We start from the raw sequence: 226,748 nt of genomic DNA, 5'->3' as shown, positions 1-226,748 counted from the left end.
TGGTCTCATTTGGGACGCCTCACAGAGAAGATAACGGCTTTTACAAGCCCAAAACTCAGTTTTTCCTGTCTACACGACAACACTAAAATGCTGTTTCTTCACCCAGGTCGGAGTTTACCAAAACTCCGTTTTCAGTGACCTAAAACGCTGTTTGCATTTGGACAAACTGCATAGACAAAGCTTTTTGAAAATACCTGTGTACGTGTGGACTAGACCAAAATCACGACTTGTAGCCACAATATGTAAAATACCACTCCAATAATAATAATACTACAGATCTTTAGATAGCATCAGTGTGGGAAAGTGGACCATGAAACTGCTCCAACTGCCAGACAGTGGACCAAAATTCAGAAATGTCAGAAATCCATCTGATCCTTCAACAGTCAGATTGTCGACCCCCCTAAAACTGAACGTTAGACAACAACCAGATCAGAAATTTGTCTGAATAGGTCACCCAATTTGGGGTTAAAATCAGGCTTAATTTATACAAAGTCTAACAGGCTATAAACACACAAATGGAAAGTATGGAAAAAAAGATTAACTATTGGCTTGCAAGTCATCTTTAATTGGACTTCGACAATCACTTACAGTGTTGTGCTAGTTATTTATTAGTTAGTTAATTATTCATCTGTAGAAGTAATCAGTCAAATGACTCATTACATTATTCTGCTCCGTCAAAAATGTCTTCCAACAACTCCAAATACTCCACGCCTACACATTTCATCTCAAAAATTAGAAACGAGACATTAAGAGAGCCCCTGTTTGGATTTATCATCAACAAGCTAGCTCAGCCTCAAGCTGCAGGCTTCACACACCCTCAAGCTCTAAACAAAACCAGGTGACTCCTTAATGTCAGCTGACCAGCTAGCTAGCGAAGAAGAAGACAATGTAAATAAGAAACTTTGGTGTTAGGCAAATTCCTCCTGTTTTTGTTGAGGCTAGCCTCACATGTTAGCCCCTGCACCAAGCTAACATGTCAAGCACCAGTCTCCACTCAACGAACAAGACAGTAAGACAGTAATTGAGACCGTAATCGAGGGTTACTGGAATTAGTTACATTAAGAATGTTAACACATTACTCACTGGCAAATTTTAGACCCTTTATAGGGGGGCTCAAGCCCCCCTAAATTTCATCTCAGCCCCCCTAAATATTTTAATATTAAAAAAAAAATCTTTTTTTAAAATTAATCTTAGGGGTTCAAGTTAGAGTTTGCAAACTTGACCTGTTAGTGAGGACAAACAATTACAGGTTCAAAGGGCTTGAAACAGGTTTAATATCCTTTGTTGCTGTCACCGATGCTATGCTAGAGTTTAGATTCTCGGCCGAGCCCGAGCCCGACCCGAGGTCCGGTCGGGCCGTTATTTTCCACCACATCCTCGGGCCGGGCCAGGCCCGGGCCGGACCCTTGATCAAGCAATTTTTTTTTTTTTTATCCATTACCTTATTATCCTATTTGGGTGGGGAGAAAGCTATGCCATAATCAGAAATATTATAAATATATATATAGGCTATATAAAAGTAACATGTGTACAAAAGTTAGGCTGCAGTTACAAAATGCAGCACGTGTCATGCGCGGAGTCTCCTCCTCTCGCACGCATCACCGGGAGCTTGAAGATGTAAAGAAAAAAAGAAAAACAGGAGAATTAACTTTGACCAAGTGTGGAGGAAAGTCGGAGGTATGGAAGCAGTTTAAACAAGTCGTGGGCAGTGACAACAATATGTTGTTCATCATTGTTTCTTTTTTTTTACGTTTCTTCATTCGGATCCACTTGCGATCCGTTCCATTCTGAATAAACAAACAGCGCAGTTTACATGCTTCGTCCTTGTTGTATTATTCTAAACCGATTTCTGTAGTCCAAATAACTCTGAATTGTAGTTGAGAACGTCAGCGGCCCACGTATTAAAAAATTGTCGGGTTTAAATCGGGCTCGGGCTCATAATTACAGTTAATGTGTCGGGCCAGGCCGGTCTCGGACACAACGTGCTCGGGCTCGGGCAGGTTCGGGCTTGATTTTTTGGGCCGATCTAAGCTCTATGCTATGCACCTGAAACTCAGTCAAGGAAAGGGTTAACAGTAACATAGTTTTGGCCAATCAGAGGTGGTTGTGCCAGACTCCCGCCTTTGACTGAGTCTCTATTTAATCTGTCAGAGGGAGAGCAGGAGTGCAGTTGTGAAGTTTAATGTTGGTAGTCCCCAGAGAAAGAGAAGAAGTTGGTAATTTCATGGCGCAGATTAGAACCCAAATTGAAACGTAAGGAACTAAAATTGCTGAATGTTAGACGATTGTGTCAAATTGGTCATTATTACTGTGACTTACAAAGTGTCAGGTTTAGTTCCATCATAGTGTTAATAGTGTCAAAAAACGTTAGCTGACGTTGTTCAGTTGCTAGCTCAGAGATTATCGTCTAATGAAATTACTGATTTAGCAGAGGGGGTTAACACTTTTGCATGCACTTCATCCGTGTCACATTCTCATTAGGGGCTGAGCCATCCAACATTTGATAAAGTGTCTGCAAAACTGTTAAACACCTACGTCTGACAAGGTTCTTAAAAATTTGCATAACATTTACAGTTTATGAATATTTGGGAGTCTGGTTTAAATGAAGAACTGAAATTAGATAGATCCTAATAATAACAAGCTCATGAAATCCCAAATTTGGCATGAAAAGTCAAGAAAGTGTAAATTGTTTATGTTCATATATATATATATATATATATATATATATATATATATATATATATACAGATTTTTCATTTGATCTCTTCCCTGACACTGTTAATCACATTGAAGTGTGTAGCCTATTTCTAACATCCCACACCTTTGTTTGTTTTTAAATCACAGAATTAAGCAGTGAAATTAATGAATTCCAGAGTTGGACACCTTCAAAAGCTTTAACAAGGTTTAACAGAGCAACATGTCAGGAACGTGATCTTGATCTGTTTTAACGCAGGGCTGTTTTCAGTCTGAGTCCCTGCTTAGAATTATCTGGTAATTAAATATGAAGCTGGAGCCAGGAAAAGGTTAGCTAAGCTTTGCATAAAAACTTGGCTTCCAGCCAAAAAAGTAGTCTGGCACATAAACTTCACTTGAGTTTCTTTATGGATAAAACAAGTCTGGTATGAAGTGTTAATTAGTAGCATTTAGAGGATGCTTTGTTATGTTTGGACATAGCCAGGCTAGTTGTTTCCCCCTGTTCCCAGTCTTTGTGCTAAGCTAAGCTAACTGGCTGCCGGCGTTTGCTTCATATACCATACATTGTGTGTACCGACCGTCTCATCCAACTCTCAGCGAGAAAGCAATAAGTGTATTTTCAAAAAGGTCAAACAAATTTGTGCGACCACCAATTTTCTCGTTCTTTAAATTTCTCCAGGCACGACTGAAATTCACGAATGGTCTAGACCTGTAAAGATAGTCGAAAATGTTAATGCATGAGGCCCATCGAGGGGAAGAGGTGAACAAGAAGTTCATGGATGTTTCCTAACTAACCTGTGGCACCTATAACACTTTTTGTTCAGTGGCGACAGAGAACTCCTCAGTGTAGCCAGTGGGAACAACCTGAGCTTGTAAATGTAAAAGGATTCAGGTAGTAAAAGACTGAATAAAAGCTTATATCCAGCCAGCTCAGTATTCATAAAATCCATTTCCCAGATAGTGGTGTACAATGAAATTTCCCATTTCTTTATCTGTCACTTCTGCTAATCCAGACACTGATCTCCCTGAAACAAAGCTGTGTTTTCTATACATGTACTAACTAAATGTCATAAACACTTCTCTTGTCTCCTCTATCATTTCAACTCATCACCTCTTTGTATGTTCTATTTCCAGGCATGAGCATGCTTATCTGTGTTACTGCTGGAGAAAGAACAAGAAACAGCATTGACAGAAGACAAAAAAGAAAACATGAAAAGGAGGACAGCTTGAGCACTAATGTGTGGGAGGCTTTATTTATTTAATTTATAATATATTAATATTTTTTATATGTGTGTATGTTTTTGTTTAATGAAAGCAATGTCCTCTTACACCTAAGAGCTACTGGTTCCAGCAGTATTTTCTCACGCTGTTAATTTACATTTGATAGTTTACTTTTAATTGTGGCGTCAGTGTGTTATTCAACACACAAAAACTGTGGAATCTCCATCAGTTAAAAATAAACCAAAGAGCATCATCAGCACTTGTTACTATGGAAAGGGGCCCAGGCCAAAGCCGAGCATAATAGGAAGGCTCCATTGTTGTAATAAGGGACAAAACCATTGTTTCAAAATTCATTGTGTACACATACATTTCCCAACCTTTGTTTTTCTAATAGACTGTGGAGAAATACCGTAGTTACATAATACTAAAATTGGGCAGACGGGAAAGAGAAAAGAAATGAAATACATGACAAGTGTGGAATTCCTGGCCATAATCACAAAGCAAAGGAGACATTTTACATGGTAGAGATAAAGGATGTCATATCATTACTTTAAGTTGAACTTTGTCTTCTACATATCTTTTCTTAAAATGAAAAAAAAAACATGCTGGTGTGAAAGGTAGATGGGTGTTACGGGCTGTGAATTTGTTTGGCACCTGGCGTGAAAAGGCCTTTGGTCAGCTGTCTTGGTAACAGACTCGCGTTCAAACACCTCAGTGATGTATTTAGTGTTCTGTTCATACAGAGAAAGAATCAGATAGCGTTGTAATTGAAACATTTTATCTTGTGCCTGTCCTGATCTGGACAGATGTCTTGCTGATAAACTGGTAACCTTTTTAGATTTTTTACTGACCCAGATGGACGGAACTATTGAATCATTAAACTGATGCACCTGTAAAGAGTCTAATGCACAATATAAAGAAAACAAATCAGAATAGATAAACAGAAATATGGGGAAATTAAAATGTTGGCCTCATGACGGTGTTTAAAAAAGCTAGGGGAGTTCAGAAAGACCGTAAATGTCTGTTCCATGGTATTCCCCACAAACTGCAACATCAATTGTTAATAATTTTAGTTATTTCAGTTTAAAAGTAGTTTTAGAGGAATTTTCTTTACAGAACTGCTCATTTAAATCCAAGTAAATATTTACTTATAACTAATTCATTATAGGAAACTTTATTGTTCATATATTCTGAATTCTATGTTTGCCTGTGGACGATTTTCACATTTTGGTATGTTCAGCTGACCTGCTGCAGAACTGACCAAAAGTGTAGCTTAGCATTTGGAATGGTTTTGAAGAGTATACACTGTAAACCCAGATTTAGTTGTAATTAAACTTTTTAGTGGTCATTACTTAATCACATTAGTTGTTTGTAATAATCAGCTTAAGTATGCAGTGCACAGATCATATTAAGCAGAGATAACTAAGGATGTTACGTTTCTGTATGGGGGGGGCGGGGTCATTTGAACTGTTCTGCGCTGAAGTGATGCAAAGGCTTGTGGGAAATAAATATATCTTGTGAACAGTTTCTGTCCTAGTCAAAGTGTGTTTTAATAATGTTCCGTTAATGTTTTGGGTGTGCATTTATGTTATCTGGGTTTTAGTCTTGTATGGTTGATTTAGTGTTCATGTTTATCCACATTTATTGTTGCACCATGACCGAGACCCGGGTGGGGACTGATGAGGTTTTGGCAGTGAGAAAATGTTAGACAGCACATACACAGATTGGCAGTCTGTTAATCTGTCTCCTGAGTGAAATGTTCAATGCACTATAACTCATAGGAGAACTACAATGTTGACATGTATTGTGTCCTGTTTTTGTTTGGAAAAGATCTGTTGAATACATTGTTTTTAAATTCATACTGTCATAAAGGGAAAATTATATTAAAGCATACAAATTATTTCTTAGTTGTGATAAGAAGCCCAATGTTTTATATTTGTTATGTTTCTTTGCATGTTTAAAGCTACAGTGCGTAGTTTCTGTCTCCCCCATGAGGAATTCTAAGTAATGACAACAAAACTTACGGCTCCTCTACGCAATTGCTAGTAGCCAAGGAGGACACGGAGGATTAAAAAAACATGATGGACTCTTCTGAAGAGGTAATTATCTTCACTTGATTTTCTGCGCACGAAAGTAAATAGCTTTGTAGCAACTCATTTGGCAATGGCTTGAATGTAACGTACGTTTATTAATATCAAAAAGTTACTCACTAAAGCTTTAACTTAATATGCTTATTTTAGACAACATGACTTCAGTGAAAAAAACAATTTATGTTTACTTATGATAATGATAATAATTTTTAGTAATGACTACCAATGTAAACTTGATTTGTCTAGTGCATCAACTTACCGCTCTGTGTTAATACAACTTGACCTGTTAAGTTTCACCTTGTGTAAAAACTTAGACGGTTTAAGGCAACGGGTTTCCAGGCAAATTTCTAGTAAAGTCAACTAACGGGATAACAGTGTAGCTACTGTTTCTATTTTTTGTATGATTAGTACCAAATTGGTTATTTCCAATAAATTATTGGTAAATTATTGGGAATTTACGTACCTGTAAAATAAAGTATTACCGTTGATTCAGAAGTGTTTATTGTCCTTTTTTTTTTTTTTAAACCTTAACCATAACTTAATGTTTATTATATTTTTTGTTTATTTTTATGCATTCTCTGTAGTTATTGTCAAAATGTCATCTATGCAGTTTCAACAAAGCACCTTGCTATACCAATACAATAGTATCTACAAGGCTTGCACTAACCGTGTGCAAAGTATGACCAGGCTCTATCATCTACTAATAATTCACTGACTCATAAGCTTCAATCACAAACACACACACACACACACACACACACACACACACACACACAGAGGGGAAATACTGTAAATGTGGGGATTTGTCTTAAAACGACAAAAAGGAACAGAAAGAAGGCTGCTCATTTCCTTCAAGGCTACCAGACAGGAGTGTCCATGGCAATGGTAATGGCAAAGTAACCTTTAGAAGCTGTACACTGTGTGGGTTTAGCTTAAGACAAGCAGCTTAAAAACTAGTGTAAAAATTTCAAAACTTTATTTTGGCAAAAACATTGGGAAAGATTTAGTCACGCATTGCCAGTAATCCACACAGCATTCAGAGATGGGAGAAAAACCTGCTCTGGTTTATTGGCATTTCTTTAAACCAATGACAATTATCTTGGGCGGCGCTAAGCCCCAGACACGACTGTGCCTCTGCAAAATAGCCTCGGGAAGGAACTTGTTTTGGTGGAACGTGTACGTTCAAAAGTTGTTTTAGTCGTGCAACAGAAAACTCAGATTGGACAGATAGTCTAGCTAGCTGTCTGTATTTACCCTGCAAAGATCTGAGGAGCAGTTAACCATAGTCCTCATAATTCCACCAGAGTTTAAAATGACAACACAAAGAAAGCAGAATGTGACGGACATCCGGCCTAAAATGAGGAACATTCAGCGGAATTTCCGGCGGCACCTGCACAGTCCCGGAAGTGGAACGTCGTCGATATAGACTATGCATTGGCTAACGATGAATAAAATTGTCACCAAGTTTGTTTGGTTGGTGCCATAATGGTAACTGCAGTTACAAAGATGCCCTCATACCTATGCGACAGAATAAGGCCATTGCCAATGACTCCAAAGCGACATATAAGACCGTTTTATTTAATGTTGTGAAAAGGCCGCATGGTGACCATTTTAAATACGTGACCGCAGTGGTAGTTTTATTCATGTGACCGTAACTATTCTATTTAACGTTGTGAAGCTGAAGTAGTTAAGTTTAGGCATGTGGTGGTTAGGTTAAGCCTTCTTACGCAGAGTTGTGCGCTCTTATACATGTCACCTTACTTCCTCGTTTGCTTTACTACGGCCACTAGAGCTTGCCGCCTAAAAGGTTAAATGTAAATATGGGTTGTTTTCAGCTGCTTGAACAATCAATCTATACAGTTGTTTTCTGGGTGAGGAGGGTCTGGCAGTTATCATTTTATGTTAAGTTTAGTGTTTGTGGTTGTTTAGCAGATTTGTTGACCATAAATACATGCAGCCTCTAAGGTGCTTTATGTCATCAAAGTGACTTAAAAGTAGCACACGTCTTCTTGCATGCAAACCACATTCTGGTAGAGATACACCAAGTAATGCAGATAAATAATTATGATTTTTAATAACACAATGCCAGGTTGCATTGTGTGCAATTGTTTTTAACAATGTCTTTATTGATTTTTCATTACACTCACAAGATAATGTTATTGTGTAGCACAATATATTTTAACTTTTGTTTAACAAGGCATTGAGTGCAATTTTCAAACAAACCATGATTCACAAAGATTGTCACGTGGGAAAAAATCTATAGGCCTTTTGCACAGTAGACATCTCTTTGCATCGTCTTCTTCTGCAGTGGTTAAATAGAGCCTGACCAACTGTTTATCTCGATGCAGCCAACACATTTGCGTTTTCACTTTTTGTAAATTTGGTTAAAATTTGTGTTATATTTTAATGGAAACCTGGCTTTAGACTGGCAAACAAATTATAAATATAGACCATGAACAACAATGTTCATAAAATAAACACAATTAGATGATTGGTTACTATTTACATATCTATCTAGCAGCATCAAACTGTATTTACTTACTATTATTTGTTGTCATGAAGGTCAACAAACGATTGTAAAGCATGCAGGAACATCAGCAGTCACCATGAATAGCAGCTACCACCATAGGCAAGGAGGCAGGAAGAGTCAAGGACCACAAAGGGCACAAATCACTGCCCAGTTGCATGATCTGGAATGAAAAGAGGTAGGAAAAGCATTATTACAGTGGAAACTCTCACACAAACAAAAATGCAGCAGCGTGAATAACAGGTGCACTCCTACCGGGTTAAACAGGCTACATTTTCATCAGAACTGTTATATAAAAAGGTTTTGCAGTGTGCATTTTTTATTTTGACTGCAGGTAGGTAAGTAGCCGTCCTCATGGGATCCAAGGATGCTCAGTTATATGTGGGGAGCAATGAGATCTGCTAAACAGTATGGTGCAATCCCATGTAATGTGTAATGTACTGTCACATCTGTCATGCGTTGGGAGCCATGTAGAGGACTGGATGGGCCAACTGGGTCTTAGGTGGCCCAATTTTATTGTTTTGGTTAGGAATTTGGGAAGCAGTTTTTGAGCGTGAGAAAACCAAACTGAATATGTTTTCTTGATTTCCACATCTTGTATTGTAAATATAGGTTGGATTTTAGTTATATAATGGATGTGAAATTGCTGTTTTAGCACTTTTTCTTTGTGTTTGGGGAAATGGGAAAAACATGCAGCCAAGATACCCAGCTGTAATCAAACTGGAGATATTGCTGTTTTTAATATATGTCTTAAACTATCCTAGTTTTACTTAATCATAACACAAAGACAATGATTAAAATCTGCAAGACAATACTTGTGTCTATGTAATCCAATAACATCAAAGTGGTGCATGACTGTATTCAAGAGTTGAAACTTTAGTTCTTTGTTTAGTTTCACAGCAGTTTACCTAACACTTAAAGCTGGAGACACAGCACAATTCAAATTTAGACATACAGTATTGTTATAATAAGGGAGTGAGAGATTAAAGTTGAAATGACTCAGATCCACCGGGATACTTAACAAAGCCTCAGAACAAGCAGAATCCTAACGGAAGGAATGAAAGGCTAAATTTCTCAGATAATCTTATTATTATGGAATTTGAATCTGCTCATGAGACATTTCATATCTGCAAATATTAATAGTTTTTTTTCCACACACATTTTTGAAGTATATTACTTTGTTTGTGTAGCAACTCTGGCAGGCTTAGGCAGAGATATATATTCAGAAATTGGGCTATGTAGGCTAGAGGCAATCATTTAAATCCCACACACACTGATATTATCACCAACTGACAGTGTTTGCTAGGCATAATGGGTTTTTTGTAAGCTCAACTCTCGTGGGTTATTAAAAGTCTACATTCTTCAAAGTCTGCTTTAGGCAACGTCCAAGTTCGAGCCATAAATATTTCAAATGTTTGAAATAAATGTGGGGTACTCCACTGGAGCAGTATCTAGTGCCATAACATTGAGTCATTCGCCCACTGTAAGGCACAGATTTTGAATTATCAGTGCTCGAGTTGTTGTTGTGTTTCCTGCATATGTATGCAACCGGTGTCCCTGTTGTTAATCACAAACTTTGAAATCGGCATGGAAAAGTTCAAAGCTGCAGAGTGGTGGCACACAACTTATTTTGTACCAGGGAATTCCTGTTTTGAAGTAAACTGCTCCAGAGGCTCGATGGTGTTTTAAGCCCACAACGTCGACTTCAAGGCAGCGCTGAGACTGTTGACTTCAAGGCACCTAACCCTAACCTTAACCCTAACCCTTACCGTTGCCTAATCTTAGTGCCTTCCAGGCAGCGCTGCCTGGAAGACGACGTTGGGGGCTTAAAACAACAAACACCGCTCCAGAGCCACATTTATACATGATTCTGTATTAGAGCAGAGAGATTTTTGTGAATTTTTTTTATAGATAGAGCCTTTTCTAAATAAAGATTTAAACGTGTAATTTTTGGGTTTGTTCACATGTTGAAAAGGACGGTGGCTTTATCAGGAACGTCCAGGATGTACACACAGTTAATGTGCATATGTTGGAACAAGATAATAAATAATATTTACACCTTGGGAAACCCTCACACAATCGAGCTGCGTGGCTTTATAAATAAACACACAGCTTACAGCATCTGTGAGCAGACTACCTTGAATTATCACTGTCAGCTCAGAGGATAATAGTGCATGATCCCCTGACAAACTGAAACAATGAATGGCAAATACAAAAACTATTGCACTCAAAATGTAATGTTTCATCAGACAGCTTTGCTACATATTTGTGACGGCTCTCCCGGCGATAAAACATCTATCAGGAACAGAAGCATATTGGAATACATTCGCTTAGTCACATGTTTTGTGTAACTAATTGGATAACCACACCAAGTAAAGCACGAAATTGCCTTTTTTTTATCCCACCTGCAGCAGTGAATGCAACCCTCTCTGCAGGGCGTTGGTGGGGCACAGAAGCACACACATTTATGAGTCATACATTTAATATGCTCTCCCTTCCTACTCATATCATAAACACTCTGAGAGATGGAAACGAAACATCCCCTTTTTTCCTCTTTAACCACGTCGGAGACTTTGTCAGAGAGTCGAGAGAGATTCTCTCCTCTGCGTCCTTCGACTGTTTCTCATCCTTACTCTCCGGTGCCCCCTGACTCCTCTTCTCTTACCCGGTCTGACACTCAGAAATGATGCTTTGACTCCCCTTGTGCCAGTTTAAAAAAAAAAAAAAAAAACGTTTTTGTGTGTGTGTGTGTGTGTGTGTGTGTGTGTGTGTGTGTGTGTGTGTGTGTGTGTGTGTGTGTGTGTGTGTGTGTGTGTGTGTTTGGCTGAGAAGATAAGAGATTAGCATGAGTCAGATAATGATTCAGGACACCAGGTGGCAAATGTCTCAAATCATGTTCTCTCCCTCTCTCTTGTTTCCTCTCTCTTGTTCCCAGCCTTCACTAGTCCTCGCACTGCAAATGCTGTCAGTGCTGCTCTTTTGCTCGCCGTCACCTCCCATCGTTCCCACTCAGAATATGAGTCCATCTTTCCATAACTCCCTCTTTCTCTTTCTCCTCTGCGATGTCGCCTCGTGTTCCCCGTCTGCCTGCAACTGTGGCAAACTTAATAACCTACCGGTTCACAGGGTGGGCGTGGAGAGGTTAACAGAGGAGATAAAGAGGGTAAAGACAGATTGAGTGAAGAGGGAAGGTGGCGGGGGTGTAGTAGAGGGAGCGATGGCCAGATGTGGAGAGATAAACGGGAGCGTATCGGATTGAGGTGGAAATTGAGCACGAATCTCAAGGAGTGTATAGGGAAAAAAGCAGCAGCTCACGTTGTGCACGTGATGCTGGGTAATTTAGAAAGAGTGGGACATAGGAATGTGTAGTGAGAGGCAGAGAGGGTTATAGAGAGCTATGTAGAGGTGGATGGAGGCAGGGATAGAGAGATAGAAGGAGGGGTGGTGATCCTGGGGGCTTGATGACTCATGGCTGTGCTGCGGTTTGTGCGTCACTGGCGCTGGCTGGAGGAGGAGATAGTAGAGAGGTCTACGCATTTAATTACAGCCTTCCAATTTAGACGCACTGTACACACACGCACCTACACACACACTCGCACAAAATAATATCACAAATAATAGTCTTACAAGTACACTAATTTGTGACACACACGCACACACAGTATGTAGACAAGCATGGACGTAGGTGCACACTGTGAGCACTCAAAGATGTTCGCAGCGTCTTCAGCATACTTGCAAACTGAATGTTAATTATTCTTTTTTCTACATTCCTTTTTTTTTCAACGCGGATATCGAGCTAAAACGATTGTGGTCACGAGCGTGTTGAGCATGCATGTTCTCTGCCTACAGCCATCCCATCCCAGACAGACCTTTAGGCACGAAACTTATGAAGCCCCCAAATAAAATCCAAAATACCAAATCGTACCCTTTGAGCAGTTGCACCACACGGCTTGTGACTGGAATATGAAATCGAGACACAGACATACATAGGGACGTGCAGGACTTGCTTTGATGACGCAATAAAGCAAACTTCTCTCAGATAATACTGATAGTTTTCACAATAGAATTTGTACTGTGTGATGTTTGAGTCATCCTGCTGGTTAAAGGTCATCCTTGTAAGAGCAGGATTTCGGCATCACCTGTCATGTATTTTGTGGATTATTTACGGTTGTATGGTTTTGAATAAGACACGCAAGGCTTGTGATTGACTGACTGCTGGAAGTTGTTCCAAAATTATCATATCCTTTACATTCAACTTGCTGTTTCTCCGCTGCTTTAGAAATCACTTCTCCTTCAGTCAAGTCGAGTTGATTTCAAAAGCACTTTTAACACCTGCACTTTCCCCAAGTGCTTGACGGGAAACAAAGGACAAATGCGGATAGAAATGAGAGTTAAGAAATAGAATAAGAACATCATGAATAGCAGGAAATGGTGGCAGAGCCTGCTCTCGAAATCAGGCACAAAAGAAAGTGCGACGTCTGTGTTATATGATGTTTTCTGTGTATATTTTTGGCAACGTACATGTCCTTTGAGGAAAATGTATAGATATTGTATATTTACATTACAAACCTGAGCTTAATGTTTAAAAAAAAAAAAAAAAAGCTTTACAGATCCAATATATTGGACTGTTTTTAATTTTAAAGCAGTAGTTCCAAATGTAATATGTATTTACTATATTTGTTTGACAGCAATGTAAAATAATTAAATGCAGTAAAATACAATGCAATTTTTATACAATTTATATTAGATTAGTTGTGACTCTTACATGATCAACATTATCCCAAAACATCCAAATATAAAGCATTTTCTCACATTCATTTACTCGATCTCCTGTTGATATCTATGTTTTATTCTGTATAAGTGGTTCTTTTCTGGGCTTTTTTTCCCCCCTAACCCGGTAAATATCGATGAATTTTTTTATTTCTATTAACCTGCAGTACAGTCTTATTTGTGCATTGGTTTCAAGGAAATAAATACAGTACTCTATATTGTTTTACTTTATCATATATGAAACTGCAGGGTAATTTAATTGCAAGGACTCCTTCGCCTTTGAACTGACATAAAAAATGACATGAAAATCAAAAGAGCCCTAGGAAATCCAAGAACACACTGTGTATATGAAATTAATAAAATATTTATTGTGAATGTAAACATGCTGATTTCAAAACATGTTGGTCACACTCATTCACATTTAATTTGAAATGCTTAGATTTAAGCCCTTTCAGCACCTTTTTATTTTTTATTTCTTTGACTATCCTTTCCCGTCCAAACACATTACGCTACTTGTGTGCCAATTATCCCCCTAAGAGGCTGCAAGCCTCACTCTTAAACAATAGGAGCAATCAGTTGCCCTCTCCCCCTCTGTATGCCCCTTTACTCCTCTCTCTTTTCCAGCAGAGAGTGCAAAGGGAGGATAATTTTTCTAAACAGTATTGGGAGGAAAATGGCAAAGGAAGGCAAAAGGAGAATCAGAAAGAGATAAAGAAAGAGAGACTGGCCGGGGTCATGTTGGTTCACAGAGTCTAGAGTCACACCTGACAATACAACACTGCATGCAGATGTTTGCTGTCTTAAGCCAAGACAGGCAGATAAAGAGCTGCTCTATAACCCTTGATACAGATATTCTCAATCCTAAAATACACAAAAACATGGCCACACTGCCAGTGATATCTACTAACATTATACAATAAAGAAGCTGATGGATATCACAGCTTTTGCATTTTCGAAATTACAGAATACATTACATTTACACACTCAAACATGCAGATGTATTTCTCAGACAAAAGACTGAAGCCAAATGTCTCATATCAAAAATGTCTACATGTCCGAACTAATAGAGTTTAACTTAATCATAAATGCTTCAATTTGGCTCTTTTTGTTGTTACTCAAACTATATGTTCAAATGATTTGTTTATCATAGTGTAATTTCATTAACCTTCAAAATAAAGAAATCTTTTTGATTAAAAGTTAATAAAACAAGACTTCATTCATTTTTGTAGATACATAAAATAAAGAAGCAATGCGAATTTATAACATAAATCATTTAAGCATTTTTTCAAAGGTTTAAGTAAAACATTTTTAATCAATTCAGGGGTGTGTTTTCCGGCAGTTTTCCAGGTCTTTCAATTTAACGCCTATTTCCCCTTTCATTCATGCCTGCTATCAGGAGTCGTCAGCATCTCTGTCCCTGAGGAGGGAAATCCCAGCTGTCACTAAATAACTTTTCAGATCACACCAATAAAGCTAATGTCCACTAACACCAAAGGGCGTGGAGTCCATTTAACAGCTGCTTAACGCATGAGCACACAAGTGACACCCACACACACACGTATGCGTGTGCACAAACACACACGTGGATTGTTGTGGATTACTCTTACCAGGCTAATGATCTCCTCAATGGGACAACTGGGACTCTTCTGAGACCATCTTCAGCCGGAGGCCCCATAGGGACCTAGAGAGGGGCTCAGGGGTAATTACAATGTAAATGCTGCGTTTATGTGTGTGTGTGTGTGTGTGTGTGTGTGTGTGTGTGTGTGTGTGTGTGTGTGTGTCCAAGATTAGGTTAATCTACAATCAGGCAAATTTAGATTATAATTGATGTAAAAAAAAACTGAATATACAATTATTAGCAGTTTATACCAAAAAAACATATTTTTTAGATCTGTGTTAACAGATTTAACCCCAGTATATATTCACTTGAGTTTAGACACTTTTTCAGTCAATTTATTTTGGCATAAGACTTTCTTAAACATATAGTGTATAAAGATCATGAAAGGAATAACTGTATGTAAATATGAATCCAATATATTGTATTTTAGCTCATTCTGAACAATCTTGTGAACAAGAAAACTGAAAGTCATAGCACTGACCTAGAAAACGAACATAAAATACAATAAAGGAACTTAATTTTGTCCAGTCTTTTCACATCTAAACAGTTTTGAATGAAAAATTTGTTAAAACAAAATACTTCAAATTGATTCTTCTTTTTTCAGAAATGCTTAAGTCTTCAATACAATTTGAGCAAAGTTCACTCACATGTTCGTTTGTGCACATGCCAGTGTGTGCATGTGTTTGCTTTCTGTTACCTCTTAAAGGATTTCTACCGAAATTAAGGTTCAGCTCCCTCTCTGTTCAATAAACATCCGGATGTGTTATCAAGGAAACAGAACGTTTTATAAGCACCTGCTCACATTTGAAATTATGTCTAAACATTCAAAATCAGTGGCACAGGATACAGATGACTGGAAAGCTGAGGACAAGAAATGGAGAGACTAATTGAGAGGGAGAGAGGGATGGGGTAAATGGATGTATGATTGATGTGAGTTGGAGAGAGAGAAAGAGAGGGAAGGGGGAGAGGGGAAGCAACAACAAAAACAGGGGGCAGGCACAAATTGATCCTCACCTTCTTTTTTGTCATTGTGCCTTTGTTTTGGCTCATGGCCCCTCATCATCATCATCATCATCATTATTTCCCCCCTCTCTCTCCCTTTCTCTTTCTTTCTCGTTCTGTCACCACCCCTCTTCCCGCCCCTCTCTGTGACGCTCGCCATGCCAATCAGATCGTAACATGACATTATGGCTCATTATACCTGGGCTGAATGAACGGTCTGCTGCTGGTGGCCAGCCGTTTCAGGTACAATGCAGCGCACAAAGAGAAAGACGTGTAAGAAATGTGCCTCAAAATGTAAATGTTCTGTTTCTTTGTCCTTTTATTTTCTGCATGTCATTTTCATGGCATCCTGACAGAATTGTACGAGGCAGGGCATTATGTAATTTGGGGATACAGGCTTGTAACGCCTAAAGACAGCACTGAGGGAAAGAGATAGCGAGAGGGTGTAAAGAGAAAAATAGAAGCAAAGAAAGGGAGTGAGAAAATGAGAATCATAGGAGAGGGAAAGTTAGAAAGCTCAAGCAGCAGAAAAACATTGTGGTCATCTGCAGTGCGATGAGTCACCTGTAGGCAACACACACACACACACACACACACACACACACACACATGCACAAACTCAAAAGAGACAGGCTTTGCAATCTCAGCCCTCAGCTGTATAGTTACAATGCCATATTGTCTCATAAACTGCATTCACTGAATGCGTCACTTTGTTAAATCTGAAACACAATCTTCTGCTGAATGCACGAGTGAAAAGAAAAACTGATGGAATTTCAAAATCAAAAGGAAACTACAAAATGATTCAACCTTTTAAAGCCTTCCTGGTGAATTATTATTGAGATATCACCCGGATGATTACCATAAACTGTTAAACAAAATGTTAATGAAAGGCAGAAATTAGTCTTTCGATGCTTTACTGCCAGCATGATGTTGCTGCTTTGTTAAATAGTTATGATAAAATCTGTGGATTAAATCAACCATCTGTATCCTGTGTACATATTTCCTTCTGCTACACCCTTCTGCTCCTCCTCTGTTAGCTCGGGCTTGAAAAGGCTGCATCAGATGTGCTGGGATCTACGTGACTAAGTCATTCCACAAAGTTACTTTTCAGAGAGGGAAGGAATCAATCACAAAAATGTCACAATAGAAGAGAAAATCACATTTGATGTTACAATGTCATAAACCAGTAAAACAGCCTATTGAAGTTTGGAAAGACAAAAGAATAAATAAAAGCAAAATAAATCAGGTTCACATGGTTCTGCAGGATGAAAATGGTATGAAATGACTATAAATATATATATTATTCAATACCTTTACTTACTACACTGTAACGTTATCTTGCAAATGTTTGTAAACACAAAATATTTGCAACCTTCAATTTTGAAAGGTCAATGAGAAACAATATCTTTGTTATGAGAGAAGCCAAAGAGGGAAAAAAAGCAAACCTCACTTGCTCTTTTTGCTTTTTATTTATTTTCACTCATATAATTTAATATGGAATGTGTTGATTTCTTAATCACAAATATCTGCTTCAGCCTCTGACATTTCTTTTATTCAGTGGCAAAGGACTTTCTTGTAAAGCTCTATGTTAAACTGACTCATTATTCATGGCCTGTCAGATAGTGCAAGGTTACTGTAAAACAAAAACAAAGCAGTCATACTGCAGCCTGACAGGAAATGAGGTGAGCTTTCAACAGCAACGTTAGCTAATTTCCAAACGTCAGTCCATTGCTGGGTGGTAACATTATGTTGCTATTTGAATGTGAAATATCTGACTATTGATACCTGCAGCAAAGTGTTTCTGATGGCTGTGTGGCTCATGGCCAGACAAGCATAAGGTTGCTGTTTCCTCCTTGAGGATAAAAAGATGGGAAATAAGGAGCAGATCTTCACTGATTCTAATTCTCTCTGCGCTTAACTCACACTCTCCAGTCCTCCGCCCCCCCCCCCCCCCCCCCCTCCCCCCCCAGCCAGCTTCATCTCTTTTCAAGCCTCATCACCAGCACACAACACTCCCCCTGCTCCGCCCCACCACCTCACTCCCCTCCCCAATTGCCTCCATCCACTTTCATGTCCCTGAACAAGAATGAGATTAATTCAGTCCATTTGTATTAGTAGTAGCTGGTTGTGCTGCTTTAGATTCCCTAACATCAATAAAAAGAAAAAAGTGCGAGCTGCTCCTAGTCGGCCATCTCCTTACACTGTGGAACCTCACTGGTGTGTTCTCACTCTCATGCCTTCAGTTTTTCCTGTGTGAGTATGTTTGCAGCTGTGCGCCTGTGCAAATGTTTTGTGCAAATTATTCTGAGGCACTCTTTTATTCATGGGCATGTGCATCTTTTAAAGCATTTCATTTTGGGAACATTTTAGTTAAGTGCATGCAGCTTTCAGAAGACTGGAAACATTCAGGTGTGAAAGACCACACAGTAGCTATTAGCTTTTTCACAGTGTTGCCATGGCAACACTATCAATGAGAGTACATATTGATTATTAATATTTTGCTATCATCTACTGAGTTGGAAACTTTACATTGTTGAGAAAGCAATGAGAGACGAGTGTAAACGTTTTTTTGTCCAGGTCTCAATAGTTGTCAATATATGACCTGGTCACAACCTTTTTTTAGACTCTGTGGTTGCGACCTTTAACTGTAGAGTCTGACCACGTAGTTGGTCAAACTCTGTACAAACACAATGTGTAACACATGAAAAAACATCCACAAACATCCTGCCCTGGCCCAAGCTCCATTTTGTAAATGCTGAAAAGATGAATCACTCTCTCATACATTTGATCCAAAACCCAATCAGTAGTATTCAAAGGAGACAGAACAAAAAACAGATTTTAAACAATATTAATTATTCTGTGGTTTCTTAGAGCATCAGATTGCTTTATAATAGTAATCATAAACATAATCCCATTACATCTTTGCTCGTTGCAGAGATTTGAAATTTCAAGTAATCTGCAAAAATGCATCAGAAATTTGTGTTAGTGTTAGATCACGTCTTGGAGAATGAAGAAAGGGATCAAGCAACATGTCCATAGAAAGCAAGACAACTGATTGCACTGTATGTTTGTTTTTGTGCATCTACACTTCTCAGATAAGTAACTTTAACAATTGAAACAAGAAAGCAGGAATGGCAGAAGTCTCCATAGTGGACTCCCACTACTAGATTTCCATTTCCCAACAAAATCGTAAGGATTAATATGATCGTAAAATCCATTTTAGCTGTGATCGTAGATTAATGAGTGCCTCCTATCCACCAAACTACAAGCTTCACTGATGTTTTCATTGTTTTTGTTCGGTCTAGTTTTTAAAATCTATATTTTTTAAATTGGTTACTTTTTCCATTAGATTGTTTAAATTCCCAAATAAGTGTATGTGGTTTGCCACATGCAGTTCTATGTGGTTAAGAGTAACATCTGACTTGCAGCAGCTAAAACTATTGAAATTTACTTAAAATGACGCAGTGTATGAATCATAAAGGGCAGCAGCTGAAAGCTCTGACTGTTAGCTGTACAATATAATAAGCTTTGTTAGAACTGTATAGAAAATTGTTAAAAGGAGGTAACCGTTCCTTACGTACCGTACATTTACAGCTAAAATCAATCATATCCTGACTTCATTATAACTCCTCTAACTTTTGGTTGGTGTTGATGCACGTGTAAGTTGTAAGTGTATATGTTTACACACCAGATTTCAAAAGGTGAAAGGTTGTTGTGATGAAGGCCACTAGGATGAGAGATCACTCAAATGTGTGTAGTTAAGATCTATGTGTGCTAAGCGTTTGTTTCCAATCTATCTCCAAAAGCAGATACTGCAAAGTTATTTTTTAGGTTTGATTTAAAGAGCTTTGAGACTTTTCAAGCGCCACAAGCTGCTGATATGTTTAAGGTATAGTGAAGCCAGGTGCTGCTCTCCTCCTGCGATTCACATATCAGATCGAACATCACCCTGCTTCACTTCCTCGGACAAGGAAAAAAGAAAGAAAAAGCTAACTGAAAGTGAGAGAAACAGGTTGTCTTCTCTCCAAGGTCAACCAGCTGCCACAGTCAATGAACCTCTTCAGTCTATGCGTAAACAAATCACAGAATCACCTCCACAAACATTTGTGTGTCATATATAATATAGCCCTTTGACATCATCACATGCCCAACAAAAACACAAAGTCACAGACATAATAACCCCCGTGAGATTAATGGAAGGCTTTTGACTGAGTCATACAAGATGTCCTCAAAAATCTGTTTACATCTGATCTTTTACAGTTTTTTTCTGCTCTTGCCCGTGTGAGCAGTCCCTGAGACACCCTTTGGTGCTGTCTGTTTGTGTTTACTCCTGTGGACAAACCCGCAGCTTTATCAAGGGTGCTATGGAAAGGACAGTGTGTCATGAGGGACCGAGCGAGCAGCACGGTGCCGCATTGTTTTAGAGGCTGGATGAGTCATGGAAGACAAATTGGGGTTGGTGGCATTTGAGAAGGCTCGTCCATTGCATCAGGACAGCACTGTTTAAATCAACAGTGGGACTATAACATGTTCCCATGATGCCTGTTTCAGCAGGTCAGACAAGGAATTCATTAAGGTATAATGTAACCTAATTACCTGAGAGACTCAACAGTTACATGCTACGATTGTAATTTGTTTTTGGAGAATACCTCTGCTGTCTCTGTTAACCCTCCTCACAAACATGAATTTAAAATTCTCCAAACATCAAGCCATATTTATAGCACCTAGTACACAATGTGAGTGCAGCATCGCTGTGACTATTTCAAGTAATTTCTATATGACTCACCAAAGAAATTCAAAAGCTCATACATCATCAAAAGAGCAGACAGCAAATTCTGTTCTGCTTTAGTCATGGCTGAATTACTTCTCATCTATATCGTCATTTTTCGGTGAGAAGAGTCCACGCTTCAATTATTTGTTCCTTTTGACAAGTCTGAAATTCAAATGAGGCGCTTGACATTGTGTAGATTTAAACTGAAAATGTGGTCAAAAATATGTGAAACACCCCCCCCACACACACACACACACACACACACACACACACACACACACACTGCACCCCTCCCCTCCCACCCTCTCATCCAGGTTTTTAAGACAAAAACATTTCTAAATAATGCTGCTCAGTAGGTTTCAGCTATCTCTGAGTGGCTTCCTTTGATTTTTTTTTCCTGTCTGTACTGATAAAAGCAAAATTACACAAGATTGCCCACAGACAATAGGGGCAGCTATAAATGCGTTCATTTTGTTTTTGACTTTCAGCACATATCTCCTATGTAGATTCGTCCCGTATGCGAATGTCAAGTGTATGCAGGTGACAGACTCTGAGTATAATCCGTTTTCCTCCTCGCTCCCCTTTTTTCTCTTTTCCACCTCTGTGTCTCTTTGTGTCTCGCTCTCTCCCCCCTCTATCTCTCTCTGACCACCCTCACACACACTGCCAACGTGAGATAGCCATGTCTGTGTGTCCAGTGCAGCGTGTCATGTATGATAATGTGTGACGTACTCGTCACGTGCCAGCGGTTTTAGGGTTCCACTAGAAGCTACTTATTATTGTTATCATTTGTAGGCATCATCATTATCAGCTGGAGCAGACGCGACGGGTCCCTCTGCGACATTGTTCCCTCCAAAAACCCCTAAAGCTCTAGCCGCCAAAGCTATCCACAACGTAACCAACAAAAGAGGGAAGAGAATACGTCGAAAATCACTCTGGCACTCTTTCAATGTCCCTCCCCTCATCCATCCTCTCATCCATGGCCTACACCCCACCACCACCCCTCTGTGTACCCTCTGCACTCTGTCTCCCTTTTTTTGCCTCTCTATCAAACGTTCACTTCTTTTGTCTCATGCACTCTTTCTTATTCCATTCCACTCTATCTTTCTGCGTGACACACTCTGCCCTTGTCCGCTCTCTCTGGCCGCCATTATCTAAAACACCCATCTCCTCATCTTTACCTCAATTCCTCTCTCCCATAGTCAGAAAAAAAATCACAACCTATACACACAGATAAACGCACCCCCCAACTCACACAAACACACACACACACACACACATGCACAGTGACACTGTGCATGCAAATAGTCTAACCCCTCCTAAAACCTTCTTCTATGCACACACTCACCCACCCACCTTCTACTCTCTCCAAACCCCTAGCTCCCCCCCCCCCGTAATCCTAATCACACCACCACCCCCGTCATCAACCCTTATCTCACTCCACCAAATCTGCTGTGACTCAAAACAATTTCCTCTCATTTACGATTTTACTGCCCACCCCCGCCTCCTACACCTCCATCAAACCATCTACCCCCTCCAATACCCCATCAGGCGAGAACCCCACCCAAACACACATGCACACAAACACAAACACATACAGATGCACTCACGTACACACACTCTGACCGGTCGCCATTAACAATGACGGCTCATCATGTGTAAGCGGTGACTTGCCACTGTCATCCAGTGGAACCCGAGAAGAACTGCAGTGTGACGTCACGGCGGACGCCGGCCCTGCTGGTTGGTGGAACATATTTACGTGTGTGATTCTGTACGTGTGGTTGGGATGGGGGAGCCGGAGGAGTACAATTTGGTGGGTGGGTGGAACCGGTGGGCCTTGCTGCATCACTGAACCAGGAAAATGAATGAGAGCCTACACTAGGTGTCACCCCCTTCCTCTCCCGTTGGCCTCCGCTAATTTCCCTTTTTTCTTTTCTGCTTTTCTCTTCTCCTTTTGGCTTCCAAGGCAAAGAAAACAGTTGAAAACTGAAAAAAAAGTGTTTGACAATATGTTCGACGGTATGTTGTAAGGTTGCTTGACTGTGTTTAATGACTTGAATCAGCAGAAGGAGAAGCAAATGTTTATGTTATTTGATGAAATTATTAGGAATCCATTCAAAGTTTAGTGAAGCAGCCTAATGTGCCAGAAATGTTGAGCGTTTGAATTACAACAAGAGCAGAACAGCACCACCCGATGGGAGGTTCTCATAGCCACGATCAGATAGAGAGGATCACCTCACTGAGAGGTGTTACTATGGGAGGAAGAATATAACATGATGAGGAGGATACAAGCCTGTGTGCTGTTTCACCGTGACAGACTCAGTGATTTACCTCGGTGAGGGGAAAATAAATCTCTGAGTGAGAAACACGTCAGTTTCTGTATCTCTGCAGTTATGAAATGGTTTGACAGCCAGTTTTTATCATAAGTCTTTTTTTTCTAGCAGACAGTGTGCAGTTTGTACTGATGATGGGGATTTCAAATATCGCCTTTGGCTTGTAGTGGTCATTTAAGTCAAATCTAAAACCAGGAATATGCTGAAGCAGTTGTTTCTTCTTAGACACGTGTTGTTGAGTCTATAATGCAATAACTGTGAAATACAAACATCAAAGATCTTAACATTTAAAGAAGTGTTTACATGGCATTATGCTATTTAACCAATTGTTTCAACTCAATTACATGCAATTGAATATGTTATTCAATATTAATATGTATTTATATGTTATATGAAATACCATCAATAGCCGTGAATTGTGATTTTACTTAATTCTGCAATAGCTGATTTCTTCTTCTTCTTCTTTTGGGGGTAGCGGAAACAAGCTGTGAACACAACATTGACATACCACCTTTTAAGTTGATATGGCGAACTTGTTAACAAACAGTTGCTTATTTACATACCCCGCAGTTATGGGGCGACATTATCATTCATGTGAAGTCGTGTTTCTGACCACCCGGCAAATATTTACTATTTTAGCTTCGTTTTATGTCTCTACCAACTCCTGAGGGAAACATTTGGCTCTTTAGCTGCTAAATGGTCCCCGGTGTTCACCAGCTATAGTTGCTAACTGTGTCTGTCTGCTCGTTGGTGCTGAGCAGTTAGCATACAGTGGGTTTTTAGCTTTTTTGCTGAAAACAGCTGCCTTGTGCGGACAAAAAAGACACTATGAGAGCGGCGAGAGTGAATCAAAGTTGCGGCCCGGGCAGCTAAACAATGAGCTGAAACTCGCTGTAAAGCTCTGTAAAGCCTAAGGGAGCTGCAGGTTCAGGTGATAATTATCCGTTGGTTTTTAATTAGTGATAATCAAAAGCGATCCCTTTCACATTGTAACATTGTTCTCACATTGTTAATTGACACATTGTTAGTTTGAAATTATTAGTTCACACTATATATAGCCCCTTTAAAGCTGTTTACATTTTTACATTTACAAGGGGTCAGATGACTACGTGACAACCGACTTATCACTTATCACCCGACTCTACAGATACCACAGCAGACTAAGCCTCTATGACCAGTGACAGTATCATTTTAACCCCTCATTACATATCTAGCAGCAAATATAATGTGTCATTTACCTGTACTGTTAAAGTCATCTTTAACTTTTTCTACCTTATTCTCCACAGTAAAACTGTCTGCGTCACAACTTCCACCTCCTGTCAATATCCTGTTAAGGACACGTTTAAGTAGGGTGAAAGCCCTGTAACTCATACAGTGTGTTAAATAATAGGCATGACCAAAACATTTCATTCCTTTGGACTTTGGTGAAACATTAAAGATCTGTGATGCTGCAGAGCAGCTGAGAGAAAAACTACCAGCTTCATTTTGGCACCGTTTTTAAGGGGAGTGCACAGCTTGTTGGCAGGTAGGGGGTGGAGAGATCTGACTTGTAGCAATGCCCCAGCATACTGTATTTACCCACTCTCACAGACAGTAGAGAGTAAGGTGGGCGGACATTGCCTTGGTTATTGATTATTACCCAGGTAATTGGTTATTGATTACTCCCAGCCTTCTTGTCTGAGGGGACTTACTGTACGACCATTCAGTTGGTATTGAGTTCTGTTTTCTGCCAAATCTAATTTCAGTATGGAAGATTTAGCTACAAAAAACACATGTAGAGGAGTAAATGGACAGTCCAAAACAGACGAATCACCTTCTGCTGCTACTCGCAGTGTTGACTCATGCTGCGGATCCTGCATGAAAAGACTCAAGCTCTGGTTACCTGTGGACTACAAGAATGAAAGTGTTCAGTTTTTAAAACTGGCGGGACCCGTGGTAAGATTGTGTTTACAAGAGTTGAATTATAAACTCCTCCAGACTAAACATTTTCAGAGCTAAAGTTACTAAGTCTGCAACAACATTCAGAATAATTGTGTGAATCATATTAGATACAGGAACATCTGTCTTGTTGAGGCTGTTGGGATTGTACATTTTTAAAAGCTGCTATTATTTAGAGTAGTTTGCAGTGTTGGTCACTTATTACAATGCTAAAAGTGAATATGTCTGTGTTGCCTTTAGTTTGAAAAATGAGCGTTGTGGTGTACCAGTAATCATTTTCAATTTGCCACCTGCTCCATTATAACAGTAATTAACAGGGTAATAACTCCAAACCATTGGGAATAATTAGAAAAAGAATTGCCTGGTAGTGATAAAAGTGTGTCAGTAGTTTACAGAAAAGAGAATACACCCTCTCACTGACCTAAATAAATGCCTTAGAGGCATCACTATCTTGAGTATCAGACAAATACAGTGTGATATGTTGGTTGTACTAAATTAGCACTTGAAGATGTTCAAAAGTAAGCCTTAAATACCTTTCTTATACAGTATATATCAACTCAAATGTATATACTTTAAACATGCTTGATAGAGTAGATCAGAGATATTTTAGAACAATATTTTCAATATAGCATATAAATCTGAACAGAAAATTATAACTTTGTGAGGAGAAAAATAGTTTTCACTTTTCTCTGACTCCCATTCAGCGCACAAAGCCAGAACTTCATAGATGAGGACATCCTTATGATGCCAAAGGCTGTCAAAAACCTGCACCAGCAATCACTAGAACTATTTTCTAAAAAAGAAAAGAGAAGTAGTAAAGATCTTTAGAAATACAAAAGGAGCTGCAAAAACCAAAGCATAACACATGCCAGCTGCCAGAGCAAATAAGAACTTTCTTTTACTTCAATGCCTTTTGAAACATGTTTTTTTATACAAATAATAACTCAGCTACTGTATGTGCTGCATGTGGAGTTTACTGTTTCATTCAAGTTTGGTAAAGTTCACTTATCTTTTTGTATTTATGAAAACGAGGGAGCGTGACTTTGTTTTTCAGTTGATTTCACAGATGATGAGCTTCCTGATCGGCTTCGTCAGCATGGTGTTCTGCGGTCACCTGGGGAAAACAGAGCTGGCGGGGGTGGCGTTAGCGATAGCCGTGAGTGATCTCGGTGCAGTTTAGTTTCTGTTTTTGTTGGCATTCTGCTCTCAGGCATCACTGCTCATTCTCTTTCATAGCGTTGCTTTTGAATTTATTTTATTCAGACATTTATCTATCCAAGCATGAATCTGTTTTGCTTTTCTTTCTGGACTGTTGTCTAATGATATCTCATTTCAATATAGGTAATAAATGTCACAGGTATTTCCATTGGCTCTGGTTTGGCATCAACATGTGATACTCTCATATCTCAGGTATTCAATTCATCTTATTTATACAACCAGGTCAGTCCTGACCAGTTACTGCTGTGTTCACAGTATGCTCTTCCAGAGTTGTTTTCCTGTGTCAAATTGCCCTTTTTCTTCCACCTGAGCGAGTCTTGTTTTATTTTCCTGTTTTTCAGACTTATGGGAGTGGCAACCTAAAGCGTGTAGGAGTGATACTCCAAAGGGGAGTTTTGATTTTGCTCTTAGCCTGTTTCCCCTGCTGGGCCGTCCTCATTAACACTCAGCCTATTCTGCTGGCTGTCAGGCAGAGCGCAGAGGTCGCCAGGTGCAGTGCATCACAGCCATACAATAGTACAAACTGATATCAATTGCTACATATACACTTATTTCTCGTGAATCGAGTTTTTTTTATATATATATATATATATATATATATAACTCGATATATATATGATGTGTTGTGTTATCATTTTCCCTTTTTGTCTTTCTGCCATAAGACTTTCCCAGCTGTATGCGAAGATTTTTATGCCAGCTCTGCCAGTGAGTTCAACCTCCTCAACAGTTTTTTATAACATGTTTTTGTTGTATCTCCATCCATATATGCTGTATTGAATTGTTTTTGTGTTGCATTATTGATCCAATTAACCCCATTCATCCATTCAACTCCATGCTGGATTTTTCAGGCTGCCTTCATGTACCAGCTGCAGGGGAAGTATCTTCAGAATCAGGTGTGTTTAATGATCTGCAAGACCACTGGTGTGAAACAAAAAAAGGACCGAAAGTTTGTCCGTAACAAGAACATTTTGTGTGCTAGAAAGGAGCGTGTACTGTGAGAAAGTAGCTGTGTGTACTGTGAGCAGCTGCACTGATGTGTTGAACACAGCAAGTTTTTTTTAACAGCTTGCTTTGGCTCACAGGGCATCATGTGGCCCCAGGTGATATCTGGAGCCATGGGGAACGTTTTAAATCTAATAATAAACTACATCTTCCTCAACCGTCTGGATCTGGGGGTCGCGTGAGTACACCCACCATACCCACAATAGTGTACTCCTTAACTGAGTCATAATCTTTAATATTAAAAACCAGTCTAGAGTATCAGTCAGAGTAAGAACATAGCATGCTGGAGGCTTTATTTGAGGACTTCTTTGTATGAGTGACTGACAATGACTACATGCTTTGTTTTTCTACCTTTTTGGGTGTTGTTTAATCGTCTGGACGCCACTAAAGTGGATCTGCAGCTGCCAATACCATCTCACAGTATGCTTTGGCTGTGTTTTTATTTGTGTACATCTGCTCCAGGGGACTGCACAAAGCTACATGGGATGGTAAGTATAGTGGATAAAGCTACTGTAGGCATAACTTTTCATTTGACCTTCTTGTGATTTCTTGGAAGATTTCTCGGACAAAGTTTGTAATATGGTGCTAATTATCAGGAAAATAGAAACAAAGAGACTATTTATTACTTTGGTTAGCTCGGTCAGATGTCCTTTGAATGAAAACTCCATTTAAATGTAAATTTTTCATAAAAGTAAGTCTAGATATATATTTTATTTATTATTATAAATGTTACTCTCTACGTCTGTTGAATTGTTTGGTTGCCTAGCAGCTACATTTCACACTTTTAGATGTTGACCTGCTGTGCACTTAGAAAAAGACTCTACCGTAGCTTTACAATTAATTGTAATTAATTAATTGGACATGAACAAATTCAACAAGATCTCTATTTTATCTATAATTAGTGCCCCATTACATAGTTCTTTCTAGGTAACTTCATAGAAAATTATTAAGAATTACAGACCTAGAAAGTAAAGCAGTACAGTTTTGGCATCAGTTAAACAAAGTGCTTATCAAACATTTTCTGTCATCTGGATTCACACTTACATTGATATCAAGTGTTTTAAGAAACGTAATTACACTCCTATCAACTGTACTAGTGCTAATAAGCTTACGTTAACATACTAACACGCTAAACTGAGGTAGTAAACATGTTAAACAAAACCTGCTATTAACAACTATGGCTATACATCAGCATGTTAAAAGTCATTGTGGGTGTGTTAGCATGCTGACATTAGCATTTAGCTCAAATCGCCATTGTGCCTTAGAACAGCCCCACAGAGCTGCTAGCATGTCTGTAGACTCTTGTTTAATCTTTCATGCAATGTTCACAAATCACACTAATGGATGAGTTTTGGCTCAGTTCTGCATTGTACACATGACAATAAAGAACTCTCACTGGTGGTCAGTGTTTTCAGTATAACATGGCTGTCTTAAAGGTATAAATACATTTCACTAAATCCATTGTACCTCCTATTATCTCCAAGGCTGGTCAAAGGACTGCCTGCAGGAGTGGGGTCCTTTCCTCCTCCTGGCCATCCCCAGCATGCTGATGCACTGTCTGGAGTGGTGGCTGTTTGAGATCTCAGGGTTCCTGGCAGGCATCATCAGTGAGGTCGAGTTGGGAGCTCAGTCTATAGCTTATGAACTGGCTGTTATCGCTTACATGGTAACTGCCTTACAATGCTTTTTTCTTATAGTTAGGATAACTATCTTTATCTGGTATGTTTTGGATTGATGAATTATCTAACAAAATGTATACTAATGTCATATTTGTGCAGATACCTGAATGATTTTGATGCTTAGGACTACACTTAAGAATCTTGGTGTATTACTATATTTAGCTATGAAATGATTGTTTCCATTTTCCATTCATCCTGTCTACCACAGTTTCCAATGGGTTGCTCTGTGGCTGCCAGTGTTCGGGTTGGAAATGCTCTTGGTGCTGGGAACACAGAGCAAGCCAAGCTATCCAGCAAGGTCTCCCTCATCTGTGCATGTATGAATCAAATATGTAGCCTGACAAATCTCCTGCACAGTTTATCGATACGGGAGGTGGTGTGGAATTTTGTTACAGAGGAAAGCTCCATGGATCTGTTTCTATCAGGCCTCATTACAGAACTTCTTAAGTCTGAAATCCTATCTTTTAGGATTATTGGTATTACAGAAACATGCTTTCTAACTTCATTTAGGAACAAATCCTACTTTATCTTAGGATAGGAACTAAGCTATTACAGAACCATCCTAACTTAGGTATTTCCCAAGTTAGGAATCCTAAAAAAGATAGGTTACAGCAGGTCTGAGATGTAGGACACAGGCATGAGTTTAGTTAGTGCTTCTGTAATGGGAAGATATGATTTTTCCTATCTTTGAAACTTAAGTTAAGCTAGGACAAGCAGTTAGGATATTTTTTCAAAGCCATGTGCCATGTTTTTTGCATTTAAATCTGACACCAAAATGCTTTCTGTTGGGTCCTCTACTCTCTCTGTCACTTGTTGATTTAAAATATATGCTAATCCACATAAACACAAATTTGGTTTTATATATTTCCCACCCTTGTCTAATAATGTGCTGTCATTCTTATGCCCAATCCAGTTATTGTCTCATGTTTCATCGGAGTTTGTCTTGGTGTGTCTAAGGATGTGGTTGGATACATTTTCACCACAGAGAAGTGAGTACAGATTTTGTATTTTCTTACCTTAAACAATAACTAACGACAGACCCTCACACAGAGAGCTCCTATAATGTTAAAGTGAAATTCTTCATGTATTAACTTCAGAGGATGCTGACCCTTGACAGCAAGGTAAGCTTGGACTTGTTGATTTGTCATAACCTGAGACATGGTGCAGCTATTTCATCTAAGCAGAAACATCAACTTTGCACTCACCATTTTTTTTGCAATTTTATTCTCAGGTCTGTATTTGCATTTTGCTTTTAGAGACATTATTCAGAGGGTGGCTGATGTCATGAAGATTTACTGTTTCCTCCATGTCGCTGAGGCCATTGCGGTGAGCCTTTGCCATACAAATCACTTTAGCTCTCTGCTGAGCAAAATAAACCTGACGTGTTGTCACAGATGTCAGATTTCTCTTTGTTTTACCTGCACAGGCTGTGACCGGAGGTATTGTCAGGGGGGCAGGGAAGCCAATGGTTGGTGCTGTGTGCAGCTTGGTGGGTTTCTACTTCATTGGGTTCCCCATTGGAGTGTCTTTGATGTTCCCTGTCAAAATGGGCATTGTAGGTGAGGACAGATACAATTATTTATACAGTAAGTAAAAATTGAATCATATTTCCATTCAAACTAATAATCTGCCCTCTTTCCATTTCTGTTGCAGGGTTGTGGTCAGGGTTTTTCATTTGTGTTTTGGTACAGTCCACATTTTTTATAGTTTTCCTGTGTAAACTAAACTGGACAAAAGTCACTGAAGAGGTGAGTGACACCTGTGTCACAGGACAAAAATAATTCAATTAATACAGTGCCCTTGCCATTGTATATAAAACTGTGCATAATTAACAATGTGGACAGCATGTGATTCTAATGTTGAAGCCTGTTTTTCAGCGTTTTTTAAATATGAAATATGTAATATAGTTGTTTTAAATATCTCTAAATAGGCGCAGATAAGAGCAGGAGTCCACATTACAGAGAGGAACGAGATCTTTGGGATAGAAAACAAAGGTAAACACAAGTTATTTTACCTACAGCTACATATGGACATCTTTTTTTCTGAGAACTATTGCACAACTAATGCTAGTGATGTATTAAAACCTCTCACAGCCCTGGATTCTGGTGAGAAACAGGTCCACATTGTGGCCAGTATATCCAGTTCTTTGAGTCCAATGGAGGGGAACCTGGAAGTGCTCGATGCAGGTCAGCAGACATCAGATGACGTGGTTCTGTCAGTCAGGCAGCTGGTGGTACGACGGGGCCTTGCTGTGCTGCTCATGGTCATCATCCTCGCTGCTGGAGTCTTCATCAGTGAGCTGCTCATCAGACTGCTAGAATGAGACGAGTGACCATTATTAGACCTCATGTGTGCAGCACGAAACACAGCTCTGTGAGTCTGCATTCCAGAGTACAGATGCATCTTCATGTTTAGCAATAACGCATTCCATGTAGAAAAAAACAGACACCTACAATTGACAACAAAATTATATAGACAACAATATGTCTTTGGGTGTTACAAGATTAAGTGATTAGCATGATAGAGTGAAGGCAGCTTCCATCATACCATCTGAAGCAATTTGTAATGACACATTTCCATTCCATACTCACACTTTTACAAAACCTCTGACCAGTTATTGACCCTAATGATGGGAAAATATTACAGTGATACATGTTACACAAGTAAAAATGTTCCATAACTATATTAAAAAAGTGAAATTATTTCATCATTTTGAAAACTTGAAAAGCTGTTGAATTGTCATTACTTCATACTGAAGGGTTTGTCTTTAATGAAAAACCTATTTTTGGTACTTAGTACTAAAGTTAGTATTTCTTGTTCTAATCTTATTTATAGTTCAAACCCAGTCACTCTGGCAGTACTTACATTAGTCATGTAAACTTATAGGAAGCATGACTTTAATGAGGCAGCCAATGAAAAGCTGAACTGGAGAAATACTGTATAGGGATGTCTCTTCATATAGAAACATGCTGTGTAAGATAGGTTCCAGTCAAGACACTGAGGAAATATGTTTTCATTATGAAATATATAGTCTGAATGGATGCCACAATTAGAAAGAGCATGATTAAATGCTATATTTAGGCTACAGCGCATCTGTGGATGTGTGCTTTCATCATCAAAGACAGAAAAGCTGGTCTTTTTCTTTAGTTTATTTTTTCTTTCCTTTGATCTGTGTAGCCAAATTTGATGATAATGAAAGGTCTGTATGGTCACACTGCAACGTGCTGGCTGGATGAAGACATATCAAACAGACATATCCACAGTTATAAGCTCACAAATAAAGAATTCACCCTGCTAACAGCAAACATTAACCATGTGTGATTGTCAGAAATATATACAGGTATGGTGTTTCTCCACAGATCCTATGAAAGCAATTAGCTCAACATTTTGGAAAATATACTTCTTATTCGAGTTGTAAGAGAAGATAGATACCACTCATGAAGCTTAGCGAAAGTTCAATCAGGAAGACTTCCTTTATTCACTCACTCATTCTCATCTCTCTCCGGCTTCTCTTCTCTTTGGGCGCTCACTCAAAGTAGCTCAACCAGGTCTTGCCATGATCTCTCACTTAGCCAATCATATCCTTGCTGTCAAACTTTAAAATCTGTTTCCCTTTCTACTGCTGTCAGTTGTCATTTCACAGATTTATCCCATACCTTCACCTCCAGTCTTCATCATATCAGTGCCCAGTCCAGCTCCACATTCCAGCATCCAGGTCTTCAGCAACTCTCTTCACCACCACCGTCAGTGTCTAGACCCCAGGGGGGAATATCCTGAACTAATCACGGCATCACTACCCCCCCTTATATACCAAGACACCATAGGGTCTAATTGTCAAAGACTGTTCTCAAGATCTTTTTATAATGCACTTGAATGATTGTTCACTCTTAGTAAAGTCTCTCCTGATTGAAATGTCTGTCTGTGAAATATTGGTCTACAGCCTGAAGCCAGTCAGCTTTGCACAAACACTAGAAACAGGAAACAAAATGCACCTATCAGCACCTCTACAGCTTACTGATTAAGCTGATATATGTTGTCCAATGTCTCGCTTTGCCAGGCCTTCCACTACAGCGCTGCGGAGGAAGATCTGGCTAGTCCACACAGCATTCCGGAATGGGGGAAAAATGTGCTCTGGTTTATTAGCATTTCTTTAAACCAATCACAATCGTCTTGGGCGGCACTAAGTGCTGCAAGGAGCCACAGTGCCACTGCAAAATAGCCTCGGGAAGGAACTTGTTTTGGTGGAACATGTGTACATTTAAAAGTTGTTTTAGACGTGCAACAGAAAACACAGATTGGACAGATAGTCTAGCTAGCTGTCTCGATTTACCCTGCAGAGATCTGAGGAGCAGTTAACCATTGTCCTCATAAATCGACCGGAGTTTAAAATTCCAACACAAAGAAAGTGTAAGGTAATGGACATCCGGCCAAAAAGAAGGACATACGGTGGAACAGAGCAATCCTGGAAGTGGAAGGTGATATATATAGACTAAATGCTAACCAACAGCTGCCATGTTCTCACATCAAGCAGCCCTAAACAGAATTATCATTTTGGGAAATACGCTTATTTGCTTTTCTGGCATGGAGACTCTCAAGTCTGTATGGTAAATATGAGGCTACAAAAAGCAATTGGTTAGTCTATCAATATATGGACTAATCAAATTACACATAACTTGTTAAAGAATAATTATGCAGTCCATTTGTATTTATATTTAGGCCACATAGTCAGGCCCTTCTGAAGGCATGTTTTTGGTACAGATTAACCACTGCATATTTTGGTGGTCATAGGTGATAACTTCAAAAGTGCTCTCACATAAGAGGTTTCAACAAAAGTCTGCACTCTGGCCTATACGAAGCCATTGCACCCACAAGCCACTGCACTCTCCAAACGGAAATCAGCACCGACTTGCAACAGATTGAAGTTTTCAACAGTCCCATAAAAAACATGCATATTAATTTATCGTTACTCAACATGTAAATCAGGCTTGATTTATACATTGTTACATCGTCGTCTGAGCTTAGTCTTGCTCATCAGCTGTAACATTGTCACAGGCTCCTCACAGCGACTGTAATCTTGGCCCGCACACCTCCAGAGACTGCAATCAGTAACATGCTGTGGCATCATTAACAAGTGACATGCGTAAAGATTTGCTGTCAGTATCATTAGAGTAGAATTTGTGATAGTTGCTTAAGGAATCTCATATTAACTTCTTGGTTGTGGAACCATGCAGCACAATAACTTACCTGTAAGTCAGTTAAATTATGGCTGTAGTTAGCGATATTGCATATTATTTTAGTGAAACAGTCCAGAACTACTTTTACATTTTTGGGGAAATCTTTAATCACTTTTGGCAACTTTAAATCAAATATGCACAACTACAAATGCTTTGTCTTTGTATAGATAATATGTTTTATCATATAATCAGTTATTAAACAAGGCAGGTTTCCATCACATTTAATAGCTAATCCTTTCCTGAGTCTTTTGAGTTCCTATATGATGCAACAATAGAAACAGTATGAGTAGTACCTTTCCCAACTCATAGTGCTACACCTGCTTTCACAAATCAATATTCCATATCACAGAGTGCGTACACTTAACATGTTAAAAATAAAAGTGAAATTATAATATAATCACGTATCACAGAGTAGAACTGTGTTGGCTCCAAATTTAAATAAAAACTGGTCACTTCAGTAGTCCCCTCACCATGGTACTTTTATTTGCTGATACCTGTAAATAAGTGGCATTTATTTACAGGAATATGATGACATTTAAATCTGGTTTTGGTGCTTCTTTTGTTTGTGCAGGTTAATTACACAATGTGTGTCTGAGAGAGGGCATTTTCTTTGATTAGGCTATCTCATGTGAAAGTAGCTTTGCAGTTATTTACTAATGTATCTACATCCTAGCAGGACCAAGAGTAGGGTTTTTCTGCCCATCAGTTCAGCAGCTGTGGGATGCTGTTACGTGAAGAACAACAGGACCTTAATAATTGGTGGTTTCATTTTTGCATCCTTGGCAACATAGTTTCTATTCCTTCCCTTGAACTGCATATTTCAAAGAAGAACCATAGAATAAGAGTTCAATCTATATAGTTTGCAGTTCAGATTACAGACTATGACAAATGTCTTAGATGAAATAATATATTTTGACTTCTCTGTGGTTAGTTTCATTCTTATACACTTTAAATGTTCTTATTGATTGGAGGGCTAGCATATGGCAGTACATTATATTATGGGCCCAATAAAAAAATAACTCTAGATCTAAATTGTCAGTTTGGGAGAACTGTTCTTAGCCACTAGACGTCTACATTCAGAGGTCACAGATAGCTCAGAGGTTTGGGGTGGGGGCCAGTGGTGTAGGACTGGAGTCATTAGCCCAGTTCAATGTAAAGTTGGCCCTGCTGTGAGCGGAGGGCTCAGATACAGAGAAAGAGTCCAATATAAGATGTTGGGATACCGAGCCAAAAAAGGTTGGTGTAAGATCACAGGAATAACAAGGTCACTGTATTTATTTTTATAGTTTGTTTGCAAAAACACACAGAGATAGAACAGGATGGAAACATTACCTAATATTCTGAGCTTAGCAGCAAACATCAGAGCTAATCCCACTGGCAGACCAATGCAGTAGTAACACACCAGGTACTCTTCGGTTTTCTTAAACACAACAGCTCAATAAACAAGACAAGAACATTAGTTCTATTCTGTAATAACGTACCAGAAGTGCATCAAAGAATTGTAAAAATGTGTAGACTGTGAGGTTCTCTGAGACAATCTCCACAATTTTTCTGCAAACAGTAGAAAACAGTAGAAGAAAATTATCACAAACAGAGTTGCCTTTATAGGATGCAGGAATAAACGTGGGTTGGTTTAAAACTCACTCATCAGAGGTAAATATGTAGCCAAGCACGGACTTACAGCCAGCGATGACAATACCCTGGAACACAGCAAGCACTCCTGTAGCAAAGATATTAGGTAAGGGATAATACCTGACAAGTTATGTGTAATGCAAGATTTGCGTCCAGATTCACAAAATATCAAACACATTAAAGTTTTATGGTTCTCACATGTATTTATCTTTGTGTGTGTGTGTGTGTGTGTGTGTGTGTGTGTGTGTGTGTGTGTGTGTGTGCGCGTGCGCACAGCATCAGAATACCATAACCAGCAGTATATGTCATTAGAAATTGGTATGCCGGTGAGAAATGGTATTTCACAGTAGAACATAAGTGACATATTGTTTATGAGTAGGCCTACCAGAAACCGGAAGAACTGCAGCAGGCAGCATACGTTACCAAAAACCGACAGTGACATACCACTCAGAATCAACATATGCCACCAGAACAAGAGTTAAGTAGAGTAGTGTGTTTCCCTTAGGAGTTGGTAAAGACAGAGAGCAGAGTTCAAAGAGAGTGAATATTGGATTTACATTTGCAAGGTGGACACAAGCATGACTCCAAATGAATAATAGCAACAACTTACAGGTCTACATCCTTCAAAAAAGTTACGGAAGTTAATGTCTTCGCTCCCAGGACTTTTTCCAAATGTCCCTAAAGTCCGTTACTAAACTGGGGAGAAGGGTGTATAAGTATGATGCTGCTCCCTCAACTTGGAATCAGTTACAAAACCACTTTAATCTTCAGGAGCTAGTTTCATTGCACACATTCAAAGCCATTCTAAATTACTTGGATGCCAGCACATCTGGTTTTGAATGTTAAAGAATGTTTTTGATATCTTATACATCTGTAATCTGTCTTGTGTCTCCATTTTATGTTGTTATATGCTTAATGTTGGAAACCATGTTAATTGTGTTGCTGCAAGAAGTAGTAGCAATAAGTAGTCTTATTCCTGGTTAATCAAAGATTAAATAAAAAATACGTTTGCCGTATTAACTTAACACCTGATACGTCAATGTTGTGTTCACTAATTGTTTTTGCTACCCCGAAGTGTCTAAAAAAAACAATTATTTCATGTGAAGTGCAGTCACGGCAGGTTTTGTTTTTACCTTTGTTTTCTTTGAATTTGCTCAACGAGTCACTCTGGCATTGAGTAATGATGCTCATTAACTATGCCCTTGTAGCCAAACTGCACCAATCACATCACTGAGGCGAACTAAACAGATGACGACAGTTTAATCTACCAGTTAGCTCCGCTGGTAGCTAAGCGTATGGGGCTCTGGATACGTCACCCCGTATATTGTTGTGATTGGTCGTAGTGTTATCCAATTGCGTGCAGTGAGATTTTCAAATGCATGCTTGGTGTCATCCCTCGAGTTGGGCCATTTTCATAACTCAATGCCAGACCCTTAATCTTTCGGATTTGGGTCTGGATTTCCAGGCTAGGACCGCCACTGGGTGGTTTTTAGATTGGAGAGAAGGGGTAGTGTAGGTTTCTTGTGGCCTCCGGCACATGTGAGAGGGTTGAGGGGAACGAGGTTGCAGATAAAGCTGTTAGGGTGAGATTAGGAAGAGATAGGGTGGAGGTGGAGGAGCCTTTTGGTAAACTGGAGTGCCGAAGTTTCATTAATGAAAGACTGAACCAGCAGTGGCAGCGGGAGTGGAGTAAAGACACCAGAGGGAGGAAGCTGTTTGACATCCAACATCCAATAAAATCCAGGAATACAATGAGCCTGCCTAGTATGGATCAGATTAAGTTGGTTGGGACATTGTGGGCTGGCAAGTGGGCTGTTTCTGGTGGGGAAACACAGAGATGGCAAATGTCTATACTGTGGGTTTCTGGAGTCTGTCAAGCACGTCATTATACACTGTCCAAGATACGCTGAGGAAAGGAGACTAATATTCATGGCTCTAAACGAGTTGGGAATTGACATTTTTTCCTTAAAAACTTAGATGGATGATGGTCCTAATCAAAAAGAAAGAGCATTGGGACTAATTCATTTCGTGAAAACCATGGACCTATATTGTAAAATATAGGTCCAAGAGGAGCTTAAATGTAAGCTAGATTGTCCTCATCACCAGTGGGAGGCAGCAATGCACTATCAGTGCCTAGTCTTAGGTAGAGGGAAGCTCTGCTGATACAAACACATGCTTATGAAAGATTTGACTTGTTTAATTGTACAAAGAGAAGGTAAGAGCAGTGCTGATATAAACATGTGCTTTATCAATTTTTTGGGACATGCTATTGGAGAAGCCTTGCTGCTCAAACGCATGCTTTGTCAATTTTTTTTTGTTCAAGTAGATTCTGTTGTTTTGCTCCAGTTTTCTTTTGTTAGTTTCAAGTTTTGTATTTTTCTGATTTAAACATGCTGGCACCCTACAAATAAATCTGCACTGTTGGAATTCAAGAAGTCTGCCTGCCTATTTTTTGACGCTCTGTCTACGCTACACAACAGTCGGGCAGGCAAGATGCTTCGCTGCTGAGACACTCCCGGTGTGGCATGGTGCGTGGCGAAGGACAGAACAAAACCGCTGCGCAGCCGGAAGGCAGCACAGACGCGCCTGGTGGAAAATCCGGATAAGGTAGGAAAGTACACTCATCCAGGCAAGCACAGGTCTCATTCTCACGTTAAATGAATCACACAGGGAGAGGAGACCAATAACATTAATATTACAAGCTAGGTTAGCCTTTAGTAGCTGTGTTTCTTTGTTATACAAGCCCAGGCTAGCTAAGCATTGTAACACTGCTCATTAAGCTAAATATGTAAATTTTACATGAGATATTTAGTCAATCTTACACTTACAGTCAAAACACAAGAACATGATTAAAGGTCAGTAAGAAATAAGATATATGTTACAGTACAAAAGGTAAATCAAGACAAGAATGGAAAAAATCAAAAGCTATCTGTGGAAGACCATATGTTCCTTAATGCACACATGGTCACTTAGTGAGGGATTTAGAATGTGTCTTGTAGTCCTAGTTGAGCACTTCAGGCTGAGCAGGTTAAAAATTGACCTTTGTAACAAGACCTTTGTTCATCCTGCCAGTCTTAGACTCATCGGATATTGCTTCCAGCTTTTTGTGGATTTGCTCAGCAGTGCAGCACTGAGACATTTTTCTCTTTTCTCTTCTCAATTCAAATCCAACAGCCCATGTCAGGCTGTAGTTTTACAAAATGAACACCCAGGTCTGAGTGGACTATGAATTCAACACTTATCTCCCTAAGAGATCTAAATTCTGCCACTAGATGTCTACATTCAGAGGTCAAAGATAGCTCAGAGGTTTGGGGTCGGGGCCAGTGGTGTAGGTGTAGGACTGGAGTCATTAGCCCGGTTCAATGTAAAGTTGGCCCTGCTGTGAGCGGAGGGCTCCGGTACAGGGAAAGCAATGTGGAAAGCGACACCTATGGCCAAAATCAGAACTGAAACCAAGAAGATGAGTCCCCGGCGCAAGATCAGCTCAGAAACAGAGAGCAGCGCTTGAGTTTTGGTGCTTGAAGTCTTTTTTCTCTGCTCAGCATCACCCTCAGCTCCTTTTGTATTTGTGTTGTTGGCCTCAGCCTCATGACCGGCTTTCACCTCCTGATCCTGGGTGTTGACTGGACTGTAGCCATCTGCTTTAGGGGCTTTTTCTGTGTCCAGCTGGGCCTTCAGGGTGCACAGATGCTGCTGTTAATCAATATGTGAGCAGCTCAAGTATATTTACAAAAAACAAAGAAGGGAGAATACCTTGCTTAACTACACACCACATACTATACATATGCACTTACTGTATCTGGGCAGTCAGAGATGTCAGGCACTATCTCTTCATTAATCACTGTACTAATAGGGCGCTTTGGTATCAACACCACTTTCTTTCCAGCTCGCAGGACAGCCTGAAAACATATTAGAGTTTATGAGAGACGTAAACATTATTTTTATTTATGTAAAAAGAAAATACAAAAAGTGAAACAAAACAAAGATTTAACATGCTGCCAAGTTAATTTGGTATAGGGAAATGCTGCAAGGATGTCAGCATTTATTGATGAGACTGCCTCATGATGAAGCTCCATTACAACAAAAATATTTAATTTGCTAATCCCAATTCCTGGCCTCAATCCTATTTGGAAAGCTTTAAATACCATGCATGGTTTAGAGATAGATAAGAACATCCTACCTTGTGTGTGATTTTCTTCCAGTTGAGTTTGTAGATTAGAAAGAGGAAGAAACCCGTCTCTAAGAAAGCACATATTAAGAGACCCAGCCACAAGCCTAACCAGAGGAACACAAATATGCATGCATTAAAGAAAGATCTACAGTGTATTCACTTCATACATACTCATAAGAAAACTGTTTAAGGAAAGTTAAGAAAAATGTTATACTTGACATTTATGACAAAGAGAAATTAATATTTTGACCTGTGCTATAAGAAAAATCACCAAGGTCATCCTGAGGGGGACATGAGTGTGTGTATCAAATGTCATGGCAATCCATCAGTCCACACATATCAATGACTATCTGTATTGCCTTTCCCAAAACCTAGCCTTGTGTGGCTAAAAAAAAAGGTTGTGTGTGTGCGTGTGTGCGTGTGTGTGCGTGTGTGTGTGTGTGTGTGTGTGTGTGTGTGTGTGTGTGTGTGTGTGTGTGTGTGTGTGTGTGTGTGTGTGTGTGTAGGAAAGCGGAAGGTGTGGGACATCCGGCCTAAAAAGAGGGACATCCGCTACATTATGGGTAATGTAGGCACCCGGTTTTGACAAAATGTGTGGAATAAAAAAGATGATATTTCTGGTTCTGCTGCATTGATGTTGGGTCTTTTTTATAGTGAGTCCAATATAAAACTGTAATGCTGGGATCCCAAGACAAAAAAGGTTGGTGTAAGATCACAGGAATGACAGGATCACTGTATTTATCTTTAGTCCTAGCTTGTTTGCAAAAACATACACAGATAGAACAGGATGGATAAATTACCTAATATTCTGAGCTTAGCAGCAAACATCAGAGCTATTCCCACTGGCAGACCAATGCAGTAGTAACACACCAAGTTGGACAAGGCAGCAATTTTCTGCATCCCAGATCCTACAAGAATCCCTGAGCAGACACACTGAAAACACACCAATTTAAACACATAAAAAAGAGACTGAACAACACAAGCAGACAGCTCTGTACTGTTTACTGTTTACAGCTCAATGCAAAACAAGACAAAAAATAGTTTTGTTGTGTAATAACGTACCAGAAGTGCATCAAAGAATTGTAAAAATGTGTAGACTGTGAGGTTCTCTGAGACAATCTCCACAATTTTTCTGCAGATAGTGGAAGTAAAAAAAGATGATCACAAACAGAGTTGCCTTTACAGGGTGCAGGAATAAACTTGTGTTGGTCTAAAACTCACTCATCAGAGGTAAATATGTAGCCAAGCACGGATTTACAGCCAGCGATGACAATACCCTGGAACACAGCAAGCACTCCTGTAGCAAAGATATTAGGTAAGGGATAATACCTGACAAGTTATGTGTTCCATGACTGTAATGCATGATTATCGTCCAGATTCACAAAATATTAAACACAATAAAGTTGCATGGCTCTAACATGTATTTATCTTTGTGTGTGTGTGTGTGTGTGTGTGTGTGTGCGCGCACCTGCATGCACGCTAACACAAACTCCAAGCTCTTTAGATAAGCCTTGGTGTTGCTGTCCTTACCAAGAGTTTAATACACTGATTACACATATGTTAGAGTTGTCCGGTTATACTGTAAAGGAGTTAATAAACCTGCCAACCAGTCAGGATCAAGAATTCTCAGTGGGCACGGTTTAGATTACATCAATTATGTTTGTGTTTACAGGTATATGCGTATGTGTCTTCATACCTGACAGCACAAGGGCCACTTTGCAGGTTAGTATGGCCCTGGTAGTATTCCCAGCCCCCAGCGCATTCCCAACACGCACACAGGCAGCTGCATGGACACCTAGAGGGAACTACAAGGACCCAATGTTACTTTTTGGTGTCAGTTACAATGAGTTACACACCTTTGGGAAACATGTTTATTCACTTTCTTTTTCAGACCTTAATGAAAAGATTAAAGGGGTGATTGAATGCAAAACCGATTTTACCTTGTCATAGTTGAATAATGACAGTTTAGTGGGTAACTAGGACATACATAGAACCTCAAAATCCCATTGACACCTCTTTCCTCTGCAAATCTCACAATTTGAAACTGCCTCTGAAAACGAGCAAATGTCAACGAGCCTGAGGCTCCTCCTCATTTGGTTCTAGTCTCTATCTTTGTCACGCCCCAACATTTACATAGGCTACACCACTGACCTGAGGTCAGCTTAGTCTTCTGAATAGGTCGCGCAGATCTCAGAAATTATATACATTGTTCATCTGCTATTTTACCACTAAATTCACTTCTGAGACTTTTTTATGCGAGAAATCAACTATGTAGAGGTCAAATATGGGCCGTTTTATGAAAATTGATGTCTAATTGCAAATTTTGTCCGACTGTGTGTCGGAGTTCAGTGGCCGGTGCTGCCTGTGTTGCTGCCTCGCCGCCCGGCCTGCCTTCCTTCACAGACCCCGGCCTGCTGTGAGGTAGATGGAGCTCCGTCACGGCTGCCAGCCCACGGCACTCCATACCCACGCAAAGTCACCGTTTTTTGGGTTAATGGACTACCAAATGCCGCTGCCCTGACAGAGCTCCAGGGCCTGCAGCTCCCCTCTTCCTGCTAAATGGCCGCTGTGTGTGAGTGAGAGTGTGGTCAGCGAGCTTGTTACGCCAGCAATCTCTTACCGCAGGTTCCAGTTAATCTCATAATGTGTGTTATTATAATGTGTTGAGTTATTTAAACAAACGATCGGGGAAATAAACGCCTCTTGTCCGCGAGTCTCATTGATAGAGCCTGCGGCTGGATGGAGCTCTATCAATGAGAGCTAGCTGGCCTCCTCTTAGAATTCCTCTGAAATTCACAAAAATGCATTAAATTGAAATCGGACACCATTGTTAGCTTTATAAGACCTTGAGGTAGATGTTATATAAGTGGTGTGACGAAATTCAAACTGTAAATATAGCTACTCTAGTTATGCTGGCAGCTGGCAGCCAGCCAGCCCCGAGTATTCCAGTAGTCCAGTGCCCAGGGAAACGGTGACTTTCACTGGGTATGGAGGTTGCCGCTTTCTCGTCAGACTGTGTGGAGCTCCTAGCTAAAGTCCGACACGTCTTACCAAATTTGCAATTAGCCATCAATTTTCGTAAAACGGCCCATATTTTACATTACATTACATTTTTTTTTTTTTTTTATTTTTTTTTTTTATACCTTTATTTAACCAGGAGGTCCCATTGAGATTCAGAATCTCTTTTACAAGAGAGACCTGGCCAAGGTAGCAGCCAAATCACACAAGTGCATACATAACAAACACCAAATTACATTTTCACGATAAAAGAAATACAAAAAGTTAAAAATAAAAATATAAAAACACAATGAGACTCTTAAGAAAAACAAGAACATGTCTCCATCACAACACTCTTTACAGTAGTTTTAAACATTACAACAACAACATTACATGTCATTTAGCTGACGCTTTTATCCAAAGCGACTTACAATTGCTATATATGTCAGAGGTCACACGCCTCTGGAGCAACTAGGGGTTAAGTGCCTTGCTCAGGGGCACATTGGTTGATGTATTGCAGTGGGAATCTAACCCGGGTCTCCCACACCAAAGGCATGTGTCATATCCACTGCGCCATCACCACCCATATTTGAGCTTTATATAGTTGATTTCTCACTTAAAAAAGTCTCAGAAGTGAATTTAATAACGAAATAGCCCGACAAACAACGTATAACTTTGCAGTGTCTGAAATATGAGACCTGCTGTCTCATCTCCAATGTGTTTCTATGGGGTTCGCTCAAACCAATCAGCGCACAGCTCATCTAAATATTCATGAGCATACCATATTTGGAAGAAAAGCTCTTGTTCGAAATAGAACCATATTCACAGGGTAGTTAAGGGCCTAATAAAATAGCATTCGGGCAATTTTCAGCCCAACCAATGTTACATACCCTATTAGGAGACTTTAAGGAACAGTGTAAAATACCCTATATAATCATTCTATCACCCCTTTAATATCACTGTAACCCTGTGTGTGTGTGTGTGTGTGTGTGTGTGTGTGTGTGTGTGTGTGTGTGTGTGTGTGTGTGTGTGTGTGTGGGCTTGTTTAACTATATTCATGGGGTCCAAAAACCGGGAGTCCAGTATACTTGAGGGGACCTGACAGCTTTGTGGGGCCAAAATGCTGGACCCCACAAGTTCAAAGGGGTGTTTGAGGGTTAAGACTTGGTTGTAGGATTAGGGATAGAATTAGGTTATGGTTAGGGTGAGGGTAAGGGTTAAGGTTAGGCATTCTTTCCAAAGTCCAAAACCAGAACCTCTAACATTCACTAATTATTTAGGCCTATCTAATTTGTTATCCATACACAAACAGAAATGTTTCCAGGACTTTTGTTTGTCTTTGACACAGACACATAGACACATAGACATAGATGGTTACAAGAAAAGTCACTGAGCCTGGTCGTTAGAGTACATAGCTCCCCATAAATTCACAAGTTGTAATGTTTTAATGTCCAACTGAAACAAGATACAACATGTTGATTTGTGAGCTCTAGAGGTGTTGGTACTCCTAGTTTTGAACTTTGGACGCAGCCAAGCTAGCTGTTTCACATGCTTTTAGTCCTAATGCTAATCTTAGCTCATCAACTCCTGGATATAGGTCCTTACTTAACATACAGACATGAGAGACAATCTTCTCATATAAGGTGAAGAAGCTCATTTCCAAAATGCTGAATTATTGTTAAATAAAGTTATGGACATAAATGTTCCAGTGAACACATTGGATTACATACCATATATGACAATGTCCCTAGTTCCAATAACACATGCTGGGCAGCAAGATCATCCTCTCCAAGTACACCTGAAATGATTAAGGTCACATTCAGACCTTTTTGCCCTACATCTTTTAACACTTTTTCAAGCTCCAGTCAAAGAGGCTTTAAAGAAAATACAAACAAAAGTAACACTGACCAGCAAGGAAACCTCCAATCTCCCAGATCCACCATTCAAAGCAGACCATGAATGTGCTGGGAATAGCCAGCTTCATATAGGAGCCCCACTCCTGCAGACACTCTGTGGACCAGCCTGTAGAAAGATTCACACAGAGGGGTTATACTCAATATAGCCTGAATACAGATTTAATCCACAATTTGCCTTTTGGTCCAGTACTGTAGCAGAAATGCTGATTTGGTCATTTAGTGTTTTATATTCACATTTGCGTGCATAACTCACCTTCCCATGTCTGCTGATGGAGCTTCTTCCATCGGATGTAGCCAAACAACAGCAGGCAGGTGGCTATCTGAGAGAGGCTGTGAGCAATTGCTGATCCACTGCAAACACACATGATACATAATTTACATGTAAAATATTTTCATATTGGAATTATGCCTTGTTACGGTCAACATTGATTGTGATTCCATCCCGCTCTCTCTAGACAAAGACAGGGAAGGACTACACACTGAGGGGTCAAAGGAGGACAGCAACGAGAAAGTTACGCTGTGCGGGACACTCAAATGGTCTGAGAATAAACCTTGACCATTTAGCGTCCATGCTTGATATGGGAGGGGAGGGACAGACCTGACCTGACCACAGGGACCTGATTGGTTAAGTGGACTGCCTGTTGTATCAAATGTTTGTCCAGCTGGACCAGGATCAACAGAGCTCTTTCTTCTTTCCCTAGACTGCCTTCCTCTCTAAATAAAGTAAAAAATAAAATAAACATCAGTGTACTGCTGGCTCTGTTTTAACAAAAAAACAAATCATTCTTCTTAGATTAAAATACAAGCTCTCTGACATCCTGTCCTCTTATTTCCAAACTCCTGGCTATGCCCTCAGCCCTCTCAGTGAAGTGATCAGGGGAGAAAGAGAGATCTGCTCTAAATGCTATACAGTAGAGGCTTTGAGGTATAGTAAGTGATGTTAATCCAACACACTTTTTGTCAATTTCAGCAAATATCTCCTCACGGTCACCTAGCTCTCTAGTTTCTGTGTGCACTGAAAACAAATCTGGTACTAATACACAGCCCTGGCAGTATAAATGGAAAACAAACAGAAAGGAGCGCATGAGCCACAAAACACTATTCCAGCCAATCAGCAACAGTTGATGATAGGGTTGGAGGGGGGAGGCAGCATGTGAATGAGCCAGTAGGCCAGTAGTTATCTGTTTGTGAATCTGGGGGGTGAAGCTTCTGAAGGGGGGGGTTGTATTTGTTTGGCAGTTGAGTTCAAATATCAACAATCTTTGCACAGCATCACTTACTGCACCTTTAACTAGTACATTTTATTGGCCGTCACTTGAGACTTGATACTGTTTTTTTAGCAGCACAAAATCCATCAAACATGATGGACAAAACATGATCTTACAAAGGTAAGGAGAAGCAGCATGCACACTTACACCACACCCAACTCAAGGCTGAAGATTAAGACGTAGTTGGCCCCCAGGTTAAAAATGTTTGCTGCTGCTGCTGTGTACAACTGAGGTAGAATGATCCCCTGTCACACAAGAAAAGACATGCAATCCTTAATCAGCTATCCAATCTGTAGAGCTAATTTTCAAACTGCATGAATATTATGTATGCAGGTTCGAGATAAACAACAAATTTGGGAAAAAGAAAGCACTCCAGTAAAAAGACTATAGTAAGCCTAAACCATGCTAGCAGCTTGATTAAGCAGAGCGTTGCTTTGTGCTAAATGCTAATTTCAGCATGCTAACATGCTGAAAGTAGCAATGCACATGTTTAGCAATAATGTTTACCATGTTTACCAGTTAGCATATTGACATACTAACATTTGCTAATTAGCACTGAGCAAAGTAAAGTTGAGGATGATTAGATTTGCAGATTGACAGATTAGAATGTTGACCTGATGGTGGCGCTAGAGGAAAACTTTCCATCACTGGATCAACTTAGTTCTAACAAATCATCCTGAGGGGGACGCACCTGTTTTCTCTTATAAACTTACCTGGTTTTGTAGGTAGGCAACTTGCAGCATGTGCAGGAACATGGCCTGTAGCAGGAAGTGACAAAGGGGATTTTTGTTTTTTAAATCAAACTGGTGACCTCTCAGGATTCTCAAACACAACTTGGTAGCTGCTTTTCGCTGTCAATACCTCTGCAGGCCTATTTGTTCTATGCTACTCATTCATTTCTAAATGTTGATATGTTGTGTGTGAACAGGGTGAGCATGCATGGTAATAATCTGATGAAAACATATTAATGGAGGAATATTCCAATTACTTTAATCAATCTAACTGGATTATCTGTCAAATTAAGGAGGTAATGTGAGTAAGCACAACAGGATGGACAGTTGACATGTCTTGCTTTTAAATCACTGTGTCATGTTTACACTTTAGTTTGACTATAAGCATTGAAGATATCCGGACTGTAGGCATTTATTGTTTTCTAGATGTGTCAATTTGCATAGAAAAACCTATTATTGTTTTTATGGCCATTACTGTAAAGATGCAGCTACTCTTGCTTTTTCTTAATTACTTAGATTTTATGCACTGGAGAGGTGGGGGGAGAATTGGATGGAACAGGATTGTTTTCTACACAGACAATGACCTGGCTTCTAGCACTGTTGGAAAGAATTGTAAAGTAAATATTTCACCACAGAAAAAGACATTTTACCATGTGTCTGCTATTATTTTTAGTTCTTAAGATATTTCCTATTCGCTACCTCACATCCTTCAAGCGTCAAGCCATTTCAATTTCCTGTTTTTTAATACAGAGCCTATAGGATATCCTAATGTGCTAATTATGTAGCTCAAGTAACTGCAGAATATTGTATATTCAAAAACATTTAGTGATTGACAGTGAGTGTTTCAGTTCATGGCACTCACTGGAACAGCTGGTAGAAATGCTATCACGTACAGCTGGGCAATTCTGAAAGACAGGCAAATAGGGTAATATTAATGTAGTAGAGCAAACATACAATAATTCACTTTCTACTCAGACATGCCCCTCTTTTTGAAAGTCTATATGCAGTGCTTTAAATTCTCAAAATAGTAAAAAAAAATAATAATAATAAATGTAAAAAAAAACAGGAATCTAATCACTCCAGGTGTCTAAAGCTGCATATATTCACACATATACATAACATACATAAATGTACATACAACTCTGAACTTAAGCGCACTCTATACACACTTATCTGGAATAAAACAATACAATAGTTAATATAGACTTCAGTAACACCACTGATAAGAATAACAACCATGGCACTAAAGATAAAGATATGGGGTTTTTTTTTCAACCTAACAGTTAACAGGGCATCAGCATATTGTACACTCTGACACATACACACACACACACACACACACACACACACACACACACACACACACACACATATATATACAGTATAAGGTATTGATAAGTTTAAGAAACTGTGAATTTACCTTGCCACCTCATTCTCTTGGTACAAGATGAGCAGCAAGTTCTGAGTGTTGATGAGAAGACCCCAACAGGGCAGACATAAGAACAGCAGGATCAATGAGCTCCTTTGGAGAATTACTCCCACACGTTTCATGTTCTTACTGCCGAATGTCTGCAAGACACAAAAGAGAACGGAATCCGATTACATAGGTTCAAAATGTAGACCTTTCTGTATAAAACACACAATGGAAATTGTGAAATTATAATAGATAATGTGGTTTGCTCACCTGAGAAATTAGTGTGTCACAAGCCAAGACAAAGCCATAGCCTGTTGCAGTTGTGGTTATTGCAACGGTCTGAGGGGTGGAGCATCAAAAACAAGACAATCAGAGAACAAAAACTGTAGACTTTAGTTATAAAATGTTGCTGTTTAAATGTCTTTTACACATTGTCCTTTTTTGTTTATGTACATAACTCTGAGTAATATGTACATTCATTTGATTCAGCAACTAATGTGAAGGTGGTTTCTTAGTCTTTGAAACTATTTGATAGAAAAGGATGAAAAGCCATTTGCTGCAAGGGTGGAAAGCCCATGGCTGAAAAACAGGTAGACTTTATGGAGCAGAGCAACTCCATTAAAAATGTGTGTGGAAAAATTACTTCAGAAGGAGAGAGCAGCAAAGCCTACCGTGTATCAAGCAGAGTAGGGTTATTGGAATAATTAATCTACAGAGACATCCTGGCAGGAGGAAGTTGTAGGTTTGAGAAACCTAATAAGATTGACTAAGTGCAGTCTGTGATGTGCTGATATCTCCCTAAAATCTAAACCAAAAAGTAGGAAGGGATCCTGCCTGCCCCATATGATTTTATCCCAACATTTCAACTGGCTAATTCACTTCAGTGTCACTGTATCCTGCCTCAGCTCAGTCCATTATAATCTCACAGACATTTAGGAAGAAGCTATTTCTGTAGTCTCTTCAAAATCAAGGCCGCATATCGCACATACAATTGTCTAATACAAATGCGTTCAACTACAGTTAACATTCAATATACCTCTCACAAGACCCCCCCAATCTCCCCCGACACACATGCACACACAGAAGAGAACCTTCTGCACATCCTCCCCCTCATATCGCACATATATTCTACCCAGATATTGCACATTTTCCATTAGATCATGCTGTGATCAATAACTTATGTATTGCACAAATGTCATATATACAACACATTCACTATCAAATCAAAAATATTGCACCAATTGCACATCCTCTGCTAACCATAATACATTAGACTGATCATGGATCTCAACTCGCACAATGCTCAAAGATTGTTTAAAGAAGAGTATTGTCTGTGTTTCCCCCCTAAGATTATATCTAATCATCAGTCTTTTTAGGATTTCATGGCTGAATCCAGAGAGTTTGGCATTTTTCAATCAGACCAATTTGTCCATTAAATATCATTTTGCCTATAATGGGAAAGGGTTGATACACCCAGTCCCCCTGAGAATCAACACCCCAGTCCGCAGCTTGGTGCAAGTACCAGCCAATTTTAGCTCATTGCTTTTATTTGCAGGTCTGTAGTTCAGTGCCAACTATTTTCACAATTAACTAACTAACACACAATGCTCTCACAAATATATCCTATTTTCCCAATGCCAAATGGCAGGCAGTCAAAGTAGACTGGTGGTAAAAAGAGTTCAACATATAGCAAGCCAAAGAGAGACAGATATTTTGGCAGACCAAGATGGGGCTGGTGTTGTCCATGTGCATCAATCGTGTGTGATTAAATTAGTTGTCTTTTTGCACTACATGTTTCTGCTGCTGGTCTCAGGTCTTGCAAAAGAGAGAAAAATTACACACCTAAATTAAAAAAAAAAATTTTAAAATTTAAAAATAATGGAGAAAAATACGTCCAATGGATCTCCATGTTGCTTTTTTGGATGATGTGTGCGTTAGCAGCTGTTTGAGAACATAGTAGCCAAGGGCTTGGAAAGCCTATGCTATAGGGCATGATGCCATGTGATATCACCTCCTTAACACATGCTGGTCATGCAAACCAACAGGTGGCTGCCATGATTTTGTAAAGGTCTGATAAGATGAATACAAACAAATAGAATTTGCATAAATGGAAGCAACAATGATCTCGAGGATGACAATATCCCAAGACCTGAGGCTCAAGGTGTCCCTCAAGGTTCAAGGTTGAATTATGATGTGAATGGTTTAACGAGTATGAATCTTTTGTAAATCAGCTGCTATCGACCTCAAGAGTAACCAGATCTCAACCCAACTAAAACCTGTGGGAGATTTCGGACTGATGTGCTGCGCTGGTTTAATACCTCTGAATTGCCACCCCCCACATTTGTTCAGTGATTCAAACACGGTAGTTCTGGTGTTGTGTTCATTGACGGCTGTTTTTGCTAGTTGGAAAAACAGTCGACAAATCTGAGTTTAGTAATCAGGATAAGAATCAAATCTTCCTGCATAGCTAGCTGGCTACCTAGCTATTCACTTAAAAAAATGGCGTCAAAATGGTGACAAGCGTAGGATGAGAGCAATGCAGCTGTACACGTTCTTCTAAATCAACTTGCGGTAAACTAAGTTTATGTTTTTTCTTTTACTTTGTCACCCATCTGTATATTGAAACTAGGGAGATAATGTTACACTATTATTCTGGTTGTCTGGGGATATTTTAATTCCCTTACATGTTCCATTACATATTCCATTCAAACCCCAGGTAAAAAAGTAGTATACTTTAGTGTATTAGAAATATGAGTAAAGTACATGAAGTATAAAACAAGTATGCTTCTACTTGTTGTGCTTTATTTAAAGAGTATTTAATATGTACTTTTTAAAAGTATACTTCAAAATAGATGTAATAAGTTCAACTTCAGAGTCCAAAAAGTAAGTATACTAATTTAGCAGTAATCAAATTATTTTTTAAATGTACTTTTTGAAAGTGTACTTTGTTGTTAATGTATTTTAAATTGTATAGAAGTTTATTTTTGTATAGAAGTGTATTAAATTTGACATACTTAGAATGGCAATTCTGACCATCTCTTTACCTAGGCTACATAAGTTGCTATGAAGCCGCAAGATCTGAAAGTAGGCTATTTTTCCCATTAGAGTTTTACGTAACAACAGCGATATTAGGCTAGGTAGTAAGTTATTTTTTATTTAACACAAACGCACAGGTTTGTGGATAAATAAATGATATTACTAAAAGTATGGTTATGTTAGGGCCGTTGTTTCCATAAATTTCAATTTAATGTCTGAGAAATCACATTTTTTTGTTGTTTCCGTATGTCTAAAAACACCAACTACTAGCTACTAACCACAGTCAATGCTACTAACTGTAGGCCTACTCATGAGCCACTGTGACAACGCTCCACTGTTTAATGCAATGCACGATGGGAACGTGAAAGCCGTTACTTTGTCGCAATCCGCTTTTGGCTGAGAAGCTGTCACTTTGCCGCCGCCCGCCGGACAGACCAGTTGCTGCTAAGTAACGTTAAGTAACGATCTCGCCCTCCCGTTGTCCATTGTTTAGCTATCGCTAGCTGTTGAGGAGTCAGACAACTTCATGTTTCCGTATTTGTGTGTGGATTCAAGGGGATGTTGGTGAGTAGTGGGAAGCTATTTTTTAACTAGGTCGGCACCCTTTTTTCACCTGCTAACGTTAGCTAGCTACAGTTTAAAAGTTTTTTTTCAGTTGGGGTGGGGGGGCTGTTTGTGAGGATTCGAAGTTAATCAGTTTGACGTCAATAGACATTAATTTAGCCATCCGTTAGCTAGCTAGCTAAATTATTTTTCTCACTGGAGGGGCTTTTTGTGAGTAACGTTAGTCAAAAACGTTGTTTTAACAAGTTCGGCGGACATCAACGTTAGCCACCTGTTTGCTGGCTTAGCTAATGTCAGCTAAATTGCCTAAACCGTCGTTTTAACCAGTTCATAACCAGTTCAACTGTTTCAGTATTATTCTACTTGGGCGGCCCGCCCAAGTAGAATAATAGCTAACACCCGAGTCCGCAGCTCTACGCAGTGAGCTATCAATCACTGATTTATACAGCTATGCCTCCTCTCAAAGGCTCGTTTTTGTTATGTTTTGTTTCAGGTTTGTTACGAGTTCGCCAGAGTGGTGGGGAAAAGTCTGCAAGAGAATTTCTTTGAACTTGACCGTTTCTCTCCAAGGCTGATGGACCTCCTTTAGGAAAAAAGAAAGGCCTGCCCAGCGAGCTTTTGGCTGAACTTTACGTCAGACAAAGGTGGGTTTGACTAGCTACATTAGTCTACTACCTCTCTTTCCTCTCTCTGTTCATCGCTTTTCTTTTTATGTCTTTTCTTTCTTCTCTGCTCTATCCTTTTCTTCCCATCAAATCTCCCCTCCCTTCTTTTCTGTCCTCTCGTACATAAACATTGTGGGGAATTTCTGGAATTTATTTGATAAATACATGTGATTATCCTTAGCAAGATGTGTTTTACTCTTGTGTCCATTATCTTCCAGACCACTGAGCCAACACACATCAGGTGCCTATGTCTTCGGGGACTGCCTGTCATCTTGGCGGATGATTCTTCTGCCTTCTTCAAGACATGCTCTGTAAGTTAATCATTTTTTTTGTAAATGTTGCAGGTGCATGCTCATTTGTCTCATTTTAAGCCATTAATGAACAGTGCTACTAATTTTCAGAATGATTTGATCAGCAATCAGTGTCTCCTTAAGGGCCTCCGTTAAGTCTCTATTGCCAAACAAAGATAGCTTACCCACTTTCAGTCCCAGTTCTATTGAAAAGATTTAGAAAATTGCTCACCATAACTAAAGTTGTATGAATCCTTTTACATTGCCCACTTTGTTTTTTTACTTTACTGTCACCAGTTGGAAGTTGTGAAAATGTTCTCGGGTCTTTAACTGAAATGGGAGTTCTGAGTGCACATGTTAGATTCTGGTTGCTCAATTAATCAACTAACTTAATGTTAGTTTCAACCAGTGACAGTAAAGTTTACAAAAAGCAATTAAGGTGAAATGTACTGAGTCATATGATTCACAAAATTGTTGCATAGCAACAAAGTTTCTGGGAGCAGTTTTCTACATCTTTTCAGCACGACTGTGACTGAAAGTGGGTAAACTCCATATTTGGGACAAAGTGTTGCAATATACTGTACAGATCCAAATATGGCATTTGATTATCTAAACTGGTATCATCCTTTAGTATACTATCAGTGCAGTTTATATTGTACAACGCTTTTCATTATAAACAGTCACAGGCTCTTTTTGGTGTACAAAACACCATTGTCTAACTGGCATGTTTATGTTTTCTCCTTGTCACTACGTTTCTTTCACATTAGGATGTAACTGACAAGAACTCGTACAGTTAAACTCCAGTGGGAATTCTCTGCCTGGGTTGAGAAAATACCCAGCTCAACCCATTCAGTGTAGGGATCATCTTGGAAGGGTCTGTGGTAATGGATGAACTGGCCAACCTGCCTCAGGCCTTTTGTGTCCTTTTCGTTTGACACACACAGCCGTTTCGGGTTGATCTACGCCCTGCACCTGGACTACCCCATGTGCATGAAAAACACTTTCAACTTTACTCAGCAGGTAATGCTCAAACTGGGTAGAAGTGAGCTGGAAGCGTAAAACGGGGTTCAAAATGGCTTTACTACTGCTCCAGATTTGTTTGCCCCAGTTTGTAATGTTGGACTTTTGTGTTGTATATGGCTTGGGGTATATATACATGTGTCCTATGGTATTTGTACTGATTTTTGCGCAATATTCCATGACAGACAGGCTCTGATTACATTTAATTCAAATGAGTTGGATATTTTGTGTGTTACTTTTGTGTGAGTAATAAAGATCCTTTTCTGAAATGCAATTTGTAATCTGTTGTTGTAATGCACTTGAAATTAATTGTAATATAATATACTTGTAGTATAATAGCAACATTTATGCTTAAGTATAACAAAATGGGGGTAAAAGTACAGATGAAGTATACTTCAAACACAATTAATTTCTTGCTAACACTATAATAACATTGCACTGAAAGTATGTGTCTATGATGTTTAGGTTGTTATTGAACTTCACTTCAAATACATTATTGTCATAATGGGACACTTTAAAAGCACTAAATATAGTTAGGAAGTGCATTTGTAGATCACTTGAAATATTACAGAGGCATACTAAATTAACATAGTTTATAGTAACAAGTATGATAACAATATATACAAAATGTACTTAAACACAACTATAAGTTGAGCTGCAATGCCTTTTTAAGTGTATTTCCATTAGAATGGCGATATAATGCAATTGTACTATGTGTGCTTAATTCCTTATGAATCTAGATTTTCATTAGTGTATTTTAGTGCACTTGAAGTTTGAAAAAAGTTGTTCCATTTTAGCATACTATTTACACTTGAAGTGTAGTCAAATATATGTTAAGTTGAAGTTAATACATAATTGAATACACTTAACTATACTTGGATTTGACGAAAAAAGTACAAAATGTAGAAAATATACTTAGTACACTTTATTAAAGTATATTTTTAATAGATTTCTTTTTCACCTGGGACTATGTGTGTTTATTTAGCATTTTTTACATTGCTCCACTGTGTGATATGTCTAAAGGTACAGAAAATGAGCATCATCTCTCACACACATACACACACACACACACACACACAAATACTTATATTCTAATTGTGAGAGGAAATTACTGTCAGTAGGAGCAGCAGCAGCAGAAGTAGTACAGTAAATAGTTGGAGTATAGTTGTAGCAGTTGTAATATGCGGCAGGTAAAATCAATTAGTCTACAAAGGATTAAAAATGGTACCGCTGAGGCCAGTGCGTATCCAGCCAGTTCTGCATTGCCAATGTGACCACAGAATATGGTGCTAACAAAAGGCAGGAGAAAGTACAGAACCCGGGACAGCAGCTGTAGAAACAAAGAGAAAGATCTTACAGCCTATAATGCAGCAAACTATTGCTATTACTGTAACTGGGTTCAGACAGCTTATCAAAGTTAGAGAGCAGCAATGTGAAATTACCAAGCACAGACAGGTTTGCTCTAAGATACACTATAGGCACCATATTATTTTATTTGCATACGGTGTATATATTTCATAACTGGACATTGATTGCACTGTTCAATTGTGCTCTGTAACACTGCATGCACAACTGTATTTCTGCTACCAATAAATATAGGAAACAAAACGTATAACAGTCGTGGCATTTCATGAATAACATACTAACAGCCCCCCCCCCCCCTCCCAACACTTCAACTTTCCCCTACTCACCAGTGGGCCTGTGAGCCTTAAGACTTGGTAGAGTTCTTCTCTGTAGGCCAGTGGTAGCCAACGTCTCACACACGCACACCTAAACAGTTTGGAGCTGACAGCCGCCTCGTCTCCCTCAGTCCCTGCCGTCCTGGCAACAGAAACCCCAGCAACGGGCCCTGCACCCGATGAAGGGTGTGCAGGTTCCAGGGAACCCAGCTTCTCCATTCAAACACAGAAAAAGAAGAAAGAAGGGAAAGAGATTGGAGAAAGGCAAAACAAGGCAGACAAGGAGGGAGGGTAGTAGGGAGGGAGAGAAGGGGTGTAAGAGGGGCAGTCGGTCTATCTGGGTTTAGAAATACAACACATGCAATGCTTACACTAAAAGTTAGTAATTGAATAATCTGGTCTGAAGGGAGTTAAGTGAATGAATAAAGGAAAGAACACAGAGTGAGTGTAAAAGAACAAAAGTCATTGTGGATACAAGGGTCAAAGCAGGGCTGATGAATGCTTCTTGGTAGGGAGGGAGGGAGCATAGTGGGTCTGAGTATTTGTAGTGTATATGGGATGAGTAAGTGCTTTGTTTCATTAACATGTATTGATATGTGTGTGTGTGTGTGTGTGTGTGCGTGCGTGCGTGCGTGCGAGTGAGTGTGTGTGTGTGTGTGTGTGTGTGTGTGTGTGTGTGTGTGTGTGTGTGTGTGTGTGTGCGCGTGTGTGTGTGTGTGTGTGTGTGTGTGTGTGTGTGTGTGCAGTTTTACAGAGCTCAGTCGTAATCTGATGAAGAATGCCCTTTTGCACGGTGCTCACAAAGAGCTCTGATGGCATAAACTCTGCAGGCTTTAATTAATTACTTACAGTGAAGCCATGCTGTTTATTTTTGTGTGTGTGCGCACGTGTATTACCAACATATCTTATCTGTCTTTGACTGTACTTTGACCACTGACTTTGTCCCTGTGGTCAGCCTCCTTATGTAGGCTACTTGTCACATAAACATGTGCACACAAACCTGCACTCGTCAATTTTCTTCTGAGTGAGCAATCCAACTCAACCAGTACATTCAACTTATATGTTAATACTGAATGTGACTGAGTAACATTTTGGATTTAATCACTGATATTTATATTTAGCTTCTTAGAAAAGACACAGTTTCAGGTAGTTTTAGATATTCATCATTTGTAATAACAGCATGGACAAAAGAGATCACAAGCACAGCTATCAGCTAACATGTTATAGCTGAAGAGGATATAGGTTTGAATGGTGAGAAACAAGAGATCCTTGCCTGTGTCCATCTGGTATATACGTTACTAGGTAGTCAATTGTGCAACTTCACAGAGCACATTCTTCTCCCACAACCATGTTGCAATTGTTGCTAACCTTTAATCCTTGATCTGACTATACACATGAGGAGTTTTTTAAAGAAGCTGCCATAGTTGAATATCATGTGCTGATTATGAAATGTCCAAAGCTTATAATGATAAACAACATGACGTTTTAGTCTACACTCCCAGGACTTTTTTCTTTCCTAACTGTCCCTCCGTACTGAACTGGGAAAAAGAGTGTCTAAGTATGCTGCTCCCTCAGCTTGAAATTACAGTTACAAAGCCACCTGAATCTTCGAGAGCTGGTTTCATTTCAGACATTTAAAGCCATTATAAATTACTTGGATGCCGGCACATCTGGCTGTATAAGTTTCAAATGTTGAAGTATGTTTTTCATATCTCATACATCTGTAATCTGTTCTTGTGTCTCCATTTTAAGTTGTCAAATTTGAAACTGTGTTAATTGTGCTGCTGCTTGTCTTGGCCACCGTACAGGTCACTCTCAAAAAAAGATTTTTAATCTCAATGAGTCTTATTCCTGGTTAAAAAAGCTTAAATAAAAAATAAGTATGTCATATAAATTTAAATTAACAGGTGATATGTCAATTGTTTTTGCTGCCCCCAAGTGACCCAAAAAAACAACCATTTCAAGCAGAGTGCAGTCACTGCCACTTTGTTTTAACCTCTGTTTTCTAATACATTTTACCGTTTCTAGTTATATTTCACCAAAATTATACATTTCCATGACAAAGTAATTTAATAATATGGTAAAATGTAAAATCAGATTCTTGTCTTAACTCAATTTTGACCTCATATGTAGCCTACTGCATTTAATAAATCTGAATGAAAGAGTCAATTTCTTTGTTGTAGTTAGAAGAAACTACTGTTACCACTACTTCAAGCACAGTACCAGTGGGTAGTTATATATTCAGATCCTTTACACTTCTTTAAATAAATAATAAAGTGCTGTGCTTTAGTTAAAGTACATTAATAGCAGCAGAATGTACTCAAAGTATTACTGAAGTATAGTCCCTGTCAGTGATGGGCTATATTGATATCTTATTAACTATTACTAATGCATAATGCTATTGCAACATAAAAGCATCATTTTATTTTCGTGCATAGTTACTCATGATAAGGCTAATTTCAACTACTTAATGTGCTGTTAGTGTTAGAGTTACATTAACTCAAGTATTGTACTTAAGTGCAATTTTTACTTCACTTTATATGATACTTTATACTTTCAACTACATTACATTTGTACATTTATTTGAGACTCATAGTTACTTCTACACTATACCCAGTAGTATACAAAGTATCTCAAATTGGATCCACATTGACCTTTTTGCAAAAGCTTCTATGCAAAGGAACTACAGGTATATGTAGTGGAGTAAAAAGTACTATATCACCCTAAAATAGAGTAAAAGTATAAAGTAACATTACATTGAAATATTTTGAGGAGTACCAAAGTACTTATTGAGTAAATGTATTAAGTTACTTTCTACCACTGGTAACATATATCACATTGTGTCCAGTATAGAAGTTGTCAGAGGAGAGACATGCTCACTGCTGTTTAAAGTGCAAATGTAAAAGCACTTATCCGCTGGGTAGCAGTTTTGCTATCCGTTTATGACAAAGATGCTGTTGATGACTTATTTTTTTATGAATACATTCCATCTCTGCTTACTGTCAATCATCTGGCATGAACAGGACAAAGAGGAAGTGCGCAGAAGTAAATAATCACCCAAACTTTGTTGTCACACTCACAATCAGCTTGAACACGGTTCTCTTCTCACATTAGGATATAAAAAAATATGGATAATGTAACTTTGATGTTAAAATACAATACAATAATTATAGAATAAAATAAGGTTCATTCATCTTGAAGATTCTTCTTGGACTGTTCTGCCTTTCCCTTGGTTTTCCCTCGAGTTTTATTTAATTGTTAGCGTCCTCCGCCCCTAGACACAGTAGGGACGTAACATACATAGAAAATTGGCAGACAGTGACTTGCTTCATCAACAAATGTATAGGCCTATACTGTCAAATAAATTATCAATGTCTTGTGGGCTTTAACAACCTTTAATTATTAAAAACTAAAATGTAAAGAACCCATAAGATGTGCATTTGAATGCTTACATCCACACCCAAGAAGTTTTAGTGCCATTATAATGACTATAGCCAATAAAAGACTTCCCTTGTGTTTGCACATTATAAGTATGAAACAATAAAAAAAGATCAGGGGTGGGAGGATTGAAAGGGTGTTGGCATGAACAGGAAAGTAGAATGATGAGAAAGTCATTGAGAAACAGTGAAGAAAGTTATAAGAGTGTCCTCATGTGGATGTGAAGCATATAAGAGGTGGAGATTAGAACAAGCCTCCACATTCTCATGTTTACAGGGAGAATAAAGAAAACCCAGACAAGAAATAAGAAGAAATAATCATTGACAGGTAAGGGGTAACTGTATGCGCTATCATACATTTTATTCACATATTTTATGTTTATTTTAAGGATAAACCCAGAGAGTATTGATACTACTATTCTAAAAAAAAATTATAACTCTTATTTCTTTTAAACAAACCACAATCATATATTTTTGCTTTTAACTTTAATAAGTGTGAACAAGTACAAACTGTCCCTTTTAAGAAAAATGGACTGCAACACTTTTATCCAAAAGGATGATTTTACAGCAGATCTAACAGGCAACTGTTACAAAATTCAGTCTTCAAAGTCTTGTAAAACCCTGGGGAGAACATAATCAACAATAACAACAATGAATTGGTTTCCCTTTCTTGGACAAAATATTCTGGTAACATTGATTTTCCTGCTTAAGGTTTCATATTATGATATTACAGATATTCTAAAGTGGATTCGACAAATGCAATTCATGAGTAGAACTGTACCAAATTTGCTTGTATGTAATATATAAAAGCATAACAAAAATCTATGAAATGGCAGGATTTCACGAAAAACAAAATGCCTTGCACAGCATTGTCAGACTTTGTAGTCTTAAACCAACGCTTGAAAACAATCCATTATCATCTTGATTCATCACTCATGCACAACATTTTAATTCTTTAATCAAGTATTCTCTAAGCCTATTAAATAATTTGATTGTTTAGGGCACCGGAAAGGTTTGGCCTGCAAAGATTGGAAATTGGAAATTTATACTGTGGGTAAAAACACAAACGATTAATGTGTTAAGTATTATTGTTTGTGTTGGTAGCCTAACAAGGTGAAGAAAAAAAACTGAGAATAAAAACAACAATTCAAAATGCTTTACGTAAAACATGGAAGGCATTAAGAAAGGAAACACAAAGCAATATAAAAATGTTATACACTGTAATTTAATTAATGCAAACACATGTCAGAGTCTGTCACTGCTACATGTCTGGAGCTTCTTTATATTTTTGTGTTAAAAACTGCTGAACTTTTGATAATTTAGATTAAATGAGAATTTTGAATAAACCCTTTATTAATGCTCTTGTCAATGATCTTTCCCTCACTTGCAGGTCTATCTGAGGACAGGTAAAATGAAGTTGATCAGAACCTTTCTTTTCCATTTACTCCTGTACTGTACAACCCAGACATTAGGTAAGCCGGTTTGCAAGTCTGTTCACCAAGAATTGAACTGGCCTCTTTTAGTTTAATTATTCCAATAAAATATTTTGTTGTATGCAATCTAACCTGTTACTGCTTCACTCAGCTGCCCCTTAAGTCTCAGCCTTCTCCCACCTTCTTTTTCTTAAGGTGTCAAGATCCAGTCTGTCCCAGGAGTCAACAGTGAGGATGTTATACAGACAGAGCTGGAGAAGACTGTGTCTCTGGTTTGTCAGTCTGACGGCGGCCATGAGACTCAGGCTGATGAAGAGTTGGTTTGGATGAGGAATGGCGCTGTCGTCAGTCTGACAGAAGAAAATAAAAAGGGTCGCAGCAGCGTGTGTGTTACACCCATCATCTATGAAGACAATGGTGCCACTTTCACCTGCCACCTGAGCAAAAATGCCACAGTTACTGCCTCAGTCACCCTGAATGTCACATGTGAGTCCTTTTAAATGTTGGAATTATGTTAATAATTATACTACTTGTAACTGATAACTTAAATTAAAAAAAGTTTTTGGGTTAAGTGTATTTCTAAGCCACGCCAAGGATGGCAATATCAGTCTGTCAGTCCACCACTTTGGTCCACACTGAAGTATCCCAATGATTATTAAATGGACTGCCGTGAAAATTTTGTACAGATATTCATGCTCCCCAGAGGATGATCCCACTGACTTTGGTGATCCACTGACTTTTCTTCTAGTGCCACTATCAGCTCAAGATTTCACTTTGTATAATATTGGTTAATGACCAAATATTTGCAAAACTAATAATGGCATCCCCATCAGTCTCAGCTCTACATTGTGTGTTTCATTCTAGCCTGCATGCTAACGTGCTTACTGTAACTAAGACAGTGAACATGGTAAACCTTACCCACTAAAGATCAGCATGTTAGCATTGTCATTGTGAGCATGCTGATGTTAGCACAGCCTAAGCACAGCCTCACATAGCTGCTTGTGTGACTTGTTAAGTAACAGCTGCAGTAACAAACTGAGGAAAAAGAAAAAACAAGATTAAGAGTCTACAGCCACTCTAGCAGCTTTGTGAGGCTGCACTTAGGCTCAGTGGTGCTTTGAGCTAAATGCTAACATCAGCTAACATGCTTTTGCTTAACACTGTTTACCATGTTCATGTTATTAGAATACATCTTCTGGGAACCATGAATGTCTGTACAAAAAAATCATGGCAATCCTTCTGTAATAGTTGCTAAAATATTTCAGTCAGGACCAAAGTGGTGGGCCAACCAACAAACTGACTGCCATACAAAGCATACTGTTAGCATTGTTAAAACTGCTGGCTGCAAAATACAATTGAAAATGTTCCTCTTCAGATCCCCCACAGCTCTCTGGGTCAGAGGAAGTTGCAGTAGAAAAAGAGGACGTGCTAGTCCTGCAGTGTGATATCTGGGCCAATCCACCTGTGTTTTCCGTGTCTTGGACACTAAATGGGAGCACAGTGGATCTATTAGCAGGTGGCTTCTCGGTGACCAATGACGGCTTTAAAAGCCGGCTAACCGCCAACAGAGTGGAGAAAAGCTTGCATGAAGGCACGTATCAGTGCACAGCAGAGTCTCCCATCTATGGAAAAAACAGCAAGCAATTCATTGTTGCAGTAACAGGTCAGTTCACACAATCATTGCAACCAACACATGAAATAATGAATCAGTCAGTGATATAAAGTAAGAAAAAGTGTGTTGATCATTGTCTTCCCCCTCATCTGTAGAAAAGACCTTTAAGGTACCACTAATGCCCATGATAGCAGGCCTAGTGGTGGTGTGCCTTACTGCACTTCTTGCCATTGCTACACGGTGGAACAAAATTACAAAGGTAACATGCAAAACACACTTACATACAGAACAAAGACTGACCCTGACTCATTACAAACTGAACCTCCTAATGCTTCATTTCTCTTTTGACAGTGCTGCAAGTAGGTTGTGCTCTACTTCAACAAATGAGAGAAGCCATGAAGACATCATGACTCAGTTTTTTTGTGACTGATGACTGTGATTACCCTTTTATCATATCTGACATTCAAATATGCGCTTATTTGCTTTCATGCTGAGAGTTTGAAGACCAATACAACTCTTCTATCGGTCTGTTAAATATTGGGTAACATACATCCAGCAGATGGTTAGCTTACTGGCTGCTGGCAGTAGCTTCATATTTATCGTACCAACATGAGGTTCTTCTCTCGGCAATTAAGCAAATAAGCATTTTACCCAAAATGTCCTATAAAATCAAACAACAAAATGTAGCATGCTATCCACTGTATCATCTGTTGATTATGGCAGAGCGAGCTATGAAGTTTTCAATACCTTAAGACCTTAAGATCATCCTTAAACGTGTTACTTTTCACAGTGTGATGCACCACAGCCTGTTTCTTGTTATCTTTGCAATAAAAGTGCTTTTGTTTTCGTCACCTTGGTCTTTGGTTTCCACATTTGCACTGAACTTTAACTCCTGACTCAACAATACAACTAAGACTTGTTAAAATCACGTTATACATTTACTCTTATTGAGAATAAAGGACAAGGACTTGCATTACATGAGGGTCAAGGATCGTTGCACTGTTACCAATAGAGAAACATTTAACAGGTTCACATAAAACAGTGCAATGGACCTTTTTCACAGCAGACATTTTGACTTGTCATAGTAGGAAAAGCACAGCTGAAATGGATAACCTTAACAATGGCTCAATTCCATCAATCAGTAAGCTATTTCAGTGAGTCAGCATGCACAATACCAGGGCCTCTGCTAAGTGGAATGCAGCCATCATTAATGGTTTTGAATACACCTGTGCTTTTCCTACTATGACATGTCAACATGTCTGCTGTGAAAAAGGTCTATACCAAATGAGGATGGTAACATGTTTTTACAAGAATGCACAAGTGTGCACAGTTAAGTGGTTATCTAATGTGGAGATAGGTCAGGTAATCTGAGACTATGCCAGCACCTTTGAATCTGTAGTCAAGAATTTACTTATTTGGTCGTTTCAAGTGTCAGGCTTTGCAGTTTGCAACAGTTGTGTCCAGAGGTCTGTAATTAGTAATAATACTGTAAGGTCTAATTGATCCCTTTTGGGAAATTCTCAGAGGTCTCTATGTGCTAATTACATGCCCAAATGAGAATGTAAATGTTGTACAAAGCTCTGGTTTGCTTGCTAATAAAATAATTTTTATAAAACACAGGTCCATCACAAATTGTTTTACAATACAAAATAGATTAAAGGTTAAAGAAAAGTCGACGCGCAGGCTTTTTGATGCCTTTATTAAATCACCACAGACTAAAACAAAATACAGTAGGTGGATCTCAAAATACTGTGCTTAAAACTGTTTGACATGCAGGTCTGTAGTGACATCTGCTGGTCACTCTGCTTTAAACCCTGCCTATTCTATCCTGATCATAATCAGATTGTTGTGTTAACGTGCAACTAATGAAACATGAGAAAAAGACAAACCTCACAGTGTATGGCAAGTGGCAAATAAGTATCAGTGTTTTGTGACCTGTTGTCCTTGTTCTGTCGATGTCAATAGGTATTTATTTAATTTAACCTTTACCAGGTAATTCCTTTGAGATTTTTGAATCTATGTTCCAATCCCACATATCATTATATAATTCAATAACATATGGATAGCATGACATGTAGGCTCTGTTATATTGAACTGCGTTACATTAAGATGTGTTTGTCTTGTTCTGTATTCCTATGTAAATGAAGTGGACAAAATATTAGAAATACAAGTTGAATCAACCATCTGGTATGGTAAGAAATCAACATCTTACGCCAAGTAAAAATCTGAACATTATAAACCTCACAAAGCTTTATTGCTGGACTGTTCTATTACGGATTACATTAGATGGCTGAAAGAACTGTAATGGGGGGAGTAGGGGGGGCAATGCATGATGGAGATATATTTCAGAAAGTGTGACAAGGTGGTGATGATGAAAATAGTGATGATAATTTGCAGGGATATTACAGAAATTAATCTCAATTTTACAGGTTTAGAATTTCAAAAAAGGTAATGACATTGTGGATGATTATAGTCTATGGCTTTCTGATTTGTTTGTCTTAAAGGAGTGTAATTTCAGTATTTTTTCAAAATTGGTTTTCTTTGTGACCCTTTAGGCCTACATTTTTTATGTAAAACGTGGCCTTCAAAATAAGAAGATCTAAGACAAAAAAATGTGTTGTTAATAATCAAGGTGTCAATTTATATTTTCAAAGCATCAATTTTTAATCTTTGAAGCACATTTTAGCAACTCATGTTGACAAGCACGCCCAGACGTGACGTGTTACGTCATTCGGGGGCTTTGCGTGAAGGGCGTGGTGATGTGTGTCTGCATGCGGTCTGCGGTCCACCGCCAAATTCAAACAGTGGAAGAAAGAAACAACAGCAGGAGAGGCAGCTGAAGTAGTCGATTCTCATAACTGGTACTTTCAGGTGAGCTAGTGTCACGGTAGACGGTAGAATAGCTGGTATTCAACATAAGTTATTTAACATAGACTTTATTTAGTGTACACTGAGGTATGCTACGTTAACGTTACTGCAGATAAGCTAACGATGTTTTCGCAAACATAGCCCTGTGTTTGTTGTTTGTGAATAATAATCATTTGCCACTGGTTCTTTAAAACGTTTGTTACAAGTGTTAATCTTGTAACTTCATTATCGTTCCCATTTGACGCACAAGTGTTAAGTCGCTGTTATTTGCTCCTCTGGCTGTGTTTCAGATGGTAACGTAAACGTTACTTTGGTAAGAAGATAATCAGAAGGGGGCAGTCTGCAAAGCTAGAAATCCTGATCATACAATAGCCACCAAACTTTTACTAACACGATTAACTGCTGCTTGACTTTACGCGTGGTTACGGGTCATTTCCCGTCCTTTGTTAATCAACATGTTTCACATTTTTGGTCAGTAACGTTACCAAATAATTGTGCAGTGATTTCTTTAAATGCCATTTAACGTTACACTTAGCTAGCTAACGCATTAGCTCTAGATTGTGAAGGGTTAAACTTGTTTATCTCGGTCTTAATGTCTGGAAATTTCTCTTATTTACTTCTAGTAACGTTATACCTAATGTGTGAATTAATACTTTGTTTTATTTCGAATCTTATTATAAGTGAACTTTAATATTTATATGTAATATTATTTTATTTGAATTATGTCCTGTAGCGGAATTGTCTTATCTATGCCTGTAACTAACAATGCTTATCAACAATTAATCTGCGGATTCATAAAATACTCCATTATATTTTCCAAGAGCTGAGTGTGATATTTTAAAATATCATATACCAACAGTCCAAACCTCATTTATTAACATACAAATAACATCTAGCCTAAAAGGAGATCAATGAATCCTGACATTTGAGAAGGTGGAACCAGAGTCATTTTTGCTTGAAAAAATTAGTTGATTATCAAAGTTGTTGCAGACTGCTATGTGTAACAGAACATTTGCTGGGGCTCTGGAGTTATTGTCCACGCAGCACATTGTCATTTAACCCCACACCTGTGTGAAGCACAGTTATTTTAAAATCTGCTATTAAAATAGGGCTGCACAATATAAGGAAAATATGCCATAACATTTTTAAAACATTACTCGTGACAAATAAACAGATATTTAAGTGTACTCAGTTCTGCATTTCTGCTGCTTTCAGTAGTCTGCTAAAATACAACAAATTGTATTTGAAACAATTAAAAGGAAATCATTACTTACCTTCTTTTTATTGAGCAAATTGAACATTGAATTGAATAAAAAAGGCATCAGTAAAAAAGTGACAGTTATTATAAAATGCTGTTTTCTACTGGTTTTCTTTCAACTAACACAAAAGAATCTGAGTGTCTTTCACAATATGTCCCAGCCTTTTGCAATGTGTTTATCGCGCCAGTTGATATCGCGATGCCGATTTTAAAAGAAGAAGAAAAAAAAAACGATACATTGTGCAGATGTAATAAAAAAAAAAAATATATATATATATATATATATATATATATATATATATATATATATATATATATACACATACACATACACACACACACACACACACACACACACACACACACACACTCTGCTGTTCAGTTATAACTCCCCTCCCCTTTTGCAGGTAAGCTCAGTCAGCATGGCGTCTTCAATGATGGATGGAGTAGGTAAAGCTGTGGTGGGAGTGTGGCGGGCACATACAGTCTTGGATGAGTCTGACGGTGCAGAGAGCTCCCCAGAAGCCCCCGACCGTTTCCGCAAGCTTCGCTCTTCGTCTTCACTTAACTCTCTGCGAATGTCTTTGCGCAAGCGGCTCCCGCTACGTTCGGTCCAGACCAACTCTCTCCCAGAAAATCCAACATGGGAGACCCAAAAGGAGCAGCCAAAGCCCAACGCAGTCCGTAAACTTACCCGCAGTGCTCGGAACTCCATTACTGGAGTATATCAGGTAAATTGATTAAGTCCAAAACTTTTGTACTGTTTTCTGTTTTGTTCCCTCCTCACCATCTCTCTCTTCCCTTGTTTCCTTTTCTCCCCTACCCAGAGGCTGCAGAGGACCAGAGAGTTTGCGCGTGAGGAGTGTTTGGTAGCGACCCCGGGTCAGACATGTGATGGGGAAGAAGCTGGCGCATCAACTTCTCGCACCCCAAGACGTACGCCTAGCCGGGCTGCGACTCTCAGACGCACCCCCAGATCAGCAGTCACCCCTGGACGCACCCCAGGCTCTAGGGGAAGGATGACTCCTGAGGCTGGCGTCCGAGGGGTGAAAACAGGAGGAGGCAGGCGGCAGCTTGTCCGCATGGCTGCATTACGAAGTCCCTTTGCCTCCCCCAACACACAGAACCAGAGGCTGTGAGTCTCCTGTTTTTCAGTCAATGTTTTCCAAATTGTATTAGTCTTTGTTTGCTTCTTTGATTTATGTGGTTTTCTCTGCTCTGAGTGTTTGTTTCTTTGCTGTAACAGAACATTTGACCGAGATTTGGAGTCGGTGTCCAGTGGAATCAGGAGGCTCAAACATCTGTCCAAGGCCTTCGACGATATTATTGGCAGAGACAACAGGTAAAGGATCTTCATTTTGGGTTTGAACATTTTGATCAGTATATCTGTTTCCGTCTTTAATTTTTCTAATAGTTAGAAGTTTTGTTTGCATTTTCAGTGTTTCATTAGTTATTTTCTTGTTGTGGGTAATAAATAGTGGGTCAAAGGTGGGTGAAATACATTTTCTGTATGTGTGAAAAAGTGTTTTGCGTATTTGAGGAAGCCTTCGGCCCATTTTCTGTTATTCATTCATATTTTGCATAGAGGAGACTACAGAGATGCATGATCACCCTCTTTACCCTCCCACCCAAAGAATCCCAACACAGCTTGTGGGTCCCCAGACTTCCTTCCCCTCCCCCCAGACACATTCTTCCCGGCTAGATTTGAAACGGTTTCTGTGTTTCTGGTATTCGGATGAGGAGGGAGTGAGGGGGCGACAGCAGGGGGAGAGAGTATGGGTTTGGGAATTGGAGCCAGAGGAAATGTCAAAAATGTGCTTGAGAGAGGTTGGAGTATATTTGCATCACTTCCTGTGTTGACATTCAAAATGTTGAATCGGACCCGCCCATAAAGGACGAAATACACTGTGAAAAACCGAAAGGCATATGGACAGTGACCTTGTCTGTTATCAGTTTGTATTACATGCAGGCTTTTCCTTTGGTGATAAAACACACATTTGTTTTTTCCTACAACAGGCAGTTCAACTATTCCCTAATTGTGGAGTAGGGAAGAAGGTAAATCTAAATATCCAAACATTTTTGTGGAAGCATATGCTCCAAGTGTAACTAATTTTGTGACATGAAAGCGCATGGCAGAGCTAGCATGGTGTCTGTGTTTCAATGCATGAACCGCTGTATGTACAGTATGACATTGTCAAAGTCTGTGACCTGTTGCAATGAAAAGCTTTTCTTTTATGACAACTCTGGTTGTCCAAGCGAAGGATGCTCTTCTTCTCTGTCAGATATTGTCTTGTTCTGTCACTTTATCAGCTCTGTCTATCTGAATTTATGTTTTCCAAATTCAAGGTTTTAAATGGACTTAACATAAACAGAAATACTACTGAAGCACTGCTTGAGAAGAGTCTTGTTTCTAGATGTACCGTTAAGAAACCTTGTCTCCTGATAGGTCAACAATTGTTTTAATTTTCTCATTTTGGAAATAATAACAATATAGCCCTTTTTCATAAACAAATCTAGCTCAAAGTCCTTTCACATTAATGGTAACCAAAACAAAAAAGAGCACAAACAATTGGAAAAACTTTTTTTTTTTTTTAAAGTGCTCATATTATGCTTTTTGGCTTTTTCCCTTTATCGTGTTATATATCTTTTTTTGTGCATGTAATAGGTTTACAAAGTGAAAAGCCTAAAGTCCACCCCAAAGGGACTTACCATCTCCAAAAAACACTGTTCACAAACTGCTCCAAACAGCTGTATTATAGTCCAGCCTTTACTTCCGTGACAAGCGTGCGTCACTTTGTAACACACGTTATAATGCTCGCCTAGCTGCTAGCTACTGCGCATGTGCAACTCCCAACAAAGATGGTACAGAAGTGTGATGACTCACTCTGTAGCTAAAATGGAGAGCTCAACACACAGGGTGAAAAGAGGAGCTGCAGCAATGTGCAGTACAACAAAAATGTGCTGCTTTTTGAAAATTAAACCATGTTAACCTATTCTGGTACAACCCATAGACTGTATAATATTAATGGACAAAGCATCCGGTTCGGCGAAGTGCTACAAATACGGAAGTGCCTTAAACCTGCATTCTATCTGAATTCCAGCAGGGGGCGACACATGCGTTTGCAAAAGCAGGTCGGTTTCTGTAGAAGTCTATGAGAAAGTGACCCACTTCTCACTTGATTTATTTCCTCAGTAAACATTTTCATAATGAGTTTATAGTCTCAATCGCTAGTTTTAAGTCTTCTGCAATACAGAATGATGTTAACTTTTTGAATTAGGGTCTCGTTGATTTTAAAATTGGCGATAAAGCAGGGGGTGTTTTAGGGCGTGGCTATGATGTGATTGCCAGTGAAAGTGTGTAACGTAATGTAGAGTGTAAGCAGCAGTCAATGGCTCCTCCCTCACTCCTCCTCTCGTCTAAAATCGTCACATCCGCAACCAGGATGGCTGCGCCCGTAACGGCAAACTCGACGACTCATAGCAGATCTCCACAAACCAATGGGTGACATCACACATGCTCTGTCCATTAATATTAACAGTCTATGGTACAACCTCTAAATACAATTATGAACCTGGAAATTACCATAATATTAGCACTTTAAGATATATTTATTTATTTTTCTATTTCTCATTGACATGAATGCAGTCTTAAAACCAAGTCGCCTGCTGACACTTTCATTACTCTCTCCCTCTGTGTATTCTTTCTGCAGTAATTGTTTTCTCTCCCCCCCTGCAGGACAAGCACAAGGGAACATTCTGGAGGAGTAGTGATGAGAAAGTTGGACCCCAGCGGTAAACTCAGTCGCTCAAACCTCACACGTCGAGCCACGAACCTCTCAGACACACTGGGAAGTTGGGCCCATACAGCTGTGAACACTGTTCGCAAACCCAACTGAACTACATGCGTGTCTGTATGTAAAACACGGGACCTTTTTGTAGCCATGTTTCACATTTATCATTATTGAGGTATCACTGTTACATTTGCATGTAGTGTTGTCATGATACTGGGAGACTGTTACATGGCAGCTTGCCTTCCTTTTTATTTACTGTATGTTGTGTGTAGTTGGAAACATTTAAGTAATTTGTGTGTTTACATCTCAGGTTAGCTGATTATTGGTGATATATCCTCATTGTAGCTACCAAAGGGATTTCTGTATTGTGGTGTATGTACTTGTCATAGCTGCTACAACCAAATGTCTTAGTTACATTTTCAAGATACTAATATTGTAGTTTGTATTATCACTTTCTGCATAGAAACCTTTTGCGTGTTTGTAATATTTACTTTAAGAGAAATGCTCCACAAGACCAAAATTGTATCTGCAGAACTAACACTAAAGTTACTGACAAAGGGGAGATGCATGTTTCCTCTACTTTATATGTATGCAATAATGTAACTAAAATTTGTTTTACTGTTTTTTAAAATTACATTTGATTATGTACAACTTGTAAAGTGTATTTTCCATTAAGGGGATTTTTTTATATGTAGCTTAGGCAGTATTAAAGTGGGATTTTTTTTCCTCCATATCTTTCCTTGAGGCAGAGGTTGGCATTTATTATGGCCTGTGGATGATTCATGCATCAATACTGTACACAAATCATTTGATAATGTGATGAGGAAAAATGTAATGACCTTACCTGATGTCAACGTTGATGTTATAAAGCTATATCGAGCAGGTTTTTTGTGTTGTGACTTTCAAACAAACTTCCTCAAAATGAAAACCTGTAAGCTTCACCAGCCCAAAAGTTGTGTCCCGTTTGTTATAGCAACACAATAATTGTCTCAAATTAAATAATGTGGAAACCTATTCTTGTCAGTGATATTTATTATGCATGTCATACTGCTAGAACCAGATCCTCTGCACATCGGAACCAGTAGTGGAAGCCACAGGCCTTGAACATCTTTTAAAAAATAAACTCACAATTTGATAGAATTTGGAAACTCGAGTGCTTTGCAGTGTGACATTAGAAGACATTTCTCTTTTATGCCTTGGCAATATTTTACAGAATCCTACAAATATTAGTCAGTTGTGGATTTAGAAATGTGATAGAGTGGGATTAGGCTATTTTTTTTGTAGTGATGGTTGTATTACTGTTCTTGATACATTTTTTTTGTTTGAATTTCAATGGATACATTTACAACACATCCTTTGGCTCAATATAAATTTTAAACTGACCAAAAACTGAAAACATGTTATCCATATGTAAAGTAAGCTGATTAATAAAAATGTATTTGAGAAGAAAAAAAAATTATACTGCTATGTATAATATATAATATTGTGATGTTATATCCACTAGTGGAAAGTAACTAAGTATATTTTCCTAAGCACTGTATAACAATTTTGAAGTACTTGTACTTTACTTGAGTGTTTTCATTTGGTTTTCATTCCACTACATTTATTTCACAGCTATATATGATGGATTGTTTTAGATTAAACCACCCAACAGTGTATGAAAATATCTTCACAGTGATTAATTTTCAAATTAAAGTGCATTTTACATTTTAATGCCTCAATAATAATAAAAGTGATGAAGTCTAACACTATTTTTACTTTTGATACTTTACAAATGTATTTTGAAAATAATTATTGTGAACTTCTACTATTAGTATTTGTTTTTATTTATTAGAGTATTTTTACATGGTAGTTGTTGTTTTTTTTTTGTAGGATCAGAAGTATAAAATTATTTTTTTAAAATCTAAACATTTCTAAGGCAACAGCTCCCCCAAGTGGTATGTAATGGTCACAGCAGTTGGAACGAGAATCGCTCGGTTTGACCCTTGTTGTTACCCGTCTTCAGTCCCACGCCTCGTTGAAATCGCTCCTCCTCTGTCTCTCCGGCTTTGTACCCAGAGCTGAACACACGCCGCGGCTACTTTCTCAAAGATACCGGGGCTGCTAAACATCTGAAAATGGCTCTGCACGTTCCCAAAGCTCCGGGCTTTGCCCAAATGTTGAAGGATGGTGCCAAGGTGAGGTTAAATCAGTTTGTTGGAGTAGTTTGGTAGCTTTGAGTGAATGGTTGTGAACTAGCATGCTAGCTAGCGTGAGTTAGCACGCTGGTTCACAGTCATGAGGGAGCGTTCTAGAAGCAAGGCAGGCCGCTCGGGTCGTCTGCACCCGGGGCTGTTGGGATGGACAAAAGGCTGCGTCGCAGTGTCTTCTCTTGCACTTAAACATGCTGTATATGTCGCAGTGTTTTAGCTGCAGTGATAGGTGACTGTCAGACTAGCAGTCACACCCAGTTAACTGTCAGAGCTAAGGCTTTGATTGTCACCACGGTTTTGCCATGGATGCTGATGCTTCCTGTTTTGGGTTAGCTTTAACTCATCTTACATCTGTTGGTGGTGCTGACCAAGATGCTTGTCGTCCATAACGTTTCGTATTGATTAAACCTCACGTTCCCAGGATTATTCCGATCGATCATTACAATTTAATGATTTTGATACGATTTGTTTTCTGTTAACGTTAGTTATTATGCATACCTATAACTATTTTTCTGACCTGTACACTAATGAAATGCATCTCTTTTTGGAAAGTCACAGTAGTTGAGTTATGTTCTCTGATGCAGCACTATTCAGGGCTTGAAGAGGCCGTCTTTCGTAACATCAGAGCCTGTAAGGAGCTTTCTCAGACCACACGCACCGCATATGGACCAAACGGTAAACTGTACTCCAACAGTAATATATTTGTATAAAGTCTTTGTTCGAGCTTTGACCTATTAAAACCTTTTATTGGCGAGACAACAAACTCTGTGATGGCTAAACTGTGACATTGTTGCCTTTCAGGTATGAACAAAATGGTCATCAATCACCTGGAAAAGCTGTTTGTCACCAATGACGCAGCAACAATTCTCAGAGAGCTTGAGGTGAGGAAACTTTTGATGAATAATTAGATTTTGGTTAACATACATGAAAGAAACAATTATTTCCCACAATTTGCCACCGTAGCTAACCGAAAAAGGAATAGGCGGAAGCAAAGGCTTCTTTTTACCTATACTATAATCCCCATAGAATCACCCAGAAATCCCAACAAAACTAAATTAAACTAAAGAATTGTTGTGCAACATATTGAATACAGGAATTATGTATTAAGTTAAATAATGTTTAATAACTGTTTCTGTAAATGCCATTTGTTTTTATAGGTGCAGCATCCAGCCGCCAAAATGATTGTGATGGCATCCCACATGCAAGAGCAGGAGGTTGGAGACGGTACAAACTTTGTCCTGGTGTTTGCTGGAGCTCTGCTGGAGCTGGCTGAAGAGCTGCTCAGGATGGGCCTGTCAGTGTCAGAGGTAAACAAATGTAGTCGTCCATCATCATCATCATCATGCATGTTGTGCTGTGTAGATTGTGATGATATGACGCCAAGGTCTTTTGATAAAAATACTTGTATTGACTTTCTTCTCTGCCCACAATGTACGCTGTACCAATATGTTGTTGCTCGTCTTCTGAAGCAGTTTTTTTGTTTGTTTTTAGAGAAAACACTCCATTTTCTTGTTGGTATTTTGAGTAATGTCATATGTTACCACACCTACTGTAGAAAAAAAATCCTTAATGCAAATCAGCTTAATATTGGCAATAAATCAATATCAGGCTGATGCCGTAATGCTTTTTAGAGCTGATTTTGATATAATAGTTTACACATGAATAAAAAAAAATTGCATCCCAAAGAAATAAATCACTGCATTTGCTCAGTGTCTCCTTTCCTCTTTTTGACAGGTGATTGAAGGCTATGAGAAAGCTTGTAAAAAGACTCTAGAGATCATGTCAGACTGCGTATGTTCCTCAGCCGAGAACCTCCATGATGTTAAGGAGGCAGCGTCTCTCATCCGTACAGCAGTCATGAGTAAACAGTATGGCAACGAAGACTTCCTCGCTAACCTCATTGCACAGGCCTGTGGTTAGTCAGCAGTTTAGACTACCTAAACCAAACCAGCTGTCAAACATAATTTTCTTAATGGTAGGATTCATTTTGTAAGTCTCTAAGTTTTGTTTCTTTATTGGTTTGTGTTACAGTGTCCATCTTCCCAGAGTCCGGCAATTTCACTGTTGATAACGTCAGAGTATGCAAGATTATGGTAAGCAGCATTATCCGTTGAAAATATTTAGTCTTGTGTGTGTTGTTTGCCTCTAGATTAATGTATACGTTTTCAGGGTTGTGGAGTGACATCGTCCACCGTGTTACATGGCATGGTTTTTAAGAAGGAAGCAGAGGGAGATGTCACATCAGTTAAAGATGCCAAGATCGCCGTCTACTCCTGCCCCTTTGACTGCATGATGACAGAGACCAAGGTAATGAATACTTCAGTCTCTCTTTGATGCTTTAGAGAAATCTGACCCACGAGAACTAAAATTAATTGAGCTTAAATTTTATGGTTTAACATACGCTGGTTGACTTAGGTCTGAGTCAGTTTCGTATTATGATACATTTGGCTTAAAATAATTGGCTTTAGGATCTGGATTTTTTTCCTTCTCACAGAAGATATTTTGGCATATCACATGAAGAAAATCTCAAGTGTAAATAATATAATTAATGTTAGCTAAATGCCATTTAGCAGCTTCCGTTTCAGGGTGCTGGTGTTGTGCATATTTTCGGGTTTATAAAGTTGATATAAAGGTTCTGATCCTGGGTGCTAACAATAGTCCTATCTGTCTCATAGGGCACAGTGCTGATAAATAATGCAAAGGAGCTCATGGACTTCAGTAAGGGAGAGGAAGATATGATGGAGGCTCAGGTGAAGGCCATCAAGGAGGCTGGTGCCAACGTGGTGGTAACTGGGGGGAAAGTGGCTGACATGGCGCTGCACTATGCCAACAAGTACAACCTCATGGTGGTCAGGTAAGACCCAGATGACCTCTGAGATACTACGACAGTTTTCTCCTTCAAAATGAAACCTTTCATGTCTTCCATCACAACCACATGTCAAAATGACAGATGCCTGTATTAATGTAGTGGTATTACAACGTCTTTATGTAAGTATACCTTTTTATCATGGTACTATTGTTCTTAAATCCTCCTTCCCCCATCAGGCTTAACTCCAAGTGGGACCTCAGGAGGTTATGCAAGACTGTTGGAGCTGTAGCACTGCCCAGGATGGTGAGTGTTGTTATGTTTCTTTCAGATCAGGTATATGAACCATAATAAAATGCACTATTATATTATGTATAATGATGCTTTTCTGCTTCCTTAGACGCCTCCAACTCCAGATGAGATGGGTCACTGTGACAACGTGTACCTGACAGAGGTGGGGGACACTCAGGTGGTGGTCTTCAAACACGGTAAATCGTTCTTTGCTCCGGCCTCACATCTTTTAATTTCATACCTGATCTTTGCTCCATATGAGTTTTAGGCTCAACATATAGTTTGGTCTTGATTGTTTTGAACAGAGAAAGAAGACGGTCTCATCTCAACGGTGGTGATCCGAGGCTCCACTGACAACCTGATGGATGACATTGAGAGGGCTGTAGATGATGGGGTCAACACTTTCAAGGTTCTGGTCAGGGTAAGTCTACACCATAAACCACTGTAGGATTTTTGCAACTTCAGTTAAAGGAAATATAAATGAAAGAATCTGTCAGGAAAAGAAATTAGTCATTTTTTTTGTTCGCAGAAAAGATAAACATTCCACATTTGAAGAGTATCTCCTCATATTTCTCTCAAGTAGTAATTATTTAAAGTTGTTTGCCATTTGTCAACGCACACATTGTTTTACAATAAGGATCAATGAATCTCAACCGTTAAAAGTGACTTAACTTATTTTATTTACTGCTTGACCTGCACAACAGCTACAGTTTCTGTGTTACTCACCGTCTCTAGGACAAGCGACTGGTACCTGGAGCAGGAGCCACTGAGATTGAGCTGGCCAAACAGATCACCTCATATGGAGAGGTATGCACACTTGAGTAAATAAACAGAAGATCACCAGGTTCAAACTAATGCCTCTCCTCTTGGTTTGGCCCCTTTTTTTTTCTTTCTTTACTGCATCATCAGATGATGGAATTGCATAAACATGAGCTTATTTTCCCCCTCTCTGTAGTCCTGCCCGGGTCTGGACCAGTATGCCATTAAGAAGTTCGCTGAAGCCTTTGAGGCTTTTCCACGAGCGCTGGCTGAGAACTCTGGTGTGAAGGGGAGTGAGCTCCTCTCTAAACTGTACTCTGCGCATCATGAGGGACACAAAAACATGGGCTTTGACATTGAGGTGTGTATGTGTACATAAAAGGTTCTGAACAAATGTTAAAAAAAGAAATGTCAAACTGACTTAATTGTCAATGCACATTTTGCCATATTGCGAAGAAAAACTCCAATGCTGTAACTGAAGCAATTAAAGTAAAGTTAAGAGTCCATGGTGGCATTTAACAATGTAGCCTGTTATTGTGCTCAATCGTGCCCATTTAACTTGTGGCCCCTATAGTTCAAAAACACGTGCAAGTACAAAACGTCATACTACCTCTGTTTTCCTGAATGCAGAGCAATTTATTTTGTGATATATTGAACTCCATGTTTCTGTTTAGTTGTGATGACTGATGATGTGATGTTGTCTTTAGGGAGAAGGCCCCGCTGTGAAGGACATGCTTGAAGCTGGCATTCTGGAGCCTTACCTTGTCAAATACTGGGGCGTCAAACTGGCTACCAACGCTGCCATCACAGTACTGAGAGTTGACCAGGTTTGTACAAATACTCGCAACACAGATGATCAAATTTAGACACAAAGAAAGAAATATTTTTACATGCAACTTCCCACATCATGCACATCTAATCGTCTTTAAGGACAAGGCAGATATTATTTAATGTTTTTCTTACTGTCAACAAATTTTATGAAAAGACCTAAACAACAAAGTCAGCCTCTCGATACTTTCCAACTTCCCTACACTCTGTGGAACTCAGCCCATGCCTATTAATTCCTAATGAAGACCCAAGTCTTTAAAAACAATTTATTTTTTAACGAGGCAAAAATAATTTCCTCAAACAGCTGAGCACTGTAGTTTTTAGCAAAACATGCCACAGACCAAAGTGAAATAGTACATTTGTTGGGGGATATTTTCCACCATGGATTACTACATTACCACATTTGTATTATTGAGTACTATGGCAGCAGGCTGGTGTATGTATTGTTGATTGAAATTAAACTACAGTGCTCACATTCATTATAACAAGGATCATGTCTACCAGTTCAACTATACTCGTGTTTTTTCAATATAAATTAATATTATACATATTAAATTATTTTAATTTAATATTATTCTATGGTACAGGAATTGTTTAGATCAGGCTTTGACTACACAGACAATGCCCTTTTTAGTAGGATCAATTCATTGTTTTTTTTGGATTTCGTGGGATTTGTTGAAAAATATAGAATATGTCATCCTTTTTTATCAATCTTTTATTTTCTATTGTCAAACTAAAAAAATTGAATATAATATCATGAGGATTTGAATATAACTTGAGGGGTTTTAACTATACAGATTTGAACTATCTTGATCTGGAGTGTGGCGCAAATTCAGGTGCAACTCACTCAAGTTGGTGAGGAGTCATGTCTTTACATTCAAGAGATTTATTTATTTATTTATTTATTTATTTATTTGTTCCTTCACAAAGAATTCGGGTTTAACATTTTCCAGTCTCATTTTTCAGGTTTATATACGCAAAAGGCAGATGACTTGTAAAATAAATTGTTTCTGTTCAGTTTTATTTTGGAGTTTTATAATTTAATATAAAGCTAATGATTTTCTTAAATTCAGCAGGTGAAGTGTTACTGGGGAGGCCTATGTGAATGAATAGTCTCCAGGTAGTTGACGTTAGCGTGTGTGTATATATGTGCGATGCAGATCATCATGGCTAAGCCTTCAGGGGGACCCAAGGCTCCCAAGCAGAGAGGCCATTGGGACAAGGACGATTGGGAAGAAGCGCCTGATAATTTTGAAACTCACCATTAGAGGGCGCACACACCCCCTCCGTCAGTAGGTCCTGGAATGTGTGTGTGGTTTTTGACTCCCACAGATGTACTCACTCGCTCACGGGAACCTGACGTTGTGAAATGTTTGTTCTTTTGCCTGTCACTACTAACACCAGGTGTGGTTCAGTACTCAATGCAGAGACAAGTGGTATAGCAACAGCATTTAGCCACTTCTTGGGTGTTTAATAATACCAAGTGCGTCACTGACAGGGGACTAAATCACTTTGAGACTAAACTTGCACAAAACTGATACAGTATGGTTTGTTAGCATGCTGCATGCCTTCATGACCTCTTTTTATTTCAGTGAACGTCCTCAGGCAAGTGCAGAATTTTAAAGATGTTGCATGTAACATAATTCAATATAAAGGGAACATGCAAATGAGATGAGATATAGGGCTCCGGAGGCTGAAGTGGCGTTGTTGTCTGGAGGGCATTTTCCTCCAAATTACTGTGAAGCCATTCTACTTCATCAGAAATAAACCTGGAGTGTCTAGATCTCAGCCCTCTTCCCCAGGAGATTATTCACACCACTTTAAAAAAAAACAGATGCTGATGTTCATTAACTTTGCCCCAGTACAGAGTGCCTGAAATGCTGTGATTAGTCCCAGCATTGAAATTACCTGGAAGGGGGTACTTTTTTTTTTTTTGGTCTTGAAAGCATGAATTGCATTTTTCTATTGTAGCACATTTTCTTACAGCATATATGCCCATATTAGCTCATGAATAATTCATCCCCATAAATAGCCCTCCTTGTTATCTGTAGGGATTTAAATGAGCTCTTTTACTTTGAAAATATAGCCCAAAGTCATTATTTGTGCACATAAGTTGAATCAAATAATTTAAATATTTGAGGTTTGTTTTAGTTGAATAATCGGTCTAACGTGAACCTGCCTGCCTCAGAGCCTACAGGCTGCTGCGTGGATCTTGGTACTCTTGATTTCCAGCCAGAAAGGACTGACTGCTGTTCATTCTCCTTTCAGATCATCATGGCTAAACCAGCAGGGGGACCCAAACCTCCACAGGGCAAGAAGGACTTCGATGAGGATGACTGAATGTGATGCTGTCCAGCTGATGCTCCTGTATAACCCTGCTCCCACATGGATTAAAGACACATTTTCTACTTGTTTATTTAAAGCTCAACAGTTTGGTTTATTTTGTAGAAACGACCACACATGGTTAACAAATATGTGAAAGTAAAATGTATGCACTGTCTGCTTTATTTGTTCTTAGTCCCAAATAAAAGGCACTTGGGCTGTCATGTCTTGGTTTAGATTGTGTTTTTACTTTGTGTTCTTGTCTTGATTTGAGTTTTCTTGTCATTCAATCATGAGGGAAAGGAAGTTAGGATGATCTAGGTGCCATTATGTCCCAGATCTGTACAAGACACCTTCCCTTGGAGCTCATAAATCAGCACCGTGCTGGGCTCTTTGCTTGAGCTACCAGCATGCATACATTTACTTTTTGATGTAGCCCTGTGGGTTTGCTCTAAACATGTTGAGGCAGCAGAAATTATGGTTATGCGCTGGTTTATTTTTAGAACAAGTGAACTGAATAATTGAATGGAGATGTCGATTAAAGACCTATCACTACAAAATGCATTCATAGTTATATTGATGCATGCATTTATTTGTCTCGCCTTGTCAATGACGCAAACGACAATAGAAATGGTCACTTTAATGTAGAGTTGATGTCTGCGGCTGCGATCACCGAGAGCAGCAGGGGGGGCTGAACTCCACCAGGTTGCAGTCTCATCATTGGTTGGCGGAGATGTGGGCGGATTTGCGCTGACGTTACCCATACTCGGGATTAACTTGTTTGATGTCGCCATATCTATCACCTTTTCCACCGGATAGCCTGCTTAAATGCAGATTGTTGGTAAAGAGTGTATTGTTAGCGTCGTCAACCAGTAAATTAACCTGTGTTGTGCACAAAACTGTTGATAGGCTACCGTGAAGGCGCGCAGTTGAATGTGAAGTGCCTGGATGAGGAGCATACGTGTTACGTGAGTTTACGGTGCTGATGTCCTGTCACACTGATGGGGGCCGACGGCAGTAAAAACAGGAAGGTGAGTAGATTGAAATTTGTTGCTAAGGTGTGACGCACGTAGGGGGGTCCCTGTTTCCATGGCGATGATTTGGTTCCCGAAATCACCTGGCAGCAACGACTGCCAAACCTGTATGGTACCTTATGTGTTAGCACTAGCTACATTGAAATAAAGTGTAACCAATTTGCGTAATTATTTGATACATTCGTAGTTTGTATTATAAGTTATCCCTGTTAAAATATGTTCGGTCTTCAAAAGTACCTGTAATATTTACGATTTTACTTTGAAGGTGAAATCTTCCAGCTTCCGGTATTGGCATCTGACATATTGGCAATTAAACGCCTTAGTTTTATAACGCACAATGTCCAAATTAAACCTTAACGTGTCCCCGTCTCTTGTCAGATGTCAGGCGGATGTCGCATTGAGGGCATTCATCTCTGCTGAGTGACTATGGGTCCCTTAATTTAGCTCATGTTGATAATAACATCCTGCATGGTTGATTACACACATCTTGCACCACAGAGCAGCAGATCTGTTGTGCAGCCAAGGGGGGGAGGTGACTGGGGGACTGCAGATTGGATCTAGACCGAGTGCTTTTATTCTCTCATGTTAAATCATAGATAAGAGCAGGAATGTTTAAGTGAAACGAATCTGTTGGCCACTGCACTCCATTGATGCTTTCAGGGGGTTTGCACAAGGTCACAAAGTGAGGTTAAACGGATAATTTAGCGAATGCAATCAACAATCATATAGTAAATGTTTTGTAGGAGTTAGAGATTGCAATTCTCCTCCCACAGTTGCCTCTATAGTAGCTCTTGTAGCCACAGGCAATTCTGAGAAGTGAAGGAAATCAGTGACTGATATATCATATTCAGAATATATTTTTTAAAAGGCCTTTGTCATGCATATCTTATACCAGCAATGTTGGCTATTGAGTTTCTGGGCTATGATATGAATTCTAAAAGGGGCAAGTAAAAGAAGAAAGTTGCTTTCACGCCTGCCTTGATAAGTGTTGATTGCGTAAAACAGCCCTAAACACTGTGGATTTGGCTAAACATGTTCACACTTCATCAATAATGTTGTGCTGCACCTGCAACACCATCTACTAACCTGTACCATAATGCTTCTTGTTGCATCCCACTCCCCATGTATCCCCTACAGAGGCCCGCTGAAGGGCAGGAGGATGAAGACTTCTCATCTGGATGGCGTGGCTTCCTTTCCAGCATGGGTCTGTCTATCCCACCAGGCCTCTGTCGCCTGGCACCATCTGCCCTGCATCTGGGCCAGCGTCGAATGCTCCAAGGCAAAGCCCCCGACATCCCAGAGCATGTCCTGAGGTTGGCGGGAGTCGGCCCAGGCAAGCTGAGAGCAGAGTGGAGCCTGCCGGGGTTCATTACCATGTTCCTGCCCGAATTCCCCCACAGAACTGTGCCTGGGCACAAACACTTTCAGGTAGACCTCAATTTCAACATAGACACCAATAATGTTTAAGGCTGGATATGACTGGATAATGTCTCTGTCTTTGCGCCTGTACCTCTCTCTGCCTCTGTCACTGTTCACTCCACCAGGTGTTGAGTTACATCGCCAAAGGGTCGTTTGGACCCATTCTGAAAGTGAAGGACAAGACCGAACAGAAAACATATGCTGTCAAAGTGAGTCTTGTGCCTGAATCTCACATTTCAAATGTGTTTATTTGATTGATCAAAGCCACAAATGAACGGCCAGTTTATTAATTTATGAAAATAATATGGTATGTGCAAATAGGCTAAAGTTGAAAGACAGTATGAGGTTGGTTTTGACTTAATACTGCTTTTACTTAGTATGCAAAGTGACTATTTGCAGGACTGTAAAAATGAAAGTAAAAGAAATACAGAATGTTTTTTATGCAGGCAAAACATTTGTAAAGACCACGATGTTAAAAATTACAATCAAATCAGGGCATGTAATTTTAACTTTATCCATTGAAGCTTTTACATATTTTTGTGCATGTAAAAATCATTCCAGTCCTGTGTAGTTTTGTTTCATCTCAGTATTTTTATCGCCCAACAGGTTATACCTAAATCAGAGATTCTAAGACTCGGTGTGTTGGAGCAGTCAAAAGAAGAAGTTATTGTCCAGGTGGGTATAAAGAACAGGGCCTTGAAAATCATTGTGAGTTTGTAGATTTGAATAACCAGTTTAATGTCTAATTCCAAACATGGCAATTTTGAGTATTTTAATTTTACCAACAAGACCTGAAGTTGTAAGTGAAGTCATATTTCAGACAACTAGTTAGACCCAATGAAGAGAAAAGTATAGACCTCTCTTTGATCGGTGGCCAAAATTGAGATTTTTCAGGTTGATCTTGGACATTTGCCCGCAGCGTCAGGTTCGCCACCCATTTGTCCATGACCTCCAGGACTGCTGGCAGACTCAGCGCCACCTCTACATTAGTGAGTTAGCCAGAGAACAGTGACCCAAATCCAACCCAGATCCACTACCCAAAAAAACCCTCACTCCGCCTTTTCTCACCTCAACACTGATAGTCTTGTCCAGAATCTACCCACAATCCCTGACCTAACACCTAGAACATGATTCCCAGAAGATTGAGATTCCAATTAAGTATTTTTTTTCTTGTTGTTTTGTCTAGCTACTGTAACCCCTACAACCCCAGTCTACCACTGCCTGTGCGTCTGCTTTGCCCCCTTTTCCTATCCTCCAGAGCTTTTACCCTTTTTTTACAATTCAGCCACTGACTCAGAAAGTGTGACCCAGTTTGTTAGCTACCTCACGCCCTGTGAAAAGAGAGCAACATTGTTAGCCCGGGGACCAGATGTTAAACGCTGCTGCAGCAAGACACACTTTTCACATTCAAAATAGAGGATGGCTTGGCTTGCTTAAACAGTGAATCATCGCTGAATCATTGAGCCATAAATGTAGATATGGGACATATTTGGAGCAAATCAAGACCATATAAAGCCACCCTGTATAACAGAGGGGTGGCTCCTTGATACTAGATTACTGTCTCCAAGAAGAGGGATCCATTATTCCAGACACACACCTATTTACTTTTCACCCCAACCCATTTTTTACCTTTATTTTTTAAAACAGACTACAGTACGTCACCTTTGTTTGGTTTGTAGAGGAAGTAGAAATAGTTTTACACACACTTCCATAATACATTCCCGTTTCCTAATTTCTTTTACTAGTGTGTGCTCCACATCCCGCTGACTTTCGCTACCCCTCACACCTCACATTTCATGACAGAGGCATGTTTTAATGCTGTCTGTACCCCCACAGTGTGTGACTACTGCAGCACAGGAGACCTGTACACTTACTGGCAGATGATTGGTCAGTTCTCGGAGGACACAGTGCGAGTGTTTGCAGCAGAGTTGGGATGTGCGCTCGGTGAGCATGCTACAATACTGACATATTAAACACCTCCTATTTCTCCTCAAATATCCTAATTAAATCAGAGGTGACTACAGGAAAGTTTCCCTAGCTAACAGTATTTAATTGTAAGTAATTATAAAAAGAAGAGGACTCGTTAAAATTAGATGAGCTCTCAAAGGATCTCCCACAGCAACAAAGCAGTGCCATTGGGCTTTAAATATGCCGGTGGGATTTTAAATATTTTAGTTTAGTTGAGTTTTATAGGTTTATTCTTCTTTGTTGGTTTTTCGCAGGTTTTCTGCACGACTTTGGGATTATCCACAGAGATGTGAAGGTAAGAGAGGGAGGTAATTCACAAGTTTTGGACCAAAATGACAGACCATTTATTCTGATTAATGGTACAAAATGCAAACAAAAGTTTTCCTTTTTAATAAAGATTGTGGGTAACATGAGTCCTTTCTTAACAAGTAATAAAAAATAGTTTTATTACTAAACACGTACGAAACATCAAATGGTGTGGTTTCCCAGTAAAAACCTTCAATGTTTTATACTTTAAAGATGTTTTCTACCAGTTCAGAGTAGATCTATTCCTTTGCATAAAATGTTTCCTTATCTGTCAACACACATTGTTAATTACTGTTTGTTAATCAGTCCATTGATGCATTCTTGTGATTAACTTATTAGATTTAAACTTTTCCTTTTATTCATTTATATTTTATTGAAGTAGAATTCTATTGAAATGTATCAATGTTGTGGCTGGGTTAGCTCAGTTGGTAGAGCGGTGCACATATGTAGAGGTTGACTCCTCGACGCAGCGGCCGCGGGTTAGACTCCGACCTGCGGCCCGTTGCTGCATGTCATTCCCCCTCTCTCTCCCCTTTCATGTCTTCATCTGTCCTGTGAAAATAAAGGCCTAAAAATGCCCAAAAAAATAATCTTTGAAATGTATCAATGCAGTTAAAATATAGTATATAATCTGTTTTTTTTGTAGATGGAGAATATCCTGCTGACAGACAACGGTGAGTAAAAACCAGCAGAGAGCAGCATAGCTCTGGTGTGTAGGAGAACCTTCCAGAAAACATCCTTACTGTGCACATATGTCATTCAATGCACATTAATGCAAACAGTATATATGTTTACACTGACAGGGAACAGACTTTGTATCCAATTACATTTGCTAATGAAATCAGATTAGGATTGGAGTATTTAGCTGTTTTACACTAGTTGTAACTGCATCAGTAAGATTCATCTCATGCCATGTGCACATAATGATGTAAAGAAAATGGTCTGTTCTAGGACACCTTCGCTTAGCTGACTTTGGTTTGTCTCGTCGCCTGGAGAGAGGAGGAAGAGCTTTTACCATTTGTGGAACCATCCAATATATGGGTGAGAAATATTCCACCACATCTGCAGAGCAGTCATCTGCAGATGCTGAGGACATATTAACAGACTAATGTTTTGTGCATTATTTTAATCTATTATACTGTGCAGTGAATATATGCATGTAAATGAACAAAGATATAGTACATCCAGTGCTGTGAGCGTGCTCTGTCTGCTATGCAGCCCCAGAGGTGCTGAGTGGCGGACCCTACAACCATGCAGCTGATTGGTGGTCGCTGGGAATTCTGCTTTTCGCATTGGTTACTGGGAAGGTGAGATCTTGTTGCCGGTAGGCTCGGCATGTCCAGCATGATGAGCAGATATTACTCTCAATCGTTCACTGACGTAGCTGAGATTTTGCTATAAAAGAAGATTGTTAAGAATACATTTGATGCTTTCTTCATGAGGTTATTTTACATTCGATGATCTAAATTTAAAGGACTCAAAGTATTAGTCATTAGCAGCCCTAGTTTTGCCATGTAAAATCTGTAAAATCTGGAATTCTGAAAATTTAAACACACCGAATTATTTCTCCTCATGTACCTCAAACTCTCCTCAGTTCCCCATGCCTCCAGAACCAGACCACTGCAGTATGCTGAGGAAAGTGAGAAGTTTTCCCTATGAAACGCCCCTGAGCCTCAGCTCCCCACTGGCCTTGCTAATAACAGAGGTAATTACACAAAGATGTGTAATCATATTGCTTCAAGACATTTAGATCTACACTTCAGGCTATTTGACTACATGCACCAGTATCTACTGACTGCACAGTTTTGCCAGTTTGATAGCATATTATGACCTACACACGTTTCTCTGTCCAGCTTTTGTGCAAGACTCCCTCCCGGCGCCTGAGGACCCTCGATCGCTTCAAACGCCAAACCTTCTTCCGTGGAACAACTTTTGACCTCGCCCTGCTGCAGCGCCAGCCTGTGGAGGTAACTGATGAATGTCTGGATGTAGCCAGTTTGGTTGTTGAAACCAGGGTTTTTCCTGCATAGAAAAATTGTTGGTGCCCTCCAAAGAGGTTTTAGACAGCCCCAAAGGGAAATCACCAGCACCAAAATGGTAAGAATTGAGAATAAAAATAGCAATTCAAATCCTCTCTAAATGGCCCATTCTGAGCCAGGAAAAACCCTGGAAACATGAGTCCGATTGTTGAAGAAATGTTCAATAATGCAGGAAAAGCAAAATGATTGTTTTCTTGTCACTGTCCAGGTGATTCTGGAGCTGAGAGAGAGACCAGACCGAGCTGCCAAAGCTCGACGAGGCCTCACTTTGTCTCTGCAACCTCTCAAAGGCTTTGACTACGACTCGTTCCTCAGCCCTCCCACCACACCGGACACGCAGCTGGATGCCAACACACAAACCCACACAGCTGCACCGTTCCCCGGCCCATTGTTCCCACTACAGCCTGCTCAGGAAAAAAGCCCACACGGAGAAGTGTTTGTGTGATGGACTTTGAGTTTACAGTAAGGTTACTAACACACTAAAAGTAAAGGCCTACATGTATGTATGTCTGCACAGTCATTCACTCTTACACACAGGTGTGCTGCGCCTTCTAAAATGTCTTATTTAGTAAAAGCCAAAATAGCTGATTATGATTTAATTTGACCTATAGTTTAGAAAGGAATGCTTCATTTGAGTAACATTTTAGAAAACCACTTCCCCACTTGTATTGGCAAGTTTTATGTTGGGTTTTCTGGGATTTACTGAACACTATTTTTTTCTTTTTTTTACTTGTTTGCCTTTCTACATTGAGCACCTTTTTCACTATATTTGCTAAAAAGTTGTGCAAGAAAGATTGTGCTATTGTTCATCTACTTTCAGTAACAAGTGACTGGTCATGGCTGCCCTGTTAATACATTCCTGTCAAACTCACCCCACATGGCAAAGATGACAATGCAGCAAGTTATATGTAGTTTAGTAGAACTCCATCCAAAACTCCTCAACAAAATGAGTGTATTTCTGAACTTCTGCCTTTATTTTCATGTTGCATGATTATGAAATTGTTTTGGTGGAAGGGGATGAAAGAATTTTTTGAGTGATCATGCTGTGATAAAACCTATTCTGTACCTTCAGTAATGCTGCGATATAACCTTTCCCTAACTTGTCCTTTACTGCCTAAATTCTATAGCAGGAGAAGTGTCTCTCCTCCTGTACTATTTAAAGTCATGCAAGCATAACATCAGATAAAGATGTGTATGCCTTCAACGTCTGCTTTTAGTTTGAATCATTTATAACCTGCCACTCAGGGGAGCACTTGCTGGTTTTTCCCAAGTCAGCCTTGATTTTGACTCCAAGATGGCAACCAGCTGTATAGATCTGAGCTGGGACTGTAACGGTTGAATGAACAACAGTATTGTTTACCTCTAGTTAACATTTTGATAGTCACAGGGATTTTTCTATTGTCAAAGGCTGCCGTAACCCTAGGCAGTAATCACACCTTCATGCACTTACCTGATCATCAGATTATATTATGATTTTGTAAAGTATGTCGTACCCAGAATGCCTCACGTGTGATCCTGAGCTTGCTTTTTTGTCACCAAAAATTTATAAATTTCTCTTTATAAATTTTGTATGACTATTTTGGATGCTATTTGGTGTTATATGTTATGTTACAATGTATTTTTGTAATTACCATGTAGCACAGATGGAATATTAAACTCTTACAGTACAGGGACCTGCTGATTTGGATGTTCTTTGTGTGAGATGGCTTGAAGAAAGAGAGAACTTGCTTCACTTTTTCTATCAGTTACACCACATTGTTTCTGCAGAAAGATAGCATGCCTATGGCATTTTGTACAGTATCCAGCAGTGGACATTTACCTAAGTGTGTAAGTACAATTGATAATGTTTACTTCTATTTTACTGCATTTCAGAGGGAAGTATTGCACCTTTTACTCCACTACATGTATTTGACAGCTTTAGTTTCTAGTCTCTTCACAGATTCATATTTTAGAATCAGCATATAAAATATGATGCCTTGTTTTACAGCACAGTATATAAAATCAACACACAGATTTTCTTTAATACAGTTTTATTTGATATGGTGCCATTGCACTTTTGTATTGAAAACAAAGGAAATAAATAAACTTGCAGTCATTAAGATTATCAGAAGGTAGACATCACTGCACAAACTTTTAGGTATATCTCAAGAGTACAGAGAGCGAAACAGCGATATTAAAACCCAGTATCCTTTACGTTAGATGGCCCACTTAATCCATAAAGGCAGTAAAAGGATGCCAGTACCTAAATATGTGGTCGACCAGTACGGAACTCCATTCCCTCTAGCAAGAGTAGCCTACAGGGTCCTAGTTAATTTGAATTTCTGCTCAGGAGCTATAAAAAACAGATTCAGTTTCTGAAGGTCAGAGAATTGGAAGAGATAGGCTACACATCTATGCATCTATAAGTATCCGGGTATTTTGTTTTATGGATTCTCTGATTTGGACCTCATATATATTTCAGAAAAAAAATATGGCAAACCTGTTGTACCTATAAAAATCATGTCAATAGCAAATTATTTTGAGGCTGTTTAATTTGAGGCATGGCAATGTATGATAATCAATTAGCTGTTGTTTTTTTTTTACCACTAGCTTCAAACTGAAAAAAAAAGCTCTAGATTAAAAACTTTTCACATCTTTTCTTATTTTCTACAAAGATGCAGAATCATGCTGCAATCTCACTGAGCGATGATGCTATCCGGCGCATGCGCGTAAGATATTCAGCGTCGTTGCATCAAATGACGCCGTGATGACAGCCCCACCCCCGGCTCGAGGGTTTTGTAAAGGGTCACGTTGCGCTGCAGCAGTGAAACAGAAGACCACATCGCATCCTCTGCACTCGTCTCACCTTCTCTCTCTGCTTCCAGACACCCAACAGCCGGTAAGAATGAACTCTGATTTGATCAATAAGACAGCTTCAGACGATTTTCATGTGTCATCGATAATAAATAAATTATAATAATGAGGAAGTGGCTGTGATGCTGCTCTACAACCTAAATCTAACTTCATCTTCTAGCTAGTTCGCCATTCAATGATTAGTAACGTTACCTGTGGCTCGTACGCCGTCAAAGTTTTCCCCCCTTTTAGGAATTTGTATTTAAAGTTGCTATTTCAGCCCACGGTCGAAATACGCAACAGGAAGGGCGCACAATTATGACCTTCAAGGATGAAACTGGACAGAGAAGAGCCTGTTGCGTCTGCCATCTGTTAAATCAACACATCCTTTTATTTGATACGTTTAATGTGCGTAGCTACATTTTGGTCATTATCCTGGATGGCAGGCAGCTGTGTCAGTGCCTGTCAGTGTGTATCTGCCCCTGAGCACGTAGACCTCTGATGTGATGGGAGGCGGGGCGGGCTGACGAGGAGTAGGCCATACTAAATATATAGGCTATAGGCCTATACAAAAAATAGAATTTTAAAAGCTAATCTAGCTTCAAATATTAATGCTATCGTACAATAATTCTTTATTGTATAAGCTTACACTTGATCACATATTGTGATTCAGTAATGTTCACTTTTCATTCAAACGTGAATGTGTTGTTTCTTAGTCTTGCATGATTGTAAACTGAATATATTTGGGTTTTGGACTATTTATATTTTATAGACCAAGCGATTTAAAGACATTAGATGTATTATTTATAGGAAAATCTGCATAATAATCAATAATGAAAATAGTAGTTAGTTGCAGTCCTAAAAAAGATATTAGAGCTGCAACTAAAGATTTTTTTCAATATCAATGAATCTTCTGATTATTTTCTTGAAAAATGCCAATACAGGTTTACCATCAAACATGGCTAAGAAACCCATATAATAGTCACATTTGACAGGCTGGAAGCAGTGAATTTAAATGATTTATCGATTTAACATAATTGTTAGTTTCTCATAAATTTTCTGTTGAGCTACTAATTGATTAATTGACTAATCGTTTTAGCTCTAGAGTATAGAAATAACATGGTGGTTCATACAGAAATGTAGGCTATTTGTACAATCAGAATGTATATACATTTCATAAACATAACACTAGAACGTAGTGTACATGACATGTTATGATTTAGTTGAATGTTAATTAGTAGTTTTATATCAACAGATTGTATTTTATGAAAATGTATCTCTATCGTTCCTTTAACCTTAATCATCTGTTCTCCTTCTCTGTTCAACTTGTCATGCAAATTGAAGATTAAACAATCCATTTACCAGTGTTTAAGAAGGTAATGTCATCTAAAACGGAAACGGTGCTCCTGCTATCTCTGCTGGATTAAGGCCTGAGGATAGAAACAAACACAGGAACGTGCATCAGTGCCGAGGCCAACAGCCCGTCTGGCAACAAAGTGCAACACTCCAAGCAGGCTTTTTACTTTTGACTAGTGCTGCCCTGCAAGAGCCATTCCACCTCCTTAAAGCTCATGCAGCTTGCAATGTAGAGAAGAAAAACAATGATGGTAAACCGCCAGATGGTGATAATGATACAGGCAAGGCAACAACACCTAGCAACAAGAAATGCGTCCTATTTTCTCTTCAAATGCTCTTATCCTCTCATCACCCACATTGCCTATCAGTATAATATTAACTATCCATAAATGTTAAATGTTCCACAGTGCCAGTCCCTGCCTACAGCCTTATACATAATATGGCAATATAGCATACAAGCTTCAAATATATTGTAGTTTAATACTTGCAGCAGTGGTTCAAAAAAAGACCTGTTGCATCATGATTTCTTTAGATCTTCTTTAGATTTTCGGTTGAGTTTGATATGTATGTATGTATTTGTGGTCTCTAACTGCATCCTGGGTTGGTAAGTGAGCCTATGCAGCATCAGTTTAACAGAACATGATTGACTGTTGTAGCATGTACTGCATGACTGTCTGGTTTGCAGTATGATGGCTGTGCACTGCATTTGACGTTTATTGAGTAGTAGTATTCACAGTTTTGAGCGGTTATGGATTACGCTACAGTAGGGAGTTGGCTCTTGCCTTTGATGTCGCAGTGCAGAAATGGTGTTGGTGTGGTTGAGGCTGACCACTGTGCAACAGGATGGAACGAGATCACAGAGGGACACGATGGAGAGACGGTTAAGTCAGCTAAATAATATTAATCTCAGCTGGCTCTCCATCTCATCTAATTTCTCGAATTTCATCCTATTAAGATTACCTCATTTAATGGAAAATATTCCAAAATAGCTTTTTTTAGTGACCACTCCAAAATATACTGCCTGTCATTTTAAATCATGCAGTAATGTCCATGATGACAAGATAACCCCTGCACACCGTGTGGCACTGTCTGGTAGATATTTAGTAGTTTAGTAGTGGTAGCATTTTTGCTGATAAAGAAGATGATTCTTCAAACAAGCATTTCTGTGTTTGCGCTGCTGAAGTGCCCTTGAGCAAGCGGGCCAGCGGAAACTTACATTCATACATTGTGTTTGACCAAACATTGCATAAAATGTAGATTTCACATCACCAATGTTTCCTCAGCAGAAACCCAACCACGCTATTGTTGAAGCACGCAGGTGCTTCACAAAAGATAGCAGGTATTTGCTGAGCACGGGTTTGTCTGGCTAACAGTGGAGCAGGGCTGTACACACATAAACATACTGAAGTCTCACACGTCATGCCTTTGCCCTTGGGTTGGCCTTTATCAAGTGTAAATACCCTTTTTTATTCACTGGAAAGATCTGCATGCACTTTATACTCCTGGTCTAACTGTACCCCTCAAGGGATGTATTGTCCCCTGCTGGCCTGGCCTCTTTCATTTCAGCTGCATGTATAATTTAACTATTGGCAATGAGCCGTGCTTGACAGTTGTGTTGTGGTAACTGCACACTGTTTTCAGTGAGAGGCCTGTGTGTGCACTCTAAAGGTTGTTATCTCATGGCTTTAAGCTGAGGATTAACACAGAGGATATAGGGAATGTTAGACAGTGTCCTACCACAGCAAATCAGCCTCAGTTGGGAATCCAGTAGTCTGTTTATTGTTGAGCTATACGAAACCCTCCTACTAGTAGTATTTATTTTTTAATTTGTCACTAAAAGAGTAGCTTCCACCCATAAAACCGATTCCTCTATAGCTGATCCAATATTATGGCACAGGCCGGGGTACTTTAGATGTCGAACAAAGCTATAACTAGTGACCTCATTCACTGGGAGTGGCTTGGCAGCCGGTGCAATCGACCAGAAAGGGAAGTCACAGCTTGTTCCCTGGCACAGCCTGCATTAGTGGGAGTGATGCGTTTTTGTGATGTGGGGAAATGGGAATTTACAAATCCTATGCGTGTTCATCTTGTATGCGTCCAATAGCATGCCTCAGTGAGCAGAGCAGGAGGTTTGAAGGAAACTAGATAGGGTGATTAAAAACGTGGAAACAAGTCATGTATTAATCAAGGCAAATAAATAAAAGACATGTATACGTGCAATGCACAACGAGAGACATAATGACATTAAGGGAAAACAGGAGATGGCTGAGTGTTGCTGAGGAGAGAGAAACGAGCCGTGCTGCATCCAGTCCTGAAGCTATAATGAGGACTGGCAGCAGAGTGTATATATAGGAGCCCTGTTACGTAATCGCTACCTCTCTGTCTTCTGTGCTTCATGTGGGGTGGGGAGGGGTTATGTAACTGCTTATTTACGACAGAGTGAAGAAGGGAATAGGGAACAAAAAAAGTCTGGTTTGAAGTGCGCACATCGTGACAGCACTGCTGCCGCCAATATAGCCAGACAACATATCAAAGAGTATTTTCTTCTTTGAGTTAACAGTCATATTCAACCCCATGTCAATTTCTGTCTATTTATGTGGCTCGTATTTTCTCTCAGGAAGCACATCTTTTGTTCATAGTTCATACACACTGTGTCCATGGATTGTGTGACTTTCAGATACCATCTTATAGGAGCTTTGTCACCTTCACCTATCCTCCTTCCCTGACTGAGAAGAGCAGCGAGGTAGCCATGTTGAAGACAATACAGGGACAGAAGAATGAGGCCAGTGCTGGACGGTCGTCAAGGTCGACACACCGTGAATCAATGTGACCTCTTCATGGCTTTCTCTCTCTTTCAGCCACCATGACTCACCAGTATCCCGCACTGACTGCTGAGCAGAAGAAAGAGTTGCAGGAAATCGCTCAGAGGATAGTAGCTCCAGGAAAAGGCATCCTTGCAGCTGATGAATCTACCGGTGTGTTGTGTGTTGTGTGTTGTGTGTTGTGTGTTGTGTGTGTGTGTGTGTGTGTGTGTGTGTGTTTACAAAAAGATAGATAGGAGAATCACAAAATCAATACTGTTCATCACGTCTGTCTAAACTTGTCGTGTGTGTTGTTTACAGGCAGCATGGGGAAACGTTTGAATCCCATCGGGGTTGAGAACACAGAGGAGAACAGGCGTCGCTATCGCCAGCTGCTCTTCACAGCCGACGAGCGCATGGACAGCTGTATCGGAGGGGTCATCTTCTTCCATGAAACCCTGTACCAAAACACAGACGATGGCACTTCCTTTGCCAAGCTCATCAAAGACCGCGACATTGTTGTTGGCATCAAGGTACACAAAGCTCAATGTTGTAGTAAATAACTTAAGTCATATTTAACCCTCCAAAGTTAGACGTCTTTAGCCTGAAAGTAGTGGGTTTAATCTCAGTCTCCTAAAACATAAGAACTTGAGGGTTGGAAGCTTAGCCTAAATTTGTGGTGGTTTGCTTTGCCTCTGTGTCCCCACAGCCACTGTGTTGATATTATACTGCAGCCAAATATTTCAGTTCAGCAGGCAGAAACATAGTCATTTGTTTGGCTGGTAAAACTAGAAAGGCTCCCAAACTGTATATAAAACACAGACTTGTTGTCAGCATATTTAGACGCACACAGACCCACCCACCAATAACAGCAGATCAGGTTAAAAGGACAAACTGAATCAAAGCAGTATAAGATGTACATTCAGGAAAGTTGTGTTCAATTAAAGAGTGAAATTCTGTGCGATTTTGTATTGGATGCTCTACATGATAAAGAAAACCAAGTATGTCACTTTATATAAGCAAAAATTGGTGCACTTGAGAATATGAATTTACATTGTGATTTTAGTGTAATATCACATGTACAACATTATTTTAAACAATTTCCTTCTTTCTAGGTGGACAAAGGTGTTGTGCCCCTTGCAGGAACAAATGGAGAGACCACCACTCAGGGTAGGTGGCATTAGGAAAACACACTCTAAAAGCCTTTACAAACATTACAAAACCCCTGCTGTGTTTCTGATGGATGGTTCCATGTTTGTGTTGGAGTGTAGGTCTGGACGGGCTGTCTGAGCGCTGTGCGCAGTACAAGAAGGACGGCGCAGACTTCGCCAAGTGGCGCAGTGTACTGAAGATCAGCGACACCACACCGTCTGAGCTGGCTATCTTTGAGAATGCTAATGTTCTGGCACGATATGCCAGCATCTGCCAGCAGGTTGGTGTGAGATTACTGAAAATGTTATTTAGTTAGGTTAAAAAAAGGTATTTTTTTCCCTCTGTTTTTTAAAATTGATTTAGTTAAATTTAGGGAGTTGAGGACACTACTGGGCATTATAACAAACTCATAGTGTATCTGTTAGAATGTGTAAATTTGCCTTAAACTTATACTTTGTAATGTCTCCTAGAATGGCATTGTTCCCATTGTGGAACCTGAGATCCTTCCTGATGGAGACCATGACCTGAAGCGTTGCCAGTACGTCACTGAGAAGGTGAATTTACTGAGGACTATATATAACACAAACCACTGTATACATCCTTTTTAAATGTTTATTTCACTACAATGCTCTCACTGTATTTTGACATACATGTGTCTCTCTCCTGCTGCTAGGTCCTAGCTGCAGTGTACAAGGCTCTGTCAGACCACCACGTGTACCTGGAAGGGACACTGCTGAAACCCAACATGGTCACAGCAGGACACTCCTGCCCCACCAAGTACAGCAACGAGGAAATTGCAATGGCTACCGTCACCGCCCTGCGCCGCACCGTGCCTCCAGCTGTCACAGGTCAGAACACAGATAGATCTAAGAAAGAAAAGTGAATTGGCTGGGATCTGTACAATATGTAAGTGACGTGTGCATGTATGTCTCACACTAAGTCAAATCTGTAAATAGATTTTGACACAAGGAAAATATTACCTGGAAACCACTACATTACTAATACATAATTCTAAAAATACACTTTCTGCTATAGTATCAATAATGTATTTTATAAATACTTAAATTTGAAGGTCCATTATTACTAAAATATTCGGTATAGTTTCCTGGAAATAATTTCATACAAATTTTAGGTGAAATAGAGACAAAGTACTCAGACTGTAATGTTAGCTAATATTTAGTTAGTTGCACTAAGTTTAAAATGAATTTTAGTAATAAAAATGACATAAGAAATTATTAGGACATTATTAGGGATTTATGGACCCTTAAAATAAAGCATTACAACGTAATGTATTGCAAGAGTGTGTATTGTTATATATTGCCAGATTAATTCTTTGTCCCACCCTCAAATATTAAGAAAGCCAGATAATTTATCTATTTTTAGCTTTTTTTTTTTTTTTTTTTTTTTTCTTTTCTTCTCAGGAGTGACATTCTTGTCAGGTGGCCAGTCCGAAGAAGAAGCCAGCGTGAACCTCAACGCCATTAACAACTGTCCGCTTGCCAAGCCCTGGGCCCTGACTTTCTCCTATGGCCGCGCCCTGCAGGCCTCTGCCCTGAGCGCATGGAGAGGAGAGCTGAGCAACGAGAAGGCTGCCGCTGAGGAGTTCTTGAAACGTGCTCAGGTCAGACGAAACCACGAACAGACATCAGACCCATCCTTCGCAGAGTAAAATGAAACAGTTACTTTGTGCATCATTGTAAAATTGTCTCTATTTTGTCTCTTCTTTAGGCAAACAGTCTGGCTGCACTTGGCAAGTACGAGTCTGCTGGAAGTGGTGCCGCCGCAGGACAATCCCTCTACGTAGCTAATCACGCCTACTAAACATCTACCACATTCAACTGTGGCCTAGTTATAGTCTTATATCTGCTCTGCTATTCCTCCTCACTCCTCCATCAATCACGGCCTGCGCTGTCTACTGTACCTTAGAGTTGTCCGTTATTAAAATTACTACTACTTTATTTAACCAAACAAATCAAAACTGCTTTGAGACAATTTATGACTGAAGTGGAAAACTGTTATGCCGTGTCAGAGATGGACAGTAAGAAGCTGCAAAATGTTAACAATAGATCAAGATAGAAAGACAGTATTTAATTCATGCCTCTTCTCAACTGCTGCCGTCTCCACACCCGGTGCTGTCTCCCTTTCTCTCGCACATGATCAATCTTGAACCACTTCTAAGCAGTGAGGTGTGTGTTTGTGTCTGTGTTTGCTTATGTCAAAATGCAGTATTGGCTCATCCTCAAAGCGCTATACTAACATCTTCCCTGACAGTGGGACCAACCAATTATTAATGGCATCAGTACATCCTTTAAGGGACAGAGGACAAGACAAATGTAAGGACGTTGACTTGCGACTGTCCAAAAGTGCAGGGTGCTTGTTGTACTTTCAGAAAGCCTTAGCTCCAGCAGAGGTCAGTAGACTCTCACCAGGATTCATCCTAACCTTTTTGTTAACCACAGGCTTCTAATCGCCACTAATCAGAGAAACATCTTGTGTGTCTGTTAGTATAACATTATGTTGCAGTTACATACAGTAATTAATGTATTTAGTTGTGTGAAGGTGTCGATATTATGTGATGCTTGTGTGTCATCCCCCTCCTTCCTGATTTCCTCCAGCCTGCCCCACAGGAACAGGAGATGGTTTCTATTGACATACTGTATTGTGGACCAATATGTGGGGTTAGCAGCGGGGAAACACTCACTGCTGTGTTGGGATACTGTGATGTTTGTGATGTTAATATTGTTCTTAAAGCACTTGGTGTGTCAAATAGTGGAGACAAACTAAAAATAAACATTAAAAACTACATGCGATCTCATTGTGTGACATTATTGCTGCTATTTTTAGTGTCTATCTGCACTGGTCAGTTTAGATTATTGGAGGACCTTTTTACTATTATGTTTTTGAATTAATATTACTGCTGCATTAATGTGTATGTTGCATTTTACTGCTGTAGATGTTTAAGGTTGTGCTCAACTTCTTTATATAGTGGTAGGTAATTTAATATACAGCAATGTATCCTATTTTATAAGATAATCATGTTTGTAACATATCTGTCCTGTGAGAACCACATATCTCTAAAAAGTCAATTTTTCATGAGCTCAGAAAAACAGCCCTGTTTCTGTCCAATCATTTTCCAACTGATCCAAGAGGGTTTTTAAATAGTCCATTAAGTTTAAGAAGTAGGATAATTTTCTCAACCCATAAAGGAGACTTAATCCTTCTAAATCTTGCAATAGTGGCTTAAAGGTAAGGCCAGAAAGTAACAAGTATGATCCTGAGATCAGCTTAATGAATTTGGATAGGCAAAGTGAAAGAGCAGTGCCTGCCCCTTAATGCCACCCATGAGCCCTTGAGCAATGCCCCTACCTCCCGACTTCTCTGGTAAAGCTGCTCAGTGTAAACCACAGTCTGTATAAAATAGGTGTCAACGTGTGTGGTTGTACTGGGCAGCTTCCAGTGTGACTGTGCATGTCCTGCTTTCATCAGTGCACAGGATGTGGCTGAAAATTACAGCCTTGCTCTCCATCCGTTTGAATGCGTAACATTTAATAAATCAAAATGAAAATGTTTTTAGATACTGTTCACTTTTCTAACATTAATAAAGTTTGTGAACCATAGCATTAGTCCTATATTTTCTATTATTTATCTGTCAATCTCTACAGTATATGTATACATTTTCACCATAGGCCTACACAATAATAAACAGACCTGTAATAAATAATAAAATCACGAAATGTATAATTAGATTATGCTGCTGATGTATTGGATTGCATTGAAATGTTGAATGCTTCTAATATTTTTGCTCTTTTACTTGTACAGAGTGGACAACATAATGAAAACACCGCTCAGTATAATGCAGACCAATCAGTACGCCTCAAATGTATATTGTTAACACTAAATAATTAACATAAGTAAGGTGACATAAGGTTTCTATTTTTCGGGTGCCTTGTATTCACGCAGAAATACAAGTGTTTATTTGGACTTTTTAGCTAATTGAAAAAAATGTTGCCAACATTCAAGCCACCACCACCACACTGGTTGCCAATTTCTCACAATGTTTTTGTGCGTTTAAAATGTTCACCGGGTGGGCCGACGGTTACTGCTCCTTACTGCGTCTCAAACAAACGTACTGCCTTCTCGGAGTTTGGGACAGACAGACATAGAGTTTTATAGTAAAATATTTGGTTACATTAAATAAAATTGTAGCTATGTATCTGGACCACGACTTGTTGTTGTTTTTACAGCCAAGTAAAATCGCCCGTTTTGTTTTTAACGTCGGTCATATGACGTTTGACTGGGTGTGTCCTCATAGCAAACGCACCCCTGTTCATTGACAGAAATGGCTACCTCGGAAGTGGGTGAGTAACGTTAGCTTCATAACTTAATTCTGTATGAATTATTTCCTTACTACATAAAGACAACAGTTTACAGCAGTTTGTTAGAGCGCATTTCACACGTACAACATTTGTAGCGACCCTAGCACGAGGCTGTTTTCTCCAGACCCTCTGAAGCTAACAACTAGCCGCACCAGCAGTTGCAGCAATGATGCCCTCCCTCATCTATCAGTTTTTGTGTGTTTTATTTCACAATTAACTGGCTACAACATTGGAGTTCCTAAAACCCCCTAAATAGAGCAAAATGCCTTTATTTCCCCAATATTGTATATTTGCTAGTTTTGAAACTAAACCGGGTCAGCCTTTTACTTTATGTTGACCAATTAGCTAACGTTAATGGTGTCTCTCTGTACGTTAGCCAGCTAGCTACATCTTTGCATCTAATTAATTTAAGGAAGTCTTGATTAACGTTAGGTCTGCCATGTAACATCTAGCTAGCTCAGTCTCTTATGAAACATATAACGTTATATGTAATTGAATCAATGGTCAGTCCTCTGCCATGGATATAAATCTAACGTTAATTGTACTTTAAGATATCAATATGTATCTACTGACAAATCAAGGTATTTCTCACATTGATGCAAATAATAAAACAGTCCTGTGTATTGATTTGGTAAAGTGCTCACAGTGGCCCTTAACACAACCGAGGTAATACAGGGACAGCAACCACAGTATAAACGACATGGCAAACTCTCAGGCAGTTGACAAATGTCTCTATATGTATGTATAGATAGATAGATAGATAGATAGATAGATATCTGTTAGAAAATTCCAAAAGACGTGTTTGTTTGATTTCTGAGGAGGAAGAAGAAAGGCTTGGTCCAATTGAAAGTTAAGCAAAAGATTTAATACAGCAGAATGATGAAATGACCAGTCAACAACAATACACAATAAAACACTAAACACTGCCAGCAGCAGACATGGATCTGTGTTTCTCCCTGATGGAGTCACATAAGAACCAGGCTCGTGACATGACAAAACAGTACACTGCAAGCAGCAGACATACAGAACATGCTTCCCCTGTTGGGTCACAGTTTGCAGTCCTGAAATCACCTCAGTCACACAAATGTATTCCCTAGAAGTTGAGGGTGGTACCTCAAATGAAATCCCTCCTCATTGGTCAAATGTCTCTCAAAAGAAAAGGTGTTAGTCACACCCGGCCAGAGGATCTTACCAAGTCAGTGTCAATTGTTTTCCAAACTACAGGAATACTCATTCTTTGTCCTAATCAAGTCTGGCCCAACAGGGGATGGCTCCCCAAAAGGCAGGAACAGCACTTTACCTTTCCTGTGGGGACAATGAGTATCCTCTAGAATGCAAATTGACAGTCATGACTTGATCATTCTTTAAAAGCTTGGGTTGGAATGAGGCATGTCAAATGTTAATTAAGGCTAGTCTGTTGATTCAATCTAGCTGTAGGGTACATATGGTATTAGACCAAAAGTACATATATATACATACATACATACAGTAATGCCTTGAGGCTTATCTGTCTGACTGTCTTTGTTTTTTCTCTCAGAGCGCAGACGTGGCCAACTTGCTGCTCTGTCCATAGCAGCAGTGGTCATCATGGTGGGAGTCCCTCTGTGGTGGCGAACAACTGAAACGTACCGCGCCTGGTTGCCCGTCAGTCAGATAAATGAGTTGGCTAATATGCAGGTATGTTTGTGCTTTATGCTATTAAATATGTGACCTCCATCTTGTGGTCCATTTTATCTTCCATGTCTCATACCCATTTCTTTTAAAAATGTTCCTCTCCTTATGTCTTTCCTTTTGTAGCTACAGTTGAGTGCTGATGTGGAGGTGGTGTTTGCACGTGGAACGGTGACACCAGAACAGCAGAAGAAGGTCCCACTGACACAGACACAAGATGAGGAACACACAGTAGATGGTGATTTAATATTTAAGGCTGTCTGTGATCCTATGGTTACAAAATATGAAGACTGCAAGTTAATTCATGTCTAAAATTCGTGTTTCCAGAGAACACAGCTTTGAGGTACAGGTATGAGATAAGGTACCGCACAGCTACAATCATGGAGGAGGACGCGCTGGACCAGCCCACTGCTGCAGGTGAGATGCTGTCTGCCTGTCAAATCCAACTTTAAGATCTTCAGATGCTAACATGTGTTATCTCAGTGGGACCACAGGTTGTAATGTCTCTATATCTCTTCTCCTTTAGAGGCAGATCTTTCTCTGCACACACTAAGTGAGAGTCCGTGTGGCTCTTTAGTTGTGTATGTGATCCCAGAGTCATCTTCACTGCTGCCTGAGGTTAAAACTCAACTTTTTTATTTTCTTTTTCCCCCCTGTATTTAGTTTTAAAGAGTATTGTTTGGCTACTGTTAACCTTTTCATTATTTTATATAAGTGTGTATGTGTTTATATGTTAAAAGAGTTCATTAAAGACTGTGTGTAGTTTAATGCTTTGATTAATAGTGAAATTAGCTTTTATGAGCTAATGGATCTCTGTGGAGTCAAGTAGCGTTTTCACTATAATCCATCCAATATATTCTGTCATTACTGCTTAGAGTCTAACTCTTAAATGTCTAAATACAGTACCTTCTGCACAGCGTTTAAACAGAATAATGTGTCCTTTGTGTCACTCTGCACAAGTAGAAGATATTACCCAATACTGTACTAATGTGTACCTTGACGCTTCTTAGGACATGGACGTGTATATCGGTCAGCGACGGACAGCCCTGCTGCGTATTGGTGCCCAGATGAGAGTGGGCAGGACAGTAGAGCAATTGCTGGCTCATCTGGAGCCTCGGATCAAGCAGGTGCTGCAGGTGATGTCTTTTAGCCACACCGACATCACCGCCGCCCTCAGTGACAGAGTTCGTCTCAGCCCTGGCAACAAAGAGAGCATCGCTGACAGTATGAGAGCCTTTAAATCCAGCCCAGGTTGGTCTTTGTTTCAGCACAGCCATAAAGTGGACCAACTTAGTTTCTATTTCCAGTCAGTAAATTCTTCAACTATGTAACACTTTCCTTTTGTTTTATGCTTATTCTAAACTTCTCTTTAGGTTATGAGATAACATTCAGTCTGTTAAACCCAGACCCCAAGTCACACCGGCTACACTGGGACATAGAGGGTGCCGTACAGACTTACATCCAACCTTTGCTTACAAAACTAGCCCCTGTGGCCAACTTCAGCCTTGACTCTCAGGTACTTTGTCTGCAAGTGTGTGAATGTACACAAATACAAGGTGCTCAGCTACTGCATGTTAATAAATATATTCTCCTTACAGACCTTATACTACGCCATGCTCGGTGTCAACCCACGCTTTGACAGCAGCAGCAGCGCCTACACACTCAACTCTGATAGCCTCGCACATGTCATTAACCCTGTGGAGGCTAGACTGGGTAAAAAAAACCCACTGAATGTTTTTCAAGTTTTTGCCAAAAAAAGAAATGTGATGTAGGTTGTTCTGGTGTATTTATATCTGGTGTATTTATATTTGATTTTGAGGCTCAAATGCTGCATCTTCCAACCCGGTGTTGAATTTTCTTCTGTACGTCCCGGATGCCCACCATTCCCCCCTTTACATTCATGACAACAAGAAACAGGAAGTGCCTTCTAATGCGTTTCACTCTCCACGTTGGGGGGGAATTATGGTAAGGTAATCTAAGGGCAACACTGGGTGACCGTACTCTTAATACTATGAATAGTTATAACTTAGTATGACTGAATATGTCAAATATAAATCATTTGTTAGCTTTGCAGTATTTTTGCACTCTTCATTTCTTGTTTTGGGTACTGATCAACAAAAAATGTCTTGTCCATGTTTTTATAGGTCTATAATGTTAATGGTTTCTATAGACCAGAGGCTGTGTTGCCTGTTGACATCAACATCAACATGGCCAAAGTCATGGGAGTCTTCCTTGCACAGCTTCGGTAAGTGGACATCTTCAAAACAACGGGTTGCTTTTCCTGTAGACACGAGCTAACTTTCCTGTACCATGTCCTGTCAGACTGTTGCTGGGTGTGCAGTCGTCTACCGCTCCCCCTGGCTTCCTGATGGCGCCGTGCGGCAGTACAGGACTAGCTGATTGGGAGCTGGACCGTCTCATGTGGAGTCGGAGTGTGGAAAATGTTGCAACAGCAACTACCACCATCACCTCACTGGCACAGCTGCTGGACCAGATAGGCAACATTGTTATCAATGACAACATTGCTGAACAGGTAAGATGCATACACTTGCATTAATCAGTAGGTGTCTATGTTGCCTATTTGTGTGGGTGTACATATCTGGCCATATGGGGCTCTGTTCTAGGGCATTCGAACACTAAAATGGTATTTGACTGGCCTGGTACTGTCCACATCTCATATTTGTGAAGTGATTCAAACAGGTCTGGTGTTGTGCTCATTGACAGCTGTTTCCCCCAGTTAGAGAAACTATTGACCAGTCAGAGCTTAGTAGGTGGTAAGTAAGAATAAGGCATGTCGTTGACTTGCATAGCTAGCTAAAAAGAATATCAACAAAAAAGGTGATAAGCATGGATGAGATAGATGTGGCTGTACCTGTAAGTTGATTTATAGAAATAACTTATTTTTTTGGAATGAAACTTTACTTTTTAGCTCCATTACTGATTGGGCTCCTATAACAGCCAATTCACCATAATGTTGTTAGTTCTATTCAACACTTTCATCTTGGCTTGGCTGAAATGAACATTGCAGCCTCTAGGGAACACTAGACTGGGACTCTGCATATTGTTAATAAAGTATTTTAGGCACTTTATAACTAAAACCCCAAACATATTTCTTTGGTCAATGTGAAAAACATTAATTTAACTGCTACTAAAACTATTACGGCAGCTTCCATATTAATTGCAAAGGACGTCAAGGATATGAAACTTGCTACTGTTTGATGAGAGAAAACCAAAAAGTTTACTCCCCCTCTAAACGAAAAAACTACTACTACAAACACAATGTCAGGCTGAATGAATGAACAAATTACAGTGCCTAATTGGGTATTTAGACTCTAAAATAAGTCGTAATTCTACTATTCCCTTTCCTATAATTTCATCAGTTGTATCTAACCTGTGATTGTTGTTGCTGTCCCTAAGGTGTCCAGTGCTGTCACGTCTCTGCAGCTGGCTGTGGCTGAATTGGAGGCTGGGAACCTCGGCTTTGCTCTGCAGTACAGTAAAGAGGCCATAATGGCATCAGAGAGGGCATTCTTTGACCCTTCACTTCTCCACCTTCTCTACTTTCCTGATGACCAGAAGTTTGCTATCTACATACCACTCTTCCTGCCCATGTGTGTACCTATTTTGCTGTCACTGCTCAAGATAGTGTCTGAGGCTAGACAGAAACGCAGAGAGAAGCAAGCCAAGAAGGACTGAGAAACACTTGAAGAAAAGATCTAAATAAAAAACAAACTGTTTTGTCAGTGGCCTTGACATTTAGGTGAAAAGGTACGCATGAAGAAACATATTTGCAGCATTGGAGTGTGGAATTTACAAAATAGTCACACATGATTTTATTGTTTCATGTAAGGAATTGTTTATCTTACAATTTTAATGAATGGCTGCTGGGCTGTATGACACTGTATACTGGAAAGCTTGAATTGTTGTAAATGTGAGTAAGTTTTATATTTGAATTCCACTTTCTATTCTAAGTTATTAACAAATAAAGACTTAACTCATGTGTTCACTCTTTGGTTAGCAAAAAAATAAGAATACCTGATTTTATATCATTATTACATTTGGCAAGCACTCCTAAAGCAATTTACACCAATTGTGTCCATTAAAATTAAACATAAACACAAGGTCTACTAAATAGTTTTTTCAGAAGCTTTCAATTGCATCTCACTGTCTTCATCAGCAGAGTTGTTTGTAATTCAGTGGTCTTGGGATTGTTTGTCTTGCTAGACAAACCAAAGCACTGACTGTTGTCCTTTAAAGCGGTCACAATGCATTTGTGTTGATACTTCACCTGGGTCACTGACTGAACCTGAATGTGGCCTAAGTAATCAGATCCTATTTTATCCTCAGTGTCACTTGGATATAGTCACAACCTGTTGTGTTAATGTGGAAAGGGGCAAAAAGGATACATACTGTTGACAAAACAATCTCACCTTAAGCTTTATTTAGTAGTTTTTGATCATAGTACATCATTTTCATTAGCAGATGGAATTTCCCCAGTTGTTTTGGAATTGTAGAATTTCCATTTTTGTCCGCTGATGAAGATCACTTGATAAGATCGAAAGCTCCACAACAGCTGCTGAATGGACCTTGAGGTGACATTGTTATACATGTTGTAGGATGACTCCAACTCCAGTGCGCTAGGTGGCGGTGTGCGCACATTTAAAGCTAGTTGTGATCCGCCACACCACTGAAGAAGAGTGCTTTGTTGGAGGAGGGCTTGAGTCGCGGCTTGCAACTTTTAGCTCGTGTAAATTTGATTGTTTTGACATTTACCCCGAAGGATTTCAGCTGTAACGTTAGCTAAATTGTTAACGAGTAATTCGCCGGTAGTATAATATAATAAAAATAACTACCTAAGCGTAATTTCATCGTGTGTTCGGCCGGAGGGGACCTGTTTAGCCAGCTTGCTAACTTCCTTAGCTAACGTTAACTGTTATTGTTAGCTAGTTTTGTGCTAACATGTCTGGCGGAGGTATAGTTCGAGGACCAGCAGGGAGCAACGACTGTCGGATATATGTGGGGAATCTCCCTCCCGACATCCGCTCAAAGGACGTCGAAGACTTGTTTTACAAATATGGTGCCATTCGTGATATTGATCTGAAAAATCGAAGAGGAGGACCACCGTTTGCCTTCGTGCAGTTCGAGGACCCGAGGTGAGTTGCATTCTCCCGCCACATAGATGGCTTACACGCACACGCGCTTTCAAAATGTATAGCTAGCTGGCACACACTCCTATAAACAGGCATATACACTCAGTTGCCAATGTATTAGGTATATGTGCAGTCAACACTACCTTCATTGAGGCTTTAAATGTTAAAACCGTTTAAAAGAGGTACGTTAAAGATGCAGTGGGTGGAATGCAACAAAAAACTCGAGAATTTGAAGTGGAGTGAGACCTCTTTCTGCAGCTCTTTGTCTCACGGGCAATGCATTCGCAGAAAAGCCAATAGGAACGCCTGAATCGGAGCCAAGAGTAGATGCAGAAGTCTGGTTTTCACTAAGGCCACTTGCATTACAATATGCTGATGGATTTTTGCCCAACAAGGCCAATAATAAAATGCCTACTACACAGGTGGTGTAGCATTTAAAGCTGCAGTGATTAGTTGATCGACAGAAAATTAATTGATTAATCATTCAAGAACATTTTCAACATTCTCTGGTTCCAGCTTCTCAAATGTGAACATGTTGCCTTTTCTTGCCAGACATGGTAAATTGAACATCTTTGTGATCAGACAAACAAGACACATGGCATTACAGTACCTTATTTCTTATGTATAGATGGACCTAATTAATGCTGTTATGCTTCTAATTAAAGAGTCACGTTTCATGTTTCCCACCACAGATTTCCCTTGTTAAGGTAGATTTATGCCGTGCCTTCATGTTGCATTGGTTATAGAGAATGAGTCGCGGCCTGGGTCCAGCGTTCCGCTGCCGCTGGGTCTAACGGTCTCTCCTCTCCCCGCAACTGTGTACCCGTAATACATCCATTGTCGGGCCGCTCTCCTTCCAGCCATGGATGTATTAAGCTCCCAGCGAGTTGCGACTCAGTTTACTGCCCCACTAACACGTGTTGTCACCATGACAACTAAGAACAATCGCCATTTTGTTGTTCGATCCTCATCGAATGACCACGGCAAACAGTTCAATGACCCTTCTATCCATTTTTTATTTCTATGGTCGTACACTAATTGAGCAAGATGCATTTTTCCTCCAGGTTCCATTAGTATAGGCCAGTAGTTGTAAGATAACGTACACAACCAACATACACGACCAAAACAAACCAATCAGCTTAACTCGTATCTGGGGGGGATTTAACAGGGATTCTGAGGATGCTGTCTACGGCCGCGATGGTTACGACTACGATGGCTACCGCTTGCGTGTTGAGTTTCCTAGAAGTGGACGGGGAGGTGGAGGAGGAGGAGGAGGTGGTGGTGGTGGTGGAGGACCAATGGGACCCCAAAGGGGAAGGCATGGCCCGCCTTCCCGACGTTCAGAGTACAGGGTTGTTGTGTCAGGTGGGTGATGTGTTCCTCCCTCTGCAGGTTATGCTTATCTCTTTACGTAAGTGTATAGATGAACATATGAGTCTTACGTCACCTTTTCTTGTCAGGTCTTCCTTCCAGTGGAAGCTGGCAGGACCTGAAAGATCACATGCGAGAAGCAGGGGATGTATGTTATGCCGATGTGTACCGTGATGGCACCGGGGTGGTGGAGTTCGTACGCAAAGAAGACATGACCTACGCTGTCCGTCAATTGGATAACACCAAGTTTCGCTCTCATGAGGTACGTAAAAGGGTTTCAGCCTCAAGCTAACATAATAAGGAATGGCTGTGGAAGGGATTACATTTTGAAATTGAAGTTTTCTTAAATGAAAGCAGGGGTGAATGTGACCAGGCGGGCAGTCAAAGGCCAATGTTAAGTTATAATGATTATGTAATGTTACATTGCATTGTAATTCTGGCTATGACAATGATGGTAACATTGGTAAAAAAATAAGCCTCAATGATTTATCAGATTTTATTTTTTTTTTACCAAACATGCATTGATATATTTTGGTCCAAGTGAAGGCTTTACTAATGAACTAATGAACCACAAAATATGTTTTGTAAGTTAAGCAACTATCCCAGAGGAAGTCTTTAAGATGATGTCCAATTTAAGTGTTAATGCAGCTGATGATCATCTTTGCATGTATGCATGGCCAATTACAAATTCAGAGCTTAACATGTGTTAATTTTGAAACTGCATCTATAAGCACACTATATGTACAAATGCAGTATTGAGAGCTGTTATGATCCCCAAAACATTTATTGTGACTGTAGGTATTTGATTCCTCTGTCTACCGGAGTCTCATTTAGCAACTTGTGCATGGTTACGTATGCTTAGTTGTGTCTTTGTGTGTGTTCAGGGAGAGACGGCCTATATTCGTGTGAAGGTGGACGGTCCTCGCAGCCCCAGCTATGGTCGTTCTCGCTCTCGTAGCCGAAGTCGAAGCAAGAGCGGGTCACGTCGCAGCAGAGGGTCTCCACGTTACTCTCCTCGCCGCTCCCGTTCCCGTTCCCGCTCCCGCTCCCGCACCTAGATCCACCTTAACTAAAGCAGAGAGGAAATCTTCACATCGCTCAACAAATCCTGTATACTCACCACGGATCATCTCATGTCTCATGTCTTCTTGTGTGGTCCCTATTCCCCCACTTTCTGTTGCAGTTTTATTTTTTATTTTTCATTTTTGTACAAGGCCCCGTTTCACTCTGTCGTTCTTCCTTTTCCCCTTCTCATCAGAATCAGTTTTCTGCTAACCATCTTTCACCCCTCTATACTTTTCTCCTACTTGTCCTCTGCTTTGTTTTGTTTGGAACGTTTTTACTTCTTTTAAGCATATACTACTGTTCTTTGACCCTCTTGTGTGTCTCTCTGTAGAGTTCAGAGGAACAAGATAGGATGGGAACAGAGGAAACAGTTCATATTAAGATAAACAGGAGGAGGAGTCAAATATGGCACCAATGGTATGATGGCTGTGCCTTGTCAACTGTGAAATCTGCATTATAAGGCTGTTCAGTTTTTTTTACATACACTTGACGATAGAGTGTCGCTGTTGAATGTTTTCAGTTGTAACAGGTTCTGTATACCACTGTGTATTTGGAGACCCAAAGCTTGTGTTTTTTTTGCTTTTGCTTGTCTTCTAGTCTTCAAAGTAAATTTTAGTTTTTGGGGACTGATTATAGATGGTGTTCCCCGTTTGTCTCAAAGTAAAGTAAACTCCCTGGTAGATGCATTTGACATTTTATTTTAGTATTTTCTGAAGGTGTGATTCTAACTTGCCTCCTTCTCTTTGGTTCTGCTGGTATTCTGAAGGTTTGGACTGGGCTCATTGTCCCCCCATTTCGGAGCCGGATCAGGATTCAGGATCAGATCAGGATTAGGATTAGGCTTCAGGATGGATACATGGATCAGGAGCATGGGAGCATTTTCCCGGGAGAGGATCCTGACCCCCGGCCCTGTCCACATAACCCCATCAAACTGGAAATTCTGAAATATTCAAAACTAAATTGGCTTTCAAATAATCCAAATTAATTTTTTTTTCCATTTTGTGTGGGACCTCAGAGACACAGTTACTGACGGCACTATGAGGAGCGATTATTTTTCAGATTTTTGTTTTTCAAAATTATAAAAGAAGAGCAAAGCTCCGCTCAAAACCAGGAGGAGGGCTGGGAGGTGCAGGATGGATCCACACGCTTAAGGAGAGTGGTAAATAGTGGGCGACCATTACCGTGGAGGAGGGAGGGAAGAGGGAGGACTGGGATACGACAAGGGAATGTGACCTTAATGCGGTTTGTATCTTTTTCTTAGGTCAGTCTTTTGCTGCAGAGGATGATTTCTGATTTTCTTAAGTACAATCTCCAGTATCCTAAAGCTTTATTCTCTTTTAATAAAACTTTCAATAACATAAGTTAAGTGTTTGTGTTTTTCTTTCCCAGCATGTCTAATACAACAAAAGGTTGGACACAAAAATACCAGTACGCATGCACAGTACATGAACAGCCTGTATGTAATACCAATTGTTTCTGGAGGACATATCTATTGTTATATCATTATACATTTCTATTATAAAGCCTGCATTTAATCTATAACAGTGGGTTACATTTTATAAACTCGTGTTTTGTACGTGAAATCTGAATATGCAAAGTAACTAGTATCTCCAGCTGTCAAATGAAGTGGAGTGAAAAAAGACCACACGTCCACCCCGTTGTCGTGAATGTGATATCAGGAATAACTGGAGAATTCCATTACATCGGGCACAAATGTCATTAATACACTAATTATGTAAAATATTTCACACAAATCAATAGGATTAATTGATGTGATGTAATTTCCAAAAGGTGAACTTCACTGTGACATATTGTTAATGCAAAAACACTTTTCTGGCCATTATTCAATGCCTAACTCAGGGACAGACGGGGAGATTGTGTTCACATTTGCTCAGATACTGAATTGGGTGCCCACCTTGAAACTGGTGATGTATAGATCTTCTTTGCTGTCGGGTTGAAGCTGTGTGTGAAGTATCCATGTTTTAGAATTTGTAGCTTCTTTGCAACAACATCCATATTTCAAGCATTGTTTACTGTTGTGGCTACAACTTTGTGTTCTATCAGAATCAGCTTTATTGTTCAAGCATGTAAACGCATACTGTACAAGGATTTTGATTCTGTTTTTTGTTTCTCTCAATTAACTTAAACAATAATAGACATAGGACTACAGCAGAACAGGAACAACATAGTCAACTTCATTTATATGTCCCTATATCACAAATCAAAAATTTGCCTAAAGGGGCTCCACAATCTGTACAGCAAACAACATTTTTTATCCGTATCTCTTCATACATCCATGATGTAGAATGGTAAATAGTGGGCGACCATTGACAGGTAGGGATGGCTGGGGTGTGATAAGGGTTTGTGACCTTTTAATGTTTTTTTTTTCAGTCTTATGCTGCAGAAGATGAGTTTTGATTATGCTAAGTATAATTTCCAGCATTTTTAAGTTTTGTTCTCTTCAAAAAAGTTATCTTTTATTGAACCTATCAGTATCACATTATTGTGTTTCTCTTTTTTGTATCTACTTCTATCTACTATGGATTACACTGTCCATCTAAAAGGTTGCAGTGAGATGAAAGAACACGAAATTACAGACAAGACACTTATTACTTATCTGACTAGACTGAAGGGCTTTTGTGGAATTGTCTGGTATGATTTATGCCTCAGAATATCCTCTGACAGTTCAGAGACTGTCCCTGTTACAACTGGCACCAATTACACTTAAAATGCACATCGACTCTGCCTTTCCTCCCCTGTTTGGGTCTAATCTTATTCTGCGTTGCAAGCTCTCCCAAGTTATAATGTAGATCAATACCATCGATCAACCCGATCACCTGGATCAATCACTTTCTCTGATGGGAGGGAGGGATTGGGGTTGAAAACAGTGCATTCTGGGTGGAAATAAGATGCAGTCCCTGTCCGCCAGTGAAAAGCGCCATCACCAGGGTGGAGGCTTCCCTCCAGCCAATCAGATAGCGAATGCGATGTGGAGGGCGGAGCAGAGACGCACGCTTTCTTTGCATAAATGAACGAAGAACTGTGTAGCTACCCGTAACGCACAACTCTAAACAATTTAACTTCGGTGAGAGACGGTAAGTGTTGCTGCATAATTCTGTGTTTATTGCTAATACAACCTGTGCACAATGTCAGCAGAGCAGAGAGAGAATACTGAGGCTTCTCTTGCTGGCATGCTAATCTCGTCTGAGCATCTGTATTTGTCCCGAGAAGCTGAATGAATGGCACTTTCTTTGAATTGTTATGTGTAAACCTGACAAATATAGTTGAATTACAGGAGTGGCGTTAACTTGTGTTTGAATATGTGCGTAAATGGTTAAGTGTTGCTTCACAAACAGCGTAAGTTCTAATGCTGTCAGCTGCACAATGCAGTTGCAGGCATGGTCATGTCAGCAACCTTCTTTTATGGCTTACTGTGATACTCGCAATCAGGACCCATTGTGTCTGTCTCATAAAACCTACATTACTGAGTTGTCTATATAACTGCACTCAGTGTAATTCAGAACAACTCTTTCAGAGGACGATCACGGTTTTTCCTCCCAAGTTATGTAGTTGATTTTGGTAATCCTGCTTCTTGAGGCCTTCTATCCAGTTAATTGGATTGGATAGAAGTAGCCTCATAACTATAGCTAATGTTTTATATAAGCAAATGGTGGCAGCTGTGTTATGAAAATGGAACAAGGCTCACTGTTTGCACTAGAACTAGTAATAACTATGTGGAAAATGTCTCTAAATATTTTTTTTCTTTCTCCTGTGCAGTCAAAAAGCCAAAATGTCTGACAAGAAGGCAGTGATAAAGAATGCAGACATGTCTGATGAAATGCAGCAGGATGCAGTGGACTGTGCCATGCAGGCTATGGAAAAGTACAACATTGAGAAGGATATTGCTGCCTATGTCAAAAAGGTACATAAAATCAATATCAAATTAGTACAAGCATGTAAATGAAACCTGTTAGTTATCATCTATGCTATTTCAATTATTGTCTCCCCTCCAGGAGTTTGACAAGAAGTACAACCCCACATGGCATTGCATTGTTGGGAGGAATTTTGGGAGCTACGTGACGCACGAGACGAAGCATTTCATCTACTTCTACCTGGGCCAAGTGGCCATTCTACTGTTCAAGTCGGGCTGAAATCCAAACATGCCCTCCGGAAACTACTTTTAATTCAGCCCTTAATACTTTTGTGCCACGCTGTACATTTGCAACCACCTTTCTGCTGACATGCCTACCTCCTGGTTTCCTGCTTGCTTCAGTCTGTTATTGTTTGCCACCCACAACACTACCATCTGTGGATGGCGCTGTAGTTGTGCCTGGACTTGTGATTCGATGTGACATTCTTCAAACTACTCCCCATTCCAGCACTCAGTCAGCATTTTAACATCTGACAGTTACATGACTAATTTCTGGATATTATTTTTGCTGTGCATTGACACACGGACATTGTTTCATATGGATATGTTGTATAATAACTTATTTTTCATGGAATGAGCAACAGACTTTTTTTTGTTGAAATGCCTCTAATTTTCAGTGTTGACTGAGATTGAATATAAATTCCAAGACTGTTGCAAGGCTGTTGCTTACACTTAATAAAGAAAATTACATGCCAAGAGATTGAAGGTTTTATACATGCTTGAACATTCCTGTTTCCACTTCAGTTGTGAATCTTTACAATGTTAGTGCTGTATATCTCTGGAATGTGAATTAGTGTGCAGTTTGGTGTTGTGATATTTTCAACATGTTGAGCACAAAACAACTTTGACACAGTAAATTGGTTCAAAATGTGACTCATGTCTATGCGTGCCTTGAATTTGCTTCACTACCATGTACTAAACTCAAATGTCCTGACATTCTGATCATAACATTGTGAACAATGATACACACTTATGCTCTTGAGGCTGCAAGCAGTCATGTTAAAAATGGTTTCCAGATGCAGGGGACATACTGCTCTATTGGAACAGGTAGATGGGACGTCCATGTCTACTCGAGTCCACAAATTGAGACTTCAACATTCAACACTGGTAGAAAGCTTTTGAAAAAAGTGTAGTTTCTGAAATTGTATTAACCAGCATTATGGCAAGTGTTAAGGGAAATGAACTGGGAACATACAGCAGAAGGAATTATAAAATTAAAACTAATTTAAGATTTTTTTTTTTTTTTTTTTTTAGATAGGTAGATTTACGATACTACATATAAAAGGAATTGTATTGTAGTCTTTACTCCTATGTTTACCTGACATCCACAGTTAAAAATCCTTTCTGATTAGAAGTTGTATCCAAAAACTGATGCACTGTTATAGGTTAAACTAACCTATAAATAATGATAAACTATCTAAGAATTAGCTCTACCATACCTTTTTATGTCTCGCATTGCCAGACCTCCACAGAGCTAGCTTCACCTTGTTCAGCTGCACCTTTAAATGCATATGCATGAATGCATCAGTAAATATTTATTTGTTTATAGAGATATACAGCATTGACCAATGCCACGACTAGTTTAGTGCCCATCTCTACAAACACGAAAAACTCAACAAGAAAATGTATACAAAATAATCAAATATTACATAAATATGTAAAAGGTGCAGTTGTGAAAATGATTAAATCTTTTGATACTCAATTACTGCACTAACATTGTTGGATGCAGGACTTTTTTCTTGTAATGGTGTATTTTTACATAGTGATGTTGTAGTTTCTTCATCTGTTTCAGAGAGAGGCGATGTTCCTGGTTTACACTGTAGGGGCAGTAATAAGCCTGACATTTGGATATCAAGCTTGAAAGGAGGAGCGAGATCCACCAAGCAAGGGAAATACTTCCGCGATCACAAATATGGCGGCACAAACGGAGTTGTTAGCGCCGGCCCTTATGAGCCGTAGTGATGTCCCTGTTTTTCCTCCGGTGGCTTTGTCAGCGGAGGCCGCCCCGTTCACTCCGCTCGGGACGGACGGTTGGCGGCTCGGCTCACCGTCGGACGTCGAGAAACAGTTTTCCCGCTGCGCAGCAAAACTCCGAGCCCTGCGAGCAGACTCTGGCCAGTTAAGAGAGGAGCTCAACCTGCTGTTTGACCAGCTACTGTCCGAAAACTACAACAAAACCTTTGACCCCAATATCAACATCCGACCAGAGGTAACTCATACTCTCTTTGGTCTTGCAGTGACGACTGTATTCAACTTAACTTGTGATACTGCAAATACAAAACAACAAGCTAATGAATACTACTGAAATCAGATGTGTGATCAAAATTCATGTGGTCATTTTTTTCCTTTAGTGAATGCATCCCGTCAACCATGCAGTACTTTCTAGCAACTGACCAGTATCAACATATCCACGTCATGATACACCCAAAGATCTATGCACAAAGATGCTAAACACCCTAGCAACCACCTAGCAGCCATGGAGTACACCATAGCAGCCACCCATCGCCCTAGCAACCACAGAGAACACCATAGCACATAGTACTGCCATAGCAACTGTACAGAACACCCTAGCAACCACTTGTGTTTTATATCTATGGCATACATAACATTATAACAACTAGCAACCACCTTGTTACTCATTAGCAACCTATATAGTAGTGTCCTACCAACCATTTAACAACACCCCAGCAAAAACAAAGTGCAATCGAGTTTTGCTCTCACCTAAATGTTCTTTTAAAAAAAGTTTGCCTTTTCTTTTTGTATCAAGCTTCTACTTAATCAACAAAATGAGCATATGTGATATCCAGGACTATTTGTTTGTCGCTGTGGAAGACATTCTTGGTTGTGCTGAGTCTATTAATTTCCATTTCAGGATGTGTGCACCCTATTGAAACATGTCAGCTGTCTTGTGCCACTGAGTCAAGAACATTTAGTCATCAAACTCTGCCAGCTAGTACATCATCTACTCAATCAGCTAAAGGTAACAACTAGCTTTAAGTAACAGTAGACCTTTTACTACTGTACATATCTACTCATGTACTGACCATGACTGCATATGTACTCACCTGAAATGTTCTGTCCTTTTTTTCTTACTTTCTCTTCTCAATGTTTCTTAAGGTAATAATGGACGAGCGGACCTTGGATGTATTAGTGAATTATACTGCCGGTGCGCTGAAAGTGTGCAGTACGTGGACACACTCAGATGTCCTCTTGGCACTCTCCACAATAGTGTATGGGAATGGACCTCAGTGCCACCAGGTAGATATTTGTACAAGCTTGGTGAAAGTGTACAAGTGTATGATAACTGCTGAATATATACATTGCGTTTTTTCTCATTCACAGCACCTCAATGACTTGCTGGGTGAAGATGGAGTCCTCTTGCTGTATAGTTCTCCATCTCAGCCAAATATGGAGTTACGCCGTGTTGCTCTTACCTGTATGGCCAACATCTGTCTCAGGTAGGTTTTAGTGTGCTGATACATTTAGCCAGTAGCCATAGTACATTTTTGTCTGTGTGTAATGTGCGCCCACTTTGTAGACTATAAAACATGGACATGGTGTGTCTGAATTTGTTTCTGAAGAGGTGTTTTATGGCTTTGAGTTAGGGTTCCATATCAACCTAAAAGATGATGATATGTAAGTGTTGTGTTCACAACCTGTAAATACTGTGGTTGGCTGGATTGTTTCTCTACAGGATCCCTGGTCAGCCACCTTTGGATGATCAATACAGAAGTGTATCTTTCAGAGTCTTCCTGAAAACACTGCAGTCACCCAAACCTCCCAACACGGATGAACTCTTCTACTGCATGGTACAGATAATTGGCATAATGTAAAGAAAATTGCTATGGGGAAAAATGCATTTAATCATAGTTGATCTATGCCTGCCCTTGTGTTCTGTGTGTAGGTGATCCAGGCAGCACTGAAGGGACTTCAGTGTTGTCTCTCAGGTGGGAAGTGGAAATTTGGTGGAGGAGAGGAGGTTGGGTCTGTACTGGCTGCACTTAAGGTACAACATTTGCAGATTTTGTAATTGCATTATCACTTTTTTTGCCCTTTTTTAAACATAAACATGACAGTAATCTATTGTAGTAATCATTTGGTACATGTACATGTTTTCTGCAGAGGCTCTTGTTCCAGGGAACCCCAGGTGTGAGTGTTGAGTGGCCGGCTGTTCTTTACCCATCACCTCTTCCTCAGTACGAAGGTCTCTCTGCATCAAAACCTGTTGAACCACCAAAACCCATTGAATCACAAAAGGATGCCGCTGTGCCAGGCAAAACCTCAGGGGTAAGACAAGTCTTCATTTTTGTAGTAAGAGGCGTTTCAAAATCAGTGATGAAACACACATTTTTGGTTGAAATGTTTTTCACGTTTCTCCTCCAGAATAAAAAGAGGAAATCCAAGGGAAAGGGGAAGAAGACGAGCACTGAGGAGAGCAGGGGTGATGATGGAGAGGAAGATGATCGAGATCCAGTACCTGAACTTCAGAAAGGAGGTGGAAGAGAGGGAGGCAGAGGTGAAGTTGAGTCCTTGTCGAAACCCTCCGGCCCGTCTCTTTACCCGTCCTGGAAAAAAACAAGTTCTGACTCAGAGTTTTCTGACCCAGAAGGCAGTGCACAGAGCAAATTAAGGTAAAGAAAAACACTGCCCATGCCACAACTATCTCTTTTTTTTTTGGTACAAGCATGCCTGTTTGTTTTGTTTTTACTGTAAGTTGATGGTTTTTCCCCCACTGCATTCATTGCTACAAGCATTTGTCTTAAAAAGGACTTTTATATTTGAGAAACACAATTAACTTTATGCTTGGTAAAAGGTTTAACGTTTTATAAAGTGGATGGAAAAGTTTTTTCCTCCTAATGCTGCATGAACTGCGAAATCATCCTGCAGCATCTTTCTCTCTTAGGCTTTACCACGGTCGTGTGCGTCAGGGAGCACTGCACTGTCTGCTAGCAGTGGTGAAAGCTGTAGAGAAAAGAACTCTGTACGGGTACTGGTCCTCCTTCATCCCTGACTCTCCTGTTGGTGGGCTTCCGCCTCTCACTCTCCTCACAATTATACGGAAGGACCCCTCTCCAAAGGTACAACACGGCCTCACTCACGTTACAATTCTCCTCGAAATGTATGGCTGTAGCATCCGTCTGTATCCTCTCCCTCCAGGTGCGTGCGTCTGCGCTTCAGGTGTTGTCAGCCATGCTGGATGGCTCCCGTCAGTTCCTGGCTGTGGCTGAAGATACGGCGTCTCCTCGTACATCTTACACCCCTTTCTCCTTCTCGCTGGCTACTTCCGTCAGAGAACTGCACCGCGCTCTCAGTCTGGCTCTGCTGGCCGAGACCTCCCCTCAGACGCTCACGCAGGTCATAAAGGTATGTTAACATTCACAGTTTTGTGATCAACCTTCTGAAAGCTTTTTCTTCTGTGTTATTGCTACTTTGTTCTCTCTTGTTGCCCAGTGTCTGAACATTGAAAACGTTTCAAAAGAATGATTTATTTTGATTAAAATGGATTTTGACTGTCCTCTGTTATGCAATGTGTGATAGTTCAATGTTGAGCTTACATGTACAGCTCGTGTAAAAGTCAAGTTAAACCTGGAACATGTTTTCAAACGTGCACACATGTAGTTGGGGAGTGATATCTGCTATCACTGGGATTGGACCAACAGCGTCTAATGGCTTATCCTGTCTGTTAGTGTCTGGCCTACCTGGTGGCAAACGCTCCCTACCACCGTCTCAGACCTGGTCTGCTCAGCCCGCTCTGGAAGCAGATGCGTCCCTATGTGCGCCACAGAGGTCTGTATTTCGTCTGTGCACTCAGTGAACTGCACAAGGATTTACAAGAACAGGTTGGCAACACAGGCTTCTCTTAATACAACTGCTCTCTGTCTTCAGATGTGAATGTTCGTGTGTCCGTCCTGACACTTTATGGGGCTCTGGTGACGACTCAGGCGCCTCTCCCTGAGGTGCAGCTTCTCCTCCGACAGCCGGAGGTCAGCAGCAGCACTGGCTCATTCACGCCACAGGACTCGGCTCTCAGCTGGAGACAAAGAGACGGAGTGTCCTCGCCCTCTCGCACACCAGTCAAACCCTCCCTGCAGAGCTCGCACGCACACTCCCCCCACATTCCTCGCACACCGGGGGAGGAGGACACCGCCCCACCGTGGCTGCTGCAGCTGTGTGTGTTGCTGGTGACTCAGCCCAGAGAGGACCAATCAGACAGCGAGGGAGCGGGAACAGGAGGGGGTGCTGCTCTAGAGCCCTCCCCTGTCCGACTAGAAGCTCTACAGGTGATAGATAATGGGTGAAACAGAAAGTGACAAAAGAAAGCCCCAAACAGACATTTCTAAAAAATCTGAAGGTGTTTTTTGAAGTGTGAAATCTGAAGTGTGTCCTGTGTGTTTCAGGTCATGTCCCACCTGGTGCGTGGCTACTTCTCTCTAGCTCAAGCATGTTTGTGTGAGATTGGGCAGGTGAGCGCTCGCTGCCTTGGGGAGACAGACCCCTCCATACAACTGCATGGAGCAAAGGTAACACTTTCAAGTTTCTCTTACACCATCTGTAAATGACTTTCACTCTTGTGTGTCTCTTGCTTTTTTTCTCTTATCTGCACCTATGTCCAAGCTTCAGCAATACAAATGGTGTAAATATGAATTTAGAAAATTGATGTGAAATGACGGCTCGAGACAGAATGAGACCTGTGCACTAATATGTATGTCATTGTCTTTTATTTAGTTACTAGAGGAGTTGGGGACAGGAATAATCCAGCAGTACAGACCAGAGAACAACGTGCCTGAGAGCTTGAGGGTCCCCATAAGCCAAGTAAGGACAAACTGTCTTTAAACTTGAATTTCCCCTTGATCAATAAAGTATCAATCTATCTACAGTATCTATCTATATGTCTCTATCTAAACTGTATATTCTGTATCAGGGTAGACCTGTTTTGAGAGAATGTATCTTATGTCCTATTGCTGTTTGTTGCCATTGTTTGTTTTCTGAAAACATTAACTTGAGAAAGGAGAACGTAGTTTTAATATCCCTTTTTAGGAACAGTTAAACCCCCCCTAACATTTGGTTAATATCAATTATCAATATTAATTAACTGTGATATATTAATATGTTTTCATACATATATTTGCACGATATAGGTGGTGCTCTTTTGGTCAGAAGTCTTGAGTGGTCCTCTGAACGGAGCGCTACAGAACGAACAACATCCCACCCTGCAGACGAGCGCCTGCGACACACTCCCCTCCATTCTGCCGCAGGCCTTCGCACAGCTGCCTGTGAGTTTCACTTTGATTGTTTCTACACAACCACCACTGTCTTTAAAGGTCCAGTGTGTAACGTGTTTAGTTGTTCATTATCAAAATCTGTGTTGCCTGTTCACAAACTTGTCCTTTTTCATGAATATTTACCTCCACCGTCAATTCCAAGTGTTCTTATTGGCTTGAAATTTTACATTTGCATTCGCATGAACTGGGGTAGACGCTCCATATTCATGCGTCATCTTGAAATACGTTAGCCGGTAAGGGACATACAGGACATACTGCTCCGCCTTTCGCGTTTTCGCTGTCACATGATAAACTCACAGGTGCTGCTAATGCTGCTAATGGGTATTGTCGCTTCCCGGCCCCGGCAAGTTTGTAGAAGGAAACATGGAGGACCACACGTATTCCAAATCCAAATTTCAGGAACAGGAGTCTTCTTCTTCGCCCCCAGAAAAAGAAAAAGGATATTGAAAAGTGCAAGAGACCGGCGTCATCAGAAAAAAGCGTGAAGGCTACCGTAGCTGTAATATGTACTTTGAACTGCGTGGCGGGAGAGAGTTGATTGCGATATATGATCTCAACTCTAGATGGGAGAAATTACTACACAGTGGACCTTTTAATGGAGCTGTAGGTGTGATGTTGTTTTTAAGGAAAAGATGCAGCTGATGTGCATCACCGTGCTGCTGGGGCTGACCTACAGTGAAAACTATCTGGTGAAGACCGCAGCCGTCAGGGCTTTGGGAGTCTACATCCTGTTCCCTTGTCTCAGAGAGGTAGGGACACTGACCAGCAACTATGGGCATACTGAACACCATGCAACATGTTGCTGACCCATAAGGATCTGTTATACAGGTTGAGATTTCCCCCCCCTCTTTTTCTCTGTTCAGGATGTGATGTTCGTGGCGGATACAGCAAACACTATCCTCGCTGCACTTGATGATCGATCTCCAAATGTCCGTGCCAAGGCTGCCTGGTCCCTAGGCAACCTCACAGACACACTTATTGTTAATATGTAAGAAAACATGGATATAATAATTCAAGGTAGAGCTTAGATCGGGCCCAAAAAATCAAGGCCGACCCTACCCGAGCCCGTGCACGTTGTGTGTGAGCCCGACACATTAACTGTAATTATGAGCCCGAGCCCGATCTACACCCAACTATTTTTTAATACGTGGGCCGTTATAACTGACATTCTCAACTATAATTATGACTTGTTTGAACTACAGAAATCTGTTTAGAATTATCTTAATGAATAATGCAACAAGGACGAAGCATGTAAACTGCGCTGTTTGTTTATTCAGAATGGAATGGATCGCAAATGGATCCGAATGAAGAAACGTAAAAAAAAAAAGACTCGACCCTAGCTCCCTCAGCTGAATAGTGTGGGTAACAGATCAAGGCAGCAACATAATCAAAGCCCTGGAACCATATAGGAGACTTTCTTGTCTCGGTCACCTAATTAATACTGTTCTTCGCCACGGTCTGCATGCTGACGCACTGTCATATATATCGGTCGGGTCAAGTTCAGGCTTGGGCTCGGGCAGAGAATCTAAACTCTAATTCAAGGTATATAGTCTGTTATCAGAGATTGTATTTTTGTAATCTGTTTATCTCCGGTTTCTTTATCAGGGAGAGCGTAGGTGTGGACTTCCAGGAAGAGTTGTCCGACATGCTGCTTCTCAAGATGTTGCAGGCAGCCACCCGAGCATCAGCCGACAAAGACAGGGTGAGAGCGCTAACTCTTTAACACACAAGAGCAAGGCACAAACATTCCCATTTGTTAAGTCTTACCACATTTTGTTCTGCTATGAAGTAGTTTCAAAATGGATCTGTTTGGGACACAGTTCAGTCAAATAGGAAAACGACTGAATCTGTGAAAATGGGCAATCAACCTAATCATGTTATGACATTAATGCCAACTTGCTTAGTATAACCTCATTCACCCCCCAGGTGAAGTCTAACGCAGTGCGAGCACTCGGGAATCTGCTTCATTTCCTGCGTCAAAGTCAGCTGAGCCGATCTGCGTTCCAACGCCCGCTGGAAGATGCAGTCCTTGCTCTGGTTAAAACCGTCCAATCAGAGGCCACTATGAAGGTCAGATGGAATGCCTGTTACGCCTTGGGAAATGCTTTCAGAAACCCAGCCCTTCCGCTCGGTAAGTGTTCATTCATTTGCTTTTTCCAAGGACATTCACCTTGTTTGCCCTCGGTATGAATTGGTCAACACGGGTCGTTGACCTGACTCTTTGACCATGCTTCAACCAGGATTTAAAGGAATAGTTCCATATTTTGGGAACTATACTTATTTGCTTGCTTGCTGAAAGCTGGAGATAAAGATGAAGATGAACACCGCTCTCTTATCTTTTCGTTAAATATGAAGCAAGAAGATGGCTAGCTTAGCTTAGCATAAAGACTGGAAACGGCAAAACGGGTATATTTCAGAAAATGTTGAACTATTTCTTTAACAAAGATCTGATGCTGTGTAACAAATTCTTGACCAGACACAGTGTCTTCCTGGAGTCTCTACTAGTTGCCTAGCAACCTCACTGTGACAAAAATATCATTGCGCTCGGCCAAGAAATAGTTCCAGCATGTAACTCTCCTGTATAACCACAAACTGTTGTTTTTACATTTTGTTTTTTTGTACAGATTAAATGCCAAACTGCAGATACAATTAATCAGTGAGCATGAGGTGCTGGTAGGATTACCTTTGGACATAGCCGGGTTAGCTGTTTCCAGTCTTAATGCCAAGCTAAGCTAACTGCCTGCTGGCGTTCATGTTCAGCGTAAAGACTTGAGAATGGTATTGATCTTCTCATTTAACTCTTTGCAAGAAAGGAAATAAGCATGTTTGCCTAAATGTTTATGACTGATCTGAATTTTAGTTTTGTTTTATTGATGCCTACATGTTAAACTTAACAGTTAATTTCTGTCTCTTTCTTCCTCTTAGACTCAGCTCCGTGGTCTTGTGACGCATTCTCCTCTCTGTGTCATGTTGTTACTTCCTGTAAGAACTTCAAGGTGCGGATCAAGTCTGCCGCTGCCCTGGCAGTTCCTGCCAAGCGCGGCTGCTACGGGGACTTAAAGCAGTTCAGCTGTGTGTGGCGTTCCCTGGCCACAGCTCTTGAGAACAGCGAAGATACAAACGACTTCTTAGAGTACCGCTACAGTGCCAGTCTGCGACACACGCTCTCACAAGCTCTTCTACACCTGCTCAGCGTCAGCCAGTCACAGGACATGCCCGCCCTTGGGACATCGCTGGCCGGGGAGGAGGGGAGGGGCATCAAAGAGCATTTGATCAAATATCTCAGAGCAGAGGAAGGAGGAGGAGAGGGGGCAGATGGAGAAAAAGATGCAGTGGGGGACAGTTTTACCCCTCAGCAGAGAGTCGGAGGTCTTCAGGAGACCCTGATCAGACTGAAGGAGTTGAAGGCTGAAGGGGAGGAATGGGGAGAGGAGGAGAGAGGTAAAGAGGTGGTGGTTAATTTCCTGGAAGATTTGCTCAAGACCTGTGAAGGGCCTTAAAGAGTCTCATTTCCAGCTGCAGCGCTTGGTTTAAGGTCGCTTTCACACCTGTAGTACGGTAGACTGGGTGCGAATCAGGGGTGAAGTTGCAACATTGTTGGATTTTTCATTTGGTTCGGTTTTGTGTTTACACTGCACTTTGTCAAACTTACCAAACATTGTAAACAAATGTCACGCGGTTGCTGGTCTATTGGACAGAATGTCTGAGTGAAATTGGACGACACTTCTGGTCTCAGAAATAATGGAGCAATGTCAAATTTATAACGTCTTGGGTTTTCTGGTTTTGCTTTAGTGTTTTTTAGAAGAAGGCAAACAATATAAGCAGCTGACAAGACAGTGAGTGAAGGAGTGAAGGAGAGGGCGAGCCCTGATGAGAGAGGGATTGTGATGGGTTGTTACACAGACGAGCAATTTTTGTACATAATAGGTTATGAATTTGAAAGTTATCATCCCTTAAAATCAGATACAAGTCCACAAGTTGAAATTGCAGGCTAGTAAATTTTTTGTTTTTGGTTCACTTTCGATATTTGGGTCGCATTGCATTCTCACCTAAAGTTATCCACTTTCTAGTTCACTTGGAAGCGAACATAGACCCCCGTTTTCAAGCTGACCAAAGTTTAAATGAGCTTTCACACCACCCCAAACGGACCGGACTATCCGTCGAAACGCTCCAGGGTTTTATTAAAACGGACCAAACTGCTCAGGTGTGAAAGCAACCTAAGAAAACTGTCTGAGATCACCAGGACTGCTCTCTCAGGTTGCACGGATCAGAGCAGGCAGACAATCGAAGGAGAGACATCCAACCTTAAACTAACCGGTGACTGAAGGCGAAGATTATATAACCAGCTTTGTAATAATCAGATCTTAGGACATCACAAGGAACCACAGGACTGTTTTGAAAAACTTAAGGCCATATAGGTTTTTTTTTTTTTCTTATGTACATTTAAAGATATTTTGAAGTTTGCATTGGCTTTTATATCCTTTTATTTATCTAATTGCACTTGCACTCTTATATAAATAAACATCTGATATTCAAAGACGTAGTGAAATTATATTCTGAAAACAAATTAATGGACAAATGTAACTTTTCAGTGGAATCATGTTGTGATGAACATATTGTGTTATTGTTTAACAGAATTGTGCTGTCCCGAGTTAAGATGAGGAAAATGATTTATTGAGGTGTGGAGAGTTTTGTCTGATTTAATGCATAACAGTGAAACATGGTCGATTCCCTAAACATCAATTTGTTTTTGTTTATTACATACGTCTGCCATATTGAAATATATTTTGATATATGAAATGAATCTTAATACAGTTTTATAGATCTAAATAACATTGTTTTGTTGTAATTATTTCAATCATTAGTCATGAAATACACTACATTGTCTATGTTAACACAGCAATGATGACACTGACTGAACTAACAAACGACTTCCATGCAGCAGTGATTTCCCAAAGTGTGGTTTCAGGGTTATTAAACACAAGAGTGGACATACAATAAGTGTCGATGTCTGCGACATATTTGATCTGCTCTGTCTTGCAACATGCTGTTTTCCTGAAGTTGACCTTAGATTTAAAACACTAAAGTATTAAAGTAAGAGCTTGTACATAAACAGGTCACTATCTAAACTGAAAAGCTGCCAATTCCTCCCCTATAACATATTTCACAAAATATGATACAATTATTTTACCTAAGGTCTCCTATGAATAGAAATATATTGAAGTCGTGGTTGCTTCGATGGAAAGTGAAAGACTAACTGTATTCACACAAAGGCCTGTTTTAAATAAATAATTGCAGTGGTGTGCTCTTAATTGGCACACATCATAAAGCAGGTATAAAGATGTAATAAGCTATAATGTATAATTTAACTTGAGTGAATGGTTGGTGCTCTGATTCTGTGTGATTTATAATTATTTCAACAGTTGCACAAGCTACACTGTTTATTCGGTAAATTACAGGAAATGACTGGTATTGACCATAGACCAGGGGTCTTCAACGTTTTTTAAGCCAAGGACCCCCTAACTGAAAGAGAGAAGGAGCAGGGACCCCCTACTACATATATTGTATATAATGAAGTTGCATATTAAACCGGGCCAACAATAATGTAGGGCGGCCTAAAGCCTTTATACATACATTTTTAGTGCATAGAATACTAAGCTATCAAAATAATAATTGTTGGCATGATTTTATAATACTATTTTAATTCGCAACATAAATGTGGCACAGTGAATCCGTTGGGATTAAATGTATATGTGGATGGCTACCTTAGTGACAGCGTTAAGCCTATGATCAGTGGGGATTTATATTTGCTAATAATATGTTGGATTCATGTAAAGACTTTTTAAATTTTGAAAAAAATTCCAAAAATTAACAATAACTTCAAGGCCCCCCAGCAGTGACTCTGACGACCCCCTAGGGGTCCCGGACCCCCTGTTGAAGATCTCTGCCATAGACTGTTAAAATAACTTAATAACATTGGTGGTGTTTAACACAGCCAGCAGGAGGCACCAATGTTCAGAGCTGCTGGTGGATGAGCCGGATGTTGACTAGTGATGCCTGGATGCGGACAGACCACCACGCTGCTGAAGGAATGGACGCCTTCGAGTTGTTTCGGAAACTCGGAGCTGGAGCAAAATTTGACCTGAAGAAGTTTGGTCAAGACGCCGCTCGGTTTAAGGTAAAGGGGACATGTGTAGCTGGTGATATGCCGGACGAAAATTAGTGTTTGATAACAGAACGAGCCACGGTTTGATATATTTTGGCTAACCCTGATTTGTACCAGAAAATGTGCTGCAATGCTTGTTTTTTGGATATATATATATTTTTTTACATTTCTGGAGGTTGGGTGCTTTAAAGTCGCATTATTTGGTGAGTGGTTGGACAATATGTCACACAAGTGTATTATACACTGATAGCGAATGTACCCGTGTCTTATTTTACAGGTTGCCAGATCTCACGGAGGGGAAGCGTCTTTAGATGCTCTCTCTGCGATCGATTACTTTGGAACAGGAAGAACCAGTGGATCCGAGAGCAGTTCAGTAGCACTGGAGGAGGAGAAGGATGATGGTGATGATGATGATGATGATGGAGAGGAATATGAGGTGGGAAGTGAAAGTGGAGATTCTGGTGTAGGAGGCAAAAGGAAGCAAAGGGAGAAAGACGTGAGGACGAAAAAGAAAAAGAAGAAAAGCAACAAGGTGGAGGTGGAAGGTAAAAACATGCGTCGGTTCGGTTTGCTGCTGACCAATTTAGGCATAAACAACTGTTTTATCAGCTGACTGTGGTTATTTCCAGATGTTTTTAATATGCATATCCTGGGTGATACATGTACAAAAACAGGTAAAAAATGAAATTTATGTCAATTTGTCAATGTGTAATGTCTGAATTGTGTGGTGTAGGGAGACAGAAAGTGGACCTGGTAAAACAGTTGAAATACAGAAATGTATCTGCATTGTACTGTTACAAAAAATTAGACCATAAATCAGTTACGTCGTTTAGTAATAAAAAATGGCCAAAATTCTGTGGGCCCAGCTTCTAAAATGTGAAGATTTGTGATGGGTATTTTTTACTTTAAAAATATATATATTTTATACTTAACAATTTCATTGAGTAATCTCGAAAATAATTGGTTGATATGTCAATAATAATAAAAAATATAATTAGTTTCAGCCCTAGTGTGATGTGCCATATTGAACCACAAAGTGTTGGAGAGACAGAAAGTTGGCTGCTAAACATTATAAAAAATGACTAGTGCGTTTGTGTCTGTTTATGAATATCGACTATTCTTAATATAGCAATTCCAGGTTTGGGGTCCGATGATGATGTGTAATGACAGATGATATACATTTGTCAACTCTCAGAGATTTTGCCATACTGTTTATAGAGAGGTAGTTGTACCATCTCTGTATTTGTCCATTGTGGCCAATGTTTAAGATCATTTACATTTAAAACAAGCGTTATGTAGCTGTCCAGGGTTAGAGACTCACTGCTGTTTGCTGTCTTCTGTCTGACTGAAGCTGGTGGTGGAGCACTGAAAGACGTGGAGGGAAGCGGCATCACCTGGACCTCCGCATTGGACAGAAAGATTCAAAACCTGCCGAGTGACGGGAAGGAGAAATCCTCGCTGAAGAGGCTGAAGCATCTTCATCAGGAAAAGGTCCTCATACATGCACAACTCACAGCACAGGAAAATTATAAAGATATTGTTTATGATTCTGACAAATGAAATGTGTACTCTTACTCTTCCCTCTATCCTGTGTAAAATCCCTTTCTCTCTTTGTTTTTAGGTGAATCGTATTCGCTCTCAACACCGTATAAATGTGCACGGCTGCGATGTACCCAACCCTGTGTGCACATTTGAGGAGCTCCAGTCCGAGTATCGTCTCAACCCACGTGTCCTTCAGAACCTCAAAGACGCAGGGCTGAACTCCCCGACGCCAGTACAGATGCAGGCGATACCGCTCATGATGCATGTGAGTACGCGCACGCATATACACACACGCACGCACGCACGCACACACGCGCGCACAGACGTTGGTTATGTGAGGATTTCCATGTGTCTGGTTTCTCTGTCAGGGTCGGGAGCTCCTGGCCTGCGCTCCCACAGGATCAGGAAAGACTTTGGCTTTCTGTCTCCCGCTGCTCGCCCACCTGCAGCAGCCGGCCAACCTGGGCTTCAGAGCTGTGGTCATCTCCCCGACCAGAGAACTGGCCAACCAGGTACACAACACAAACACTGTCCAGATTTTTATATCATGATATCGGCATATTTATTCATATAAAGGAAGGAGATGTGAAGACATTAGCTTCCAGGTTTTAATCCCTATTGAATAAAGTGGGAGTTCCAGCTACTGCTTAAGTTTTTTTTTTTGGTTAAATAATCATAGACACATTTGCATGCATCTTCAGTCTGTTTTGTTGTGTTGTGTTTAGACCTACAGAGAGCTGCTCCGCCTGTCGGAGGGAGTAGGATTTAGAGTTCACATCATGGACAAAGCCTCTCTGGCAGCCAAGAAATATGGACCACAGTCAAACAAAAAATACGGTAAGACATGGAAAATGTCTTCATAGACAAATTAATATCTGAAATCTGAATTGCCTTTACCTCACGGTTTACCTCCTACATTTCTGTGCAGATATACTCGTCAGTACTCCAAACAGACTCGTCTTCCTTCTCAAGCAGGATCCTCCAGCTCTCGACCTCAGCAGGTAACACTGAATTTGCTGCTCTCTGAAAGAGTTTTTTGTTAAAGGTGCCCCGTAAAGGTTTCTTGCAAACTGACAACTGACAAACTGTTGTTTTTTGTTGTTTTTTTTAAAGTAAAAAATGTCATAGTATATTATGTCACAAAAATCATAGTATTGTATGTCATAAAGTCATTGTATAATATGCCAAAGTTAAAAAAAAAAAGAAATAAAACAAATGGAAGGCAGTTGTGAGAGATATGGGGAAAACAAGTTCCCTTAAGATTCTTTAATCATCACAGTTGTACCCTCCACACTTGACCTGATTAGAGTAATATTCAGACTATTGAAAGGATCAATTTTACTTTATATGTTTGCTTAATGGAAGTCCGTTGGATGATTTTGCAACTTACTGATTTTTCATACGTGCAGTATATCTTTCATATGGATAAAGTAATATAATTAGCTAAACAATTTTGTATTTTTAAAATGGTACCTTGTTATGCCTTACTTTGGTGTGGGAAAAGTAAAAAAAAGTTTAAACTCACTGAGAGCAACTCATCTTTCAACCACTAGCATGGAATGCTATTAATCCGTTTTAAAGCTTATGATGGTTCACTCTTAGAAGAATAAAAACCTCAATCTGAAGTGAACAAAAAAAATAGTCAATCTGAAGCAAATCTGGCTACCAGATAGGTAGCCAGATTTGCTTCAGATTGACTATTTTTCATAAACAAACAAACAAACAAACAAAAACAAAAAACAATACATGGTGTACATATGCAGTGCCATATCTGCATAAGTTATGTTTCCATTCACTGTTACTTACCAAAACTCCATTGTGTGAATCCTTGAGGTCTAACAAATGTGTTGAATACATTTTGCGTCCCCATAAAACATTTGCAAACCTACAGTGTTTACATGCATGTTTACTAGCTTGCATTCGTTGGCAGCATTGTATATCGTCACCCATGTGCGCGTGCACTAGTGAAATAAAACGTTTGGACCAACTCAAAAATAAATAGTTCCATATGGTAGAGATGACAGGTCAAAAACTCCACAGGTTACCTTTTAATGGTAGGGTCCTGAAGCCTGTACCATGTTTAATTTAGTCTGTTTATCTTAATTGATTGTGTGGATTCTTTTTCCCACAAGACAACAAAGGATATACTTTTTATTCCCAATTATCACAGTGATCTCAGTTTTCTTTGCTGCAGTGATGGAGTAAGCATCGCTTTAATCTGGCTTTGTGGTACAGGCTCCAGGTGCTCCACAGGTTGAGACGCATACCATATAATCACAACATCCATTGTTTGATTCCGACGGGGGACCTTTTGTTGCATGACATGACTCACTCTCTCTCTCTCTCTCTCTCTCTCTCTCTCTCTCTCTCTCTCTCTCTCTCTCTCTCTCTCTCTCTCCCCCCTCCTGTCTTCACTGTCAAAAAAATGGGAGATTGATTGTTGTTTTTTGTTGGTGTTCAGTGTGGAGTGGCTGGTTGTCGATGAGTCCGATAAGCTGTTTGAGGGCGGTAAGACAGGCTTCAGGGAGCAGCTCGCCGCAGTCTTTCTGGCCTGTTCTGGTTCAAAGGTGCGCAGGGCTTTCTTCAGCGCCACCTGCACGCCAGATGTAGAGCAGTGGTGCCGTCTGAACCTAGACAACCTGGTGTCTGTCAACATTGGACACAGGTAATTGTCTACTTGTAGAACTCCATACTTTGATGGATTTATAAAATCTTGTTCTCACATTAGAAAAATGAATTTATCATCATCTCAGAAATACAGCAGTCGACTCTGTGGAACAGGATCTGCTGTTTGTTGGGACGGAGAACGGCAAACTGGTGGCCATGAGAGATATCATCAAAAAAGTAAGGACACTCCAGAGAGGTTACTTTTCAAGCTTGTAAATAATTGAGTTTGTTTAATAAATGTATTAATACGAGCTCTATTTCTGTACATGTGGATGTCCTCGCCATTTTCAGGGTTTCCTGCCTCCCATGCTGGTGTTTGTGCAGTCTATAGACCGAGCACGGGAGCTTTTCCACGAGTTGGTGTACGAAGGCATCAATGTAGACGTGATCCATGCAGACCGCACGCAGCAGCAGGTACGCACTTAATACACTGTGTTATGGGTCCTCTCTGTGTCACTGAAGTGCAACCTTGTATTCACCCTCCTCCTTTCTGTTTCAGAGAGACAACGTAGTGAACAGTTTCCGGTCTGGTAAAATTTGGGTGTTGATCTGCACGGCTCTGCTCGCCAGAGGAATCGACTTTAAAGGAGTCAACCTCGTGCTGAACTACGACTTCCCCACCAGCTCTGTGGAGTACATCCACCGAATTGGTTAGTTTTTTATATATAATCAATAATTTTATAATAAGATAATCCTATATTGGGCTAAAACCGTTACCTGATTAGTTAGTGGACTTGAATGTGATTCTGTGTCTCAGATGGCCGCCCACTAAGAGTCAGGTTCTGTCCGAGGTTTCTGCCTGTTAAAAGGAAGTTTTTCCTCTCAACTGTTGCACCAAATGCTTGCCCTTGGGTGGAATTGTTGCGTCTCTGTAAATTATAGTGTGGTCTAGACCTACTCTGAAGTGTCCCAAATAACTTCTGTTATGATTTGACAAAAAGAAATTGACTAAATAACATTGAATGAATGAATAAATCATTTTGATAACGGTGAATAATTATTTATTACGTAAAAAGTCCAAACATTCACTAGGAACAGCTTCACAAACTTGAAGATGTGCTTGTTTTGTTCATTTGATATCATTGTGAATTTTTTATGTTTTGAAAAAGTTTGGCGGAATCTGGCAGCTTGTGTTGGGCATGTGTCACTATGGTATATTTTACAAACAAAATGATTAATCGAATAATAACAAAAAAGCTTAATCAATTACATACATTGTTAGTTGCAGCCCTACTCCTGTGTTGTCTCCTGTCAGGTATTTCTCATCTTTCTCTCCCTGTCTGCTCATTTTCCCCCTCATATATCATTCTGTTTGCTGCTCCTCAGGTCGGACTGGTAGAGCTGGACATCAGGGGAAGGCCATCACCTTCTTCACAGAAAATGACAAGCCACTGCTGCGCAGGTATGTGGATACAAAGTGCAAACTAATTTTCCTTATATATATATATATATATATATAAAATATAAAATATATATATATATAAAATATATATTTATATATATATATATATATAAAATATATATTTATATATATATAAAATATATATTTATATATATATAAAATATATAAAATATATATTTATATATATAAAAAATATATATTTATATATAAAATATATATTTAAGAGAGAGAGAGAGAGAGAGAGAGAGAGAGAGAGAGAGAGAGAGAGGACTCGGGTAGAGCGGGCGCACATATACTGAGAGGGTTTATGCCTCGACGCAGAGGTCCAGGGTTTGAATCCAACCTGACGATTTCCTGCATGTCTTCCCCCCTCTCTCTCCCCTTTCTCACCTAGCTGTCCTGTCAAAAAAAAAAAAAAATCTTAAAAAAACAAAACAAACGGTTATCAGATGTATAGGTGCAGGACAAAAGCAGCATACAAAGCTAAAAAGTGAGGGAGTCTGGGCGCTTAGTAGTGCAAGCTCCCAAAATTTGAAGTGTTCTACAATTTACTCTTATGATATTTATCTTTACATGTCTTTCTAACAGCATCGCCAACGTCATAAAACAAGCTGGCTGTCCTGTACCCGACTACATGATTGGCTTCAAGAAGATACACAGGTAAAGCAGATGGATGACGATATTGAAGTTTCACAATAACCAACACATTCAAAGACATCTTTGCTCTTTTCTTTCTTGCTAAATCGATTTTTACCAAGTTTTGGTAAAATGGTTGTAAAAGTCCATCTGTATTTGTCTGTTTAGCAAAGTGAAGCGGAGACTTGAGAAGAAACCTCCCACGAGAAGCACCATCTGCACAACCCCTCGCTTCTTAATGAAGAAAAAAGGCAAAGCTCCAAATAAAGGACAGAAAGGAGAGAAGCAGGCAGCGGGCGGTAAGCAGAAAGAAGAAAATGGATCTCAAACCGCAGTACAGAAGCAGAAAGGAGAAAAGACGACAAAAGGACAGGAGCTGAAGAGAAGAAATAAAACACAGAAAGAAGGGGGAAGAGAAAAACACAAGAAGGCGTCTCAGAAGACGGGATCGAATTCCTCTGGGGCCAAGTTAAAAAAGTAAGGAAGGTGGGTGTGTATGTGGGTGTGGGTGTGTGTGTGGGTGGTTTTCTGTATATTTAATTTACAAAAACTGTCATGTATTGATGTATGATTATGCAATCAACATCAATCTGCAATCAACAGCAATTGTTAGCAAATGTTGCTAACATAAAGTAACTAGATCTGTTTTATGCCATAAAAGGTGACTTTATATCTGACAGTGTGCTTCAGAGATATGACATGACACGATTTTCTTTTCTTTTTCAACTCTGTCCACCAGGAAAAAGGGGAAGAAAAATAAGCCACAAGAGCAATAGATGAGAGTGGTACAAGTAGACTGATATGAAGATGGACGTGGATTTTAATTTTGTTTCTTCTGTCTGATTTACTTACTTGCTTATTTTCACACGTGCTTTGTATTATCAGAGTATGAAATAAACTGTTTATATATATATATATATATATACGTGTTTACATTTCTTCATTTGCTCACCTGCAACTTGTGACATTGACTGAACATTTTAACAAACAATCTTCAAGAGAAATGAAGGCTTTAATTAGTGATGAATTTTTACGTTCAACTGACAAGCTTGACTCATGTAGTTTGCTTAATGGAAGTCAGTTGGATGATTTTGCAACTTACTGATTTTTCATACGTGCAGTATATCTATCATATGGATAAAGTAATATAATTAGCTAAACAATTTTGTATTTTTAAAATGGTACCTTGTTATGCCTTACTTTGGTGTGGGAAAAGTAAAAAAAAGTTTAAGCTGAGAGCAACTCATCTTTCAACCACTAGCATGGAATGCTATTAATCTGTTTTTAAAGCTTATGATGGTTCACTCTTAGAAGAATAAAAACCTGGTGGCAATCTGAAGTGAACAAAGCTATCTGGTAGCCAGATTTGCTTCAGATTGACTATTTTTCACTAACGAACAAACAAAAAAACAATACATGGTGTACATATGCAGTGCCATATCTAACAAAGAATAACAAATGTAAGCTTTCACTGCCTTCTTGTTTTAACATCATCACGTGCTGTTATATTATTATTCATGTACAAAAAAAGGTAGCCCCGCCACCAAAAACAAAAGATTATCACTCCAAATTTGATTGATATACAGATAGTTTAACAAAGAGTTTATTGGGCCTCATCCATAGACCGTAAAAATAAGGCCTCATCTGCAGTGAGGGTGGATTCCAGACAGAGCATAGATGTATGAGACAGAGGACCTTTCTTAAGTCTCGCGATACATCGGCTGTGAGATCTCGCCCATGCATTATACTGCAGGAAACCCCGTTCAGTCTTCCTTTCTCAACATGGCACCGAAGGTGAAGAAGGAAGGTTTGTCAATCTAATCATTTTGAATGAATAATTCGTATAATTCACGATTATATCGCCTTTAAGGTCCATTAGATGAGACCGAAATTTAAGGATAAACTGACAGTGGTTTAAGTAATCTCAGGATATTGCTGTCAACTGTCTAAATATGTAGATAACGCACATCGTCTTTCCTACATGTATGCCAGAACGTGATGCTAAGCTAATATAAGCATGTCACCAAAACCGTGTGTCTGTCTATCGTTACATCTATTACTCTGTCCTGATTACTTCCTAAGCTGCAGTTTATTATGACCGCGTTTTAGCTAGGCCATGTCTTAGTAGCGCTTGGTATATAATAGGTTGGTAGATTGGTTATTTTAGTTATGTTCGCACTTGCTGCACCTCAGCGGTGCTGTTTCATTAGCTAACGTTACACGTGATAGTTAACAGCCAAGTTGCAGTTGTATTGCAGGAAAACAAACCGATGTCTAACATCTTGGCCATTTTCGTTAGTTGGAGATAACCGTGGTTCTGTAACGTAGCTAAGAATAAGAGGTGCGGTCTTAAGTTCATATATTCATTAGCTAACGTTAATCACTTGTATCTTCATGCCACAATCACACAACATATCCGAGGCAGTGAATTGAAACTGTCACTAGCTATATAGCTAACGTTATATATATATGGAAATAGAGGTGTGTATGTATTGGTTGCCAGTATTTAATTTTTACACTTATTTGTCCAGGAAAATGTGCTTTAGTGGTCCGATTACGTTACACCACTGAACGTTAGTCAACTGTACGTTAGCTTCATACAGAAGTAAAGATTGTTTTAATGTCTCAGCTTGTCAGTGTAAATGTAGCTTTACTCCGTGACACGTCTTAAAGGGAATATCAAACTCTAGTCAGCTAAAACCTAGTCTAAGGTCTCATTTTAGTGAGTACAACACATCAAATACTTGAGACTTGATGATGCTGTTTTCAACCAATCCAAGTGTCTTTTGGCTTATTACCAAATTACAAACTGCATGAACAGCTGATCAAAAGTCTAACAAATGGTATTTCTCTATTTAAGCTGTCCCTGCCAAGACTGAGGCCAAGTCAAAGGCTCTGAAGGCCAAAAAGGCTGTGCTCAAGGGTGTACACAGCCAGAGGAAGAAGAAAATCAGGACTTCTCCTACCTTCCGTCGCCCTAAAACTCTTCGTCTGCGCAGGCAGCCCAAGTATCCCCGCAAGAGTGCTCCTCGCAGGAACAAGTGAGTTACAGTGACTGCATGCTGCTGCAAAATGCAGGGATTAAACCTGGTGCATATGATGGTAAAAGCGATCAAAGTATGAAAAAGCATGATTCCAGCTTTATAAACTACTGATGCACCTGACTTTGACTATTTTGTTTTACATTAGAACAATCAGCAAAGGCACATTTTTGTAGGTTTTGTGAAATACTTGGTAGATATTAACAGGTCTGTTTTGAAAATTGTGATGCTTTGGTGTTTTTTTTTTTTTTTTGGCCTAATTTATATCTTTTCTGAAGGTTGGATCACTATGCCATCATCAAGTTCCCCTTGACAACAGAGTCCGCCATGAAGAAGATTGAGGACAACAACACACTTGTGTTTATTGTGGACGTCAAGGCAAACAAACACCAGATTAAACACGCTGTCAAGAAGCTGTACGACATCGACGTCGCCAAAGTCAACACACTCATCAGGTAGAAATCTTAACCCACGCAGAGCTTAACATTTCATGTTGTCCGGGTGAAATACTGGGTAAACGACTTTGTACACTCCTTTTTAATATACTGTTCCTAATTCAAGCCAGAACATCGATCAGTGGTATATTGACTCTGTAATTACATTTGTTTAAAGTTTGTGTTGTTGGACTCAGTTTTAGTGGGTGATTCCAAACATATGACGTATTAAACATAATTTGCGGTTATAATATTGGTCCAAAATGTGGTCACCATAGGTCCTCAAACAACTTCGAGTCTCCCATTGTAAATATAAAATTGATGGTATAGAGCTTACTTTCCACCTTCCTTTCGTTGTTCAGGCCCGACGGTGAGAAGAAGGCGTACGTTCGTCTCGCACCAGATTACGATGCGCTGGATGTTGCTAACAAGGTGAGTCTTCAATCAACAGGGTAAAATGGGCTTTTGAAAGCTAGTTCAACATAATGGGTTGTATTAACTTTCAGAAGTTGTCAATCCTGTGCAAGTGATGTAAACTTTTATTATATCTGAATGTCCATGATGCATTCAAAGGAACCACTGATGCCAGATTGCAGGTACAGATGTATTCACTCTGTTGATGAACAGTGTAATTAATGTCCTGTTCTTTTCTACAGATTGGCATCATCTAAACTGTGGCAGAAGAGACTTGTGGAAGAATAAATATTTGTATAAACTACAACTGATTCAGTGTCCTTGTGTTTGTGAGTTGTCTTTACACATGGGCGCATACAGTGAATGAGGTTTTACATGCTTTTACCACCACGGTCACTGAGTTATTTATATTTTTCAGAATGAAACATTTGTCAGCTTTTAGTTCAGTTTTGGTATTTTTTTTAAAGGAGTAGGGAGACTGTTGGTGCTCTATGTAAGAAATTGCGCACAACATTCTCTAAGAACCTTTTCATTAATGTAATATTAAGATGTACCATGCATCAAAGTGAGTGTTAGTAGCAAACTAGGAATTAACTTTAAAAAACAAACAAGGAATTAAGCGTAGTTTGTGTTTGGCTTTTGTATGTATGATTGACCAATTAAGGCTTATTTTTTCTGTCCTGCACTGAAAGGTTGACAATCAAGTTGTGATGCTCTGGTGACCAGAAGCTAGTAAGTTTGACATGTAATCAAACTTATACTATTCTATAGTGTTGGCATCTTGTGTTACTGTTGTATTTTTGGTTTTCTATCTTGTAGTGGTTTTAAGGCGAAGGGGCAAACCTTACTAATGTTATGTCTACTACATACTGCTAAAAGGTAACTGTTACATTGGACTTTGTGAAAAAGCATGCTTAGAGTGGAAGATAGAGCACATGGTTCCAGGTTTATTATTGTTCCCTACATTCACTGAATAACAAAGTGCAGAATACTAAACTGACAGCTGTCAATGTTGCCAATTTCTGTTTGAAAGCTCAGGGGAAATGCAGGACTTGTATCACCAAATGTTACTGACCAGTCTGAAAAAAGGGACTAGTACATGTAAACTTCAACTTAGGACAGAATAGATCCATGTTTTATTTAAAATAGGAAAAACAATAGCTGTAGTTACATTGGAGAGGGTACACAGCAATGCACTAAAGTCTGTTCAGTTTAAAAGTTGGGTGGTACAGAAAGAAAATGCCTTACATTTACACTTGGTAAAGCAGTTAAAGTGATTAGAATTTTTAAACTGCAAACAGAAGTCTTGCAGTAAAGATGAGCTGGTAAAGTTCCTGTGGGTTTAGTTTTTAGTTATTTGTTTTTTTTAAATTCAGTCATCGCGGGGTCAACTTGTGACCAGTTATCTTAACTTTCTTAAGTTGAGACTTCTAACCCTAGTGATTAGTTTTACAGAATCATGAAACACCTCAGGTCACAAAGTCCTTTGTAGCAGCTTCTGTAATCATTGCTGTAGTTGCCATTACTCAACACACTAAAGGCATAATGACTGATGATTGATGCATCTGAATAAAAAAAAATTTAAACAAACTGATTTACTGCAGGGCTGCAGTTATAATACAATCTTATGTCATTCAAATTAAATTGTTTTACATTTGTAGAGAGTTGAGATGAATGAGTAACAATGGAACACAGTTCATTGGATTAAACATTGATTATATTTGTTATACTTTTTCCATATTGTGGTATTAACTGATAACATGATATGTATACAGTATGATACTGGTTTCAAAAATATCCCCTAGCCTTAGTAATAAATGCCAGCAGAAGTGTTAAGATTAAATCAAGATATTAAACAGTCTTGTACCAGGCCTGCACAATTCGGGGGGAAAATATGAATCGCGATTTCTTTAGCTTAGAATTGATATCACGATTTTTTTCCAACGAAGTGTAATGTTTATTGCACACATGAACCATGATAAATAATAAAGTACCAAACAGATTTGTTTTGGCACCTATAGCACACTGTGCATCACCACAAGCCTGTAAACATAGAGGCTTCAATGAATAAAGAAAATAAAGTACACACTGGCCATTTAAGTACAGTAAGCTACCTGAAATAGTGACATAACACAGTGAACTAAATATGGCCCTGATACAGGCTCTCTGAACATGTCTTAACATAATTAAAACATGTCGATGTCAAATGCTTTCAATAAATTGGAGGGGAACATTTTTTTTTTTAAATTAAATCGGGAACGGGTGAATCGAGACCGCGATTTTATAACGATTTATCGTGCAGGCCTATCTTGTACTGAACATTACAACTGACTTTTCAGTCTTTTTTTCAGACTTTTCAGTTTAACTTTTCAGTTCTGTCTGTCAGCGGTTTGTTTAGATTATGGAGAAACCAGAGGACTGTACTACGAAGCAAGATTTGGCGTTAACGAGGTAACTTCAGGTTCAACCCAGGGTTTTGTGTATCACGACGGTGGATCACTTGTTACCAGGTTAAATCGCCGTGGTAACTTATGCTGAACACCTAACCTGGTCGGGAGCAGGTTATGTTGGAGATTAGAGATCAACCGATGTAAAAGCACCGTCTACTGACCAATCAATACTCGATTGATTGGTCAGTAGACGACCAGGTGGAGCTTGGTGCGCGGAGAAAGAGGTGCACTCAGAAAAGTTCAAACATTTAGAGACCGACAACCCCGTTAACATTCCCTGATGGGTATTTTTATGAAAGATATAGATTTTCAGCGGATGGAATTGCGTATCTTTGTCGGCTTGTTGAGCCGTGTGTTGCCAATGCGCACAGCGGTTTGAATTATGTTTTAATATATTGTATTTGCTCTCACGATCGCTTACCACTGCCAGGGTTGCAACTGAAATAATAGGCTAAAGCAACGGCAGTTTATGGAAAGCACAAGTGTAATTATGGTCAGATCTAGTGCCTGACTGATGGGGAAGTGGTATTGATAAGCGTTGTGATTTACACATAACGGCGTCGGCTATTTTTTTGCCAGCTTTCCTCCTGTTTTAGGAAGCATCGACTGTATTGCGTTTTGCCTGTAATACCGTGTCTGTGTTCTTCATATTTATGTAGAATTATAATTTGCTCTTCTTATATACAATATGCGTCTCTGGTAGATGTTTGCGATTGGTTGTGCTGTGCAAACACCACCTCTCTTATGTGAACGCGCGCGTCGCTGGATTGGGAAACCCTGGGTTGATTGAACTAGTTGTTAACCACCGTCGTGACAGAGCTTATGCGGGACCGTGGTTGTTAGGGTTAGTGAAGCCGGGTAACCGAAAGAAATCCAGGGCATGTTGATCTTGAGTAGTAGTACAGGCCTCTGGTGACATCTTGAATGTATCTTGGGATTAAACTTGGACAGATAAATCACATAGGGGCAAAAAAAAAGATGCAAAACAACCCTCCCGCACTTTCCAATAAATAAAAATGTATGTCATATTGCTTACATTCTACACAAATACCATTCCTGGTTATGAGAGGAAGGTTCGGACCGTGCCTTTAACCAGGCCTCTGCAGATTGGGCACTTTCGCAGTGATGGTGCACATTCTTTGCACACCACCAGGTGTCCACATGGGATGAAGACGATGTTGACTTCTTTATCCATACAAACCTTGCAGGTACGCTCCTCCTGCAGGCGCCGCAGCTGCTCCTCCATGGGGAGGTCTGCAAAGAAAAAAAAAAAGATTGCCATTTATTTTCCATCTTCCAACGTGTTGGTCTACATTTTTGCTTGTCTTATTTGTCAATCTTTAGATGGTGACAAATGACCCACAGTATTCAAACAGGTTACATTACTGGTAATCTCTAAATTAAAATCGCTCCAAACTATTAATGGCTATACCGGCAGTTCATGCAGAAAATACTGCATTACAAACCCGACAAAGAAATTGTTTCATGTAACATTTACATTTGGGAATTTCACATCATGGGGTTGAAATTAAGTTTAGATTTTAGAAAGTGCTTCACAGTTAAAACAATTAAGCACAAAACATTCAATTGGCATGATAGTAAATCCTGCCTAAGGCTCAGGTGTGTCTTTATACCTGAAAGATCTTGGCTTGGTGATGCAGCTTCGTTTGATTGGGCTGAAAATGTGAAAGACAACATGTAGTTAGCTCAGGCTTAGGTTAATAAACAATATACTCTAAATAAGAGCTATCTTATGCTAATTCTTTAGGGCTTTCAGGACGGAACAACATGCTTTGTGCTGTGGATGCCGTCTGGACTTAAGCAAACCACTAAGCTCCAGTTCAAACAGTATTATTGGTTTCAAGTTTGGTCCAGGTTGATGGTTTCTGTACACGTTTATCTGAGTACACACTGAACCTTTAGTAGCCAAATATATCAAATGTGTTTTAAGTGCAATCAGAAAATCTGTGGTGCGGTGGGACAGACGTACCCATGAGATCTCTGAGCAAGTGTACGTCGTTTTTCTGGATCCAGTTGCGGAAGACCTCGGCTGCAGCGTTTCCCTTGTTGAGGACTAGCTCTATCAGCCTGGCAGTTTGCTGCTGAGGTGACGTCTGAGCCTTAAGACCGCTATACTCCTCGGTAGCTGCAGGTTAACAGGGAAGTTACTTACAATCGAGAGGTTTCTGACCTCTAGATGCTACAGCTGCATCATCACTCCAGTTATTCTTAAATGAATGAATAATGAATAATCACTTGTCAGTCATGATTATTAATTTTGATGAGCATCTATACTGAATGATTATTATTAACCACTGAACTACAGTGTACATTTTTAACAAAATGAAATAAATGAATATACTGAAAATTACACCGACTGCTTGTTACAACATGCATCCCGAACAGGCTCATGGGAAAACTCTTTATTTAATTAAATAAACCCAGAACCATTAATCATTTAGTTACCTCATTGCATTTTTTTTCTACACTTGTAATTTTCAGTTATGATCAGAAGTAGTTCAATCTCATAGCTGTTGAAACACTAAATCCTGCACCCCAAAGCAACTAATGACCTGTCATTTCTACTAGTAGAGTAAGAAAACATTTAAAAGATGTGCTAACAGATATTCAAATCTCACAACACAGAAAGAAAAGAGAAACTTACATAACATATTTTGCTCTCTTAAATGCTCCAGCACTGGCTCCACACTCTTCAGACGCTGGATCAACGCTGCCTGGTGTCTCTTCACAAAAGTGAAACCATCTGAAACAAAAGACGAACATAAAAGAAATGTATTCAAATGTCCACTGGCCTGAGAGCAGCGGATAGCACAGCTAACACTGGTATTCATGGTTGTTCATTTTCATACACAATACACCGCAGAGACCTCCATATTTTCACCGCCAACTGTACCTGATGCCATAGCCTCCGCCAGCATCTCTCGCTCCTCCTCCCTTTTCTGGTCCTCGGCACTCAGCAGGTCTAAAACCAGCTCCTGGACTGTCCTGTAGTTCTCTCCGCTGGTCAGGATCTTGCTCTGGACTGTTTGCTTGACTAGACTACGCTCAAAGCCCATCTCTAAAGCCGACTTAATCACAGGGGTGTTCATCATGACAGCGTCCTCGGATCGCTCCTCTCCTGGACCGAGGTGAACCACTGAGAAAGAGAGGGTAGAAATGTCAGGCTGGGTGATATGACTTCCTAACTTGTTATCCTATTCAGAAAAGTTTCCATCTGCGACTCTTTAAACCCTTTTATGTTGTATAATTACATTTCAATAAACTCCATTTAGACTGGGAAACTACAAATAATTTCAAACTCACCAGGTGGATCCACAAACTCTCTGGAGCTGCTGTCTCCGTTTGTTAAAAGCTTTTGGTGAGAAAACAGAAAAATAAGCATTTTTTATCTAAATGACTTGTTCTATGCCAAATACAGTATTTGAACCACTAACATTTCTATGCTGCTCTCTACTGACCTGCTCAAACAGCCGAGGGAAGCGAGCCTGGATCTGGTGAACAAACTCTTGTCCCTTCTCCTGGAGCAAATATTCACATCTGCAATTAACCAGAGGTACAAGAATACAAACGTTTATACTTTTACTACAGTACAAAGGGCTCTGACACATTTTGACACAAAATAAAAAAAAAAATAAAAAATCAACAATGAAACAAAACGGCATTTACCGAGGAAACCATTTAGCATGTTCCACCCAAGGATCATCTCCGGACTCCCAGCATCGCAGGCCTCCATCGCAGCAGAAACACTTGACATCATCGTTACGACCTTTAGGGAAAACAAAGAGCTTTCAGTGTGACTTGATGTTTTAGGGGGGGTTCATAAAAAGAGAAAAATAAAGATAACTTAACTGATAACTAGTAATCTGAATACAGGTCCATTTTTCATCTTTCAGTTCCTCTTTTGCTTGAAACTTTTGGTAGTAAACGGACCACATTTGAATGCTATATTTAGTATTAACATGAGGTCATGCTTATAACCAGGTGTTCCTCAAAAGATTTCTATCAGGACTTTCCAGCTCAAATGAAAAACTGGACACATACTGATACTGAAAAATACCTGTCTGCAGTGGACACCCCCCAAACAGAAGGAAAAAACACCCTCTTACTGGTATTAAAACTGTTAATTGCAACAACAAAAAAAGGGAAAATAAATAATTTCATTTTCACTTTTCAGCTGCACCTTATGAGTCAATTCTGTGTAAGACTTTTAGGGCCTTTTAAATGACAGCTTTAAGATTTCAATTTAAGTATTATTTTTGTTTTAGAAAAAATATAAATACCACCTTTGCCCTCTACAAGTATTTGCTATAAAACAGGATATTAGACTTTTGGGGGCTTTAGCTTTTGTTTTGGTCCTAAAATGCATGTAAGGGAAGGGGCAAATGTTTTTTTCTGAATTAATATATGCGAGAGAAAAAAAATCAGTTTTTAATAAAATCAAAGCCAAATAAAAGATTTTTTTCTGTCTCCTTATTATCACTATACAAAGTTGATATTGAAGACATGGACCCAGATTATCTTTCATTGGGAGTTTTGGCCACCAGATAAAGTTCAGTATTCACCGTCCTTCTAGCTGCTACATGCTTCTCCTCATCAGGTCACTGTCTGATAAGGAAAAGCTCCGATAAGCTTGTCTCTTTGTTATTGTCCGTACCTACATAGTAGAAGCCAGCTTTAGCCAACTGGTCAGGCCTGACAGGGATACGAGACGGCCAGTTGACAAAAGTGAGCAGCCTCTCATCGCTCTGCTGCATGGCAGGGTTGGACACATTACTGAGGGTTGGGGCTCCTGAAGACAGTTGAGAAGTTACTCCTCCAGATGCAGATACGGCAGCTCCGGCCAGCGACACGTTGTCAGCTCTGTCCCCCCGCACAAAGCGACAGTTTGGATAATGCCTCTGGTGCTCAGATACAGCTCTGTCACCTGGCTCCCAGTTACTCAACTGCAAATACAAACAAAAACTTCAGTCATTGAAAGCAACATCAAGAAATTACCACACCTGATTGGTTCTACCTGTGGTTGTAAGGTGGATGTACTTTAATCTGATACCCACTTCTGATGATAATCAATCCAGTCTAAATTAATAGGAACTCTAAAATATGTGTTTTTGAATGTGACTGAGAAGAGGGCACAGAGTTGGTTAGCTTGGTCTCTCAAGACCCTCTGAATCACCCTGAGTTACAGCCCAGAGATAATTACACTGCACCCTGTGTACTCACACATGTAAACATACTTCCTGAGTGCAGCCCGGTTTGTGTCCCTGTGATAATACACACCTGTCCTCCACAGCTGAAGCAGGCCACTCGGTCGCCTTGACCCAGGTAGTAGAAGCCCGCCTTGGCAAGCTCAGCAGGAGTTATGATGGAGACCGTCCAGGGATGAAAGGAGTCCAGGCGGTCCTGCTCTCTGCGCATACTGGGGTTGTGACATGTTGGTCTCTGGTGGGACATGTCCTCAACACCACGAGAGCTGAGTGGGCTGGAGGGTGGAGCAGTAAAGCCCATATTTAGGTAGCCAACTGGCTCTTCCCCTTGGCTTACTGTCGGGTTAGGAGCAGCTGGGCCTGGACCAGAAATCTAGAAGTAAAAGACGCAAAATATTACGAATTTACTCAGGTAGTTCAATGCTACTAGAAAGACAACTACAGAAGTCAAATAATTTTATATAAAAGCACTTTGGAGTATACTCGTTGCTCTCTGATATGTCAATTACAGATTCTGTCCTCAAAAACAAAACTATGTCATTAACTATTTTTAAGCTATGATTTTCCAAGATATAGGGGTTAACTTTCTTCTATAAAATATATCTCTTATTTTTAAGAAACTTGTAGTGATCTTACTGGTATGGCTGGGGCAATGCGGAGTGGGGAGAAGGCAGAGTGAGAGGAGGAGAGCAGGTTGGCTGTAGATGGGAGGCTCTGGATGAAGGAGCAGGAAGGAGAAAGTTGTCTGTGTTTCTCTGTTGGACAGTCTCCGGCCTGCCAACCCTCTGCTGTCACGTTACACCTGAAACACTGCACTCGGTCGCCCACACCGGTGTAGAACCAACCTGCCCTTGCCAGACTTCGCTCTGTGACTACCGAAGCTGGGAATCGAGCAAAGGTGGAAATGCGGAAGAGCTCTGGGGATGAAAACGACATCATACTGACACATTTCCTTGAGATTGGAACATATCAGAAGGTTAGATACAAAAAAAATCTTAAATATATATCTGATGAAGAGAATAAAAGAGACTGGTACCTGAAGAGTTATCATATTGTAGGTCAGGTGGAGGCCCACTGCGACACAACCCCATTAAAAATGGGTTGTTTTTGAGTTGAACAAGAGTTTCCATTTTTGAATTTAAGTTTAGAAATATGAAGGCAAAAGAGATGTCCTTCAAAGGGAGAGGGGTTTGAGACAACCCATGGTCTCGCTTTCTCACACCGATACACTCACTCAAACTGCAACTGAAATTAGTACCGTAATATAGATCAAGGGGCAGAGGGGGTGGGGGGTTATCTCAAATCAAAAAAGAGAAACAGTAAAGAGACCGTAAAAAAGAAAGTGAGGTTTTGCTAAGTGTGAAACTCAGTGCAGAAGAAACAAAACTACCAGTCCAGCATCCACCGTCACACAGTATTGGACACAAACTGCATGAGATGCCCATTCCCTACATACAGTATAGCCTATACTTTACACCTGGATCCATTTTACCTGTACCTAGTAGAGAGTACTACCTCTGAACATTGAACTGCTGAAACGTCAATGTTTCTTCTTCAGTTGTATTCACATTGGATGTAAATTCAACAAAACACATCCTGTGCAGTAAAAAAAAAAAAAAGGATGGGCTATTTTAAAAAGTAATTTAAATGCAATCCTCACATCAATAATCATATTACTACACTGAGGTCAGATCACCCAGGATCAGTACACACTTTATTATCTTGTATATTTAGCACAGACATATCTAACCATTCAAACTTAAACTTGTGCTATGTGATTATGTGTACCAACATTAGAAATTAAATAAATGTCTCAAGCGTGCACACACACAGACACACAGACCAAGGGATATGTGCTCTCAAACCCCTCCCCCCATCTTAGACATCCCTTTTGTAGGTGTTTAAGCCGCCATAATTGATTACCAGAAACCCAATATAAAAAATAAAATCCTTCTTTGGCAAGGATAATGGACGCTCCTCTTTAGTTTAATGATAGCAGGACCTGTAGAAATATAGGGGGAAAAACAAAGACAGAAAAATGTTGAATTGTGTTCATGTAGGTCTAGAAATAGGTTATTTTTCTAACTCATAGTCCTTTGTCCATAGAACCATTAGCCAGGTTCATCACTCCAATTAGCAATGTTTAAATCTATATAGCCTAACTTTATTTTCAATTATACTCAAAATTCAAAAGGATAATAAATACGGAAAGACACTTAATGGCTACATTCATATAATGGTGAAGAGTACATGATTTGAATATTTCACTAAAGATAACAGGTCAATTAGTTTTAACACAGTGCCAAAAAAAAAAGATAGTTTATTTGTTTTGCTGTCAAATACTTTAAAATCTAACTCTAATGCCACATATGTAAAAATGAAAGTGAGAACACATTTTTGGAAGTGGCTATGGCTTCAACAAACAATTTCCTAGGACCCAAGGTGGCATGGTTGCTTGTTTTGTCGGACCAATAGTCCAACAACTTTAGATAATCAAGTAATAATTATATAAAACAGAAAAGGAGCACATTATCACATTTGAGAGTACAGAAACATAGATTGTTTGGCAATTTTGCTTTATAAATAACTAAAATGATTAATCAATTACAGGGGTTCTCCTGTGATTTAGTATTGCATTCCCATAAAGTTGAGGGAAGTCACAGGAGACAGATTTTAAAGAGAATGGTCAAAATTTAAGCAACAGAGGCTGAGATATCCTGATCACTGGATCTTTCCCATAATGCAACAAATAGCTTTATTTTGTTTGAATCCCTGTGCCTGGTAAATGCCCACATCTTTCATTACGTCATGCCATCTGTTTGTAATGCAGAATTTCTGTTATAATTTTTAGTCTCCAAGCCCAAGCCGAGATAACCCAGATGACACCGTCAGGGTTATTTTCTCAGACTTTATAAAGCTTTTCCAGAGCCACGGACGACATTAGCTATTAGAGATGTTCCGATCAGTATCGGGAAGTACTGGAGTTAATGCACCGATCCGATACCACGTAATAAAGCCCTAAAGAAAATCTACGTTAAAGTAGTTTATTTATGTTCTTTTTCCGTTATAACTAACTGTCAAACTGAATAATAAAAGAAAGTTCTGGGGCGTTCATTGTTTGTGTTTGTTCATGTTTCACAAAGAGTTTAACTTGAGCCAGGCCATACAACAAAGAAGATAGAAATCATATCACATCCATACAGGGATAGTAGTATACAGTTGTTAAAACATAATAAAATATATGACACACTGGTATCGGATCAGTACTCGGTATCGGCCGATACCCAAGTTCAGGTATCAGAATCGGTATCGGGAAGCAAAAAATGGTATCGGACCATCTCTATTAGCTATACAACTATTTACACAGGCTTGTAGTACTCTTTATGACAAGTGAACTGACTTTAATGTAGAAAATCAGTGGAGTGTCCCTTTGACAGAGCTGCCAATCAATGTCCTGTTGATCGACCAATTGATTATTTAGCTAAATTAATCCTTTCGTAAGTAAAGGTGGTAAGGCTATGACCAACTGGTGAATTACACATTTAACTTAAGCCTTTCATAGGAAAGATAGTCTATATCCACGACGTTCCACTTCCAGGATTGCTCCGTTGCTGCAGGAAATTCCGCCGGATGCATGTCTTTTCGCCGATGTCCATTTCTTTCCGCTTTCTTTGTGTTTGTGGAAATTTAAACTCCGGTGGATTTATGAGGACTATGGTTAATTGCTCCACAGATCTCTGCAGGGTAAATCCAGACAGCTAGCTAGACTATCTGTCCAATCTGAGTTTTCTGTTGCACGACTAAAACACCCTCTGAATGTACATGTTCCACCAAAACAAGTTCCTTCCCGAGGCTATTTTGCAGCGGCTCAGTGCACAGTTTAGCACCGCCCACGGCGATTGTGATTGGTTTAAAGAAATGCCAATGAAACACAGCATGTTTTTTTCCATGCCGGAATGCTGCGTGGACTCACCAGACCCTCCTCTGCAGCAGCGGTGGAGGAAGGTCTGGCAAAGCGCGACTATAGGAAAGATAACTAATATTTGTTTTAACGCTACATTACTGGTATTTTCTTCCAGCAGGATGTGCTAGGTACTTTCCTCAACTTGTAATGAGGTTACAGGTATGGTTACAGGGTATTTTTTCCCAGGATGGCGAAGGCATGTCCCACCCTACTCTGCCTCTGATTGGCTTACCCTAACCCTAACTAATCCCACTCCTTTTGCCTAAACCTAACCAGAGAGGTTCTTTGACCTAACCAAAGAGTCTTTATACCAGGTGTCTTCAACGTTTTCTAAGCCAAGGACCCCTTAACTAAAAGAGAAACAGAGCAGGGACCCCCTACTAAATATAATGTATAAAATTAAGTTGCATATTAAACTGGGCCTACAATAACGTGTAGGGCGGCCTAAAGCCTTTATATTTTTGCATAGAACCAAGCTATTAAAACAATAATTGTTGGCATGGTTTTATAAATCATATGTTAATGTTAAACATACATGTGGCACAAGAATTTAAGGATTAACTGTACCTGTGGATGGCTTTCGTATGAAAAAAAAAATTGGCTTTCAGGGTTCCAGACATTTCCTGTTTTAGCTGTGGTTATGTTGTGGTTAATTTCTGCTTTAGCTAACGTTAGCTATGTCGTTGACTGTTTAGGAGGGATTAGATTTATTTGAAATTCATTTCGACAGTTAAACATTCATTAAAACATACAGTTAGCTAACAGTTGCCGAATTATGTTATAACGCCCCACAGAAACCATGACAAGATTAACAGACATTAGCTTGCTAACGGTAGCGGCTGCTAATAACCATAACGTTATATCTATGGCTAACAACTGTCAGACTTTACTCCGCGTTCCTGTTTCTTAATCTGTGCAGCAGCACTAAGAAAGGAAAATAAAACTGTGTGGATTAAGTGACGCAAACACACGAGACATACATAAGACAGCAAGTCCTTTCCAGTCCTATGACATACTCACCGTTTCGCAGTCGGTACGGAAAGTCCCGGAGGTTGTCGTCATACACCACCCGCCTCTTTGTGCTTCCGGTTATCGGTGAAATGAAAATGGAACAGAAAAAAACCCACAGGTAAATCCCTGAGTCCCAGCAGAGTGCTATGAGGTTAAAAAGTCCCGATTGTCAGGTATTTTACATAACATACATAAATCAATAATCAGCACGATAGGTGCCAGGAATGCTTTTGTTGTTACACCATCTACTGGAAAACTGGGACCTTATTGCAAACACTAAGGAAGCAATGTAATAGGCTAATTAATTAAACCCCGAAACTTTTTATTTTGTCACAATTGCTCTAAAAACTACCTTATTTTCTACCTTATTTTGGACCGGTCCTGCTGGATTTATATATATATAGTATATATTTTACATGTGGCTTCTGTGATCATCAAATCAATGTTATTTACTTACACTATATAAAAATAAATCAAAACCTCCATTTGTTGCTGCAAATCATCCAGCAACCTGCAGAAAGCTGTAATACTTCAATTTATGAATAAACAAATCTGAAACCTGTATATGAACAGATACTAATTACCTACAAACATTAATATCACATACAGAAGAATACTCATAGCCTACATATCTTTTACTTAAGTAAAAGCAACAACGCTGTGTAAACATACTCTGTTACTGTAAAGTAAAAGTCTTACATTCAAGATTTGACTTGAGTAAAAGTACATAAGTATTAACAGCAAAATGTAGGTTACTTAAATTAGGCTATTAAAGTGAAAGTACTTGTTGCGCAGAATTATCCCTTTCAGGGAGTTATATTATTATTATAATATATGAAATTATTGAAATATTATTACAGATTCAGATTACAGTATCATATTTTATAAACTGATCATATGTTTTTTTTGTAAAATCTAAATCTGTGGACTAGTAACTCCAGCTGTCAGAAAATGTAGTGGAGTAAACCGTACAATATTCCCCTCTGACATGTTGTAAAGTGGAAGTATAAAGTAGCATTAAACTGAACTACTCAAGTAAAGCTAACATAAAACAAAAATGTACACTAAGTACAGTACTTGAGTAAATTTACTAACTTTTCACCACTGTACATTTATATCAACTATGTATTTGAGGGCACATACAAAAGTAAAAATGTACATTAAAAATTTGGATATTTTTGATATATTACAAACAAAGCTAACACTGATCATATTTATATAAACTACATATGAAATTGTCTTTACTATAGCAACAAAACTAATATTCTTTCAAAGTCAAAAACCTAGGATATCCAAGATTATCAAAGTTAAAATATAATAAAGTACAATAGTACAAAGAATATTCTCATAAGACAAAATACTTACGTATTGTGGAAGACGAGTCAGATGGTTAGACTAATGAGTCAGGTCATTCCAATGGGTTAGTCTAGTTGTACTTCCCCTGACTTCCTTCCTGCAATAAACACTCCCCTATGACAAATCAGCAAGCATATAGGGGAGTGTTTTTTTGTTTTAGGGGAGTGCATTTTAGTGACCTTTCTGATCTGGGTGGGTGTCAAAAATTGTCCCAGCCTACCTCTCTTTATGTCAAGTACCTGTTATTTCTTCAGAAGTGTCCCCCCCCCTCCCCCCCGGTTGATTTTCAGATAATTTTCCATCATTGAGTGCTTAAAAAAACTTTTTTTTTTTTTATGACATTATGCTTAGATGCAGGATGCTATTATGTTTAGATTTCATAAATGTACAGTATGAAATGTTGCATGTTATAAAAAGTCCAACACAAATCTTCATCAGCCAAGTGCCACTTCCTGCCATATCCAACAATAAAGTTAAAGTAACATACAGTGTAAATAGAAATACAAACACAATAGAAACCGGTCATCCAAAAAGACATAAAGGTGTAGTTTTACAACAATAAAATGGACAATCCAAAATAGACACATCACGAGAACTACTACTTGCCAGGTGTATTTAAAAGTTTATTAAACTGAAACTCCTTTAAAATGATTACAGTGAGAGTAAGAAGAAATATATTTATATAAAGCACATGCATACAAAGGTACAAAACAAGTCTGATTGCCTCCAAACTCTCTGTAAATAGGATAATAAACATTATTATATGTAAAACATAGATAGCAAGTGTCATGCATGCTAAGATAAATAAAAGGCTATAGGTAGTGTGTTGCATTATGAACAGTAAGTCACTCTAGGCCCATGGTACTTTAATTTAGAAAAGATTAGGTGACTTTGCTCTCTATTTGGAGATGTTGTGAATGAAGACTTTACCACTAAATACTGTATATAATCAAAAGGAAGCTGGTTAGAAGAAATGCTCTCACCAATAATTAACAGCTTCAAATTCAGATAAAATATAAACACACTGCAGAAACAACCCAGCGGATAAAAACAAATGATATACTTATTATATAGTTTAACTAAAAGCGGAGAATTAAAGAGCTCCCCTTATTGATGATTGCCTTCTGTATTACAGCACCATATGGCACTTGCAGTTAGAACAAAATATACCAAGAACACAGCATCTGCAATTAGTACGTTGCTTTTCTGAGAAGGCACAACAGGGTCCTTTTACTCTATTGAGTGGTAGCAAACTGGTATCTTAATGTCACTGACTATTACAGGATTCTTTTTTTTACCAGTGATTATGCAGTTTTTAGTGTGTTTACAACAAATACATTTTACGTCGCTGCTAATTATTTAACAAAATCATGCTGCTCTGCTAAAGATACTTGAATGTCTTTTTTTCTACTGTTCCAGGCATCTAATCCATACGTGTCCATACAATATGAAAATGTATTAGCAGAATCTTCAAAACTTACATAAAAGGGATTTTATGTTACTGTGTTTTTGTGATATTCAACATTTTTACCCATTAATGGGTTACAATGAAAGATTGCATTTGCTAGAAAATACTCAAAAAAGATGATTCTAATGTTGTACTGTATTAGTTCTAGTTTAGGAGCTAAAACTTAAAAAAAACTTGGCTGAGACAGTTACTGGTTGTTTGTCTTATGATGCCACTAAATGAATAGATGCTTAAGGTGTGAAAAAGGAAATTATTCTGAATGTATAAACCAATAGTGGGAAAAGTGAGAAAAGTTAATAATTGAATATTTTTCTTTTATGTTTCGGGCCAGTGTAGGAGCTGCTCAGAACTAAAATCTCTGCTGCAGACAAAGGAGAATGTCCAAGCCCTGATGGCAACTATGTGGCATCATTTCTTAAACAAGGGGTGCACATAATAATATTACAACTGTACAATGTCATGCAATCCAATAAAACAAATCTCCAATAAATACTACCTTTGTGAAGCTTATATTCAATGCTGGAGTGAACAAAATGACTGGAACACTTAATAAAATGCAATCCAATACAACAACAAAAACTATAACAGTATTAACAAAAACTGAATATTAGTAACTGTGATTTTATAGCAGGTTTTTCCTGCAGGGTTTTAAGAGTGGTGGTAGGCTGATTAATAAAATTAAACCACTTTTATAAAATACAACTCAAGGGAAAAAGAGCAGATAAGCTATTTCACACAGCAAAGGCCATATATCTAGTGTGGCTGTGGTTTTGGCCTCCATCTACTAAATACATGTATCATGCCCTTCCTGGGGGAGACGCTGTATTGTGTTGGATTGCATTATACTGAACATGTGTTCATTTACTGTAGACATCCTCTTTATATTCCAGCATTCCTTTCTGTAAAGAGAGTTTCTAAAAATACACTTTATTGTAGTTTTAGTGCACAAAGTTAAGACTAAGCCCTGTATTTCTCTAAATATGAAGGCTTTTGACAGGCATTTGTTAGAAAAGAAGTCTCCTCTGTGACCAGAGTATCCTCCTTAACTTAATTATGGAAAACCTCAAAGGTATTCCACACAGACTTGTAAGTGACTCTGATGAGGGTTATAATACTGTTTTTTGGCTTGTGTAACTAAACGTTTGAGAGTAAAAAATCTTGTTAGTGTTCTTCTGCTGGTTTACCACAAGGGTGCGTCCTCTCACCCCGATGTTTCTGTGTAGCAGTGGTAATGTGAGATTTGATTATTTCGAGCAGGGATTTTTGGTTTTATGTAACCAATGTAGTGTAAATAGTAAAGTCATCTCTTGCTCTCAGACCTGGCACTTCTTAAGAACATCAGAGGTAGTAGCACCACATGTTGCTCTTTTATCCCACAAGCTATATGAGGTTACAGAGGGCAATGTGGATATGATATCTTTTGAGTAACTTTTATGTTATTTGAACACATATTTTGTACATTTATGTAACTGTGACATGCAGACTTCAGTGACTTGAAACTGTGTTTTTAAATGTTTGCCACAATTACGATTACCCAAGTGGGGATAATAAAAGAAAGCTGTACTCTAAAATTAGCTGTGACTCACTTCACCAAAGACAGTGAGAGCATCATCTGAAGTTGATGACTAAAAAGAAAGGAGTGTTGTAAAAATATGGATGCTCCGTCATGCATTTCTGTAAAACCAGGACCAAAAAGAGGAGAACACCAGCAGCTTACCACCTTCTGTGCGAGTCAGGTTTTTCATTCCTCAGAGTGCGAGTAGTGTTAGGTATCCATCACACAGCAGTGGCATATTCTCTCAGTAATGTTGTTCTGTACCACTTTCAAAGCCAAATATTCTTCAGAATTCTCTCAAGTCATGTTTGAAGATTTGATGTCAAACCCTATTTGGGGCAGTGGCTGGGTGTGTCTATAGCCAGGTGAGCAGGCTGTCTCTGTCCATATGCGACCCAGAGAGAACAGTCTCCATGTCCATCAGAAGGTCTGAACTGAGACCCTCGGGGATGCAAGGCATCAGCTCCTCGCCCTCAGACATCGGGAGCACAGGCATCGACTCCTGTAGGGTCATTGAGGAGGTGTCGCCAGAATCACCTAAAATAAGTCAGAGAAGAATATAAAAATGACTGAACTGTTGAGAAGTAAATATGTCCAGTGAGCTGGGAGGAATTTGGATTGGCATTTTCTCAAAATAAGGGACTGACAGGAAATTATTTTTTCACTATGATTTATACCTTATAACTACTGGAAGGCCAGTGCAAAAGTCAAATTTTTACAACCAATTTCTAAAAGGAGCCCCCTTGTTCTAAGTATGAGAGCTAAATAAGCCAATATCATGGCATTATCACTGGCTAAATGTGTGACACATATACTCTAAGATCCTAAAATGAACTGCTTCCCATCGGTTGTGATGTAGATTTAGATCAACACGTCACGTCATATATATATATATGTGTGTGTGTGTGTGTGTGTGTGTGTGTGTGTGTGTGTGTGTGTGTGTGTGTGTGTGTGTTTTGGAGGGATGATCACTGTGTGCATGCGTGTGCATGTTTGTGTGTACATGTATTACCAGTGTCCATGTGATCCACAGAGCTCAACATGTGGTCCGATGTGCGGGGTAAGCTGCTTACGCTCAGGCCGCTGTCAGTGCTCTCGTTGCGAGAGTGAGCGCTGCACAAGAACACACACACGTTAACATTCCTTTATATCTAACATCATTTGTTAAAAAACTGTAAAAAACTCCGCATTAAACAGACAGTACACTTACAACAATAATTCTTAGTTTTCACTGGCACAGCTTTCTAACAGATTTTTAATGAAAACTGCTGGCAGCGAGATTGAAAGATACTATTAGGGTAACAGTGTGAAAGTGGATATTCTTTAGATTACTTTTACTCAAGAAAAGTAGCTTTTCATTGATTATTTCTACACTATGTTACTGTTTTTACTTTAAGTAAAGGTTATGAATAATGAATGACCACAGCTCTGTGACAATAAACACTACAATAAACGAGATCTACAGTACATTAAACATGAACTCACCCATTAAGTGTGGGTTCGTGGTTCGAGGCTCTGATCCTGACATCCAGAGAAGGGACAAGTGTCTGTGCGTTCCTGTCATGGTCCATCCCACCGGGCATCTGGTTCCTTCCTCCTGCCTCCTTCAGCACAAACACACACACATGCTTGTATAATGTCATGTAAAACTGTGTTTATATGAAACAAGGATTTAATGACTGTTAAATCTGAACTGAATATACAGCCTAATACAACTGGTATTACTGGTTGATAACCAGACATGCTAGAGTTTTTGGGCAGCACATCCAAGTAGTTTTATTTAACCTCTGACCTGTGTGATTTGTTGAGGGAGGCCTTGTTTGCATCTGAGCCTTTCCTTTTCCTGCCTTTGCTGCAGTACCAAGCCAAGGATGCCAGGGTTCATCTTCTGGGCTGGAACATAAAAAAAAGAACATTTTGACAGTTAAGTAAATATTTCCACAAGTTTAAACATTTCAGCAATGACATATATGAGGGAAACTTGGCGATCTTTCTTATTTTAGTTGCCAAACAGCAACTTCTGATGGTGGACATTGGAACACAATGCTTCTCATTGACAAACAAGAATTGTCAATTCAGGAGACACAAATTTGATAGTGTGCTACCTAGACGCGGGTCGACCCATGCGGTGGTCTTATTTATGTGATCGATGTAGTACACCTCTCCATCTGCAGTCACAGCCTTCTCCCAGCCTTCAGGCAGTGGACCTGAACAGCAGTGAAAGTACACAGTGAGAAGGCAAATGGTGGATGGAGTGCATGGAGTGTTGAGAGTAGAAAAGTAAAATTCTGGCCCACGTCCTTTAATATCTGTGTGGATTGTAGTTTGTAGAGTTTGTTTTAATAGAAGTGAATGTTAGTGGGTAAGTAGTGACAGTGTAGTATATTGTGTAGAGTAAAAATGTACTAAACTATGCATCTTGCCTGAATGCAGTGGGTGAGATTGTAAAAACTACAGTAAATTAATATAAAGTTTGCAATTCTGCTCTTTGTAGAAAAAAAGGGATTCAAAATGTTTTACTCTTAAAGGGTCCGTTCAGCCAAATTACAATTACAAAATTCAACAGCAACATCTCTTTACAGAACCACTGTCCCCTTTCTTCTGGATAATCCACATATTATTTTTATTGATTATTAATTACACATATTATGAAAGGTTTGCATTGGGACTATTTCTTGAGTAGAAGGAGCTTCAATGAAAACTGTTCACAGCGAAGCCTGTGGATTATCCAGAGTGACCGGAACATTGTTTCTGGAAAAACACTTTTTTTAATTCAAACTCTTGGCATTGATTTATTTCTGGCCTGCTGCATCTGAAAAACAAGGTTGAGGAGCAGTGAGAGTAAACCAAGACAGTGAGTTGGCTTGAAAACCAAAACAATGAGCTGAAAGATGCTAAACTGCTCTCTAGAGCTGAGGGGAACTGCAGAGTTGGATGATAACTTTCTGTAATATTGATTATAGCTGATTTAATGGTTTGTCTTTAAACAATATTTAGGTGCCAATGTGTACATTTTAACAGTTTTTGCTTGCTGTAATCATTCCACCTGTTCATAATGGATATGATGAAATTCCTTCCTGATATGCCTCCAGTGTCCGTGAAAATCCACAGAAAAAGTACACTCTTTTCCCCCTCGGCAAAACAGCAATTGTTTCCTTGTTGAGCTGCAGTGGAGGAACAGCAACAATACGGTAGAATTTTGAACTAAAAAGACAGTAACTTTGAAAGATATCCACATGTTTTGGCTAATTTGGATAGCTTATCCTTATCTTACCTTCAGATAAACGTTTGAATAAGTTTTTGCACAGAACTAGGACTGTGAATTTGTCCCTCATCACTTAAGTTAATGATATACTAATATCCAGTATGAACAGGAGGAATTATTTCAACAAACAAAACCTGTTTCAATGTCCATATGGGTAACTGACTATTGTTTTAAGACAATGAAAAATTGTGAACCTATCATTTAGGACGCTGACCATGTGATTACATCCTAACAGGCCAGGGACCTTTGTTTCATGTCATCCCCCGTCTCTGTCTTCTAACATTTCTCTTCAGCTCTCTATTGTTTCTGTTTTATGAAAGCAAAAATAAATAAAAATACTACAGAGTTTAAATAAGAAAATGCTTTTTGTAAATTGGATAAACCGACCCTTTAAAAGTTTGAAACTAGTGGTATTTATTCAAAGACAACAATAGCTATGAAGCTATAAAGCCTGCATCTAAATAAGAAAAACACCTGTTTGAATAAACTGTTTGAATAGCCACAGTTTTTCTAAGAATTATGATTTCTCCCAATTTAGTGGGATGCTCTCATGTTTTACAGCTGTTTCCATCATCAGGGTGAGTATGAATGTGATAATTGCCACCAAAGTCACCAGAGCCATGGATGTAGAGACCAAAAGAAAAAAATCCTGAAGAAATCACACCCAGCAAAGACCTGGCCCACTGTTGATGGAGTTGAACTATGAAAAGCACGTCTGTGCTTTTTAAAGAAACTGGCTGGTGAGAGGGGGGGGAGTAAAAAGCAGAGTGATACCTGTCTCTGGATTGATGTTTTGTGGTTGTGTAGTGGGAGCTGGGTTGCTGAGAGAGTGGGCGTGGACCGGAGTACCAGAGATGGGATGCTGAGCTGCAGCCGACTGAAGCTGCGAAAGTCGAGGATCGTGCCAAGTGGTTGTCTTATCCAGGTGACTGCAAACACACAACAAGTCTAAACGTATCTTTATCGGTTAAACCACTGCAAGCTGATGAATAAGAAGCTTAAGGCACGTTTTAACCTCAGACTTGCTTTACCTGTACTACCAGTAGTCTTTGACAGGAGTGTGAGCTGTCAGGCCATGTGCTCTCATGAATGAAACTGACCGAAACCACACAGGTTGCAAAACTAGTTGGAACATTTTCTGTTTGCATGCAACTGATTAGTTTGAGTCCTGGTTATATATGCACTGCTACATGCCTGTTTTCATAGTTTACTTTCACTTTTAATTATATTCCTTCTTGAGCAAAATATTCAAGAAGGATATTTCTGTAACAGGACAGAAATCTAGTAAAAGTCTAAAGAAACTTCTCCCAGTGCATTTAAAATAGTATTAGTGCAGGAATGATTGGTTAATTAATCAGTTTAATGATCTAGATAACATTTTGATAATTTGAATTATCTTGAATCATCAGTCATTTATCTAGTAAAAATGCAGACAACATGCTGCTCTCAGCTTCTCAAATGTGAAGATTTGCAGCTTTAAATTTGAATATTCATTGAACCTCTGATTTCTAGACAATCAGCAAGAACTTGAAGACATTGCCTTGAGCTTTGGGAAACTGTGAGGGGTATTTTACACTATTTTCTGACCAACTAAAAATAATCAGTAGTTGCAGCTATAAACCGGTTGAGTGCCGATGTAGAAATGTAGATGTAGATGTAGAATCTTTGGGTCTTTCTAAGTAGAAACCCTTCAAGTAACCTGCGGTGTGACAGATCAAACACATTGATAAAAAGAAGTTAGACCTTACTTGAGGAAATAACGTTGGCCAGTAGGCGTTTTGGCCATTTCCCAACCGTGGGGGAGTGGCACGTCGTCAGGTATGATCGCTGCTACATCTGCTGCTTGAGTGGAGAGTGAGTTGACTGGGAGGGAGGCAGGGGAGGAATGGGCGCGGACGTGATGAGGAGTGAGGGAGCCGCACACACCTCCATCTGAACTGGCCTGACGAGAAACAAGCAGGGTTAACAACTCCCTTGACGAAACATAAACCAGCAGGAAGAAAAGGTTTAGATGGTAACCAGAGAGACAAGGTGCAAAAACAAAATGCAAAAACGCTGTGAGGAAAAACAGTGAAACAGGCAGCTTTACTTTAGATATGTTTTTTTTTTTTTTTTAGGTTTTCAGTTGTTCATGAATTAATCAACTTTTATGCTAATTTGTCAGCGTGGGTTTCTTGGGGAAAATTTTATCGGAAACACCTTAAAATACAATAACAAATGAACAAATACAATGAGTTCAGTTTTTGAAGGGATTGAGAGACAGCAGTTGATTCAACTAAGTGCTTATTTTCAAGGGGCTTAGAATGTATGAGTATATGTGTTGAGTATATGAGGCAATATCTGGCATATTGGATAGTTGCTGCCTAAACAGCTGGTGCATCGATCAATAAGACAACAGTGTTTACTGTGGCAAGAAGGAAAGTCTTAGAAGTACAAAAACGACATGCCCAATTCAGAAAAACTGTATTAGAATATAGTGGTCGAAACTAAACCCTCACTCAAACATCAAACACATTTTATAGTCTCAACAAAACCAGTGCCCAGAGAAATGAAGACTATCTAGCAAAGCAGCCCTGCAGTTAATGCTACCTTTGTGGAACTTGTAATGTTCACTGATGACAGACAGATTAGGCCTGTAAATGTCAATTGATTATTTTCAAAAATTGGTTGTTCAGTCTATTAAATGTCAGTAGGCTACATAATATCCACCACAATTTCCCCAAGCCTAAGGCAAGGTGACTTCTTCAAAGTGCTTGTTTTGTCTGATGAACTGTCAAAACTCAAAGACATTCAGTCGCTAAATCTCGATCATCTGCAACTGCAACTATTTTGATAATCACATTATCGTCTTAGTCAGTTTTCAAGCAAGTAAGCAATACTAGAAATTTGCTGGTGCCAGCTTCTCAAGTGTGTGGATCTGATGCTTTTTATAGTCATACATGATATATATATATATATATATATATATATATATATATATATATATATATATATATATATATATTTGGGTTTTGGACTGCTGGTCGAATAAAAGCAGACCTTACCTTGGGCTGTTGTAATGGGCACTATTTTATAAACCCAACAAACAATCAAATAATCAAGAAAATAATCAGCAGATTTAGCAATAATGAAAACAATTGTTAGTTTCAGCCATAATGTAAACGGTTCTTTAATTCTGTCGATTCACTAATTGATAATTTCAGGACTATTGGATTGAGTGTTGTTAATATTTTGTCCCTCTCAGCTATAACGGAGGTGGACAAAATATTGATGAGACACCATCGTTCCTTATATTTATATATTTTTTTATCGCAACACCATATCCTAACTACTGTCACAGCAGGTAGTATTGGATTGTATTACAGAGGATTTATTTTATTCTGGTCACTCTGTATTGCAGGGCTACTGTAGCCTACTCCATGTAGTTGATGTAGTTTGTGGTGAGTGGTCACGCGAATGTTTGCTCTGTAAACCAGCATGTGCAGTTAGCAGCAGTATTAGTACTTGTCTGGAGTGGCCTCGGGAATCCGGCTGCCTGAAGAAGGAGTCCGGCAGTTTCCTCATCCTCATGGGCAGAGAGGGTGGCTGTCTGGCCGACTTGCTGGGGTTCATCACGGCACTAAAGAGGGCCTCCAGCTCCGTCTGCGAGTCCCCGCGGACGTGCACGATCTGCTGCCCGGCCGGAGGCGCGCCGCGGTGCGCGTCCATGTCGCCAAAGTTTGGTGTCGAAACAAATCTGTCGAAAAATTCAATCGCACAAACAAACAGAGAATAAACGCCAGGCCCGTTAATACTAGATGCGTCTGGGTGCTGGAGTTATGATCGGATTTGTTTACACTTTTAACCCCACCACACACACACCCTCCCCACCCCATTTGAACTTTTGTGTCCTTGTCTGTCTGTTTCAAACTGTAACATCTCGGAAGTTAATCAGATATGAAAAGAAACTCAATCATCGGGTAAAGAAGTCGAATTAGCGCCTTTAAAGCAGAGATCGCTGACAAAAATCAATCTCAGCAGCGTACAACACGTTACATGCCTCCCACATACCTTCAAGCAGCCAGACCGTTTCCCCCCTCTCTCCCTCTCTCTCTCTATCTCTCTCTCTCTCCGTATTCCTGCAGGGGAAAATAAATTGGAGAAATCACTCTCAGAAACTCTCAGACGGCCACTGATTTCCGATGCAAACTTCGACCTAAAAGCCTCCTCAAGTAAAAAAAAACAAAGCACATATATGTGAAACTAGTTGGAGAAAAGTGATTTCAGCGAGACCTCCAAACTTTTTCACATCCACTGTTGAGTCCAGATTCATGTGATGAGTGCTGAGGGGCGGGGTTGCAGGGTTTAAAGCTGCCGCAGTTGCAGGGGAAATATTTTTACCCTGAGCAGACATAAACCATCAACACAAGGCTTAGAAAACAAGTTATTTATTGTTGTCTTATTTTCAGCTCCAACTGCAGTAAACAACTCACTTTCAGCCCTGAAAATGCACGGAAATTAGTGATACTAGAGCCAACTAATAATCTTTGGCTATGCCTGGCCATGCTTTAATTCCTTTCTGTGCAGTTTCCAGTTAGTGCGGTTTTCTCCTGCTGGAGGAAAGAGGCAGAGGGCCAAGTGTAGACAGAGGTGACAAGAGACAACCAAAGATGATATACTTGAGAGGAGAAATGAACATGAGACTGTAATGTTTCGGGTCCGGTTTTGGGGGGTTGGGGAGGGGAGTTTGGGAAGTTGCACTGAGAAAACATCCGCCCCTGATGAAGCCAACCCAGCCGGAGCCTGCAGCCACAGCCACAGTGTCCTGCCCTCTAGTGGAAAACATGCACACAGTGAGCCGGAGCTCAGCTGGCCAACAGATTGGATTCAAGAAAAAAATGTCTGCCTGCACTGGTGTTATTATCCACTGTGCATGCAATAACTCTTTCAGTTATTATTATAATCCACCAGATTTGATATAAGATATAGTGAACATGGAGAGTCTAACAAATGCCTTTTAAAAATATTAATGGATTTTTAATCAGACAATAAAAAATAAAATATTATATTTGTAGCCTACATACAGGCTACAGGCTACATTTTACTCAATGGATAAAGAGAATTTCTTCATCTAAATAATTGGTGAAATTTGTCATTTTTAAAGGGAAATAGCCTTTCATTATTGGTATCTTTGTATTAGCGGGAATCTGTGTAGCTATTTATCTCCTCTTTTTTTTTTTTTTTTACCAGCAGCAGATTCCAGATTTATTTTATAAGAGTAAAACTGTGATTTTGAGTCTCAACTCTCATTTTTATTCAAGATATTTGTTTTATTCTATATAACAAATTGCATTTGACTATAGCTAAATAAATGTACGAGGACTGCCTCATTAAACAGACATGTTTTTAATGTCCAGTCATCATCAATGTGACAATATTTAGATGAGACTGAGGATGGTTGTAACACTTTTTGTCTCAGCACCTATAACTTCCTGAATGTTTGTGTTCAAGCTCTAATTTTGACACAAAGTACCCCTATTTGTCTAATACAAATAGCAATGTTCTCAACATCGCAGAATTACTGTAATATTTTGATGTCAAATAGGGAGTTCCATTGTTACAACCTGGCCCACCAGGGTAAGTTGTAACATAACTTGGAGAAATTAGAATGAAGAATTAAAAATGCGATGAGACCACACAATAACTTTGCCAAGTGGTTTGCAAACTAAAGAAAGAATTCACTACTGACTTTTAAATCACTTTAAGAATGACTGTAATCCACAATAATAAACTGTTGCTAATACTTTCAAAACTTTAGAAGAACTTTCTTCTAAAACATTTGCACTATGTGTACATATTTATATATGTATATGCATATGTGTCATTAGGGGTAAATTCTAACACTTTAAAAATGTGTTATAATCATCCTCATCCCTGTCAGCCATTGTTAAGATAGCTGTAGCAGCATTGTGATTTGAAATTAGCATAGATTAAATACCTCACATTTTTCCTAAAAGACTACTCTCTAATTCAATACAAGTTACATAATTCTAACATCAACAGTATCAGTGCTAATCAAAATACAGACTTAGTCCAAAAAATGAATTCCTGAAAATCTGTGTTTTGGCTGTGAAAATCTGCACACCTCTTTAAACAGCAAGGAAATTTCACATACAAGGTCAGGAAGCAAGTGGTCATACATGAAATTGATCTCATGACTCTAATCTCTCCTTAGCAGCACATCACCGCAACCCTCATCCACCTTTACTGGCTCCCAGTTATGTCCCACATCAAATATAAAATCCTCCTTCTCACCTACAAATCCCTCCATGCCCTGGCCCCACTGTACCTCTCCGACCTCCTCCATCCATCCACCCCACCACGAAACCTGCCGTCCTTAGACGTTGGCCTGCTCTCCATTCCCCACACCAGACTCTGTACCAGCCCCATCCCTTTGGAACAACTTTCCTGCAGATATTTGAAATGCTTGGGTTTCATGAAAGGCGCTATATAAATGTATTATTATTATTATTATTATTATTATTAGTGAAAGTGGTGCTAATACAACCATCCCTTTGTTACAACCATCCCTGGACTCCCCTACTATTTGTATCAAAATTAACAGTTGTTTCTGTGTATGGAGAATTCAGATGCACCATGGGCAACAGGCAAAAGGTCAGCATAAGAATATTTGTAATGTAATACAAACTAAAGCGCAGCAGATGGCACTGTCATGCCTTAACACCTGCAACACATTTTGTTTTTCATTACTTTCAAAATGATTCACAAAAACAATGCAGCTGCAGTTTTACTGCAGTGGAGGAGAAGCAGATGTTGTTGAGGAGATGTAACTATTTCTCTGGTCTTGTGATTAATATATCTGCAGGATTTCTTTTCTTGGTTTTCTCAAAACCATATCCCCTCTTCTCCCCTCTGTTTTAATCAGAGCCCTTATCAGGTGCCTATTCACACCCCAAACAAAGCAGCTAGAATGGACAATTGGTCTAAACAAAAAACAAATAATAAAACAAATAATTTCATACTCAAGTATTAATTTAGAAACTTGGGACTGAATGTCAAAATCAATACAAATGATGTACGTAGTTATTTGCATATAGAGCGGGGAAGAGAGATCCGATCACAAGTCACACATCTGGAGACACATTCCACTGCCAGGTGTAAACACACATGCTTAGAGCTGTCCACTTGTGTTAGGATCACTCAGATCAGATTTTATTACCAGGTCAAAACAGACCCTTTGGTTTTTGTACTGATAACACAAACAACATATAACTAATAACTAGTGAGCTTTAGGGGTGATGGAAGGCAGATTTGGTTAGCTTAGTCCAGCTAGCTGTTTCCCCCTGCTTCTAGTCTTTATGCTAAGCTAACTGTCTCCCACCACTAGCTTTATATTAAACATATGGACATTAGAGTTGTATCAATCGTCTCAGAAGAAAGTGAACAAATTAATTTCTCAACATGTAATTTCTTTGAACTATAAAACTGTTTTTAATGTATCATTCATTTACAAGGACACATAAAGATGATAAAGAGAGGCCACACAGTCGTCTGATATTATGTGTCATTCACATGCATACACCGCTTTACAGGAACATGTAACATAGGACAGATGTGGGGGCCCCGAGGCTGCGGCACCAGGCTTTTCACATTCCTCTCACTGACCATGGCTGTAAATTCACACAGGTTCAGAACAACAGCAAAGCTTTTCTTTGGCTCTCACAGCAAAGTTTTTTAGGGAAGCGACAGGCTGGCCGGCCAGCTCCAGCTGGACCCTGACTGGAATGTGATGTTGCTCTTTTCACTTGCATTACTTGTTAACTGCCCAGTTAACAGAAGTAATTTGTCTGGTCCTCTGGGAGGCTGTTTTTAGATGTATGAATCAGTGGTCAGAGAGAGAGAGAGAGAGAGAGAGAGAGAGAGAGAGAGCGAGAGCGAGAGAGAGAGAGGCGGGGGGAAATATGATCACAAGAGACTGAGACACTCTTCCTTCACTGCACCCTACCTTCAGCTCCTATGCAAAGACACAAGCAGAGAGAAAGTGTTCCTACATTAAAACAAGCTGCCCATTTCTCTTTCCCCACATCTGTTTCTCATGCTAGTGGCAGGATATAACCTGTAAAATAGCAATGCCTGGTAATAGACACACTGAGGGGGAAGGTAATCACTCTTTACCACAAATGTGGAATCAGCACATTCAGCTACTTGTCAGAAACATATCCAGACTTTTATCACCAACCCATTTACAAATTTGACCTGCTCTTACAGAGGATGTTGTCATGGGAATTTACAAGAAAAAGTGGGAGTGACTGATGGAGGTGGAGAGAGGGAGGTACTCAGAGAGGAAGCAGGGAGACAGACAAGACTTGGTAGAAAGATGGACATGTGAGGGAAAAGAGCAGACTCAGTGGAAAAATAAAGCATAAATGAAGAAGTGGCTGCTTGTGACGGAGTTCAGGAAATAATCAGTCAGACGACACACACATGATGTGGACAACAACTGTCCTGCTGCTGCTGCTTGTACCTCATCTGCTTTCCTCCAACGTATGTATGATATGCTTGTCAAAAATATTTTCAACTTTAGTCAGTCATCAGGAATGATTGTATTATTGTTTGACCATAAATTGCGTCAATAAATGCTAATGCAATCAAGGAGATCAAGGGGTTTAGAGTTAGGCATCATAGATAGATCATGAATCGTGAATTTTCTTTCTTTTATTACTTATTTTAACATTAGAATAGCCATCAAAATAGTGTGTGTGTGTGTGTGTGTGTGTGTGTGTGTGTGTGTGTGTTTGTATGTGTGTGTGTGTGTGTGTGTGTGTGTGTTTGTGTGTGTGTGTGCAAACACCTTTTATAAAGACATTACTGTCAATAAGTCCTAAAATATTGTTCTGAGTGCCTGTATCTTAAAACAAGAAAGAATAGTTGATCGACTAGGATTATGAAAATGTTGATTTTAGAAAATTCTTTGTTGTTTTGCATGGAAATATAGCTGGCAGGTGTTTTTTTTATTTTTATTAAACTTTCAGGACTTAATTGAAGCAGCATTCACAGTATTGTGATCCGATTCTTCCGTATGATTTTCAGTCGCCTACTACTTGCCTACTTACTTACTGCATACTTTCAGCTACAAAAACCATTCAAATATCAAAATGTTCAGCACCATTTATACTTTTTAAAATATTAAGCCTTTTTCTTTTTACATTGTAAGTCAATGGAGTAATCTTTAAATCCTCTTCAGGCTATTTCCACAAAATGCTACTCCTCTCACCTATTTTCACTTACAGATGTCATTCAAACTTTAAACTATTCACAAAACTTTCAGCTATTAGAAAATGATTCAGCTTTTTGATATTTTACAGTTTTTGTGTTATCACCAGTTTACCAGTCTGGCCTGGCCCTTTTTTTGTGGAGTTTGCATGTTCTTCCAGAGTTTCTTTAACATACTTTACTATCACTTTTTTTTTCGACATACTATGACTACATTTGAAATACTATACTATGACTTTTTTATCACTTTTTTTCGACATACTATACCATACATTTTTTATTACTTTATCAACATACTATACTATGACTTTTTTGACATACTGTACTATGACTTTTGACATGACAGATTTATACCCTTGGATTAAACTCTCACTGTAGTTCTCTCTTGATTGCCAGGACACAAGAAACAGCAGTGATTTTAACCAATCAGAAACAGTCAATGAGGACTTTTCCGATGCTTTTGTCAAAGGCCAGAAACTTCCCGGAGGGGCCAAAGGTCGGGACACATGCTCCATCCCGTGTGACATCACTGTCAAGCTGCTACGAGATGAGAAACATTCAATCTGTGGTAAAATGTCTTTCTCTTTCCTTGTGTTATTGTTACATCTATCATCATTATCGGTTGTTCAGAATGTGTGTGTGTGTGTGTGTGTGTGTGTACTGTATGTAGGGCAGTTACAGCAGTCTCTGTTGGCATTTGGACGCAACACCCGGAAGCTGATTCGGGATGTGATGGAGGAGCAGCAGAGAGCCCTGGACATCCTTAGCAGTCAGGTAAAGTGGCATCTTTTTTTTCTCTCTTAAAGTTTCTAAACGTTTGATTGGCTGGCTGCATGTACAGTAGTGTCACATTTCCAGGTCACAGAGCTGATGACCAAAGTGCAGACGCTCAGCTCCGAAGTTCAGAGAAGCAACACTGAGATGTACTCCATCAAACCTGTGCAATCCCATGGTAACTCACATACAAACACGTGCGATGTCACAATATACATTCCCAAGTCCCATAATGCAATCAATAGTATTGCTTTGTTAGACCCTTCCTGCTCGGCCAGGTCTTTTAAATTCCACACCTCCAGTTTTGTAACACATTCTCGAGTACACTGATTTTGATGTGTAAAAAGTTTTTTTCATGACAACATGACAAGGTGTTATTAAGATAATCCGGTTGATTTTTAAAGGGTTTACTGGCCTTATAGAAGTAGGAGAAAATTCTCTACCAATAAAGGAACATTTTCAGTTTTCAGTACATATGAATGAATATGGTATTGAAATACATGGTTTTCACTGGTCAATAATGTGTTACAGAAATACAGAATACATTCTTAGGTATGCATCCTTAAGTGAATGATAATTTTCTTTGTGATGACAAAAGAGAGTGTTTGCTTTGATTAGGACAAGACTGCAGTGATATCAAGGACAATCTTTTGTCAGTCGTCCCCAAGATCCCCAGTGGTATTTACATTGTCCACCCAGAGAATACAGACTCTTCATTTGAGGTAGATGTAAACTAATACTAATACTGTAAGTCATTCAACATTTGTCACTCAATCGTCACTCACCACTCAAAACACAACATGTGCTGCAGGTTTTCTGTGAAATGGATTACATGGGAGGCGGATGGACGGTGATGCAACGGAGGACTGATGGACTAACTGACTTTAAACGACCCTGGGCTGATTATGTTGATGGCTTTGGAAACCTTGCAGGTTGTATGAAATTACTTTAGAAACTGACAGAAGCATGTTTCCTGTTTTAAAGCTTTAATACCAACATAAAGAGGAGGCTGAAGTGTTTGGAACAACAACTAATGTATAGCAGGTGTGCCAGCTGACTGCTCAAGAACATCAGTTAACAGTGCAGACCAAGCTGACTGTTTGTAAGATGCACATTAACACATACACTACATGGCGAATAGTATTACCCATTTGTGATAGTTGAACAGTCTTCTTCTAAAAAGAATTTCGACAAGATTTTGGGACCTGATTGAAGAGACTAGTTCCCATTCATCCACAAGAGCATTAGTAATGTTCGGTGTTAAGCTCTGGCTCAGAGTTGGTGTTCCGGACAGTTTATAGATTTTACATATAGTTGAGGTCAGACCTCTGTGCAGGCCAGTCAAGTTCTTCCAAAACTGTGTCTTTATATGGTTTTGTGCACAGGGGCATTAAGCCTTCCCCAAACTGTATGCTGTAACATTAACTTTTCCATTAGCACAGTGCTTTGATCGGTTATTTCATTATTGTTATATATTGTGCATGATTGTTTTACTTTTCATGAACTTGCTGCATGTTAAGACCAACTCCTCAGAAAGTTTTACAATGCCAGTAACATGTTTCAACTTCTTATATAATGTGAAATTATATAAATTATACGTTAAATTATATAGTTTGTTTAGTGCAACAAGTTTATTTTTCAACCGTGAAGTGTCCAGCTTGTTATATATCTTGCTAAAAAAAACGTATTTAGGGAATTCTTATAAAAAAATGTCAACATTTTAAGATGCAATGTACTGCTGTCCTACTTTGAGCAAACACTGCAAATGTTAGAAATACATTTTGCATTTGCCAATGATGACTGCACATTCTCTCTTTTTTATGTGTGTGTGTGTGTGTGTGTGTGTGTGTGTGTGTAGGAGAACACTGGTTGGGTTTGAGGAAGGTATTTCATATAGTAAACCAGAAAGATACTCGGTTCCAACTTCACATCGCTCTGGTGTCCCACGATGATGTCACCTCTTATGCATCATATGATGATTTCCACCTGGACAGTGAAACCCAGTTCTTCAGTATACACCTGGGCAGATATGCAGGCAGCGCAGGTGAGACTTAAAAATTACAAAAAGTAAGTGACAAATGTTGCTTTTTCTTTCCACACACTCAAAATAATGATCCATGCACTGTGTATATGTTCACACTCAACATGTGCACATCTGTATGCCGGTGTGCATTTCTGTGTGTGTTTTTGTACAGGTGATGCATTTCGCGGCTATGACCAGGATCAGAACCAGGACACGGCTCCATTCAGTGCCTCAGATGTGGACAACGACGGCTGTAATCCTTCCTGCTCCATCGACAACCGCACGGTGGAGAGCTGCAGCACTCAGCACAACCAGACAGGATGGTGGTTCAACCAGTGCGGCCTGGCAAACCTTAACGGCTCTCCCGAAGATGAAGAGCAGAACCAGGGACAGAGGACACACATCCTGTGGGACACCTGGAGACAGAATGGAGTCCCTCACATCATCAAATCTGTCACGATGAAGGTTAGGAGGATTGCAACCAATAATTGACAGAGAGGAGGAGGTTGAGGAGGAGAAGCAGAGGGAGAGGGGAAGAAAGCACATATTGTAAAAGTTGCACTGCATCTTTGTACAACCTGAAGTTTTAATAAAACAGGATGAAGGATGAAAGGACGTCTCATTTTCATTCTTTCACCTCATAGTAACCAATTACCTGTTCTGAAAATATTCCTTCAAGGTGATTTTGCGTTGACTTTTGAGAATAAATATACCTGGAATTATAATGCAAGTAACACAACAACACCAACGTAATCAGAAAAGTAGAAAACAATGTACACTAAATCAATTAACCATCTCTCTAACACAGTCTAAAATATTATTGTAAATTATTATAATAAATACTTTTTATATATAATACATATACACCAAAAGCTTCTGTCGTCTTCTTGAAGGAGTTGAGGAAAAACAAGACAAACAATAAAAATGAGTACAATTTTCTTTTAAGGCACAATTTATAAAATGTTGGTAAGTTGTAACTAATGGCTTTATTAATAGTTAATAAATAATTTACTAATGCTTTATTGATCAGGTATTAATAACAGCAACTTTTGGGTTGCCAAGTTATGTTTTATAAGCCACAAGTCTCCAGGTGAATGATTTATTACCCCTTAATAAAACCACAAGTTACAACTTACAAACCCTAAAAAGGGTGGCTTATTAGAAAGTGGTACCAAAAACTGTATATGTGTTTACGTAATTGTATATATTGGATATACCTGGAGGTTAGAAGTCAATTCCATAATGCAGCCATAGCTGGCAACTAGCACTCAGTAAGAGTTTGAACCTTATGAGGCAAACCCTTTAACATACCAATCCTTGAGATTTGAAAACCCTGAGGAAGTGATTATTTTGATGCTAAAGGCCTTATCCTCTGAGGTCTCATCTAAACCAAAGTCCTTGTTAGAGTGGAAAGGCCATCACTTTTATCAAAGCAGGAGAAACCCCAGCTCAGTGTAGGCACACCCCTTTTTCTTGTTAACAAATCATAGATGGTACGTATGAAAAGCAGAAACTCTGAATGCATCAGCAATCTGTACCAAGTCTTTGTTACAAGGTGACTGGCAGCGGCAGGTGAAACTGACACTCATGAACTACCGACCCTTTCCAGTAGGCAGTGCTGTGAATCTCTCTTAACAAATAGTGTGTTAGTTAAGACCTTTTCTTACTGAAATGCACCTTAGGAGTCATATTTGACTTATCTGCTTCAATTGTCATGTCCACAGGTTGGATTGGATCCCACAGATTTGTAGCTTTGACTTTTTATTTATTTATCAAAGAACCAGATATTTTCTAACACAGTTGTTCATCTTTTGTACTGATGATTCAACCAGGAGAGTGTTATGTCCATTCAAGCTTTAAAGTGCTCCAACCGTCACACACCTCATTTAGATTAGATTCAACTTTATTGTCATTGTGCAGTGTACAAGTACAAAGACAGCGAAATGCAGTTTGCGTGCAACCAGAAGTGCAAAAGAAGCAGAAAAGTGCAATGTGATATACAAAGTAGAGTATACAAAGTATTTATCAAGCATTACCTCCTCTGCAGGTAAACATTGGACATATTGTGGCTGTAATGAACGCTTCTAATTGACTTCACTGGTCTCCGTCGAAGTCTATGGTGTTGCTGTGTCCATTTATTTTAATGTCTATGTATCAGACTGATACAGGAAAAGTTCATGTTCCTCAGGTGTTTAACAAACCAGTTGTACCATCAATATTTAAATATCCGTACAGTATAAAGAGAAAACCACTGAATAACACAGTCTGCAGTATGTCTATCTAAAGGTAAACCTTTTAATGTTTATTTAAAAGTTTGGGGGGGGGAAGCAAAACAGCTGCATCCACAGAGGAGTCTTTATCTTCTCCTCCTCCTTCTTCTTCTCCTCCTTCTTTTCCTTCTATTTTTAAAAAAATAAAAAAACAACACATCAACACAGTTGAAATGAAAGGCTACAGTTCAACAGTGCGACAGTGAGAGGAAGTCAAAGACAACTAGACTTGTTTGGTCCGGAACAGGCTTAACAAGTTCAGTCACAAAGCAGAGAGGTACAAAGAAGAACAAACTTTGAAATACAAAGATTATGCTTTTAGATCAGTAATAGAAGAAAATGAAGAACTGAGGCCTCTTAGACAAGGGATGAAACACCTTCAAGAACAAACAAGAAGTCCAGCTGTTTTTGACAGCTCATCATAGTGTCTACGCTGGTATATTCTATGTGACAGAACATCTGACATCTTATCTCATTGGATCTGGTCAAATCTATTGTTTCTTTTGATGAAATTCCATGTAAATGCATCCTTACCTTTGAGAAGATGTTGCAGAAAAAGCCGCAGAAGCCGTTTCTCTCCTTAGCCTTGTTTTCCTTGACACTGAGACACCGGCTGGCAGAGATTTGAATAAAGGTTTCCTTGTCACCAGAATCATCGGACGGAGACTGAGAAGAAGTGTTCATCTCGTCTTGGAGCCCATCAGTGGACAAAGGTGTGTCCTCGAGGAATTTGGGCCTAGTGACCTCAAACACCTGATGATCTAGTGGAATTGAGCTGATAGAAGACAGAGATGAAATAACATTTCTGGTGTCTTCTAGTGTATCAAGTGTGTCCTCAACCTCCACGTAGTCTACCAACTCTAGCGGAGTTGACCACAGGTCTGTCTTCAGGGCAGCACTGGGAGAGGATGTGGAGGACTCTCGAAGAAACCATGAAAGCTGTTGTTTCTCTAGAGTGTACGTCGATGTCAAGTCAGCGCTGGCTGACCTGGCAGCTCCGTTCAAATCTTCTACCGCAACCGACTGGACTTTTCTCTGCCTTCCACTGAAAAATCTCTTCCACAGTGACTCTTTTTTCTTGGTGGACACCTCTTTAACGTCAGGATCTACACCGCTCTTTGTCTGAATCCTTCTCTTGACTGCAGTGCCTCGTCCTGTGAGAAAGGATTTCATAGTTGCAATAGCTCCTGCCAAACTCTTCTTGGCTGCTCTGTCCTTTGACATCTGGCAGCTGGCGAGAACAGTGGCACTGGAGAATCCTCCATCCAATGAGGCTTGTATGGCCACTGATATGGCAGAATTAACCTCTTCAATTACCTCTCCCACTATGGCCTCTGTGAATTTGTGCGAAATCCTTACAGGTATGTCACTACCAATTATTTCACAGAAAGCCTGACTGAAGGAGCTTTCCAAACTACTCTGAAAGTTGTAGTTGAAATACTCCATCAAATGCTTCGAGGATAAGGGTCTCCTCAGAGTTAAGGTTCCAGATGTGGCGGATAACTGACACATTGACTGTAAGACGATTTTAATGACTGAGTCTGAGATGAACCTCAGCACATCCGTGCACATGTAAATCAGCTGCTCCTTTACATCTTGATTGTAAACACCTTCGCTTACTTCCCTCCATTGCCTACAAAAGAACAGAAACAAAAGGTTAAACATGGAAATAATGCATACACATGTCATAAATGTATTCAAGTAGCCACTAGAGTTTCAGGGGGATATGAATAACTTACTCTTCCCTGAGACTCTGGAAGAATCTCCTTATTATAGCTGAAATTGTGGAAGAATCCAGGACTAACAGCTGGTCTGCTGCTGCTTTATTTTCCTCCTTAGAAAATACAGAATGTCCATCCTCTTCTGATTTTTCTGGAGGTAAATATATTGTCATGACCAGGTCGTTGTCGGCCTCTGAAGGTTTCACTTCAAGGGGCTCAGCAAATAATTGCTGTAGACCAAAAGACATTTGGTGCTCAGCGGGAGCCTCATCCTGCTCTTTCTGACCCTTATGATAGTCTGAAACGGTCGTAATCTTTTTACGCTGCTTTTTACCAAAGCGTTTCTTCCATGCTGTCCTTATGTTTTTGAAAAATGTCTTGCTGGCTGGACTCTCAGCTTTGCCATCAGAATCAATGGACTCTAGTGTCCTAATGGCCTTCTCAATTACTTGGCCATCAATCATGTTTGCTACCTCAAACATGGCTGAGGTTGTGCACGAACAGAAAGCAGATGAAGTTGCCCTCCTGTTCTCCTCTGGCCTGGAGGAGAGTCTAAAAGTTGATCCTGTCTCAGGGATCCAGATGTCCTCGCTTTCTCTGAAATCTTCTGCCTCTTTCTCTGAGATCTTTTGATTTAGAGGACTTTGTGTAGTCTCTCTACCGGTCTCAGTCTTTTCATATTCTTCCTGGCCTTCAATGAGCAAGGCTTGAACTGTCTGGGCCGTGGAAGTAGGAATAGAGGTTTCCTGAAAGGCCTGACAGCAGCTGTCTGCCAGGTCAGGGGTAGATACCTCCCCCTCAGTGTCGGCAGCAGCCCTCAGAACCCCATCACAAGAGTCTGTGGATTTCCAACTTCTCAGCTCTTCCTGGAAAACTGTTGCAGTTTCGGCCATTTGCTGGCTCTCTGGCTGTGCTTTCTCCTCTACCTGATCGGGTGATGGAAATGAGCTGCTGGAGGCTGGAGATGGGAGATTCCTCATCTCCATCTCTATAGAGTCCTCTTCTTTCTCAACCAGCTCCAGACAGGTGGATATCAGGTCTTGTTTGGAAGAAGCTTCACTGTCCTTGTTGGCCTGGTCTACATGTTGCGCTGAAACAGGTTTGACTCTGTTGCTCTTCCTCCTGCCAAAGCGGCTCTTCCATGCTGACTTTAACTTTTTGACAAATGACTTGCCAGCTGTTTTTTTTGTTTTGCTGGCAGAATTAGTGGTATGTGGTGTGCTCACTACCTCTTCCTGGCCTTCAATAGGCAATGTTTGAACTGTCTGGGCCGTGGAAGTAGGAATATAGGTTTCCTGAAAGGCCTGACAGCAGCTGTCTGCCAGGTCAGGGGTAGATACCTCCCCCTCAGTGTCGGCAGCAGCCCTCAGAACCCCATCACAAGAGTCTGTGGATTTCCAACTTCTCAGCTCTTCCTGGAAAACTGTTGCAGTTTCGACCAGAGCATGGCTCTCTGGCTGTGCTTTCTCCTCTACCTGATCGGGTGATGGAAATGAGCTGCTGGAGGCTGGAGATGGGAGATTCCTCATCTCTGTCTCTATAGAGTCCTCTTCTTTCTCAACCAGCTCCAGACAGGTGGATATCAGGTCTTGTTTGGAAGAAGCTTCACTGTCCTTGTTGGCCTGGTCTACATGTTGCGCTGAAACAAGTTTGACTCTGTTGCTCTTCTTCCTGCCAAAACGTCTCTTCCAAGCTGACTTTAGCTTTTTGACAAATGACTTGCCAGCTGTTTTCTTTGTTTTGCTGGCAGAATTAGTGGTATGTGGTGTGCTCACTACCTCTTCCTGGCCTTCAATAGGCAATGTTTGAACTGTCTGGGCCGTGGAAGTAGGAATATAGGTTTCCTGAAAGGCCTGACAGCAGCTGTCTGCCAGGTCAGGGGTAGATACCTCCCACTCAGTGTCGGCAGCAGCCCTCAGAACCCCATCACAAGAGTCTGTGGATTTCCAACTTCTCAGCTCTTCCTGGAAAACTGTTGCAGTTTCGACCAGCGCATGGCTCTCTGGCTGTGCTTTCTCCTCTACCTGATCGGGTGATGGAAATGAGCTGCTGGAGGCTGGAGATGGGAGATTCCTCATCTCCATCTCTATAGAGTCCTCTTCTTTCTCAACCAGCTCCAGACAGGTGGATATCAGGTCTTGTTTGGAAGAAGCTTCACTGTCCTTGTTGGCCTGGTCTACATGTTGCGCTGAAACAGGTTTGACTCTGTTGCTCTTCCTCCTGCCAAAGCGGCTCTTCCATGCTGACTTTAACTTTTTGACAAATGACTTGCCAGCTGTTTTTTTTGTTTTGCTGGCAGAATTAGTGGTATGTGGTGTGCTCACTACCTCTTCCTGGCCTTCAATAGGCAATGTTTGAACTGTCTGGGCCGTGGAAGTAGGAATATAGGTTTCCTGAAAGGCCTGACAGCAGCTGTCTGCCAGGTCAGGGGTAGATACCTCCCCCTCAGTGTCGGCAGCAGCCCTCAGAACCCCATCACAAGAGTCTGTGGATTTCCAACTTCTCAGCTCTTCCTGGAAAACTGTTGCAGTTTCGACCAGAGCATGGCTCTCTGGCTGTGCTTTCTCCTCTACCTGATCGGGTGATGGAAATGAGCTGCTGGAGGCTGGAGATGGGAGATTCCTCATCTCTGTCTCTATAGAGTCCTCTTCTTTCTCAACCAGCTCCAGACAGGTGGATATCAGGTCTTGTTTGGAAGAAGCTTCACTGTCCTTGTTGGCCTGGTCTACATGTTGCGCTGAAACAGGTTTGACTCTGTTGCTCTTCTTCCTGCCAAAACGTCTCTTCCATGCTGACTTTAGCTTTTTGACAAATGACTTGCCAGCTGTTTTTTTTGTTTTGCTGGCAGAATTAGTGGTATGTGGTGTGCTCACTACCTCTTCCTGGCCTTCAATAGGCAATGTTTGAACTGTCTGGGCCGTGGAAGTAGGAATATAGGTTTCCTGAAAGGCCTGACAGCAGCTGTCTGCCAGGTCAGGGGTAGATACCTCCCCCTCAGTGTCGGCAGCAGCCCTCAGAACCCCATCACAAGAGTCTGTGGATTTCCAACTTCTCAGCTCTTCCTGGAAAACTGTTGCAGTTTCGACCAGCGCATGGCTCTCTGGCTGAGCGTCCTCATCTACCTGATTGGGTGATGGAAATGAGCTGCTGGAGGCTGGAGATGGGAGATTCCTCATCTCCATCTCTATAGAGTCCTCTTCTTTCTCAACCAGCTCCAGACAGGTGGATATCAGGTCTTGTTTGGAAGAAGCTTCACTGTCCTTGTTGGCCTGGTCTACATGTTGCGCTGAAACAGGTTTGACTCTGTTGCTCTTCCTCCTGCCAAAGCGGCTCTTCCATGCTGACTTTAACTTTTTGACAAATGACTTGCCAGCTGTTTTTTTTGTTTTGCTGGCAGAATTAGTGGTATGTGGTGTGCTCACTACCTCTTCCTGGCCTTCAATAGGCAATGTTTGAACTGTCTGGGCCGTGGAAGTAGGAATATAGGTTTCCTGAAAGGCCTGACAGCAGCTGTCTGCCAGGTCAGGGGTAGATACCTCCCCCTCAGTGTCGGCAGCAGCCCTCAGAACCCCATCACAAGAGTCTGTGGATTTCCAACTTCTCAGCTCTTCCTGGAAAACTGTTGCAGTTTCGACCAGAGCATGGCTCTCTGGCTGTGCTTTCTCCTCTACCTGATCGGGTGATGGAAATGAGCTGCTGGAGGCTGGAGATGGGAGATTCCTCATCTCTGTCTCGATAGAGTCCTCTTCTTTCTCAACCAGCTCTAGACAGGTGGATCTCAGGTCTTGTTTGGAAGAATCTGCACTGTCCTTGTTGGCCTGGTCTACATGTTGCTCTGAAACAGGTTTGACTCTGTTGCTCTTCTTCCTGCCAAAACGTCTCTTCCATGCTGACTTTAGCTTTTTGACATATGACTTGCCAGCTGGTTTCTCTGTTTTGCTGGCAGAATCAGTGGTATGAAGTTTCCTCAGTGCCTCAATGGACTGCTTATGATGATCGTCGATCACTTGGGAGATGAGCATTTTGGCTGCTTTTGCCTGTTTCTCCAGGCTCTCTGGATACGGACAGCTTTGGCATGATGTCGAAGAAGAGGAGTTTGTCATTATTTTTTCTTTGGTTGGAGAGATGCTGGGGCAGGTGACCTCTTTGTCCTCTAGAATGTCCCCACAATGTTCAGCAAACAGTCGTCGCTTTGTAAAAAACCTATCCAGGTGTTGCTGCACCTTCTGTTGGGTGAGACAACCAGCAGAGGATTTGTCTTTGTCATCCTCAGTTGTGATGCATTCCTCTGCATCCCAGTGGCTGATTGACAGCATAAGCTCGCTGAGGTTCGCAGCAGAATGTTCGATGACCTTGGAGACGAGGATGTCGATGAACTCTTCCATGTTCTCTGTTTCTTTGTCCATGGTACTTGAAGTTGTATTCTGATGGAGAAACACAAACTGTAAAAAATGTAAGCAGTGCCAAAAAGAAATATTGGTAACAATATTAGTTAAGTATCAGTAAATATTTAATTAATCATTTTATAAAGCATTGTTTCTACATTATTTAACATTAGTATGTAATTCATAAACACTGTTATACATGTTTTATTCTTTATTAATAACCTCATCTATAATGCGTTCAATTAATGTAATTTCATCCTTTATGAATGATGGATTCACATTTCTAAATTAAGTATTACATCAATTACAAACCAGTTATTTACAAGTTGTTAATGGTTCACAAGATCATTAAGAAAGTGCCCTCAAGCTCATTTATAAATTCTTTGAGGCATAGATAGTTCTCACTTAAGATGAGTTCACACAAAATACTTAACTAGCAACGAGTAACTACCTGAATTAATCATGAATTGCAGTATCAATAAGTGTTTCTCACTTTAGATGAGGTCACACAAAATACTTAACTAACAGCTTGTAAATGCTTTCTAACTACCTGAATTAATCATGAATTGCAGTATTAATAAGTGTTTATAAAACATATATTAACACACTAACTGACCATTAGTACATGTCTAAATAGTCTAAATAGTTTTGTAACCATGTACAAACACTTTCTTAATGATCCTGTGAACCACTGACAACTCCTAAATCACTGGTTTGTAATTGATGTAATACTTAATTTAGAACTGGTGAATCCATTATTCATTAAGTATGAAAATACATTAATTTAACACATTATAGATGAACTTATTAGTTACGAATAAAACATGTAAAACAGTGTTTATGATTACTATACTAATGTGTAATAATTAAGGAACAATGCTTTATAAATGATGACTTAAGTATTGATGCACAACTAATGCTTCATAGTGTGCAGTTTGTATAGTGTCACCGAAATATTCAGATCCTTTTCTTACATCAAGGTGAACGTGCAACAGTGTTTATGCATTCAGAATTTTACTAAAGTTAAAGTATTAGCTGTATAATGTAGGATACTCAGTACATAATCATGTGCAACAACAGTTAGACAATCATTGTTGGATTATATTTTCATGTTGAAAACTAGAAAACTAAATCAAACTTATCTGTTAACATTATCTGTTAACTCTAAACTAATTTATTGCTAATACTTCAGTAAAGTGCATTCAACCTACTTACCTGTCTGGCTTTAGGCATCAGAATAATCTTTACTTGTTTTGTCCCTTCCACTCGTTTTGTTTTTCTGCTTGAGATCTTAAGGTTTAGTCAGTGCTTTCTCTTGTTAAAAACATTTGTAGTTTAGTACAGACCGTTTCACTGTGGAGATCTACACTGGACTCTGAAATGAGAGCTCTGCTGTGTCTACAGAACAGAACTGTGATGTCATAGAACTCTGTGTTCTCATAGAATGTTCATCTGTTATCATTCTTGCTGATGAATAAATGAATATATATATATATATATATGTATTCATTTTAAGTAAAAGTAAAACATTAGCCTAATGTACTTTAAGTATCAAAAGTAAAAGTACTCATGCAGAAAAAGGGCCCCTGTGAGTGTTACATTACAATATGTTATCCACACATCAATTATGTCCGGTACTTGTACTGTTCTTGAGGATTATATATTAATGTCACTACTGTTCTGGTAGGAGTACATGTATTCATTATTACCATTGTTATTATTATTTTTGTTTGCTTGTTTTCTTTCATCCCAAATTGTTGTTGTTGGAGGAGCACATTGTGAAATCATGTCATGTCACCTGATAGACACATAAGTATGGACAATAAAGTATAAGACTGATATTTTAGACTGTGTGTAGTTATTTGTTCACTATAAGTTAAACAGTACAGTTGGACCAAATTAAGATAGTTGGAAGTCACTATCATGTAATCGTAAAATAAAAAGAATAAAGGTTATGTTGCAGAATTCCTTCATGTGTTGTTTACTTTTCTTTTTTATGATGGGTAAAAAAGTATTTTTAACAGAAGACATTTTATATGTCACAGTAGGAAAAGCACAAGAGTAAATTATTAAATTAATGAGTTGAATTGTGCATGTTGGCTCACTGTCACACTATCATGGCTCACTGGAACACTTGAGAGTGGAGCCATCGTTAAAGTAGTAACACCTGTGCTTTTGCTACTACTATGACAAGTTAAAATGCCTGCTGTTTAAAAAAAATCATCTATATATGTGTCTGCAAAATATGTAAAGTAGCCAGCATCTACGGCTGTCAAAAAATGTAAATACTCAAACAAAGTACAAGTACATACACCTGTACTTAGGTGCATTACTTGAGTAAATATTCTATAGTTACATTCAATCATTGTGGCTGACATGCATCCTGTTACTGCCACAGCTTTTCTCACTGACCTGGATGCTCATTTGTGGCTAATCCCCATCCAATCCCCGATCTCCTTCTTTGTCCTTATTTTCTGCATGCTTGTTTGTGTGTGTGTGTGTGTGTGTGTGTGTGTGTGTGTGTGTTCATTAACCCTAGAAATATATCAACACAGTCTCACAGCAGTTCATGAAATGGTCACGTAATTTAATCGTACATCGTACAATCGTATCGTATAATTTGATTCGTGTACACAAACACATTTATCTCGTTTTTTTTCGTAATGGTATGGTCAGCACAATTTCTTTTCGTGATGGTCAGCACGTTTTTTTATAATACCAACAATTGCATAGCTGTATACAGCAGGACGGGTTGGGTTTAGGAAAACAATAACAGGACGCGGGACAACAACGGCACGGTTGGGTTTAGGAAAAGAAGAACGGGACGGTTGGGTTTAGTAAAAGAAGAAAGCGACGGTTGGGTTTAGGAAGGGGACATGATCCCCTGTCCCTGGGTGAAAGTCCTGTGTTGTTTGACCCATCCACCACCTCAACCAACCTCCCTATGCGGATTCTCGGGCTTTCATACTACTCGCTACCGTAGTCGCTCTTAATGCTACGTCATCTTCTCATTGAGAATCGTGCTGTGATCATGAAAGATGCTTCCCATTGAAATACATTAGTTTAAAAAACGTGCTGACCATCACGAAAAAAAACGACATAAACGTGTTTGTGTACACGAATCAAATAGATTAAATTACGTGACCATTTATACACATAAAGGACCACACAAAGAGCCAGAGCTCCTACAGTGTTATCACCAGAATTTCAGGCAACACACACACACACACACACACACACACACACACACACACACATACACACACACACACACACACACACACACACACACACACACACACACACACACAGAAAATTGCCCCCGAATAAGCGAATAAGAGTGTGTATGTTTGAGTTGACAGTGTTTACATCCAGATCTGGGGTCTGTTTTGTTCTGAGGAGGAAGTATTAACAAAAACTCACGCTGGTGACATTTGTCAGAGTTTACCCCCTTATCACCCTGCCATCCTCCCAATGAAATGTGATGCTGTTGCACCATGAAACGTCTAAAGTGACTAATCTTCAGCAATCATGGCCTTAAAAGGCAATTTTCAGTGCTACTATTGTACATCAGAGACTGCTTTATCAGATTGTTGAATGTTGAAACATTGGCGTGATGTAATGGGGTGTTTTATGTGAGATTCAGATTAAAAACAGAAAGTGAGAAGTAACAAAATCAGTGAAAACGCTAACCAAGGACAATGAAGAAGAACACATACACATATATTTGTTTACATGTTTGTATGTGTGCGCAGGGTGGGAAGTCATTTTCCCACACTGGACGGGGATCAGTAGACAGTGGGAGAACACAGGAAGCAAAGCCTACTGGGAATTTAAACCCTGAGGAATCTCATCTGCTGTTCATCAGCCATCAGTTACTCCTGCAACACACACACATACACACACACACACACACACACACACACACACACACACACACACACACACACACACACACACACTGACAAAACTCCACATGTAGTAGTATAAACACAGCAGTTTAAAATAGCATTTTACAGCCTGAGCAACTGTTGGAGAAGCACAACATTTTGAGAATATTCTTTTCTTGTTTATCTACCTAATCTTTGCAAATTAGCATGTATTCTCAAACTAATGCAGGGAGTAATTTCAGAGAAAATCAGACAAATACAGCCAAATATCACCAGCAACCCTCAGTGTGTTCAGTCATAACACTGAGCTGCCCTCAACATCTGTATAGTCCAGTGTAAATAAAAGTGTAGTGGGACCCAGAAGGATGCATTCTTTCTCAAGGACACAGAGAAACAGAGGGGGGAGGGAGACAGAAAGAAAGAGAGACATACCACAGACACTTGATTACTGCGTCTTATGAACCAGGACCCTCTATTGTTACTGTAGCCACCTCCAGAATGAACAACAGACCGCCAGTAGTTCATCACAACAGCCAACCTGCAGGTTATACCGACAGCCCCAGGGCTCGGAGCCGTGATAACCTTCTGATGTACGATGACTTTGGAGAGGAAAACTGTTGCTCTGGACGATGCCTCAGGTGAGTCTTTTACTTACATCCCCTACTAAGCCAGATGTGCATGTAGTGGGCATGTGTGTTTTTGTGTTCACCTTTATCTGCAGGTTTTGTTAAAATAATAGTAGAATTATGGATAACATTTTGTATTTTTTTTTAAACAATATTTATTCAAACAGCATCTTTGATTATAATGCCTACTGACAAACTGATAAAAAGGCATTACATTAGGCAATGAAATGCCTACAGAGTTAGTGACAGTGTACAGTTATTATATTATACATGGTAACTAAAAACAAGTTGATGGAAGACAAAATTACATTTTTAATGTTTGTGATGTTACACAGTATCCAATAATAGTCCTTCAAATTCTTTAAGGATACTCTTAAAGCATGTTTGAGGGGTCACCGTATGAGACATCTGAACGCAGTAAAATGAGCCAGTATCAGATAATTATTTATATGAAAAAGATATTATTTTAATTAAACTGGTGCTAGTGCTATACTTACTTTACTTGCAGTTACCTGGAAAAGGAGATTTCTGTCAGCCAATACTGTAAATGGTCCATCAGCATAATGTCATTAGGAGTACTAGATGTGATGTGATCTCCCTCCACTGTCTTCCCAAAAATTACAGCACAGTCGAACTGTTTTTGTAGCTTTTGTACATGGATGCAAAATCAGGCTTGAACACACAACATTTCCATTTAAACTTGTACACTTTACCTCTATTGGTATCTATTTTTAGATTTTTACTCAAACATGGTTTGTTACAGGGGTTGGGTTGCAGGTTGTTACAGGGAAGTTAGGATTGCAGTTTCTATAGAGTAATGTTTAAAATCTAAACTGGGAAATCAGTATTTAATACTACAACAGTGTAAAGTCCTTGTTTGACTTTGACTTTCTGTCAGAAATCAGAGTATTCAACATTTGAAATTTAGGTATTTTCTTGTCAAGTAGTAAATATTCCCAAGCTATACCAAATAAAAGCTTGCAGCAGATCACTTGGGATGCTTTTACAGTAATGCTCTTGCTGTTTGTTCTGGTTTTACCACCACATATGACAGCATCTTAAGCCACTAAAAAGAAAATATTTGGTTGTAGAATGTGAAATTGAGATGAAACTGCGAACAAGTGTGGTTTCCAAAAGATTGTATGTGTGTGTATATAAGTGACCATGTGGACAATATATAGTACTTTGTTTATGTCTCCTGACTCTCTGGCAGCCACACCAGCTCTGAGAGACAGCTCATGGCTCCTCTCAGTGCTGTTAAACGACGCCAGGCTCTTCGTGGTCCAGCCTACATGTTCTCTGCTCCCTCAATCAGCCCGTCAGAGGTCGAGCAGCGTTTCCTGGAGGCAGCTGAATACGGCAACATACCAGAGGTGCGGCGTATGCTGCTCCATGTGCCAGACTTGAACGTCAACGCTGTGGACTACATGGGCCAGAATGCATTGCAGCTGGCTGTAGCCAACGAACATCTGGAGGTGACGGAGCTGCTGCTGGGGAGGACAGATTTGGCCAGAGTGGGTGACGCCCTCCTGTTAGCCATCAGTAAGATGCATTTGTGTATATACTAAGGCCAAACATACATTAAAGGGTTAATTATACATGGCAGGAAGCTGATGTGCAGTGCTCCCTTACTATCACCTAACTTATCACTGATTGTGCATCATGCCTTACAGTTTTAATTCAATTTATGATTCCACCAAATCTCATAAAGCCTAAAGATACCGTGTCAATCCAGAGCATTATGGGAGTTAGTGGTAATCAAAATAAAGGTAAATAAAGTCAAAATTGAGGGAACTGTGACACAGAAAATAGTTCTTAGTTTGGCCACAAAGTAGCTTACTGTAATAGAGTCAATTTATGTTAGGCTACCTAAACAAAATGCTGGACTTTGACTTTGTTACCAGCTACCTAAATAATCAACATGCTAATTTAGCCAAACCAACTACTTGACCATACCATGGCTTTAGCTTCTGACATCAAAAGATTTTCCTATGGACTTAGTTAAGCATTAATTTTAAGTTTTTTTGTGATCCAACCAAACCTTCTCCACACCTGGTTTAGAGAGGGATAGTTTTAATATAATTTGTATGAGGCTGAATAATTCCAATATAAACAAGATCGACTTAAAAATCAGCTTCCAGACTAGCAAAGCAAAAATCACATTGCATGAGTACAAACATGTTCACTTTAATTCTTTAAAAGAAAGTATTCGGTTAAACTAAATCTCCTTTACAATAACATTTAAATTACAAGAAGTGTTTCAAAACGACAGGGCTGACCAGATACAGATTAGCAAGCTAACAAGCTACACATACATGCACGACATCTGCAAATAAAATCTGATTTCTCAGTTGTAAAGCATAGTTCCTAAACAGCACAGAAGTTAACATTATATATCCTATTTTACTGTTGAGCCACTCAGGCTGAATTGTTAGAAACATAAACTTCCAGTTTATTTGGCTGTAAGATGATGGTGAGCAACATTACAGCACTATGTGAGTTTATTACTGTAAAGCACCACTTTTGGGAAGGTAAAGCTTTAAGGTTGTTACTTTATGGTTATATAAAGTCATCACAACAAAAAAAATTATCTTGTTAAATATCTTAACACCAAAAAAGGCACCAACAACTGCTTTGTTCTGTGTTTGTGTGTGTGTGTGTGTGTGTGATAGGTAAAGGTTATGTCCGTATCACAGAGGCCCTCTTATGCCACCCAGCGTTTAGAGATGCCCATCGTCTGACAGCGAGCCCTGCTCAAGCCGACATGTTGGATGACTTTTACGCTTACGATGAGGATGGGACAAGGTAAGAGAGTTACAATGGGTCATTAAAAATGTTGTGCCCTCTGACAGCAGTGTAACAGCAGCACTGGTGCAATGAATATCTAAAATTCCTGACACGTGGGGCCTCCCGGATGCCCCTCACTGTTTAAAGGGCTGTTTTGTGATTGTTGCATGCAACAGAGTCAGCGACTTACGTCCATTGACTTCCTGAAGTCTTCACTGGTTGCCTGGCAAAAATAAATAGTTTGACACATAACCATAAAACGGTAAATTGTTGTTTTTACACTTTGGTTTTGGTTAAATGGCATTTAACCTATTAATTATTGAGCTTCTTAGAGGCCCCCCTCAACTATTTATGCTAAACTAAGTTAGCCAGCTAATGGTAGTTTAGTATTTACTGCACAGAAATGAGAGTGATATCTATCCCTCACTAAATAAGTAATTTTTTGTATTTTCCAACATTTTGAACTTTTCCTTTTACAAACACATACACGGACATTCAATCTTAGTAATAAAAAAAAGTTACCAAAAGGAGGAGGTTGAAGTGGTGGGGAGAGCTGTGGTAGCAAACAGCATTGTCATAAGGGTACACCTGCATGTATATGATTGGACATTATTAGTCAGCTGGTGGCCAAACAGCTGGTGAATGAGCAAGTGGTGGTGAAGCATGAATAAAAACAGCTGATGCTACTTAGCTGATGCAACATGATCTATGTAAATGTATATGATCTTTATGTTTGTGTTTGTGTACGCTCCCACAGGTTCTCTCACGATGTTACTCCCGTAATCCTTGCAGCGCACTGCCAGGAGTACGAGATAGTTCACACCCTCCTGAGTAAAGGAGCTCGCATCGATCCTCCTCATGATTACTTCTGTGGCTGTGACTCCTGTAACTACCAGCAGCAGTTTGACTCCTTCAGCCACTCGCGATCAAGGATCAATGCCTACAGAGGACTCGCTAGTCCTGCTTACCTCTCCCTGTCCAATGAGGACCCAGTGCTAGCTGCCCTGGAGCTCAGCAATGAGCTGGCCATGCTGGCTAATATTGAGAAAGAATTTAAGGTACAAATGTTATTAAAGATCCTGCAGAATCATCACCACACTCAGTTTCTGTAATCACTGTGCAAATGATCCTGTCAGTGCTACTGTAAACGTGCCCTGAAAACCAGCTCATCGTCAAGTAGGCTACACAAAAACTATATTTACCATGATGTCTCTGCCAACCAGCTGGCGGTAAAAGCTGCCAATAAACACAAGAACATTTTATGAGCCCTGAGAGAGAGAGGAAGCAGAAACAGATGGGGGTCTTGATCTTGCAGTCACTGTTGACATTGTTGGTCTGACACACACATACAACAACTATAATTAATACTGGCCTTACATTAAGATAGTATACTACAGGTACTGTACAAGAAATACATGTCACAATCCAAATGCACTGCTCACACCAATAATTCATGTAGCCTTGGTATAATATAATAATAATATTATGTCTCACTATGATAACTTTAATTAAGTTTTGAGGTCTGCAAACTTTTCCAGAGCTGTTATCAGGGCCATATCACTGCCAATTTAAATTTGAAATCTTGGTATAGTTACATGAGTGAATGTGACTATAGCCAAAATGACTGGCAGCCTCTATCTTACACCAGTATTGGTGCTATTGCTTCTTAAAGTGATGACCACATTTCCCCTAAAACCTAGAAACAATTCCCCACAAAATAATGGCATCTATGGATTTTTGTGTATGTAATGTGTTTAATTAAGGTTAAAGTGCAAATAAAATAGTTTTCCTCATTGTGTTCATAGAACGACTACTGCTGTCTGTCGAGCCAGTGTAAGAACTATGTGGTGGGCCTTCTGGATCTGTGTCGCAGCACGGAGGAGGTGGATGCCATACTGAGCGGAGAAACTGACTCTGAAGACAGCTATGATCTACCAGGTCGCCCCTCCCTCACACGGCTCAAATTAGCCATCAAATATGAACTCAAAAAGGTCAGTTTGCTCACAAACCGGCGATGACATAGAGGCAAGAAAAAGCCAATGTTTTTCTGTCATATAAGGAATATTAACCATCATGTTTATATTGTTTTCCAACCTTCTGACTAGCTATTTATTTTACGTCTTGTAATTAAAACTTTAAAAATCACAGTGAACATTTTATCACTTTTTTCTTCTTCGTCAACGTTATGTAGTAATGCAGCTGTGGCAACGAATAAAAACTCTACATTTCTGATGAATTCATGCAGACCCTGAGATTTAAGATGTGAGTCTGCTGTCAGAAAAGCAGCGATTTCACTCTGTTAAAAAGCAATCTCAGAAGACAAGCTATAAGAGTGCATTACAGTAATGTAGTCACAGGGATGATGTGTATTTGTCATATTCTTGAATTTAAAAATGGAACAGGGTGGCAGCTAAGCAGTCTTGGTGTTGCAACATCTTTGAATGTATAAAAAGTTTTCAAAAGGGGTTCAGCTCTCAGCTATATCAAGCTATATCAATGATGTTAACAAACTTTATAAAAAAACAAACCAATCGACAAATGAAAGTGATTTCTATGGCTAAGAAAACAGACACACTTGAACCAAATATGTTAATAATATATACTGTATTTAATATTAATAATTTTCAAATCAACCTGCACATTGATTTGATAATTGAGAAACTTTCATTTCTACATTTTTTATTATTATTTCCTTAAATCAGTTATTGAGTCATTTATTTAGTATAATGGCCGCTTTGGTCCTTCATACGCAAAAGCACATGTCACAGACAGGCAGGTAGGAAAAAAGTTTACTCAGTTCAAAAAGGCAGACGATCTGGCATAGAGAGAGTGGAGATTGAGACTTGAGAGAGTGGTTTGAAACCGCTGTCCTGTTCTCGCATCCTCTCACCACCCTTTATATTCCTGTAATGTATTTTCCCTTTAGTTTGTGGCTCATCCGAACTGCCAGCAGCAGCTGCTGAGTATCTGGTATGAGAATATGCCTGGCCTGAGACAACAAACCACTGCTGTCAAACTGCTGGTGGTGCTGGCGGTGGCTATAGGACTGCCTGGACTGGCTGTGGCCTACTGGATTGCTCCGTGCAGCAGAGTATGTAACCTTTATGCTCACAAATGTCACTCACATGACTTCTCAAATACTAGATATTTAATTCCCTGCAGGGCATTTTCTTTTATCCTCCTGTTGTTTTATCTCTCTCGCTCAGATGGGGAAAGTGATGCGTAGCCCCTTCATGAAGTTTGTCGCTCATGCCTCGTCCTTCACAATTTTTCTGGGTCTTTTGATCCTGAATGCTGCCGACCGTTTCGCAGGCACCATCCTTTTGCCAAACATGACCCACCATCATCTCCCAGAAGGCGTCAACCTAAACTCTGATCCGCTGCTGCTCTACCGCATGACCACGACACCCTTCACATGGATGGAGATCTTCATCATTTCATGGGTCATAGGTGAGCATTAGATGATCACGATGGAGGAAAATTGTGCCATGTGCCTGTGTATTAAATTATGCGACCTGTGCCGCTGCAGGTATGATCTGGGCTGAGGTGAAGGAGATCTGGAGTCTAGGGCCTGGGGAGTACCTGGTGGAACCGTGGAACTTCCTGGACTTTGGGATGCTGGCGATCTTCCTTGCCTCCTTCAGCTGCCGCTTCTCCACTCTAAGACATGCTGACTTAGCCCAGACCTATGTACACGCACACTACACGACACTGATTAATGTCACACTTCCTCCTGAGATACACTACTTCACACTGGGTGAGCAAGCTCAAACACCTGCACAGACTAACACATAGCCACACTTTAAATACCATAATGTATAAACAGTTACAGTAAATTAGCATGAGGTGGTACATATAAGAGCATATATTCTGCTGAGATGACGCCTGTTGGTTTTGGACACCAGTAGTCTGCCTGAATTTCCCTGTTTTTATTACAGGATAAAACAGACCCATTAACCCATTGACAGACCCCCATTTTAGACTAATCACATTTACAAAAATAGCTTGTTTGAAGGCATATAGTTGCTTAGTTCAGTGGTTACCAACATTTTTGGCATGTGACTCCTTAAAATACACATAGTCTTGTGTAGACTTGTAATCTCTCAGTCACAGATTGCACATGTGTATTTAATCATGGTTGGAGGTTAGAAGAGGTATAATTATCCAACATTTCACAATAAAAGCAAAGATTTGAGAGATGTCCCCTAAAAGACTTTTTCATTCCTATATTCATAATAAGTTGTGTTCCAGTGGCTTTGTTGCATACATTCTTTATGAAATGGCTACTGTGGTGTCTTAATGTACCCAATTTAATAAACTTGTAGTAATGTACAAAGTTTACTGACTGATTCACACTCTATTTTTGCAGCACGAATCTACTGGTTGCCGTCAGATCCCCAGCTGGTATCGGAGGGCCTCTATGCGGTGGCAGTGGTGCTGAGCTTCTCTCGGATCGCGTACATCCTCCCAGCCAATGAGAGCTTCGGTCCACTGCAGATCTCTCTAGGGAGGACTGTCAAGGACATCTTCAAGTTCATGGTCATCTTTATCTTGGTCTTTCTGGCGTTCATGATCGGCATGTTCAACCTGTACTCTTATTACCTGGGGGCGAAGCAGAATGACGCATTCACCACGTGAGAGACACCCACATTTGTTTGAACATGCTTTTAGAATTTCCTATCTTCCTTTCTATTATTTGAACAATCTTGATTAAGGTTGGCTTTTTTTAAAACATGGATGTTATAAAAGCATAATTCACATTCTAATAATCACTTATAATAGCCTATCTTTAATTAAATCCACTGACAACGATACTTCAAAAGAGTGCCCAACATTTTCTGGCTTGTCACCCTTTAATATGGGACTCCTTATCGCAGGTTATGGCTTTAGTGTGGACACAAGATATCAGCAGTACAACCAAAAAATTATTTTCCTTTTCAGATTATTTTATTCATAGCATTTTTAGAAGCTGGAAGATGAAGAAATATGTCTTGTATTTCAAAATAAAAGCAAAACTACAGAAAATTCAGGAATAAATCAAATAAAATAGAGATTGTCAGATTTTTATCTTTCTTTTCCCTTTAATTAGATTGTGACCCTTCAGATTTATCTTGGGATCGTACCGACTGGTTGGGAATCACTTCTTTACAAATGCTTGCCACTGCATTTTCACACAGTTATAAAAAAGGGAAATAAATATGATATGCTTTTATTCTTGTACACAGTAGAAAAATGACCTAGAACCTTCTATTTTTCTGTTGCTTTTCACACAGAGCATTTTTAACATCTTCATTCAGATGATTAATGGTTTGTTGGAATTCAAAAATAACTTTTCTCTCATCTCCCTCTATTTCCTTCTCTGTGCATGCAACTAGCCTGGAGGAGAGCTTCAAGACGTTGTTCTGGGCTATATTTGGACTGTCTGAGGTCAAGTCTGTCGTGATCAATAACGGACACAAATTCATTGAGAACATTGGTTACGTGCTGTACGGGGTTTACAACGTTACCATGGTGATAGTGCTGCTCAACATGCTCATCGCCATGATTAATAGTTCCTTCCAGGAGATTGAGGTTCGTCATCAAAAACTAAATCATCATGTGCTTCAGATACAAGCTCACAAATATTGACAGTGCACTGTTATCCCAAATTAGTTTACTTTACTAGAAATTTGCATAGAAATCCATTGCCTTAAACCGTTTAAGTTTTTACACAAGGTGCAACTTAAAGGTCCAATATGTAATATATTTACTGTAATAAATCCAAAAATGACCCCAATGCGTCATCATATATTAAGGAAAGTTGAAATACTATCTTTTCTGACAACAATGCTAATGCCAGTATTTTCTTCTTTTGAAATTTTCGTTCCGTGACGGAATTTCTGTTTGTGTTTTGGTATCAACTGCCCAGTTTGTCAGCCAGGCCGGGTTGCCAGATACACCTGTAAAAACATAAACCCAGCGCGCTACAGCTGTAAGGTTAGTACAGCCATGAAAGCAGCAAACAAACGAACAGGATCAACAGAGATAGATTCTACCCGACCTAAAAAACTAGCTAACAGAAGCTAGCTTAACGTAGCTAACAAACCCCGGGTAAATATTCGGAGATGTATTTGAAAGATGGAGACAGCTTAGAGCCCAAAAGGACGCAGAGTTGGCTAATTTCCTCCTGAACGCATTAGCTTCAGGCTAATTTATCACGGCTACAAGGGACAGGCATTTTATGTCATTTCAACATTTGTGTACTCACATTGAATTATATAGAGTACCATAATTCCACCACTCGCAAAAACAATTGAGACACAGCCAGTAAAGTGATCCCGACTGGTCCTGGCTAACGCCGCCATGCTAACCCTGCTAACTGCTAACGTTACCAGAGGACCAGGCAAGTGGGCCATGGCTGTTTACAATGTTTAGCTTGTTCAGCGGCTGTAGCCGACAACGTTATTATTTTAAGCCAAAAGAGGGGGGCTGGGAGGGCCATGAGTTTACAGTGTGTTTAGCGATTGTTTCTGTAATTCTAAGCCAATAAAGTGTGTTCAGTCAGGTGGAGAGGACGGCAAGGTAGTGTTATTTTTAGCGGAGAGGATGGCGACGTTGTTGGGTTTTTAGCGAAAAAGTGTGTTAGCTACTCCGCTGTGCTGTGAAGTAATGTCTGGCTATATGAGACAAGCGTCTAGCAACATTGTTGTGGATGCTGCGGTCAGCCTGGCAACCAACGTGAACTTTGAGTCTAGGGAGGAGGGGGCGGTGGAGACGACTCTCTCCAGCATTTCGAATTTGTACTGCAGTAACTATTTTAAACACTAGCAGTAAGTATTACATATTGCACCTTTAACAGGTCAAGCTGTATTAACACTGAACGGTATTAAGTTGATGCACTAGACAAATCAAGTTTACATTAGTAGTCATTACTAAAAAGCATTAGTAAACATAAATTATTTTTTTCTGAAATCAAAATAATGTTAAAGCTTTAGTACGTAACGTTTTTATAATAATGAATGTCCGTTACATTCAAGCCATTGACAAATGAGTTGATACAAAGCTAATTAAGACTATTGGCTCCACAAAACTCTGTATTTCTCAGTTCGGCTATGTTTAGAAACTAGTGTCATCCTGCGACTTTCGTGCGCAGAAAATCGAGTGAAGATAATTACCTCTTCTGAAGAGTCCATCATGTTTTTTTAATCCTCCTTGGCTACTAGCAACTGCGTGGAGGAGGGGTGGGGGGGGGGGTGCGCGATCACGGAAGGCTTGTATCATGTGGATGCGCTGACAGTTTTGAAGAAATACTATTGAAGAATTCCTCATGGGGGAGACAGAAACTACGCACTGTAGCTTTGGACATACAAAGAAACATGACAAATATAAAACATTAAACTACTTGTAATAATATTTCCCTTTTAATGTTGTTAATTTTTCTTCATGTTAGTATGATACTATGAACAATGTCTTCAAGACATTCGTTCCAAAAAATCTGAAATAAAGACAAAATACATTAAGATTGTATTTTCCCAATGTGTTTAACTGAGTTAATAGTTTCATTCAAGAGACAGGGGTACTGACCTCCAATCTGCAAATGTAAGGGTAAATGACTTTGCACTGCCCAGACCTCATCAGTCCCCACCCGGGTCTCGGTCATGGTGCAACAATAAATGTAGATTTACATGTACACTAAATCAACCATACAAGATAACATAAATGCACACCCAAAACATTAAAAGAACATTATTAAAACACACTTTAACTAGGACAGAAACCGTTAGAAACAGATTTTTTTTCCCTGCTTTTGCATCGTTTTAGCGCAGAACAGTTCAAATGACCCCGCGCCCCCCCCCCCACCCCCCATACAGAAACTTAACATCCTTAGTTATCTCTGCTTAATATGATCTGTGCACTGCATACTTAAGCTGATTATTACAAACAACTAATGTGATTTAGTAATGAATATGTTTTTTAACAAAACATGAAAGAATAAGTAGTGACCACTAAAAAGTTTAATTACAAATAAATCTGGGTTTACAGTGTACATATTTGGCACATATTCTTATGGCTATACCACAATACTCTGCTATAAAAAGAAAGAAAAAAGAAAAATTTGATTTGCAACCAAAACATTTTAAAAAGCATTAACTGCCTTTGCCAATTAAAATAAATAGCCAATTTAAATGTATAAGGTTGTTTTTTTTATAGATAAAAAAATGTTTTTGGTGAGATTTTGTATATAGAATGGGTCCATGTTTACATGTGATTCATAATTAGAGTACATACCTTAACCTACATCTGAAATCTTAAATCTTAATGCAGACCTACTGAACAAGCCTAAAAGAGTATTGTGGTATACCCATAAGAATATGTGCCAAATATGTACACTGTAAACACAGATTTATTTGTAATTAAACTTTTTAGTGGTCACTACTTATTCTTTCATGTTTTGTTAAAAAAACATATTCATTACTAAATCACATTAGTTGTTCTCCTCCTCAAAGTAGAACCAAAGTTTCGCCCAAGCATTTCCCACAATGTCAAGCTATTCCCTTCAAACTCAAGTAGCTATAGTCGTGTGTTTTACTCTTTTCAACCTGTTTGTTTGCTTCCTTTTTTCATTTTGCTTCCCCCTTTTCTTTAGGATGATGCTGATGTTGAGTGGAAGTTTGCTCGGGCTAAACTTTGGTTCTCCTACTTTGAGGAGGGAAGGACGCTCCCTGTGCCCTTTAACCTGGTCCCCAGTCCAAAATCTATGCTGGGACTGGTTACAGCCATCAAGTCCCTACTCCTGCAGTATGTGGCAAGACACAATGAGGAGAAGACTGAGACACAGCTCAATCAGGTACCACACAATATGAACATGTGTAAAGGCAGAGCCTGAGCACCTCCCAGTGGTTTTACTGCTGCACCACAGGCTCCACCCTGTAGACAAGTTTCTTAAAAAAAAAAAAAGAAAATCACAATTCTGTTCAATAAAGTTAATTTTAGTGTAATTTTCCAGCTTGGAGTAGGCAAAAATTCAGGATTTGGTGCTTCCATCAGGTCATCCAGATATCAGGTATGCACTTTTGTGTTTCAATTTCAGACAAAAACATAATTTTTACTCCACATTTATGCAAGTAGTTTCTAGTTTCTCTGCAGAAGTACATTTTATATACAAAAGAAAGAAAAAGCTCATAAAGTACGATACATTGCTGTACTATAACTACCCAGCAGTAAACTACACTGTTGCATTTCCAAAAATACTCCTCATGTTAATACAGTAATACAATAATTTTATGAAAGAATTAGTACTTCTGGATCTTAAACCTTTTATATAAATAAAATATATGTATTAAATATGAAATATTTGAATGTGGGACTATTTTACATCTAGCTTTGTCCAGTTATAGTATTGTTAATTTTACCCGTTCATAGATTTTGAGCACTTTTTCCATCTCTGGTTGCAGATGATCATGAAGCGTCTGATAAAGCGCTACATCATCAAAGCCCAAGCAGACAAAGAGAGTGACGAGATCACTGAAGGTAAAATCAACACAATGAGGCTGAAACTGAACTTGTTTAAATTGTTATATTCAATTTGGAAATAAAGCTACTCTTGTCACATAGTATTTTTTCTCTGAATTTTTTATTTTCCATTTTGAAATTAAAACTTTACATTTATGCCTTTGCGTGTGTGTTTTTCTTCAGGTGAGCTAAAAGAGATTAAGCAGGACATCTCCAGTCTGCGATATGAGCTGCTGGAGGAGAAATCACAGAACTTGGAGACACTGGACGGACTGCTGAGGAGGATGGGAGAGATCAGCACACCTTCAGCAGCTTCAGTAGCACTACCAGTCGCCCCGACTTATATATAAAACTGCACAGCTCAAAGAGTTTAAAGTGCCTCTTCTGTATCATTGAAGGTAGATACGCTATGATAGTGACAAAACATAGGACTGTATGTATGTGAATATAAAATTAAAATGTAGCTTGCTGATTGCATGATTGTGTCGTTTTTATGTTTATATGGAAACAAAGTACAGTTGTAGGGAGCAGATATTTTAAAGAGAAGACAACATGACCATTTTGTTCTCCCTCACCTACCAAAAATACAACCATCACTATAGAAGAAAACAACATTTACACACATGGATACAAATGTTGAAACATTTAGTGGTACAGTATGAGTATATACAGTAGAATTTGCAGATTGCTTTTCTTTTTCCTGCAATTGCAAGTACAAGAAAAAGCCTGTACCTTGCCAAAAATAATATACAGTGCTTACCCTCATATTTGTAATATAAATAATGATTTGTTTTGCACAGTGGCATATGGTAGAACAAAGATATCTTGGTGAAAACTGTGGTGAACTAATAAAAAACATCTTTTTGTTTGGAGGAAAATGCATAATAAAAACACAAAATAATAAGAAACATAAACTGAATCTACAAATACAAGTATTTGTCTTTTATTTAGACAGTATGAAGGAAGGTGTTATTGCAGGCTTCAGTCTTAATCCACTAGTTCATTGTGTTGCAGGCACAGAGGTGTGAACATTTAATCTTATAACATTAATATGATAATTTACACATAAATTATGAAAATTGATTGAAAAATACTGTTTCCATGTAACTTACAGACACATTTCATATGTTTAGCGTTGAACCTAACATAAAAGACGAGCTGATAACGCCGATTAAGTGACGCCGTCATGTATGAATGGAGGAAAAATCAGACAATACATAACAGATTTTAACATCTACTATATTATAAACTGGTTAATAACAACTAACATGGTTCACATATAGTAGTCAGATATACTGTACATACAGTACGTGCATCAGTCATATCAAGCCCCAGTAGTTCAATGATAACAGTCACAGTTACATGATGAATATATTATATCTTTGCTTAGCAGCACAGAGTATTACCTATACTAGAAGATCTAACTTATACCTAAAGTATAAGTTAGATCTTTGTGTTATTGGGTGATGTGGGGATGACATTATCGGGTCTGTCACATGTATGTGATGTAGTTGTCAGGTATGAGGCCTGTTCTGCCGTTGTACGTCGCCTGAAGCCAACCTGGTTCCACAGACGGGTACACTGCAGACACAAGCAACTCAAGTCAGCAAGTCCTTTATGTATAAAACAATCATTTTTTTTTTTACCTTAGATAATGACTCACATAGGCATCCATAATCCAAACCCATACACAACCTCTAAGCAAATGTTAGACTTAATTGAGTTTGCTGCTGGTTGTGTTCGCATAGCGCAGATGTACAGTGATCTGTACACTCCCAAAATAAACAACCCACTTTAACAGTAAACTGCAAGTGTCCCACTGCTGCATCATTAACATAAAGACATGTTGAGCAGCCAAGCATCACTCAGACCTATACATTTATATTAAGTTCTAGCCTAGATCACGGTGTTTCTAAACATGATAATGATCTCACAAAGAAGAGTATTCATTTTAGTTCTGTTAAGCCTTAGAACAAGTCGATTAACATCTGTGTTATATTATTAGAAGCAGGTAAAAATGTTCCATCTAAGTAACTTAAGATTTTGAGAGAAACACTGACAGATAAAAAAAATCAATCACAATCATCTTGGGCACAGAGCCACGCTGCCTCTGAAAAAAAGCCTCGGGAAGGAACTTGTTTTGGGCAGTTAACCATAGTCCTCATATATCCACCGGAGATTAAAATGCCAACACAAAGAAAGTGGAAGGTAACAGACATCCGGCGGAAGTTCTGGAGGCACCGGCAGCAATCCCGGAAGTGAAACTTCGTGGATATAGACTACATGGAGAATGATCTTCAAATTACATTTGAAAAATAAATCAAAACACTCTTAAAAATGTGGCTTCTGAACAGCGAGTATCCCATTTACACCTGGTATTTAAATGCGTTCTACTTAAATACCAGGTGTAACTGCAGAGACCCATGTGTCAGATGTCAGATGTCACTATCCAGATAACGAAGCAGATACAGATCACATTAATATCAGGTGTAAATGGAGCCAAAGATCCCTCAGGCAAATGAAAACTGTAATCTTACCATTTGAGAACAGTGCCCCCTGTGGAAAACTGAGCTCATGGCTGTGCTCTGCCTCACAGGAGTAAAGAGCTTTTGCATCCCTAGTAGGAAAAATAGAATCAGTTAAAAAAGAGATTTAGGATTTAGAATTAAGGAGGATTATATATATATATAACAATATGTTTTGCTCGTATAGATTTCAGGCTTCAATGACTTGATATGAAGTACTGACAAGTAATAGCTTTCAAGACTAAAAAGGTGGATTCTCAAACAACCCTTAAAATCAACATACCTTCCTGAGGAACATATGTCTAATGCTGAGGAGAATACTGAACTCTCACGCTGCGGTAGTCTAGTTGACAATCTGAAACACACAATCACAAATGTTAGCTCTGAATACATTTCCTGAGATAATCTCCAGTTGTTACCATGAGAGTAAATCACTGTCACTAAAACAGCTAAACCATTTTCTTCTTAAATAATGCAGACAGGAGCCAATCAGAAACAAGTAATCATTCCTGGAATCAGACCAATTATAAACAACAGTTAAAAGTCGTGGAGAAAAAAAAAGGATCCCTTTGATGTTAAGCCAACAACCACAATTCACAGGGATTCCTGATTTGATTTGTATTGATTTTCATGTCAATTGAACTTATTTTGTATAATGTTTTGACATTTAACAGTTACAAATTTGACCTCTCCATACAGTGCAAGGTTTTATCAAAACGGCACGAGTGGAGCATACGGCTAGTGCTAGTTTTCTCCTGGGCTTAACTATGCATGAACTGAGATCTACGTGTATTTTCCTTCTCTGAGAGCACAGATCAAAGGCTAAAGCACAAGATAAATTGCCAATTGACTAGAGCACCTTTATGTCTGAGATATAAAATCAATTTTACAGACACTCACAATGATCCAGGCCTCTGGTAACCGTTGCTGGATGTGGCGGCTACAGAGTGTTTCACGGTCAGATCGGAGCCACAGCGGATGTGTGAAGGTTTACGTTTGTGTTTTGGCTCTTGTGGGTCCAGTGACATGAGACTCTGTACCGATCCATGACAGCTTTTGTAATCTGCGATAGAAACACAAGAGATTAGAACTGAACATAAAACAGGGAAGTGACTACAACTTTTCATTCTGTCATCCCACTTCAATCCTATAGAGATGTACACACCCTCAGAGATGTGTAGGGAAGTGAGAGAGGAAGATGTGGAAAGCTGGTAGGGGAATAATGAAGAGGAGGAGGAAGAGGAGGATGAAGCAGTCCTGTAAGGTTTTTTTTGCTGCTGAGAAGGAGAGGTAGAGTCCGTCACTCTGGTTTCTGTGACAGTGGAGGAGGTGCTGGATGCATGTCTTTGATCAACTGAGTAAGTGCTCTTCAGAGAGGAGACAGACGACAATCTCTGAACAGGTCGACCCTGCCTGAGGGAGGAGGCGCGCTCCACTGAAGAGTGCTGGATTGAGGCGGTGGACCTGGAGGCGATGGAAGGAGATCTTGACTCTTTTACAGACGATAAGGAGGCAGTCGAGTTTCCTTTGACAGACAGACTCCTCTCTGTGGAGAGTAAAGAGGACATAGAGGAGGACACAGAGGAAGTCTGCTGGGCCGGAGTGAGCTGGGAGGAAGTCCAGGAAGAGGAAGGCGTAAGGTGAGGGGAGGCAGTGCTGTCTGTCGGGTGTTTCCGATCGTTCCTGCTTGAGGAATTGTGGGACGGGGAGCAGGAGGAAGCCGCAGGAGCAGATGCCAGTGCTGTGGAAGATGGGCTGGGCTCAGCAGCAGGAGAGGACGGAGGAGAGGTCTGAGACAATCCGTTCTTCTCAGAGGAGTGTGAGGACAGAGACTCCTGGCTGCCCATCGGAGTCGTGCTGGGGCTGCTACTGAAGGTGTCACCTGGAGGGAGAAATGGAAACAAGACACATAATAAAAAGACTGAATAACAACATCAAGGTTAGTCTGTCCCACCTCAATTTTAATAGGCCATTAACTCATTTGTGTATATATTACAGTCAAGCAGTCATATCAGAGGGATTGTGAGATGATTACCTGAATTCTTCTACAAAAAAACTGTATTACTTTTTTTTACTATTCTCTAATCTTTTTTTTAGGAAATGTTGGATAGTTTTACATATTTGGGCCTTGAACAGTTATCTAAATTAAACCATCTGATGGGAAATCAGTCTTTGGTGGAACTGCTCTTTTTTTACAGACAGCTTTTTTGTAAAGTGTTACAAGCCAAAAAGCTTGGAAACCACTGGTTAAATCCTTAATAATGGGTTGTATTTCATAAGCTTATCATATATCTGACAAAAACATAATTTTTACTCCACATTTATGCAAGTAGTTTCTAGTTTCTCTGCAGAAGTACATTTTATATACAAAAGAAAGAAAAAGCTCATAAAGTACGATACATTGCTGTACTATAACTACCCAGCAGTAAACTACACTGTTGCATTTCCAAAAATACTCCTCATGTTAATACAGTAATACAATAATTTTATGAAAGAATTAGTACTTCTGGATCTTAAACCTTTTATATAAATAAAATATATGTATTAAATATGAAATATTTGAATGTGGGACTATTTTACATCTAGCTTTGTCCAGTTATAGTATTGTTAATTTTACCCGTTCATAGATTTTGAGCACTTTTTCCATCTCTGGTTGCAGATGATCATGAAGCGTCTGATAAAGCGCTACATCATCAAAGCCCAAGCAGACAAAGAGAGTGACGAGATCACTGAAGGTAAAATCAACACAATGAGGCTGAAACTGAACTTGTTTAAATTGTTATATTCAATTTGGAAATAAAGCTACTCTTGTCACATAGTATTTTTTCTCTGAATTTTTTATTTTCCATTTTGAAATTAAAACTTTACATTTATGCCTTTGCGTGTGTGTTTTTCTTCAGGTGAGCTAAAAGAGATTAAGCAGGACATCTCCAGTCTGCGATATGAGCTGCTGGAGGAGAAATCACAGAACTTAGAGACACTGGACGGACTGCTGAGGAGGATGGGAGAGATCAGCACACCTTCAGCAGCTTCAGTAGCACTACCAGTCGCCCCGACTTATATATAAAACTGCACAGCTCAAAGAGTTTAAAGTGCCTCTTCTGTATCATTGAAGGTAGATACGCTATGATAGTGACAAAACATAGGACTGTATGTATGTGAATATAAAATTAAAATGTAGCTTGCTGATTGCATGATTGTGTCGTTTTTATGTTTATATGGAAACAAAGTACAGTTGTAGGGAGCAGATATTTTAAAGAGAAGACAACATGACCATTTTGTTCTCCCTCACCTACCAAAAATACAACCATCACTATAGAAGAAAACAACATTTACACACATGGATGCAAATGTTGAAACATTTAGTGGTACAGTATGAGTATATACAGTAGAATTTGCAGATTGCTTTTCTTTTTCCTGCAATTGCAAGTACAAGAAAAAGCCTGTACTTTGCCAAAAATAATATACAGTGCTTACCCTCATATTTGTAATATAAATAATGATTTGTTTTGCACAGTGGTATATGGTAGAACAAAGATATCTTGGTGAAAACTGTTTAGCTTATCATATATCTGAAAATAAACTAACAGCTACAAGTGTCAAATCAATGTTGTGGAATAAAAAGGTATTCATGAGTAACAAGAGTAAAGGAGCTGTAAGCTGCAGAGAGACTCACTGTCGTTGTCTGCCAGGCAGAGAGCAGGAGGGTAAAGGCGGGCCTTCCTCTTTCCAGACGACAGACAGATGGCCTTGTTCCTCCGAGGAGTCGACCGAGAGGACGGAGCTTGAGGTAACGGCAGCGACAGGTCTGGGGCCTCACCAAAAATCTGGCAGGAACATACATGTCTGTTAGGTGTGTGTACTGTATGTTTATGCGTGTGTGTGCATGTATATGTGTGTGTGTATTTGTAAGCATACCTTGTGGTGGTTTTCAATGAGAATCTCCACCACGATGTTCTGAAACTTGATGTTCATCATGGCAGCCACCGTCTCCTCCTGCGACCTCAATAACGTGGGGCCGAAGATCATTCCGAGGTTGGACACAGTCATCATGTTCTGGTCACTGTGAGAGGACACCCTGCACACACGCACACACGCACACACACACACACACACGCACACACACACACACACACACACACACACACACACACACACACACACACACACACACAGGTGTGTTCCATGGTGTGAAGCCGACGTTCTTGTCTAATTGTCTAACAGAATATTGGAAATAGGAAGTAAATAAGAAATGAGTATTTGCATAAATCTAGAAAAAGATCACTGGTTATAACATGTTCTCAGTCGAAAGGACATTTTTTTAAGGCGCTGCACAATTAAAGCACAGTATTTTTAAATATGTACATACTTGAGAAGGTGGTTGGTCAAGACGTCCAACATGGCTCTGTTTTTTTCCGGTAGTTTGTATACAAGAGCATGAATCGCTCTCACTCTATACTTCTGGTCATCATACTCTGTGAAACAAGGAAAGAGCACAGAGAGATATGATTCACTGGTGACATAATGTGCATGACAAACAATGTATGAGGTAGCAAATTCAATCCAAACACTGTTGAAATAACCATTGTGTCTATCATACTCTGTCATTTTGAAAAAGCAGTAAAGGATCTTACTTGCAGCCTTGATGAATTCTTTATGCAGTCTGTAGGTCAGTACTGGTTCTGCCAGGCACCTGCAAACACATTAGAAATCATGAATTCATAATTCATGAGAAGTGTTACTCAAAAAAACTGCTCTGTTCTGTATTTCACCTGAAATAATTCTTTAGGCCGCTGGTTATAGTCTTGTTGTCCCAGGTGTCTGCATCCAGCTGCATGTCAAAGGGAGCTGTGGATGCTACAGGAAAGTAGATCATAAATGATTTATCTGTAGTTATGGATTTAAATGCACCTGCTACTCATTATGCTGGAATTTAGCTCCCCAATGCAGAAAAATACTATTATACAGAGAAAAGCGGGGCGTTTCTTACCAAACACACTCGTCATCAACCGCTGCACTTTGGAGTTGACTCCTCCAGTCCTGTACAGTCCCAGGGTGCTAAGACCTAAACACACAGACAGACATGTTTTAACACACTTGATAAATCAACAATGTCTAAAATAAATACTGATTAGAACTATTTTTCTCATATGAACATTTTAAGGAGTAGGAATACCTCTTGTTTCAACCAGCTCAATACACTTCTTAACAAAGTTGAAGCCTGCCTCATTGAGAAATGCTGTAAAAAACCGACACATTTTTACCGCAGTATCTGATACATTGCAAGACATATTAATATATGTTAATTAATAAAATCTTTTAAAATTAAATCAAAGAACAGTATAAATTAGGATACTTACTCTCCTCCTTTTTACTGAGCAAAGAAGGCAGAGTGTATATCTGAACAAAGACAGAAAAATAGTACGTGTTAGTATGATAAGTATAACATTTTAGACAATGATGTTACTTTATCATTGTTGTCGTTTATTTAATGGTGGATATATTCATACAGGTTCTTTTCCATCCATTGCCTCCATCCATAGCCGCCGGTTGGCCTCAGAGAGCGCTTGCAGGGTGATGACGCCATGTCTGCAGAGAAAGAGATCATTTTACCCGAGCACAATCCAATAGCAGCCATATCTTAATGTATTTATTCCACAGTTAGTCATGTGTTATGGAAACACATTTTCTCAGTTATCTTTCCCATCTCACCTCTCCACCACCTCGATGTCAAAGCAGAAGCGCTTGTCGATTGAATCCGTCTTCCTTCTGACACACGAGCGCAGCTTGAACATCTCAGGTGTTCCATTCACCACGCCGTTCTGTTAACAGAGAGATGTGTTTGCAAAATAGACTTGACATGTGGTATTAAAGTCTTGTAAGGACTCTTACTACTACTACTTTTAGGACCATTTTTTTTTTTTTGGAGATCAATTTTTTACTTTTGGTGTTTTGCATGCTTTAGCCCATCAACTTTATACTTCCTAATTTTCAATTTGCGTAAAAACACCATAAATATTTACTTACAAAAACTTGACACTAGCTTGTAGTAAGTAATCTATGTCTTTTTGTTTTTGTCGAAGTTGAATTAACAGCTATTTAACATGATACTGCAGTTAGTAGAGACTGTTTTGAAAGCTTTCTTGCTCTGGAATTCAAGTGCTTGTGGGAAGCTGCTACACAGAATTTTGTTTCGTGGTTAAAACTACATCACCATATGACAATAATGTAACTCAGAGTTATAGAGTATAATCTGATTTTCATAGTAGATTTAAATGCGTAATGATTTTTATTAAATGGGCTAAAACATTTAATGTGTGGTTATTCATCTGTGCTCCCAGCTCACCTGTCTGCTGGCTGGTCTGGCCTCTGTGTTGCTCATGGTAAACATCTGGGAGCCTTTTTCATAAGTACAGTAGTATCTGGTCCACACACTGCCCAATGGACCTATAATACATGACACACATTCATGCAGGTGCATTTGTGTATGAATGTGTTTTAACAGAGAGAGAGAGAGAGAGAGAGAAACTAAGAGAGGAGAAAATAAGATTTGTGTAGCTCACGTTTCTCCTGTATATACAGATATCCCTCCATGGTAAAGCAGCTCGGAGCTTTGAAGTCTTCTTCCGCAGACCGGATCCTCTTCATCAGCCTCTCAACCTCGGCACGTGTACTTTCAAAGTTATTGCGAGCCTTATCAACATACAAAAGAAACTGCACTGAAAGGAGGCTTGGGTCCATATTTATATGAAACAAACAAAATCTTTGAAAAAGTCAATCAGGGAATGGTTACTGAGTCCAGCTGAGTAAGTTACTAAAAGTCTTAGTTTTTTTGTAATTATATTCTTATCTGATTTGTTTATCCAAGCAGTACATTGATTTCTCATTTGCATTTAAAAAGTGCTTGCTTTTATAAAAAAAAAACATCTGAGACCCCAAACTTTGAAAGGACTCAAAGTGCCTGGTGAATGTTTGCAGTCTGAACCTAATGGACCGCAGATTAAGCTTCAGTTTAACGTTGACTCTTTCCAGAAATGTGTGAACGGCGATATAAAATCTGTGAGCCTGTACTAGACCAGGCCTTGTTCTACTGTGGCTGAAAATAGTTTACATTGTGTGTTTCAACATGCAAGGAGTATTAGGTGTGTAAGGTTACCGCTCTGGGACAGATGTTGCCAGATACATCAAAACTAACTATAAAATACTTTCTCTTAATGGCTAAAGAGGCAGGTAGACCAGATACAACAAGTGATATCAGGTCCACATTTGGTCTAGAGGCTTGCACACATACACACTTACATTCTGCAGGTTGAATTGAAGCTGCTGCTTGTAGGGTTCAAACTCACTGGCCAGCTCGTAGCCCTCATGGTAGAATGTAAACAAACCCTGCAGGAAGGCTAATAACTGAAGATCAGAGGGAGAAATCCGCAGGAAAAATGTTAGCTGGGGGGTTGGGAGTGTAGGCTATAATGAGAGGATTACAAAAGAATGATTGTCTGTCATCTGCGCAATCAATCAAAATGGCCTCTATTTGGCTTGCTGCCCTTATTTACTTTACAACAAAGAGTTTCCCTCTCTCCATGCAGGAAGTGCTTCTACAGCAACAGGAAGTGGGCTTTACTGATATCTATCATTAAAACGTTTTTATCAGGGGCCAAACAGTATGTGTAATGTGTTTTTCAGAACCTTACTTTTCTGTTTTTTTCATGATTATGTTAGTATGCACAGTCACAATTCTTATTGGCTTGGCTGCAATTATGACTTAATGTTTACTTCATTGTTTACATGTAGTACAAAATAGACTCATCAGTCAAATTTTCCTGTGATGAAAAATTGTCTCCTGGTCAGAGCTGTGAAGGCCCAGCAGTTCAGTTAAATTGTGCTAAAGTTGCATTTAAACATGATGTATGTATGTGAACTCACCGGCTCAACAAATTCAAACTTCTTTCTCTCTTGCACTTCTTGGATCTTAAAGACATACTGCAGCGATGCATCATAAAAAACCTGCCTGTCCTTACTCATCTGTGAATCAGCCTACAAGAAAAACAGAAACAACACCCATCCAGTACTTTTTCTTACCTAACACATGTGGGAGGAACTTGGTGTACATTTTTAGGAGTCTAATGATTTACCTCGTGTAGCTGTGATTCCTTCTTTTTGGAGGACAGGCTGAGGTGTTTCTCCAGAACAGAGTAGTACTTTTCTGTCTCCTTGTCAAACTGCTTTTTTTCCTCCTGAAGAAGACAAGGATGTCCGTAGAGAGGACAAATAAATACAAATAAAAGCAAACTTGGGAATTTTTACATCTGCTTATAAAGGTCTTTAAATTCACATATTTTGTTTACATAAAACAGAGAGAATGTCACACTCCAGTATATCTCCCTTTCTCCATTTATGTCATTTAAGTCTCAGTTTTTTTTAATACCAGTGCAATTACAATACCTCCTACTTCAAAGTCCAACTACCTAATTAGTAAATAAATAAACAACAAGACTAACAGTCTACAGCCATGTACTTATCTTAACGCTAAGATCAGCGTACTAACATACTCATAATGATAATGCTAACATGCTGATGTTAAGCGGGTATAGTGTTTGCTATGTTCACCACCTTAATTAAGCCTCCTTGCTTTCTAACATTTGCTAAGTAAGTATTGGAACCTTGAACATGTGTAGCAAATTCCATGGAAATCCATCTAATAATTATCAAGATAGTTTAGTCTGAATCACAAATGTCAAACTCATTGTCAAAAATTAAGGGATCCCAAAGTCAGTAAGATTTATCCTCTGGGGACCATGAATGTCTGTACCAAATGTAATGGCATCCACCCAATAGTTGTAAAGTTATTCCAGTCTAGCCCACAATCATGGTCCGACCAACTGACCATCAGACCGACAGACTGGCATTGCCCTCCAGAGAGCATTGCGGAAAATACCAAAATGCCACAAATCAATGAGGCCACAGTGAGGTTGCTACAGAGACACCATTAATAATCTAAATGAAGAGACACTGCCAAAATATTTGGGACAACAGCTATTTTCCAGAACAGCTGCAGCTGCAAACTCCACATGTCCAACCACTCTTTCTTGCTCAACAACATCAGTGTGAGGATGTGCTGGTCACACACTCTTGCCACATTCTACAGGCTGAGGAGTCACTTCGATCAACACCCAGAAATGAGCTGTGATTTCACTTTCAGGGTTAGTCATAGCTGTGACAAGTTCTATTTTTTGAAACCCTGACTACTGAATGCCACTGCTATCTTTTATTTTGCAGACAGCTGCTGAAACCAGACACCAGACTCACTTTTTGTTTATACTGCCTCAGTGAGTTCAACTGTCTCTCTGTCTGTGACGCGCTCCCTGTCTTCTCTCACAGCGTCCGTTCCCATGACCTTCTTGCTGACACTTGACTGTAATCCATCGTTTATCAGAACAAATTGGATTCTCTGACCGCTGACTGGGAGACTGACTGGAACTAGACCAAAGCAGGATGATCTGTCTGATCACCACCTACAGTGTTAGATAATTAACGCATACAGACATCAAGTATTGGCCTTGTTAAAACCTCAGCAGTTTGATGTTTTAAATATTACTTTTGAGTCAAAGCAAAAAAGGTTACTGGTTCAGTGTTACTTTGTGTTAATAATCTAATCATTTCGTGTTAAGCTGTGATTCTAACAACTGCAGATGTACCTTAACAGCTCCAATCTGCTCCTTACGAAACCTCTCGAGCGGTGAGATCAACACGTCATCTGCGTTCTGGATCTGAGAGAGGAAAAACACACAACAGTTAGCTCAGTGTTTCATAACAGTAAATACTAAGACAGACAACAACTCAGTCATTGTTCCATTAAGGCTACAGTAGTAGCTTCAGTTTCTTTTACTTAAAGGACAATTCCGGCGTAAAATGAACCTAGGGGTTAATAACATATGTGTACCGAGTCGAACGTTCTCTGGGATATGTTTTCAGGCTAATCGAATGCGTCTCTAGTTTTAAACAACCTACCGCAAAACCGGTGGTTACCTGCTAACGCTAGCTTTCGGGGCACTTGGTAAATCACTATTTTATACCACTAACAAGGCTCAAAATAGCACCACACTTAAACGGTAGCATAATGAGGATCCCTACATGCAAACCGAAGCATTGAGAACTTTGTAAGTGTACAGACAGTTTATTAAAAAGATAGATTATAAAAGACAGTAGCGTTCGTGTTTACATTCGGGCGCCATCTTGGAAAACAGTCATGAGCAGTCGAATCACGAACGCTGTGTTTGAGCTATGTTACTGGTTACTGTTTGCATGGCGACAAATTTCTTTACATTTCTGCTACATTTTAGAGTAGATGTTGACATTAAACACTGACAAAGAGGTAAAATCCAATCCTTCATCTAGAATCTCCTGCATTCAGGGGATTTCAAAATGTTTCAAATGATGTTAATCTATCGCCAACTTCACTAATTTGTTGTTTGTGAATATTTGTGCTAGGTAAAAGGATTCAAACTAAAACAGCCAATTTCAAGAATTAAATATCTCTCAATTGATATATTGTACCTGTGGTTTATTTATTTCCTATTTACATACCAAAAATATCATAGTAACACCCACAGACTGTACATAAAGATATATATTTTTTAGTTTTATATACAGACTATGGTAACAACCTATACAAACCTCAGTTAGAGTCACTTTATGACCAAGTCAAGGACCTGCTTAATTATTATCCAACATTATGAGCATAATCATTGAGCTTTTTTGGACTTTGCTCATGGTTGTTATCCAAGTCACAAAATAAGAGTTTATATTAGGGTGACCAGATTTCCCAGATCTAAAACCGGGACACTTTGCGCGTGACCGTAGTGCTCGTGCACGCACACGCTTTTTAACGTGAACATGTGCCAGCCCAGGTCATATTTTTCAGAGAAAATTGAGTCCTGCTTCCATATAAATTGTCTTTTCAGGAAACCATGACCTGTAGTAAGTAGCAGTGAGTGATTGGGAAGTAGCCTACTACAGCAATCAGAATGAGAGAATTAGATTTTTATTTCATATTTTCCAGAAATAATAATAACTGAACTGTATGTATTGGAAAGTAATGCAATCATCATGAAAACAAATTATTAATGAATAGTTTTTCAAAAAAACGTGTTGCATCCCTACTGTCATTGCTGATCTACCAAAACGGTAATTTGTCGACGGACAGAACCTAGCGACAGAACAGATGATGAAGTGCTATAGCTTAAATGTCGGAAACAAATCTCTAGTTTTCTCTTGATACTCAGTAATAATGTCAACTTTCTTTGACCCTGATCGCGTCATTGACCTGAATTGCGTTGTCGATCTCGAACGAAGGGGAAGTTAAAATTGAATATCAACTGAATATCAAACGTCCAGCCAACTTCACCGCGCTTAAAACGAGACAGATAAGAAGAGGCATTGCAACAATGTTTACAAATATACATTGTAACGTTGGCTGCACGGATTATTCAGACGCAGACCGCTACGATTGACTGACACACACACACACACACACACACACACACACACACACACACACACACACACATTTTTGTTGGGTTTAGTTAATGATCGGGCTATAATAAGATCATGTCGGCTATGTAATCGCTGACGACCGGGACAATTTCATAGTGGTTAGTGTAAACCGGGACATTTTAGCGTCCCGAGAGGCTTTTGTCGGGACTCGGGACAAGCAACTCAAAATTTTGACTCTCCCGGTCAAATCGGGACTGTCCAGGTCAAACCGGGACGTCTGGTCACCCTAGTTTATAGCCATGCTAATGGCTCAGTTAGGCTGCATTTAGGCACAATGTGGTGCTTTGAGCTAAATGCTAACATTAGCCTGCTAACATGCTCACAATGGCACAATAGTTTACAGCTAACATGCTAATGCAAAGCAGGTATAATGTTTACCATGTTCACATCTTATTAATGTGTTAGCATGCTAACATTTGCTAATTAGCACTAAACACAAACTACAGCGGAGGCTGATGGAATATCATCATTTGAGCAAATATTTACTCAAAACCCTTCAAACCTAAAATAATCAATCATGATACAAATCTGGTAATATTTTTGTGGCTGGTCTTACAGTATGTATGAGAAACTTGCTGTTGGTGTTGAGACTTGAGTCAAGCAGTAAGGAAGGCTACAGGGCAGTTATCAGAGCTCTACAAGGTCTCGACCCTATTTAGTCATGAGTCTAAATAATGCAAGTCTCAGTCACGTCTTGCTTTGTTCTGTCTAGCTGATTTAAGAATTAGACTCTAAATAGCTTCCCAGCCCTGCACCATGACTTTACTTTCACTTCACTTAGGTTTAGTACCACGCCAGTACCCAAAGAAAAGTCTCCTTTCTTTGTATGCTCTTTTTTCATCACATTACAATATGCAGGATGAAACTTAACACTAAGAGACTGAAGGGCATTGTCAAATCATAATAATAGTCCTTTCAGGTTAAAAAGGTAGGTATTTCAGAGGAACCCATTTGCTGAAATTGCCCTTTAACTCAATAATGACGGTATTAGTGGAGGTTCAGACCTATTTTCAGCGTTGCAGTGGTGCAGTGGAAAATCATACAATTAAAACACACACACACACACACACACACACACACACACACACACACACACACACACACACACACACTCACACACACAGAAAGAAAGAAAGAGAGAGCAGACACACACACTAACACAAACACACACACACACACACACACACACACAGACACACGCACACACACACACACACACACACACACACACACACACACACACACACACACACACACAACGCTTTTATGGACTTTCCCAGGCAGTCAGGCCTCTGCTCACAGTCTCACAGGGGAATTGGCAGAATAGGTTCCACATGGTTCCTCTGTAACCAGACCATGCACACAGCCACAAAGCCACACCCACACACACACACACACACACACACACACACACACACACACCCACACCCACACCCCCCCACACACACACACACACACAGCTATGCATAAGGTAGCGTACTATGCACATACATTGACATGCGCAGAGGTTTGCCTGCACACGGATTGTGACAAACTCCAATCACTCCCACATAAAGGCTGATGGAGGGTCTGTAAGTCAAAGACGTTTTTCCGAATCGCCATGGAGCACACACTACCGCTGGCACAAAGATCACAACAAATGTGTCAATCAGACATGTGGCAAAACCAGATCAGACAGTGAATGTGCCTGACAAAGACTGTAACTTCCAAACTGAAATCCTGGAAACTACAGACTTTGATAATAACAATTTGGTTTAGATGGGCTTTTGGTCTAACGGTGTATTCAGATCAGAGCAAGATGTTTGGAACAGAGAACTGCTTCTGTATAATTTCTTTCTAAAGCCCTTCAGATGTTTTTGGTTTATATTCCTGATAGAATCAATATAAATCACAACCATTTTATTGATGTTGATTAAATAGAGAAGGATGGTGTACAGAGACAAATAAAGTTAGACAGTTTTTTTAAATAGACATAAATACCTACAGAAAACGTTTGCTAAATCTCAATAATTAATAAGAACAAAGTTTTACATTGTGTAAAATACAATGCAACTCATACATAGAGTTAGTTGATCTATTTACGATACCACTAGCCCTCAATTTAAAATGGAAGGTCCCAAACATCAGAATGTCCTCAATTTTCTATTCCCTCTCTCTTTCACATACGCACAAAGACACAAAGACACGTTTTCTTACCAGTCGTTTTCTCTCCTCTTCAACTGTGCTCAAGAGCTGAGAGAACTCCTTTAAGGACTGAGCTGCAAAATAAATTTGACATTTTTATATTTGATATATTTTGCCATCTCAACATCTTGTTTTCTAGATCAGTGGTTCCCAACCTTTTTTCCTTGGCGCCCCCCCTACTTATGTCTAAGAAAAGCTGAGCCCCCCCTCCGAAACCGAAGTTGAGGTAACTTTCCCTTACTTTCTTTTTTGATACAGAGGAGTTATCAGCACTTTTATGTTTCTCTGCCATGTTTCGTTCATAAAATAGTGATGCCGTGGCGGCAGGAAAAACGAGGATGATAGCAGCTAGCAGCTGACTTGATGACAGCAAGGTCCCAGGTTAAGAGGTCCCGGAGGTTTGGCCTACTAAGTAGCCTGCCTACGCCTACTGCGTTTAAGCGAGAACAAAAATATATAGTTTTTATACAGACTTTTGTATACATTATATATTCTAGTGTATTATCATAATTTCTTTAACATTTTAACAATATTTTTTTTTACCTCAACCTCAAACCAGATAAAGACTCGCGCCCCCCCTGTGATCTTTGCCGCCCCCCTTAGGGGTCCCCGGACCCCAGGTTGGGAACCACTGTTCTAGATCATTGGTGACGTTTTCATCTTACCTATACTGATCTCATCATCAGTCTCAGCGTCTCCAATACATTCAAACTGAAACTCCTGCAGAGACTGAGAGAACCTTTGAACAGCAAGAGAAAGACCTGAAAAAAACAGAAAGAAGATCTTTTAGTCATTTAAAGCTGGCTATTTCCACATTATGCACAATAATGCTCCTGGCATGAGCATGCTGCCATCATTGGTCCAACACAATGTAAAGCTCCAATTCCCCTACAGGCTACAAGCAGCAGCACTTATGCCCTCCTGTAATAAACTATTAATGTATTTCCTACGAGCCTCTCGCATATCATCCACTGCCAAGATATGAGGTGTCAAAGTTGGATATAACAAACGGCCACACCCTGCAACAAAGTACTCCACAGCCATAGTGTTTACGTGTCCAAACAACACGCCAACAATTAAGTTTTATACCACGGTTTATTCTTTGAGGTGCATGAACACTTGGCACCACAAGGCTGCATTCTCTCACTCACACACTTATAACACTGGTTTGCATGCCAGCCGCTGTAAGGCACTATTTCAATTACACCATTGCATTATACACTGACAATAAAACCATTAACATGTCATTTAGTTGCAGTTCATAGCAGATTCCTGTTTGGAGATCAGGAAAAAGAACGGTGGTAAAGTCATTGACTATAAAACTAGGGTAAAGTTCAATGCATGAAACACAAAAGTACTGTAAACAGCTTTATCATATGCTGGAAACGTTTCCATATTGTTATCTAAAAGCTATGCTGGAAACTTAACTTAAGTTGTTTCCATATTGTTATCTAAAAGCACAAGATGTGGACCAAAGTATTATTAATGTCTTCTGATTAGGGCTGGGCGATATGGAGAAAATCAAATATCACGATATTTTTGACCAAATACCTCAATATTGATACCGCAACGATATTGTAGTGTTAACTATTGGTGCTTTCACAAAATATTTACACAATGATATTTTTGATAAATAATCATCAGCAATGTGGATATAATGACTAAGTGGGTAAAGGCAAATAATAGAACAGTTACAACAGTCTGGTAAGTTCAGAAAATGACATCACTGTACTGTAATGCAGCCTTTAAAACCAGGAAAAGACAACACTTATGTCATATTACGATATTCAAAATCTAAGACAATATCTAGTCTAATATCACGATATCGATATAGTATCAATATATTGCCCAGCTCTACTTCTGATTATGTAAAAGGTATGTTTACATCATAGCTGTTTGAGGAAAAAGTAGGGCTGTAATTTTAAATATTCATCGGCAGAAAGACAGAAAAGTTTATTTGCCATAAGTAAGTCAAGCACTTCAATTATTCATGGAAATACACCTGACATTTATTGGGTAAAAAATAATTGGTCCCTTAATTCTTAATATATAAAATGTGTTCAAATATTTTACGTACAGCAGTCTACCTACTGCCAAGCCATAAAACTCTTTTCCCCGCTGAGTGTGAGATAACACTGTCATTACCTCATTTATTTCATTACTGCACTAAGCACAAATTGCACACTCATGTTTACTTAGATTACATATTTTTCTATATATTTCATTCTATGTATGCTGGTTGTACATTTGTATTCTCTACTTGTATATGTTGTACATTGTTTTGTCATTGTTTTTTAAGTCTGAGTAGGTGTTCTTGTATTTTTACTTTATTATTATTTCTTGTTATTCTGTGTGGATGTTGTGCTTCTTATACCTGTTGCTGTAACACAGTAATTTCCCAGTTTGGGATCAATATAGTACATCTATATAACTATCTATCTATCTATCTATCTATCTATCTATCTATCTATCCAATTTGCTGCACTAAAAACACTGATGTGAGATGAATACAATGAAAACTACAAGATTTTCAAAAGGCTTTACAGTCAGTAACGGTAATAAATGTCAGCATATCACGAATAGCAACAGCATTGTATCCTGTTAATATCATATTGTGGTGGCTCTGGTGTTTGATTTGCCAGTGTGCTGTACACTAAGACATGCCAAAAAACCTGCATGCAGCTACAAAGCGTAGGTGTGTCTGAGCTTAAACTGGAGATGATCAAAAGAAGCTACAAACAAATGGGAGGTGCCTGCTTTTTGAAAGTCTTCATTAGCTGATTATATGAATATGACAGCCACCATTAAACTGTGCAACAGTTATAGATGGAACCAAACTAACTAATACTAATCAGCAGATCAAGACAGGGACTCAAGATCAGGTAATAAGCAGCATCCTCTTTAAGGGCCTCATCATGTCAGTTGACACTAGGGCTGAAAACCATTAGTCAATTAATGAATCAGTTGATGTAAAAAAAGGAATCGTCAACAATGTTTAAGATTGGTTTACAATTAAGTCATTTATAAATAAAAAATGCTTAACATATGCTGTTTCATGCCTCTCAAAATGTGAGCTGTTAATAATATAATAATAATTGTATTGACTATGTTAGGGTTTTGTACTATTAGTCAGACAAAACAAGCAATCAAACCTTAGAGGCCAAGGTGACATATGGGCATTTTTCACTATTTTCTGAATGTTTTTAGACAAAATTATGAATTGATTACGCACAAAATAACCTACAGATGAATTGATAATGAAAATGCCTGTGAGTTGCAGGCCTGGTGGATAGTGTGCTTTAATACATTTTAAATAAACAAGCACAAACCAGTTGACACAATAAATATGCAGGTTTTGGGGTCCCCGAAAGGCCATGGATAATACAATAATGAAAAGCTATGATGATGGTCAAGCAAATAGAAACATTCATTCTTAATTTGACTCATCTCTAGGTTAAAACTGTATCTTCAAATCGCAAAAAGGATAAAAAACCAGTCAGGGAAATGTAAGTAGGCTATAACCTATAATGTTAAGATAAGTAAAAGATAGGGGTGTGCAAAAAAAACAATTAATATTCGAATCGCGATTCAAGCTCTACTGATTCAAAATCGATTCATAGAATTCCAAAAATCGATATATTGTTTTTTAAATAATTGTATGTCTACTGCAATCACATGGGAAAAGTAAGTAAGTAATTTACATACTGTGAATCGTTTTTTAATCGAAAATCGATTTTCAATGAAATCGAGAGCCTAAAAATCGACATTGAATCAAATCTTGACATTTTCTGAATCGTGCACCCCTAGAAAAACATCTACTCTTGTATTACGATTTTGACTCTATATCCTATACATAACACTGTAACTAACTACCTATCTTATTGTGCTGGTCATACCACCCAATCACAATTCAATGTATTAAGTTATTAAAGTCTAATGTAGGCTAAACCTCTTTATTTGCACTGTATGCGCTAAACTCACTACACTGGCGCTGTTTGAATCTTGATGGCCTTGGTTGGGTTGCCCGGTTATCAGGCAGCAGACCGTGCAACTGGTTGAGGACTAACATTAACCAACAGTAAATTAACACGCACTTACTTTTACCCGAAAACCAGTTATTAAAGAACTTACTTCTGAGGGCAGATACGAGCATGTTTCCATCTTTGATGAGGTCTTTTATAAACCTGTTGGTGCGCTCCAGCTCTATCTCATGGCAGTGCAGTCGCTCTCTGAACTCCGGACTGTCCAGAAAAGAATCACTAAACTCCAGCGTCGGCAGACCCATCGATAAATTAATGCACACAGCTAATTGTTAGATAACTAGCTAAAGTAAGACACGTCTCCTCGGTGCGATTTAACAGAGAAAACAGTGTTTCAATGGGCTCGGAGAAAATTGGTCAGAAGTTTCTTCCAGCTCCTTTTTTTCATGCCTTTCTTACTTTTTTCCCCTCAGAACTTCCGGACACTGAAACACACCAGAGTCCCTGACAGAGAGAGTTTGGCTGAGCTACACGACGAGCTCTACTGCTGCTTCTCTCGCCTTTTAAAATCAATATGTTCAGATACAACGTCGCTTTGACTTCTTTATGGTCTTTGAGTCGATACAGAAAAGACCACCAGTTGCGGAATCAAAGCAGTAGAGCTTACTTTTGGACGTATGGAAGCGGTCGGCAAAGACTGTGTTGCTAACTCCGTCTACATACGGCTCTAACTGAAGGCTTGTTACTATGGGAACGGGAGACTCCTGCTGGCGCATGCTGAAATCAGTGCAAAATTTGCGAGATTCATCATAACAATAATACAGTAATCTGTACTGCATCCATATATAATAACAATATTTATAATATGTATCATTAATTATAATAATAGCAACATCAATAATTAAATGTTTTGGTACTTTTGAAATTTCTTTGGATGGCAGTTAGCCTAGTTCAAGTTGAAGATATTAAATTGAAATTAAGTCGCACATGAAGTTGAGGCAGCTGGTAGAGGTTGAAGTGGCAGTACTGAAAGAAGCCTAAATGGCAGCTCAAAGAAAAGTACTGAAAAGAGTTGAAGTTTTAATTAAGTGAGGAATCAGTTGTAGTGCAAGAACTGAAATACTGAACTGTCGGTCGAATATTGAGTGATAAAAGAAACGTGTCAGGTTCAGTAGAAGTGAAATACTGAAAGATGATGTCAGTTGAATTTGACTGAAGTGTAGGCACTGAAAACAACTGATGCATCTCTTGAAGTGTATAAGTTCTATGGGAGTTTAAATTATGACCAACTGACAATTCAGTCATCTTAAAGTAGAAATATGACATTTTTTAATAGAAGCACATATCACCTAAAGAAGCAGAACATTTTGACGTTTTGATGAAGTTTCTATTAGAAAGTAGAAGTTAAAGCGTGTCAAAAAAATGTCTGAGATGAATAATAAATATAGGAGATACAAAAGATTCTATGATGTGCTATTCAATTTCATAAACATAAAGACAAATCAAATTCAAGTTTAGATCCTTTTTAAATGTTTGTAAAATTGGTATTGATTGTTTTTGTTTTAAATTTTTTTGCAGGGTTTTTTAAGTGGATACCTAAATCATGAATGAGATTTGATCAAATAAAATAGGAATTTACCTTTTATCTAATTATTAGCTGCTGCTATACAGTAGGATATAATTCAAAATGACTCACATACTCTGGTGAAAATATGCACTAAAAATCCTGAAAGTATACAACGGATAAAGTTAAAACTATGTCTTACCTCCTTAACCCCACAACACACATAGGCCTACTTTAGTAGTCTAGTAGACTAAAGTGACTTGTAGGTTTGCAGGAATATTCATCACAGAATACCTTGGAATATGTTAAATGATTTATGTACCAAGCATAAGGTTCCCTACAGAAAAGTTACAGGCTAAAACAGGCCCTCTATTGTGAAGGAAATATTGTTGGGATGTATGCCATCTTAGCACTGGGAGGCACAGCCCATTGCTGAGTGCTGGCCAAATGCTCCAGGGCAACCACTGAATAGACAACATGTTTTCTTTTTTGACAGTGTGATGTGAGTGACTAAGCACAACTGCAAATGTATTTAATCATCATTATACATTATACTACTTTACATCTTACTTGAGTCTGAGAGACTGATGCAAGACATGACATTTTACCTTGGAAAAAAGGCTGATCTCAGCACTCATAGCTTGCTGAGAAGTGTCGCCATTTTTTTTGTCCCCCCTCAAATCAGCCCTACTTGAAATCCTTTCATACTGGACCATGTTTCAGCACTCTGTTGGTGGCCCAGCTGCTTTATTGACTCAGTTGGGCACTACTGTATCTGTCACTCACTGGAGAAGAATTAAACACCATGACTACTTCAGTAAACAAGCTTTAAGTAGCTCTGTGTATAGCCTTACACACATACACACAGTACATGGAAATGCAGACAGCATAGGGAAACAGTGCAGAATTGTACCACAATTTGTGTTTTTTCTACATGTAAGGTAAGCAACACATTAAATTACTCTCCTCACCGCTGTTTAAAGGCCTTATATGGGTTATTATTTGAAATACAAAGTGTGATCATTTTAAGGCTTGCAACACTTTTTCTACTTTCTACGAATACTGAGTACACCAAACCTGTGATCATTTTTTACAGCATTTGTTGTAGCAAGACACCAAAAGATTCAGAGCAGCTGGTGGTGCCAAGACCACAGCCAGGAAACAGCAGACAAAATGTTCATCAAAAATGCAGACTTACGAAACCCCCGTCACCACCATGAATTATTTCTGCCTAGTCGACCCTACAGGGGGGAACTGCCGACAGTGGCAGGTAAAGGTTTGCTGCTCCTCTGTCTCAGCATCAAACATCGGAGTTAGTGATGTTCTGAGATGACTCATTCTCAACTTTAAAAGACCAAAATTATTATGTTTTAATGTGATTTTGTTGCTCAAATATATTGTAGTTCAAGTAGAATAAGTGCTCCTCATAGTGTGTTGTGGTTTACTGAATGGATTTGAAAAATGATGGCCTTAATGACAAGAAGAAAAACAACTGGAACAATGAAAGGTTTGAGTAAATAGAAGATTAAGTACATAAAGTATGTAGGTTCCTACTGTAAACATCCAAAAGTACCACTATTTATGCAGTTTTACTTCAACTTTAGGTCACTATCATAGACAAAAATAAAACATTGTATTCTCATCACAGATATCGGTTCAGGGTGAATGATTGAGCATCATTGTCATCACAGTTATTTTTACGGTGTTCAAAGTAAATGGGCCTAAAGGAGCCACAACTGACATCACCATATTTAACAAGGATAACCTAATGGCTTGGGGGTTCTCCAGCTCAAACTAAAAAATTAAAATACCTGATTGGAAGGATTTCAGGAAATGTTAAGCTGTAATGTGTTAACTTGAATTACTCCATTACTCCAAATTTTGTTAAAAAGAAAGGAATTTGAAAACCATAACTAAACTTAAGTGCCTAATTATTTCCTATAATCAGTCACTTTTTTTTACCCTCTCTGGTACCCTCTCTGACTTCCCCAGGATTTCTCCTCTACCCGGACACTCCTGCTAAGATGGAGACCACATCACAAGAAGCTTTCTGCTTCAGACCCGTCTCACAACATGACAGAGGCAAAGGTCTGCAGTCTTATCTCAACCTTGAGAGTGAACTCATTTTATCTGTTTTAAGATAAGCAGTGAGTGAGTTGTGGACATATGTGTGGACATATGAGCCATACAGTGCTGAAAATAGGCATGCCAAGCAGTGTGTTGTGTTTAGTGGATATATGTGTGTTTTGGAAAAAGGTCTTGGCTCTGTGTGTGAGGGCAGAAAGTAGAAAAGTGATTTTCTGAGTTCTTTTATTTAAAGGTTTAACCAGTCATACCATCATTATAATGTCATACTACTAATAAAAAAGTAATTCATACTTCAAATATAAAATAAAACATCCATATAAGGTTAAATGTAAAAATGCTGTTACTGAAGCAAAGCAAATTTGGATCCTACTGACCTAAATACATTTTTATTAATTGATAAACATTGCCAGCAAAGTACTGACTGAAATTAGTGTGTAGCCTTCAGTCTTAATGTAAATGTAAGTCCAAATTGCTTGTAGGATATAATATTATAGGGTCTTAATTACAATCGTATGACAATTTAATATTCAAAAACAGAGCATTTATTGAAATGAAAGAAGACTAATATCATATGGTACCACTGAAAGATGCTGGGAGAAGATGACTCGCCCCAGGCATAACTAAATTTACATAAAATAACACATGACAGTAGATATATTAAGGGAAATTGTTTAGCCTGAATTATAAGCCTTTGATTAAAAAAGTAGAAGACTTGTAGAGGTGGAAAAGTCTGCCACTGAATCTTTTGGGACAACAGCAACAGTTAAAAGAGGTTTTACCAAGGCCTTAATATTTTTTCCAGATGTTGCCTCCATAGACAGAAAGATGGCATGTTTCATGGGATGTTTCATTAATGTGTATGACATTAAACCCTTACCAACATTATGGTTACCCTTCAGGAGACCATATTGCCCTGAACACACAGCAGGAGTCCCTCCGTTCTCATCCCACATCCTCGAGACAAACAGGAAGAGAAAACAGCAGCAGGGGCCGGAAACCAGGGGAGGACGATCAAGAAGGCAACCATGATCAGACAGCAGGGACAAACGAACGAGATACGACAAAGATGCAGTCTCAGTATCAGAAGGATTTCCCTCCTCCGTCCTCCTGCTGCAGAAGGCGAACACCTGCCCTCCCACAGCCAGACAACATCGGCATCAACCCTGCCTTTAGGTGAGAGTGAGTTCATCGATATCAGTCTAGCTGAATGTAGAGAGCAGTTTATCAGTATCCGTGTGTTTTGGTTCACAGGATCGACTTTAGCACAGTGCAAAGAGAGAATTACCCTGGTTGGCCCATCATGAGTCCCATGTGTGCAGGGAGGCTGAGAGCGGCCTCGTCCGGGAAACCAAACATGAAAAAATAAATAAAAGAATGTAAAAAATAAAGTCATGTTCAAATTTTTTACCAATTGCAGCAAATGTCTAATTCCATCAAATGGCTATCGATCCCTATAAATCCTAGCTTGTTATATTCATAGTGCACACAGTAATAAACATGATTTTATAAACCAGTGTGGGCTTTTGGGTTATGTGTGTCAGTCTTTGAATCACTTCTACATTCTTCTTATAAATAACACTAACATTTTTGATCTAACTCCTCAGTTTAGACATAAGTGAAATCGAAGTCAGAGGTGTTGAGTTCTCCTTCACTAACCACATCCAGCACATTGTGTGCCTGTCTGGAAATATATACTTTCTTCAAAATGTGCTAAGGTGCAATCAAATTCTTTAGTTTATTTTGTTTACTCTGTTACATCAGTTACTAAGGACTCAATTATTTTCAGCACAAATTCTTTTCTCAGGTTTAGTTTCTTCTCAGGTAACAAGAGATGAATTTCCCAGAAGCAGATCAATCTGATGAGCTAATGGACTGATGATGTGTCCAGTGCATGGAGTTCCTGGATAAGACTTAATGAACTAATGGTAAAACCAGACCTTTAGCATTTCATATTGATGACTTCAGACCGACTTGTGGTCAGCTTGAGAGAAAACAATCCACCCAGTGACTCATAACTGAAACATGATCTGCTTAAATAGGCAGGACCAGGGATCAAACAAGCTGAGACTTCAGCACAAGTCACAGTGACAGATAACTTTTAAATCAAACTACATTCAAAGATCTGCTTGTCTGTTTATAATTGTATGCATTTCTTGTTCTATTTTGCTTGTAAACAGAGCTTGACAAGTTCAATCACAAATTAGTGCTTTTGAAAATGCCTGAAAAACAAAACAAGCCAACTCAATTGGCTACCAAATAACAAAATAAGTTTTAATGGTAAATAATGGAGTTGCAACTTTTATAAATTAAATTACTGACCTTTTTGAAGCTATATGTCTTGCATTAGAATTACACAGAAAACTTGCAAGTAGCAAAGCTACATATACAATAGAAGAAAATAAATGTAATGGCTTCTTTCACAGAGCAAAATGTAACCCATAAAAATCTTCAAAGTTTTTGAAAAAGGAAAGCAACACCTTTGTGAAAAAATGATATTTGGTTTATTTAGTTTTCTTCCCTCTTGTATAGTCAGTGTTGCACAAACCCTCATCAGTGGCTTTTTACCAAGTATGATGCTCCAAAAATCTTCATCAGTAAAAACATGTATGACATAGAGAGGCACTACATTGTTAAACTGCCCACCTTAGGAAATCTTACAGTGTTTCAACTTTGATTTCAACACCGAATTAAGCATTACCTCAGATTTCAAAACAGGAACTGAATCGTCATACTTATAAAGAGAAAATGCGTTAACAGATTCAATTGGATTTACAGGTACTTTGTAGATGTATAATAAAAAAAGAATGCCAATTTGCCCTTTTAGTTGCAGATTATGCTTTTAAATTCTTGGTTATTTACTGCTGATAAGACTTCACATTAGGCTATCCTTGCTGGACAACATCAAAATTGTGAAACACTAAGTCTATCATTGTAATGTACAGTGCAAACAGGTGAATTATTACACTGTTTTTGCTGCTTAATGTACACTACAAAAGCATGTACTAAGTCAGATTTCCCTGAGAATTACTAAAATACTTGAGTACCAGCTGAAAATGGCAGCTCCACCTTGACATCTCATTACCATACAGTATAATCTGACAAAGACCAACCAGGCAACTTGTCATTCCACACCCAAACCGAACTAATAACACAAGAAAGTCATCTGTAATTGAAATGCTTATTCTTTTCATTGTCCAGTCTCATGTGTGCAAATCACCAGTCCCACTGTCCTTTAGTGCACACCTAAAATTTCTCCATTTGAGCAGACTGTGGATCAAAACTTCTTTAACAGACTTACTTTGAACATGGTAAGATCAGTACTTTTGAGTAAATACAGTTTTGTAAATATGGGCTTCATCTTCTGTCCCGAGGCCTGCTCCTGTCTCCCTGTCTGCGGTCATCCCTATCCCTGGCTCTGTCCCGGTCATCTCTCCTACCTCTGCTGCCCCAATCGGCCTCTCTGTGTCGGTCCCGGTCCTCCCTGTCTCTCGCCCCTGGTCTATCCCACTCCCTCCCTCCTCCAGCGCCTCCTCGTTCCTGCACGGAACCGACCCCGAGGTTAATGGGTTTACGGAAAGGCCTGTCCCTGCCGCCGAACCGCAGCTGTCCGGACTCTTTCTTCCCTCCCTGACCGCCGCCTAGCCGCCGGGGGACCCATCCCTTGAGAGCCCTCTCTTGTTCAAAATCCACAGCCACTTCGTGCTGGTCAACGACCAGCTTGTTGGCGTCCCGGCGTGCCCGGACAACAGACCGCTCCTCCTTGTATTCAATGAAGGCGTATCCTTTGGAGAAGCCTGTGACGATGTCCCGGACCAGCCGGAGCCGCTGAATGTCTCCGTACTTGGAGAACACTTGGTGCAGTTTGTCCTCTGTTGTTTGGGGGTTCAGACGGTACACAAACAGGGTGAGCAGTGGATCTCCAACAACGCCTTTGTTGGGCTTATAGCGGGCACCCATAGCTCTCCATACCGCCCGGTCATGGGGCTCCACGTCCGTGCCGTCGATGCTCCCAGCTTTCAGCGGGTCGTACACCTTCGCTATCGGACTCCAGTCAACCATTGTTACCCACAATTAAGTTACAAAGGTCTATTTCTTCAATACATGAGTTTCAACGACAGTTTCCAGGCGATTATTTCGCTACATTAATCGATAACTAGCAGTGACCCGAGTAGTCTGCAGCGCGTGCATCAACAAAAACATTCCGTCGTGAAACGAGTTCTAGTCTGTCGCGTTTAAAAAGGTTCCTACTTACTCGACTTTAGATACTTTCTAAATAGGCAATTTTGTAGATTACAAATACTTGTCATTATTTATAACTATGTGTAATTACAGATGTACACGTATTTACAATGTATGTTGATAATTATGTAGAATTAAAGTAACAATAAATAAATAAATAGCTTACACTATCCCCAATTTTCAGGTAAGTCGGTTGGTCAAACTCAGCTCTTTCACTTTGTACAAGCACACTCACTGTCTTTTCTGTATTTTAAAATATGTATTGGCCTAATAAAAATATTACATCCCATAATGTAATGTGCAAGACTTTACTTAATTAACAATAAAACATACGCATAGGTTGATTATTTGAAATACGTTATATCATTTTACTCAACAGTCTCAACTCATGGCTCACTAGCTATTTTTTCGGAGTTTTCAAACGTTTTATCATGATCTTCTTTAGCTGATGGAGTTCGCTCAGATGTCATAATAATGGATCTGCTGAGACGTGAGCTCAGTAGCTGTTAATTTTGTTTTAATTATCGAATTGTTCTTATGTATTTATTTATTTGGCCTGAAGCACTTTTGGACTGTCTGTGATAAGTACTATGTAAATAAACTGTTCTTACTACTTACTTACTGTTATGACTGTTAGAGCTGTTAGGACTTGTTCATATTTGCTTTACAGTTAAGCATGGAAGTTCATTTTTGACCTTGAAAAAAAAGTAGTTCCAATCCAACAATCCCCACTAAAGGTCCACTTACTATATAAACGTAAAATGTTTAAATGTCCTCAGTTTCCACCGAGTAATCCTATCCAGTAACTAAAATAACAAAATACTTCCAAAACTATTAATTATTTTGTTCAGTACACTACAGCTCCATAATATGAAATGACTAAATGTAAACTGTATTCATGTAAATTGCATTGCTGTATGTGAACACTTGTAACACAGGGCACAACACGTTACAAAAACATCATTTAATAAAACAGTGAAAAACACACTGGTTTTTGGCTCCACATCGACTTAATTATTACAAAATAATAAAGATGCTTTCACTTCACTGCTATGTACAACTATTTTTGTGGTTTATCACTTTGTTATAATCCAATGTCCATTGTACATTATCAAACAGCTTTGAGAAGAGAACAAATCTTTCTCAGTCTATTTTCAAAATGTCAGTTCTGTTGAGTAGATGGATTAGATATTCTGTCTTCTGTCTAAGTCTATGGATGAGTCGTCCTGCTCTTCAGCTCCTCTTCCTTATCTAGCAGTTTCCGATTGCCATTACATGTCCTCCACACTCCATTTATATGCTTCCTCCTGGACGGCTTTTTTATCCGCCATTCGTGAGTAGCGTTTCTGTTCAAAACCATTTGACCTGCGAGACACACATAAATCAAGTTCCACTGTTAATTCTGCAAGCACACCCTCAACTCCATCTTTGATTCACCAGAGAAAACCTCCCTACCTGGTTACATTTAATGTAGAGGCTAGGCTTGCTGCGGTAGTTGATGTTAAACAGTGTTCAGGCATACACAGTTACATCATTTGCCCACCAAAACCGTCGTTTTGCTTTATTTTAATTATATAAATAAAAACCATTTAGTTAATTTAGCATAGCAGCAGCAATGTTTTAAATACTAAGGGTGTTATCAATACTGGTCAGACAACAAAGCTACAATTATAAACTGGAAGTATCTGCTCCGTGCAGAAGCAGAGTTGCAGCACAGAGTAGCAGAAGTTCACTTATCATGTCATGAGTAAGGAGAGTGTCAGACAATTTGGTTCAAAGCGAAAAGCAAAAGTGCCTATTTGGCAATATTTCAGATTTAAACCCAGTGCTAATAGGGAACCTGATAATGTTAATAAGGCAATCTGTAAACTTTAAAGGTAGCACCATCTGGAGGCAACATTTGGCTAGAGTGGCCGCGAACAGAAAATCTTTGGCTTTACGCACACGCAGCGAAAGTTTGAACGGAGAGGCCAGAGATCAAAGTAAGCGCTCTACAGATATTGAGCGTCATCGACAAATATGTTTTCTTGTAAAACGTCCGGTGTAATCGGTAACACCATCACAAGTTTATTAACCGGTGGTACTATTTCCTCACTGTGGCATCCCTGGAGAGGCCAAAATTGTGATCAGGATTATTGTACACACATGAGATGTAAGAGAATAGTGTAAAAGTTAAAAAAGGACACAAGGTAACATTCATTACATTACAAATGCATTCCTTTTAGTCACTCAATCACAGACTGACGCACACACTGTACCTGTCAACTCCATCCCAGCGATGGCCTGGTAGAATATTAAAGCGGTTTGGAGGTGGTGGTGGGCCTTTATATCGAGGTTTATCTGCAAATCAAAAATATGATTTACAACATATAATGTAATGTAAGTGGTAACAACCATTTTGCATCAGTCAATTTAGGGAACAAGGTACACATATGCAACCTTGTGTCTTTGTATTGCGGTCTTTTTTCCGTCTCAGCATCGCAGCCATCGGATCTCCATCCCTTTCCTGCTCTCTCAACATGCGGTCAAGATCCTCGTCATCGCGGTGACGTGCCAGCGGCTTCTGGGCTTCATGCACTGCATCTTCAAGTTTTTGCTGATGCATCTGGCCCTGGGCCAACCTATAAAACACATGTTGACTTTAACCATGGAAACAAGTCAGCATACAATACATTTCAAATCTTTATGTGGTCACAATCACACTGCCTTCTCATAATGTGTAAAAATCTTATGCAGACTTACCCTTTCCCCCACTGAGCATATTTCTCATCTTTTGCTGCTTTTTCTCCAGCTTTCCTCTTCTGTTCTTCCCTCTCTGTATCCAAATCCCTCCTTTTACCACTCTTGTCTCGGAACACCGTCTGGGCATTGCGGGATTCATCTAGTCATAACAGGAAAATAGGTATGAAATGTCATCTGAAAGAGGACTGCATCATTCAACAAGAACTAATCACAACTATGACCAAAGACATTTGGAGTATTCATGGGTCATGTAGATCATATGAGATAGAAAGTCCTGTGAGTTCCTCCATCAACAGCTGTGACGAAAAAGCATCTTAAAATGGAAAGCTGAGCCAACCTTCCAGTGGCTGGTTGATTTTTTCTCTGCGTCGGTTCTCCTCCTGCTCCTTCCTTAAAACATCTCCAGAAACCAGACCTGCCTTCCCACCAGAAAGCATCCTCGGACCCTGAGAAGAAAACAGAAAAAGGCATTTCATACACAGACTTTTTTTTGGCAAATAAGATTTCATATCACTCTTTAAACTTCTCGTTGCTCACCTGTGACTGGCCAGGTCTACGAGGTGGTGACAGATCTTCATCCGAGTCCTTTCCACTCCACGGCCGCCTCCTGGGTGGCAACTGATCAGAATCAGAGCCTCGTTTTGTTTTTGAGTGCCTCCTTGGAGGCGATTGGTCGGAGTCTGAAGCTTCTCCTTTTAGTGGCTTTTTTCGAGGAGGTGACTGGTCAGAGTCTGAATCATGCTTGTTCTGAGCCCTCTTTGCCAGTGGTGACCGATGAGGATCAGGTTCAGAAAGTTTTTTACTTGATAATGATGAACTGGACTTTCTTCTGCCGGGGGATGAATCTGACAAAGAAATAAGGAATGGTTTAGTGTAGGTTTTATATAACTAAACACCAAAATTACTTTTCTAATGTGGCTTGTTAGGCCAGTTGGACTGTGAGGGGATGGCAGCAAAAACACTGGCCAGAATATATCGATATTTTTTACTTATCATTTAGCACATTTCACTGTACCAATTTTATTGGATTTTAACACCACGAATCCCAATATACAATATTATTTTCTAGATTAAGACCTCGTAAAAATTATTAAGCAAGAGTCTCCTCATAGTGACTTCTGAAATATTTAGGAGTTCCAGCAAAATGAAATGTTTCAGTTTGACCTTCCACTATCAAGCAATCAAATGTGATGGACATCAACTACTTAATAGGTATTTTTACAATATATATCCATTAAATAATATCGTGATATACTGTATATCAATACTGGAAGGTTTTCTGGTTGTTGTGATGTTTATGTCTTTGCTAGTATGACCTTGTCCTATGTAGAAAGAGACCAGGTTCAGCCTAAAAAAAAAAAAAATCACTTTTCATCACCTTTCTCACCTTTACTTTGTGACTTCCCCGATTTCCCTGACCGTTGCCTAGAAGGCGACAAGCCTGGAGAATCATTGCGACCACTTCTGGGACGAGATATCTCTGGAGAGTCATGACGACCCCTCCTTGGGGGGGATGTGTCTGGGGAGTCATGGCGACCTCTTCTGGGAGGGGATATGTCTGGAGAGTCATGGCGACCTCTTCTGGGAGGGGATATGTCTGGAGAGTCATGACGACCTCTTCTTTGGGGGGATGCGTCTAGGGAGTCATGGCGACTACTGTTTGATGCCACAGGCTCTAGATGTTGATACTCTCCTCCTTCCCCCTCTTCTGTGTCTTCATTTTCATCAGCTATTTGTAGAGGAGACTTAAAGTAAATAAGCTTGTTCAGCCTAGAGAAAAACAATTCTCTTTACTTCGTTCACAAATACCAATTACCTCCAATCACTTTCCATCTATTGCTGGTTCTGAAGGCTTCCAGCTGTTTCACTTCCTCTGGTCGATCGTCAATCATCTCAGCAATCTCAGTAGACAAACACAAGTGATGAAGTTTGAAGAGTGTTCGGCGATATGAACATTTGACAACCATCATAGATTTTGCCATGCCGTCTATCTCTTTATACATATGCTTGTGTGAGAGCATTGTCGACAGTGTTGCAAGTTAATTTAAAATTACATATACCATGACTGGGTTTTTTATCCATATCGCCCACTCCTATCTAAGGTATGACATGTCTTTAATCAAAGCGATGCAATTTTCTACATACAGCTAAACCAAGATAAACCTACCAAAAACCTTAGAAAATTACAGAAATACGTGTATACAATGAGAGTACACGGCATGTTTATCAGGGGCACATGCAGAAGTTAGCGGGATAATCACTGCACGAGAACGACTAATATAACGTTATATCTATGTGAATGAATGGGCACAGGCTAGCCAGCTAAATGGAGATAGCTAACGTAAAGTTCTTACCACTGGAGCTTCCTCTTCGTCCTCTTCAATCTCCTTCTCCTCTATGGCCATCTGTTTCCAGTCTATGTCATCGTCTACTATTTTAAGTCTTTGATAAGAAGTAAAAGTGAGTTAAGTACACAAACGTTTCACTCAAAAACTAAGTTTATTACAACGAGCGGCGCTTAACAGCAACAGCGACCTCAGCTAACGTTAGCTTAACACACACACCCTGCCTGACAACAGCTTATTTAAAACGTATCCGCCGACTCACCCTTTTTCAGGAACCTTACGTCGTTTCTTTTTAAGCTTCCCCTTTGACTTCTTTGCATCTTCGTCGGCGGATAAATAACGTTTTAGGTACTCAGCTTTAGATAGCTCTGATCCACTGCTGCCATATGAAGCGGCCATCATTATGTTATCGGAAACTACGGATAGCACAGAGGGTCAAGAACGCAAATTTCAGCCAACTCGGTCAAATACCAGACGAGAAGCTCTGCTAAGGGTTTATGTCATGTAATGTCAGACAATACTCTTTTTGCCTCTTTGGATTGTAAATGTAACCGGCAAAAGTGTGTGCGTGAGCGTGTGTGTGTGTGTGTGTGTGTGTGTGAGTGAGAGAGAGATTTTTGTAATAAAGTGGGCGTGGGCAGCTTTTTCGTCATGAAAAGTGAGATTATGAATTTAAAGTGTCAATGGGAAAAATGGCAATATAACAACACCCTACCTAACTAACTTGCATGTTCACTTGTTTTACAGCTGTGCAATACTCTTTCCAATTCTTAATGGTTGATCTGATTATACTCCAAGGGATGAGATTTAGAAATCCCCAGCCGTGTGCTTTTCAGTCACCTTTTTTTTGAAAGTTGCCT

General features: G+C 39.5%; 23 protein-coding genes, 1 long non-coding RNA gene and 1 other non-coding gene across 39 annotated transcripts; 18 read left to right on the top strand and 7 right to left on the bottom strand.

Moving 5' to 3' along the window:
- The first annotated feature begins 24,529 nt into the window (after positions 1–24,529).
- Positions 24,530–31,597, top strand: LOC116065032 (multidrug and toxin extrusion protein 1-like). Its single transcript, XM_031320478.2, has 17 exons — positions 24,530–24,669; positions 24,772–24,961; positions 26,019–26,120; positions 26,306–26,374; positions 26,524–26,672; positions 26,845–26,887; positions 27,031–27,075; positions 27,265–27,362; positions 27,575–27,672; positions 28,669–28,850; positions 29,072–29,180; positions 29,777–29,852; positions 30,120–30,189; positions 30,290–30,422; positions 30,517–30,611; positions 30,794–30,857; positions 30,957–31,597. Exons 2-17 carry the CDS (start codon positions 24,773–24,775, stop codon positions 31,184–31,186), a joined length of 1,752 nt encoding a protein of 583 aa, XP_031176338.1. The 5' UTR covers positions 24,530–24,669; position 24,772; the 3' UTR covers positions 31,187–31,597.
- Positions 31,598–37,957: 6,360 nt separating this feature from the next.
- slc47a1 (solute carrier family 47 member 1) lies at positions 37,958–55,960 on the bottom strand. The gene is made up of 17 exons (XM_031320294.2): positions 55,493–55,960; positions 55,030–55,131; positions 48,497–48,565; positions 48,233–48,381; positions 47,675–47,717; positions 46,795–46,839; positions 46,229–46,326; positions 45,067–45,164; positions 44,806–44,919; positions 44,628–44,695; positions 41,597–41,705; positions 41,122–41,197; positions 40,963–41,032; positions 40,701–40,833; positions 39,910–40,004; positions 39,524–39,628; positions 37,958–39,401 (listed from the first exon to the last, which is right to left on the bottom strand). Exons 1-17 carry the CDS (start codon positions 55,697–55,699, stop codon positions 39,030–39,032), a joined length of 1,953 nt encoding a protein of 650 aa, XP_031176154.1. The 5' UTR covers positions 55,700–55,960; the 3' UTR covers positions 37,958–39,029.
- LOC116064916 lies at positions 52,335–54,075 on the top strand. Its single transcript, XR_004108635.2, has 3 exons — positions 52,335–52,470; positions 52,710–52,802; positions 53,549–54,075. It is a non-coding gene; the product is annotated as an uncharacterized LOC116064916 (long non-coding RNA).
- Positions 55,961–59,081: 3,121 nt separating the features above from the next.
- tmigd1 (transmembrane and immunoglobulin domain containing 1) lies at positions 59,082–62,813 on the top strand. Its single transcript, XM_031320295.2, has 6 exons — positions 59,082–59,245; positions 60,308–60,389; positions 60,546–60,836; positions 61,726–62,013; positions 62,118–62,221; positions 62,314–62,813. Exons 2-6 carry the CDS (start codon positions 60,329–60,331, stop codon positions 62,323–62,325), a joined length of 756 nt encoding a protein of 251 aa, XP_031176155.1. The 5' UTR covers positions 59,082–59,245; positions 60,308–60,328; the 3' UTR covers positions 62,326–62,813.
- Positions 62,814–64,691: 1,878 nt separating this feature from the next.
- Positions 64,692–70,502, top strand: LOC116065019. 2 transcript variants are annotated; one of them, XM_035991017.1, is made up of 6 exons: positions 64,692–64,833; positions 66,496–66,819; positions 66,916–67,223; positions 67,335–67,430; positions 68,105–68,143; positions 69,825–70,502. In XM_035991017.1, exons 2-5 carry the CDS (start codon positions 66,511–66,513, stop codon positions 68,133–68,135), a joined length of 744 nt encoding a protein of 247 aa, XP_035846910.1. In that variant the 5' UTR covers positions 64,692–64,833; positions 66,496–66,510; the 3' UTR covers positions 68,136–68,143; positions 69,825–70,502. The 2 variants fall into 2 exon arrangements, with proteins under 2 accessions (XP_035846910.1, XP_031176330.1); XM_031320470.2 differs by lacking the exon at positions 68,105–68,143 and having other exon boundaries at positions 64,693–64,833.
- Positions 70,503–71,837: 1,335 nt separating this feature from the next.
- Positions 71,838–79,301, top strand: cct8 (chaperonin containing TCP1, subunit 8 (theta)). Of its 3 annotated transcripts, none has more exons than XM_036008610.1 (16): positions 71,838–72,056; positions 72,656–72,746; positions 72,873–72,952; positions 73,229–73,378; positions 73,806–73,986; positions 74,103–74,164; positions 74,241–74,378; positions 74,747–74,925; positions 75,117–75,183; positions 75,278–75,365; positions 75,474–75,589; positions 75,904–75,975; positions 76,124–76,288; positions 76,635–76,754; positions 77,916–78,043; positions 79,024–79,301. In XM_036008610.1, exons 1-15 carry the CDS (start codon positions 71,997–71,999, stop codon positions 78,021–78,023), a joined length of 1,677 nt encoding a protein of 558 aa, XP_035864503.1. In that variant the 5' UTR covers positions 71,838–71,996; the 3' UTR covers positions 78,024–78,043; positions 79,024–79,301. The 3 variants fall into 3 exon arrangements, with proteins under 3 accessions (XP_035864503.1, XP_035864502.1, XP_031175950.2); XM_036008609.1 differs by having other exon boundaries at positions 77,916–78,047; XM_031320090.2 differs by lacking the exon at positions 77,916–78,043.
- Positions 79,302–79,791: 490 nt separating this feature from the next.
- On the top strand, positions 79,792–87,516 carry rskrb (ribosomal protein S6 kinase related b). The gene is made up of 13 exons (XM_031320091.2): positions 79,792–80,108; positions 81,249–81,539; positions 81,656–81,739; positions 82,137–82,205; positions 82,450–82,519; positions 83,367–83,474; positions 83,753–83,793; positions 84,451–84,478; positions 84,756–84,845; positions 85,023–85,111; positions 85,399–85,509; positions 85,658–85,771; positions 86,052–87,516. Exons 1-13 carry the CDS (start codon positions 80,079–80,081, stop codon positions 86,286–86,288), a joined length of 1,362 nt encoding a protein of 453 aa, XP_031175951.1. The 5' UTR covers positions 79,792–80,078; the 3' UTR covers positions 86,289–87,516.
- Positions 87,517–88,462: 946 nt separating this feature from the next.
- On the top strand, positions 88,463–96,787 carry aldocb (aldolase C, fructose-bisphosphate, b). Its single transcript, XM_031320109.2, has 9 exons — positions 88,463–88,721; positions 92,890–93,006; positions 93,154–93,365; positions 93,948–94,002; positions 94,104–94,264; positions 94,455–94,538; positions 94,658–94,832; positions 95,406–95,605; positions 95,713–96,787. The coding sequence occupies exons 2-9, from the start codon at positions 92,895–92,897 to the stop codon at positions 95,803–95,805; spliced, it is 1,092 nt and encodes a 363-aa protein (XP_031175969.1). The 5' UTR covers positions 88,463–88,721; positions 92,890–92,894; the 3' UTR covers positions 95,806–96,787.
- Positions 96,788–98,252: 1,465 nt separating this feature from the next.
- pigs (phosphatidylinositol glycan anchor biosynthesis, class S) lies at positions 98,253–104,152 on the top strand. The gene is given in 13 exon segments (XM_031320014.1): positions 98,253–98,307; positions 98,310–98,342; positions 99,898–100,037; positions 100,158–100,269; positions 100,359–100,448; positions 100,558–100,649; positions 101,042–101,282; positions 101,405–101,547; positions 101,630–101,744; positions 101,851–101,996; positions 102,176–102,276; positions 102,354–102,564; positions 103,449–104,152. Coding segments are annotated over 13 exon segments (1,743 nt in total). The 5' UTR covers positions 98,253–98,267; the 3' UTR covers positions 103,728–104,152.
- Positions 104,153–104,703: 551 nt separating this feature from the next.
- Positions 104,704–108,975, top strand: LOC116064776 (serine/arginine-rich splicing factor 1-like). 2 transcript variants are annotated; one of them, XR_004108605.2, is made up of 5 exons: positions 104,704–105,184; positions 106,350–106,546; positions 106,642–106,814; positions 107,437–108,034; positions 108,384–108,975. XR_004108605.2 is itself a non-coding variant. In XM_031320015.2 (4 exons), the coding sequence occupies exons 1-4, from the start codon at positions 104,991–104,993 to the stop codon at positions 107,608–107,610; spliced, it is 738 nt and encodes a 245-aa protein (XP_031175875.1). In that variant the 5' UTR covers positions 104,704–104,990; the 3' UTR covers positions 107,611–108,975. The 2 variants fall into 2 exon arrangements, 1 of the variants encoding a protein (XP_031175875.1); XM_031320015.2 differs by having other exon boundaries at positions 107,437–108,975.
- A 1,590-nt stretch (positions 108,976–110,565) lies between these two features.
- On the top strand, positions 110,566–112,421 carry dynll2b (dynein, light chain, LC8-type 2b). The gene is made up of 3 exons (XM_031320016.2): positions 110,566–110,712; positions 111,395–111,539; positions 111,631–112,421. The coding sequence occupies exons 2-3, from the start codon at positions 111,408–111,410 to the stop codon at positions 111,766–111,768; spliced, it is 270 nt and encodes an 89-aa protein (XP_031175876.1). The 5' UTR covers positions 110,566–110,712; positions 111,395–111,407; the 3' UTR covers positions 111,769–112,421.
- A 1,009-nt stretch (positions 112,422–113,430) lies between these two features.
- On the top strand, positions 113,431–123,832 carry heatr6 (HEAT repeat containing 6). Its single transcript, XM_031320292.2, has 20 exons — positions 113,431–113,757; positions 114,421–114,528; positions 114,666–114,806; positions 114,891–115,006; positions 115,243–115,357; positions 115,453–115,554; positions 115,671–115,835; positions 115,932–116,179; positions 116,452–116,626; positions 116,706–116,912; positions 117,236–117,335; positions 117,435–117,829; positions 117,947–118,069; positions 118,275–118,361; positions 118,688–118,822; positions 119,458–119,580; positions 119,695–119,819; positions 120,437–120,533; positions 120,758–120,962; positions 121,757–123,832. Exons 1-20 carry the CDS (start codon positions 113,461–113,463, stop codon positions 122,329–122,331), a joined length of 3,639 nt encoding a protein of 1,212 aa, XP_031176152.1. The 5' UTR covers positions 113,431–113,460; the 3' UTR covers positions 122,332–123,832.
- Positions 123,833–124,838: 1,006 nt separating this feature from the next.
- ddx52 (DEAD (Asp-Glu-Ala-Asp) box polypeptide 52) lies at positions 124,839–132,157 on the top strand. 2 transcript variants are annotated; one of them, XM_031320414.2, is made up of 15 exons: positions 124,839–125,009; positions 125,275–125,542; positions 126,349–126,488; positions 126,619–126,804; positions 126,908–127,051; positions 127,265–127,376; positions 127,468–127,540; positions 129,001–129,204; positions 129,293–129,383; positions 129,498–129,620; positions 129,706–129,856; positions 130,533–130,608; positions 131,197–131,268; positions 131,413–131,721; positions 131,984–132,157. In XM_031320414.2, exons 1-15 carry the CDS (start codon positions 124,863–124,865, stop codon positions 132,018–132,020), a joined length of 2,133 nt encoding a protein of 710 aa, XP_031176274.1. In that variant the 5' UTR covers positions 124,839–124,862; the 3' UTR covers positions 132,021–132,157. The 2 variants fall into 2 exon arrangements, with proteins under 2 accessions (XP_031176274.1, XP_031176275.1); XM_031320415.2 differs by having other exon boundaries at positions 131,413–131,730.
- A 766-nt stretch (positions 132,158–132,923) lies between these two features.
- rpl23a (ribosomal protein L23a) lies at positions 132,924–135,440 on the top strand. The gene is made up of 5 exons (XM_031320018.2): positions 132,924–133,051; positions 134,105–134,285; positions 134,564–134,740; positions 135,082–135,151; positions 135,376–135,440. Exons 1-5 carry the CDS (start codon positions 132,982–132,984, stop codon positions 135,388–135,390), a joined length of 513 nt encoding a protein of 170 aa, XP_031175878.1. The 5' UTR covers positions 132,924–132,981; the 3' UTR covers positions 135,391–135,440.
- Positions 134,334–134,405, top strand: LOC116065051. Its single transcript, XR_004108654.1, has one exon. It is a non-coding gene; the product is annotated as a small nucleolar RNA Z17 (small nucleolar RNA).
- Positions 135,441–137,513: 2,073 nt separating the features above from the next.
- On the bottom strand, positions 137,514–149,224 carry birc2 (baculoviral IAP repeat containing 2). Of its 2 annotated transcripts, XM_031320017.2 has the most exons (15): positions 149,149–149,224; positions 147,793–147,854; positions 143,845–144,810; positions 143,445–143,725; positions 142,882–143,181; positions 142,259–142,547; positions 141,271–141,370; positions 141,063–141,141; positions 140,908–140,956; positions 140,498–140,740; positions 140,249–140,347; positions 139,574–139,729; positions 139,218–139,259; positions 138,496–138,837; positions 137,514–137,547 (listed from the first exon to the last, which is right to left on the bottom strand). In XM_031320017.2, the coding sequence occupies exons 3-14, from the start codon at positions 143,936–143,938 to the stop codon at positions 138,644–138,646; spliced, it is 1,926 nt and encodes a 641-aa protein (XP_031175877.1). In that variant the 5' UTR covers positions 143,939–144,810; positions 147,793–147,854; positions 149,149–149,224; the 3' UTR covers positions 137,514–137,547; positions 138,496–138,643. The 2 variants fall into 2 exon arrangements, with proteins under 2 accessions (XP_031175877.1, XP_035864492.1); XM_036008599.1 differs by lacking the exon at positions 149,149–149,224 and having other exon boundaries at positions 147,793–147,896.
- Positions 149,225–149,741: 517 nt separating this feature from the next.
- LOC116064884 (transcriptional coactivator YAP1-like) lies at positions 149,742–159,823 on the bottom strand. 3 transcript variants are annotated; one of them, XM_036008600.1, is made up of 10 exons: positions 159,700–159,823; positions 159,478–159,545; positions 158,932–159,163; positions 157,176–157,369; positions 156,202–156,356; positions 154,268–154,369; positions 153,955–154,055; positions 153,648–153,766; positions 153,175–153,275; positions 149,742–152,699 (listed from the first exon to the last, which is right to left on the bottom strand). In XM_036008600.1, the coding sequence occupies exons 3-10, from the start codon at positions 159,133–159,135 to the stop codon at positions 152,518–152,520; spliced, it is 1,158 nt and encodes a 385-aa protein (XP_035864493.1). In that variant the 5' UTR covers positions 159,136–159,163; positions 159,478–159,545; positions 159,700–159,823; the 3' UTR covers positions 149,742–152,517. The 3 variants fall into 3 exon arrangements, with proteins under 3 accessions (XP_035864493.1, XP_031176100.1, XP_031176101.1); XM_031320240.2 differs by having other exon boundaries at positions 159,478–159,752; XM_031320241.2 differs by lacking the exon at positions 154,268–154,369 and having other exon boundaries at positions 159,478–159,747.
- A 3,960-nt stretch (positions 159,824–163,783) lies between these two features.
- On the top strand, positions 163,784–168,109 carry angptl5 (angiopoietin-like 5). Its single transcript, XM_031320488.2, has 8 exons — positions 163,784–163,971; positions 165,097–165,268; positions 165,371–165,474; positions 165,559–165,652; positions 166,093–166,196; positions 166,286–166,406; positions 167,333–167,518; positions 167,670–168,109. Exons 1-8 carry the CDS (start codon positions 163,912–163,914, stop codon positions 167,987–167,989), a joined length of 1,161 nt encoding a protein of 386 aa, XP_031176348.1. The 5' UTR covers positions 163,784–163,911; the 3' UTR covers positions 167,990–168,109.
- Positions 168,110–169,410: 1,301 nt separating this feature from the next.
- Positions 169,411–177,286, bottom strand: LOC116065008. Its single transcript, XM_031320450.2, has 4 exons — positions 177,089–177,286; positions 171,507–175,912; positions 170,302–171,400; positions 169,411–169,896 (listed from the first exon to the last, which is right to left on the bottom strand). Exons 1-4 carry the CDS (start codon positions 177,104–177,106, stop codon positions 169,804–169,806), a joined length of 5,616 nt encoding a protein of 1,871 aa, XP_031176310.2. The 5' UTR covers positions 177,107–177,286; the 3' UTR covers positions 169,411–169,803.
- Positions 177,287–180,107: 2,821 nt separating this feature from the next.
- On the top strand, positions 180,108–193,145 carry trpc6a (transient receptor potential cation channel, subfamily C, member 6a). Of its 2 annotated transcripts, none has more exons than XM_031320099.2 (14): positions 180,108–180,401; positions 181,603–181,931; positions 183,062–183,194; positions 183,934–184,234; positions 184,982–185,167; positions 186,103–186,267; positions 186,383–186,626; positions 186,706–186,933; positions 187,546–187,810; positions 188,552–188,747; positions 191,803–192,003; positions 192,163–192,219; positions 192,611–192,686; positions 192,852–193,145. In XM_031320099.2, exons 1-14 carry the CDS (start codon positions 180,262–180,264, stop codon positions 193,016–193,018), a joined length of 2,688 nt encoding a protein of 895 aa, XP_031175959.1. In that variant the 5' UTR covers positions 180,108–180,261; the 3' UTR covers positions 193,019–193,145. The 2 variants fall into 2 exon arrangements, with proteins under 2 accessions (XP_031175959.1, XP_031175958.1); XM_031320098.2 differs by having other exon boundaries at positions 181,600–181,931.
- Positions 193,146–193,583: 438 nt separating this feature from the next.
- arhgap42a (Rho GTPase activating protein 42a) lies at positions 193,584–213,645 on the bottom strand. The gene is made up of 24 exons (XM_031320097.2): positions 213,062–213,645; positions 209,596–209,691; positions 208,943–209,004; positions 204,889–204,960; positions 203,326–203,427; positions 203,117–203,227; positions 202,493–202,597; positions 201,757–201,886; positions 201,540–201,640; positions 200,906–201,015; positions 200,704–200,782; positions 200,554–200,593; positions 200,370–200,432; positions 200,184–200,258; positions 199,966–200,050; positions 199,828–199,886; positions 199,563–199,668; positions 199,112–199,271; positions 198,870–199,020; positions 196,359–197,075; positions 196,094–196,256; positions 195,477–195,548; positions 195,206–195,285; positions 193,584–194,249 (listed from the first exon to the last, which is right to left on the bottom strand). The coding sequence occupies exons 1-24, from the start codon at positions 213,213–213,215 to the stop codon at positions 194,161–194,163; spliced, it is 2,982 nt and encodes a 993-aa protein (XP_031175957.1). The 5' UTR covers positions 213,216–213,645; the 3' UTR covers positions 193,584–194,160.
- Positions 197,044–198,387, top strand: LOC116064819 (short transient receptor potential channel 6-like). The gene is made up of 3 exons (XM_031320100.1): positions 197,044–197,132; positions 197,853–197,928; positions 198,094–198,387. Exons 1-3 carry the CDS (start codon positions 197,088–197,090, stop codon positions 198,258–198,260), a joined length of 288 nt encoding a protein of 95 aa, XP_031175960.1. The 5' UTR covers positions 197,044–197,087; the 3' UTR covers positions 198,261–198,387.
- A 1,009-nt stretch (positions 213,646–214,654) lies between the features above and the next one.
- On the top strand, positions 214,655–218,607 carry si:dkeyp-69c1.9. Of its 2 annotated transcripts, none has more exons than XM_035991085.1 (5): positions 214,655–215,415; positions 215,583–215,744; positions 216,467–216,562; positions 217,462–217,735; positions 217,814–218,607. In XM_035991085.1, exons 2-5 carry the CDS (start codon positions 215,648–215,650, stop codon positions 217,926–217,928), a joined length of 582 nt encoding a protein of 193 aa, XP_035846978.1. In that variant the 5' UTR covers positions 214,655–215,415; positions 215,583–215,647; the 3' UTR covers positions 217,929–218,607. The 2 variants fall into 2 exon arrangements, with proteins under 2 accessions (XP_035846978.1, XP_035846977.1); XM_035991084.1 differs by having other exon boundaries at positions 215,571–215,744.
- Positions 218,608–219,048: 441 nt separating this feature from the next.
- Positions 219,049–220,762, bottom strand: snrnp35 (small nuclear ribonucleoprotein 35 (U11/U12)). Of its 2 annotated transcripts, none has more exons than XM_035990951.1 (2): positions 219,706–220,762; positions 219,049–219,542 (listed from the first exon to the last, which is right to left on the bottom strand). In XM_035990951.1, the coding sequence occupies exon 1, from the start codon at positions 220,619–220,621 to the stop codon at positions 219,917–219,919; it is 705 nt and encodes a 234-aa protein (XP_035846844.1). In that variant the 5' UTR covers positions 220,622–220,762; the 3' UTR covers positions 219,049–219,542; positions 219,706–219,916. The 2 variants fall into 2 exon arrangements, with proteins under 2 accessions (XP_035846844.1, XP_035846845.1); XM_035990952.1 differs by having other exon boundaries at positions 219,049–219,538.
- A 987-nt stretch (positions 220,763–221,749) lies between these two features.
- Positions 221,750–226,386, bottom strand: bud13 (BUD13 homolog). 4 transcript variants are annotated; one of them, XM_031320413.2, is made up of 11 exons: positions 226,151–226,386; positions 225,898–225,985; positions 225,360–225,444; positions 225,120–225,272; positions 224,931–225,080; positions 224,081–224,388; positions 223,881–223,989; positions 223,544–223,682; positions 223,241–223,422; positions 223,060–223,141; positions 221,750–222,166 (listed from the first exon to the last, which is right to left on the bottom strand). In XM_031320413.2, exons 1-11 carry the CDS (start codon positions 226,288–226,290, stop codon positions 222,073–222,075), a joined length of 1,530 nt encoding a protein of 509 aa, XP_031176273.1. In that variant the 5' UTR covers positions 226,291–226,386; the 3' UTR covers positions 221,750–222,072. The 4 variants fall into 4 exon arrangements, with proteins under 4 accessions (XP_031176273.1, XP_035846768.1, XP_031176272.1 ...); XM_035990875.1 differs by having other exon boundaries at positions 224,931–225,058; positions 225,137–225,272; XM_031320412.2 differs by having other exon boundaries at positions 224,931–225,119; positions 225,159–225,272.
- Positions 226,387–226,748: the final 362 nt, after the last annotated feature.

Source organism: Sander lucioperca, chromosome 13 (genome assembly GCF_008315115.2).
Source record: "Sander lucioperca isolate FBNREF2018 chromosome 13, SLUC_FBN_1.2, whole genome shotgun sequence".
NCBI classification, from domain to species: domain Eukaryota; kingdom Metazoa; phylum Chordata; class Actinopteri; order Perciformes; family Percidae; genus Sander; species Sander lucioperca.
This window is presented reverse-complemented; position numbering and strand designations above follow the sequence as displayed.

Coding starts and splice junctions, on each gene's coding strand:
- LOC116065032 (XM_031320478.2), top strand. CDS start 24,773: ATGGAAGATTTAGCTACAAAAAACACATGTAGAGGAGTAAATGGACAG. Junction 27,673..28,668: donor GCACAAAGCTACATGGGATG/GTAAGTATAGTG, acceptor ATTATCTCCAAG/GCTGGTCAAAGGACTGCCTG. Junction 29,853..30,119: donor TACATTTTCACCACAGAGAA/GTGAGTACAGAT, acceptor TTTTGCTTTTAG/AGACATTATTCAGAGGGTGG.
- slc47a1 (XM_031320294.2), bottom strand. CDS start 55,699: ATGGAGAAGCTGGGTTCCCTGGAACCTGCACACCCTTCATCGGGTGCA. Junction 55,132..55,492: donor TAAGGCTCACAGGCCCACTG/GTGAGTAGGGGA, acceptor TTGTTTCTACAG/CTGCTGTCCCGGGTTCTGTA. Junction 45,165..46,228: donor AGCCTTGAGTTGGGTGTGGT/GTAAGTGTGCAT, acceptor GTGTGTTTGCAG/TGGATCAGCAATTGCTCACA.
- tmigd1 (XM_031320295.2), top strand. CDS start 60,329: ATGAAGTTGATCAGAACCTTTCTTTTCCATTTACTCCTGTACTGTACA. Junction 60,390..60,545: donor CTGTACAACCCAGACATTAG/GTAAGCCGGTTT, acceptor CTTTTTCTTAAG/GTGTCAAGATCCAGTCTGTC. Junction 62,014..62,117: donor ATTCATTGTTGCAGTAACAG/GTCAGTTCACAC, acceptor CCTCATCTGTAG/AAAAGACCTTTAAGGTACCA.
- LOC116065019 (XM_031320470.2), top strand. CDS start 66,511: ATGGCGTCTTCAATGATGGATGGAGTAGGTAAAGCTGTGGTGGGAGTG. Junction 67,224..67,334: donor AACACACAGAACCAGAGGCT/GTGAGTCTCCTG, acceptor TTGCTGTAACAG/AACATTTGACCGAGATTTGG. Junction 67,431..69,824: donor ATTATTGGCAGAGACAACAG/GTAAAGGATCTT, acceptor CCCCCCCTGCAG/GACAAGCACAAGGGAACATT.
- cct8 (XM_036008610.1), top strand. CDS start 71,997: ATGGCTCTGCACGTTCCCAAAGCTCCGGGCTTTGCCCAAATGTTGAAG. Junction 72,057..72,655: donor TGTTGAAGGATGGTGCCAAG/GTGAGGTTAAAT, acceptor TCTCTGATGCAG/CACTATTCAGGGCTTGAAGA. Junction 76,289..76,634: donor ACATGGGCTTTGACATTGAG/GTGTGTATGTGT, acceptor TGTTGTCTTTAG/GGAGAAGGCCCCGCTGTGAA.
- rskrb (XM_031320091.2), top strand. CDS start 80,079: ATGGGGGCCGACGGCAGTAAAAACAGGAAG. Junction 82,206..82,449: donor AAGAAGAAGTTATTGTCCAG/GTGGGTATAAAG, acceptor ATTTGCCCGCAG/CGTCAGGTTCGCCACCCATT. Junction 84,846..85,022: donor TGGAACCATCCAATATATGG/GTGAGAAATATT, acceptor TCTGCTATGCAG/CCCCAGAGGTGCTGAGTGGC.
- aldocb (XM_031320109.2), top strand. CDS start 92,895: ATGACTCACCAGTATCCCGCACTGACTGCTGAGCAGAAGAAAGAGTTG. Junction 93,007..93,153: donor TGCAGCTGATGAATCTACCG/GTGTGTTGTGTG, acceptor TGTTGTTTACAG/GCAGCATGGGGAAACGTTTG. Junction 95,606..95,712: donor AGTTCTTGAAACGTGCTCAG/GTCAGACGAAAC, acceptor TCTCTTCTTTAG/GCAAACAGTCTGGCTGCACT.
- LOC116064776 (XM_031320015.2), top strand. CDS start 104,991: ATGTCTGGCGGAGGTATAGTTCGAGGACCAGCAGGGAGCAACGACTGT. Junction 105,185..106,349: donor GTGCAGTTCGAGGACCCGAG/GTGAGTTGCATT, acceptor GGGATTTAACAG/GGATTCTGAGGATGCTGTCT. Junction 106,815..107,436: donor CCAAGTTTCGCTCTCATGAG/GTACGTAAAAGG, acceptor GTGTGTGTTCAG/GGAGAGACGGCCTATATTCG.
- dynll2b (XM_031320016.2), top strand. CDS start 111,408: ATGTCTGACAAGAAGGCAGTGATAAAGAATGCAGACATGTCTGATGAA. Junction 111,540..111,630: donor TTGCTGCCTATGTCAAAAAG/GTACATAAAATC, acceptor TCTCCCCTCCAG/GAGTTTGACAAGAAGTACAA.
- heatr6 (XM_031320292.2), top strand. CDS start 113,461: ATGGCGGCACAAACGGAGTTGTTAGCGCCGGCCCTTATGAGCCGTAGT. Junction 113,758..114,420: donor ATATCAACATCCGACCAGAG/GTAACTCATACT, acceptor TTTCCATTTCAG/GATGTGTGCACCCTATTGAA. Junction 115,358..115,452: donor ATGAACTCTTCTACTGCATG/GTACAGATAATT, acceptor TTCTGTGTGTAG/GTGATCCAGGCAGCACTGAA.
- ddx52 (XM_031320414.2), top strand. CDS start 124,863: ATGAGCCGGATGTTGACTAGTGATGCCTGGATGCGGACAGACCACCAC. Junction 125,010..125,274: donor AAGACGCCGCTCGGTTTAAG/GTAAAGGGGACA, acceptor CTTATTTTACAG/GTTGCCAGATCTCACGGAGG. Junction 125,543..126,348: donor CAACAAGGTGGAGGTGGAAG/GTAAAAACATGC, acceptor GTCTGACTGAAG/CTGGTGGTGGAGCACTGAAA.
- rpl23a (XM_031320018.2), top strand. CDS start 132,982: ATGCATTATACTGCAGGAAACCCCGTTCAGTCTTCCTTTCTCAACATG. Junction 133,052..134,104: donor ACCGAAGGTGAAGAAGGAAG/GTTTGTCAATCT, acceptor TCTCTATTTAAG/CTGTCCCTGCCAAGACTGAG. Junction 134,741..135,081: donor AAAGTCAACACACTCATCAG/GTAGAAATCTTA, acceptor TTCGTTGTTCAG/GCCCGACGGTGAGAAGAAGG.
- birc2 (XM_031320017.2), bottom strand. CDS start 143,938: ATGGAAACTCTTGTTCAACTCAAAAACAACCCATTTTTAATGGGGTTG. Junction 141,371..142,258: donor AGCTGGCTTCTACTATGTAG/GTACGGACAATA, acceptor TTTTCCCTAAAG/GTCGTAACGATGATGTCAAG. Junction 139,260..139,573: donor CTTGCTCAGAGATCTCATGG/GTACGTCTGTCC, acceptor TCACATTTTCAG/CCCAATCAAACGAAGCTGCA.
- LOC116064884 (XM_036008600.1), bottom strand. CDS start 159,135: ATGGACGCGCACCGCGGCGCGCCTCCGGCCGGGCAGCAGATCGTGCAC. Junction 153,276..153,647: donor CACGAACCCACACTTAATGG/GTGAGTTCATGT, acceptor GTTCTTGTGCAG/CGCTCACTCTCGCAACGAGA. Junction 152,700..153,174: donor TGTGGATCACATGGACACTG/GTAATACATGTA, acceptor GACTTATTTTAG/GTGATTCTGGCGACACCTCC.
- angptl5 (XM_031320488.2), top strand. CDS start 163,912: ATGATGTGGACAACAACTGTCCTGCTGCTGCTGCTTGTACCTCATCTG. Junction 165,475..165,558: donor TGGACATCCTTAGCAGTCAG/GTAAAGTGGCAT, acceptor TCACATTTCCAG/GTCACAGAGCTGATGACCAA. Junction 167,519..167,669: donor CAGATATGCAGGCAGCGCAG/GTGAGACTTAAA, acceptor GTTTTTGTACAG/GTGATGCATTTCGCGGCTAT.
- LOC116065008 (XM_031320450.2), bottom strand. Junction 171,401..171,506: donor TTCCAGAGTCTCAGGGAAGA/GTAAGTTATTCA, acceptor GTTCTTTTGTAG/GCAATGGAGGGAAGTAAGCG. Junction 169,897..170,301: donor TCTGCAACATCTTCTCAAAG/GTAAGGATGCAT, acceptor TTTTAAAAATAG/AAGGAAAAGAAGGAGGAGAA.
- trpc6a (XM_031320098.2), top strand. CDS start 180,262: ATGAACAACAGACCGCCAGTAGTTCATCACAACAGCCAACCTGCAGGT. Junction 180,402..181,599: donor TGCTCTGGACGATGCCTCAG/GTGAGTCTTTTA, acceptor CTGACTCTCTGG/CAGCCACACCAGCTCTGAGA. Junction 192,220..192,610: donor TCAGGTCATCCAGATATCAG/GTATGCACTTTT, acceptor CTCTGGTTGCAG/ATGATCATGAAGCGTCTGAT.
- LOC116064819 (XM_031320100.1), top strand. CDS start 197,088: ATGGAAACAAGACACATAATAAAAAGACTGAATAACAACATCAAG. Junction 197,133..197,852: donor GACTGAATAACAACATCAAG/GTTAGTCTGTCC, acceptor CTCTGGTTGCAG/ATGATCATGAAGCGTCTGAT. Junction 197,929..198,093: donor GAGTGACGAGATCACTGAAG/GTAAAATCAACA, acceptor GTTTTTCTTCAG/GTGAGCTAAAAGAGATTAAG.
- arhgap42a (XM_031320097.2), bottom strand. CDS start 213,215: ATGGGTCTGCCGACGCTGGAGTTTAGTGATTCTTTTCTGGACAGTCCG. Junction 196,257..196,358: donor TTCCCTACACATCTCTGAGG/GTGTGTACATCT, acceptor TTTCTATCGCAG/ATTACAAAAGCTGTCATGGA. Junction 194,250..195,205: donor GGGGGCACTGTTCTCAAATG/GTAAGATTACAG, acceptor TTGTGTCTGCAG/TGTACCCGTCTGTGGAACCA.
- si:dkeyp-69c1.9 (XM_035991085.1), top strand. CDS start 215,648: ATGTTCATCAAAAATGCAGACTTACGAAACCCCCGTCACCACCATGAA. Junction 215,745..216,466: donor GGAACTGCCGACAGTGGCAG/GTAAAGGTTTGC, acceptor TGACTTCCCCAG/GATTTCTCCTCTACCCGGAC. Junction 216,563..217,461: donor ACAACATGACAGAGGCAAAG/GTCTGCAGTCTT, acceptor GTTACCCTTCAG/GAGACCATATTGCCCTGAAC.
- snrnp35 (XM_035990951.1), bottom strand. CDS start 220,621: ATGGTTGACTGGAGTCCGATAGCGAAGGTGTACGACCCGCTGAAAGCT.
- bud13 (XM_031320411.2), bottom strand. CDS start 226,290: ATGATGGCCGCTTCATATGGCAGCAGTGGATCAGAGCTATCTAAAGCT. Junction 225,273..225,359: donor TAGATGGAAAGTGATTGGAG/GTAATTGGTATT, acceptor CTCTACAAATAG/CTGATGAAAATGAAGACACA. Junction 223,423..223,543: donor TATGCTCAGTGGGGGAAAGG/GTAAGTCTGCAT, acceptor TGTGTTTTATAG/GTTGGCCCAGGGCCAGATGC.